The sequence below is a fragment of the Biomphalaria glabrata genome, chromosome 9 (genome assembly GCF_947242115.1).
Source record: "Biomphalaria glabrata chromosome 9, xgBioGlab47.1, whole genome shotgun sequence".
In the NCBI taxonomy this organism is placed as follows: Eukaryota; Metazoa; Mollusca; class Gastropoda; family Planorbidae; genus Biomphalaria; species Biomphalaria glabrata.
The window spans coordinates 14,847,578-15,123,541 of NC_074719.1; the positions used below are offsets into that span (position 1 = coordinate 14,847,578).

At 36.7% G+C, this 275,964-nt stretch overlaps 4 protein-coding genes and 1 long non-coding RNA gene across 15 annotated transcripts; 3 read left to right on the forward strand and 2 right to left on the reverse strand.

Annotated features, from left to right (window-relative positions):
• The first annotated feature begins 8,782 nt into the window (after window positions 1-8,782).
• LOC106071804 (CD209 antigen-like protein E) lies at window positions 8,783-44,422 on the forward strand. 7 transcript variants are annotated; one of them, XM_056041792.1, is made up of 7 exons: window positions 8,816-9,001; window positions 9,707-9,770; window positions 12,072-12,096; window positions 12,226-12,279; window positions 22,093-22,257; window positions 24,822-24,992; window positions 44,163-44,422. In XM_056041792.1, the coding sequence occupies exons 2-7, from the start codon at window positions 9,723-9,725 to the stop codon at window positions 44,369-44,371; spliced, it is 672 nt and encodes a 223-aa protein (XP_055897767.1). In that variant the 5' UTR covers window positions 8,816-9,001; window positions 9,707-9,722; the 3' UTR covers window positions 44,372-44,422. The 7 variants fall into 7 exon arrangements, with proteins under 7 accessions (XP_055897770.1, XP_055897766.1, XP_055897767.1 ...); XM_056041793.1 differs by lacking the exon at window positions 9,707-9,770 and adding an exon at window positions 32,860-33,001 and having other exon boundaries at window positions 8,838-9,001; XM_056041791.1 differs by lacking the exon at window positions 9,707-9,770 and having other exon boundaries at window positions 8,805-9,001.
• Window positions 44,423-51,067: 6,645 nt separating this feature from the next.
• Window positions 51,068-52,395, reverse strand: LOC129928436 (uncharacterized). Its single transcript, XR_008779982.1, has 2 exons — window positions 52,229-52,395; window positions 51,068-51,621 (listed from the first exon to the last, which is right to left on the reverse strand). It is a non-coding gene; the product is annotated as an uncharacterized LOC129928436 (long non-coding RNA).
• Window positions 52,396-65,942: 13,547 nt separating this feature from the next.
• LOC129928237 (fibrinolytic enzyme, isozyme C-like) lies at window positions 65,943-208,715 on the reverse strand. Of its 4 annotated transcripts, XM_056041620.1 has the most exons (10): window positions 208,560-208,715; window positions 202,844-202,992; window positions 195,073-195,297; window positions 192,605-192,818; window positions 175,410-175,529; window positions 94,731-94,879; window positions 86,609-86,833; window positions 77,730-77,943; window positions 72,497-72,607; window positions 65,943-66,041 (listed from the first exon to the last, which is right to left on the reverse strand). In XM_056041620.1, exons 1-10 carry the CDS (start codon window positions 208,624-208,626, stop codon window positions 65,977-65,979), a joined length of 1,539 nt encoding a protein of 512 aa, XP_055897595.1. In that variant the 5' UTR covers window positions 208,627-208,715; the 3' UTR covers window positions 65,943-65,976. The 4 variants fall into 4 exon arrangements, with proteins under 4 accessions (XP_055897595.1, XP_055897597.1, XP_055897596.1 ...); XM_056041622.1 differs by lacking the exon at window positions 175,410-175,529; XM_056041621.1 differs by lacking the exon at window positions 72,497-72,607 and having other exon boundaries at window positions 208,560-208,714.
• Window positions 143,235-166,038, forward strand: LOC129928238 (CD209 antigen-like protein E). Of its 2 annotated transcripts, XM_056041625.1 has the most exons (5): window positions 143,235-143,395; window positions 145,022-145,186; window positions 152,285-152,455; window positions 158,503-158,644; window positions 165,807-166,038. In XM_056041625.1, exons 1-5 carry the CDS (start codon window positions 143,350-143,352, stop codon window positions 165,811-165,813), a joined length of 531 nt encoding a protein of 176 aa, XP_055897600.1. In that variant the 5' UTR covers window positions 143,235-143,349; the 3' UTR covers window positions 165,814-166,038. The 2 variants fall into 2 exon arrangements, with proteins under 2 accessions (XP_055897600.1, XP_055897599.1); XM_056041624.1 differs by lacking the exon at window positions 158,503-158,644.
• A 26,154-nt stretch (window positions 208,716-234,869) lies between the features above and the next one.
• Window positions 234,870-267,726, forward strand: LOC129928187 (uncharacterized). The gene is made up of 2 exons (XM_056041254.1): window positions 234,870-235,146; window positions 265,607-267,726. The coding sequence occupies exons 1-2, from the start codon at window positions 234,870-234,872 to the stop codon at window positions 267,724-267,726; spliced, it is 2,397 nt and encodes a 798-aa protein (XP_055897229.1).
• The last annotated feature ends 8,238 nt before the right edge of the window (window positions 267,727-275,964 follow it).

A 275,964-nucleotide genomic window follows, 5' to 3' on the forward strand; every position in this document is an offset into this window, starting at 1 on the left:
CACCAATGATTTTCAATCCGATAGTCCTTTTTGCTTTTTCATAAAATTCGCTGATGATGCGACTCTTCTTGTCCTGCTCTCAGAGAGCTCAGACGTAAATGAGTATTTCAAAGAAATAGAAAACATTGAAAAATACTGTAAAGATAATTTTTTATTATTAAATGTAAAAAAACCAAAGAAATGATAATCGATTTTCGTAGGGAAAAGAAGGAAAATGATATTGTTTCAGAAAGCTGGATAGCTTATTGAAATAGTGCAATCTTTTAAATACCTTGGTACTATCCTAGACAATAAACTAAATTTTACTACAAATACTGATTATATCAGCAAAAAGGGGCAGCAAAGATTACGGTTACTGAGAAAACTGTCCTCGTTTAATGTTAGCTATGTTTTATCACGCTCACATCTGCAATATTTTAAGTTTTAGTATCACTGCCTGGTATCTGAGCATTACAAATAAAAATAAACTTCACAAAATCCTAAATGCTGCTGGTAAAATCATTGGCAAAAAAACAAATCCCATTTGGGCAGCTGTTTGAGACAAACATCCATAAAAAAGCTAGAAAGATTCTAGAAAATAAAAAATCATCCTTTGGGTCAGGATTTTGTGATTTTACCATCACAAAAGAGATACAAGACACCGATAGCAAAGACAATCAGACACAAACACTCTTTTGTTCCCCTGGTAATTAAATAGAAGCAATAAACTTTTCATATGTAAATTATGAATTAATCTGGGGTGAATGTACATTTTGTTTTTTTTTATAGTTATAATGTTTTGTTTGGTGTAAGGCACAAATTGTAAGGCACATTTCCTTACAGACAATAAAGATTATTATTATTATGTTAGAAAAGAACGAGTATTCATTCAGCCAGAGTCGAGTTTCGTTAAAGGGAAACAAAATTCATCGTAGTCCCTTTATCAGTTTCCACCGATATTATTATTATTATTATGTGCAATATTGGTTTAAGAAAATGCAAAAGACTTGTTTTAAAATGAAGGCTATCTTCTAAATTGGTGGAAGACCACCTTGAAACTCTGAAACCCAGCGGCTATTTTTCCTATACAAACCTTATAGCGTTAAACTAAATAAGAAGATACTAGATAAATTTACATAGCGCGACTATGCAAAATCTGATAATATATGGAATAACTTGTTGACATTACACAGTTCCCTCTAAACTGTTGCGCCGCTTAGACATTATTAAAAAAGCATCTAAAATCACACGCACAAAACTACCATATTTAAATGAACTTTTTGAACATAAATGTCTAAGAAAAATTTTGGAAGACAACAGCCACCTGCTCCATCATAACTACGTCAAGTCGTTGCGAAGTGGCTGACTTCTGTCAATCAAGACTAGAACCGAGCGGTTCAAAAACTCGTTCGTTCCTTACTCGTCCAGACTCTATCACCGCCACTCGTTGATCAGGAAACAAGATGCCTGTGTGTAGTCGCTGAATGAACTCTTTATGTTGTGTCTGTTCTATTTATGTGAATGTTCTGTTGTGTTATCTTTATATGAGGAAAGAGTCCTTGTAATCACAACAAATTTCCATAAGGATCAATAAAGCAGTCTTAGTCTATATAATGGTCTAAAAATACAAAATAATCTCATGACATAATTACAAGTTTATTCTATTTTTAACTCTTACCTTCGACCCACACATAAGTCAGCTCTGCAAGGGTCTTTATCTGCAGCTGTGTAGATTAGGCCAGATCCGACCATATTTAACAATGGAGTCAATAAAAAAGCTAGCTGTGGCATCCATACTCTCCCGCCTTGACTACTGCAACGCCGTACCTAATGAGAACATCGCCAAGCTGCAACGAATACAGAACAACGCCGCACGAATAGTTCTCAGAAAAACAAGACGAGATTCTGCTACTATTCTCTTGCGCACACTCCAGTGGCTTCCTGTGAAAGCGAGAATCGACTACAAGGTAGCCACACTTTGTCATCAGTGTATCTATAATAAAGAAATACCCTTATACCATAGTGAACGGATCACTCCATATGTCCCTCAGAGAGCCCTGCGCTCAAAGGACTCAACGCTTCTAGTGGTGTCACGTTTCTCCCTGAAAAGCTATTATTACTAAAATCACTTAGAAGACATTTCTTGAAAATGCAATAGGCCTAAACATAGGCAAACATATGGGAAACTCTGCAGCAGTAAATCTTTGCATTTTTTCATATTTCTAATTTGGATTTCCGGCACAATCTAAATTTAAAAAAAAAATACTTAAATAGTTTCTTATCACATGTAACCCAACTACATAGATTTAGAGAGGCAAAAAGTAACTTTGTGTTTTTTAGAAAAAAATTATATTTATCTTAAAAGTGCACAGGAAGCTTCAGAAAATCGTATGATTTAAAAAGGAGAAAATAAAAGGATCAAATAGTGATCTCTGTTGGGACATAGTGATTATTATTTTTTTAAACTTTTCCTCTATTCTTGCAAAAGTCTTCTGGGTTCAGAATATAAATCTTTTTTTTTCCCAATACAAGCCACATAGATAGGCCTCGTTAGATGTAGAGGTCTACAAATAAAACAAACATTAGTTGAATGTTAAGGAGATCACGAAGAAAGGTTTTGCCCACATCTCAACTTGACTGGGAGAGAGATACAAGCGTTCTCGGCCAGTGTGATGATGTTGAAAAGACTGCATTTAAAACAATTATAAGTTGGACATTTTGTGTTTTCTTATCTGAAAATTGAATGGATTCTTCACATTCACAATCGATTCTTCATTTCCCCCTCCAAAATGCTTAAAGTTTCTTTAGTGTTGGTATACTGCTCTATATTTGCCATAGAATACTCATAGATAGGAGTATAGTACATGTTATATCGAATAGTATTAAAACATTCACTAACATATATCTGTTATAAATATAAAATTGTTTCTAATCGAAGCGATTAAGACTTATAATGTTGCTCTGTTATATGTAAATAAATTATAAGGCATCATTATAAATGAGAAGGTGTTATGTATATTAATATTAAAATATATTAACATATTTGCGATTTTATAAATTTGTTTTTGAAATTAAAGCAAATTATAATCTCATATCTAAAGAAATACAAATTAATGTTTTATTTTATTCGTAATTAAGTAGACACAAAAAGCAAATAATGCTAATGATTTAATTTACCAAAGATTTGAAAACAATAATCTACACCATAATTAATGGTAAGGACTAAGTCTACATAACAAATGCCATTAGGCAAATATAGGGAGATAAAAACACGCAAAAGTAAGTAAAATATCCCTTTCAGGCAGTGCTATCTCTAGGGCAGATGATGTATAGGTCATCTGCTTCTATGACCGAGGTTGACGAGGGTGTCATGTAGCCAACACAGCGACCAGCCATCTTTACTTTCCCTAACCCATTAGAGTTGGGTGAACTCAAGGTCATCCCGAAAGTCTTCACCTAGAATCAAACCTGAGACCCCTTTGGTTCGGAAGCCAATCACTTGGCCACTATAGCCTCCACGCTTACGATTCTAACAATGTAGGTAACAATTAAACCCACGCAACGTACGGTGTAAGCGCTGGCAATATAATCGGCAAAAAAAAGCTTGAATCATTTAAGTAGGCTTGGGGCGGACTGGTCTGTACATGATCTGCCTCTCCGAAGAGGCAGATCATGTACAGAGCAGATTTTTCGTTTTACGAAATATCATAGAACAAAGTCTTGAGTACCAACAACGGCTAACGATCAGTTTTGTGGACTTCAAAAAAGCGTTTGATAGTGTCCACCGAGAATCACTATGGAAAATAGTTAGAGAATACGGTATCCCAGAAAAATTCGTCCAGATCCTACGACACCTTTACAGTCAGTCTAGTTGCTGCATTAAAACAGAAGAGGGAACAACAGAGTTTTTTACAATCGAGACAGGTGTGAGACAGGGGTGCATCTTATCTCCCTTCCTTTTCCTCCTAGCCATCGACTACATAATGAGGAGAGCAATGAACCAGACTGCCTTTGGTATTCCATGGCATGAACAACTCCGATTGACGGACTTGGACTTTGCTGATGATGTTGCACTACTCGGGGCTACAAATAAATGCATTCAAGAAATGACGGAGAGCCTAGACAGAGAGGCACCCAAAATTGGCCTCCGCATAAACTTGGATAAGACTAAAATTATGCGAGTGGGATATAAGGCAAAGGGTGTCCCCATCAGACTTGGCGAGTCAAAGCTTGAAGAGCTGGACAAGTTCACGTACCTTGGCAGCATCATAACAAATGATGGAGATGCTTACCATGATGTAGCATGTCGAATAGGAAAGGCAGGGAGCATTTTCCAAAGGCTGCAGCCTATTTGGACTAGCCAAGCCATTGGACTCGAGACAAAAATACACCTTCTCAACACAATCGTCATTCCAACTGCTACATATGCATGTGAGACGTGGAAGTCATCTGTCAAAATTGAGAAAAGACTAAATGTGGCTCAACAGAGATGGCTGAGACGGATTTTGGGAGTCAGTTACACAGACCGGATCTCAAACAAGGAAATCCTATGCCGAACTGGGAGTCGAACACTTAGTGAGGTTGTGACTGAGCGTCGCATGAGGTTTGCGGGACATGTTCTACGTCAAAATGAATTACGCACACCAAGAGTTGCGATAACATGGAAGCCAAAACGAGGAAAGCGCAAACAGGGACGTCCTCGTATTACCTGGCGACACACCTTCATGGAGGACCTCAGAACAGTGGACACCAGATGGGAGGAGGCTTCAGACATTGCCAGTGACAGATCATTATGGAGACAGCTTGCCGCCCAATGCGCCGAACGGCGCGGGAGGACCTAAGTCAAAGTCTAAGGGGCGGACTGGCTAAATGGGCATTCGAGCAAATGCCTGGTGGGCTGATACCTAAATGGGCGTTGTCCCGCCGAATGTGCCATTTTTAATTAAATTAGTTTTTAATTGCATTAAATTTTCTACCTGAAAATTGGGGGTTACATTTAAACGCTTAACAGTGTAACATTATTTTCATAATTCTTGAGGTAGCCAAGTGGGCCGCAAACCATGACAGCAATTGTACAGTACTAGAAATTATAAACCTTTTCAAACTTTACTGAGTAATACTAGCCACATACTCTCGTAATAATGGTTTCACCTATATGCATGTACCATCCGATCCTCTATATACACTAAGCGATTTTAACGTAAAATCCACAAAGAACCCTTAAATTCCTGCTGTATCTAGATTTACCGTGTTAAGGTAGATCGTTAAAAAAAAGGATGAGATGTTTCGGTCAAAATAAACAATATAAAGCCTAGGAACAAATCAACGGGCGTAGCCGGTGTGAAATGTTAGTACCTTTTAACTTCCGAAGCTTTTGAACAAGTGACTTGAATCCACATTCGATGACGAAACTGTAGTGTCTTGAGATGATAATGTAATTTGACTTTAATTTACTCTAGTCCGTGTTAACAATTTACGTAATGAAATAGTGAATAGAACAAGCACTTTATGAATATACGTGTGTGTATCAAAGAATATGAACAGGCAGGGGCGTAGCTAGGAATTTTCCATCGTTTGGGGACCTGGGGGGGGGGGCTTGACCTCTCTGGGGGCCCCTGCATTTTGCGTAAAATTTAATTTGTAATGTAAAAAACACTCATTTGGGGGGGGGGGGTCCCCTCAAATGGGAGCCCGAGGGATTTTCAAATTCTTCCCCTCTCCTCCCCCACCCCAGCTACGCTACTGGGAACAGAACGATGACTGGAGAATTGAGGAAGTAGCAAAGAAAGCTGTCTTATAATGACTGTCCAAATGGTTGTAACGGGAGTGTAAAGTCGAAGGCTACAATTTATTGACATGGGCGTGTTTTGTAATCAGTAGCTTGGCTTTTGAGTTAGTGCTTACTATGTAATGTACGCAAGTAACATGTGAATGAAGTTTCGGCACGCTGAAATGGTGAAAGAATTGGCCGGAAATTAGGATGGCACAAAAACACTTGGAAGGTTTCACGTTGTAGACTTTCGATGAATTCTGTTGACGAGGGACCTTCTTATCCCTTGAATATGGATTAATTATTGTATTGCAAGAACTTTTCAAGTTGTATATTTTTTTTTCAAATTTAACTCTTTTAAGTATAGGCCAATCGCATCATTTCAAATTCATGTATTATTGTATTCAAACTAATTAAGGTCGCAATATTTTAATGGTTTGTACACATTGAGATCTCCTATGACCTTATAAATGTAGAAATACAATACGTTAATTTGGCCCACATAAACCCACGTTTGATGCTTGCTTTCAGTTTTAGATTCATTCATTATTACGAAGGTACGTAATCAATGATCTAAATCAGTGATGCCCAACCTTATTCGGTCTGCGGGCCATTTTAATTTTCGGCATTCGTGTCGCGGGCCATAACACCAAAAAGAAAAAAAAATATACAATAAGCTATTTTTAATAGTTTTATTTGTGGACCTACTTACATAAATTAATGTGATGCATGAAGTTTATCCAAAACCATCTTCTGAATATCTGGCTGCATAGATGAAACACCAAGTCGGAGCACTGAATCTAGATGTTCATCCGTGAGGCGATTACGTAACATGGTTTTCGCCCGTTTCATCATTGAAAAAGTTTGTTCACACAAATAAGTGCTTGAAAACATTGTGATCATCCTTAGTGCTTGTTTTCGAAGATTTGGAAACACTTCAGCAGGTAACATGGAGTAGAAGTCAATGGTCTGCATCACTTGAAATTTGTCTAGCTTTGTAAATCAATCAGCTCCAATTGCAGATCTGTCGGGCACTTGACACATCGGCAGCGAATGGATTTTCAAAAAGACGGATTTTATTTTTTTAATTCTGAAAATCCACAAATTTTTCACTGAAATTATCCATCAAGAGCCTCAGAAGTAGGATTATTCTTTCTTTAGGGAAAGACATATTTAGCTGCTTATCATTTTGTAGAGTGGTACAGGTTGGAAAGTGGACAAGATTCATCTTTTCTGCCTGTTGAATGAAGAGTTGCAATTTTGTTTGGAAAGCACATATGTGTGCGAAATCAATTTGTCTTTCCCTTGTAGTTTGGTGTTGAGTTCATTTAGATGTGATGTGATATCGCATAAAATAGCCAAATCCCACAACCATGAGGGGTCGTTCAGTTGTGGCACTTGTTTTGATTTATGGGTCATAAATATTTCAATTTCGTGTCTCAAATTAAAAAAAAAACGTTTTAACACCTTTCCTCGGCTTAACCAGCGCACTTCACTGTGAAATAGAACATCTTCATATTCGGACTCTATTTCTGTCAGAAAATCTTTGAAAGTTCTGTGATTCAAAGCCTGTGATTTGATGAAATTTACAGTGTTGAGCACAATCATCATCACATGGTCCAGATTCAAAACCTTTCCACGGAGATTTTGTTGGTGAATGATGCAGTGAAGCCGCAGGGGTTCAGTTCCATTTGACTCAACAACTTTTTAAATAACTCTTGCTGCCATTCCACTGTGACATCCAACCATATTTCTAGCGCCATCAGTAGTCACTCCAACTAATTGATTCCAAGGAAGAGCAAGGTCCTCTATGATGGTTGACACTTCTTTGAACAGGTCTTCTCCAGTTGTTGTCCCATGCATGCTCCTCATAGCTGCTAACTCCTCTGTTATATCAAAGTTGCTGTTTGTACCGCGAATAAATACCAAGAGTTGCGCAGTATCAGTTATGTCAGTGGACTCGTCAGCAGCAATAGAAAACCTTTCGAATTCTGCTGCTCTGTCTTTTAACTGTGTATGAAGATTTACCCCCATATCTTCCACTCGCCTTGTAATTGTCATGCGAGAAATGCCGACAGCTTCTACTGCATTCTTCTTTTCAGGACACATTTCTTCCATCACTGCTTGCAAGCACTTTTTTACACATTAGCCATCGGAAAAGGGCTTCATTGCTCTACTTAAGATGTGAGCAACTCTATAGCTTGCCCTTATCGCCGACTCATTTTCTTGTCTCTATTTATGAAATATTCTTGTCAATCCCCCAATCTCTAGTCGTAACTTGACAATCTTGTCTTTGCGGCTCAAACCAAGAATGCCACCACATGTGTTTATGTGTTTGGCTTCATAATGCCTTTTAATGTTATGTTCTTTAAAAATAGCCACACTTTCTTTACAAATCAAACATGTTGGCTTACTATCATATTCCACAAAAAAGTAAAGATCTGTCCACTTTTCTTGAAAGTTTCTACATTCAGTCTACTTTTCGTTTCTTAGGCTCTCCCACTTTATTAAATCACAAACGTTAAACACTACGATACCAATCGCTATGACATCAAAAGAACACCACCCAAAACGATGCATCAATGATGCTCTGTGTTGCACACACAAGGTGTCAAGGACACGGCTAGTTCAAGACAGTAGCAGAATTTTCCAAGAATTAAAAATAGCTATCTAGTTTTATCGCCATTGAAACAAACAACACTTGTGTTCTTACAATACTAAAAATATTTACTATGAAACCAAACCTAAAGATGAAATTCATCACAGAATGAGTGAGAATCCTAACTGAAAGGGAATAATTTTTCGACATTCTAATTTTTTAATTTAAAAAAAAAAAAGTTTTAAAATTTTTTTGTTAACATTTATTTTTTATTTTTTTTTTACATTTTGTTCCAATGCGTTGGCGGGCCGGATAGAAGCACGTCGCGGGCCGGATCTGGCCCGCGGGCCGTAGTTTGGGCATCGCTGATCTAAATTATATGGCAATCAGCATTTGGGCCGGATCTAATGGTACTGCCAGGGCGGCCGATCTCGACACCAAGTCCACTCCTGAAATGAGACATCAAATGTTTGGTTACATAAAGATCCGGGACACGTCATATCTCTGTGTACGTCACAGGAATGTTTATGGTTGGGCCTACATCCGGGATAGCCATCCCATCTGTACATTTATCGTAAGCAATGATAGCGACATTTGAACACTTGTGTCTTCGGTCTAGGCTATTTGGTTTTCAATATGAAGTAAATCAACAGGTAAATTATGTACACATCTATAGGTGTGTTTTTATCACATTTAATTCATAGAGATTACATTTCTACATAGGCACTATAATAGTCTTTAAAATTATTATGTTAGAAACGAACGAGTATTCATTCTCTGGCGCTGCCAGGGTCGAGTTTCGTTAAAGAGAAACAAAATTCATTGTAGTTATTATTATTATTTTATTATTATTATTATTATAAAACAACGAGCTAAAATCCTTGTCTGGCACTTCCAGACCTAATTGATGAATGAGTTTACAATTTACTAAGATCTAATTATTTAGTTAAAAAAATAGTTATTAAGCATTTTCAAAAACCTATATAATCAGTTACTCAACATTAAGTTCCAAATATTACTTGTACATTTGGTCTGTGACACTCTTGACACTCTGTTACCCTGTGACAGCCCTGAGAGTATTTGAGACTACGAATATATTTAGTCTTATACTCTTTAGCCTATGGCTGCCCTATGGCAAACTTAAAACCATGAAATCCTTCTATCTGTGCTATTCTGTGTCAACTTTCGCCAACGACACTATAATAACATGTCGTCCACTAGTCCACTATATGTGTACACACATTTCATGTTCAAGATACTATTTTATGTGGGTAATTGAGGAGATGAAAATATACAATTATTTTTTTTGCTCTTGAATATATTATTGTAATTGTAAGTATACCTTTTGCAAATGCCAGGTTACCGGTGTATGTAATGGGTTTACGACTATCTAAAAACAGATTTAAGAAATCGCAAAATAAGGTGGGTACATTTTATATAATAATTAGTTATACATACCAAAGACAATTACATCCGTATGTAGCGTTTGACTAATTAGCTCCCATTTCAATCTCATAAGTTTTTTCTCTTTGTTATTTCAGCATTTATTTTATGGCTTCTTAGATTAAAACGGATACAAACTTCCACATACATGGAAGATAAAAGTAGTATTCATGTGTTTGAGTTTTAGTTGTATTTATTGGATAAAAGTAGTGTTCATGTGTTTGAGTTTTAGTTGTATTTATTGGACAAAAGTAGTGTTCATGTGTTTGAGTTTTAGTTGTATTTATTGGACAAAAGTAGTGTTCATGTGTTTGAGTTTTAGTTGTATTTATTGGACAAAAGTACTGCTCATGTGTTTGAGTTTTAGTTGTATTCATTGGATAAAAGTAGTGTTCATGTGTTTGAGTTGTATTTATTGGATAAAAGTAGTGTTCATGTGTTTGAGTTGTATTTATTGGATAAAAGTAGTGTTCATGTGTTTGAGTTTTAGTTGTATTTATTGGATAAAAGTAGTGTTTATGTGTTTGAGTTTTAGTTGTATTCATTGGATAAAAGTAGTGTTCATGTGTATGAGTTTTAGTTCCAACTGTGCCATTCTGTGTCATCAATTGTAGTCAAACTGAATTTCCATTTGATTGAATCAATAAAAGTTATCTTATCTTATTTTATTTATTGGATAAAAGTAGTGTTCATGTGTTTGAGTTTTAGTTGTATTTATTGGATAAAAGTAGTGTTCATGTGTTTGAGTTTAAGTTGTATTCATTGGATGACTGACTTATTCTGTGAACCCACATAGAGCAGCCCCAACTCTCCACCAGCTTTCTTCATCTGCTCCCATGTCATTCCAGTATCCTTAGTTTCGCTAATGACCGATCCCTTCGACTTCGGCCTGTCCACTCTGGCCTGTCCACTTTGACCTGTCCACTTTGGCCTTTCCACTTTGGCCTGTCCAAATTTGTTCTTTCAATGCAGTTTCCAATCAAGTTCCTGTCTTGGTTTTCATTGTATTCATTTGTATAAAGCTTATAAGGATTTTTTTTTTAATACAGCATACTTACTAGGCCTAACACAACCAACCCTTATAGGCCCGACTTTCATTTAGTGTTTTGAAGTAAAAAAAAAAGGCTCACACCTACACACACAGTATTATCTTTATTATGAATTTATATATTCATATTTTACAAAGCTTATACTAACTCACTGTGTCTGGTAGAAAGTTAGTACACGTTATTTCTGCCACACCCAAAGTACACGTTATTTCTGCCACACCCAAAGTACACGTTATTTCTGCCACACCCAAAGTACACGTTATTTCTGCCACACCCAAAGTACACGTTATTTCTGCCACACCCAAAGTACACGTTATTTCTGTCACACCCAAAGTACACGTTATTTCTGCCACACCCAAAGTACACGTTATTTCTGCCACACCCAAAGTACACGTTATTTCTGCCACACCCAAAGTACACGTTATTTCTGCCACACCCAAAGTACACGTTATTTCTGCCACACCCAAAGTACACGTTATTTCTGCCACACCCAATCACCGATCAAGCTGAAATTTTTCACAATTATTTCTTTCACGTGACAAAAGAAGAATCATTTAAAAAATTAACCAATCAGTTTATTAACTATTGGTAATTTTTTGTTTTGTTTGGTATCGAACAAGGGAAGTTGTACTTTACTGATGTGTTGATATAATTTAATTAGTTGTCCCTTAATACTTTGTTGAGAGAAATAGGTCACCGATTTAAAGTTTGAAAATTACAATAGATAACTATAAAACCTTTCATTCTCATAAGTACTTGGATAGCTGCCTGGTCGTGCGGTTTGCGCGCTGGACTGTCGTTCGGACTTATCGATGATCCCGGGTTCAAACCCTGCCCGATCCCTTTCCATATCGATCCCTGAAGAAACATCCGAAACATGTAAAACATTTTACAAACAAACATTTCCCTGGCACAGTGTTTAGTGTGTTGGCTTGAGGAGTCTTAAGCTTTCGAGTTCGAACTCAGGTAGTTTAACTTTTATATTTCAATGCATTTGAAAAGCGATCCCAATAAAAATTCCCCCAGATACTTCTTTCCCTCCTCCCAACCCCTACCCCAACTGGCCAAGACAAGTTATAGTGTCATAGCGTAGTGAGAAAACTAAAAGCATGAAATTGCTTTAAACAAAAACAATTGGTAAAAATATGACTACAAATTTAATTATATCGAAACTTGTTATAAAAATTACACTTAATTCTAAAAGTATTTTTTTTTATATCTTTCTTTCCAGGCTTTTGAAAACACGTCTATAGCAGGTAACAATTTATGCACGATATAAAAAAGCTAATTTTGGAAATACTTTGAAAATGTAACATTTTTTATAATCTTTCCTATTCTATTTTCAATAAAACATATGTGATTTTCAAACGTTTTAATCTGGACAGAAACAAATGCCAGACATGCAAGCAGTCAAACTGTAGACTTGAGCCATACCTATGGTAAGTTGTTCATTGCTTATTCAACCATAGCTTTTTAATCAGTAAATTAGCCGACTATCGTGCTTCGCTATTTCATAATTATAACATTCCCACAAACATAGTTATGACCATCAATTCTAGTAATCTCAACATTCCCACAAACATAGTTATGACCATAAATTCTAGTAATCTCAACATTCCCACAAACATAGTTATGACCATCAATTCTAGTAATCTCAACATTCCCACAAACATAGTTATGACCATCAATTCTAGTAATCTCAACATTCCCACAAACATAGTTATGACCATCAATTCTAGTAATCTCAACATTCCCACAAACATAGTTATGACCATCAATTCTATAGTAATCTCAACATTCCCACAAACATAGTTATGACCTTCAATTCTAGAGTAATCTCCCCCAACCCCAGGAAAAAAAAGAGTCTAATATACACCCTCTGACAATTCGTCGGCTTCGCAAATGGTAGATGTATATATTAAAATAAAGACGTGACTTCAACGCGTGTGCCTAGGTCAAACTAGTCATGACTTCAACTCTGCCAAAATCATATCATTGGTTTTCCTGTTTGACTCAGGCAACCCATCTTGTTTTACATGTTTCGGATGTTCCTTCAGAGTTTACTTACTATATAAACCTCCCGCAGGACGAGCGGGCAGGGTTTGAACCCGAACCATCGATAAAGCCAAACGACAGTCCAGCGCACAAACCGCACGACCAGGCAAACATCCTGCCATCTAACACTCATAACACTTAAATAAATGCGTGCAAACAAACTCACTACCCATTTCATATTGGAAAACAAAGAAACTATCAAATTTCACTATTCACGCTACTAAGATCAGTGTTTATTAAAACAAATCTAATAAACTTTTATATCTGACCTTTTTCGAAACTTACTGGGGAAACTTAAAAATGGACCATTCATAACCTAGTGTTATTACATTAAATTGTCACATTTGCATTGTAAGTAATTTGTGATTCAAATTTCGAATGTTGTTTTTTTTTGTCTTTCCAAGTGGAAATCACAAATATTGTAAATTTACATGAGATGAATATTTTTTATCTCAGTTTTTCATCATTAGCGTAGAAAAAAAATTAATTTGGTTCCTTAAAACATATATCGTTTTTGCTTGTTTTAAAATAATACATTTAACACAGAACATTAGTCTTGGTTTAACTATATCTCTTGTATATGTAGAAATTTATTTTTATTACAGGTCATCACGAATGTCAAATGTCACAGGTTGCTGAAGTTGACTTGCATACACATCTAAATGAATGCCGAAAAAATCCAGGTCATGTCAATTTTATTCCTATCGGAAAATTCGCCATGGAACATCTACCGGAAGGTCATCATGACATAGATTTGTATGAACTCATTAAGGCAACAGCTGACCTGACAGTTAGGGTAGGGGTCAATATGGTTAGCTATCGCCGACCTCAGTTTTTCCCCAACACCAGTGTCCGATATCCGTTTAACGACATGGGAGGCAATAAGCTCACGAGGTCAGGCACTGGTCAGATCAGTGTGTACAGATATGTAGAAGGATGCGGATATAATGCCAGTGGTAGCAAGTACAATGGATTAGGAAAGCAGTTTGATTCCGCGCACAAAGTGTGCACCTGCTCAAAATGCCGGCAGTCGGATACACCCAGCAAGGAATGGTGGGAGATTATTGTCTACACGGCGGCGCACGTGGTGTTCGATGCTACTGAGGGCGACCACACGTCATGCAGGCTGTTTTACGATGACGCGTCGAGCCCAAAAGTGATTCTCGATCAACTCCACGTCATCAACGTGAATGTCGAGAGAGACAGTTGCCACATGAAGCACGTGACCTGTGACGTAACGCTCGGCGGCAAGCTGTACGCCATGGATAAAATCTGCTCCGATCTGTGGAACAAAGTGAGAGACAAGTACGTCATCAGATATGGTGAGAGGTTGACCTTTATAGTGTCTCACCCCCATGGCTGTCATAAACAGGTCAGTGTCGGCCAGTGGATGGACAACGCCATAGTCGGTGAGCTCAATGAGAGTATGTATTTATCGAAGCTGACCTACACTACGAGTACTTGCCCAGGGAGTAGTGGGGCCAGAGTCTACTGCTTGGGGTTTAGAGGCTATAGTCATGTGCACAATGGAGCATTAGACACTGGACTGAATTACAGTAGTGTTGATTATTGTACAAAGTCAACTATGTTACTGATGTAAACATTGACATTATTTATGTACTTCTATTATGCAAATGTATGCAAACACGACATGAAGCTCTTCAAAATCGACACTAGCAGCTGGGAAAAAGTGGCACTGGATAGATCCACATGGAGAGAGAGCATAAAGGAAGGCTCTCGGATTGCAGATCACATACACAACAGAAAGAAGGGTGAAAATGCAACGGCGCCTGGTGATTATATATGCCCAACCTGCGATCGCAGCTGTGTATCAAGCATTGGCCTCTTTAGTCACACAAGAAGTTGCAAAGGAAATAATCGTCTCTCGAGACCTAAAATGTCACAGAGTCTTAAGTCACCTAATTTCAATGTCGGCACGATTCGAGGCCATTGCGGAGTTTTATTTTAATGAACAAAATAAAAATAAAATATTTTTAGCGTCACTCGATGGGGAAAAGTCTCTTTACTTTTGAATGATCTGTCTGCCCGTCTGTTCAATGTAAAAAACAACTAAAAAACAAAATCATATTTTGCAGGTTGCAAAGTTCTGGTACATTGGATCCTTTTTAATCTTAGGAAATTGAACAGTTTTTTTTTTCATTAAGAAATACAATAATAGAACCTTTAAACTCATTTTGTAATCATCTAGCTTGTTAATTATCACTATCAGTAATGAAACGAACAAATGCTCAGCCACTAGAAAAACTATGTTGTATTCTTTACTTTTTAAAAATCACTTATTTACATTTTAAATTCACATAATTTTAATAAAGAAAAAAATGTTGAACTGTTATTTACTTTGTTTATCGGCATAATTATTTAATGTTTTTTTTATATAGCGCATCATTCATGCTGATGTATTGTTACGATCAGGCTCTCTGCAAACATAGCTTAATACGAAACAACCAACTCAAGAACTTTGATAACTTATCCTAACAGTTCTGCATAATTGGCTACAGGCTAGACTAATTAGAAACGTTGTACTCAACTTATTAGTCTCTCTGTTTCTTATCGTATCTTATACAATACAGACGTTACTTCAAAAGAGATGATGATTACGTGATACATAATCTAGAAAGATCTAGGTAATCAATCTATTTAAACGTACATAAGATGATTATAATCAAATTGAATTATTTCCATCTAGGATTTTTGAAACATTATCTCAATGGAAACTAACAGGAAATGGCTTTGTTTCATTATTTGCGTGAATATATAGTTCGGTGATTAATAGCCCATTCTAAAGAAAATTGGAGAATGATTTTGCATTATTTCTAAACTTTGAAAACTCATTGCTTTTCTAAGACATGTAAGATTGCTGTTGGTGTTACCCCTTACAGCTCGAAAAAGAGTTACGTCCATAGATATTTATATATATATATATATATATATATATATATATATATATATATATATATATATATATATATATATATATATATATATATATATATATACCGGTATATAGGTCTGTGAATTGATCAATCAGGGATAAGAATTTGTTTCCGATTTCCAGTCTAGATATAATATATTTAAGTCTATGGCCCTACGCGTCATGCATGTTAACCAATAACTTAAATTCTGTCAAGTCATTGGTTTTCCATGCTGGCTCAGGCAATCCATTCCATGCTCTAATAGCATTAGGGAAGAAGGGGCATTTGTACAAATTTGTCCTAGCATATGGAACGAGTAATGTGCCTTTATCTTTGTCTTTCTGTATATTTTATTAGATTTTGTTTTTGATTTGAAGATTATGGTTCGGTGTTTTATGTATCTTATCTTATATAATACAGACGTTACTTCAAAAAAGAAGATGATTACGCCCTACGCGTCATGCATTTAGTCATGCATATTAACCAATGACTTAAACTCTGCCAAGTCACTGGTTTTCCTGGCTAGCTCAGGCAACCCATTCCATGCTCTAATAGCACTAGGGAAGAAGGAGTATTGGTACACATTTGTACTAGCGTATGGGACGAGGAATGTTCCTCTATCTTTGTGTCTTTCAGAGTATTTTATTAAATTTTGTTTTTGTATTTGAAGATTATGGTTCAGTGTTTTATGTATAATTGCTACTTTACTTTTGAGTCTTCTGTCCTGAAGGCTTTCTAAATTTAGTGATTTTACTAAAGGTGTTACTCTAGTCAAATGTGAATATTCGTTTATGAATCTCACTGCTCTATTTTGTGTCTGTTCCAGTTTCTTAATGTTTTCTTGAGTTGAGGGGTCCCAAACGTAGGATGCATATTCTATTATTGGCCTAACCAAGGTTAAATAACATTTTAGTTTTATGTTCTTATTTGATTTATAGAAATTTCTTTTAATAAATCCTAATGCTTTGTTTGATTTTTTTATAGTTTCATCAATATGTGGATTCCATGACAGTTTTTCATTTATTATAACACCTAGGTATTTTGCGTTTTTAGTCAGTGTTACTGGTTGGCCATGAATAAGATAAGTGGAATTAATTTGTTTTAGTTTTTTTTGTTACTCTTAACAACTGACATTTTTCTGGGTGGAAAGACATGCTCCAATTGGATTCCCATTTCTGTAATTCATTTAATTCTCTTTGTAAAATATCTGTGTCTTGTGTTGTTTTTATTATTCTATATATTATGCAATCGTCTGCAAATAATCTGACTTTTGTTCCTGAAGTAATGCGATTTGGTAAATCATTTATGTAAATTAAAAATAGTAGTGGACCCAAGACTGTTCCTTGGGGTACACATGAGTTTACTCTTATCGGTGTTGTTTTAGAGCCATTTATTATTACTGTTTGTTCTCTCCCTATCAGAAAATCTTTAATCCACTGATGCAGTGGACCATTAATGCCGAAATATTTTAATTTTTTAAGCAAACTATGGTGGTGAACTTTGTCAAAAGCCTTAGAAAAATCTAGTAAGATAGCATCTATTTGTTCACTATTATCTAAACCTTTTGAAAAATCATCAATTAGTCCTATTAGTTGTGTTTCACATGATCTATATTTCCTAAAGCCATGTTGGTATGGTGTGAGGACATTATGTTTGTCTAAGTGGTTTATGATGTTGCTACATATTATGTGTTCTAGGATTTTACATGTGATGCTGGTAAGTGATACTGGTCTGTAGTTTCCTGGGTCAGATTTTTCTCCTTTTTTAAATAGGGGCTGACATTAGCTTCTTTCCAGTTCTTTGGTACTTTGCCCTGGTTAAGCGAAGCCTGAAAGAGTATTTTGAACACTGGGGCTAGCTCATTGCTTAGTTCTTTGAGTAATCTAGCTGGAATACCATCAGGTCCAGACGCTTTATTTGGTTTGGTGTTGGCTAATAGTTTTTGAATTTCATTTTCTTGTACTACTATATCTTCTATGTTGTCTACTTATGTATGTCACAGCTTTCCTATTATACTTATAATAATAACTCGATAGAATCTGCCTTAGGTCTCGATACGTCTAGGTGTCCCTGGTTCAGTTCTAGTTAACGAAATAAAACAATGAAACCACTAGATCAAACACATAAACTTTAATCAGCTTTACTGCATATCGCACACAAGCTGACAAGCTGGTCTCTGTCTAGCAACCAACACACTTCCGGTGATTCGCGCAGATTGTAAAAATAGATTATACATACATACACACATTCATCCGTGACAATAGCTGAACAGTGAATAGCTGTGCTCAACTGAATGGGCTGCATTCTCTGACTCTCAAGGTTTTTCTCTTTCTATTGGGTCCCTGAAGGCTTTCTAGAAAGCGATAGAAACAATCACCAGTCTGTTTCACAAGTGATATTGACGTGCGATGTTCGTACCAGTACTGTCCTTTGTTCTTGTCCACAGTTGACACGCTGACCTGTGTTACATGTGTCATCTGATCGCACACACGGTTACTTCTATTGTTATTACAGTTATAAAAGTATGCTCAGTACGCTAGATCATGGTCCTTTAGTGGACTAATGGGGAATGGGGTTTCTGGGAAAGAGTTTTCATGCTGCCTTTAGGCGCTCAGCAAACACAATTCAGCTTGAGTTCAAGCTCCCTTGAAAGATAACTAAGAGGGTTTTTTTTTTGCCACAAATCCCACATACTATCATCAGTGTACTATCATCAGCATAATATCATCTGCACACTATCATATTTGGTCTTAAGTCTTGTCTTACCCACCCACCACCTCTCAGAAGATGTTGTGTAGGTCTTACAATATTATCCCCTCCCCCTCCCCCTAAAAAAAGGAACACTACACCTTTTGATGGAATCTCTCCAGTTCTAAATACCTTCAGGTCATAGTTCTTAAAGTTGGTGAGAACTTTTTTTTTGGTTTACAGATATGGATTTTCCTGTGCAGACGATGAAATTATTAATCAATGACTTAAACTCTGCTAAGTCGTTGGTTTTTTTGGCTGATTCAGGAAACCCATTCCATTCTCTAATGGAACTAGGGAGAAGGAGCACTTGTACGAATTTGTTCTATCGTATGGAATAAGAAGTGTGCCTCAATCTTTGTGTCTTTCTGAGTATTTCAGTAGGTATTTTTTGTGTAAGTTATGGTTTAGTGTTTTATGTATTACAGCTACTTTATATTTGAGTCTTTTTGTTTTCAATTATCTTCTTTTTGTTTTCTAATGTAAATCTTAGAAATAAAACTGATCAGATATGTTCACTGGTAAACTAAACAAAAACCTTTGAAAATCCTTTATTTTTTTGGTTAAAACTATATAATGCTAAATGCAGCTAATACCTACGGAGGCAATCTGTGCGACATGGCTAAAATCTACTTAAAATTGCGTATGTGAGTGTTTTGCTACATATGAGAGTAAAGGAATGTTACGTAAATGCTCATTATATATGACGATTCTTTGGATACATCAGCTGCGTGGAGAGGGGGAAACTGATGTGTGGGCGACATCGTTCCGACCACAGCTAATGCCCAGGCATTCATCTCACTTCCATGAGATGATCCATAGTCGCTTTGCGATTGAAGGAGGCCATAGAAATATATATATATATATATATATATATATATTGGGTGGGGGAAGACTAAGTGCTTGCGCTGAAAATTATGATTAAAGTGAGGAGGATTCGCGCAACACGTCGACCTGATTCTCTCGCCCTAAAGCCCATCATTTTCCGGAAGCAAAATTTGGTCAAGACGTCCGGGGATAAGTTTGGGTGTAGTGGATGTCCAGAAACTTTCTGTGTGTTTTGTCCTGCTCTCACCTTTGCTCCAAGTAACTGTAGCATGCGCAGCGGCCACACCCCGGAAACGGATTTGACTGGCTGGCTAAACTAGGTAGAAGGTATATGTCCGTGTGAAGTCTGGACTTGACGTCCTGTGCGAAGTGTCACAAAACTAGACACATATCGGGAAAATTAATAGTGGCATGACCAAATACAATAAAAACATTAATAATACTTATATACAGCTTATAAAGGCGATTGTTTTTCTCTAAATAATAAATGAATGTTGGATTTAAAAAAACAATAAAACTTTTTTTTATCCCGCCCTCCCCCTTTTTTTCATTCCACTCGAGAAAGAATTCTGGTTAAGCGAATGTATTGATTTACCAATATTTACCATACTTTATAATACTATTCCAATGAAAAAAACTTTAAATCTACACTTAAAAGAGATGCGTACAATTTTCCTGAACATTCATTTAATGAACTCTTCAAGAAATGCGGAAATACCCGAAGACATCTAGTCCGTTTAAGATACAGATGTTCTTGTCCTCTTTAGCCAAATGTTTTTTTTTTTTTTTTACTTTGAAAAAGTATAAGTTGAAACTAGAGTTTTCCCAGTGTGGTCAAAGAGCTTTTATTTTTTCCAAATGATATACAACTTAAATTTCTAGGAAAATCGTTAGAGCCGTGTACATCCAGGTTTCAGGTTCCACGAAGATACGAGTTGAATAGAGGTAATGTAAAAATGTGTGGCATCAAAAAACACAAGTTTTGAACACGCCTGTTTCTTGTCAATAGATCAGTATTGGCTTTACCATAGACTATATATATATAGTCTATGACTTTACTAACAGCTTTAGCAATATACAAACATCATGTTTCTAGCCAAATTCAATTTCGTGTTTTGTTTTACAGTATTATGTAAGTTATTATTGATATATATATATGTACATTAAATCTGGCTTCTGAATTTAAAAAAAAAACTAATTCGAAAGGTATCGAGCAGATACTGTAATACTTAGACCTAGACTCTAGATTATCGTGCTATTTCAATTATTTCAATAATCATGTTAAAATCTAATAATAATAATAATAATAATAAAATAATAATTAAAATTATAATAATCTTTATTATCACGAGGATAATACAAAATATAATAGAAAATATTCGTGTAAGTCTCCGATATTACAAATAGACCTTTGTCCACTTTATGACAATGTCTCCAATCTTATCTTATCTTATCCTTTAAAATACAGACTTTACTACAAAAAAAAACATGATTACTTCCTAAGTTTCATGCATTTAGTCATGCATATTAACCAATGACCTAAATTCTGCTAAATCTGCTTGTAAACTCTTCATGAGTGAGGGTGCGGTCGTATAGTGTTAAAGATGGCTTCCAAATCAAGGTGTCTCGGGTTCGAATCTCGGTGATGTCTGGAAATTAGAATTTTGAGGACACCCATTGAGTCCACCCAACTTTAATGAGTACCTGACGTTAGTTAAATAAATTTAAGGCTGCTGATCGTTGTGCTGGCCACATGACATCGTCGTCAACCGTTGGACATAGAAACAGATGATCCTTTTATCAGCTGCTCTATAGGTTGCAAGGTATGAAGGGGCTACTTGATCTTATCTAATCTCTTCATGGGTAGAACCTGGACGTTGAAAGGCTATTTCATAAAAGTCAATTATGAATTTTCTAGAGATTTTAAAGTTTATGTATATCTTTGAAAAAAAAAAAACAACAGCAAACAATTGGTCAAATAGTGAAAACTCTGGTTTGGCTCTTATAACTTTAGACAATTTTATCATATTACAATTAAATTTGGCTTTTACCTTCTCATTTTGAGCCCGGTTTCGGCGTTAATTACAGTAAGCACCTCAAATATTTCTTAGTATTCTTTAAAAAGTTGAATATATAAATAGAGGTACATTATCATTATGTCCAACATCATCTGCTAGACTTAATAGAAGAATTTAATTGCGCCAAAGCTCACAGTAAAGAATATTTTCAATAGTGAAGCATTACAAGAAATAACTTGGATAAAAGAGAAACCGGTATGTATATATATGCTACAGAAGGATCCTAGGCATCACATTCAAAGACCGCATCACAAACCAAGAAATCAGAGACATTGTTACTGCAGCGATAGGAGCCCATGACGACCTGCTAACTATTGTAAAAAGACGGAAGCTTAAAACCTATGGCAGACAGAAAAAGCGATGGGAGGACAACATTAAAGAATGGACGGGCCTGCCATTGAGAGAGGTTCTAAACAAGGCAAAAAAAAGGGAGGAATGGAGAAAGACGGTCGTCAAGTCTTGCCTGGTGCCCCAACGGTCCAACAGACTAAGGGATATGTAAAAAAAAAAGGTAAAAAAAAATTGTTTAGTATAACAAAAGTGTTACACTATGCACAAAATACACTCGATTTAATCATTATTTATCTATAAACATGTTGTTGTTTTTTAGTCTGGGCAGCTCGGTCAGTTCAGATGAAGACAACTCTCGCTCGCCTGACAGCCATGTGTAGACTAAAGTCTAACTTTACCTTGTACACGTTTGAAAATAAGACCAAGTGTTTGTGGTTTAACGATTTTAGAGACACATTTCAACAAGCTAAATCAAGATGTGAAGGTCTGTAGAAAGTTTGATACAAGCATTCGATTTTTATAACTACACTAGCAGTGCACACCGGCTACAGCCGTTGATTTGTTCTCAGGCTTTTTATGGTCGGAACTCTCCCTTCCTTTCGTTTTGAATTGTAATAAACGGGCAACCTAACAGACCTTTTTTTTTAATTACTGTATTTTTTTACAATGTAATTTTACTCCCGCTCTCTCTCTCTCTCTCTCTCCTCTCTCTCTCTCTCTCTAACCCCAATCTGTTTATTTTGACCTGCACATTTTAATTTCTCCGACATAGACTTTTGACTTGACTTGATTTGGGTTGACCCGCTTCATAATGCGGCCCTGACACACTCGCGCATTCATATTTTGGGCCCGTTAATTCTAGTAGCACTTTCACTTATCCGCTCCCTACCCCTCCCCTCGTCCATTAAACAAAAAGTTAGTCCTTCGTACACTCTATAACCTTTCTTCAGCTTCTCAATTCAACCTATATTATATTTCGACCGTGACCCCCCCCCCTTACTTTTTTTGTTAAATGCTAATGCAAGCCAAGTACGGTAAAGGACACCGCATACATTTCTTCATACCATCAATTTCAGGCCAAGTGAATATTACATGTACATCCCTAAGGCCCCAACCAAATGCAAACATTATTGTTTCCATTTCTACATTATTTTAGCTTTTTGTTCTCTAAATAAAAAGGAATATCAATTCGTTTTTTTTTAATTGTAATCGTTTATCTCAACCTTGTGAATGTAGTGAAATGACAATAGATCTAGATTTATCTTTTCAAGGCTGTTAAGATTTACTTTTTTTTTTTTTTTTGACAAGTTTACAAATTACCATTCCTGCTCTCTCTCTCTCTCTCTCTCGCTCATGAGGAAAAAAAAAAGAAGAAGAAAAGACTATAGAGTTATCTTATTAATGCTATTAGGAGTGGTTTAGTTTTTTATTGAGACCGCGTCTCTATAATAAGGACGTGAAAATAACAGAAGGTAGAGGCCTACAAAAAAAAGTAGACTTAGAGGCCTACAAAAAAAAGTAGACTTAGAGGCCTACAAAAAATAAGTAGACTTAAAGGCCTACAAAAAATAGTTTTAGGGAAAAAGAAAAAAAAAATTGCTTTGAAGATACGAAATGTATGCTATCCTTTTTAAGTACTTTTTAAGTGGATTGCGGCCTTTTGGGGAAATACCGAAAAGAAAATATACAGGTTTAATAGAAGGCTTCCGTTTTTTTTTCGCAAAACTGCTCAGAAAGACAAATATAAAAGGCCCATTTTTGTTCCGTTTGTTGGTAAAATGTGTACAAATACTCCATCTTCTCTAGTGTTAAAAGAGTATGGCCTGAATCAGCCAGGAAAACCAGCGACTCGACAGAGTTTGTCATTGATTACAATTCATGACTAGATTGACCTAGGGCACGTCAATTATCTTCTTTTTTTAAAGCAACCTCTATAGTTTACAAGATAAGAGATCCAAAAAACGTGACAGACAAACAGCAGCACCCAAAAAAAAAAGGTAATTTTCTAAAGGAGCTGATAAAAATAGAAATATGCTTTTTTGGAGAATATTTATATTGAAAACCTATATATATATTTTCAAGTTGACTAGTCAAACAAAATTTGTAATTGACGAAGAAATAACATAAGAGAGGCAACTCAACGATATACAGCTGTTTATTTACATGGGGACATCACAAATACATAGAACAACATCTGTCCTGAGCACAGTTCTTCATCAGCTCTAGACGGAGCTTCTGTCTCTTTTTTTCTAATGTCCACATCCTCCTATATTTAGTCTCTAATAGTGCGCACCTTCTGCACTATCTTGAATGGCGGTGTGCACTGAAAGGTTATAACAATGTCTAATAGTTTGATGTTTCCAATAGTCCTCTGCCATAGACTTATATATATATTACTCTAGACTGGACATGGAGATTTTTTAGCACTACAAAAAATGTCGTGAAAATGTTTTAGAAAGTTGGATCAAGGTGTTGTTTTGTAAAGTAGTTAAAAGAAGTAAAGTTGTTTATTTTTTCAACCCTAACCTATGTAACATATAATTTAATTTTTAGATCTAGATCTAGTAATTGAACCAGATTGAACATCAAAAATAAGAGTACTCTCGTCTCATAATTATTATTTTGCAATTTTTAGATACATAATCTAGAAAGATCTAGGTAATCAATTTATTTAAATGTACATAAGATGATTTTAATCAACATGAATTATTTCGATCTAGGATTTTTGAAACATTATCTCAATGGAAAGAAACAGGAAATGGCTTTGTCTCATATATTTGCGTGAATATCCGAGAAATGATTTTGCATTATTTTTAAAATTTGAAAACTAAAGATCATTACTTTTCTAAGAGAGAAAAGATTGTTTGGGGCGACTCCCCTTAGGGCCTGAAAAAAGATTTACGTACATAAAAATCTATATATGTATAGGTCTGTGAATCGATCAGTCGCGGATAAGAATTTATTTCCGGTTTCCAGCCTAGATATAATATATAAGTCTATGGTCTCTGCTTTGTCAATGTACTTTGCATTGTTTGTTTTTGTTTTCAGATGTAGGAGCCTATTTGGCAGTAATAAAAAGCTACAAGGAGTATGTCATTTTTTCTACGAATAAACGCAACGAATGGACATGGATAGGATTGGACGATATCCAAAAGGAAGGCGTCTACATGTGGCAAGATGGAAGTCGTGCAAGACAATTTCCTTACGTTCATTTCTCAAGTATACAAATCTTAACTATACCTAGGTTTTGTAGCTAATAGAAAAAAGGGACTTAATTCACAAATCCCACTATTAACTCATTTAGTCTAGGTTTTGTAGCTAATAGAAACAAGGGACTTAATTCACGAATCCCACTATTAACTCATTTAGTCTAGGTTTTGTAGCTAATAGAAACAAGGGACTTAATTCACGAATCCCACTATTAACTCATTTAGTCTAGGTTTTGTAGCTAATAGAAACAAGGGACTTAATTCACGAATCCCACTATTAACTCATTTAGTCTAGGTTTTGTAGCTAATAGAAACAAGGGACTTAATTCACGAATCCCACTATTAACTCATTTAGTCTAAGATCTTAAAATGTAAATGTTTGGCACTAAAAGTTGTCACCTCCATTCACATTTTCGAAAGGGCAAAACCTAAGACCTGGCTGGACACGGATCTCGAAAAAGGGCTATAACGATTTTTCTATAAATTTCACTGTTGATGTCCTGTGTCATTTTACGTCTCGGGAGACGATCTTTTCCCTTTGCAACTTCTTGTGTGGCTAAAGAGGCCAATCCTTGATACTGTTGATGTATAAAAGTAACAAAAAAAAATTTAAAGTTCCCCTTTCAGACCTTAAGATCTATGGCGGATAATGTAGAGGTCATCTGTCCATATCAACCACGGTTCACGAGGATGTTATGTGGCCGTCACAACGACCAGCCGCATTTACTTTTCCCCTAACTAATTGAGCTGAAAACGAGGCTCATTGGTCACACTGGAAACATTGTAGTTTGACCGTGATAAGTTGTCAAAGTATACAAAGAAATTACTTTAAATTTGGCTAGACAACGATAACATATTTATCATGAACAAACTATTCGTTTTGGATTCTATTCATTAAAGAGTTGAATAATTTAATAAAATAAATAATACAATGATCACATATATTTTGCGGATCGTCTTCTAAGACTATATAATACTTCTATGTTGTAATATTATAAAGTCTAGTAGATTTGTGCATTCACTTTGGCCTAAGTGAAGTTAACCAGGTTTTTTTTTTCTAAGGGCGGGTGTAATAATGTTTCATTTTTTTAAAATCCTTAGTTATTAATAGCAAAATAATTGCTCTATAAGTTGCATATAGGAGGTATTGTCTTTAAAAAAATATGTGTTTCTCATTTTTTTAAAAATTAAGTAATGATTACCACACAAAAAGTAAATCACAGTAATAGTAACCTGCTCTTTGATTGATTGATTGCTCTTGATTTTATAATTCTACTTGGGGTATACTAGATTCTAACTGGGGAATCTAGATCCAGAGTGCGAAATATTCAATGAAAGTAGTCTAGACTAGAATACTGGATCTAGATAAAGATATATCTCTGATATTGTGTATTGAAAATTTGTGAAAGTATTTTCTATGTTTATTGCCACAAATAAATTCTTGAAGTCCAGCTTATGTTTTCTACTTAAGACGGTGCATAAAGTGTTCCTGGACCCCTATTTATTTATTGAACTCTTTACTGGAGGCATGCGGAAATTCCCACTGACATGTTTTATAAAAAGCAATTTAAAGATGATGATTGTTGAAAAATTTAACTGGTCAAACCAAAGTTTTTTGTGTAGTCAATTTGCTAGTTATTCTTTTTTCAAAGATAAATATGAACAGTCAATTTTATAGGACAATTGTTACAGTCATTTTCGAAATCCGTGTCCAGGTTCCTTAACCCATGAAGAGTTTGCAAGCGAATAAGAGGAATTGTAAAAAAGGTTTTAAGTAGTTATAAAAAAAAACAGTCGCTTATCTTAATAAAAACACTTCGCTTATCTTATAAACACTTCACCTATGTTATTTAAAAAAAACAACAGTTTGCTTATAACAAACTAGTCGACCGGCGGCGTAGCATACGCCGCTATTTTGCATGGCTTGCCTTAGGTCACTGAAACCTATGCGTCTGCAATGTGCCCCGCACTTTCATAGGACCCGCGCCAGTTCTAGGTGTATAAAATATTAAATTAAACCATTTTATAACTTATAACAGATTTCCTGCAGACTCCTGTAGATTTACCAGGAGCTCCTGGAAATCTGAAATAGCAAAATATACGTAAAAGTTCTGGAAATATCCGGAAATTATTAAAATCTTTTGAAAACTCATACAAATCTCCTGAAATCAGTGGCGTACCGAGGGGGTGGGTGGGGGGCATCCGCCCCGAGCGCCGGAGAGTAGGGGGCGCCAAAATGGGTATTACCAGTGGCGTCACTAGGCAGGTGCGGGGTGTGTGGTCCGCACCGGGTGACACCCATAAGGGGGTGACACCCAAGTGAAAAAAAACAACTTTTCAAAAGCAGACAACAACTTTAAATCTGGCACATATTGCGAACTTATTTACGTAAGTAGAATCTCCTCTCTCTTTTTTCTGTTCTCTGATTCTCTCTCTCAATATGTTTCTATAAATAATTTTGGTTCCATCAAATTAACCAAAACGTTACACCATACTAATTTTACTAGCAAAACATTACACCATACTTTCAGCGGCATGGATCGGAAAACTTCTTTGATGTATGGAACTGTGTCATCGAGGCTATTGTGATTGTTGCAAGCTCTTGTCGCATTGTGCGATGGTGTAGAAGTTTGCTGTCATTTTTTTTATTCCCCCTGTATTAAAAAAAAAATCCGCCTATCGTGTTAACGAGAAAGAGAGACAAGTGCGGTAGGTTAATAAAACATTGATGTGTTGGAGAGTAAAATAAGGGGTGACAATTGGATACTCTTGAAATAATATATAAAAATGAACTCACATGGCACAGTTGCCAATAACAAATTATTTACAGATAAATCCGGGTAAATTTTTGTATTAATTAAAGGAAAAGTACGTTTTTTTTGTTGTTTATTTTGGATAATGTAGAACTATAAATACTAAGTTTTAAGCATGCAGATAAAATTAATTATCAATTAGAATGTATTTAACGTTTGCAACTTCAATCATTGTAATGTAGAATATTTGTAAATATGTATTGAGCAGCTAATGAAAGAAAGTATATTTGAGGATTATGATAACAAATATCAAATAAGAGTTATCACATTACAATGTACATTGAAATTGTCATTTTAAAACACTTTAAATTAACTAGTAAATACAGATTTAGATCTGGGTATTACACGCTCTATATAGGGGAGAGCACCCATGAATAGGCTATCTGTCTCGTAAATGTTTTGCTAGATTTGTACGGTAAAATATGTCAAATTCCCAATGCATTTTAAAGTAAGCGATAATAGGCAGCGATTACGCTGCAGATTAAAGCAGACGCGTTTTTGGAAGTGTAACTAATTGGAAAATTTCACATTTATTTAATTTAATATTGTTTAAAGGTGAACTCTTAATGACAATGATTTGTTTATATTATTCAGGCCATTATTCATAAATATTTCACAAACTTAACCATGTCAAGCAAGAAATTAAGCGGAGCTCAACAACGCAAAAGAAAACGAGAACAAGAAGCGGATGCTAAAATATCTGGCTTATTCATGCAGCGTTTTTTGAAACTGGGACAAACAGAAGTTGACGACAAAGAAGAATCTGATATTGATAATGTTGGACAAGAGGCAGTAAATGATCCACCAAGTTGCTATCAACTGGATGACTCTCTGATGACCTCTGCGATACAATTGCAGCCGTCAAATTCATCTACTCAAACTGCTGAAGCCACTAGTGATAGTAAACAGCGTATGCTCCTTGATTCACATGATTTTGGTTACATTGATTTTGATTCCATTACGGGCTTATCAAACGTAGCAGACAATCTTCGTATGGAGTTGATTTCTCGTGGGCCAGAAGTATTTCAGAACAAGGATGCTAATTCTGCAGTAAGTGGAGGCCGTTCAATGACTTTAACATGGTTTAAAAGTAGAAACGTAGAAAACCTGTATGAAGATGGTACTCAAACTAGTGAGACTTAGAATGATGCATACAGTTTGCTTCAAAATGTGATGAATTTCAATTTCATTACTCTACTTGATTTCTGGCATGCAGTTTTGTCAAAAATTGACCGGATTCAAAAACGACTGCAAGATCCATCAATGAATTTCCATGACGCAGCACTGGATTTAGAAGGACTGCAGCAACGGCTAAGTAGCATTCGAGAAGATGTTTGCATCACTGCAGTCAATGCAGCTAAAGTTCTGTGTGAAAAATTGGGAATAAGGATAGAAGGAAGAATTAAACGTCGAAAACAGATGCCTGGTGAAAATGCTGGTGATGCAGGACTAGCTGCGGTTGAAGAAATAACTCGCATTATGAAATCAGTTATTGATAGACTAATCCAGGAGATGACAACACGATTTGGTCGTCTGAAGACGTTAGACGAAAAGTTTGGATTTCTATTCAACATCAGCAAATTGTTTGCTAATGATACCTCTAATGATTTTCAACAGCACTGTGCTACGCTGGCTGACTTTTATAAAACGGATATCGATGGAACTGAACTGTTCGTAGAAATCAGTGACTGCAGTATGTTGCTGAAAACCCGGCCAGATGCTACCCCAAGCAGCCCATTAGAATTACTTTCATTTATTATTTCATATGGCAATGACATATTTCCAAACTTGCGAATTGCTTTGCAAATTATGCTGACAGTCTCTGTGTCAGTTGCTAGCTGTGAGCGTTCTTTTAGTAAACTAAAAATCATTTTAACTTATTTGAGAGCTTCAATGGGTCAGGAGCGTCTGTCAGACTTGGCATTGCTAAGCATAGAAAAGGAGCTGGTCGAAACAATTAATTTTGATGATGTCGTTGACAACTTTGCTAGTGCAAGATCACGAAAAGTAGTTCTATAAGAAATGGCTAATGTTGCTTCAGATTGTTCATTAACTTTGTTTACAATAAAAAAAATTAATTTATTGATTGGTGATTGTTTTAATGCAAATATAGATTACGCATACTAATAGGGCGGGGGCGCCAACAGACTATGCCGCCCCGGGCGCCTGGCACCCTCGGTACGCCACTGCCTGAAATATATAGACAAAAATTGTCATTTTGGGGTGTCATTCAGTATGGAAAACGCCAATCATACGTGCGATTAAAAAAACACGGCATTATAAATTACCCGTAATTGTGTAATCTGGTGAAAGAAGCTTCTCGCGCCTCAAACTAATGAAGAATTTCTTGAGGTCAACAAATCTCGTAGATAGATTGAAACATTGGTAATTCTTACTCTTAAGCTTGATCTATGTCGGAAACAGAATTTTTATGGTATACTGTATGACTAATTATTATATACAAACTCTTACATTTCAATTATTATCCAAAAACCGTCTCAAAAGGACCAATTTCATACAGGAATCTCTAAACCTAAAAAAGAAACACCAACTTGAAAAAATTACTCTGGAATCCTCGATACACTATAATGAATCTCCACCCTGGGACGAAAGCCCTCTTCCTACTATAAGGGACCATATTGAAAACATAAAAAGAAAATCTGATTACAGACCAACAGAGCTCAAGGAAATAGTGAACTGTTTTCTACATACCAATTACCCTAGCAATCAGTGGATCAGAGTTTACACGGATGGCTCATCCCATAAAGCCACCACAAATGGAGGAGCTGGAATACTTATCGAATGGCCAGATGGAGGAAAACTAGAAAAATCCTTTGCAACTGGAGAGCTCTCTGACAGTCACAGAGCAGAAAGGGAAGCACTAGCACTAGCTGCTACCATGCTAGCAAATCATCCAAGTTCCCCTCACAGTCAGATTGTCTTTCTAACAGACGCAAAAACAACCCTCCAAAGCCTGCAAAACTCTGATTCCCCTTATATTAAAAACCTCAGAACAGCACTCACAAAGCTCAACCACAACAGCAAAAAAACTGTCATTCAATGGATACCAGCTCACATACAACTAGCAGGAAATGAGAAGGCTGACACACTCGCCAAGAGTGGGAGAACAAACTCACCAGTAAACTCTGCTCTCTATCCAGAAGAAATGAAGAAATTAATTGTAGATAAAATAAATGAGAAATGGACGAGCTCCCATCCAAATCATAAGAAAGATGATGCTTACTATAAGCTATCCCGACAAGACCAACGTCTAATCTTTCGACTCAGGACCGGACACAACAGAATGCGACAACACATGTTCCGGAAGCTCAAAATTGGAACCAGTGAAATCTGCCCATGTGGAGTATCACCAGAAAATGCCGACCACGTCCTCCAAAACTGCTCTCTCTACCAAGAGGCCCGTATAAGACATTGGCCCCAAATCACCCCAATAGAAAGAAAACTATATGGAGAGCTCCCTGATTTGGAAACCACTGCGCAGTTCATCTCATGTATTGGTCTAGTCATATGAACACTCCAACATAACAATGAGAACGATGAAGAAGAAGAAGAAGAAATTATTATCCGTATCCCTACCCAAACTTGGCCCGCGAAATCCGTTTACTAGGGTTGTGGCACCTGCTTACGAAAACAAAAGTGCCGCTCATGATGTTTGTTTCTAGAAAGGAAAGAGTATATAATATTTCGGGGGCTTCTGACTATGGCCTTATAGATTCTGTATTTAACAGTGCCTGGGTGAAAACAGAATGGAGCAAAGGCACCTTTGATGGAAGTGTTCGAGGCACCTTAGATGCCTCATTTGAAGGCTACCAATAGCTTTAGCTGGCTTTAGGCAGATTCTTTGTGATATCATTGCCAGATAACCAACTGCCCTAATTCCACTGTAAGCGATGTGCTCTCTGAAAGACAAATCTGGCATTATTTTCCTTCATTATAAAGCTGGAAATCAAACATGTTTCCTTTTTCTTATCCTAGACTTCTAGATGCTTTCCATCGTGTAAATTCTGTATCGGTGTCTGCTAGATCCATCGTGTAAATTCTGTATCGGTGCCTGCTAGATCCATTGTGTACATTCTGTATCGGTGTCTGCTAGATCCATCGTGTCCATTCTGTATCGGTGTCTGCTAGATCCATCGTGTACATTCTGTATCGGTGTCTGCTAGATCCATCGTGTCCATTCTGTATCGGTGTCTGCTAGATCCATCGTGTACATTCTGTATCGGTGTCTGCTAGATCCATCGTGTACATTCTGTATCGGTGTCTGCTAGATCCATCGTGCCCATTCTGTATCGGTGTCTGCTAGATTCATCGTGTCCATTCTGTATCGGTGTCTGCTAGATCCATCGTGTAAATTCTGTATCGGTGTCTGCTAGATCCATCGTGTCCATTCTGTATCGGTGTCTGCTAGATCCATCGTGTCCATTCTGTATCGGTGTCTGCTAGATCCATCGTGTACATTCTGTATCGGTGTCTGCTAGATTCATCGTGTCCATTCTGTATCGGTGTCTGCTAGATCCATCGTGTCCATTCTGTATCGGTGTCTGCTAGATCCATCGTGTCCATTCTGTATCGGTGTCTGCTAGATCCATCGTGTCCATTCTGTATCGGTGTCTGCTAGATCCATCGTGTCCATTCTGTATCGGTGTCTGCTAGATGTGCTCGCTCGCTTGCTACCATGATTATATTCATGTTAAAATGGTTTTAGGTTTATTAAATAATTTAAATCTTTTACATTGCTGATAAGGAAAATCTTGCAGAAAAGATTTACTGATCATTCTGATTCGATGTAATGTATATGTCTATTAACAGAATAGTCTAAAGTCAAATTCTTTAGTTTATTATCGAGACCATTCGCCATAGTTATTTATTTTTATATAACTCAATTTAAAAAAGAAAAAAGGAAATCTTTGAATAACATTATGGTCGTCCTAAAGGTTTGTCCGCCTGCTTGCAATGCAGACATTGCACAATAGTTAGTGGCGGCCCTGGAGATGGTATCACCTTTTTTCTAAAAAAGTACTTTTGTTTGCACTTTTTTTTTAGGAACAGGAATCCCACCAGTTCCAGGAGCAACACCAGACGTTTGCGACTGCGGTCAATTCATTTATTGTTACGACCTGTGCATTGGGCGAGGAATATATATGCAAAACTGTTCTGTGTTTGCCTACTCTGTCTGCGAGATTCCGTAATGATAATTAACAAAGCTTATTTAACTCACTCTATTGTCTGTCTGTCTGTCTGGTAAAAGGTTTGAACATGTTATTTCTCCCACACTCATTCTTAGATCAAGTTGAAACTTGGCACAATTATTCATTGGCGTAGGCAATACATGAATCAATGTAAAAAAAAGGTACCAATTAGTCAATTTTGGTTATTAATTATTTTGTTTGATAATAAAAGGAAAATTAATCCTTCAGTATTCACAGATATTGCTAAATATGTAGGGAAGTTGTCCCGTTAGATCCAATCAAGTGTAGACGTTATTTCTACCACACCCATTCTCGGATCAAGTTGAAACTTTCAACAATTATTTATTGTACCTAAGAAATCTTGAATCAATTAAACAAATCAACATAGTATATTAATTATTGGTAATTAATTATTTTGTTTGATATGGAATAAGGTAAATTACTGCCACATTATTGAGAATTTAAGTATATATAGTTATTTAAAAAAAAAAACAGTATTTTTGTATTTTGCTTATTTCTTTCTTTTTATCTGAATGTGATTATCTTATCTGAAGCAGGACTAAAAAGTCGTTTTTGCGCGCTTCTCTTTGTCCTGACGTTTTGGTACTTTCCTCGTTTTGGGGCCGCCGTTTCGACTCCGAAATTTTTGCTGCAAAACATTTTGCACATACCTATATGATCAGTTAATAGCACAACTCAAAAGATGACCGCACGTTATCGTTTATATTGTATCTCTGTGTCACAGTACTCTCGTTGTTGGAAGTGCTAGAATATGTTACAGGTGCTCTTGTTGAATATTCTTGAAATGTCAGATGTTACAAGAATCACTGCGACGTGCCGGGATATTAGTAAATGTATATCTCTAGATCTAAATGCTATCGAGATTCAATAAACGAAGATCCAATTCAAATACAGAACTTTAATTCAACAACTGTATATACAGAATATACAAAATAAACTGCATTAAATAAATACCTTCTTTCAAAGCTCAATAATAAAACATATTTAGAATAATACTAGATCCAATAAAATACAAGACTTGTCACTGCAAGTTATAACTCAAAACTAAAATGCGTTTTATCTCTATGAAAATTTCTCTACGACTGAACATTCTAGATCGCGCGTTTTCCTTAGCCTCTTCTTAGACGCTTGCCTTTAACCAATCAAATTATTTCCTGTAAGATGTAACGCTATTGATAGACTCATGTCAGATTACGTCATGGGGAATTTTAAACTACACTTTGGTTTATTTAAATTGATACGTGACACTCTGTTTATATTATGTGTAGCTCTGTTTACTTTATGTGTAGCTCTGTTCACATAATGTGTAGCTATATTATCATAATGTGTAGCTCTGTTCCCTATTTGCCAATGGGAAGTAACAAAAAATCGACAAACCACAGAAAAATATCCTACATTATTTCATGTTGACAAGGTCGACAATGTTTCATCCTTAACACAAGTAAATTATAGACGACAATACCAGGAAACAAAGGAGCTTTGGTCTTATGATGCGTTGCCGAGTTATCAGGACAAATGATGAAAAGCATGTCTTGAAGATCAATACATTAGCCAGTTATCAGAAAGAAAGAAGGAAAAGCACGTCTAGGAGATCAATACATTAGCCAGATATCAGAAAGAAATAGGAAAAGCACGTCTAGGAGATCAATACATTAGCCAGATATCAGAAAGAAATAGGAAAAGCACGTCTAGGAGATCAATACATTAGCCAGATATCAGAAAGAAATAGGAAAAGCACGTCTAGGAGATCAATTCATTAGCCAGATATCAGAAAGAAATAGGAAAAGCACGTCTAAGATATCAATACATTAGCCAGATATCAGAAAGAAATAGGAAAAGCATGTCTTGAAGATCAATACATTAGCCAGATATCAGAAAGAAATAGGAAAAGCACGTCTAGGAGATCAATACATTAGCCAGATATCAGAAAGAAATAGGAAAAGCATGTCTTGAAGATCAATACATTAGCCAGATATCAGAAAGAAATAGGAAAAGCACGTCTAGGAGATCAATACATTAGCCAGATATCAGAAAGAAATAGGAAAAGCACGTCTAGGAGATCAATACATTAGCCAGATATCAGAAAGAAATAGGAAAAGCATATCTTGAAGATCAATACATTAGCCAGATATCAGAAAGAAATAGGAAAAGCACGTCTAGGAGATCAATACATTAGCCAGATATCAGAAAGAAATAGGAAAAGCACGTCTAAGATATCAATACATTAGCCAGTTATCAGAAAGAAATAGAAAAAGCACGTCTAAGATATCAATACATTAGCCAGTTATCAGAAAGAAATAGGAAAAGCACGTCTAAGATATCAATACATTAGCCAATTATCAGAAAGAAAAAAGGAAATGCGTGTCTTGAAGATCCATACATTAGCCAATTATCAGAAAAAATTTGGAAAATTAGATCAATGTACCAGACAAATTTCGAAAGTACGGAAAATAGAGGCTAGTGGGGTTGGCACGGACTCCTCGATGTGTTGACTTTTCTATTCGATTCCTATTGACGTATCTCTCCTGTATGGTATTGACATCAGCTCCACTATCCATTTGAAACCTTATTTGGTGATTATTAGCTGTCATAACTGCTGTCAGCCTTTTAATTTTGGGGTCCTCTAAGGACATCAACCATTTGTTTGCGATCATCGTGACCTCATCTATTGTGCAGTGTTTCTCAAACTGTGTTCCGCAGAGCTCAAGGGTTCCGCAAGTTCTAAATATGTGTTCTAATAGCTATTGGAGTAATTTGACAAGAACAAAAATAATTGTATTGCCTCGTCTCAGTAACGGAAACAAAAGTATAACAACGTAACTTTTAACTTTGGACTGATCTATCTTTGTGACTCTATTTGAAACCAAGATCAACCATTCAGTTATATCTGGTCTAGTTTGTCTGAAGAGTACTAAAGTACTTCAAACCAAGCTATCATTATTTAACTCGTATGGGCAGGGACTAATTCACGGAAGGGTAAACAGGCTGGGGACTTTTTGTGTTACCACCAGTTTAGAGTCTGTAGTTTTTAAAAGGCTTGAGCCTTCATTAATCTCGAGGGCGGCGGCTAAACAGTTTCAACATTAGCTCTAGGCCCTGACAGACGCAATCTCTACAGACGAGAGTATTAACATTGTCAACAATAGTTAATGGCTTCCCCAAATCCACACCAGCAGAGCTCTGCACCAGGCGAGAGTGAGAGTCAGCCAGGAAGAGTCGAAGATTTCCGAAACGTTAACCTTTTTCGGAACACACCAAGACCAAGAGGGTGAACTTACTCTAGTTAGCAGAGGACACCAGGAAGATCGAAGATAATGGTTCATCATCCATCGACCTGTATTTTGACCTATATGCACCACCATACTTTGCCACTCTGATTCCTACCCAATTTTGTAGATAGCTCATAGCTAGGCCAGTTCTGGACTTTGCTGAATCGCAGTTATGTTGCCTAAATCATGAGCAGCTCTGGAACAGGTAGGACAATTCTAACAGGCATAGTAACGTATGAATATTACTGATAGCTAAATATAAAAAATCGATCCTTATCTTTCCGCGGTGGCCGAATGATAAAGCGCTTGGCTTCCGAGCCGTAGGGTCCCAGGTTCGAATCCTTGTGAAGACTGTGATTTTTTAATTTCGGAATCTCTAGAGCGCCTCTGATTCCACCCAGCTCTAACGGGTGCCTGACATAAGTTGGAGAAAAATAAAAGGCAGTTAGTCGTTGTCCTGGCCACACGACACCCTCGTTAACCGTGGGCTACAGATACATACATCATCTGCCCCTTAGACTGCTAGGTCTGAAAAGGGAAACTTTTATATTACGCGTTACCTCTGCGTTTTCTAAACGCACTGTTGCCACTATTCTGAATATGAACCAATGTGATCCAGAGTAAAACAATAAATGAAGAACTCACCAAGATCAACAAGCTGGAAGCCACTAGTTTATTATATTGAACGACCACACTATACACACGGTATGAACAATATGTATGTGTATACCACTAGGCTATCCAGAGCTTTTGAGTGGTTATGCATAAATGCACACACACTCATGTATCATTTCTCTAAAGACTGCAAGGTGTGAAAAGGGAATGAATACATATATATATATATAGAGAGAGAAAAGAAAATCTTAATCGACCAGCGGCGGACAATGGCTATGCTTGCCCTGGGTGTGCCAAAATATGTAGGTCATAGCTGGGGCTGCGTAGCCACGGGAAAGGTCATCTGTTTCTGTGGCCCTTAGTTAAAGTGGGTGTCATGTGGATAGCACAACGACCGACCGCCTTTACTTACAAAAACTTGACAAAAAGGCATGTCAAATTAATAAATTAAAGTGGAGTCACGGGCCAAAACAGAAGTGTGAGTGACAACCAAGCACATCTAGCATAAGTATGTCTTTATCAGATTATCTACTTAATAAGCGAAACTTCTTGCAGTCGAACTGTTTTGATCAACAGAAGACGTCATCGTGGCTATAGTTAAACGCTCTTCGAATTTTCGACCTTTTTAACGATCACAAAACGGGTCGAATTCTTGGTTTGGCGGATACATATTAAATGTTCGATTCTTTTTTTTAAATAATGTGTCGATGTTTTTAGTTAATACATATTCTGATATGAAATGCAAATACAATCGTAGAAAAAATGATTCTTCAAGCATCTCTCCACGACCCGTCAGCATTACATGCTGAGGAAATCTCAATTCTAACGGAATCTAAATTTTCCACAAGATAAAAATGAATAACTGTTCTATTTCAGAAGTCAGTTTTTCGTCGGAAAGAAGGAGGGCACTGTATAGTCAAAATGATTAAATCATGTACGGGTCCTCTCAACCTTCCATATTTATTGCTAATGGTTGTAGTTAATATTGAAGAAGGTAGGAGGTGACAGTATAAGAATTTTATATAATTTATATAATTAAACACTTAACCCAAAAAGTAAGCAGACAGCTGCAGAGTGAATACATAAACAATGTAATATCTAAAGATAACAACAAAAACCTATGGTCATACATTAAGTCTAAGAAAATGGAAACAACAGGCGTAGCGCCATTAAAAGATGAACATAACATAATACATAATGATAATGAAACTAAAGCAAACATTCTAAACAAATACTTTGCATCAGCATTCTCAGCCCCATAAGACAAAGACATATTACTGAATTTGAACCAAGTAGACAACATAGAAGATATAGTAGTACAAGAAAATGGAATTCAAAAACTATTAGCCAACACCAAACCAAATAAAGCTTCTGGACCTGATGGTATTCCAGCTAGATTACTCAAGGAACTAAGTAATGAGCTAGCCCCAGTGTTCAAAATACTCTTTCAGGCTTCACTTAACCAGGGCAGAGTACCAAAGGACTGGAAAGAAGCTAATGTCACCCCCCTATTTAAAAAAGGAGAAAAATCTGACCCAGGGAACTACAGACCAGTATCACTTACCAGCATCACATGTAAAATCCTAGAACACATAATATGTAGCAACATCATAAACCACTTAGACAAACATAATGTCCTCACACCATACCAACATGGCTTTAGGAAATATAGATCATGTGAAACACAACTAATAGGACTAATTGATGATTTTTCAAAAGGTTTAGATAATAGTGAACAAATAGATGCTATCTTACTAGATTTTTCTAAGGCTTTTGACAAAGTTCACCACCATAGTTTGCTTAAAAAATTAAAATATTTCGGCATTAATGGTCCACTGCATCAGTGGATTAAAGACTTTCTGATAGGGAGAGAACAAACTGTAATAATAAATGGCTCTAAATCAACACCGATAACAGTAAACTCAGGTGTACCTCAAGGTACAGTCTTGGGCCCACTACTATTTTTAATTTACATAAATGATTTACCAAATTGCATTAGTTCAGGAACAAAAGTCAGATTATTTGCAGACGATTGCATAATATATAGAACAATAAAAACATCACAAGACACAGATATTTTACAAAGAGAATTAGATGAATTACAGAAATGGGAATCAAATTGGAGCATGTCTTTCCACCCAGAAAAATGTCAGTTGTTAAGAGTAACAAAAAAACTAAAACAAATTAATTCCACTTATCTTATTCATGGCAAACCAGTATCACAGACTAAAAACGCAAAATACCTAGGTGTTATAATAAATGAAAAACTATCATGGAATCCACATATTGATGAAACTACAAAAAAATCAAACAAAGCATTAGGATTTATTAAAAGAAATTTCTATAAATCAAATAAGAACATAAAACTAAAATGTTACTTAACCTTGGTTAGGCCAATAATAGAATATGCATCCTCCGTTTGGGACCCCTCAACTCAAGAAAACATTAAGAAACTGGAACAGACACAAAATAGAGCAGTGAGATTCATAACAAACGAATATTCACATTTGACTAGAGTAACACCTTTAGTAAAATCACTAAATTTAGAAAGCCTTCAGGACAGAAGGCTCAAAAGTAAAGTAGCAATCATACATAAAACACTGAACCATAATCTTCAAATACAAAAACAAAATTTAACAAGATTACAAAGAGAGTTTGTGTTACACAAACTCAGAGGCGGCCCCCGTCGAAGTCGGATCCCTGTCGGATCTGCATATTCGCAAATAATATTCAAGAGGTGATTTAATTTTGATGTAAAATGTTTTACACGTTTCGGATGTTCCTTCAGAGTTGAAGATAATTACTTCCTAGTCCAAACCTCCCGCAGGACGACGGGGGATGGGAGCGGGCAGGGTTAGAACCCTGGGCCATCCATAAATCTGAACGACAGTCCAGCGCGCAAACCGCACGACCAGGCAGCCATCCGATGGTCAAAAGTAATAATGTTTCAAAGATTCATTTGCCGTAAATTTAAATTTAATAAAAAAATAGTAGATTAGTTTTAGTATATTAAAACATTACAATATTGATCAAAACGTTTGGAAATGAAAATCTACACTTTTTTTTTACACTTTAAGTTTAGAAATTGAAATTCTACATCTTAATCTAGTCTATATTAGTCTAAACTAGATCTAGAAATTCTAGATCTAGACTCTAAAATAATTTTAATTAGAATATAAATCCAGATCTAGATATACTGTAATAAAAATCTAGATCTAGTTTAAAAAATCTAGATTAGATCTAAATCAAGATATCATTCCTTTTTAAACGCGAGTCACATAACGAGGCTTAATAAACATTACTATACCGAGTTCTTTTTTCATTTCATTTAAAGAATTAATTCCATATAACGTCAGAGGGAAAAAAAAACACTACGTCACACGGCCTAGCTAGACTAAAAATCGCCTTCATCTATAAGAGCCATTTATCGAGTGTTCATAGACTTTGGTGCACCGAGTGCGTTCTTTAAGCATTTCATTTAAAGAATTCATTCCATATGACGTCAAAGGAAAAAAAAACACTACGTCACACGGCCTAGCTAGAATAAAAATCGCCTTCATCATTACGAGCCTTTTATCGAGTGTTCATAGACATTGGTGCACCGAGTGCGTTCTTTTAGCATTTCATTTAAAGAATTCATTCCATGTGACGTCAAAGGAAAAAAAAAATTACGTCACACGGCTTAGTTAGACTAAAATATGTTTTCATTAATACAAGCAATTTTTTCGAGGGTTAATAGACATTGGTGCACCGAGTGCGTTCTTTTAACATAACATTTAAAGAGTCCATTCATATGACGTCAAAGAAAAAAAATTCCATTACCTCACAATAGGCTAGTACCGGTACCGTAAAAAAAAATGTCTTTATTTACACGAGATATTTAACGAGAGTTCATAGACATTGGTGCACTGAGTTCTAATAGATATTATTTAAAAAGGATCAAAGCCACATTGTTTTTGCGTTTTGTCTGTCAGTCGGTCTGTCCGTTATCTTGATATAAAAAAAAAACAACTAAAAGTTATTAAAAATTGATTAACCTTTATTTTACGTTTCAAAACATCGCAATAATTTTTAGGTATGAACACAATTGAAAAGTTTATATAATAGATTGTTCCGGATGTTTGTATAAATAGTAAAAGAAAAAGAGAATTTCAGATAAATGTAATACCGTTAATTAAATTTTTTGGATGGTCTCGTATAAAAATTAGATGTACTACAGCCACGTGGAGAGATTTTCATACCTTACTTTGGTGTTTGGATTCTGTTTTCCTTAAAAATCGGAACATAATATTAACGATAATTAGATTTTTTAATGTTTTAGGTACAAAGTTAAATGTACTGTAAGAGAGTAGTGAGTTAAAATATTTTTCATAAAAATCCGTAAAAACATTATTTCGTAAATGAGAAGATTATTTGTTTATTAATTAGAAGAGGGAGTTCAAACAATTATTTGGCGTTAGTAGATTTTTAAATAAATTCGGAAATTTCTGGCGACGATTTGTAAGAAACAAAATCCGGAACTTTCTTTATCGATTACAAAACTTCTATGTTATGTTTTACAAGAAAATTAAATGTCTAAAAAGTAATTTTCAGTAATCAATTCTAGTAAATTACTTTTTTTAAAAGCCTTATGCGATTTCAAACAATCATTAGGCATAATTCATGTTTTATAAAACAATATCCGGAACATTTTTACACTTAATGAAATATAAGTCAGTATGGAGATTATGATTTAGCATTAATATGCTATTTACATAAAAAACGGAACAACATATTATTGATATTGTGTTTTTGCAACGTTTAAGCATGGAAATTGAATGTAATATAAGTTAGAAGAGCAAACAAACATTTGTTGGCGTTGATTAGTTTTGCACAAAAAAATCCGGAACAATCAATTTTAGATACTTAAAACTATTGAGATGTTATGGGAGGAACATTAAAGGGTAAATCAGATTTTCAATAGCTTTTAGAGTTCTAGTTTTTTAAATCTAATCGTGACGGACAGACCGACCAACAGACAAAACGCACAAAAATAAGCTTCTTTTATTCGGATGGGGGCACTAAACAAAAAATAAATAAAATCTGATTTTTAAAAAAAGTTTAAGGAATTGGTTTAGCACCTGATCATGTTGCGACGTTACGCTACTGCACGAAAATCGCTGCATAAAAAGTCCATTAAAAAAAATGTGCGTGATATTTACATACAAAGTGCATTATTAGCCTTTATAAACAAACAGAAATGTTTTCTTTTAATTTTAGCAGCTAGTTGACCAGAAAAAACGTCTTTAACTATTATTTGTATTTGTTGTAAACATTTCCTGTACATTTAAAAAATATATTTGACTTAGTGATACTGAAAATACACGAAAATTGTCCATCTTTGTTAGCATATTGTAACATTGCCTCCCTTACATTTACGTAATTGTTTTAGAATTGGTGTATTTTTATGAAAAAATCGCTTGCATAATTAATTTTATAAATTAAACGGTTTGCTTTTAGAAAACCAAAAGTAGCCGTTGCACCTAAACTTTTCAAGCCGGATTTAATGATGAAATAATATTTTTCATATCTCTTCTAGTTTTCGAGATCTGAGTGTGACAGACGGACAGACGGACAGACGGACAGACGGACATTTTGCACAAACCTAATAGCGGCTTTTTCCCCTTACGGGGGCCGCTAATAAAATACTCTGAAAGACACAAAGATAAAGGCACATTCCTCGTCCCATATGCTAGGACAAATTTGTACAAATACTCCTTCTTCCCTAGTGCTATTAGAGCATGGAATGGGTTGCCTGAGCTAGCCAGGAAAACCAGTGACTTGGCAGAATTTAAGTCATTGGTTAATATGCATGACTAAATGCATGACGCGTAGGACGTAATCATCTTCTTTTTTGAAGTAACGTCTGTATTATATAAGATAAGATAAGATATATAAAGAATACTAGCTTATATTTGGCGTTTATATGTAAATTGCATCTGTGCTGCTTTAATAAATAGTAAAATATTTATAAAATACTTTATATTCAAATAAAAGCCACATTTTTTCTCACATGTATGAGTAAGTAGATTAATTAGCTTGTCATAACAATAAGGACCTAGGTACTTACGTCAGGGCTAATTGAGCGTTAACAAAATCCCGCCCCTCTTCCCCCACCCCCCCCCCCCTAAAAAATTAAATTATTTATTCAAAGCGAACACGCTGCTCTAAACTGTTCGGAAAAAAAACAAAATATTTGAAGGTAAATTTTGTTCCATGAGTTAATTAATAAATGACATGTTGAGTTATTGGCCTTCATTTGTTTTTTGCTTATGACCTTGTATGATAATTTGAATTGCACTACTGCTTTAAGATGCCTTTTTTACTTTCATCTGGTCGTGTCTCTCGCTTCCATAGAGTTAGGCCATTTTTATTATATGTTTAGGGTCCTTCGGTTAAGTAGGGCTACTTTGCATATCTTAAGTGCGTTCATGTCAAGTTTCATCAAGATTTGTTGAATGGTCTTGATTTCCATGCAAAACATGTATACATAAATACACTCATACACTCATACATACATACATACGTAATAGGGCTCCATAGCCACATGAACAAGTGTGCGAGATGAACCATAGTCGTTCTGCGACTGAAGGAGGCCAACCAAAATACATACATACATACATACTCATTACAATTAATATATTTTAGATGGGGTCCGGAAATTTAAGCACCGGATATTAAGGCACCGGATATTTAAGCACCCGGATATTTAGGCACCCGGAAATTTAGGCACCCGGAAATGTTAGCACCCGGAAATGTTGGCACCCGGATAATTAGGCACCAGGAAATTTAAGCACCGGATAATTAGACACTTTTTGACTAGGCGGAAACTTAGGCACAGAAAAATTAGGCACTCTTTAATAGCGACCTTAATTTTGAACATAATTAAAAAGTTTTAAAGTATGTTTTATCCTTAGGCTGTGGGCTATCGGTGACGTTATCAAAAATAGCAACTATAACGATTTCTAACTGCATTTTTATGATACAAAAGTAAAGCTATCTAAACGGGGAAAAAAATAATCATGAGAATGTGTGGGGAAAATGACTCCGAGCTAACTGTCATTATATAATATAGACATCACAGGATACAGGGGAGGGAAGGTAGAGATAATTCTCCTCTCATTGCTTAAATTATGACCTATATAAGACCTATATAATTATTTTTCTGTTTTCATGTCAATTTTTATTCAGTATTTTTGTATTACATTTGCAGACCCTAACGATGGGGGAAGGGACTACGTACTGCTTCAAGAAAGAATCTCAGAACAAAAACTTTGGATGATTCAGGAATGCTATGACATTGCCAAATATTTTAGCAGCATAACAAGACTGGCATTACTCACAGCCTTCGCCTCGTTTGTTTGTTCCAAGGCTATATATTGTTGTATTTTTTTTATATTTAGGACCTTGTCAAATATTTAAAAAATAAAACAAACTTTAAGAGTATATGTTTTTAGAGGTTTGCTATTCTGACCTGACGTATTTGTATTGTTCCAGCTTTCTTCTTATAATAAACTAGTGACACAATATCAAAATAAAGTTAATTCATGTTAATCGTTTTAAAAAATCAATATATGCCTATATATATATATATACACGCACACTCACACACAAATGAATATAAATCCAACAATGAAAATAATCACGATGATAAAGTCACTGATATAAACTGTATAAATATTAATATAAGGCATGAGTTCGAGTCTAAAGGTTAAAGAGGTGTGCAGTATGTCACGTTGTCAAAACATTTCCTCCACCCTGCGCTCAGTATTTTTAAAGTGATGATTGACTTGCGCAGGCCCAGACCGCCCTTTAAACTGAATGTTATTCACAGTGGCACTGAAGTCTGAGACAGCTGTGAACCACTGATAGTGGTTATTTCGGAGTTTCCATCTTCTAGACTGGCTGCCGAGTACCCAACAAGGCAATAGAGCCCAGTATGCCCCCCCCCCTCCAAAACAAAGACATTCCTATATATTACCAGAATCCTTCCTCTTCTTTGCAATTAACTCTTCAATATTGGCCCTTCCCATCTGCGTATAAAATAGTCAGGGGGAGTTTAAAGCCACTTGGTCCAAAACCCTCCATCGTCCCATTCTTTCTTTCTTCTTCTTTGTAATTGTCATAAGAGTTGAGTCTAAGTAGACTCTGGGAACTCTAGGCCAATATTAACTCTTTCTCTCTTGATTGACGATGCCAAAGTTGTTGTTACCCCCTTAAAGCTAAATTGATTTTGGATTTATAAACTTTAATTTGAGTTGTGTAAAAAGAGCATGCATAATACTATCTAAACGAGGAAACTAATGACGGAGAGAAAGAGTTAAGCTGATGAAAAGGTAGATTGACTGCCAGTAGGAACTGATCACAACGATGAATTATAACCAAGGATGAACAGTTAGCGGTCCTCAAAAACACTTAGTAGACATCTTTAGTCTTTCATTGGCTGCTAAAAAGTGAAAAAAAAATTATTAAATTTATTAACGCCCCTGTTTGGAGAGCTTTTTAAAGTTGTATTCTGCCATTATGTAATGTAAGTATGCAATACAACAGAGGCAAGTGTTTCTAGGGGACAACATATTTAGAGCATTAATTTATTATATAAAACATACGATAGCGCACTATCGCACTAGTGTGCAAATGTACACAACTATTTCTGTTACAGAACGTGTTATTAGAATACCCCTATTCAATGGCTGCCTGGCCGTGCGGTTTGAGCGCTGGACTGTCGTTCGGACATATCGATGGTGCCCGGTTCAAACCCGTCGTCCATCGGGGGGCTTGGACTAGGAAGTAAATTTTCTTGTACTTTGAAGGAACATCCAAAACATTTTTTTTACAATTCAGAACTTCATGGATGGAGGGTGGAACCTGGACGTTGATCTCAAAAACGGCTCTAACAATTTTTCTAGAAATTTAACAGTTGATGTATATCGCTAAGAAAAAAATTACTAGCTCGTTGGCCACACGGAGAAAACTCTAGTTTGGCCGCTACAATTTTTCAATTAAAAATGAAATAAATTAAAATTTGGCTAGAGAACTACATTTAGGTCCAGATTAAACATCGTTTTGAAAGGACTATCGCGTTATTCAAAGGAATATCGCGATCGGGAATTTCCGAATGTAAGGCTTTATTGGTTTAAGAGTTGAATGCTCAACTAAATTTTGCGCATTGACTTCTAAGTCTACATCTAAAGGCGTGTCAATGGAATATTATAAAGTGTAGTTTCTATATATATTCGCCAGGAATCCTTCTCTTGTAGTGGGGATAAAATATATTCCATTTGTTTTCTTTTTAATCTAACAATCATTAGTTATTGAGAGAAAAACAATCGCTCTATACGTTGCATAAAGAAGGTAGTGTTGTTTTTTTTTAGAAATGTTTTTTTTTTTTGACGTTTGTCTTGTTATAAAATGTGTATGTTCCATTTCTTCTCCCAAGTAAGCTGAGCAAATGGGACTTGAAACTCCAGACCAAACAGAATGATTTCTTCTAGACGCCAGGAAAAGAGGGAGATCCTCCTTATTAACATCTCTGCCCGATGGTCACCCATTAACTAGGTACTAGTTCAAGCCAAGGGTAAGACTTGACTCACTGTCAAAGGGCATCTTTAATGTACAGTGGAGGGAGCACGAAGAAAGGATGGTCCGAAAAAATAAATCTGGCTGCAGGCCGGGAAATGGGAAAGGATTTTGAAACGTGAACTGTTACAGTACCTCTGCGACAAAAGTCAAGGGTCAGATGGGATGAGAGTTTAATTAAATCCGTTTACAGGACCACGGCCCTTTGAACCTTTGTCAGGCTAGTAGAGTATAAAAATTTAGTTGAAAAATTTTGTTTATCCTAACCCTAACCGAAACTGCCGATTTGATGGTCTCCTGTTTAAACCCTGCTTAGTTCCAACCGTCCTTCCTCTGGAGATTGCTGCTATGACGTATTTTTACCACTTAATTATGTTTATGTCTACATCCAAAGACCTGCTACTGTTGAAGACTTGACACAACGTATTGCTGCCTGGTCGTTAAGTGTGAACTTTGGACAGTGGTCATCACTCTGCTCACATCTATACCCTGTCGACCTATAGGTGGTTTGTGCTAAGATATAATAATAATACTAACAATCTTCATTTCCTAAATAACACCCAAGTCTTATACATCAATCATTTAAAACAATATTGTTATTCGTATTGTGTCCATGACATCCTATTCTAAAAAGAGTGAAACCGTCTTTGATAACAATGTTTGACAAGCCCAACCCATTTCTCAGAGCCTTAAAGAAGTTTGGAGAACCAATGCTTGATAGACAAATATAATTTTGATAAAAGATGGAGATATTTAGTCAGCCACACCTACGTTTGGAGGCGACTTATATATATATATATATATATATATTGTTATGACTTTGCCATGCGCACCGCCATCCAAGATAGTGCAGAAAGAAGGTGCGCACTATCAGTGACCAGACAAGTCGGATGTTGACATAGGAGACTAACGATTTCCGCCCAAGGAGAGAGCCAATATGGAGATGCTGTGCTCAAGGCAGATGCCCTTTGTGTTTGTCATGTCTCAGTGTAAATAAAAGTCAATGTCCTCGTTGAGTTGCCTCACTTAAGTTATTACAATTGGTGTCAGAAGTGGGATTATAGGCAACTCAACGAGATGAGGTAGGATTTACAATGGCAGCTTTGAAACGATTAGACCAACTCTCAGTTTGAGAGCTTAGGAAGGAACTTCGTAACCGATATGAGATAATTGGTGGTACCAAGGAGGTGCTTACAGCTCGTTTCCTGCAAGCCTTGATAGATGAAGACGAAGATCCAGATACCTACTTATTTGAAATTGAACCGGAGATTTATGAGCTTATTGGCAAGATAAATGAAGCAATGTGTGAACAAATTAACAGTATGGGGAACAAGGTAGATAAAATGGTGTCTCGAATGAAAGAAGGGGTAGACTCGTTGGTAAAGGAGCAGTTGCCTGTAGACTCGTTGGTAAAGAAGTTGCGTGGTCAAGACTGTGGCTGCACAAGCAGTGGTGACGGATACGCTGGGGATTTGAGCGCCGTCTGTGTCTGTGTTGTGGGCAAGTCTTGTGGTTGTGACTTTCAAGACGAGAAACGTGACAACGATTGCTGTGATGATCTCAACGGAATGTACGGAGTCGAACGGAAGGAGACAAATGAAGAAACTGGGGACTGTTACGTGCCTGAGGCGTTTGATCCTGTTGTACCTGTTACCAGTACCTTAACTGAAGTCTGTTATGTGCCTGAAGCGTTTGTTCCTGTTGTACCTGTTACCAGTACCTTAACTGAAGTCTGTTATGTGCCTGAAGCGTTTGTTCCTGTTGTACCTGTTACCAGTACCTTAACTGAAGTCTGTTATGTGCCTGAAGCGTTTGTTCCTGTTGTACCTGTTACCAGTACCTCAATGAGCCGGACAGATCAAGACAATGTTGGGTCTGCGTTCAAGCCTGTTGCTGTGGACTTTAAAGACCTCAACCTATCTTCCGGTGCCTACGAAGGAAATTCGAAGCTTGACAACTGCATCCAGAAGTTTAGCATGAACTGTACGTGCGGCGCTTCACACATAGAATTTAGATGCCAAGAAAACCACCAACAGGGCATATGTACATCTACCATCATCATCGACATTGGCATAGATGAATGTCAGTCAAACCACTCTAAATCTGAGCTGTCAAAAGGAAGACATTTTCCACTTGAACCTGAAGAGACCTATCTTCTGGACGTAAGACTGTTGTCTGAGGATGACTTCGGTGCATTGGACTTTGCTTGCAACGTAGCTGCAAGCGAACCTGCAGCTCCCTTGAGAGGCGTCTGTCGGGAAGGTCTGCTGAGACAGCGTGTCCGATCAACGGCTGTGCTGAAGAAAACAGTGCTCGACCCTATCTCTTTGTGTGGCAAACGGCCACGTCATTATCGCAACAACAGCCTGGTCAACTGGAGAAAGAGAAAGCGGCACTGGAAGAAAACAATGCGGATGGCCTCGTGGGGAACACGTTCCCTGCCGCCTGTGGCTCCCACTGATCGACCTCCACCTAAACTGTCAAACCTCAGCTGCAGTGTTTCTTTTCGGGACGAAAAGTGCTAAGACGGGGCAATGTTATGACTTTGCCATGCGCACCGCCATCCAAGATAGTGTAGAAAGAAGGTGCGCACTATCAGTGACCAGACAAGTCGGATGTTGACATAGGAGACTAACGATTTCCGCCCAAGGAGAGAGCCAATATGGAGATGCTGTGCTCAAGGCAGATGCCCTTTGTGTTTGTCATGTCTCAGTGTAAATAAACGTCAATGTCCTCGTTGAGTTGCCTCACTTAAGTTATTACAATATATATATATATATATATATATATATATATATATATATATATATATATATATATATATATATATAGGCCTATATATATATGGCTTATAAACCGTAACTTTTGTCTCCCGTTTTAGCCTCTTGGCAACAGCACCAGAGTTTCCTCTCCGGGTGCATTCCTGGGCCTTGGATAAATTGGTTGTTACGTCTTTATATTGGATGAGACTCTTTAGACATGTAAACGACAAATCACAGTTTATAAATACTTTAATCTTTATTAACACTGAAAACACTTTCTTGTTCATATGCCTCCATTTGGTTCTTCCTCTTACTTTCAACACGCATTCGCACCATTTCACATTCACACTAAGATGCGCACGTAACACCCCCCCCCCCCTGTTTAACAAGTTCGATGCACATCGAACGTCCAAAATACAAATCACTGAATATATTATTAGACTATTCCAAGTTAAAAAAAAATCGGTAACATATAAAACCATAATGTAATAACTAAACGAACTCAAACACAATATCATGTTAATACCAATACAATTCCAACATGGAATAACAATTATATTCATCACAATAAGAACTGTTATTATGAGCAATTGAAACCACTTCTGTTAACATATATCTATAAGTAATCATATTTCTATTAATACAACTCCCCACTCATAATTTTATGCCTGTACAAAACACCATCATCCCAGTCGCAATCAAATAGTTAACAAACAAAGTCTATCTTGCTCCGTGCATATTGTAACAACAATATTCAATTCATTGCACATATATTTATTCATTGTAGAATAGAACAATAATTAGTGTCCATCATTCCTACCTTTTCTAATCATATCTATATAATTCTAACATTATTGACATGCCATCCTTTCGGCTTCCCTCCTTTGCAATGATGTCCCATTGTGATCCTACTACCGAATGATCTAGCTGTACTGTTTTCTAGGCTGCTAATATCCCTCTCTTTTCTCGTATACGCCTCTTCATTATTGTACCTTGAATCCTTAATTCTAATTAACTGTTGACACTGTCTTCTAGTATGCCCCCTTCTCCCACAATTAAAGCATAAGATGTATGGACTTGTATGTCTATATGTGGGTTTAAATCGCTTTCCCTGTACCACTGATTGCCTTACTTTACTTTGATTTGGACCCATTCCTATTGCATTGCTTTCTACCTTATCTGTTAATTCTTTCTTCTCGTGCTCTCTGCTACCCATGTCATCTGATGTATGAGATCTTATGTCTTCTTCCACATCCCCATTTCTACCTCGCGTAGACTTTATCCCATTATATTTCTTCCAATTCTCAATCTCCCTTACTGAACATATTTTCACCCCATGAATATTCCCAATAATTAAATCTATCTCACTCTGATCTACAACACAAGCTTTCACTGTCCCCTTAAAATACGGTGTGTCTATACTAACTTTAGCAATCGGTAATTGTACAATATTCCCATTAAACATAACACACTTCCTAGATTCGCCTGTATATTCATGGTCTTTCACTAAATTCTTATTCACTCCAATAATAGTGCTTCCTGTATCCCTGATGGTCTTGGCTGCCTTGTTCCCTACGAATGTCTGAAAAATCTCCAATGTTCCAGTATCAGATGACAATGATAAGCCTTGCTCTATTCTACCTTTCTCCCAGTCCTTTCTTTCTTGTCTGTTTCCTTGATATCTTCCGTTGCGGTTATCATTTTGTCTTTCATATGTACCACTTCTATACTGTCTATCCTGTGTCTCCCTTGTTCTGTGTGTGACAAGTCGGATTAAGATATTGGCCGTTTTGGGTGTCTAGGGGATTTTATAGTTTGAGAATCCTTACTTGCACATATAAACTACAAGCACAGCGTTATAATGCAGGCAACAAATACTATATTTAGATGTAAACTTATGTACAGTTTATTATACAACATAAGATAATGAAAGGTGAAATGCTGTACAGTTGCTAGTATGGAATCTAGCGTATTTACATATATAGGACTATCATCGTCAGATATTAGAACCAAGTGGTCTGAGTGTCATTAGGCTGGTTGCTTAGCTTTTGGTCCTGTGCTGCACTGGTGAGACTGGTGTGGCTGGTACTGATGCTGTCTGCTGGTGGGCTGGCGTAGTGGATCCAGGCTCCGTGTGCAGTCCAACTTGTATGGTTGCAGAGCTAAGCTGCGTCTACCAATCAGTTAAGCCAGTGACGGGTCTGTGGCTAGCGTTGTTACTTGGACTCTTGAAGGATGAGTAGGTCTGATGTCTACAGATCTGGTGCCAGCAAATCTGCTATCAGCTTTAGGTTGCTAAGATTTCAGGCGGATGTAGCCTATGGATAAAAGCTGCAACGATATGATGTATGCGTCGGTTTAGCCATAATGATAACACTGGGAGGTAGATGCCTTTCCGTGAAGGACATCTTCAGACTGATGTATAGAAACTATAAGCTAGTTTCATAATTGTTAAAGGGGCATAACAAATGAATATAGTGTCCCATCAAGGGAGATAACAATAATAATGGGACTCCCATAAAGGGAAATAACAAACAGTAGTAAGTGATATATGATAAGTAATATAAATGACGCTCACCAATCACGGTGAATAGCAAGTACATACATCACTAAGATAAATGAGATGAAAGGGGAAGGGGAGATCAACGTCTGATACTCGCCCGTGCTCTCACATAAGTAAACATAGAGCATAAGTAAATACATACTAAGTAATAAGACATGTTTACATAAATGTTTGGATAATTCCCTGCCAAGGAATTAATCAATGATAATATATTGAAAGCTCGTGCCGAGCGCTAATATATCAGAGTTAAATTAATGATAGTTAAAGAGCTAAATACCTCTGGTAAGAATTGGTAATAAATTCTAGTCCAAATGGCTTGAACATTTAGCCATAAAGGTCATGATATACAATATAAGTATACAGTAATCTACTTACATCATCCATGATAGGAATGCACAAATATATACACAAATAATGTAGTAATAAATGCACAAATATATATATACATTACTAAGTAAAATGGTTCTCAAGCACTTTACTAAGTTACATACCACCAATCCAAGTGAGATAAGGGAATGAAAATAGTCTAGAGCTCAAGCAAGAGATAGATGTGCTCCCAGTGGGCTCTCCAGCGTGAATGAGATCGGACGATGAAGTTTGTCCATATACACGTAAATAGAAAGGGGGGGGGGTGAGTGGCGGGAGATAAGTGCAAAGGTGGTCTAGACTATCTGGCGTCTTTGACAAAGAGATCCTCGCTTGACCGTGACGGCGTTTCCGGGAGATAGACATTGCGCGAAGGCGCGAGTTGAAAGTCCAGGAAATCAGCCCAGGTGGCCAGGTGGATTATGAAGGGGAGATTATCGGAGCTCGGCCAAAATCAAGGGAGATTATACCTTGATAATGGCTAGTGCTAGACGAACAGCGTTGCCCGAGGCGTTGAGTTGAATGGGCACTTTGAAGTGACCAGCCGCTCCCAACAAGGGGGGGGGGCAACGGATGTTTGCCAAGATAGGAAAAGGGGAGCGTACTCTTGTCAAGAGTCTAGTGTGGCACGTGTCAAGGTGGGGATAGTGAAATGTGACATCGCTGCCAAAGGGGGTGGGGTTGGATTGGAGGGGTGTTGGCTGTGTTTTTAGCGCTTGATTGGCTAAATTAATAAAATTGATGATTAATAGCGAGTAAATAAATTAATTAAATGCTTAGACCTGAGTGATATCTTGAGTGAGCTAAAACGGTTCGTCACAACCCTCCCTGCGTAAGATAGGTCTTTGTTAAAAGATCTATAAAGTGCTGACGTTGATATCACTCAAGTTTCGTCTACTGTTGGTCGTAGCATTTAAGAAAATTTTCCCAGTAGTTAAGAGGTTGCCAAGGTCCAGAGGGGTGTCCGTCCTAAGGGTCCGCTGTCGCCTATGTTCTGTCCGCAGGCGGATTGCCACGTGGAAGGGGCAATTCTGGAAACCTGGGGAAATAGGCCGGGTGAATAGGACTGGGTACATCTCCTTCTTGGGGCAGACCAGTAAGTGGGATGGGTGTTATGGCGGAGTGCCCAATGCGCGTATGTTGGACGGGGCTTATCTCTGAAGCCATAGTAAGGCGTTTCTTCGTGAGTGCGATTAATCGGCTTACCTCTAGTTTTCCAGACACGGTCAATGTCAGGGAAGAGTGGCCTTAAAGTGTGGGTGGAGCCGTGATGAGGCCCACTTTCATGAGAGTGAAAGTTCACTTTCCTCTGTGACTTCCTGGCAGGATCAGTGCCAGGGATGAGTGGTTTGATAGCTGAAGAGCGGGAGTTACAAGGACTCTCACGAGTGTAGGTATTTCGCTTACCTCGTGACTTCCTAGCAGTGCCAGTGCCAGGGTGGAACGGCTTGAGCTTGGCTGAAGAGCCAGTAAAGGGTTTGTTAGAGTGGCGACCAGGGCTTCCAACCGGCTGGTTGCTGCCACGTTTCTGCTTTGTCATTCTACCGACAGGCAGAGAGAAGTATGGTTTATTGACAACGCCTAGAGGTATGTACCTGGAGCCTAGAACAAAGTCGTATACTGGCGAGTCCATGACTACTGCATCAATGGTGCCATGTACATACTTGCATTCTACGTGGACCCGAACGATAGGATACACCTTCGGAGGAATGCCACGGTCTAGAGATTGAACCGTCACTGATCCACCAGTGAGATCCGATGGGTCGACCAGTGCTTTGCTGATGACAGAGCTCACCTCACATCCGGAATCGAATAGTGCCTGGACAGGAGATCCGTTAATCAGAATAATCTCTACCCCAGGAGGTGATACGATGGGGTGAGGCGGTATCGGTTGGGTAAGGCCACAAGCAGTGGGTTCAGGGGCCACGGTCAGCGCTGATATGACGTAATAGTCCTCCTCTTCCTCATCAAGAGGCGATGGCTGATTATGCAAAGAGGGTTCAGGGAGCTCAGTCATGGCTGACACAGTACGTGGGGCCTGATGCTGTCGATTGGGCCTGTGATCACTCGTGCTGTTCCGGTCACGGTGATGGTTATTGGTCTGGCCATGTCGAGGCGGGTGGCTTCGTCTGTCGTAGCTAGTAGGCGTGGCTGGTCGTTGGATTGGTGCTTTTTGGTGATGAGGTTTAGTAAAAGGAGAGGGTTGGCCAGAAGGAGCGTGTTTGTTGGAAGAAGTGGGCTGGTCCTCTGGTTTGTCCGAGGCTGAGGTCTTGCTTTTGATGTCCTTAACGTCTTTGCGGGCAGTCGCGTACCGGTCTGCAGCTGAAGCTATGTCGGCTGGTGTAGCGGCTTGTTGCTCCCTTACAAAGATTTTGACATCGTTAGGCATGCACTCTAGCAACTGCTCCGCGAGTATGAGGCTCACTAGGCCGTCCAAAGTCTCTGGCAGTTCGCTAAGAGTGTGCCATCTTCTCAGGTATCTGTCCAACCTGCCGCAGAGATTGTTATAAGTCTCTCTGCGCTCTAGGCGGGATGTCCTGAATTTCTTTTGGTAAGCCTCGGCAGTCAGCTCGAATTGGACGAGTAGCGCCTGTTTGAGGGCTGCGTAGTCTTCTCGCTGGCCGGAGGGGAGTTTAGAGTATACTTCATAGGCTTTGCCTCGGAGGCATTGGGATAGCCGGAAGCACCATTTCTCCTCTGGCAGACCGTAGTAGCTCGCAACTTCTTCGAAACGGACAAGATAAACTTCGATGTTCTCTGTCTTGTCGTCGAAGTGCTCCATTGGCATGTGGGGTAGGCCGTTTGAGGAACTTTGCTGGGAGGCAGGGCTAGCCGGGCGAGATCCGGAGGAAACTTGACTGGCGGTTCCGTTCTCTTTCTCCGCGGCTATCCTTTCTCTCTCAGTTATTTGTTTTTCTTTTTCCCTTTCTCGCTCCGTGATTTCCTTTTCTTTAGCTATAGCTATAGCTATAGCTACTTCAGCTTCCTTTTTTTCCTTCTCTTTGGCTATGGCTACTTCAGCTTCCCTTTTCTCTCTCTCCATAGCTATTTCATGTTCCCTTTCCTTCTCCTTTCTTCTTTCTTCCATCTCCTTATCAATTTCTGCCCTCACAAATTCTTTCTGCTTTGCCTCATCGTCATACATGACGGCCGCGAGTTCTCTGAGTTCAGCTATTTTTTGTTTCATGTCAGAGTCCGCTTTGGAGCGTGTGCCACTGGCCATGGTGGTGAGGGGTGCTAGGATGGTGAGGGGTGGGTGATGAAGGGGAAAGGCGGAAGGTAGAGTAAGAGGTGGAGACGATGATGGAGCTGCTGAAAGCAATTACCTAAGAGTTATAGGAAAGGTGGTATTAACCTTTGTTTGGTGCTTAAGAACCTGTAAATGAAGTACAATCACAGCAATACAAAATTAGAAAATAAAATAGCTCTGAATGACACTCTGTAGTCTTGTGCTCTAACAATGATGATAGTTAAAATACTGGGGAGTTGCCTGCTGTGCTTGCAGTATTAGTTGGGTAAATCCCGGACGAGGCTCGCCATTGTGACAAGTCGGATTAAGATATTGGCCGTTTTGGGTGTCTAGGGGATTTTATAGTTTGAGAATCCTTACTTGCACATATAAACTACAAGCACAGCGTTATAATGCAAGCAACAAATACTATATTTAGATGTAAACTTATGTACAGTTTATTATACAACATAAGATAATGAAAGGTGAAATGCTGTACAGTTGCTAGTATGGAATCTAGCGTATTTACATATATAGGACTATCATCGTCAGATATTAGAACCAAGTGGTCTGAGTGTCATTAGGCTGGTTGCTTAGCTTTTGGTCCTGTGCTGCACTGGTGAGACTGGTGTGGCTGGTACTGATGCTGTCTGCTGGTGGGCTGGCGTAGTGGATCCAGGCTCCGTGTGCAGTCCAACTTGTATGGTTGCAGAGCTAAGCTGCGTCTACCAATCAGTTAAGCCAGTGACGGGTCTGTGGCTAGCGTTGTTACTTGGACTCTTGAAGGATGAGTAGGTCTGATGTCTACAGATCTGGTGCCAGCAAATCTGCTATCAGCTTTAGGTTGCTAAGATTTCAGGCGGATGTAGCCTATGGATAAAAGCTGCAACGATATGATGTATGCGTCGGTTTAGCCATAATGATAACACTGGGAGGTAGATGCCTTTCCGTGAAGGACATCTTCAGACTGATGTATAGAAACTATAAGCTAGTTTCATAATTGTTAAAGGGGCATAACAAATGAATATAGTGTCCCATCAAGGGAGATAACAATAATAATGGGACTCCCATAAAGGGAAATAACAAACAGTAGTAAGTGATATATGATAAGTAATATAAATGACGCTCACCAATCACGGTGAATAGCAAGTACATACATCACTAAGATAAATGAGATGAAAGGGGAAGGGGAGATCAACGTCTGATACTCGCCCGTGCTCTCACATAAGTAAACATAGAGCATAAGTAAATACATACTAAGTAATAAGACATGTTTACATAAATGTTTGGATAATTCCCTGCCAAGGAATTAATCAATGATAATATATTGAAAGCTCGTGCCGAGCGCTAATATATCAGAGTTAAATTAATGATAGTTAAAGAGCTAAATACCTCTGGTAAGAATTGGTAATAAATTCTAGTCCAAATGGCTTGAACATTTAGCCATAAAGGTCATGATATACAATATAAGTATACAGTAATCTACTTACATCATCCATGATAGGAATGCACAAATATATACACAAATAATGTAGTAATAAATGCACAAATATATATATACATTACTAAGTAAAATGGTTCTCAAGCACTTTACTAAGTTACATACCACCAATCCAAGTGAGATAAGGGAATGAAAATAGTCTAGAGCTCAAGCAAGAGATAGATGTGCTCCCAGTGGGCTCTCCAGCGTGAATGAGATCGGACGATGAAGTTTGTCCATATACACGTAAATAGAAAGGGGGGGGGGGGGTGAGTGGCGGGAGATAAGTGCAAAGGTGGTCTAGACTATCTGGCGTCTTTGACAAAGAGATCCTCGCTTGACCGTGACGGCGTTTCCGGGAGATAGACATTGCGCGAAGGCGCGAGTTGAAAGTCCAGGAAATCAGCCCAGGTGGCCAGGTGGATTATGAAGGGGAGATTATCGGAGCTCGGCCAAAATCAAGGGAGATTATACCTTGATAATGGCTAGTGCTAGACGAACAGCGTTGCCCGAGGCGTTGAGTTGAATGGGCACTTTGAAGTGACCAGCCGCTCCCAACAAGGGGGGGGGGGGTGAACGGATGTTTGCCAAGATAGGAAAAAGGGAGCGTACTCTTGTCAAGAGTCTAGTGTGGCACGTGTCAAGGTGGGGATAGTGAAATGTGACATCGCTGCCAAAGGGGGTGGGGTTGGATTGGAGGGGTGTTGGCTGTGTTTTTAGCGCTTGATTGGCTAAATTAATAAAATTGATGATTAATAGCGAGTAAATAAATTAATTAAATGCTTAGACCTGAGTGATATCTTGAGTGAGCTAAAACGGTTCGTCACACTGTGAGAGTTATTCTGTGTCTCACATGTTCTGTTAAAGGCAACTATTTCTTCTATATCACTGCCTCTAGATAATTTCTTCTCGGGATGTGCCACTTTATAAGCCCTTATCAGTCTTACTATGTCTTCTATGGATTTCGGTTTCCTCTCCAACAGAAATATTTTTAATTCCTCCTGACACTCGTACATCACTTTGTCCAGCATGAGAAATGTCTTAAGACTGTCAAAGGTTTTTCTACATCAGCGGTTTCTATCCAGTTATCGAAATGGCTGCTCATTTTGTCCAAGAAGGTCTGCGGGTCATCCTCTGGTTCTATCTCACAATTAACAAACTGTTGGCGATAGAAAGCTTCTGTTTTCCCGAAAGTTTGATTGATTGATTGATTGTTTGATTTGAGGCACATCGGCACAATTTAGGCCATGTCGTGCCTGCAGTCCCTTAAGGACTACTCTCTCTCTCTAAACAACAGGGCCAGATTCTATACAGTCATATCATTAAAATCAAGGTCTATTCACAGTTAAAATAGTCAAGGTAGTAAAAATTTAAATATTTGGTAAAAATCTAGTGTAAATAGTGCATGTTCACTAATTCATAAATCAGATCTTCGTAGATAGCCCCACTTCCCGGATAAAGCCCAGTACCTTCCCAGGGTCGACATTATCAAATAGTGTATTTAAATTAGTGACTCTAAAATATTTCGCTTTGACATCCTGGTATCTGGGGCAATCAACGAGGATATGTTCCACGGTACTCACAAAGTGGGGGCTCCTCTTTCTTCAGTACAAAAGAGTGCGTGATGTAGGTGTGGCCAATCCTAAGTCTGGACATGGTCGTGCTACCACGCCTTGTCAGACCCTTAGCTGTGGGCCGCCACCTGACATCCGCCACAATCTGCCTGAGTTTACTGTGAGTCTCAGCCTCCCATCGGTTCTGCCACTCTCGATAGGTGGCAGAGGCAATACTTTGTCTCAGGTCCGAGTAGGGAATTTGGGTTCCTGACACCCCATGATTTAGGGCTCTCTTTGCTTCTCTGTCTGCGGCTTCGTTTCCCTCAATGCCAACATGGGAGGGGACCCAGATGAAGGTGACATCCCTACGGTCGGCTGTTATTTAGTCCAACAGCTTCAGGCTCTTATGTACCAATGGGATGTCAGTCTTCATCCGCCCCAAAGCTTGCAATGCAGATTTGGAGTCGGAGCAGATTATAAATTTCCTCCTTTCTGATGCTTTTACGGCCATAAGTGCAAGCAATATTGCGTGCAATTCGGCCGTAAAGATGGAGCAGCCATCGGGGAGTCTACGGGAGATTGTTTTGTTCCGGAAGGAGCAGGCACACGCGACCTTTCCCTCCATTTTGGATCCGTCTGTGTAGATGGTGCCACAATCTCTGTAGCTCTCCTGCAGTTCCCTAAAGTGGACTTGTAGTATGCTTGGGTCTGTATTTTCTTTTTTGAAATTGAGTAGGGATAAATTTAATTTGGGTTTATTCATTAGCCAAGAAGGGTTCTGAGGGGTTTCTATTTTAGAGATTTGGTCAATGGGTGGGGTTAAATTTTGGATGGTTCTCTCATTCGAAGGCCCAACGGCTGTATGACGTTAGGCCTTCGATTGTATAATTCTACCTCTTTGGGGTTAAATATGGAGTCAAAAGCAGGTTCGTGGGGTTGGATTTTAGCTTGACTATATACTGCATTACAAGCTTTTTCATTCTTATATCCATGGGGAGTTCTCCAGCCTCCACATGGAGACTTGGGATAGGCGATGTACGAAACGCGCCGAGACAGAGACGCAGGGCAGCATTTTGTATTGGTTCCAGTATTTTTAGGTACGACTTCCTTGCTGCTCCATATATTATGGATCCATAGTCTAGCTTGGATCGAATTAGACTCCGATAGAGCAGCAGCAAGGTATCTCTGTCAGCTCCCCAGTCCGTATGGCTGAGTACTCTTAGTATGTTTAATGACTTTTGGCATTTCTTCTTAAGTTCCTTAATGTGGGGGAGAAAATTAAATTTGGAATCTAAGGTGAGGCCTTAAAATTTTGTAGTTTTCACGACAGGGATCTTCTTTTTGTGTATAAATAGTTCAGGGCCTGGGTGAAGTCCCCTTAGATTACAAAAATGCATACTAACTGTTTTGGAGACTGAGAATTTGAAACCATTATAGTTTGCCCAACCCTGAATTTTGTTTAAACATAACTGTAATTTTCTTTCTAAGGTGTTCATGTTTTTCCCATAAGTGAGAATGACAAAGTCATCAACATACAAAGAGCACTCTATGCCAGGGGACAGCGCATTTATGATGCTATTTATTTTAATGTTGAACAGGGTGACTGACAGAATGCTGCCCTGGGGTACACTCATTTCCTGGTCATGAGTGTCAGAAGCGGAGTTGCCCACTCGAACCTGAAATTTTCGATCTTTCAGGAATTCCTCCACAAAACGGGGGAGGTGTCCCTTAAGCCCCATAAGCGCCAGGTCACGTAGAATGCCATGTTTCCAGGTTGTGTCATAGGCCTTTTCTATATCGAAGAATACAGCTACTAGATGTTCTCTTCTGAGTAATGTATTTCTAATATAAGCTTCCAGCCTTACCAGGTGGTCAGTTGTTGTCCGCCCCTGCCGGAATCCGCACTGGTAGTTTGAGATCACTTTATTCCTTTCCAGGTACCAGACCAGCCTACTGTTAATCATTCTTTCCATGGTTTTGCAGATGCAGCTTGTTAGTGCTATTGGTCGATAGTTAGCTGGGTCAGAGCCGTCTCTTCCCGGTTTAGGTATCGGTATAACTGTGGCTTTCCTCCAGCTGTTTGGGAAAGCGCCTGTTTGCCACACACAGTTATAGACCCCTAGCAGGACTGCCAATGAGGGTTCGGGAAGGTGCTTGAGGAACTGGTAATGGATTTCGTCTTCTCCAGGCGCTGTGTCATGTGACTTGTCCAGCGATTCCCTCAGTTCCTCAAGCGAGAACGGTTTGTTGTAGTCTTCATTGTTCTCTGACCTGAAATCAATGGGGTGTCTTTCCTCCCTGGTTTTGACTTTTTGGAACTCTGGCGTGTAGTGTGCAGTGGATGATTTTTCTGCTATTGAGGATGCAAGGCAGTCAGCTATTTCTCTGGGGGACGTGACAGTTCGTCCTTGGTTTTTCAAATGCCCTATTGCATTTGATTCTTTCCCTTTGATTCGCCTTACTGCCTTCCAAACCGCTCTAGCAGAAGTTTTGGCATCCAGACTGCCGACAAAACTTCTCCAGGAATTCCTTTTGGCTGACCGTATGGTTTGTTTAGCCTTTGCTCTAGCTATCCTGAATAGCTTTAGGTTTTCCTGGGAAGGATTCCTTATAAATGCAGCCAGTCGTTTTTTCCTATCGCCAATAGCACTTTTGCAAGCTGTATCAAACCATGGTTTGCTAAGCCTTTTTGGATTTGCACAGGTTAGGGGTATAACTTTCCTGGCTATACTTAGTAGCTTGCTAGCAAAGGTATCGGCTGGGTTCTGTTCATCGAGGATATTTTCTGTGATATCTTTTTTGGAATTGTTCCCAATAGGCCTTATTCAGTTTCCACCGCTGAGGTCGTCCTAATGAAGGGAGATTGTTAGTAATGATGATTGGGAAGTGATCACTTCCCCGTAGATCATTGCTAACTGACCATTTAAAGTCGTCCAGAAGTCCGGGGACGCATACGGTGAGGTCAATGCATGTGAGTGATCCAGTTCCTGGGTGCAAGTAGGTCGGTGATGCATCATTAAGTATGCATAAATCATGTTGGAGGAAGATATCCTCCAGCATACGACCTCTTGTGTCGGTATTGTTGGATCCCCACATGGTGTTATGGGCATTGAAATCCCCAAGGATTAAATAAGGCCGGGGGAGTTGTTTCAATAGGTCCTCCATGTCTGTTCGGTTTAATGGAGCGCCTGGTGGTAGATACAGGCTGCAGCAAGTGATAACCTTGTGAAGGGTTATCCTAGCTGCTACGGCCTGTAGTGTGGTCTGTAGTTCTACCCTCTCATGGGGGATGCTATCCTTCACAAGGATACAGACTCCACCTGATGCTCTCTCTGCATCCTCAACATTCTTGCTGTAAGCACGGTAGCTTCGGAAGATGATGCAATCTTTCAGAAATGTCCATCAGTAGCTGCATTTCCTCGTAATTGGCCTTGAGGCCTCTACAATTCCACTGTACAATTCTGGAATCCATGGCTTATTCTAGAAGACCTACTTGGAGCTATTTGGCCTTGGGAGGCCCCCGGAGGGGTTTCCCTTTATTCCAGTGACCTTGGTATTTTTGTTCTTGGGTTTGGATGGAGAGGAGGACAACCCCCTTTTGGGGGAAGTCTTTCTCTCTGGAGAGGGGAGATCCCTCTGGTTAGAGCGGAGGTTATTTCCTCCTCTCTCACCTCGGGCATCCTCTCCGCTTTGATTTCTCCCCTTAGGAGTTGGTCAACCTCTAACTTGGTAGAGGTTGGGGTGTCTGGCTGGGTTCTCTGAGGAGAACCTGTGTCAGACATGATGTCTCCGGGTTCTCCCGGAGTATTGGTTTTGACATGCTGCTCAGTCTCCATGCTCTCATCAGCGAGCACAGAGAACCTGTTCTTTAGCATGACAACAGGGCTTTCTTGTTTCTTCAGAGGTGTGTTCTTTGGCGGTGTTTTCTTCTGAGTTGGAGGAGGAGGAAGGGGTGGTGGGGTCAATGTGTCCGTCTGTGTGGCTATGGATCTTCCTATCTTAGCAACAGCCTGGGCGTAGGTCTTTGTCAAGCCGAATTGGCCCTTGGGTAGGGCCAGTACAGCCGATTTCGCCTGGCTAAAGGTACATCCGTTTCTTGCCTTGTACTCCTGCACGGCAACCTCCTGTTTCCACACAGGGCAGTCCTTGGAGTAGGCTGAGTGGCCAGCTTGACAGTTTGGGCATTTGAACTGGGCTGTGCAGCCCTTGTCCTCATGACCCTCTCCAGCACATCTGGCACACACAGTGTTCCTCTTGCCGCGCCGTGTCCATAACCCTGGCACTTGAAGCACCTCATGGGGTTAGGTATGTAGGGCCTCACTGGAACTCGTAGGTATCCTGCCTTCACATACTCTGGCGGTGTCCTAGTTCCGAATGTGAGGATAATAGTGGCGGTTTTGACCTCCTCACCCTCCCTGCGCCTGGTAATGCGCCGGGCATGGGTGACTCCTTCAATGCCCTCCACTATTTCCTTCTCGGAACATTCCAGTAGGTCCCTAGAGCTGATTACACCTCTGCTGGTGTTCAGACTCTTGTGTGGCATGACTTCCACTTGGAGATCACAGAGTCTTCTGCATCTTAAAAGCCCATCAGAGTGCGTCTTGCTGTCTACTTCTACAAGGAGTTCCATTGATTTGTGTAGCTTAGACACACTCTTGGGCTCTCCCACTACTGACTTGAGTCCCTTATAGATAATAAAAGGGCTCAACTTTGTCAGGTTTTTTCCCTCCTCTGTGCACCTAACCACCAGAAATGATGGCCAGGTGGCACAGCTTTTTGGGACCTCCTCTTTTTTATCATCAATTCGACGTTTCTTGCCCAGACATAGGTCTGGGGCAAGTAGTTTTGTGTGTGTTTTTTGTCCATATATATTTTGGTTAATTCGGCACATGTGCTCCCCACCCGCCATCGAGTCCAACAAGGGGACGGGCCATTCGGATGTCCAGAATGAGCCCGCCAGGGCTACACAGGTGCTATACTCAGTCAGCTGCTACATCGGACATGTGTCCGATACAGCAGCTCCCTGATTGACCCTCCAGCCACCGCCCTCCAGCATAGGTCGACGACCTATGCTGGTAGCTCGGCATGACCAGCCGGTTGACCCAGAGCGGGCCATCTGGGTCTCAGGTCTTGGGGAACTTGGAGCCAAAGTATTGTGTTGTTGTGGTTTATCCTCAGATAGCCACCACTCAAACACCAGGATCTCTTTATCCCCCCTTACCCGTCGCAGTCCACGGCAAACGGACTGGTCTAGGACGTAGTGAGAATTTAAAGTTAAGGAGACAGTGTGATGATCAATGAAGGCAGACTTAGGAAAAGAGGAGGCAGACACAATGATAGAAAAGAAGTAGGGCACTTTTGAGCTCCAAAAGTGCTAAGGAAAGAGGAGCGCAGTTTAACGTCATGTCTCGGGACGATTTCCCGAAAGTTCGAAGTAGTTGTTCTTTCACAATGCTGTAGTTACCCTGGTTCATACATATTTTTGAAGGCACCTCCGCTTTAAATGATCTCGACTATAAGAATGTCCATTTGTCTTCAGGGTACTCCAGTTCTCTCATTTCTATTTCGAACTTCTTCAAAAAAAATGCCTATGTCCATTTTGTCTTCGTTGAATATCAAACCTATATATTTTGCCAGTTTATTACCTGTAGAGTCACTCTTTCTTTTATCATTCTCTTTTCCTTGGTCTGTTTTTAACTTTTTCTCTGCTGTCTCTTTTTCAAACGCTAATCTTTCTCTTTCAATGGCGACTAATTCATTTTTCTTTTCCCTTTCAATTGCTACTATCTCCTTATCCTTTTCTCTTTCTCGTTCGTCCTCCTTATCTAATCTCTCCTTTTCTTTTTCTCTTTCTCTTTTGTCCTCCTTATCTAATCTCTCCTTTTCTTTGTCTCTTTCCATCGCTAATCTCTCCTTTTCTTTTTCCCTTTCTCTTTTGTCCTCCTTATCTAATCTCTCCTTTTCTTTGTCTCTTTCCATCGCTAATCTCTCCTTTTCTTTTTCTTTTTCCATCGCTAATCTCTCCTTTTCTTTTTCTCTTTCCATCACTAATCTCTCCTTTTCTATGGCTAATCTCTCCCTCTCCATTAACCTTTCTTGTACGTATTTTCTTAGTTCTGCCCCTTCAAGCTCCAACAACCTTCCCTCTTCCTTCAACGCTGCTACCTCAGCCTTGTCCGCCATAGTTGATTACTAATAATATCGAATCGAATGTTGTCCTGTCTCTAGATCTAGACTATACTATCTCTACTGTCTGCTGACAGGAGATCCACTGTGTATAGAGGGATACGTGGGTTTTACCTTTGCGTTGGGCGCCACTTGTTACGTCTTTATATTGGATGAGACTCTTTAGACATGTAAACGACAAATCACAGTTTATAAATACTTTAATCTTTATTAACACTGAAAACACTTTCTTGTTCATAGTCCTCCATTTCGGTTCTTCCTCTTACTTTCATCACGCATTCGCACCATTTCACATTCACACTAAGATGCGCACGTAACATTGGTCATGGGTGGCCCATGCGTCATGATCCCTCTCTCCACCTTGTTGATGAGATCCAAAGGAACGCATCACATTACATTTGGCACCAACTCAGTTGCAGAAGCTGCGGGAGGGAATTTCATAGCTGATAGTCCCAACGCCTAATGGGCTTCACTCCTGATTTCTCCTCGAGGTTGTCTCCTGAAGCCTCAGTACAGCAAGGCAGCGGGGTTTTGAAGTCAGAGTACCCCTCTCCTAGATAAACTGCCTTAATAGGCTGACGAGCTCAATCTGCCCGAAGCTCCCGGTTTTATGGCGCCATGTATCCAGGCAACTTATAGTGCTACTATTATGTTGTATTTCATATTTATTCATGATTTGTTTCAGTACTAAAGATTCAAAATTAATAAACCTTTAATTAAAAGTATGTGAATCTAAAAAACTGTTAATCAGCGAGCACCTAAGAGTGTACAAAAAATGTACAAACTTTTATGCAAATCCATTTGGCGGTTCTAGAGTTCTCTTGATAGATGAATAAATCGTTGGAATTTGGAAAATTTACTCACAATCAAAAATATCCCGTAGATATTGTCTTTAATTTATCAGTCAGTCTATATAGCAAAGTTTTATTAATACTGCCTGTTTATAGAACTATACTCGCCAATCGCCAACTAACATAAACATGAATCTGTCAGTATGAAACATTAAATTTAAAACATACTCTGTTATTGTTCATAGTCTTAACTATCACAATCAAAGTTCATAGGGCTTTTTACAACAGGCACCTGAAGCATCAACTGCTTAACTTAGTCAAAATATTCTCTAGCAAGTTAGAAGTCTGAGCCGCCGTTTACTAAGTAAAAAAAACACAAAAAAACTTTGACTAGCCATATGACAAGCCTTTTGATTATTCCCTTCAAAGCTGGGACAATCTAAAATAAGAAGTAACCAATGAACTAAACAACAAGAACATGTGTTGAGGACCACAAAAGTTTATTCAATTGACCCTTACAGTTTGTCTGACAACCAGTCGTGGTGTACAGATAGATTTACATACATAGCAGGTCTTTGATCTGAAACATAAACATATTTTTAAATTTCTTATTTAATATTTAAAAGAACATTTCTTTTTCAAGTTTAGTCTGCTATCCTTAAAAAATAAATAGCACTGGTGTTTAGACGTTTAATCAACGTCACCCTTGATCCCGGTCAAATAATCTTCGTCTTTTTAATACTTAATCATTTAATTTACTGGTCACTTAATTCTGACATTTCAATTATAATTATCATTTCTTCAATTATTGACTATTGTACACTAGCGGATCCAGGAATTTTGAGAGAATGGGCGATTTTTTTGTCATGCGTCTTCTTACATTCTTCACTGCCAGAAACGCCTTCTCCTGACATCCACAGCTTATCTTATATAATACAGACGTTACTTCAACAAAAAAGATGATTACATCCTACGCAAAATGCATTCAGTCATGCATATTAACCAATGACTTAAATTTTACCAAGTCACTGGTTTTCCTGGCTAGCTCAGGCAACCCATTCCATGTTCTAATGGCACTAGGGAAGAAGGAGCATTTGTACAAATTTGTCCTAGCATATTGGAAGAGGAATGTGCCTTTAGCTTTGAGTCTTTCTGAGTATTTTATTTTATTATCCTGTTTCTTAATGTTTTCTTGAGTTGAGGGGTCCCAAACAGAGTATGCATATTCTATTATTGGCCTAACCAAGGTTAAATAACAATTTTAGTTTTATGTTCTTGTTTGATTTATAGAAATTTCCTTTAATTTGCAATTAAAGTATTTTATTAAATTTTTTGTTTTTGTATTTGAAGATTATGGTTCAGTTTTATGTCAAATAGCTACTTTACTTTTTGAGTCTTCTGTCCTGAAGGCTTTCTAAATTTAGTGATTTTACTAAAAGGTGTTACTCTAGTCAAATGTGAATATTCGTTTGTTATGAATCTCACTGCTCTATTTTGTGTCTGTTCCAGCTTCTTAATGTTTTCTTGAGTTGAGGGGTCCCAAACAAAGGATTCATATTCTATTATTGGCCTACTCAAAGTTAAATTACATTTTAGTTTTATGTTTTTATTTGATTTATAGAAATTTCTTTTAATAAACCCTAATGCTTTGTTTGATTTTTTGATAGTTTCATCAATATGAGGATTCCATGACAATTTTTTATTTATTATAACACCTAGGTATTTTGCGTTTTTAGTCTATGTTACTGGTTTACCGTGAATACGATAAGTGGAATTAATTTGTTTTAGTTTTTTTGTTACTCTTAATTAATAACTGACATTTTTCTGGGTGGAAAGACATGCTCCAATTTGGTTCCCATTTCAATTCCCTCATTATTCGTCCTATTAAAAAATGAAGATCAAATTGAGTCACATAAAGTAACGTGGGGGCCGATACTGAAGTGTGAGTGACAATCGAGATACAAGTAGTGTAAGTATAATATCTTTATTCCGCGTTTTTATCTTAATATTATCTTCATGTCAAGCGAGTCCTCTTGTAGTAGGCTTTTTTTTGGTCAGAATAAGACGCCAAGAGAACGATGGTGAAATGCTCTTTAGATAATCGACTGTTTGGACGCGCTAAATGTCTGATATTAAAGAACCTTTTGAATATTTATTTTTTTTAAATATTAAATGTAAATTTATAGGCCGTTAGCAAATTTCAAATACAACAGATGTGTTCCGTGAAAAGAAAAGATAATCCACAGCTTTATAGAGTGTCGACGTCGAAAAAAAAATGTCTTGGAAAAATAATCTTAAAAAAAAATCATATATTAATTATTAATTCTGTTTGTAACTTCGTGTTGTTACAGAACTATAATACAAAGCTCTGAACAGAAACAAAAAATCAGAAGAAGGAGAAAAAAATCAAGTAGACCTATTAGATTCTTTTTTAGTTATTTATTTTTGTATTTTTAGGATTTAATTATAAAATCATGAGCTATAGTTCCTAAGCTATTATACAATAGAAAAATCTCAATTGAGTAAAGTTTGGGAAAAGGCGACTAGAAACAAATATTTGGTCTCAAAACTTATCTCAATTCATTTCATCTCAATGGTTACTCTTTTACTTAAAAATTTCTTATGAATTCTAAATTTACCAAAACATATTCTTTAAATAATGATCTTGAATTCATGCCCAATTAAATAGACTCTGTCGCCATATTTAACTATTCTGTTTTAAATTTCATGTTTTCGTCGGGGGCCGGTAGAGTGGAAACGAATCTCATGTAAGAGTCCTCTCTCCTTGTTATTATTATTGCTTAATGATTGCATTTTGGCATTAAAGAATAAGGCTTGGGCGACTCGATATAAAAATGTAATTTAAAGCATATATTAATTATATTTGTGACAGATTTTCTTGTAAAAAGTTTTGTAATTTCTTAACTATAATACAAAAGCAAAAGTATTGGTCTGCCATGTGGGGAGAATGTGATTACATCTATCGCCCCTACCACCTGGTACAACCTTCTTTCATTTTATATTTAGTAATGAATTATTTTTATTTTATTTTGAGATTAGAGTGTTGTGTGACATAATATACAAATGGGTATAAATATCAATAATTAGCTTATACTATAAAGATACTCAACTAATTTTGTTCACACACTAAGATTCAGGTCAAAAATTGGATCCCCCCCCCCCGTCACTAAAAAATCTAGAGTGGGAAGGGTAGTTAATACAATCACCTTCCATTTTCATTTATTACTTAAGGGTAAGTCTATTAAATTTATTTCGTTTAATCTGAATATTCAAAATTTTAAGCTGACATTTAAATGTCCAAATTATGAACATGAACTCCTACCAGATCTAGATCTAGATGATTGTCAGTATAAATGTGAGGGTCTATCCTTATAACAGTGTCACTATTAGATGTATGTTTACAAAGACTGCGAAACATCTGTATGAAAGAGTGTGTGTTTAGAGAAAATTACTGCAATATGAAATGTACAGACTGTAGCTAATGATAATGTGTAGAACCATTTTAAAACGATTAGATTCAGATCTACATGAGAAGCCTCTATTCTAAATAAAAAATCATAAATCCAAAAATTGTCACATTGACTATAAAGTCCTATTAAATGATTGAACGTGTATGATTTGTATGTTGTTTTTTTTTTGCGGTTGGGGGGGGGGTGGGGATAATTTACAATACAACATGTTGAGATGGGTTATTCTAAATAAGGTTCTTTTCTAGATCTAGATCTATGGCTGACAAAATTAAAAAAAAAATGTAAAGAGTGGACCGAATTGCAAATAGTTATGTTTTTGCTGTCGCAGGAAGATCAAAGCTTCTATCATTCATGTATCAGTACTTGTATCATTTACTGGTACGGCATTATTGTATGCTAGGATGTCACGGATGATTCAAAGTATTAAATGTGTTTTGTTTTAAACTGTACTTTATTGACCTTTCAAGGCAAAGGGGGTGGGGTGGCCTAAAAGTTCAAGGTTGGGAATAACAACTTTGTATTGAAGAAAGCTAACAATAAAAAAAAGAACCAAAAAGTGTTTTGTTAGGAGAGAGGCTTTTCATTTCCAAGTAGTGTGTCTATTGTTATTAGCGTAGCTTGGGATTTGGGGGCCCGGGGATATCATTTGGAGCTCTTGCATTTTGACATTCGACATCATGACAAGAGATAATGTACTTAATAAATATAAGTCTAAATTCAAATTGGTACAGTATATAACATGGGCGTAGCCAGGGGGAACCCCCCCCCCCGAAATGAAATCCCCCTGAGGGGGGAGACGGACTTTAGTTACTGATTTTTTGCTTTGATTTTGTTTATTTTAGGTGAGATTTTAATACTAAACCATCACTTGTCCCACCGCAGCCAAGGGGGTTTCGAGTTTAAAACCCCCTACCAGGGGATTTTGAGTCTAAAACCCCCTACCAGGAGTTTGAGTATAAAACCCCTAACAGGGGGTTTTGAGTTTAAAACCCCCTACCAGGGGGGTTTGAGTTTAAAACCCCCTACCAGATGTTTTGGCAGCTAAATCCCTCTATTCGAAAAACAAAACAAAAAACAAAAAAAGCAAACGACAATCCCCAAATTCCAACATCACAGTTAAGGAAGATTTTGATTTTATAAACCCCTATTCAATATAAAAAAAGCAAATTACACCCTCAAAATTCTATGAGCGTAGCCAAAAGGTTTTGAGTTTACCCCTCCCCCCTCTTCATTAGGGTTTGAAGCTAAAAAAATACCTCTTCAATATAAAAAAAAGCAATTTACGCACTCAAAATGTAGGTAAATGGGTTTTAAAACTCCAGAGATTGTTTAGTTTAAAATCCACAACAGAATATTTTAACGATAAAACTTCCCTTTTCGATATAAAATCTAAAGCAAACTACAGTCACCTAATTCCAAGAGCGTATTCAAGAGAGATTACACATTTTTACCAGTGGCGGGGCTCCATTAATAAACTGCATTGAATAGTCATCTGCCGACATTGAAAAAGACTAAATGTGGCTCAACAAAGATTGCTAAGACAGATTTTAGGAGTCAGTTATAGAGATTGGGTCTAAATCAAGAAAAAACCTATGCCGAATTGGGAGTCGACACCTTAGTAAGGTTGTGACAGAGCGTCGCATGAGGTTTGCGGAACATGTTTTTCGACAAAATGAATTACGCATACTAATGGTTGCGATGACATCCTAGTACAACTTGGCGCCAGTAAGGCAGTAAAAATGGATTTTAGGTTTTTGAAATAAAACATTTTAATAGCAGAAAAATTTACTGTAGATACCTCAGAAGATTCATTTTGTTGGCTTTCAATACCAGAAATAGAGCTTGGCGGCGGGGCTTCGCTCCGCGCTGGGGGATCTCCAAGCGCTCCCTAAAACCCTTGTTGGCAATGGCGGGATGTCTAAAATTTTTCCATTAACTCCAGGAAGAAACATTCTAGGGCACAATAAACGTCTCCCAAAAGAATGAAGTGTCAGTAAGTAATAAAGATCATGTACACACACACACATACATACTATTAATTTTTTTTTCGCCCATGGTATATAAGTAAAATTAACAAAAGATAATCATTAAGACTTGTTTAATGATTAATACCAATAATGCTGTCACAGTCGAGTCTGTGACCTATTTCGACCAGTTTCTAGAAGCGAGGTCAAACCAGTGCAAGTGTCCAGCGTAAACAAGTTAATTTTAGGTATCCAATCAAAGAAAGAGATTAAGGGAAAAATAGCACACGTCAGCTTCTAGAAGGTTAAAGTTACTAAAATAATTAGGGGAGAAGTTTCCATGATTCTGGAATGTACGATTAAGAAAGGTATAAATTAAGGGAAAGTCAGTTAGACGGGTCCTCACTTAGTCCTCGCTTAGTTATTGCTTAAGTCCTCTCTTAGTAAAGGATTAGTTAAGTTTTGTGATACTAGCGGGTCCATTTAATTAAAGTTTTATTAGTTGAAGTAATATTATCTGAAGTTATATTACTTAAAGTTGAAGTTGAAGTTATACTAAGTGAAGGTTCATGTATCTTTAAGTTTTATTTATGAAGTATCAAGTCAAGTTGTTATTGAATTAAGAAAGTGAAAGATGTGAAAGTTGAAGAAGTTATTAAAGAAGTTTGAAGAAAATACAGAGAGATGTTTCTTTCGTCACTTCATTGAGTTATCAAGTTTGATAATATAATCCCCGGCAAGTATGTTCGTCACAAATGCACAAGTGACAAATTTCAATTGATATCACCTTATGACATGCTTTCTGTGCAGCAAATCATCTGTAACATAATCTAGATCCGTGTATCCCAAACTGTGTTCCGCGAGGCCTGGGTATTCCACTAACTAGTGGAATAATTAACTAGTAGACCTACACACACATTAATCTCTAAGACTAAGTAAATGCAGAAAAGAAGATATAGATATGTATATACGCAGAGAAAAGAGAGAGAAAAGGATCGATGAATGGATTAAATAGATAATTAGATAGATAGATAGATAGATAGATAGATAGATAGATAGATAGATAGATTAGATAGATAGATAGATAGATAGATAGATAGATAGATAGATTAGATAGATAGATAGATAGATAGATAGATAGATAGATAGATAGATAGATAGATAGATAGATAGATAGATAGATAGATAGATAGATAGATAGATTAGAATAGATAGATAGATAGATAGATAGATAGATAGATAGATTAGATAGATAGATAGATAGATAGATATAATAGATAGATAGATAGATAGATAGATAGATAGATAGATAGATAGATAGATAGAGAGATAGATTAGATTAGATATATAGATAGATAGATAGATAGATAGATAGATAGATAGATAGATATAGATATAGATAGATAGATAGAGATATAGATAGATATAGATAGATATAGATAGATAGATAGATAGATAGATAGATAGATAGATAGATTGATAGATAAAAGAAAAAGTGATTTGAGATCATATTTGTAAAAAATATATAGAATTACGACAAAAGGTTCTATCATAAGTGCATTGTGAATATATAATCTTACATGTACAATTGACTACTCCAAGGCTTAATATTCCAACCAGTTGGTCGAAATTTGGTCCACACATTAATGGGCTGCCACTATCTCCGTTACAAGGTCCAGCGAATTTAGATACTACCATAACAGTTAAAACATATGCAGGTTTATAGACAATGGTTTATTATATTATAAAATATATGTTTACACAAAAATATATTAATAATGCAAATTAGTCTAAACACAAGACATACAATCACGCACTCGAGTTATGTCAGCACAATATCATTTCTATTTCATAAATAACTAAATTTACTCACAGGCTTCGCATGTTGATTTTATCTCAGGCTATATATTATTTTGCCATAGATCACTACCATTTTCAAACATTATCAAACAAGATTGCAAAGATTATGTTATCACACAAACTCAGAGGCGGCCCCCCATAGTATCCGCCTATTGGCAAGGAATATTCAAGCCATGATTTTTTAAAATTATCTGAACAAATAAAATCTCCAAGAATCATTTGCTGCTACTTTTAACTGGAAAATCAGGCTAGTAACTCTAAACTTCAAACTAGAGTAGATTTCGAATTCTAGATCTAAAACTTCTAAACCTACGACTAGATCTAGATTATATTTACTTAAAATGATCTATCAATAAAATTTATAGATTTAGAATCTAGACTATATTCAGAAGTAGAATTCTAGATCATATCTTATAGATATATTATAGACAGGGCCGCCGCGAGGGTTGTGGCCGCCTGTGTGCGAAATTTAAAATGCCACCCCCTTAACTTTTTTTCTGTGTTTAGAATCGAAATTAACATAATGAAATTTCAAGAAAAACTGTCCGTTTTTTTTTTACGGAAATAGTGTTGCCTATATAATCTTTAAGCGTTGTAAAATGTTCTTCCTGGAGATGTAATTGAAGATGCGGCAGGTTTCAGATCAAGTCGCCAGGGGGTATGATTCCGGGGCGCGCCCTGGCGCTATGCTTATTCTGACGTTTTCAGCTTCAGAAATTCTTTCTCCTGGCGCCTACAACGCCATTTTTTCTCGTAATAAAAAAAGAGAATAATTTAAAAAGCACAATATTAATGTGTTTACTTTTAAAGCGGACTTTTCATCCTAGTAAAAATATGCGAGGACGTTCTAGGTACATATAACACACGGAAGTCTGTAATGATCGTGATCTTTTTTATGATCATCTTCGTGCTACGTAAGACTTCTCTATCGCGGACCTTTATTTCATACAAAAATCGTCATTATAATGAAGTATAATAGACTTCTCTATCGCGGACCTTTATTTCATACAAAAATCGTCATTATAATGAAGTATAATAGTCTTCTCTGTCGCGGACCTTTATTTCATACAAAAATCGTCATTATAATGAAGTATAATAGTCTTCTCTGTCGCGGACCTTTATTTCATACAAAAATCGTCATTATAATGAAGTATAATAGTCTTCTCTGTCGCGGACCTTTATTTCATACAAAAATCGTCATTATAATAAAGTATAATAGTCTTCTCTGTCGCGGACCTTTATTTCATACAAAAATCGTCATTATAATAAAGTATAATAGTCTTCTCTGTCGCGGACCTTTATTTCATACAAAAATCGTCATTATAATAAAGTACAATAGTCGGAAGAAATTCGACCATTCTGAGATAAGAAAAGCCAGAAGAATCAGGTTAGCGGAGACGTTTAGACGTTGTTTTTTTTTTACGTTTTGACCCATAGTGTTGCATACGCCTCTCGCGTATATGTAGTAAGTAAATACTAAGAAGAAAAAAAAAATTGTGTTGACTGATCTGTTTCTGTAAGCGTCATTAAAAACAAATATTACAAACAATCAGCGAAAATTCAAGGTCAGAAAAGAGTAGGCGCTTATAGAAAAATCCTTTGGAATCTTTGGCACGCCGCTCTGTTTTTTTTTCCATAAAGTTTCCAATATAACTTCCATGTACGAATATCTATTTTTTTTTTTTTTTTTTAGTTTTTTTTTTAGGATAATGGAATGATTAGAATTTGTATACAATATTGAAATATTTAAGTAATTTTTTTTAATTAAACAAAAAAAAAATAAAAGCAACATTGCAATAATGATTTTGACCGCCTCCTAAATTCGGCCGCCTGCGTGCAATGCACACATTGCACACATTGCACAATAGGCAGCGGAGGCCCTGATTATAGACGTTACCCCGGTACATAAAAAAAGAACGTTATTACGTCCTACACATTTCATGTGACGATATAGTCATATTGTTGTCACGTTCCTAGTGACACCTCATTGTTCACAAAATGAGGACATTGTACCTATCTCAAATCAGGTCAACGCACCCACGCTTAAATGCCAGAAAGACGCCGATTAAAGCTTAGTTCAAGGCTACAGCAGGGAAACATAATTAACGTAGGTTAAATTACAAAAACAATTAAAAGGAAAATTAAATGTAAACGGGTCAAGGAGTCAAGGAGAGGCAGAGAGCTAGAAAGTTAGACTTAGAAGTCGCTAGTTTTTAAAGTAAATAGTTACTCAGTTTATTGATCATTTTTACTGAATCCTGTATCTGTTTTATATATTTTTGTACATACATTTGTTGTTTCAAGTTCAAGTTTATATTAATTAAAACTCAAGAAAACATATCAGCAGTTTGTTAATTCAATGATTATTAAAATGTTTGAACTATAATCAAGGCACCTCCGGACCCGCGTATGTCACAAGTTAATAATCATCAAGATTATCAAATCAAACAAACATAATAAACACGTGACAATTATTATATCTTATTTTACATAATACAGACGTTACTTCATAAAAGAAGATGATTTCGTCCTACGCGTAATGCATGGATGCATGTAAATCAAATATCTAGATCTAAATCTAGATGATATACTCCTAAAAGATCTAGAACCTAGATCTATCAGCAGAAGATGGATAGAGGAATACAGATTATTAATAAGTTAAAAAAAAAACTATCGTCACTATTGTATCTCTTTTAATCTTAAACTTATAAGACTAATATATGATCAGGGTTATTAATGGTAATTGTGTATATTATGCTGTTCACGTCTGATCTGCAAAAAATGTGATACTACCGTAGATAAATAAATCTGCAGACAGGGCCGTTACTTGAAAAAAGAAAATAATTAATTCCTACGCATTTCCTACGGATTTAAGTAAGTAGAGCTTCCTGGCCAAGATTTTGTGGAAGCCCCATACACTCTTTCGTAAGCTTTAATTAAAATCAACGACAAAATAAAAATACTTATATCTAAAAACATGCTATATTTTACAAGGAAGAAATAAAGTGGGCCTACTCAAGTTAAAAAAAACAAATTAAATATGTATATTTTAGCTTTCAAAAGTGTATATGTTTGAGTTTGTGGAGGTTTAAGCACTTGGTAGACACAATAACCGTAAATCCGGAGCTGTATTAATATCTATATATTCTGAGCAAGCTAAAACTACAAGCGGACATTTGTTAATCAGGACATTGTTACCACCTGACGTGGAATTTAAAGTGTTAGCGTTAAAAATGAGAAAAGAATACTTATGACAAACACACAGCACATATATATCAGAGAAAAACAAAGAATGGTCTATATTACAATTAGATTACACACGACAGCCAGGGGGTCTGGGGGAGCGTTACAAGCTTTCCCAGCGGAGTTTAGGACAGAGCCCCGACGCCAAGCGTTTTCTTGCATTTTTAACTGCAGAAACACATTCCCTGACATCAAAGACTCAATATTCATTCTATTAAAAAAGGCAGGACAAATCAAGTAACGTGCAGGCACTGGCAGATTCAGGGGAGGGGGCGGTAGGGGCGATATATTTTCAACCTATTTTTAGATTATTTCACCTCTCTCTTGTATGTTGACCGATTTGGTGGGGTGGGGAGGTGGCGATGGCATAAATCCCGCCCCCCACCATAAACATATGCAACATATGCATGTGAGACATGGAAGTCATCTGCCGAAATTGAAAAAAAGACTAAATGTGACTCAACAAAAATGGCTGAAAAGGATTTTGGAAGCCAGTTATATAGATTGGGTCTCAAACAAATTAGCCGAACTGGGAGTCGAATACTTAGTGAGGTTGTGACGGAGCGTAGCCTAAGGTATGCGGGATAGGTTCTTTGACAAAATAAACTACGCATACCAAGAGTTGCGATGACATGGAGGACAATACGAGGAAAGCGCAAACAGGGACGCCACAATTTCATAGAGGACATCAAAGCAGTGGACACCAGATGGGAGGAGGCTTCAGATATTGCCAGCGACATATCTTTGTGGAGACAGCTTGCAGCCCAATATCAATAAGTAACTTTTAAAATTTAAATATATAACTATGTTAACAAATTGTTTTTACTGCTAAAAAAAAATGGACCGCCCCCCCCACTCGAAAGAGGTTCGACAGGAGGAGCAGGATTGATGCAACTGCTCCCCCCCCCAACCCACCAAATCCGCCAACATACCAGAAGGGGAACGACATAACATAAATAAAATATCAATAAGTAGCTTTTTTTTCATATAGATGTGTAACTATTTTGGTTAACAAACTCTGATTTCTAGAAGCAAAATTGACTGCTCTCACTCCCACCCAAAAGTTAAGGGACCAGGGGCAGGTTTGATCCACCACCACACCAAGTCGGCTATCATACTAGAGATGGGGAAGGCGACATTATTCAAAAATAGATTGAAATATAATAACTAGTATATATTGTTAACATAAGTATACAAATTGTGTGATTTCTCTACTAAAATTCATCGTCCGAGTGGGGATGATCGCCCCAAACGTGCCTTCCCACTTGGATCTGCCAGTGCTGTATCGGGAGATCACGTGACTGCATCGGAATATCGACAAAATAACGATGGAATCCCTATTTTGATGCAAGTAATGATGCTAGACATATTATTGAAAATTTGAGACGATGAAGACTGTTTCATGTATTCGTTAGATATTTTGTTGATTTGTTCCAACTTAATCCGTCAAGAGAAAGCGTGTAATCAATTGGTATAAGCTCTTTAATTACTAAATGCAATATAGTAAAATATGTTGTTTTTTTTATATCAATCTTGCTTGCTCGCTGATGGCATATACTGCGTTTGAGATCATTTCAAAAAATAGTTTGTAAACTTTTAAATCCACACAATTTGTAAGCATTTATAGTTCCTCCTTGTACATCTCATAAAGGTTGCACACAAAAAATGTAATAATCATTGAATATGAAACAAAATCGATCTTCTACTTACAAATCCAGTCATAAACACAGATGTACATTCCATCATTGAAAACTGTTTTTATCTCTGGCAATTCATTGGCGCAAGCATAGTTAGGCACCATTGTTGTTTGTGCTTTCTGTAGTGTGTTTGGTCTTGTTCCTGTATCACTGTTGGTTAGACCCCAGCCACTCATCATGCAGCGCGTGTTATAATATTGCTCAACATTCTCTGCGAATCTGGCAGGCTAATATTTAAAAAGAAATATTTGTAGTACAACCAGATACACCTATATATAAATGCAGAGCTTTGTCAAGTTCAAAATTAGTCATGCTGCTAAGTATTTGTCTACACTTTTTGATGATGACAATACTAAGGCCATATTAATTGTCCACCCTCATGGTTTATAGAATGTTATTAGCTTGATACCCATACGAATATTATTTGATATATTTAAAATATTTTGGATAGGAATGGTTTGGGCTTTGGATTTGCAGTGTTACCTGAACGCACTGATAACTCAAACCCACTAAAGCCTCTGCTTCCACCCCTATTCCTAATACAGCACTGTGATGTCATAACCTGTATGGTCAAATCTCATTCAGTGACTTGACCTACGCCCACTCAGTTTTCTTAAGAGAATTTAAATATTTATAAATAAAGATAGTGTGTGTACAAGTTAATCAGGCGAAACTAAAGGAATAGAAAACAAGATTACAAAGAGAGTTTGTGCTGCCACACAAACTCAGAGGCGGCCCCCGTGGGAGACGTATCCCTGTCGGATCCGCATATTCGCTGGTCGACTGAGGATGGCATCGAGCAGGGTATGAAACCGAGACCGTAGAGATAATCAGTCCTGCGCGCTAACCGCACGATCAGGCATTGCTATATCTACTAGATCTAGATCTAAAATATATATTTGGGATAATGTAGATGTAATTTAGATAAGATTTATATAAAAAAAAACACTACATAATTAATAGACTAATTGCAATATAAAATATTAAAATAGTAGATTAGTTTGAGTATTTTATAACATTGCAATATTGACAATCTAGACGTTAGAAATAAAAATCTACACTGTAAGCCTAGAAATTAAAATTATAGATCTTGATCTAGTCTAAATCATGGTTGTCTGTTAGTGCGGTTTGCGCGCTGGACTGTCGTTTTGATTCATCAATGGTCCCAGGTTCAAACCCTGCCCGCTCCCATCCCCCGTCGTCCTATAGGAGGTTTGGACTACAACTCTGAAGGAACATCCGAAACATGTAAAACAACAAACATTCTAAACTAGACCAAGAAATTCTAGATCTAGATTCTATAATGATTTTAATTAGAACTTAAATCTAAATCTAGTTTTAAAAATCTAGCTCTAATGTAAGAAAAAAAATCTAGTTCTAGTGTAAAAAATCTAGCTCTAGTGTAAAAAAAAATATAGATCTAGTGTAAAAAATCTAGATTAGATCTAAATCTAACTATTATGTCTTTTTAAAATGCGAGTCACATTACGAGGTTTAATAAACATTACTATACCGACAGGGGCGGACTGGGTGTCAAAATCGGCTAGGGCATTTCTTAAAAATCCGGCCCACAAATTGTCTGCCACATGATGGGCGTTTAATCATACCTATCCTCATAAGTATTTGTAAAGTTTAATAATGTATCGAAAATAGTTAGTAAATGAATACTTTATTGATGATGTTGAAACTATCTGATAAGCGCTATTTCTAAAGGAATAAAGTATAACACTTGGAATGGGGAATCTGTAATTGTGAAAAATTCTCATTTACATTCAAGACATCTGACATCAAAGAACACATTGTTTATGAGTCACTTTCACTCCTTGACATTTTCTCAGGCATATAGACAATTTACAAATATAAAAATTAATCCTCCATTATTTAACAGCCCATCTCATACGGCCATGGGGGCGCGGTGGCTGAGAGGTTATGCGCTTCCAAACCTGGGGTCCTGGGTCCGAATCTCGGTGAAGACTATGATTTTGAATTACGGGATTTTTAGGACTCCCCTGAGTCCACCTAACTCTAACGGGTGCTGACTTTAGTTGATGAAAGTAAAGGTGGTTGCTCGTCGTACTGGCCACATGATTCCCTGTTCGTAAACAATTGGCTAAGAAAGGTCGCACTGTCTGAAAGAGAACTTTACTTGACTCACATATAATGCTTTCTCAATAACTTGTAAACCTAGTTTGACTGCAACTTAGAGCTGGCTATACACAAACATACACACACAACAGATCATATTCGCTTGTTTGTAATATCCTTACGTTCAGTAAAACAAATGCTGTCAAGATTATCTCATATTTTAGCAAAGCCTTTTATATTTCCACTTAATAACTTTCTTGTCTTTAGTGTTTCTTATGGCGTTGAGCCTCTTCGTTTCGTAAATACTGTCACGATAACGTTGGCTAATCTCTAGTACTTACGAGAAAACATAATAATTTTACTTTTTTTTTAGCGCAGGATTCCAGCAATGTTGCTTTATATTTTATATCTTACTATTTTCTGTTCCTTCTTTTCGATTCTTTTGCAATTTGATTCCAATCAGCACATCTCTACACTGTTCAAGATAATAATTGTGATTTGTGAAGGACTTCATAGCGGGGCCAACTCGAGATCATGCGACAACTCTACCAAACCAATAGGATTTGGACCGTTGTTGTTGGTCCCTTTATAGATTCATCCGAATATAATCACACTATCGATCTCTATAAGAAATAAAGGCCTTATAATTTTCTCTTTTTTATCGTTTAGTGAGGTCTACTAGAAGCACTATATAAGATGAAAGATATTTAGGACAATGCTTTAGATTAGTATTAGACTTAAAAAATGTAAAATGTATTGTTCTATCTTTATGACACTCAGAGTGTTGCTTTTAAAGAGAATAATATAAATCTTGAAACAACTTACTGGTATTCATGCAGCCCTTTCGGTGGCCCTACCGGCCCAATGGATTACCGGCCCACCGGGCATTTGCCCGAATGCCCATATAGCCAGTCCGCCCCTGTATACCGAGTTGTTTTAGCATTTAAAGAATTTATTCCATATGACGTCAAAGGAAAAAAATCCACTACGTCACACGGCCTAGTTAGACTAAAAAATATCATCTATACGAGCAGCATGTTGAGGGTTCATAGACATTGGTGCACCGAGTGAGATCTTTTAGCATTTCATTTATAGAATTAACTCCATATGACGTCAAAGGAAAAAAAATTCCATTACGTCACACGTCCTAGTTAGACTAAAAAATGTCATCTATACGAGCAGCTTGTCGAGTGTTCAAAGACATTGGTGCACCGAGTGGTTTCATTTAGCATTTCATTTAAAGAATTGACTCCTTATGACGTCAAAGGAAAAAAATTCCATTACGTCTCACGTCCTAGTTAGACTAAAAAATGTCATCTTTACGAGCAGCTTCTTGAGGGATCATAGACATTGGTGCACCGAGTTTGTTCTTTTAGCATTTCATTTGATGGGCTAGTTAGACTTTATATATATATATATATATATATATATATATATATATATATATATATATATATATATATATATATATAAGGATTAAAGACGCTTTTTTTTTGTTTTGTCTGTCAGTCTGTCTGTCCATCATGTTAATAGCGAGAAGAAAAAAAGCCTAAAAGCTATTGAAAATCTGATTAAAATGTAATTTCCCTTCCGAAACATCGCACTAAGTTTCTATAATAGATTGTTCCGGATGTTTATATATTTATAGTGAGAGAAAATAAGAATTCCAGATTAATCAAATGCCGTTAATTAAATTTGTGGCATGGTCTGTTATGAAAATTAGTTGTATAATAGCCTAATGGAGATTTTTTCAAACCATACTTTGGTGTTAGGAAGTTGTTTTCCTTAAAAATCGGAGCATACTATTAACGATAATTAGATTTTCTAACGTTTGATCTAGAAAGTTAAATGTAGTGTAAGAGAGAAGTGCGATTTTACATAAATAGAGTTAAATATATTTTCATAAAAAATCCGGAACAACCAATTTTCGTAAATGAGAAAATTATGTGTTTTATTTATTAGAAGAGGGATTTCAAACATTTATTAGCGTTATTAGATTTTTCATATAAACTTCGGATCATTTTTTTCGACGATTTGTAAGAAAATTAAGGTAATGTAGGTCGATTTCTTTTTCGAAACAAAATCCGGAACATTCTTTACCGATTAAACAACTTTTATTATGTTTCGGCAAGAAAATTAACTGTAAAATAAGTCTAAAAAGTGATTTTCAATAATCGTTTCTAGTAAATTACTTTCTTATTTTAAAATTGATTTGATTTGATTTGATTTTGATTTTAGGCACATCGGCACAATTTAGGCCATGTCGTGCCTGCAGTCTCTTAAGGACTACGCTCTCTCTAAACAACAAGGGCCATATTCTATACAGTCATATCATTAAAATCAAGGTCTATTCACAGTTACAATAGTAAAGGTAGTAAAAATTTAATTATTTGGTAAAAATCTAATGTAAATAGTATTTTAAAATCTTGAATAACCAATTGTCGATATTTTTGAAAAAAATAAAATTATTTGACATAAATTTGTTTTAAGTTAAAAATTCGGAAAAATTTATATTTATAAATAAACTATAGGGACGTAGTGTCAAAGAATATAAGTGTAATATTAGTCAATTATGCGATTTCAAACAATATTTGTTAATCTAATCGTGACGGACAAACCGACCAACAGACAAAACGCACAAAAATAATCTTTTTTTATTCGGATGGGGGCACTAAACAAAAAATAAATAAAATCTGATTTTTTAAAAAGTTTAAGGAATCGGATTAGCACTTGGTCGTGTTGCGACGTTACGCTACTGCACGAAAGTCGCTGCATAAAAAGACCATTCTAAAAAAAATGTGCGTGATATTTACATACAAAGTGCATTATTAGCCTTTATAAACAAACAGAAATGTTTTCTTTTTACTTTAGCAGCTAGTTGACTAGAAATAACATCTTTAACTATTATTTATATTTGTTGTAAACATTTCCTGTACATTTTATAAATATATTTGACTTTGTGATATTGAAAATACACAAGCATGGTTAATCTTTGTTAGCATATTGTAACATTGCCTCCCTTACATTTACGTAATTGTTTTAGAATTGGTGTATTTTTATGAAAAAATCGCTTGCATAATTAATTTTATAAATTAAACGGTTTGCTTTTAGAAAACCAAAAGTAGCCGTTGCACCTAAACTTTTCAAGCCGCATTTAATGATGAAATAATATTTTTCATAACTCTTCTAGTTTTCGAGATCTGAGTGTGACAGACGGACAGACGGACAGACAGACAGACGGACAGATGGACAGACGGACATTTTGCACAAACCTAATAGCGGCTTTTTCCCCTTACTGGGGACGCTAAAAATGAGACAAAGGATAACGATCGACCAAATGACTTCTAAGAGGATTACTTTTTAGCAAAAAAATATTAAAATAATTATTTTTGTTGAAAATCTAAATGAACATTCATGTACAAGCAAAATTTTGTGTCCAATTAGAGAAAATTGAAACAATTCACAAATAAAGTTTCGTAAAGAAATGATGCCACATGAGTTAATGAACAATTATAGAACACATACAATAAAATGATGCTTTAGGACTTAATCTTAATAACTTAATAACAGAAGTACCTTCAAGGCAAAATCGAATGGACAAACACAAATTAACAAAACACTAATTCAAGAAATAACATATTTATAATTCTTTTAGAAGGAAATATATACCAACCCCCCCCCCCCCACTCCCCCCCACCGAAATGAATTCGGAATGGAATTTAGTCACTGATTTTTGGCTTTGATTTTGTTTATTTTAGGTGAGATTTTAATAAACTATCACTTGCCCCAGCACAACCAAGGGGATTTTGAGTTTAAAACCCCCTACCAGGGATTTTTGCAGTTAAATCCCCGTTCTATAAAACAAAACAAACAAAAAATGCAAACGACAATCCCCAAATTCCAAGAGCACAGTTAAGGAAAATTTTGATCTTAAAACCCCTACAAAATTTACGATAAAACCTCTCTTCAATATAAAAAAAGTAAATTACACACTCAAAATTCTATGAGCGTAGCCAAAGGGATTTTGAGTTTACCCTCCCCCCCCCTTTCTTCAGTAGGGTTTGAAGCTAAAAAATACCTCTTCAATATAAAAAAAAGCTAATTATGCACTCAAAATGTTATGAGCGTAGCTAAATGGGTTTTGACTCAGTTTTGAGTTTAACCCCCCCCCCTTTTCAGCGGGGGTTTAAAGGTAAAAAATACCTCTTTAATAATAAAAACAAAGCAAATTATACACTCAAAATGTTATGAGTGAAGTCAAAAGAATTTTGAGTTTAAACTCCCCTCCAGTGGAGTTTGGAGCTAAAGAATACCTCTTTATTATATATAAAAAAAAAAGCAAATTACTCACTCTAAAATCTATTTGGCGTAGCCAAATGGGTTTTGAGTTTAAACCCCCCGCCAGCGGGGTTTCAAGCTAACAAATACATCTTCAGTGTAAGAAAAAAAAACAAAATTACGCACTCAAAATGCTATGAGCGTTGCCAAAACGGGTTTTGAGTTTAAACCCCCCTTCAGAGGGGTTTAATGCTAAAAAAATATCTCTTCAATATAAAAAAAGCAAATTACACACTAAAATTATTTGAGCGTAGCAAATCCTATTGGAGTTTTTAGGTTTAAACCCCTCTCCTACAGATGGCTTTTTTTTTAAAGTTTAAAACCCTTCCAGATGGTTTTGAGTTTAAAATTCCCATACAGAGTCTTTTGAGGTGGAAAGCCTCTATCTTCAATATTATTCTAAACCAAACTTCGGTTACACATTTCTACCAGTGGCGGGGCTCCATTAAAAAAGTGCAGTGAATCTGCCGAAATTGAAAAACACTAAATGTGGCTCAACAAAGATGGCTAAGACAGATTTTAGGAGTCGTAGTTATAGAGATCGGGTCTAAATCCTAAAGGAAATCCTATGCCAAAGTGGGAGTTGGCTTTCAATACCAGAAATAGTACTTGGCGGCGGAGCTCCGCCCCGCGATTGGGGAGCTCCTAGCGCTCCCCCAGACCCCTTTGCTGACAAAGGCGGGGAATCTACAATTTTTCCACTAACTCCAGGAAGAGCCTATTCTAGGGCACAATAAACGTCTTCCGAAAGAATGAGGAATCAGAATGTAATAAAGATGATGTACACACACACAAATAAATAAATAATTTTTTTTTCGCTGGGGGGGGGGGGCTCGGGGGGAGGAGGAGAAAAAAATACCCCCCCCCCCCACAAAAAAAAAATCCTGGCTTCGCCCATGTATATACTAGCCAGGTATTACCAGCTGCCCGCGGGACTTAACTTGCATATTGCTGATATAGTGCATTAGAAACAAGTAAAGAAAGAAAATAATAATGTAAGTAAAGTGAATGCATGAATTCGTGACTACAAAGATTTTATGAGTGGAGTTAAAAATAGCTGTGAGTCTCGGAGTCTCAAGATTTGAAGCAAGAAGAGTGGCCAGGGCGATAGAGCGTCGAACCAACAGAAAACTGAGAGAAGAAGCAGGCCTATCTACAACTGACCTAACCCACCCATGCCACATATGCGGTGGCTTTTTAATGCGAGGATTGGACTTTACAGTCATCTTCAAGTCCATAGGAAATTAGAAATGTGCTCATTTTCGACCACGAAGGAGGAGCTATATGTACATATTTAGACGCGCGCGATAACAAGAATAACATTTTTTACCTTTTACCTATCCCTTATTCTGTTGGACCGTTGGGGCACCAAGCAAGACATGTCGACCGTCTTTCTCCATTCCTCCAGGTCTTTTGCCTTGTTTAAAGCCTCTTTTAATTCTTTTTTGTTGTCCTCCCATCGCTTTCTCTGTCTGGCTCTTCTTCTATATATATTTAGAAGTGCGCGATATCAAGAATACCCTTTTTTAGATGTTGGTTTCGATAGATGAAGAAGAAGAAGAGATATTGAGAATAGAGTAGCACTAATGGCGAACGAATGTATGTAAAAATGCTTTAGAAACACATATTTGAAGAGTAATTTGATTTTATGATGAAATGAATGGACTATATTTTGTATGCTCATGTATTAAAGTATAAAGTAAATCTGTCATCTTAGAATTAGATCAAGAGTAAGGGTTAGCGTTAGGCCTAGGCATCGGATGTTTGTGTGCAAGCGTGGGGCCTTCGCTCTGCGCATGCATGGCCATTCCCGCTTGTCTCCTGTAAACATGTCTATTTGGATTAAAAATAAGTAAGGGCGACAACATTTGCAGATATAAGGAACACATTTATGTAAAAATAATTTTGAAAGACAAATTTGAAGCTTAATTTTATTAAATAATGAAATCAGTAGACAATATTTTGTAATTTTCAAGTGTCAAAGTAAACAATTATATGTGCAAAGTGTAGTTCTTAAAATTAGATCTAGATCTATATCCTTTGGATCTTTTCTCACGTAGACATGGCCTAGATCCATAAAATAGCAATACTTTTATAGAGTTGGGTAATTTTTTTTTTGAGGGTTTGTTTTAGGGCTACTATACATACGTCGAGGTTCAAATTAGTACCCAAGGAACATTTATTAAGATTGGTCAAACGGTTTTGATTTCTATTCGTAACATACATACATACGCCTTACTTTCTACTTTATAGAAGTATATATATATATATATATTGTATCTAAAGCAATACGCGACAAAAACATCCACGACGCAAAAACTTCATGCTTCGGTGTGTCTATTAACACTAGTTTTCCCTTGAATACATACACAAATGTTTTACACACATATGGTGGTTTATGTAAAATACTGTTATGAAATTATCTAATTGGATTGAACTATTAAAAAAAAAATCAGGATCAAAACTCACCTGCACATTCTTATTAAGTCTAGCTGGTGTTGCCAGTGTTAATACAGCAAGATCATAGGGGTTATATCTTATCAGCCTATTTTCATAATTTTCGTGAATGTAGATTTTAGAGACAGAGAGAGTTTGTTCATACTCGTTGGGTGGACCATATATATTTAACATTCCGACAGATACACGAGCGTTTTCAGCCGTCTTTTCTACCACGCAATGTGCAGCAGTAAGAACCTAGAAGCCAAATAAGGCAGATATAAATTAATTAAATGAATAATAATAATAAAAGATCTTCCGTTTGTTTCAGCAAGATTAGAAATTTAATTATTTCTTTCGGAAATAGCGGAAGTTTTGACTTAGTCACAATGACGTGAATATTAACACAAGGATATGGTTTTAGAGTCACAATGACGTGAATAGTAACACAAGGATATGGTTTTAGACTCACAATGACGTGAATAGTAACACAAGGATATTGTGTTAATATTAGAAGATATTACGTCATTGTTTGTTGTTTATGTTTTATGCGAAAGCAAAGAATCGGACGGAAATAAAAGTTAGTTATGTAAGTCTACCTTGATAAAGACAGTCTTGTTATTATCATTATTAATTAGTAACGTCTACAGTAATTTATTATTAATCTGTGACAACAGAACATGGTGTCAGATTTGGTTTCAGATCTTGTGTCAGATCTGGTGTTAGATTAGGTGTCAAATCTAGTGTCACATTGCATTAAAGTGCTGGTAACAGGTAGATTTAGATCTAGTGGTTTCTTAATTGCTAAAAGTACATTTTATTTGTGGTGTCGTTAGTTCATGTTGTTAGATCTAGATCTAGACATAGAATCTAGAATCTGTACGAATAATGGAATTATTCGATCCTCCTAAACCGTTGTCACTAGACGGTAATCTATCTGAAAGATGGAAAAAATGGAGACAAAGTTTTGAACTGTTTATGGTCGCCACTGAAAAAAATACGAAGCCCGAGCCAGTGAAGAAAGCTTAATTGTTACACCTGATCGGTGAACCTGCTCGAAAGATCTACAATACTTTTCAAGTATGTGAAGATGAGACTGTAGACAAAGTAATTGAAAGGTTTCAGAATCATTTTTTGCATGTCCAACACTGTGTATGACAGATTTAAATTCTTTTCAAGAAAGCAGAAAGACGGAGAAACATTTGAACAGTATTATACTGAGTTAAAGAATTTGGCAAAAAATGCAAGTTTGACAACCTTCGAGATGAACTTATCAGAGATCGATTGGCATGTGGCATACAGTCGGATCGAGTGAGAGAGAGACTTCTGAGAGATGTAGACTTAACTTTAGAGAAAGCAGCAAGCATAATTCGTGCTGACGAGCATACCCAGAACCAAATGATAGATATGAAAGGACTACATGTGGATGCTGCTAATAAATTTAAAAAGACAGAAGATAGAAAGCCAGTCAAAACCTCACAGGAAAATATGGCAAAGAATCATGTAACAAGTTTCATTAGAGATTGCAGATTTTGTGGTGGATCTCATGGAAAATACAATTGCCCAGCATTCGGACAGACATGCCGAAAATGTAAAAAGAGAAATCTTTTCGCTGTAAAATGTCGTTCGAAACACTTCAAGGCTATTGATTTACTGGAAGATGAAAGTCAGTCAAGCCAAGTAAATGAGTTGTGGTTTGAGGCAATTGTTACTGATCAGAAGATTATTGAAATTAGAAGGAAAACTGAATCTGATGCTAAATTAAAACTTGTAATGAATTATGTTTTACATTGTTTCGGATGTTCCTTCAGAGTTGAAGATAGTTTACTTCCTAGTCCAAACCTCCCGCAGGACGACGGGGGATGGGAGCGGGCAGGGTTTGAACCCTCGACCGTCGATAAATCCGAACGACAGTCCAGCGCGCAAACCGCACGACCAGGCAGCCATTATGTCAGAGAAGGTTGGCCAAAGATAAAAATTAAAGTTCATGAAACAGTGAAAGTGTATTTGTCATTTAAAGACAGTATTCATGAAGAGAATGGAATATTGTTTTATGAGAACAGAATTATAATTCCTTCAAGTATGAGAAATGAAATTCTCGACAAGTTGCACATAGGTCATTTTGGTCTTGAGAAAACCAGATCGAAGGCAAAACAGAGTGTGTTTTGGCCAGGATTGTCTAAAGATATTTTTTCGACAATAATGAAATGCGTAACATGTGCAACGTTCAAAAGAAATAATGTGAAGGAAAAATTGCTACCTCATGCTAAACCAGACAGATAATGGAAAAAGGTTGCGACAGATTTGTTTGAATGGCGAAACAATGACTATTTGCTTGTTGTGGACTATTTCTCCAAATACCCTGAAATAAAACGACTAGAGAACAAAACAGCAGAATGTGTTATCAGGGCAATGAAAGGTATTTTTGCTAGACATGGCATACCAGAAGAAATAGTGAGCGACAATATGCCATTCAATAGCTATCAATATAGAGAGTTTGCTTCTGAATGGGATTCAAGATAACAACATCAAGTCCCAGGTACCCTCAATCAAATGGACAAAGTGAGGTGTATGTTGGTATCGTTGGTATCGTAAAGCAGATATTTAACAAAGCATACAAAAGTGGGAAAGATCCATATCTCGCTATGCTCGAGTATAGAAATACTCCGATCAGCGGACTGCTTTATTCGCCATCACAACTGCTGATGAGTAGAAGACTCAGGGAATCATTCCAACTGATCCAAACTATTGAAACCATCGGTAGCTGAAAATGCAGAGACATTACTCAACGAACGACAAAGTGAAATACGATTCAAAAGCAAGGTTACCTAAAGACTACTCTGTCGGGGAGAAGGTGAGAGTTCGTCTAGGACAAACATGGCAGAAAGCAGTCGTTATTAAAAACATTCATCACCCAGATCTTACATCATAAAGACAAATGATGGGAAAACATACAGACGAAATCAACGGTTTTTAAACAAGATCTACGAAGAAGACATCTCTGGGTACTATGACACCGACGAAGACAATGAACAGCAAACTGTTAGAACAAAAGAAACAAAAAATTATAACCCAACATCTAGAGAACTTGCTGTGCCGGTCAAGATAACCAGAAGTGGTCGAGTTGTAAAAATTCCTAGTAAATATAAGTATTAAGAACGTTAAAAGGAAGGATGTGATGATAGCTTCAAAAGGAAGGATGTGTTAATATTAGAAGATATTACGTCATTGTTTGTTGTTTATGTTTTATGCGAAAGCAAAGAATCGGACGGAAATAAAAGTTAGTTATATATGTCTACCTTGATCAAGACAGTCTCGTTATTATCATTATTAATTAGTAACGTCTACAGTAATTTATTATTAATCTGTGACAACAGAACAACATATGTGTTTTATATAGGTTGCACCACTCTGTGTTTGGGAGTAACATCCTTTGTAACTGTTGTTGTCAACCAAGTTGGCGTAAGATTAAACAGCTGATTTGGTGTCTTATTGTTTATACATAGAGTTTTGTTATTATTTATTCACTTTAATCAACATGGTGGCAGCGGTAACAAGAGTTATAGTTAGATTTATCTCAGTGACATAACTCTTTCTCACCGTAGTTATTTACCACATTCTGGTATAATCAACGTTGGTATCGTCAGTTAGGAGAGAAAGGGTTAAATCTAGACTAGTTTTAAAAATATATAAATCTGAAGTGTAGATCTAAAGCTTAGAGAGACTCGGGGTTATTCAGTTATACGTTACGGTATTCTAGATCTAGTTAATTCTAGTCTAGATATTAGATATTGTTAGTAAAGTTTACATTGAAGATGGCAGAAGGTCAACTTAAAACACCAACAGAATTAAACGTGGTAGATGGCAATGTAAGTGGACATTTTCGTCAATGGAAAAGACAAGTTGAACTGTTACTATTGGCAATAGGAGCAGAAGAGAAACCTAAAAGTAGACAAAATCAATAATACTTCATTGTGCTGGACCTCAGGCCCGAGAGAATTATGAGCAATGACAATATGGAGAAAATGAGGATGTGCATGACCCACAAATATTACTAAAGAAATTACATGAATATTGCAACCCTAGAAAAAATGAAAATCTTGAAACTTTTAGATTTCGGAGCATAGAAAAGGTGTCGACATGTGATATGTTCATTATGGAAGCAGAAATAGAGACATTAGTAAAAAGAAAAATATTAGTTCCTGTAAATGAACCAACAGATTGGGTCAGCCAGATGGCCGTGGTTCAAAAGCCAAATGGGGATTTAAGGATCTGCATTGACCCACGACTTCTAAACACTGCTTTAAAAAGAGAACATTTTAAGTTACCAACTTTGGAAGCTGTAATGCGTAAAGGAGGCTTACTGGCATGTACGTCTAGATGAAAAGTCTAGTCTCCTAAAAACTATGATCACACCATATGGGCGCTACAGATGGTCAAGACTCCCTTTTGGACTAAGTGTAAAGTGGAGAAATATTCCAGAAGAAGTTAACAGAAGCCTAGTTAGGACTAGAAGGATGCATTAACGTGGCTGATGATATCATGATTTTTTGGGATGTGTTCAGTCCAAAGAAGAAGCAGAAAAGATCTCTCTGACAACCTGAAGAGACTAAGAAAGAGATGCAAAGAGAAATGCATTAAATTAAATGAAACAAAAAAAAAGTAGAGAAACAAGACCAGAAAAGTTTCATGGGACACTGCATTAGTGCGCAAGTCATAAAGCCTGACCTAAAGAAGATCAAAGCTATTCTGGAAATGAAAAAAAAACAGAAAAAAACAGGAACCAAGAAAATTATTTGGAATGGTGCAGTATTTGTCAAAATTTTTGAACAATGTAGCCGAAGTGTCTCAACCATTGAGAGAACTAACAAAGAAAGATTGCAATTTTAGATGGACTGAAAAAAAGTGAATGGGCATTCAACAAGATAAAGACAATGATTACCAATGCTCCAGTCCTTATATTCTACAACTCTGACAAGAAACTTGAAATACAAGTGGACAGTAGTCAACATGGACTTGAAGCTGTACTAATTCAAGAAGGACAATCAATAGAATTTGCATCTAGAGCATTAACACTAACTGAAAAACGATGGTCTAAGATTGAAAAGGAACTACTTGCAGTAGTTTTTTGGGCTAGAAAGATTTAATCAATATACATTTGGAAGACATGTCATAATCATAAATGATCATAAGCCACTTGAAAACATCTTAAGGAAGCCTCTAAACCAGGCTCCAAGAAGATTACAAAACTTGATGTTAAGGAGCAATTGTTATGATTTCTGATTTCAGTGGGTAAAAGGAAACAGTTTACACATTGCTGACACATTATCACGACTGTGCAATCAAGAGGAGAAGCAAGATGAAGTTTTTAACATATGCCAGACACATGTTGTGGACATTCCGGATCCGTTATTAGAAAGAATAAAACAAGAAACAGACTTAGATGATACATTAAGTAAATTATCAAAGCAAATCATGAATGGATGGCCTCAAAGAAAACAAGATTTAGACAACACGATAAAACCATATTTTGATTTTGCTGATACTTTAGGACTTAGTAATGGAGTAATTTTAAAAGGAGAAAGGGTAGTCATACCTTTCAGTATGCCTCAAGAAAAAAAGAAAAACCTACACACAGCACACATTGCATATGATGGAATGATGAGGAGGGCCCGACAATAAATGTTTAAAAACAGATGGCAGAGACATGCACTGCTTGTCAAGAAAGAAAATCTTTGAACCAGAGAGAAACACTTATACAACATTATGAAGGAAATGTTCCATTGGAAAAAGTTGGAGCTGACCTGATGGAAGTGGATGGAAGACAGTACCTAATAACTGTAGATTAATACTCTAATTTTATTGAGAATGATTATCTGTCAACAACAACATCACAAGATGTAATTAGAAAATTGAAAGGACTATTTGCTCGTTTTGGTGTGCCAAAAATGTTAGTAACAGATGACGGTCCGTAATTTACTTCAAATGAGTTTTTGAGATTCACAAGGCGATGGAGGAGGCGCGGTGGCTGAGCGGTAAAGCGCTTGGCTACCGAACCGGGTTCGGGGTTCGAATCCTGGTGAAGACTGGGATTTTTAACTTAAGGATCTTCGGACGCCTCTGAGTCCACCCAGCTGTAATGGGTACCTAACGTTAGCTGGGGAAAAGTAAAGGCGGTTGGTTGTTGTGCTGGCCACATGACACCCTCGTAAACCGTAGGCCACAGAAACACATGACCTTTACATCATCTGCCTTATAGACCACAAGATCTGAAAGGGGAACTTTGCTTTACTACAAGGCGATGGGACATCACTCACATCAGATCAGATCCTTGTTATCCGAGAGCAAATCGGAAGGCTAAAGCTGCTGTAAAGATAATGAAGAACTTAATATTGAAAACTAAAAGTAATGGTGATGATCCATATGAAGCTTTACTAGAACTCAGAAACACAGCTCGGCAATGTACTGGATTTAGCCCAGTTGAAATGTGCCTTAAAAGAAGTCCTCGGACATTGATTCCCAGCACTTCAAAGTGTTTAAATGAACATGTTGTAGCTGAAAAGAAGGAGAATTACAAACGACAAGTAAAAAGACAATATGATAAGCAAGCTCGGGATTTACCAAAACTCCATCTAGGGCAAACTATTTATTACCAAAACCCAGGTCAAACAGGATGGTATCCTGGAATAATCACGGAACAACTATCTCCAAGATCTTATAATATCAAGGGAGATAATGGAGGATTCTACATACGCAGCAGATTTCATATTAGGCCAAGAAAAACTATTTTGAAAGACACTGATGTCTATGATGGGAATGTCTTGGATGATGATTCAGATGATAATGAAAGGCTAGATTTGTCTGATCACTGTTCTCAACATGCAGCACAGTCTGGAATAGTTTCTTATGTACCAGACAATAATTGTGATAGTAATAGCCAAGCAACAACTGGCACTCGAAAAACAAAAAGACCTTTGTGGAACATGGATTATGATATGTACTATGAACTTATATGACAATAGGAATATGCATATTGATATATTTATTCTGTATGTGTCACACTCTCAATTGAAATTTATTTTTATTTTTTTTAGTTGTTACAATATTTATCAAATATGATGTGTTATTAATTTTGTTATTTTAATTGCAAATATTTCTGATATATGTTTTGTTGGCTATATAAAAGGAAGGATGTTGATGTGTGTTTTATATAGGTTGCATCACTCGGTGTTTGGGAGTAACATCCCTTGTAACTGTTGTTGACAACCAAGATGGCGTAAGATTAAACAGCTTATTGGTGTGTTATATTTTTTATACCTAGAGTTTTATTATTATTGGTTCACGTTAATCAACATACTTACTAACCATTCTGCTAGCCTAGTGACTATGAAAATAGAAGAACGTAGAGTTATGTATTGCTTATTTTAAAAATAATTTAAAGGAGAATAATTCAGCCTTTACCACCACTTCTTTCTATTGTACCAGATTCAAAACAAAATACTTAATTATCTATAGATAATTAGCTAATTATTATTTTTTTATGATTCTTGTGTTGTCAGGTAAAAAAAAAATCCAAAATTTTAGCATAGTCCTAGCTTGGGTGTCAGAGAAATAACGTGTACACACTTTTGACCGGACAAACAGACAGTGTGAGTTGGTATAAGCTTTGTGACATCTTTTTAAATACCCATATTCGTTTCTTAGCTCCGTGGAGACTTCAAAAACCTATAACCTGGGTTGGTGGTCAAGGATCACAACTGTTCAAACAATTTTCCAAGAAATTAATCAATTATGTTAAACGCTGAGAAAAAATCAGTAGCTCGTTGGCCACACGGGGAAAACACTGGTTTGACCGTTATTTTTTCAAAGGAAAAAAAGAAACAAATTTTAATTTGGCTAGACAACGAGAAAATATCTTTTAAACAGACAATACTGGCAGGCCAGATCGCAAAAAAAGCCGATTTCTGGATATGGCCGCAGCATACGGTATAAAAGTAAATACTAATAAATTTTAGAACATATAAGATTTTTAAAAACACATTTTATTAGAAAATTTCGAATATTCATTTGTTCATTAATAAGAAACGACGTATTAACTTAAAAATGTTGGTGACGTGTTTTTAAATGTGTAAAATGTATAAAAGAAAAGAATTACTTTATTTGGTGTGACCAAAACTCCTCCACACACATTGCCCCAGAAGCCATAATTTCTTATTTGCAGCTCTGTTTGAAATGGGAATTCAAACAATTGAGCATTTTCTCCGCGGACAATGCGTTTTCTAAACTTACCAATAGAATTAATGTCTGAAAAATAAAATTATAGCTCATTTTTAATGATTGCTCACATAAAATTGAAAAAAAAAAAAAGAAATCTACAGCAAATTTCATAAACTTCAACTTTCATAAAGAGAAGAACAAGGACATATTTTAAAAAAAATACTTTTAAATAAAAAGCTTACATTTTAGCGTACTATTATCAATTAGTTTGAATCGGTCATGTAATTAAATTTGTTATAGATCTACACTAACAATACAAAGCATTTATAAAAATAAAAAAGGGGAACGACCTTATTTCGAACTCATGACTCAAGCCTTTTCAGACTTTTAAACCAACACGGTAACCACTCAACTAGTGGAGAGTTAATGAACGTGGAAGATTACATAGTTATCTATTGTTTCTATAGTCTCGTTCTATTTTCAGGTTTGTGCTTATACGATGATCTTTAAAGGGGACTTGTTTAGTTTATACCACCACCTCAGTCAAGTGCAGTTTTTTTCGCATGTTTAAGATACTAAACAAAATAATTTATTAAAAACAGTTAATTAGTTAATTGGTTATTTTTTATTAATTCATGTGTTGTCAGGTGCAAAAATAAGTATCTAAATTACAGCTTGATCCGAGGTATCGTGCTGATAACGCGAATGTCGTGGGTTCGTCCCCCATACTGGTCACCAAAATGTAAAAGGTTGAATGCATGTCTACGTGGTATTATAATATTACACATAAGACTGGTCACTATGAGTGTGTCGCGAATGTCGTAGAATGCTGGGTCCGTGCTTCCTTGAGTCACACTTGACACGTGACAAACATAGTTATTACTGATTGACTTAACGCCACTTTAGCAGACAAAATATAAAGTTTATTTAATGACAATAATAATACCGCACTTCTTGGCAGTGACATGATCCAATAAGAAACAAAGTCACATCCACATAACAGCGGTATCAAATATATCCAACATGTTAAGTTCTCCAAAATAGACTTCAAGTAACGTCCACATCACAGCGGGTAACAAATACTTCAATAATAATAGTACAGAATAATAACTACTAGAAAACATATCTCAAGTGATTACTGGCTTCGACTGCCCAAAAGATACTTCTTGACTCAAAATTACTACTTTACTGTCTAAGTCATCACTAAACGTACCGGACCAAAAGATACTACTTACTGCTTAAACTAATAGTCAATTTAGTCATCCTTACTTCCTGTTTCTATATCAGAAGTTTCACGTGTCTTTTCATCCTCTTAACCCGAGGTGAACATTTAACAAGCTATGTCAACCGAGACTGTGACATAATCATCTTCACTTTTACCTATCCTTAGTATGTTGAAACGTCGGGATATCGCACAAGATCTGTTGACAGTATTTCTGCAGTCCCCTTTTTCTTTTGACTTGAATAGAATTTAATTCAATGTCAGGCTTGTCCTTTCTTCCCATCGCTTTATCTGTCTACCTCTTCTTCTTTTTCCTGCTACGGTACCCTGAAGAAAGATCTTTGCAAGCCCTGATGACCTTGTGATGTGGCATTTGCGTTTTGTTTTTTACATTGGTTAGCAGGTCATCATTGGGGTCCATTGCTGTATTAATCCTGCTTCTAATATCAATCTAACTTTCGTTTTGCCGAGGGGGGAGGATTTTCCTATTTTTTAAAAATCTAGCACTCATTATTTTTTTCAAATTAGAGAGAGAGAGAGAGCATCGAAAAATATCATGGTTAATGTATAAATCTAATACACTTAATAATATTCTTATGAAAGGCCTTTCGATCTTCTTATCTTGTCTTATAAAATCTAGACAACGAAGACGGTGCGGAAAATATTCCTGAACATTAATTAATTTAACTGTTGAATAATATAATACCAACATTCGGAAATACCCGAAGACGTTTAATTCCTTCAAGAGAAATATTTTCTCGTCCTCTAGACAAATTGAAAATTTCCAACCATCTAGTAATTCTTTTCCCAGTGATATACAGCAATGTAATATTTTCAGGAACATCGTTAGAGCTATTTTCGAGAATCACGTCCACCCACCAAGGTTTTTGAAGTTTCCACGAAGTTACTATTGGAATAGAGGTTTTAGAAAAATATCCCCCCCCCAAAACAAAATATTCTAACATCATTATTATTACCATTATTATTATTATTATTGTTTAAAAAGGTTGCTTTAAAAGCAGAGTGGTTAGAAACTTTGCTGGGGTTATCATTCTTGGAAAGGATCAAAATTTAGAATGTAAAGGTTATCGTAAAAGATTAATCCAATTGTCTATATATATATATATATCATGGGCATAGCCGGGGGGGGGGAGGGAGTTTGGGGTTCAACCCCCGCCCCACCCAAAATGGAATCGCCCCCCAGCAGGAGGGAGGAAGAACGGAATTTAGTGAATGATTTTTAGCGTCCCCCGTAAGGGGAAAAAGCCGCTATTAGGTTTGTGCAAAATGTCCGTCTGTCCGTCTGTCACACTCAGATCTCGAAAACTAGAAGAGATATGAAAAATATTATTTCATTATTAAATGCGGCTTGAAAAGTTTAGGTGTAACGGCTACTTTTGGTTTTCTAAAAGCAAACCGTTTAATTTATAAAATTAATTATGCAAGCGATTTTTTTCTAAAAATACAGCAATTCTAAAACAATTACGTAAATGTAAGGGAGTCAATGTTACAATATGCCAACAAAGATGGACAATTTTTGTGTATTTTCAGTATCACTAAGTCAAATATATTTTTAAAATGTACAGGAAATGTTTACAACAAATATAAATAATAGTTAAAGATGTTTTTTCTGGTTAACTAGCTGCTAAAATTAAAAGAAAAAATTTATGTTTGTTTATAAAGGCTAATAATGCACTTTGTATGTAAATATCACGCACATTTTTTTAAATGGACTTTTTATGCAGCGATTTTCATGCAGTAGCGTAACGTCGCAACATGATCAGGTGCTAAACCAATTCCTTAAACTTTTTTAAAAAATCAGATTTTATTTATTTTTTGTTTAGTACCCCCATCCGAATAAAAGAAGATTATTTTTGTGCGTTTTGTCTGTTGGTCGGTCTGTCCGTCACGATTAGATTAAAAAAACTAGAACTCTAAAAGCTATTGAAAATCTGATTTACACTTTAATGTTCCTCCCGTAACATCTCAATAGTTTTAAGTATCTAAAATTTAAATGTTCCTGATTTTTTTGTGCAAAACTAATCAACGCCAACAAATGTTTGTTTGCTCTTCTAACTTATATTACATTCAATTCCCATGCTTAAACGTAGCAAAAACACTTTAGTAATAATATGTGGTTCCGTTTTTTATGTAAATAGCATATTAATGCTAAATCAAAATCTCTATACTGACTTATATTTCATTAAGTGTAAAAATGTTCCGGATATTGTTTTATAAAACATGAATTATGCCTAATGATTGTTTGAAATCGCATAATTTACTAATATTACACTTATATTATTTGACAATGCGTCACTATAATTTGGTTATCAATATCAAATTGTTCCGTATTTTCATCTTTAAACAAATTTTAAAAATATCGACAATAGGTTGTTCAGGGCTTTAAAAAAAAGAATTTACTAGAATTGATTACTGAAAATTACTTTTTAGACATTTAATTTTCTTGCTGAAACATAACATAGAAGTTTTGTAATCGAAAAAGAATGTTCCTTATTTTGTTTCTTACAAATCGTCACCAGAAATTTCCGATTTTATTTAAAAATCTACTAACGCCAAATAATTGTTTGAACTCCCTCTTCTAATTAATAAACAAATAATCTTCTCATTTACGAAATAATGTTTTTACGGATTTTCATGAAAAATATTTTAACTCACTTCTCTCATACAGAACATTTAACTTTCTACCTAAAACATTAAAAAATCTAATTATCGTTAATATTATGTTCCGATTTTTAAGGAAAACAGAATCCAAACACCAAAGTAAGGTATGAAAATCTCTCCCCATGGCTGTAGTACATCTAATTTTTATACGAGACCATCCAAAAAATTTAATTAACGGTATTACATTTATCTCTAATTCTCTTTTTCTTTAACTATTTATACAAACATCCGGAACAATCTATTATATAAACTTTTCAATTGTGTTCATACCTAAAAATTATTGCGATGTTTCGAAACGTAAAATAAAGGTTAATCAATTTTTAATAACTTTTAGTTGTTGTTTTTTTTATATCAAGATGACGGACAGACCGACTGACAGACAAAACGCAAAAAACAATTCGGCTTTGATCCTCTTTAAATAAATTCTATTAGAACTCAGTGCACCAATGTCTATGAACCCTCGTTAAATATCTCGTGTAAATAAAGACATTTTTTTTATGGTACCGGTACTAGCCTATTGTGAGGTAATGGAATTTTTTTTCTTTGACGTCATATAAATGGACTCTTGAAATGTAATGCTAAAAGAACGCACTCTGTGCACCAATGTCTATTAACCCTCGAAAAATTGCTCGTATTGATGAAAACATATTTAGTCTAACTAAGCCGTGTGACGTAGTGTTTTTTTTTTCCTTTGACATCATATGGAATGAATTCTTTAAATGAAATGCTAAAAAAAACGCACTCGGTGCACCAATGTCTATGAACACTCGATAAATTGCTCGTATTGATGAAGGCGATTTTTAGTCTAGCTAGGCCGTATGACGTAGTGTTTTTTTTTCTTTGACGTCATATGGAATGAATTCTTTAAATGAAATGCTTAAAGAAAGCACTCGGTGCACCAATGTCTATGAACACTCGATAAATGGCTCGTATTGATGAAGGTGATTTTTAGTCTAGCTAGGCCGTGTGACGTAGTGTTTTTTTTTTATTCCTTTGACGTCATATGGAATGAATTCTTTAAAAGAAATGCTTAAAGAACGCACTCGGTGCACCAAAGTCTATGAACACTCGATAAATGGCTCGTATTGATGAAGTCGATTTTTAATCTAGCTAGGCCGTGTGACGTATTGTTTTTTTTTTCCTCTGACGTTATATGGAATTAATTCTTCAAATGAAATGCTAAAAGAACTCGGTATAGTAATGTTTATTAAGCCTCGTTATGTGACTTTCGTTTAAAAAAGGAATGATATCTTGATTTAGATCTAATCTAGATTTTTTAAACTAGATCTAGATTTTATTACAGTGTATCTAGATCTGGATTTATATTCTAATTAAAATTATTTTAAAGTCTAGATCTAGAATTTCTAGATCTAGTTTAGACTAAAATAGACTAGATTAAGATGTAGAATTTCAATTTCTAAACTTAAAATGTAAAAAAATTGTAGATTTTCATTTCCAAACGTTTTGATCAATATTGCAATGTTATAATATAATAAAACTAATCTACTATTTTTTATTTAATTAAATTTAAATTTACGGCAAATGAATCTTTGAAACATTATTATATATTTTGTCCATCAAAATTAAATCACGTCTTGAATATTATTTTCGAAAATGCAGATGCGACAGGGATCCGACTTCGACGGGGGCCGCCTCTGAGTTTGTGTAACACAAACTCTCTTTGTAATCTTGTTTGCTTTGATTTTGTTTATTTTAGGTGAGATTTTAACACTAAACCATCACTTGCCCCAGCGCAGTTTAAAACCCCCTACCAGGATTTTGCAGTTAAACCTCCTTCTTCTAAAAAAAAAAATGCAAACGACAATACCAACATTTCAAAAGCAAAGTCACAGAAGATTTTAAATTTTAAACCCCCCTCCGAAATTTACGATAAAACCTCCTCTTCAATATAAGACATCAGTCACCAGATTCTATGAGTGTAGCCAAGGGGGTTTTTGTCTTTAAAACCCCCTGCAGCGGGGATTGCAGCTAAAAACCACCTCTTCAATATATAAAAAAAGTGAATTACACATTCAAAATTCTATGATCGTAGTCAAAGGGGGGTTTAGAATTTAAGCCCCCTTCAGTGGGGTTTGAAGATAAAAATACCTCTTGGATATAAAAAAAAATCAAATAATGCACTCAAAATGCTATGAGAGTAGCCAAAAGGGGGTTTTGAGTTAAAAAAAACCCTTCAGCGAGGTTTGAAGCTAAAAATACCTCTCCAATATAAAAAAAAGCAGATTGCACACTAAAAATTATATAAGCGTAGCCAAGCCAAGGGGTTTTTGAATTTGTTTAAAAAAACTCCAGAGATTTTTTAGTTTAACCCCCCCAACAGATAAATTTGACGATAAAACTTTTAGATATAAAATCTAAAGCAAACTACAGTCACCTAATTTCTACCAGCGGCTGGGCTCCATTAATAAAGTGCAGTGAATAGTCATTTGCCATTATTGAAAAAGACTAAATGTGGCTCAACAAAGATGGCTATGAAGGATTTAAGGAGTCAGTTATCGAGATCGGGTCTCAATCAAGGAAATGCTATGCCGAACTGGGAGTCGACATCTTAGTAAGGTTGTGACAGAGCGTCGCATGAGGTTTGCGGGACATGAATTACGCATATTAAGAGTTGTGACAACACAGAGGCCATTACAAGATAAGCGCAAACAGGGACATCCTAGTTCAACTTGGCGTCACACTTTCATGGAGGTTCTTAGAGCAGGTAGGAAGAAGCTTAAGACATTGCCAATGACTGGTTTTTGTGGAAGCAGCTTGCCGCCCAATGCGCCGATTGACGCGGGAGGATCTAAGTCAGTAAGAATAGCACATAAGGTTTTTTAAATAAAACTTTTTAAAAGCAGGATAATGCAGAGTAGATACCTCAGAATATTGGCTTTCAATACCGGAAATAGTGCTTGGCGTGTAGGGTACAATAAACGTCTTCCGAAAAAATACAGACACATGCATACACACACATATATATTTTAACCAAGGGGGGGGGGGAAATTTCCCCCCATTCCCCCCCCCCCGAAAAAAATCCTGGCTACGCATATGATATATATATGCACTGTGGCGACATGCAATTTGTGCTTTCATTATTCATTATTATTTCTTTGCTGGATGTATACTGAATGTTCTTTTGTAATAGGGTTTGTTGGACTAGTCCGTTTCATTTCTTTGATTAAAAAGTATTGGGCCGAAAGTCGATTTTTTCCCTATATATCTTCGTATGATTACTTTTCTTTTAATTCAATGTTAATTGTTAATTTATTATTAGTTATGCAGATGAAGACTTCTGTTTTCAAGGTGGGCTCCACGTGAGTATTTACATTACACGTTTTACTAGATCTAGATTTGTTCAACTTTGGTTATTTGGTTAGAAATAAAAGAAGAAAAATGGCGACCCAAGATGGCAGCCGATCTAGTACTAGATCTATTCATTATAGTAAAGATCAACTCCTCGGACATCGTTCAAAGAGGATGCCTCTCCCACCAGGTTATGTACATTTAAATTGTCTCTACCCTTCCTCTGTTAGTACAAGGAAAAGAGGAAAAAAAGGAGGACTACAGCAAAGGCTGAGAAGAAGAGGTTTTCGCCCATCACTTCCTACGATTATTCTAGCTAACGTACGCTCAATTAGAAAGAAAGTGGATGAGATATGTGCCCATGTACGCTACGACCACGTTTTTAGGGAAAGTTGTCTATTGGCTTTTACTGAGACATGGTTAGAGGAGGATGACAACGACAACTTGATTGCTATTGATGGTTTCTCTTGCGTGAGATCTGACAGAACGGCTGAGTCTAAGAAGAAGAAAGGTGGGGGGCTGTGTGTGTACATCAACCTCAAATACTGTACCAACTACACGGTTAAAAAGAGAATGTGCTGTCCGGATCTAGAACTACTGGCGCTCTCATTGAGACCTTTTTATTTGCCACGAGACTTTGGTGTTATTTACATAGTCCTGGTTTATGTTCCGCCTACAGCCAAGACGGAAGTTGCAGCTGCAATCATCGCTGACGTAGTGCATGAGTTTCAGACAAGGTCACCGGACGCACCAGTAGTTATACTGGGTGATTTTAATAAATGCACTTTGAAGGTTGACCTACCCACCTTCAACACATCTTATGTCCGACTAGAGAGAACAGAACTCTGGACTTATGTTACTGTAACATCAAAGAAGCATTCACATCTCGTGGAAAGCCACCACTAGGATCATCGGACCACAAAACAATACAACTGCTGCCTACTTACCGCACGAAACTTAAAGAAGGAAAAATCATTCAAAAAAACGTACAAGAATGGACTCAAGACAATATTCTCAAACTACAAAGATGTCTAGACTGCACTGACTGGAATTTGTTTAAAGTGACTACTTCAAATCTGGAAGAATGGGTCGACGCAGTGACAAATTACATCAAATTCTGTGAAAACATGTGTGTCAGTACTAAGAGCATCAAGATTTACCCCAACAATAAACCATGGGTCACTGCAAAAATAAAACGGGAAATAATCAAAAAGAAAAGAGCATATATGAGTAGCGATGGACAGACAAGGAAAAGAGCTCAATGAAATCTCAACGTCGCTCTTGAGGAAGGGAGGAGAAACTACCGCACCAAGCTGGAAGACTCGATTAAGACAAGTGACATGAGACAGGCGTGGTGCATCATAAACAAAATGGCAGGAGCACAAGTCAAAAGTTAAAATAATCTTGCTACAAGAGACGAAAAAACATTAGCCAACGAGTTAAATGATTTCTATTGTCGCTTCGACACGAAAGATTTTAATTATCTAAGACTCAAAGCCCCTGAGGATGTCAATGTTAACAACTGTTTAGAATTAGCGATTACTAAAGAGCAAGTTTATAACATTTTCAAAAACGTCAACCCAATGAAAGCTGGTGGGCATGATGGACTAAAAGGGCGAATCTTAAAAAAATGTGCTGAACAACTAGCTGAACCTTTCCAAGATATTTTTTCTACTTCATTACTAAACCATGAGATACCACCTGTGTGGAAGTCATCTATAATTGTACCTGTGCCAAAGGTTTCCAAACCGAAAGAAAATGAATGACTATAGACCTGTTTCACTTACTTCCATTGTGTCTAAATGTTTAGAAAAATTGGTTAAAATGTTTCTTCTGAATGATCTTTGTAATAAGTTAGACCCTTTACAATTTGCTTACCAAAAGGGTAAAGGTGTAGACGATGCCATCCTAACTATTTTAAATTGTGTCTACAAACATCTGGACTTACCGAACACTTAGGTAAGATTGTTCTTTATTGATTTCTCATCAGCTTTTAACACTATACAACTTCATTTACTCTTTGAAAAGATGAAAGCGTTGAAGATTAGTCCATACATAATACTATGGGCTAATGAATTTTTCGACCCAGAGATCTCAGAGGTTATGGTAAACAATGTTATATCAAATGAACGCATTGTTAATACAAGGGCGCCCCAGGGGGTTGTGACATCGCCATTGTGGTTCATTTTGTACACCAATGATTTTCAATCCGATAGTCCTTTTTGCTCCTTCAAAAAATTCGCTGCCCTTTTTTACAGTATTTCCCATATATATATATATATATAAAGGGAGAGAGAGAGAGAAAGATAGAGAGAGAAGAATATATACTTACTTAGTTTGTTACCCAGATTTGTGACAGTAAACACTATTACAAAAATGGTCCCAATCAGCCGAAACATCACAAATTGTATTGTACCTTCTTAACTCACAGTATTTAATACTTTTGTGAATGCTCTGACTTTCAAAGAATAAAGATCGCGATCTTTTATGCAATTTTCTTTGACTGTTTATTAGCTACGAAAAAGCCATGTAATTAGATATCAATGTAATCTGACAGTAATTCTTCAGTAAACATTGGCTGAGATCCTTCATTCTGAGTGAAATCAAAATATTTAATTTAGTTGATCCGCAAAGATCTAATAACAATTTGCGATAGAGCTTTGATAATAAGTGGACAAATTAGTCTAGTGTTTTAAACTAGTAAATCTAAATGGAATTTTAACATTTCGTTAAAGCAAAAAACATATCAGAGACATGTTTTAGGGATAAGTTTAAGTAGAGTTGCTAGAATAAAGTGTTTAGGAGTTTAAACAAAAAAAAAACATCAAAGAAAAGCAAATTGTATGTAGAAAAATATGTATCTATTTTATATTTGTAAAATACTACTGACACACTCATTGATCAAGAAATCGCTTAAACTGCCATACGAATTCGCATGAAATTTCGTACACAAATTTCTTTTACCTCTTATAGCCTTGCTAAGAAAGGTTTTTGACTGCTACCGCAACCTTTGGACCGCTATTCGCGAAAACCCGCAAGCTTTCTCTCAAACCTTTACATATATTTTCGGTATTTTCCCAAAAGGCCGCAGACTACATATAAAGCAGGCCTGTCAAATTATATTATAGATTTAATTGAGAAGCCGAATGAAAGTCATACGAAAGACTAAGGATAAGTGAACGTGCTACTACATTAACGGGCATCAGCGTGTATGTCTTGTTGGTGCGTTATGAGGCGGGTCTTTCCAAATCAATTCAAAAATCTATGTTAGAGATATTATTACGATGCGCAGGTTTAATAAACAAAATAGGGTTCCAGAGAGCAATAGAGAGAGAGAAAGAGAGAGAAATAGAGATATACAGAGAAAAAAATACAGCGAGCCGTAAAAGTTCATTGTAATAGATCTTATCTTATCTTATATATAATACAGACGTTACTTCAAAAAAGAATATGATTACGTCCTACGCGTCATGCATTTAGTCATGCATATTAACCAATGACTTAAGATCTGCCAAGTCACTGGTTTTCCTGGCTAGCTCAGGCAACCCATTCCATGCTCTAATAGCACTAGGGAAGAAATAGTATTTGTACAAATCAGTCCTAGCATATGGGACGAGGAATGTGCCTTTATCTTTGTGTCTTTCAGAGTATTTTATTAAATTTTGATTTTGTATTTGAAGATTATGGTAACACAGACTAAAAACGCAAACTACCTAGGTGTTATAAAAAATGAAAAACTGTCATGGAATCCCAATATTGATGTAACTACAAAAAAAAATCAAACAAAGCATTAGGATTTATTGAAAGAAATTTCTATAAATCAAATAAGAATATAAAACTAAAATTTTGTTTAACCTTGGTTAGGCCAATAATAGAATATGCATCCTCTGTTTGGGACCCCTCAACTCAAGAAAACATTAAGAAACTGAATCAGACACAAAATAGAGCAGTGAGATTCATAACAAACGAATATTCACATTTGACTAAAGTAATAACTTTAGTAAAATCACTAAATTTAGAAAGTCTTCAGGATAGAAGACTTAAAAGTAAAGTATCAATTATACATAAAACACTGAACCATAATCTTCAAATAAAAAGAAAAAAAAACACAGAAGGACACAAAGATAAAGACACATTCCTAGTTTCATATTCTATGACATATTTGTGCAAATGCTCTTTCTTCCCTAGCGCTATTAGAGCATGGAATGGGTTGCCTGAGCTAGCCAGGAAAACCAGAGACTTTGCAGAATTTAGGACTTTAGGTCTGGAACGGAAATAAAAAGATAGTTATATATGTCTACCTTGATAAAGACAGTCTCGTTATTATCATTATTAATTAGTAACGTCTACAATAATTTATTATTAATCTGTGACAACAGAACATGGTGTCAGATTTGGTTTCAGATCTTGTGTAAGATCTGGTGTTAGATTAGGTGTCAGATCTAGTGTCACATTGCTTTAAAGTGCTGGTAACGGGTAGATTTAGATCTAGTGGTTTCTAAATTGCTAAAAGTACATTTTATTTGTGATGTCGTTAGTTCATTTTGTTTAGATCTAGATCTAGACATAGAATCTAGAATCTGTACGAATAATGGGATTATATGATCCTCCTAAACCGTTGTCACTAGACGGTAATTTATCTGAAAGATGGAAAAATGGAGACAAAGTTTTGAACTGTTTATGGTCGCCACTGAAAAGAATACTAAGCCCGAGCCAGTGAAGAAAGCTTTATTGTTACACTTGATCGGTGAACTCGCTCGATACATATCATACTTTTCAAGTATGTGAAGATGAGACTGTAGACAAAGTAATTGAAAGGTTCGAGAATCATTTTTTGCCTATGTCCAACACTGTGAATGACAGATTTAAATTCTTCTCAAGAAAGCAGAAAGACGGAGAAACGTTTGAACAGTATTATACTGAGTTAAAGAATTTGGCAAAAGAATGCAAGTTTGACAACCTTCGAGATGAACTCATCAGAGATCGATTGGTATGTGGAATACAGTCGGATCGAGTGAGAGAGAGACTTCTGAGAGATGTAAACTTAACTTTAGCGAAAGCAGCAAGCATAATATGTGCTGACGAGCATACCTAGAACCAAATGATAGATATGAAAGGACTACATGTAGATGCTGCTAATAAATTAAAGAAGACAGAAGATAGAAAGCCAGTCAAAACCTCACAGGGCAAATGGCAAAGAATCATGTAACAAGTATCATTAGAGATTGCAGATCTTGTGGTGGATCTCATGGAAAATACTATTGCCCAGCATTTGAACAGACATGCCAAAATTATAAAAAGAGAAATCATTTTGCTGTAAAATGTCGTTCGAAACACTTCAAGGCTATTGATTCACTGGAAGATGTAAGTCAGGCAAGCCAGGTAAATGAGTTGTGGTTTGAGGCAATTGGTACTGACAACAATGTCAAAGTTTGGATGGTTGATGTCAATATTATGGAAAAAAATAGTCAAAATGAAGATTGGCATAGGAGCACAAGCTAATGTGATATCAGAGTTAACGTGGAACACTTTAGAAACTGATACTCAGTTAAAGAATTCAAATACTACCCTACAAGCATTGGGGGAAGAAGCATTAGAACTGAAGGAAGTTTGCATCGGTCACATTTAAAGTCGGCGATGGAGAAGTTAAAGATGATCTGTACGTGATCAAGAAAAGTATAAATCCTATACTAGGTCTGAAGACATCTATTTCTTTAAAACTAATTGAGGCATAGAGAAATGTCGAAGTACACGATGTCAAGCAACAAATGAAGTTCCACGAGTGTTGATTAAAAAATTTAAGCAAGTATTCGAAGGACTCGGTACATACAAAATGAAGTATCACATAAAACTGACGTCAGATGCAAAACCAGTTATTCAATGTGCGCGCAGAGTTGCACCATCACTCTATGATGAATTGAAAAGAAAACTCTCACAAATGCAACAAGATGGAGTGATCACAGAAATTGATGAACCAACAGAATGGGTTCATAACTTGGTTTTAGCAAAGAAGAAAGATAATTCTTTGAAGTTGTGTTTAGATCCCCTAGAACTGAACAAATATATAATGAGAGAACATTTCACTATACCAACATTTGATCAAATCAATAGCTCACTGGGAGCAGCAAAAGTGTTAAGTATACTTGATCAAAAGGATGCATATTGGCAAGTGGAGTTGGATGAACCAAGCTCTTATTTATATACATTCAATACTCCGTTTGGAAGATACAGATTCTTAAGAATGCCTTTTGGTATATCCTCAGCTAGTTAAGTATTACAGAAACGTGCTTATCAAGTATTCGGAGACATCCCAGGTGTACATACCATGTCAGATGACATGCTGATTGCAGCAAAAGATGAAAAAGAACATGATCAAATTTTTGAAAAGGTTCTGGAGAGAGCTAGAAAGAACAATGTAAAGTTCAACAAGAACAATTTACAATATAAACTTTCTGGTGTTAATTATCTCGGAAGACAAATTGGAGCAGATGGTATTCGTCCAGATCCAGCTAAAATCAAAGCAATAATAGAGATGCCAGCACCAACTGATCGAACAGGAATTCAAAGACTGCTAGGGATGTTGAACTTTCTGTCAAGTTTCATTCCAAACATGTCAACAATTACCAGTCCACTGCGTGAATTGCTAAAGAAAGATGTATTGTGGCAGTGGAATGCAGAGCAAGAAAATGCTTTCCAACTAATAAATAAAACACTTAGTGAAGCTCCAGTTCTGCAATTGTTTAACCCTGAAAAACCAGTTACTATTTAGTGTGACGCTTCTTCTAAAGGGTTGGGAGCATGTTTAATGCAAGAAGACAAACCAGTTGCGTATACGTCAAAAACATTGACAGAAACAGAGTGCAGATATGCACAAATAGAAAAGGAAATGCTAGCCATAGTGTTTGCAGCTGATCATTTTCACCATTATATTTTTGGAAGAACTGTGACTGTACAATCAGATCACAAACCTTTGCAAACTATTGTGACGAAGCTTTTACACAAGATTTCACCAAGACTTCAGTTGATGATGTTAAGACTGTTGAGATATCAATTAACAGTAACTTACACTCCAGGTTCAAAAATGCAAATAGCTGATACGTTATCGCGTGCGTACATAAATGGTCAAGAACAATAAAATTCAAATGATGACATGGTTATGAGAATTCATAGCGCAACAGCACAGTTTCCGGAAAGTGATCAGAAGATTATGAAATTAGAAGGAAAACTGAATCTGATGCTAAATTGAAACTTGTAATGAATTATGTCAGAGAAGGTTGGCCAAAGATAAAATTTCAAGTTCATGAAACAGTGAAAGTGTCTTGGTCATTTAAAGACAGTATTCATGAAGAGAATGGAATATTGTTTTATGTGAACAGAATTATAATTCCTTCAAGTATGAGAAATGAAATTCTCGACAAGTTGCACATAGGTCATTTTGGTCTTGAGAAAACCAGATCCAAGGCAAAACAGAGTGTGTTTTGGCCAGGATTGTCCAAAGATATTTTTTCGACAATAATAAAATGCGCAACATGTGCAACGTTCAAAAGAAATAATGTGAAGGAAAAATTGTTACCTCATGCTGTACCAGACAGACCATGGAAAAAGGTTGCGACAGATTTGTTTGAATGGCGAAACAATGACTATTTGCTAGTTGTGTACTATTTCTCTAATACCCTGAAATAACTAATGGAGAACAAAACAGCAGAATGTGTTATCAGGGCAATGAAAGGTATTTTTGCTAGACATGGCATACCAGAAGAAATAGTGAGCGACAATGTGCCAATTAATAGCTATCAATATAGAGAGTTTGCTTCTGAATGGGGTTTCAAGAAAACAACATCAAGCCCCAGGTACCCTCAATCAAATGGACAAAGTGAGGTGTATGTTGATATCGTAAAGCAGATATTCAACAAAGCATACAAAAGTGGGAAAGATCCATATCTCGCTATGCTCGAGTATAGAAATACTCCGATAAGCGGACTGCTTTATATACATACATACAAGAATAGCTCGCTTAAGAGTATAGGATTAGTAACGTCTACAGTAATTTATTATTAATATGTGACAACAGAACAAGGTCATTGGGTAATATGCATGATTAAATGCATAACGCGTAGGACGTAATCATTTTCTTTTTTTTTGAAGTGACGTCTGTATCATATAAGATAAATAGAATCCACATCTAGACTAAAATGCGTATGTCTTTACATGTTCAATCTTAAAATTACTGATCTAGAACTAGACCAAATGTTATGATCAGGGTATGCAATTAGTGGGTTCTAGTGCATTATGTTGAATGCATCAGATTCACTTCTTAATATGTTACAACTGTTTAGGCCCTACTTCTTCCTCTTGTAACCAGCTTTTTGCTGCTGAGCTGTGGGCTTTATTGCAGACACCCAGCCTACCCAGCCAAACTACTGTTTACATAATAAATTTATCTGCATCTGTAAGAGGATAAGGTATAGATAATAGAAAAGATAATAGATTACAGGTGTACATTTTTTGTTCAACTGTTTAATACCTTTAAATCTAAATCTAGATCTAGATCTGGCCTCTATTTAGTCTAATTTAGATTGGTGTCAAGTGTATAATGAAGATGTCAAAACTGCGCGCAATCGAAGTAGTTTTTTTTTATCTTTAAAACTAAAATTCGTATTAAAATTATTTTTAACAAGGTTACAAAGACAGTTTGTGTGGAAACACAAACTCAGAATCGACCCCCGAAGCTGTCCACCCAGGCTGGTAAAAAGCCAGGTTTCAATATTTTCGAAAAGGACATCAGAATGAAATTCAATCAAAAACAAATGACAGAGAAAAATGAAGAAAAAGGGTTGACAGATCTTGTGTGGTGTCCCAGCAGACCAAAGGATAGGTGAAAGTGATTGTGAAGTTAGATGTGAACCTGGCCTAACTGATGTCTTATAATGAATATCTAATTGATCTAATTGTTTTGTAAAGGGCCAATCTGTTAATCAAATCCTCAAGAAAAAAACATTTCCGTAAAAAATATGTTCCCAACTTTGGCTGAGTGTTCTATAGCTACTGTACAGCTCTGTAGTTCACGCGATAATATGAAAAACTACTTATTAATTGTTGTTTTAAATTCTGTCAAACTTATATGCATACTAAATAGATTTTTCCTCTTTTAAAAAAAGTAAATATTTTAGCGGCCCCCGAAAGAGGGAAAGACGCTATTAGTTTTGCAGGGAATGTCTGTCCGTCCGTCCGTCCCATTTAGATCTCGTAAACTAGAAAAGATAGTGAAAATCCGACATCATAATATTTTAGTCCATTCAAAGTTCTGATGCGACGGCTACTTTTTTCTTTTCTAAAAGCGAAAAATCTAATTTTTTAAACCACATATGCAAGCAGTTTTTTTTATAAAAATACACCACTTTTACAACTATTCACTATTAATAGCAACAAAACGTGAGGCTCTTTAGTAGGGGAGATGACCATTAACCTAATTTTTAACGCATTTATGCAAATGGTTTTCGCCTTTTTTTATTATTTTTTTTTTTATTTTGTATTGCTACGTTATGTAAGTTCTGTCATATTAAGTACTTCATACACCAAAAATAATGTTTAATGTTTTTAAAGAGAAAGACATCTATTTAGTATGCATATATTTGGACATAATTTAAAACAACAATTTATAAGTAGGTTTTCATATTATAACGCGAACTGCAGTGCTACAGTACAGACATAGAACATTTTATTTTACTGAATTTTTTTTCTTTTTTTGAGGATTTGAATAAGAGATTGACTTTTTACAAAACAATTAGATTATTAGATATTTATTATAAGAAATCAGTTAGGCCAGGTTCGGATATAACTTCACATTCATTTTCACCTATCCTTTGGTCTGCTGTACCGCTGGGGCACCACACAAGATCTGTCAACCTTTTTTCTCCATTCTTTTCAGTCATTTGTCTTTAATAGAATTTAATTCTGATGTTCTTTCTGAAAATATTGATACCTGCCTTTTTACCTGCCTGGGTGAACCACTTCGGGGGCCGATCATGATGTCCAATTTTCATTTTCTCTTCTAATTTCTGAGATCTAAACGGGACGGACGGACGGATGGACGGACAAACGGACGGACAGACAGGCCACACAAAACTAATAGCGTCTTTTCCCCTTTTGGGGGCTGCTAAAAACAAAATTTAAATCAATATTCCATTCAATGAGTCAGTTAATAAATGGGAAACCTATTTTATAATGATTCATTGATATTTTTTCCATTGTGACCTTAGATGCAATTTTTTTTGTCCAATCTATGAATGAAGCTTGAATTATTAATTAAAAAAATATGTGACCTTTTAATTAAATAACACTTACCTCCACTGAAGTTTTTCATTGAAAAGTGGGGTAATTTTTTTAAAATCTGCTTGCATAGATAATTTTACAAATTAGATGGTTCACTTTCGGAAAAGAAAAAGTAGCCGTTGCGTCAGAACTTTGAATGATCTAAAATATCAGGGATGTCCGATTTTCATTAACTCTTCTAGTTTCTGAGATCTAAACGTGACGGACGGACGGACAGACAGACAAACCACACAAACCTAAGAGCGTCTTTTACCCTTTCGGGGCCCGCTAAAAAAAAGTAGCAAATTAGCTAATTAACTATTGCTAATTAATTATTTTGTTTAGTATCTCGAACAAGGTAAAGAAATTTTACTTGACTGAAGTGGTATACAAGCTGAACTAGTCACCTTTATAGGTCGCCGCTATAAATTGTAATAAACAACATTGGCGTATCTAGGTATTTGGTGACCCGGTGGGCTTGACCTCTTTAAGGCTCCTGCATTTTGACATTCGACATCATGACATGAGATAATGGCGTAATATTTAATATTTAATGTAAGACAAATTTAAGACACTTATTTGGCCCTCCCTCAAGTGGAAACCTGGGGGGATTTACAAATTTCCCCTCCCCCACCCTATCTACGCCACGGATAAACAATATATATTTACACAATCTTCTCAAGTCATAAGCACTTCATTAATAGCGTGGTTAGCATGTCAGCTTGAACAGGAGGCGTAGGACACGAGGTCGTATTCAGGTCGTTCCTTTAGTGTTTTTTTTTTATGCTTTTAAAAACCAATTACTGTAAAAATCCAGCCAGTTATCTTTTTCTTTCTTCCCCTCAACCCCTTTTTCCCAACTGGACCAGACAAATGATAGGATCATAGTGTAGTGAGAAAGCTAAAAGTATGAAATTGCGCTAAACAAATACAATTGGTAAAAATGGTATTAATCGCACACAGTTTTGTTGTTGGTCTAGATTTATTACAAATTGAATTTCATGACTGATCCAAACTAATCGATTCAACTACACTTAATATAAGCTTTGTTGTTTTTTTTTTTTTAGTATTTGCTAGTTAAGATTTAAACATGATCCGATTATCAGGTTTGTTTATGGATAGTTAACAACGAATAAACATTGATGTTGTTTTAGGCTCGGGTACTGATATGACAAGCAAGTAAACGTAAATAAATGTACTTTGTGTGACTGAGAGGTAAAGCGATTGGATTTCGAACCTGATGGTCCCGGGTTTGAATCCTTGTGATGACTGGGATTTTTAATTTGGTGATCTTAAGTGTACTGACTTTAGTTAGGTAAATATAAAGGCGCTTGGTCATTGTGCTGCCCACATGACACCCGCGTTAACCACGGTCCACAGAAACAGATGACCTTTAAATCATCTAGACACATGATAGATTGCAAGGTCTGAAAGGGAACATTACTTGTTTTTCTTGTACTTTTATTTATATCCAACAAATGTATAATAAAATTATATGACTTAATGAAGTCATCTAAATTCATTAGGTGAACTGGTTTAACCACATATCAGATTAAAAACTTATAGTTGTCCCCTATAAATCAAGTATTGTTATCGAATTTCATCAAAATGTTTATATGTCTGTGGTAACCGCATTCTTCAAATCAAGAAAATGTAAAATAAAATGATATACAAAACAAACTCAATGTCAAAGTCAATGACAAAATATTTTCCATTGAGTCTCTGTGACGACCAAAGAAGTGAAGCCTAGAATTCTTTTTGAGCCCTTCCTATTACCAAGCCTTTCATTTTCTTCCTTTTTCTTTCTCACTTTGTTCTTTTCCCAGGCTAGTCTATCTCCCTTTAGTGTTAACCCTATTTACCCAACGCATTTTCTAGAATAAAGTCCATGTAAATTACGGGTCTCTTACAAAAGGTTGACGTTTAATCAAAGAAGAAAAACAATAAAATTCAAATTTAGAATCAAGCGAGCACATTTATAGGATAAATTATGGGTGTCTGTTCAAGATACAAAAGACCTTAGCCCTCTCCCCTTCCTAAATGATAGCCCTACTGAGAAGCACTGGCGGATCCAGAACTTTTGAATGGGGGGGGGCGATTTTTTTAAAAAACCCTAACCCTAATGCCCAGTAAACCCTAACCCTATGCATAAACGTGCGTATATATATATATTTAATTTTTAAAAAGCAGCATTTATCAACCTTTGGTGAAAAACAAAACAACTTGGGCATCGCTATAAGGTTTTTAAGTGGGGTTAGGGGCCAAGTTCCGACGACAAAAGCGTTTTCTTGCTTTTTTCACTGCAGAAAAGTATTCTCCTGACATTTACAGCTCATTATTTATCAATGGAGTTCGGGGCGAAGCCCCGACACCAAAAGTGTTTTCTTGCATTATTCATTGCAGTAACGCATTCTCCTGACATCTATAACTCATTATTCATCAATGGAGTTCGGGGCGAAGCCCCACCGTCAAAAGAGTTTTCTTGCATACTTCACAGAAGAAACGTATTCTCCTGACCTAAAACTCATTATTCATACTATTAAAAAGGACCTTTTGAATAATGTTGTACTTGAAAAATATTCTAATATGAATTTATAGGCCCTTAATACATTGCAAAAATCCAATTTGTTCCTTGAAAAGATAAGATACACCAAATATTTAGATTTTGGCTTTGCGGATCTCCGCCGAAAAAAAATTATTCGATAAATAATATTCAATAAAATCAAAGTATAAATTGTGAGTTATAGTCCCAAATTTATTTAACTAGAAAAATATCAGATTGAGTAAAGGTTAGAAAAAGGCGACTATGAAAAAATGATTTGGGTTTAGAACTCATCTCATTCATTTGAGTTTAGAACTCATCTCAATCGTGACTCTTATACTGAAAAATTTCGTTTGAATTCTAATTTTTTGAATGCAAAGTCTTTCTTAAAATAGTTATGATAAATTCATGTAAAATTACACAAACTCTGTCTGGAAATGGGAGGAGCGGTAGAGTGAAAATGATTAATCCTCGCTCCTTTAATAGTTTCTGCTAACGATTGCATTTGGCATTAAATAATAGGGGTGGGGCGACTCGATATAAGAATTTAATTTATAGTATATATAAATTATATTAGTGACAGATGTTTTTGTTTTGTAATTTCATAACTGTAATACAAAAAGAAAAATTATTGGTTTGTCCGATGGGGGAAAGGCGATTGCATGAATCGCCCCTCCCACCTGGTACAACCCTTTTTCATTTCAATTTTACTAATGATAAAATTTGAGATTAGAGCAGTGGTTCCCAAACTTTTTTGTCTCGAAGACCCCTTGCCATGGTTTCTGATTTTTCGTAGACCCCCTACTTAACTTGTATTGCATTATTGCAAATCAATCAACATTTTTTAAAACTAATTTCAAAATGTAGTGAGTCTAAGAGAGAAAAGGAATTTAAAGCTACATTTGAAGTCATACAGATGTCATTTTTATTCATAACATTTAAATTTAAACCGATTAAAATAAGAAAATATATATTTCTTGAATCATTAAACACTCTGGAAATGTTGGGGGGGGGGGTAGGCTCATCATCCGTTGCTACGGATATTATGTTTCATATAGGAATTTGTTGTTCTATGAAACATTAAATATCAATTAAGTAATTTGCTTTAGGGATTCTTGTAAACATTTTCACAAAGAGCAGTTTCTCTTGTATTTCTTGATCTTTTATGTGTGGCTCAAATATTGGGTCCGCAGAACTGTTTTCACTAACAGGAGACGGGGCGAAGATGAGTAACTGGCGCCAAAACCAGTAAGCTCTGGAAAGACGGGCGCTTTCTACCCACCTAGCAGAAGGAGAACTGAATTCAAACCTCTGCTGCCTTTGCAGCTATACCCAAACATGGGAAAGGTTTTGTGAGTCAACTCTGAGGAAAAATAAGGAGCCAGCTACCCTTAGGCAGTTTGCAGCAAATAGCTCTACATCCTGCCAGAGCCTGCTAGACCGTTGATCCCAAACTGTATATATGTCGTTTGCAAAGAATTACATAAGAAGCTTTTAATGTTATTATATATACCACCGATATGCCATTGAACTGTAAAATTGCTTTAAAAAATTCATAAGTTTGTGTAATACAAGTTTTTAAAACTACTCCAAGGGCAGGTAAAATCAATGTTTTGCCTATAGTGTTTTCCGAGATATTGTAAGACGCTCACAAACCATCATCTTCTCAATATGATGTCGAAGAGAGATTTTGTGGGTGTATTCTGAACTTTATCTTTTTCAAACTTTTATCTTTTTATCAGGGTGGCATCGTCTCAAATTATCCTCCAGCGTAATTAGTTTCATATCGTCATAAAAAGGCACTTAGGCAACCGCTTGTTTGACAAGGAAGGAATGAATCCCAATTTTAAATAATCAACGCTGTACAATCTACATTTCTTTTTGTTAAACATAACTTACATGTAGACAAAAGTAAGATATTGAAATAAGTATTGAAATTAAATGCAAAAAATTTTCATTTGAATAGCAGTATAAATATATAAAGGATTAAATGTACATTTACATATTAGTGTAGGACAGAATTACATTAATGGGAGTGAAAATTAAAGTCACAAATGAAACGAAATGAAATTCATTATCGTAGACCCCCACGGACATCTCATAGACCCCCAATATATTTGTTCACTTTCGTAGACCCCCTGGAAGTCTTCGTAGACCCACAGGGGTCTATATAGACCACTTTGGGAATCACTGGATTAGAGTATGGTACGACATAATATACAATGAGTTCACATATCAATATATAGTTTATATTATATAGATATTCAACTAATTTTGTTCACAAACTATGATTCTCCATAAAAATAGGACCGCCCCCCCACTCAAAGGGCTAGAGTGGGAAGGGCAGTACATGCAATTTTCCCCTCCCCCAACCTCACCGAAACGGCCAAGATACAAAAAGCCGAGCGACATAATATAAATCTATATATTAATTCAATTAATTTTGTTCACAAACTATGATTTCTCCATTAAAGTAGGACCGCCCCCCCTCAAAAGGTTTAGGTGGGAAGGGCAGTAGAGATAAATTGGCAAACAGGGAACGACATAATACAAAGATCGGTTAAAATATCAATAACAAGTTTTAATCACATAGATATTTAATTGATTCTGTTAGCAAGCTGTGATTTCTACAAAGAAATTGGACCGCCCCCCCCCACTCAAAAGTTTATGGGGGGGGGCGGGATTGATACCATCGCCCCCTCCCGACCCCACCAAATCGGCCAACATACTAGAGGGGGGGGGCGAAATAGTCTAAAAATAGGTTGAAATATAAATAATTAGTATATATTATTAACATAAGTAATGAATTCGTATACAAATTGTGTGAATTCTATACTAAAATTCGTCCGCCCCCCCTTAGGGGGGGATCGGCCGAGTGGTGGGGGGCGATAGCCCCTACCGCTCCCCCCCCCCTGGATCCGCCAGTGCTGAGAAGCCATTCCATTGTTAAAGTGCACAGGTAAACAATGGGCTAAACTGGCACCTTTAGACTTGCGAAACAATGAGTGTTAGGATCTCCTCAATCCCTCTGCTTTACAAACACTGAATTGAACTGCGAATATTTTCTTATAATTTTATTAAGAGCTAATTTTCTTTACCTTAAGTTTCTAAACCTATGATCTAAACAAAAGAGCAAAGAATATCAATGCAAATTGCTTCAACTTGCTAAGGAATTCAAATTACAGAATAGATAACAACTAATTTCTCTACTACCAACTCCACAGAGGCACACGCACACATTGAACAAGGGGACCCAGAAGATAGGAGTAGCACACATTGAACAAGGTACTCAGAACATAGAGTAGCACACATTAAACAAGGGACACAGAACATATGAGTAGCACACATTGAACAAGGGACCCAGAAGATAGGAGTAGCACACATTGAACAAGGGGACCCAGAACATATGAGTAGCACACATTGAACAAGTGGACCCAGAACATATGAGTAGCACACATTGAACAAGGGACACAGAACATATGAGTAGCACACATTGAACAAGGGACACAGAACATATGAGTAGCACACATTGAACAAGGGACCCAGAACATATGAGTAGCACACATTGAACAAGGGACCCAGAATATATGAGTAGCACACATTGAACAAGGGACCCAAAACATATGAGTAGCACACATTGAACAAGGGACCCAAAACATATGAGTAGCACACATTGAACAAGTGGACCCAGAACATAGGAGTAGCACACATTGAACAAGTGGACAAAGAAGCGTATGCAATAGTAGAATCTTTGAGGAAGTGGAAACACTTTCTTATTGGAAGACCCTTTACCCTTGTCATGTCCTGAACTTAAACCTCGATTCTTCAGTCCGCCAATAGGTTAATTAATCAAAGCCACTCAGCCATTCGAAAGAATAAGCATGGACTTTAAGGGACCTCTCCCTTCCAACTCACGCAATAAATATCTGCTTACCATGATCGACGAATTCTCTAGGTTTCCTTTTGCCTTTGCATGACCAGATATGTCATCTGCTACTGTTGTTAAATGCCTAAATGAGTTGTTCGCCTTATTCGGGCTAACTTCCTATGTCCATACCGACAGAGGTACTTCCTTAGTGTCTGCTGAAGTACAGAAGTACCTTAACGAAAGAGGAGTTGCTACGAGCAGGACCACGGCTTACAATCCTAGAGGAAATGGTCAAATAGAGAAACTGAACAGTACCCTTTGGAAAGCTATAACCTTAGCTTTACACTCCCAGGACTTGAGTACGTCTCAGTGGGAACTAGTATTGCAAGACGCGTTGCACTCAATTCGGTCACTTCTGTGTACGGCGACGAATAAAACTCCACATGAGAGACTCTTTGGATACTATCGCAGAAGTACTTCTGGAACATCCCTACCAACGTGGTTAACATCTCCTGGCCCCGTGTTGTTAAAAAGAAATAATTGATCTTCTAAGTATGACCCTTTAACAGAGGAGGTAGAGCTGGTGAACAGCAACCCTCAATACGCTCTTATCAAAACATCTACGGGCCGAGAAGAAACAGTTTCTCTAAGATTGTTGGCGCCCAAAGAAAAAGACTGTTTCACAGAGAATGAGAGACCCCCTGTGCTGAGAGACGGTTCGTTCAGGAATGCGACACCCTCTCTTCAAAGCGAAACAGAAAGCAACACAGAGAACTATTCTCTGAACCCTCTTGTTAACCGAACAACCAAACCACCCCTATCGGGGGAAGTGGACTCGGTTGAAGCCCCGACCATCGAGTCACCAAGTAATGTTGTTAGTACTGATACTGATTGTACTAATACTGCCGATCCAAACTGCCGATAATACCTAAGAGAACGAAAATCAAGACCCAACTACCGGGTTTAACAGACTGATGTGTTCGATAAACAGTTGCTGTATAATAGACTAATGTGTTTGATAAACAGTTTGCTATTAAGGGGAGGATTACCTTTGGAAATCTAAATTTTGGACCCAAAAATCGATTTTTAGATTTAAACATATTTAGATAGCTTATCCATTTATTTACTTGATAAGTACTTTAATTTTTTTAAAATAATGCTTTAAAACATATTTTTTTACATTTTTCGGGTGTATATTAATGACGATTTTATAAGAAAATGCAAAAATTCTCCATAGTTACAGGTTTAATAATTTTTGTGCATTGAAAATAAAATAGTCATATTTGGTATCAATTTGTTCAGCGTCCAAAGGTCTTTTAAGATTTGGCATCACTTCCTAATCTTTTATTAGCACATTTTCGCTATATTTAGAAACTTACGTACTCTTTTTGATTAGTTTTGGTGTAAATATAGACCCGCTTATAAATGCTGCGTTCTGATTGGTCTATCCCAGGAAAGCCCTAGCGACCTTGTGTACGTCAGGTTATCGAGAATAAATGGCTGAACTGCCTACATACAGAGTGTTGAAATTATCGTATGTGAAAAACTAACATTTACTTTCTAAACAGTTTTAGTATCTTAAAATAAACGTTTTATATGTTCTGTGCTTGCTTTTCTTACATCTTGTAAGTAGAATTATCAACATTTTACAGTTGACTGAGTTGTAGATCTAATACTATAACTAGTCAGACTAGTCTCTCTGGCGACTCTGCTGGATTGCCTGGATATATCATATTATTCTTGTCTAGATTTATCTAGATTCTATATATATATATAAAATATATAGTCTAGATCTAGATCTATATTGATCATATTCTAGAGCTTAGACTTCTACGATTGTGACTTATTCAGTGATTGTTTTCAAGTTCATTCTTATTTGAGCTTGACTAGATCTAATCTAAGTCTTATCCATAATTATCATCACATCTACTATCATCTAGCTTTACTGCTCTAGACATTCTAGATTCTAGCTCTAGTGCTAGCCATGGGAAGATTAAAAAAAAGAAGTAAACAACTTCTAGAGGCTCGCAAGATTGCCAAGATGAAGAACACTGTTCGAAAAGATCATGAACTAGATCTAGCAAAGTAACACCAGCTCCTTCAACTCCAACTAACTCGTCAGTGTTGTTGTCTATGCAAACAAGTTCCAAAAAAAAAACTGTTGATATTCCTGCTATGGACATTGGAAGCTCTAGCTCTCTATTTAATGATCAGTCAGCTAAACAAGCATATAGAACAATCATTGACATTAGTCAAATTGAAAAATTGCTTTCACCTCTTCTGTGTCCTTATTGTAATGCTGATGGTCTAACTTTGCATTCAGATGACAACAGTCGTTTCGGACTTGTATTAAAACTGAAACTTTACTGCGATAATTGTGGCACTGTGGTGAATGATGTTTTTACATCTGAACGCTCATTCAATGATAAAAATTTTTCCATCAACACATCTGCCGTTGTTGCCTCCTCATTGTGTGGACTAGGACCATTAACGTTCAACAATTTTTGTGAACATTTAGACCTACCGGGTCTATCAGCCAAAAATTTCTACAACAGGACAAAGTCTATTTATAAGGATGCTGAAGATGTTCGTCAGGCTTTGCGTAGTAAAACTATTCGACTTGTAAGAAAGGAACATGCAAAAAATAGCAATTCAGCTCTAAGTGATGATGACATTTTGGACATTGCCGTTTCATTTGATGGTACTTGGATGACCAGAGGACACAAATCAATGATAGGTGTTAGCTGTGTCATAGATGTATTGACAGGCTATGTCATTGATTTTGAAGTACTATCTAGCTTTTGCCAAACTTGTAGCACAACTGGTACTAGACTAAAAGCACAATCTCCTGCACTCTACAAAGAATGGTTTGAATCTCACAAACCTGATTGTGATATCAACTATACAGGTGAGATATTTTTCTATTGTTTTAAAACCTTTTACAGTAATTAAAATCTAGATTCCAGTATTGCAGATGTGTTTAGATGTTTATGTTTTATTAATCGTTGTATTTGCTTTAACTACTTGATGTTGTGTTATATGTATAAAATTTAAACGTGGGGTGAATGTCGTGAATTTGCTTATTTGGATTGTCACCCCTTAGTGTTTGTTACACTTGTTAACATGTGAACTGACCGTATTTCGTAGTCCGTGTTGTGAACTCTACTATGTGTGTAGTTGTTTGTCATTCAGTGAAATAAAGCTTTGAATGTAACATGGTATTGTTATTAAGTACAACAGGAGGTTTAAAACTCAAAACCCCTGGTAGGGGTTTTTAAACTCAAAACCCCTGGTAGGGTTGTTTTAAACTCGAACCCCCCTGGTAGGGGTTTTTAAACTCGAACCCCCTGGTAGGGGGTTTCAAACTCAAAACCCCCTGGTAGGGGGTTTTAAACTCAAAACCCCTTTGGTTGTGCTGGGGCAAGTGATGGTTTAGTATTAAAATCTCACCGAAAATAAACAAAATCAAAGCAAAAAATCAGTCACTAAATTCCGATTTTCCCCTTTCGGGGGGGGGGGGGGGATTTCAATTCGGGGAGGGTTTGAACCCCAACCCCCCCCTGGCTACGCCCATGGTTAGCAGGATGTCATGGGGTGTAATTGCTGTATTAATCTTGTTTCTAATCTCCTCATTAGTAATGCGATTTTTTACACGGATCTCAAAAACGGCGATTTGTCTAGAAAGTTTCTGTATATCTTTGAGAAACAAAATGCAAGCTAATGTACCACCGGTACGTGACGTTTTGGCGCCGCCGTTTTGGCGACGCCGTTTTGGCGACGGGACGTTTTGGCGCGAGCCGTTTTGGCGACGGGACGTTTTGGCGCGAGATATCATTTGACGATAATTTAATAAGCACGTAGCTTTTTTTTAATGAACCCTTGAATTCCAGCGACTTAGGCAAATAACCATGGTGTCTATGTATACTTAACTTGTAGTATTTTGAGAAACATGGTACATGTATTATATTTTTACTTATATTAGCAAGTGTTTGGTATGTATAGTTGGAGATACCATAAAGTTATTAAATAAACCAATGCTAATATAAACAAATAATTGCATCAATTTTAGTCTATCATCGTTTCATTTTGTTTTTAATTTTAAAGTAATATCTTAAAAAACTTTTTTGAAAATAAAAGTGTGCGTCTTAATAAACACACATACACAAGCCAAAATGTTTATTATAGAAAATGATGTGAAAAACAAACACACATTTACATTTAATACGTGAAAAATATGTCTTTACACAAACACTCAAGCAAAACATAGATATGAATAATTCTTTAAAAAAAAATAATACAATAAACGTACATAATGTATTTCGCGCCAAAACGTCCCGTCGCCAAAACGGCTCGCGCCAAAACGGCGGGGCCAAAACGGCGTCGCCAAAACGGCGTCGCCAAAACGGCGGCGCCAAAACGTCCTGCTTCGATGTACCACATAGGAAAACCTCTAGTTTGACCATTATAATTTTCTAAATCGACTCTTCTTCAAATTAAATTTGGTATAGAGTCTAGGCAATCTATATATTGAGCACATATACGTATACAAATACGTGGGTATTTCTCGTGCATGTATTCATTATAAATAAATAGACAACGCTTCTGTACTTATGAACAAAAGCCTTTCTATCCTTTAACAACTTACCTTGACCTATCCCTTAGTCCGTTGGACCGTTTGGGCACCATGCAAGATTCGTCTACAACGTTTGTTTACGACTATTATTTGTTAAATGAAGGCGTGGTAGCTGAGCGGTAAAGCGTTTGACTTCCGAACCGAAGTCCCGGGTTCGAATCCTGGTGAACACTGGGATTTTTTATTTTTTAGTGCCTCTGAGTCCATCCAATTCCAATAGGTATCTGAAGTTAGTTGGGGAAAGTAAAGGCGGTTGGTCTTTGTGTTGTCCACATGACACCCTCGTTTTCTGCCTCCGTCTTCAATAATGGCTTTTCAAATATTTGTCCAGTAGCCTTTGTGAGAGCTCCCCAACTCTCTCTCTCTCATCTGCCATCTGCTGCCAGCTACTTTCCTCTATGCCAGTGAGGGCGAAATGGCGCCTGAGTTGGTTGGAGGCTGGTGTGAACAGTATAGATTCAGTATAGAAGCACTGATCACCTTTCAACAGTTGCGCTGGGTCGGACACTTATCTCACAAGGGAGACGACCGCATTGCAAAGTTTAAATGGCGATGTCGAAACAGAGGTGCCCCCCCGTAAGCGCTATAAAGATAATGATAATACACCATTTGAAGTATACACATTTAATGTTAATACTCTTTGTTAACCGACCACCCCTTCTAATTTATTAAATATTAAATCATTCATGAGTATCTTACAAAATGTTGATTTGTTCTTATTGTTAGCTCGCTGTGTGCCTGTTTAACAAATGTCATGTCATCAGGAAACATAGAATTAACTCCTAGAGTTAACGAAACTAACATTAAAACTAACATTAAAACCTCGCCACAAAGACAACCCTTTTGTCGCTAAAAAGGAGGCTGTCCACCGGTTTATTTTAACAGCTTTTTAGATTAAGGAGACAAGGCCGTTTGCAGTCCTTAGAGGCGCCACTATCTCGTAAGTTGAGTCTTTAATCGCCGTCTGCTTCAAAGATCACAGCCTTGTTCGGGCAAATCTCTACATCACGAACACGGTTCCAAGTAAAAAGAAAAACCTCAATGTAGAAAAGTTGATACATGTACAGGATCGACTGGGGCTATTCTTTATTCTTAAGGGCTGATATCAGAATGCCCCAGGATACCGATAAAGCGGCAAACTGAAATCAGTTGAAAAAGATTCTAAGAAAGTGTGCTAATGCGGTAACCCAGTTGAAAGTAGTACGACATCATCGTGACAAGACATTTTTGCAGAGCCTCGCGCAACAATATACAGGCAAAGGTCCGTGAATTAAAAAAACAAACAAATGATAGCTGAAGTAGCCAGTGGTGTAGATAGGGATTTGGGGGCCCCGGGGGGTTGACTTCTTTAGGGGCCCTTGTGTTTTAACATTCGAAATCATGGCATGAGATAATGGCGTAATATTTAATGCAAAATCACATTTTGGACACTCATTTTGGGGCCCCCTCAAGTGGACTAAGCCGAGAGGAATGGTCCAGAACAGAGTCCGAAAGGCGTTAAGCTCCACTGGCAGTCAAAAGTACCAAGTCATGTAAGCCAAAATATTATTTGGTGATATTTATTGTGTTAATAATGTGTTAATAAGTTAATGTGATAAGCTTTTCTTAGGTCAAAGTTTCCTATATGTGTTTACTATAACATACTGTCCATATCCCATGAGAACCTTTTTGTCAAGGACAATGGGTAAACATAACATAATCTCTACCCCTTTAACTTCTAGTTTTTTATTCCACGCTGTCACTGTTACGTAAAGAAAGAATTACGAAGTCTAGAGGAAAATGAAAAAGGGAGATAACTGATAATTAAAAGTAAATTACATGCAAAACAAAGTAAGTGGCCCTGCTATATTAAAATCGAGATTTATCAGCAAGTTTTATGACTCTAAAAAGAAGAATGATAATACATGTAAGGTTGTTATTTTCTTAGATATAAGGTGACTTGTTTTAAAGTGTCTTAGATCACAAACAGATGGAAGGAAAAGTTTGACTGAACAGCAACAAAAATAAACACAGCTGCCTGACCAGTCACTTCATCTCCTTGTCATTTAATTTCCAGTCCATCTCCTGGTCAATCAATCCCCATTCACTTAATCTCCTGGTCATTCAATCCCTAGTCACTTAATCTCCTGGGCATTCAATCCCCATTCAGTTAATCTTCTGGTCATTCAATCCCTAGTCTCTTAATCTCCTGTTCATTTAATACCGAGTCATTTGATCCTTTGATGTTTTAATCAAAAAATTTGAAATATTAAAAAAATGCAATATAAAAATATACACAGATACCACTAAAATGTCTCATTTCCTTAAAGAGTAGGTAGTTAAATAACTACATATTGAAATAAATAGCTAGTTATCTCAAGGTAAACAAAGGATGTGCCCGTATTAAAAGTGAAAAAATCATGACTGAAAGAGTGATTGTCAAATGACTAAAGAGAAAAAAAATGTACATGGTTTATGGATCAGCGAAATGATTAAAACATTCAAGATTGTTTAATTGGTTCTAATCTGATCTCTTATAAGATTGTTACTCTCTCCATCACACGTTGGCCTATGGTGATGAGGTACTCCAAAGAATATATCCTGACCTACTCCCCTCTCCTTATCCACCCCACAACGGGGAGAAGATGAATGAGCTTTGCTGAGGTGTGAACAGGGAACTGCTGACATTCACTACATTCAGTTGAACATAACGATAACACATCCAGCTTGATAATAAATTACCCGGAATATTATTTTTTGTATTTATAAATATTGTACAAGAAAAAAAAGTTCCCCTTTCAGACCTTGCGATCCAAAGTGCAGATGATTTCTGAGGCCAACGGTTAACGAGGGTGTCACGTGGCCAGCACAACGACCAACCACCTTTACTTTTCCTAACTATTGTCAGGTACCCGTTAGAGCTGGGCGGACTTAAATGTACCCAAGATCCCGAAATAAAAAAAAATCCCAGTCTTCACCAGGATTCGAACCTGGATCCAACGCTTTACTGCTCAGCCACAGCGTCTACTACATATATTGTACAACCATACAATGCATCAGCAAAAGTGCAGTCGCTAGCATCATGCTAGGACATTTCAAAACCCGTAACCCTTCGAGTTGATATTGTCTAGGCCTATAGTTTCATATTTCTCGTTCTTCTAGCTCTTCTCTAGGCACTAAATTTTTTATTGGTATGAGGAAAGGGGGGGGGGGCATTCTGTATAAAAATATGGTCAAAAATCTCAAATAAAAGCATATCTTTATACTATAAAGTAGAAAGGTAAGACGTATGCATGTATGTATGTATGTATGTATGTATGTATGTATGTATGTATGTATGTATGTATGTATGTATGCATGTATGTATGTATGTATGTATGTATTTATTTATTTATGTCCCGCATAGAACTCAAAACCGTTTGACCAATCTTAATAAAACTTGGCTGAAATGTTCCTTGGGTACTAACTTGGACGGTAGTGCATGTATAGTAGCCCTAAAACAAACTTAAGACCCTCAAAACAAAAGTTGATCAAATCTATAAAAGTAGTATATCTTATAAATCTAGGCTATGTTTACCACGATGATAGGACAAAAGATTGAAACGATTTAGATCTAGATCAAATTTTAAGAACTACACTTTGCCAATATAGTTTTTTACTTTGACACATGAAAATACGACATATAGTCTATTGATTTCTTTATTAAATAAAATTAAGCTTCAAATTTGTGTTTCAAAAGCATTTTTACATAAATTTGTTCTTTATATTTAGAATTCCTGACGTATATTTTTTCATTAAACATTACCCGAAAGGTTACACATCTCTCTATTCGTAGGTCTAAAACTCTAATTCAACTCTAAGATGATAGGACTTCTCTTCGCAAAGATAGTTTTATACTTTAACACATGAACATACTAATTATAGTCCATTCATTTCATATTTTAATCAAATTAACATTCAAATTTGTTTTTCTAAAACATTTTTAATACATTCGTTCGCTAAAGCTGCGAAGCCGTGTTGAGATATATTCTAATAGTTTCATTCATTCGCGTACATATAATTAAAAAGGTCACGCATGCGCACGAGCAAAATGAACTCTATCCAAGTCAATATTTAACTCTAGATTACTCTAGATCAGGGGTGGGCAACCTTTTCGTGTCGAGGGCCGCATTAAGAAAAGTTTGGGAATGGCGGGCCGCATTTATATATATATATTTATATGTCTTAGAAAGATACGCTAGCTAACTGTGTAGAATGTCTTTTAATTCATATTTACACAGTATTATATTCGCAATCCACATTGAAAAATTTCAACAAGAGTTAGCAATTTTTGAAACCAATTTTACGAATTTTTTAATCACTGTTGTCTTTTTATATCACAATATACCCACAAATATACAGTTGTACTTAATGTCCAGTATTATACTTTTTACACTCGTGCATAATGTTTCGGAACTCTGAAACTATCTTACTAGTTGTTACCCCTGTGACTGCTGTCAAATTACAGTCAGTCAACATTGACCAGTGATAATATTTGTTTAGTTTCCACCCAAAAGTTCTTGCTCACTGAATGAGACAATATATGTTCCGGAAGTTAAATGTCGGGACGAGCGAAACCTGCCCTTGTGGAGCATCACCAGAGAATGCTGACCATGTCTTTCAATGGCGCATACTAAATCAATAGACAGGGCTCTCCAAAGACTATTCAGAGAACGGCCTGATCTGGAAGCCACTGCGCGGTTCATCTCAGATATAGGATTACTGATCTGAAACCTGCAACATGTAAAATGAGAACGAAGAAGAAGAACAGATGTATGTGTACCCAAATAGTATGAACAGCAGCAAGGTTTCTTTAAGTGTGGAAATGCAGATTCTGGCACCCATGAGACTCCCGTGGATGTAGGCCTACTGACTAGAACTTCTCTTTTGTTTGGAGTTATGTCTTCTGGAGCTGAATCAGCTTTTGCGATTAAGGGTGAGCTGATGGTATTGAAAACTGGCTCTTGACGTCTTAAAATTTGCTTTTATAAATTGCACAATTAAGGAATTGTAATAAGTGTTGTACTTTAAACATTTCACTAAAAATGGTTTCACCTTTCAGCAAAGGAAAATGACAAAAACTATTTTCTTTTGCTTCCCTGTAGAAAAGGGAAATCTTTGTTTGAAAAGATTTAACATGCATTTACATTTCATGTGTAAACAACCAATTGCAATAGCAATTATAAAAATTACGAAATATGTCTTCCACTTTCCATTAGAAATATTGCTGACAAGGTCACAGTCAATGTCGACACTTAAAGTAACATAACAATATCTTCATTGAGATATTATATTCTTCTCATCTGCCTTGCTCATGCTAAGCTAGCTAATACATTGGATCACTTTCTTCATAAATTGTGGTTGACACATCTAGCTCTATTGAACTTTATTGTTGTCAAATGTACCATAACAATGTCGATTTTTTGCAGCTTTGTAAAAACTTTCCTGTTTAGAGCTCATGGTTGGGATATTTTTTACATTAAAAAAAAACAAACAAAAAAACTATTTTTCTCAGTCAAAGATCGAGCTCGATCAGTTGTTACACTTGCCATTTTGTTCCAATCATACTCAACACACAGAGATCGTGTCTTGAATTGAGTGTATTGATGTATAGGCAATAAGCATAATCTTCGTTTACTTAAAACTTTTTATAATGAGACAGTTTCAATAATTTATATAGATAATATTTTTAATATTTGCATTTTTATATACTGTGAGCACACCTGATTTCTGTAGGTGTCGGCGGGCCGAATAAAACACTTCGGCGGGCCGCATGTGGCCCGCGGCCCGTAATTTGCCCACCCCTGCACTAGATCTAGATCTATGTCTAACTCAAGATCATAGACTGACATAGACTATATATAAATGGACTGCCAACACTAAGGTAACTAAGCATAAGTCCCGTTCACAGAGGCGTCCTTGGTAGCATGACAAATTGACTTCCGGTAGATTTTTTTACTATATAAAGAAACCATTCCCGAAGATTTTTACCGCCACTTTTACAGCAAATCATGAATGGAAACTTAATTGTCATAGAAGATGTTACAGATGTAAGTGTGCACAAACCAATTTGTGACTTAGATCTATAAATGTAAAGCTTTATAACTGATTTTCTTAGCCAATATAGACTAATTACCCAAGCCTCTATTTCGTGTATTTTCTTGTTTACGACATTGGTTGAATCATTGATGCCAGTTGGGATTATTTTTTTTTTACACCACATTTGACAATTGACACATATCTCGTATGGTGAATGAACATGCCAAAATGTCTTTTTTTGTGAGCTAAAAGGTGGTCGACGTAACAAAGATGACCCATGGAGATTCTTTCAAGACCATGCTTAGTCACCAACTTGCCTTAGCTGACATAGAAGACAGCACCTACTTCAATAGAAAGTGATTTTTTTTCATCACATTAGACAATTAATGTTTTTACAATGTATATTCTAAATGTGAGTTAAATAAGAGATTTACTGAAAGAGTCAATACATTTTTTGAGAGTGTCATTTATTATCTTTGTTTTTCATGGGGGATATAAGTTAAGTCTGAGAGTGAGTCGGTCTAAATAAAATAACAATAGTGAGTCAATAAGCCTACACTCTTTACCAACTTTTGTTTAGATCTATAGTATTGGAATCAACCATACAAAATAAAATCAATGATGTATTTATGATTAATTTGAAAATCTGAATAACAATTTCGGCCTTCAAGTTATTAGTGGTTTTTTTTTAACTAACTAGAATCCCAAATAACATCCAATTCTTCTAAAAGCTATAAATAGATCTGATACTGTTCCAAATATTTCTTCGCCTAATAACATTCTAGAATCAATAGAAAGTGATCGTAGGCCTACACGTAAACATGTAGTAACCTATGGCTAAAAACGTTATCGTCAAGTACGACAGCACACATTACTATATAGTTTCTTTATTTTATTAATAAACTAGTTAAAACACTATTTATGTAAATCCTCCGGTTGGGGTTGGTAAATCAGAATGTTTTTATAAAAATCTGGCTATCCCTATAGTGCTGTTAACAAAATTACCACTAATAATATTTTGAACGTCAAAACGCCTAGTCAAGTTCCTAGATTCATCAGCTGTGTGTGTCTAATAAACCCAGAGAATCAAGATCTAGTCTAGATCTGTATTTTATGTAGATTCTAGCTCTGGACTAGATATAGGATAAATCTCAAGTCTGAATAATAATAGACCTAGATGATTAGTTAGCTTCATCTTACTACTTAGACTTAGTTTGTTCATGGTCATGGCTAATCGAAATCTTTTTAACTTCGTCCTGTCTTAGCCCTTAGGCTTAGCTTCTTCTTTTGTGCATCATGAATGGAAGTGCTAGGCTCACAGATCATTCTTTTAAGATCTACTTTATCTTTACTAACGACTCTAATCTATATCTAGGTTTATATCTATATTTTATATAATAATAATATTAATAATAATAGACCTTGACTCTTAGATTATAAAGATTTAATGTTTCTGATTAGCAATACTACTGTTGACAGCCATTGCCAATTATCCTACTCATGTACTAGATCTGCCATCTGGCTCTATTGATCACTACTCATATCTTGCCTAGATATAAACAACTGTACTAGTTTGGACTAGACATTCTAATTGGTTCTATTTTCTTTTTTTGATTATTCTCACAATTCCAGTAGGCTAAGTAGTACCAAATTGTGCTATTATTCACTGTAGATCTAAATCTTAACTTTTGAGTACCAAAGAAGTACACAAAGGATGTTGAATGGTACTAAAAGTGCTCTAATTGCTACCATTCAATGTATGGATTCAAGTATTTACTCAGATACTGCCACAATATGTTCATTGTTTTCAAAAGAGTTTGCACCCAGTGCCAGAAGCTGTATAAATACATTTAACAGTAAGTTTTTAATTAATTCATAATTTATTTTTAAACGGTATGTAAGTCTATTTTAATTGTAAGAATTCATGTGCTATTTTGTTTAAAGCTAATTTTCTATGTGAATATTTACACAATATTGTTATGTTTTAAATAAAACATATTCCCTTCAGCCTGTGCAGGGTATTTTTAAAGTGATAATTGGTTCATGCAGACCAATACCACTCTTTTGTTATCTGTGTTTTCCTTCAAATTATACTTTCTTGCATAAGAATTAAGTATATAGTGCAACAATTGTCAATTAGAAGTACAGATTAATCAGTTATATCTTGGTGGAAAAGGATGTCAGATGAGTTGAGAAAATGCTTAAAGAAATTCTTTACATAATTCTTTGAACTAAAACACTATAAATTTTTAGAGATTTTTAAAATCTAATAAGAATTGTATTATTGCTCACATTAAAAGCAATTGATCTTTTCTTTTCCGCAGATGTATATTTCAAGAAGAAATTATTGTTTCTTATCCCTAGGAGTTTATTAATAAGATGGATGCCACAAAACTCACTTGCTATGTCAGAAACTCTTCCTATGAAACTTCCAGTAAGTAAAAAAAAAAGTCAAGTATCCCTTCCAGACCTTGTGGTCTTTAGGGCAGATGATGTAAAGATAATCTGTTTCTGTGGCCTACGCTTAACCAGGGTGTCATGTGGCCTGCACATCGATCAACCACCTTTACTTTCCCCTTCTAATGTCAGGTACCCATTAGAGCTGGGTGGACTCAGACTCAAATTAAAAATCCCAGTCTTCACCGGGATTCAAACCCCGGTCCCCAGTTCTGAAGCCAAGTGCTTTACCGTTAAGCCACTGCACCTCCTTCCAGTAAGTAGGGCAGCTTAAAATCTAATACTTTAATCTTAGTGCAAAAAGAATAAAAGCAGTCTTCAATTCTCCCTTTAAATTTGCAAAGATATGTTCATATTTTTATGTATGCAGTAAAAAAATTGTTTCAAATGCTCAGTACAATATTCAATGAGTCTTTTTATTTGGGTTACCTCAGCATGCTTGTGCAGAAAATTTCCTGAAGTTATTGTTTTTCAAGTGCATTTAATGATTCATTAAATTTTCATAATATTACTGAATAAAATGTCAAAGATTAAATATTGTTATTATTATACTACCGGTATTACTTTTTTTTTTATAATACATTTGCATCTATTTTTGTTTCATATGTTCCCATACCATTTTTTATGTAAAATTTCTAATATATTTTACTATACTCCTAATATACTTTTTAAAGAACTGTTTTGTTAGATGTTTTCAGATTTGATTTTACCTGTAAAGGACTTGAACATATGGAAGTTTGGTACTTTATGAAACTAAGATTGAATTGGTGACTTGTTATGAATTTAATGTATGTTGTTTCTATTCCATCAACAGTCCTAGAATTTGTCCAATGCCTGTGATCCTCTCAGTTGAATGAGAATGTGCTCCATAATATCTACCAGTACCTTGCTGATAGCTGGAAGTTCATGAATATTATGTTGTCCTTGATTTGATGATTTTGAAAACTACCATTTTTGAAGAATTGAGCATTATTTCTATAATTTAAAAAAATATCTTCAGGAAATATTGTGTTTATAATATTAAGAAATTTGAAGATATTATTGTTCTTACTAATACCAGTATTAATATTTTGGCAGAGTTATTTGAAATAATCTTAAACATATTTTGTTCATTGTATGATATACATTTAATAAATAGTTGTCCAACTTTGAATAATTGTATACTCAATTATTAAACATTTTGTTGTTGTTTTTTTTAACTGTAAATGTAATCTGAATCAAGTTAACTAGCACACTAAAAAGATTTAAAAAACAATACTTTATGCTTTAACTAACATGAGACTTAAAGCACATTATTACTTTAATATTCACTTGTCAATAAATGATAGCATAATTCAATTTTTAGTTACATATTCAGACTATTAAATGTTATTATTTAAATTATAGCAACTTTCTCTTTCAGTCAAGCTTAAGATACATATCTGTATAAAGTCTATAATAAGTGAATGTCAATGTAGTATTGTTCAGACACTTACAAGTTTAATAATCTATACTTCTAAAAAAAAAATGTTTGTATGGTTTTCATTGCAAATATGTATTACTATAATTATCATTTTGAAATGAAACATTAAATACTGAAGATGACCATTTCTGATGTATTTCTCATTTCACAAAATGAACAGAATATTATCCGAGATTTCATTCCTTCATTGTAACAGGTTTTTGGAAGTAGTATGCTCCTTTAGGAAAAAAAGAAGAAACATGCATTATAAAAATTTATTTTTTTTAAATAAAATTTCTCTTGGGTGACTTGAGTAGAAAGTAATAGAATATGACTGCATTTAGCAATATGCTCACACTAGTCAGAAGTGGTTTTTACTAGTGAAAATTGTCTGTCCAAATAAGCTATTGAAACTACAGTCAGTTTCACATGAAAAGTTTTACAGTTCTTCCTCTTAGACGTTTAGGTATTATCTATCAAGAGCAGGGTAAAGCAAGGTTGAGTTTTGGCCATCAACACTATTCGGAATTGTTTCGTCTGTACTCTCATAGTGCCTTTAAAAAGATGGGAGTATTTATCCACAGTAGATTGGATGGAAGGCTTCTTAAACTGGCTTGACCAAAAGGAGAAGACGACATATCCTGATTAGGGAAAGATGTTTGACGACGATGCGGCTCTCACTACCGTTCGCAGTAATAATTACAAAGGCTAGTCAATACTTCGACAGCTGCGGATCAATAATTCATTCTTACAATGAATATCACCAAGACATAAAAAAATGGCATAAAAGTAAACATCATCAAACTCCATTTGAGTGAGGGCTTGAGAGGCTCAAATCCTCCTTTGCAAAAGCCCTGGACAGAAACCCTGCTGTATTGCGTAGTACATACATGTCACCATACAGGTCGAGAATTTTTGGTTTCTCTGACCTGTTGAGACGGAGATCAGCCAGTCTGGGCAGTCAAACAGAATATTGGGGCACCGTGAATCGAAATTTGACCATAGCCGTGAGAAATATGAGCCAACAGGACAGTGGCTTGGCCTGCACTGTGTTATAATAGGTTGCCATAAGACGTCACAGAATATACTGAAATGTGTGATTCATCCTATTTCTATTATATCATTCAAAAGCCGCATGTAATCAAGATGCTGTCTTCTATGTCAGCTAAGGCAAGTTGGCGCATAAGCTGGTCTTGAAAGAATCTCCATGGGTCATCTTTGTTACGTCGACCATCTTTTACCTCACAAAAAAAACTTATTTTGGCATACGTTCATTCACCATACGATATTTGTGTCGATTGTCAATGTGATTTACAAAGAAAATAATCCCAACTGGCATCACAAATCATCCAATGTCGTAAACAAGAAAATACACGAAATACAGGCTTGGCTAATTAGTCTATATTGGCTAAGAAAATCAGTTATAAAGCTTTACATTTATAGATCTAAGTCACAAATTGGTTTGTGCACACTTACATCTGTAACATCTTCTATGACAATTAAGTTTCCATTCATGATTTGCTGTAAAAGTGGTGGTAAAAATCTTCGGGAATGGTTTCTTTATATAGTAAAAAAAAATCTTCCGGAAGTCAATTTGTCATGCTACCAAGGACGCCTCGGTGAACGGGACTTATTTATTGAAATATATAGGCTTAGTGAGCAGAGATGGCAGTCCATGTAATATATAGTCTATGCTCAAGATCTACTTTATTCTTTAACACTTGAACATATAAAATTAAGTCTATTCATTTAAAATTTTAATCAAATATATGTAGGCCTTCAAGCAAATGTTTTATTTGAAACAATGGATTTAAGTCGATTAGCTAGATCAGTGTTTCACAAACTTTTTTGTCTGCCGGCACAGTAAAAAAAACTACAAAAATTTCGCGGCACACCACGAAGAGCAACAGTTGTTTTATAATAAAATGATAAATTATTTGACTTGTTTTTCAGTATTACATTCAATGTGAAAGGTGTGCCTGCTTTTGAGAGCAAATTCGATCTAATCGAGGCTCCAAACTCGATAGACAAACTCGCATTTCATCGTCTATTGTAAGAAGTCTCTCTCTTTTCTTAGACTTGATTTTAGTCAGTACTGAAAATCCAAATTCACAAAACCAAGAAGATATAAAGTGATTGCAGGATATAACTTGTTAATTGAAATCCAAAACATTCATGACCCATTGTCCACAAAATTTGACTTCAGAACTGCATCGTTTTTTAAATCAATGAGCTGCTCTTCTTCTTCAGTTGCAAGATTTGTAGCTTCATTGTTTCCAAATGGATAGCTAACCCATCCATATTCAAGACTTCCAACTGTTGGGAAGTAATGCTGCAATGCTGACTGCAGGTGTGTCAAAGAGTACAGAATTTCGGGGGTGATTTCTTTAGTTGAAGCACATTCATTGTTAGTAGGAAAGCAGTCGAAGACTCTTTCGAGATCTTACTTTGCCACAAAGACAATTTTTCACCTAATGACTTCAGTTTTGAGGATGCAGCGATGGTCCTTGAAGACTTAAATTCAATGAATTTAATTTGTCAAATAAATCAGAGAGAAATGTCACCTTAACCCACCAGATCTTGTCATGAATAGAAAATTCAAAGTCGTTTTATTTCAGCCTCCGATAATGAAATCAGCTCAGCCTTGTTGGACGACTTGCTTTAACACTTTTCCACCTGGAGAGCCAACAAATGTTGTTGTGATACAGGAGACATTTGTAGTCTGAATCCATTGCTTCACAAAGCTCTGAGAAAAGTCGGGATGCAAGCGGTCGAGATTTGATGAAGTTTACAGCTTCAAACACTTGATCCAGAACATACATCAAATCTTTCGGCAAAGACTTGAAGGCAAGAGCTTCTCTGTGGATCGTGCACTGAACAACTAATACATTTGGATTTTCTTGATGCACAAGAGTGACGAATCCCTTTTTATTTCCCTGCATGGTGCAAACGCTGACACAGTTTTTCCACTGTAGTTTGAAGAGCAAAATGTTTTCGTTCCCCACATTGAAAATATCCTTGTCTTTGGTCGTAGTTGGTATTTCTTTGCAAAATAAGAATTCGTTGACATATTTTTCATCCTTTAGGAACCGAATAAAAGCTAGCAACTGGGCTTTGCCGCTAACGTCAGTGGATTCCTCAACTTGAAGAGACCACAGCAGAAACACTTCATCGTTAGTCACGTCGAAGTATTTGCAGATTTGATCTAGTAAATCTGATGATACGTTTTCAATTCTGCTCGAGATAGTATCATTTGACAAAGGAACTTTCTTAACTTTTTCGGCGTCATCGGGTCCTAGAGTAGTTTCAACAACTATTGCTAAAGCTGGTGCAATGACTGATTCAGTGTCTGTGATAAAAACCTTAGAACTTGCAATCAATCCCTTTTCTGGCAGCTTTAGGTAGTTCGTAAGTTTCTTAGCTTGTTTATTTTGTTGAGCCCTGATGTTTTCAAAGTATTCTTTCGGTTGCGCTTTTACAGCTGGAAGTTTTGACTCTTTCAGCCTGTTGCTAAAATAGCAATGGATGCGGGCAAAAATGGCTACCAGTTTTTGTTTACAATAGGGTGATGAAAATATTTTTATCTCATAAACGGTAAATCACAGATAAAAAAAGTTATATATCAAATTAAAGAAAAGATCGTCAACAACACAACTATTTTAATCTTTTTGTAGTTTATTTAATTTGTATAGATGATTTTACAGGTTGAATAGGAAAGAAAAAAATAAAAGAGTAAAAAAAAAATTTTTGTCTAGGTTTGTTATACATAATATATGTATAATATTGCTTGAAAAGAGTATATTTTGTACTCATTTTAAAGTAAATTCATTTTGATAAACATAAGTCAAGTTTTTTTTCCTAATTTCTTGCTTATTTATTTTAATTTTTTTTTTTCTAAATCGCATTAATTTTAATTAAACTACTTTTTTTTCCATATCTATTATAAAATAATTTTTTAAAATTTTTTTATTATTACAGTCAACATAAATTATATATTAAACTACATAGATATGCATAAGAATTCCTTTTTACCCTTTCTTTATTCTCTTACATGTAAATAATTTGTAATTTCATGTCTTAGATCATAGTCATTTTTTTTTCGCAGATTTTTTTTCTTTGCAATAACATCAATATATACTCTCTATTTTGTTTGTATTGACCATTTTGACTAAATACTTTTTATTAATTAGAAAGAAGATTCATTTCTGAATAATTTGATATACAACACTTAAACATGCAGTGAAGATTATAAAACAGATATTACCTTAGACGCGTAGAGTTGTAAATCCAATTGGAAATCATTTTTGGCAAAAAACAATATCCAGTGAAATAGGAATAATATTTACATTTTACACACACACACACATATATATACATTTATTTACATTACATTGATGCTACTGCCACTACTTGAAAGCTATTGTTTTGCCAGATCCTCATGGTATAGACGAAAACAATGTTTCACACAGAGCCGAGGTTGCGACGGGCAACCCGAGCAAAAGAATCTAGTTCGCTTCCGTTGTGATTGACTCTTGCAATAGACACAAGGGCGATCATTCTCTTCATAATGAACAAGATGAGGCCCAGGTGCTATTTTGCTGTCAGCTTTAACAGTCTTCACTTTCACCTGTCTGGGAACATCACCCAGTGCAGTGGCAGCATCAACTAAACCATCAATTAAAGTTTCTTTAAATTTTTTTAAAGAAAGCTTTTTTGAAGGCTGGTCACATGTAACCTGTGTGGCATTATAAATGATGAGGGCATTAATCTGTGCAATTTCTAATATCCAGAAGAAGACTTTCTTCCACCATTTCATGCTTTTTCTAGAATGCACAGAATAATAAGAGAGCATTTGGTCTGCCCTGTCGCAACCATTCATCATCATATTGTAGTCTTGAACCATTTCTGGCTTCTCGACAACACTGCGCTTCTGTTGCACATTAATGATGCGATTGGTTGATTTTGTGGACACCATAATGCAAGGCTTCTTAGCTTTCTTATCCTGCCATGCCACACAAAGAGCATCTATACTGCCCACAGACATGTAAAATTGAGTTTCTCTGTGACGCAGCTTTTGCTTCTTGAGCTCGGCAGGGAAATTTTTCTTAGCCAAGTTGACTGTCCCAGTATAATAAAATCTTTTCTGAGTTAGATATTCTAAGAGATCTGTTGATGTATAATATCTATCAGCAAAAATATGATGCCCACTTTGAAGTGGTTGTTGAAGGGTATCAAATATTTTGACTGCATGGCTGGTAATACTGTTGGATGAGTCTGAGTAAGAAGTGTCACTTCCATAATAAGTAATAAGATTTATCACATAACCTGTACTGCTATCACACAGGCCATAATTTTTTATGTGGTGCTTTTCAGGCTTACTAGGGTTGTACTGTAATGGTCCAAACCTGCCTTTAAATCCTATCACCATCTCATCAATAGCAACCTCCTCAAAAGGATAAAATGCCTTTTGAAAATTTGAACACATCATCTTTACGAAGGGTTCAACTTTATCCTTACCGACCGAGACCGCTTCACCTACATGCATCATGCTAAAGAACAAGAGCTCAAATCTAGTTCTTGTAAACATGGTATTAAACCATGGCTGATAATATATGTCTTTATTAGACCAAAAGTCCCTGACAGACTTTTTGTTTTGTAGACCTATCGAAATAAAAACTGCGAGAAACTTGTACATTTCTGCAACATTTGTGCCTGTCCAATTATTAAAAGTGGACCTGACAGTAGGAGGATTGTGTTTTTGAATCACAATTTTAGCATAATCATTTATGCTATCAACTAAAAAGGTCATGATACAACCATCTACTAGTCAATATGGTTAGCTATCGCCGACCTCAGTTTTTCCCCAACACCAGTGTCCGATATCCGTTCCACGACATGGGAGGCAATAATCTCACGAGGTCAGGCACTGGTCAGATCAGTGTGTACAGATATGTAGAAGGATGCGGATATAATGCCAGTGGTAGCAAGTACAATGGATTAGGAAAGCAGTTTGATTCCGCGCACAAAGTGTGCACCTGCTTAAAATGCCGGCAGTCGGATACACCCAGCAAGGAATGGTGAGAGATTATTGTCTACACGGCGGCGCACGTGGTGTTCGATGCTACTGAGGGCGACCACACGTCATGCAGGCTGTTTTACGATGACGCGTCGAGCCCAAAAGTGATTCTCGATCAACTCCACGTCATCAACGTGAATGTCGAGAGAGACAGTTGCCACATGAAGCACGTGACCTGTGACGTAACGCTCGGCGGCAAGCTGTACGCCATGGATAAAATCTGCTCCGATCTGTGGAACAAAGTGAGAGACAAGTACGTCATCAGATATGGTGAGAGGTTGACCTTTATAGTGTCTCACCCCCATGGCTGTCATAAACAGGTCAGTGTCGGCCAGTGGATGGACAACGCCATAGTCGGTGAGCTCAATGAGAGTATGTATTTATCGAAGCTGACCTACACTACGAGTACTTGCCCAGGGAGTAGTGGGGCCAGAGTCTACTGCTTGGGGTTTAGAGGTTATAGCCATGTGCATAATGGAGCATTAGACACTGGACTGAATTACAGTAGTGTTGATTATTGTACAAAGTCAACTATGTTACTGATGTAAAGACTTGACATTATTTATGCACTTCTATTATGCAAATGTATGCAAACGCGACATGAAGCTCTTCAAAATCGACACTAGCAGCTGGGAAAAAGTGGCACTGGATAGATCCACATGGAGAGAGAGTATAAAAGAAGGATCTCGGATTGCAGATCACATACACAACAGAAAGAAGGGTGAAAATGCAAGTACGCCTGGTGATTATATATGCCCAACCTGTGACCGCAGCTGTGTATTAAGGATTGGCCTCTTTAGTCACACAAGAAGTTGCAAAGGATAAATCGTCTCTCGAGACCTAAAATGTCACAGAGTCTTAAGTCACCTAATTTCAATGTCGGCACGATTCAGGCCATTGCGGAGTTTTATTTTAATGAACGAAATAAAAATAAAATATTTTTAGCGTCACTCGATGGGGAAAATTCTTTTTACTTTTGAATGATCTGTCTGCCCGTCTGTTCAATGTAAAAAAAAAAAAAAATCCGACTTCATATTTTGCAGGTTGCAAAGTTCTGGTACATTGGATCCTTTTTAATCTTATGAAATTGAACAGTTTTTTTTTTCGTTAAGAAATACAATAATAGAACCTTTAGACTTATTTTGTAATTATCTAACTTGTTCATTATCACTATCAGTAATGAAACGAATAAATGCTCAGCCACTAGAAAAACTATGTTGTATTCTTTACTTTTAAAAAATGTCGTCGTCACTGTTGAATAGCACCGCAGTGAATAGCTGTGCTCAACTGAATTGGGCTGCATTCTCTGACTCTCAAAGTTTGTCTCTTTCTATTGGGTCCCCGAAGGCTTTCTAGAAAGCGATAGAAACAATCACCTGTCTGTTTCACGGGTGATATTGACGTGCGATGTTCGTACTAGTACTGTCCTTTGTTCTTGTCCACAGTTGACACGCTGACCTGTGTAACACGTGTCGATATTGACGTGCGATGTTCGTACCAGTACTGTCCTTTGTTCTTGTCCACAGTTGACACGCTGACCTGTGTTACACGTGTCGATATTGACGTGCGATGTTCGTACCAGTACTGTCCTTTGTTTTTGTCCACAGCTGACACGCTGACCTGTGTTACACGTGTTATCTGATCGCACACACGGTAACTTCTATTGCTATAACAGTTATAAAAGTATGCTCAGTACGCTAGATCATGGTCCTTTAGTGGACTAATGGGGAATGGGATTTCTGGGAAAGGGTTTTCATGCTGCCTTTAGGCACTCAGCAAAAACAATACAGCTTAAGTTTGTGCATGGAACTCGAGCTCCCTTGAAAGGTAAATAAGAGGGGGGGGGTTTGCCACAAATCCCACATATTATCTTATCTTATCTTATATAATACAGAAGTTACTTCAAAAAAGAAGATGATTACGTCCTACGCGTCATGCATTTAGTCATGCATATTAACCAATGACTTAAATTCTGCCAAGTCACTGGTTTTCCTGGCTATCATCAGTGTACTATCAACTGCATACTATCATATGTGGTCTTAAGTCTTGTCTTACCCACCCACCACCTCTAAGAAGATGTTGTGTTGTTCTTACAATGTTATTCCCCCCCCCCCCCTCTAAAAATAGGAACACTACACTTTTGATGGAATCTCTCCAGTTCTAAAAACCTTCAGGTCATAGAGCCATTCTTAAAATTGGTGAGAACTTTTTCTTTTGGTTGACAGATATGGATTTTCTTGTGCAGAGGATGAAATAATTAATCAATGACTTAAACTCTGCTAAGTCGTTGGTTTTTCTGGCTGATTCAGGCAACCCATTCCATTCTCTAATGGCACTAGGGAGAAGAAGCAATTGTACGAATTTGTTCTATCGTATGGAATAAGAAATGTGCCTCAATCTTTGCGTCTTTCTGAGTATTTCATTAGGTTTTGTTTTTCTATTTGTAAGTTATAGTTTAGTGTTTTATGTATTACAGCTACTTTAGATTTGAGCCTTTTTGTTTTCAATTATCTTCTTTTTGTTTTCTAATGTCAAATCTTAGAAATAAAACTAATCAGATATGTTCACTAGTAAACTAAATAAAAACCTTTGAAAATCCTTTTTTTTTTTTTGTTAAAACTACGGTATATAATGCTAAATGCAGCTACGTAGGCAATCTGTACGACATGGCTAAAATCTACTTAAAATTGCTATGTGTGTGTTTTGCTACATATTAGTGTAACGGGTTGTTACGTAAATGCTCATTATATATGCCGCTCCTTTGGATACATCAGCTGCGTGGAGAGGGGGGAACAGATGTGTGGGCGACATCGTTCCAACCACAGCTAATGCCCAGGCATTCATCTCACTTCCATGAGATGATCCATAGTCCCTTTGCGATTGAAGGAGGCCATAGAAATATATATATATATTTATTTATTTATTGGGTGGGGGATGACTAAGTGCTTGCGCTGAAAAATTATGATTAAAGTGAGGAGGATTCGCGCAACACGTCGACCTGACTCTCTCGCCCTAAAGCCCATCATTTTACGGTAGCAAGATTTGGTCAAGACGTCCGGGTATAAGTTTGGGTGGAGTGGATGACCAGAGACTTTCTGTGTGTCATGTCCTGCTCTCACCTTTGCTCCAAGTAACTGTAGCATGAGCAGCGGCCACACCCCGGAAACGGATTTGACTGGCTGGCTAAACTAGGTAGAAGGTATATGTCCGTGTGAAGTCTGGACTTGGCGTCCTGTGCGAAGTGTCACAAAACTAGACACATATCGGGAAAATTAATAGTGGCATGACCAAATACAATAAAAACAATTATAATACTTATATACAGCTTATAAAGGCGATTGTTTTTCTCTAAATAATAAATGAATGTTGGATTTTAAAAAACAATAAAACTTTTTTTTATCTCCCCCCCCCCTCCTTTTTCATTCCACTCGAGAAAGAATCCTGGTTAAGCGAATGTATTGATTTACCATACTTTATAATAGTATTCCAATGAAAAAAACTTTAAATCTAGACTTAGAAGACGATGCGTACAAATTTTCCTGAACATTCATTTATTGAACTCTTCAAGAAATGCGGAAATTCCCGAAGACATCTAATCCGTTTAAGCTAAAGATGTTCTTGTCCTCTTTAGACAAATTTTAATTATTTTTTTTTTTTACTTTGAAAAATTATAAGTTAAAACTAGAGTTTTCCTGTGTGGCCAACGAGCTAATAATACTTTTTTCCAAATGATATACAACAACTTAAATTTCTAGGAAAATCGTTAGAGCCGTGTACAAGCAGGTTTCAGGTTCCACGAAGATACGAGTTGAATAGAGGTAATGTAAAAATGTGTGGCATCAAAAAACACAAGTTTTGAACACGCCTGTTTCTTGTCAATAGATCAGTATTGGCTTTACCATAGACTATATATATATAGTCTATGACTTTACTAACAGCTTTAGCAATATACAAACACCATGTTTCTAGCCAAATTCAATTTAGTGTTTTGTTTTACAGTATTATGTAAGTTATTATTGATATATATATATGTACATTAAATCTGGCTTCTGAATTTAAAAAAAAAAACTAATTCGAAAGGTATGGAGCAGATACTGTAATACTTAGACCTAGACTCTAGATTATCGTGCTATTTCAATTATTTCAATAATCATGTTAAAATCTAATAATAATAATAATAATAATAATAATAATAAAATAATAATTAAAATTATAATAATCTTTATTATCATGAGGATAATACAAAATATAATAGAAAATATTCGTGTAAGTCTCCGATATTACAAATAGACCTTTGTCCACTTTATGACAATGTCTCCAATCTGATCTTATCTTATCCTTTAAAATACAGACTTTGCTACAAAAAAAGAAGATGATTACGTCCTAAGGGTCATGCATTTAGTCATGCATATGAACCAATGACCTAAATTCTGCTAAATCTGCTTTTTAACTCTTCATGAGTGAAGGTGCGGTCGTATAGTGTTAAAGATGGCTTCAAAATCAAGGTGTCTCGGGTTCGAATCTCGGTGAAGTCTGGAAATTTGAATTTTTAGGACACCCATTGAGTCCACCCAACTTTAATGAGTACCTGACGTTAGTTAAATAAATTAAAGGCTGCTGATCGTTGTGCTGGCCACATGACATCCTCGTCAACCGTTGGACATATAAACAGATGATCCTTTTATCAGCTGCCCTATAGGTTGCAAGGTATGAAGGGTGTACTTTATCTTATCTAATCTCTTCACGGGTAGAACATGGACGTTGAAAGGCTATTTCATAAAAGTCTCTTATGAATTTTCTAGACATTTTAAAGTTTATGTATATCTTTGAAAAAAAACAACAACAAACAACAAACAACAGCAAACAATTGGTCAGATAGTGAAAACTCTGGTTTGGCTCTTATAACTTTAGACAATTTTATCATATTACAATTAAATTTGGCTTTTATCTTCTCATTACAGTAAGCACCTAAAATATTTTTTAGTATTCTTTAAAAAGTTGAATATATAAATAGAGGTACATTATCATTATGTCCAACATCATCTGCTAGACTTAATAGAAGAATTTAATTGCGCCAAAGCTCACAGTAAAGAATATTTTGAACAGTGAAGCATAACAAGAAATAACTTGGATAAAAGAGAAACCGGTATGTATATATATGCTACAGAAGGATCCTAGGCATCACATTTAAAGACCGCATCACAAACCAAGAAATCAGAGACAGTGTTACTGCAGCGATAGGAGCCCATGACGACCTGCTAACTATTGTAAAAAGACGGAAGCTTAAAACCTATGGCCACATTACAAGAACTACGGGGCTCGCAAAGACCTTCCTTTAGGGAACAGTACCAGTCAAAAGAAGAAGAGGCAGACAGAAAAAGCGATGGGAGGACAACATTAAAGAATGGACGGGCCTGCCATTGAGAGAGGTTCTAAACAAGGCAAAAAAAGGGAGGAATGGAGAAAGACGGTCGACAAGTCTTGCCTGGTGCCCCAACGGTCCAACAGACTAAGGGATATGTAAAAAAAAAAGGTTAAAAAAATTGTTTAGCATAACAAAAGTGTTACACTATACACAAAATACACTCGATTTAATCATTATTTATCTATAAACATGTTGTTGTGTTTTAGTCTGGGCAGCTCGGTCAGTTCAGATGAAGACAACTCTCGCTCGCCTGACAGCCATGTGTAGACTAAAGTCTAACTTTACCTTGTACACGTTTGAAAATAAGACCAAGTGTTTGTGGTTCAACAATTTTAGAGACACATTTCAACAAGCTAAATCAAGATGTGAAGGTCTGTAGAAAGTTTGATACAAGCATTCGATTTTTATAACTACACTAGCAGTGCACACCGGCTACAGCCGTTGATTTGTTCTCAGGCTTCTTATGGTCGGAACTCTCCCTTCCTTTCGTTTTGAATTGTAATAAACGGGTGTTATGAACATAAAGATAAGAGAGTCAATAACCATGTCTGTATAGTATGGTTTAATACACTAAATGACTACACAACACACATTTCGTGAACACATTCTCACGGACGAGTTACAAGCACATGTAAACACAAGAACGATAGCCGATACAGAATATAATTTCATAACATTCACCCCCGGTTCAAATAAAGCTAACTAGTATTATAAACAATGAAAGAATTAAGTAAGCGTAGAATAATAATAGAGATCAAGTAAACAAACAATGTAGCATGACATAATGTAACATGTTTATATCACATGGTAAATCAAATAGCTTATTAAAATATATCATGATAGATCAAATATCACATTAAAGTCAAGTCAACAAAACCAAATGAAAGTAGTAAAATAAACAAATGTCATTTTGGAGACAAAACTGAATGTCAAAGTAAGAGCACTAGTAAGCTGATGAGCTTTTACACTTTGTAGTTGGGCCTAGTTCTCCTTACTCTAAGATTGTAGGTATGTGTAGTTTCATCTGCTTGAGTTTCGGACGGTCTGGCTATGTCTTCGGTGGTGCTGGTGGTTTCTTCCGGCATGATAGAATCAGTAGGTTGATTCCTGGGAGGTGAGCTTTGGATGGGGCAGCCAATAACAAGCTCTGTTGTACTCTGATTCTCATTTTCTATAACTTTTTGTTCCTCCCTAGGGGCTAACATTCGTAATGAGACAGTTTCCTCTCGGCCGTTTGGTGTTCGGATAACAGCGTACTGAGGGTTGCATGTTACCAAATCAACTTCCTCTGTTATGGGATCATATTTAGATGATCTAACGTTCTTCTTCAGCAGGACAGGACCTGGACTGGTCAACCATGTTGGCAAAGATGTCCCGGAACCACTTCTTTGGTTGAACCCAAGAAGTCGTTCATGTGGTGTCCTTTTAGTTGCAGTGCATAGTAATGACCGGATGGACTGCAGAGCATCATTTAGTACTAGTTCCCATTTAGCTATGTCCAATTCCTTAGAATGTAGAGCCAAGGTGATGGCTTTCCATAAAGTCCCGTTAAGTTTCTCTATTTGTCCGTTTCCTCTTGGGCTACAAGGGGTCGTTCTACTGGTTGCAATTCCTCTCTCGTGGAGGAAATGCTGCACCTCTGTAGACATAAACGAAGTTCCCCTGTCAGTGTGGACGTACGCTGGAAATCCAAATAGGGCGAATAGTTCATTGAGACATTTAACAACCGTAGAGGAAGACATATCAGGACATGCAAATGCAAATGGGAATCTAGAGAATTCATCTATAACGGTAAGTAGATATCTATTTCTTGAAACAGTAGGGAGAGGTCCCTTGAAATCCATACTAATTCTCTCAAAAGTGTGAGTTGCTTTAATCAGTTCTCCGGTCGGCTGTCGAAAAAAACTAGTTCTGCACAAGCTTGACATTGTTCTATTACAGTTCTGACGTCATCACAGGAAAATGGAAGATTTTTAGTCCTTACGTAGTGCAATAGTCGAGTAACGCCCGGGTGGCAAAGACTAGTGTGCATCAATTTAAGGTCATTGCGAGTGATGGCAGATAGATAGTTTCTGGTAAATGTATCAGCTACAGTGTTCTGCTTGCCAGGGCGATAGATGACGTCATAGTGGAAACACGAGAGTTCAAGCTTCCACCTTTGGATTTTTTTCATTTTTAATTTTTCCTTTGTTTGACCTGTCATACATGAAAGAGACAGATCGCTGATCCGTAACAAGTGTGAACACTTTACCAACTAAGAAATGTTTCCATTTCCTCAGCGACTCAACAATGGCATATGCTTCTTTCTCAACTGAAGAATGTTTTCTTTCACTTTTTGTTAATGAGCGAGAGAAGAAAGCAACGGGCCGGCCATCTTGGTTGAGGGTAGCTGCAATGGCTACATCAGAAGCATCCGTCTCAACGGTTAAAGGGCGATTCGGATCAATAGTATACACGGCGGCTTTTTCAAGCTCATTTTTCAAACTTTCAAATGTTCTTTTGACTTCTTCGGAGACAGGAAATTGTTGATTTCTTGTTAACAGGCTAATTTTTGTTGAAAAGTTAGGTATCCACTGTGAGTAGTAAGCCAGAAGACCCATTACTCGTTTCTGTTCACGCATGTTCACTGGTACGGGTAATTCCCTTAGAGCGCGAAATCTCTCAGGATCCGGCTTAAGTTGTTCTTTGGAAATCTCGTATCCTAACAGTCTCACTTTAGCAGTGCTAATTTCACTTTTTGTTTCATTAAGAGTGATTCCGTACTTTTGAGCACTATCAAGAAATCGCTGTAAGTTTTGGTCGTGTGATTCAGAGTCCATACCGCAGATGGTCACATTGTCCACATAAGCAAAAGTGTCAGTGAGTCGTTCGTCTTCGATGATTTTGTCAATCGTACGCTGAAAACAGGCGACTCCATTCGTAACGCTAAACGGAATCCGACGGAATTGATACAGTTTCCCACATGCTTCGAAGGCTGTGAACGGCCTTTCCTCTTCTTTTATAGGAATCTGATGGTATGCACTTTTCAGGTCTAAAGTGCTATATACAGAAAATTGCGAAATCTTTTCCGCCAGTTCGTCAATTCTGGGCATAGGGTAGGCGTCTAGTAGAGTGAACTGGTTTATGGTTTGGCTGTAGTCCACAACCATTCTTTTCTTATGTCTGTCATTTGTTGTGACTAGGACTTGTGCACGCCAGGGAGATTTAGATGGTTCAATAATTTCATCCTTTATTAGTTGTTGAATTTCCTTCTCTATAAACTTTCTATCTGGAAATGAGTATCTGCGAGACCTTGTAGCCACTGGGGTACAGTTTGGTGACAGATTACTAAATAGGCTAGGAGCCTCTACCTTCGCTGGCTGGAGAGTACTCAGGCACAACGATGGTTTCTGACCATCGAAAGGAATAAACAAGTTTTGGTGCAAACTTATAAAGTCAAGTCCAAGAATTACGTCAGAGCATAAATTTTCTAGTAGGGAAAGTCTAACTCCCTCGTATCGTTCATTTTTGAGACGTATGTTTGCGTAGTTATGTCCTTGAGTGATTCGAGATAGATGGGTGGAAGCCATAAAGATTCTGTTGCCTGAGGAACATGTCTGCCATTTGTGCTTCTTAGCGATGTGCGTCGAAATATAACTTTCACAGCTCCCAGTGTCTACTAGGGCTTTTAATGGCACGTTGTTGATGCAAATAGGTATTGTAGATTTGTTTAAATTCAAAGGCTGCACAGTAGCGATAGCCGAAACTGTTGAAGATCTAGATTTGCAAACTCTTTGAAAGTGACCCTTTTTGAAGCACTGATTGCATGTCACTTCCTTTGCAGGGCATTGAGAGCGGGGATGCTTAGCCCTGCCGCAAAAGTAACACTTGCACTTATTTCATGTGTGTGTGAATTGCTTGCACTTTGAGGAATCATTACATTTGGCAAGGGTGAGGCCGAAGAATTGGTGAGAGTAGTTGCCGCGCAATTAGTTTCCGGCTGTGATGATTCATACTGTAGTGAGTGCTGATAAGCATGTTCTAGTAAGCGAGCCTCCTCGAAGGCGTCCTTTAAACTCAAAACAGTCTTTTCAAGTAGACGTTTTCGAATGCTGTTGGACACTAGTCCATTGATAAACGAATCTCTAATAGCCTCTTCTCGGTGTTGTTCAGCAGTCACCGCTTTAAAGTTGCAATCTTTGGATAAAATTCTTAATATCTGCATGTAGGCGTCTATCGTTTGACCTTGCTCTTGTTTGCAAGTAGCTAACCTGTGCCTAGCAAACACCTCATTCTTTGGTTGAATGTAGATGCCTTCATAGCTTCATCAAATGTCTCTTTATCAAGTATCATTTGATGTACAGCAGGAGAGATATAGTTTATTAGTAGTTTCTTAGTATCAAGATTGTCTACTGATACTACTGATATACAATTTTCAAACGTTTCATACCAGTGCTGCCAATGCTCTGCTGCTTGAGGTGCTGTGGGCTCGATGTCAAACTTCTCTGGCCGAAATATCCTATCCATTTCGAAATTCTTACAACTTCACAGTTTTGCATTCAGTGTATTAAATTGTTATGAACATAAAGATAAGAGAGTCAATAACCATGTCTGTATAGTATGGCTTTAATACACTGAATGACTACACAACACAAATTTCGTGAACACATTCTCACGGACGAGTTACAAGCACATGTAAACACAAGAACGATAACCGATACAGAATATAATTTCATAACAACGGGCAACCTAACAGACCTTTTTTTTTTAATTATGGTATTTTTTTACAATGTAATTTTACGCCCGCTCTCTTTCTCTCTCTATCTCTCTCTCTCTCTCTCTCTCTCTCTCTAACCTCAATCTGTTTATTTTGACCTGCACATTTTAATTTCTCCGACATAGACTTTTGACTTGACTTGATTTGGGTTGACCCGCTTCATAATGTGGCCCTGACCGTGACCTCCGTGACCCCGCTGCCCTGACACACTCGCGCATTCATACTTTGGGCCCGTTAATTCTAGTAGCACTTTCACTTATCCGCTCCCTACCCCCTTCGTCCATTAAACAAAAAGTTAGTTCTTCGTACACTCTATAATCTTTCTTCAGCTTCTCAATTCAACCTATATTATATTTCGACCGTGACCCCCCCCCCCTTTTTTTTTTGGTTAGTTTTACTTTTTTTCTTAAATGCTAATGCAAGCCAAGTACGGTAAACAACACCGCATACATTTCTTCATACCATCAATTTCAGGTCAAGTGGATACCTAGTGTACATCCCGAAGGCTCCAACCAAATGCAAACATTATTGTTTCCATTTCTACATTATTTTAGCTTTTTGTTCTCAAAATAAAAAGGAATATCAATTCGGTTTTATTTATTGTAATCGTTTATCTCAACCCTGTGAATGTAGCGAAATGACAATAGATCTAGATTTATCTTTTCAAGGCTATTAAGATTTACTTTTTTTTTTTGTTTTTGTTTTTGTTTTTTGACAAATTTACAAATTACCATTCCTGCTCTCTCTCTTTCGCTCATGAGAAAAGAAAAAGAAAAAGACTGAGTTATTTTATTACTGCTATTAGGAGTGGTTTAGTTTTTTTTATATAGACCGCGTCTCTAAGGAAGTGAAAATAACATTAGGTATAGGCCTTCAAAAAATAAGTAGACTTAGAGGCCTACAAAAATAAGTAGACTTAGAGGCCTACAAAAAAAAGTAGACTTAGAGGCCTACAAAAAATAAGTAGACTTAGAGGCCTACAAAAAATAAGTAGACTTAGAGGTCTACAAAAAAATAAGAAGACTTAGAGGCCTACAAAAAATAAGTAGACTTAGAGGCCTACAAAAAAATAAGTAGACTTAGAGGCTTACAAAAAATAAATAGACTTTGGGAAAAACAAAAAAAAATTGCTTTGAAGAAACGAAATGTATGCTATCCTTTTTAAGTGCTTTTTAAGTGGATTGCGGCCTTTTTGGGGAAATACCGAAAAGAAAATATACAGTTTTAATACAAGGCTTCCGTTTTTTTTCGCAAAACTGCTCAGAAAGACAAATACAAAAGGTCCATTTTTGTTCCATTTGTTGCTAAAATTTGTACAAATACTCCATCTTCTCTAGTGTTAAAAGAGTATGGCCTGAATCAGCCAGGAAAACCAGCGACTCGACAGAGTTTGTCATTTATTACCATTCATGACTAGATTGACCTAGGGCACGTCAATTATCTTCTTTTTTTAAGCAACCTCTATAGTTTACAAGATAAGAGATTCAAAAAACGTGACAGACAAACAGCAGCACCAAAAAAAAAAAAGGTAATTTTCTAAAGGAGCTGATAAAAATAGGAATATACTTTTTGGAAAATATTTGAAAACCTATATATATATATTTTCAAGTTGACTAGTCAAACAAAATTTGTAATTGACGAAGAAATAACATAAGAGAGGCAACTCAACAATATACAGCTGTTTATTTACATGGGGACATCACAAATACATAGAGCAACATCTGTCCTGAGCACAGTTCTTCATCAGCTCTAGACGGAGCTTCTGTCTTTTTTTTTCTTATGTCCACATCCTCCTATATTTAGTCTCTAATAGTGCGCACCTTCTGCACTATCTTGAATGGCGGTGTGCATTGAAAGGTTATAACAATGTCTAATAGTTTGATGTTTCCAATAGTCCTCTGCCATAGACTTATATATATTACTCTAGACTGAACATGGAGATTTTTTAGCACTACAAAAAATGTCGTGAAAATGTTTTAGAAAGTTGGATCAAGGTGTTGTTTTGTAAAGTAGTTAAAAGAAGTAAAGTTGTTTTTTTTTCAACCCTAACCTATGTAACATATAATTTAATTTTTAGATCTAGATCTAGTAATTGAACATCAAAAATAAGAGTACTCTCGTCTCATAATTGGCCCCAAATCACCCCAATAGAAAGAAAACTATATGGAGAGCTCCCTGATTTGGAAACCACTGCGCAATTCATCTCATGTATTGGTCTAGTCATATGAACACTCCAACATAACAATGAGAACGATGAAGAAGAAGAAGTCTCATAATTATTATTTTGCAATTTTTAGATACACAATCTAGAAAGATCTAGGTAATCAATCTATTTAAATGTACGTAAGATGATTTAAATCAACATAAATTATTTCGATCTAGGATTTTTGAAACTTTATCTCAATGGAAACCAACAGGAAATGGCTTTGTCTCATATATTTGCGTGAATATCCGAGAAATGATTTTGCATTATTTCTAAACTTTGAAAACTAAAGATCATTACTTTTCTAAGAGAGAAAAGATTGGTTGGGTCGACTCCCCTTAGAGCCTGAAAAAAGATTTACGTACATAAAAATCTATATATGTATAGGTCTGTGAATCGATCAGTCGATCAGGATAAGAATTTATTTCCGGTTTCGAGTCTAGATATAATGTAGAAATCTATGGTCTCTGCTTTGTCAATGTACTTTGCATTGTTTGTTTTTGTTTTCAGATTTAGGAGCCTATTTGGCAGTAATAAAAAGCTACAAGGAGTATGTCATTTTTTCTACGAATAAACGCAGCGAATGGACATGGATAGGATTGGACGATATCCAAAAGGAAGGCGTCTACATGTGGCAAGATGGAAGTCGTGCAAGACAATTTCCTTACGTTCATTTCTCAAGTATACAAATCTTAACTATACCTAGGTTTTGTAGCTAATAGAAACAAGGGATTTAATTCACGAATCCCACTGTTAACTCATTTAGTCTAAGATATGAAAATGTAAATGTTTGGCACTAAAAGTTGTCACCTCCATTCACATTTTCGAAAGGGCAAAACCTAAGACCTGGCTGGACACGGATCTCGAAAACGGCTATAACGATTTTTCTATAAATTTCACTGTTGATGTCCTGTGTCATTTTACGTCTCGAGAGACGATCTTTTCCCTTTGCAACTTCTTGTGTGACTAAAGAGGCCAATCCTTGATACTGTTGATGTATAAAAGTAACAAAAAAAAATTAAGGTTCCCCTGTCAGACCTTAAGATCTATGGCGTATAATGTAGAGGTCATCTGTCCATATCAACCACGGTTCACGAGGATGTTATGTGGCCGTCACAACGACCAGCCGCATTGAGCTGAAAACGAGGCTTGACTGTGGATGTACATCGTTGGGAAAACTAATGATTAGCTCATTGGTCACACTGGAAACGTTTGACCGTGATAATTTTTCAAAGTATAAAAAGAAATTACATTAAATTTGGCTAGACAACGATAACATATTTATCATGAACAAACTATTCATTTTGGATTCTATTCATTAAAGAGTTTAATAATTTAATAAAATAAATAATACAATGATCACATATATTTTGCGGATCGTCTTCTAAGACTATATATAATACTTCTATGTTGTAATATTATAAAGTCTAGTAGATTTTTGCATTCACTTTGGCCTAAGTGAAGTTAACCAGTTTTTTTTTTCTAAGGGCGGGTGTAATAATGTTTAATTTTTTTTAAATCATTAGTTATTAATAGCAAAATAATTGCTCTATAAGTTGCATATAGGAGGTATTGTCTTTAAAAAAATATGTGTTTCTCATATTTTTTTAAATTAAGTAATGATTACCACACAAAAAGTAAATCACAGTAAAAGTAACCTGCTCTTTGTTAGCACCTTGATTTTATAATTCTACTTGGGGTATACTAGATTCTAGCTGGGGAATCTAGATCCAGAGTGCGGTTCGTCTTCTAAGACTATATAATACTTCTATGTTGTAATATTATAAAGTCTAGTAGATTTGTGCATTCACTTTGGCCTAAGTGAAGTTAACCAGTTTTTTTTTTTCTAAGGGCGGGTGTAATAATGTTTCATTTTTTTTTTAAATCCTTAGTTATTAATAGCAAAATAATTGCTCTATAAGTTGCATATAGGAGGTATTGTCTTTAAAAAAATATGTGTTTCTCATTTTTTTTAAAATTAAGTAATGATTTCCAAATGAGGCAAAATGTAGACGAGATCAGATAAATGAAACACAGGATCGCAGCCTAGCGGAAGAAGCCTATAGGGAAGCAGATCTGAAAGTAAAGAGAAGCTGTCAGCAAAATAAACGGGACTGGATTGAACAGAAGGGACAAGAGGCACAAGCAGCTGCAAGCAGAAATGACACAAAAACCCTCCATCGTATTGTCCGAGATCTCACTGGAGCAAAGAGTGGACATGGGGCACCAATAAAAGACAAGCAAGGCAAAACTTTGTTAACGAAAGAAGAACAGGATGCAAGATGGGTAGAGCACTTTAAAGAGACCCTTAACCAACTGTCGCCAGACCTAACTTACATATTCAGGACCCCTCTCCAGACAATGATCTCAAGGTCAAGACAGACCCAATAACTGCTGAGGAGGTTACCATGGCCATAGCAGTGCTAAAGAATAACAAAGCACCAGGACTAGACATGATATCAGCAGAAATGCTAAAATATGGGGGACAGTGCATTGTTAACAGAATGACTGATCTCTTAAATCTCTGTAGGCGAACTTCAAAAGTCCCAGAGGACTGGCAAAAGGGAATGATTGTAAAGCTTCCAAAAAAGGGCAACTTGGCAGACTGCAACAACTGGAGGGGCATTACTCTCCTCTCTGTCCCGGGCAAAGTTTTCAGCAGTGTTTTGTTGAGACGGCTTCAACAGTCTGTAGATGAAAGGCTCAGAGAAGAACAAGCAGGTTTCCGAAGAGGCAGATCATGTACAGAGCAGATTTTCGTTTTACGAAATATCATAGAACAAAGTCTTGAGTACCAACAACGGCTAACGATCAGTTTTGTGGACTTCAAAAAAGCGTTTGATAGTGTCCACCGAGAATCACTATGGAAAATAGTTAGAGAATACGGTATCCCAGAAAAATTCGTCCAGATCTTACAACACCTTTACAGTCCGTCTAGTTGCTGCATTAAAACAGAAGAGGGAACATCAGAGTTTTTTACAATTGAGACAGGTGTGAGACAGGGGTGCATCTTATCTCCCTTCCTTTTCCTCCTAGCCATCGACTACATAATGAGGAGAGCAATGAACCAGACTGCCTTTGGTATGCCATGGCATGAACAACTCCGATTGACGGACTTGGACTTCGCTGATGATGTTGCACTACTCGGGGCTACAAATAAATGCATTCAAGAAATGACGGAGAGCCTAGACAGAGAGGCTACCAAAATTGGCCTCCGCATAAACTTGGATAAGACTAAAATTATGCGAGTTGGATATAAGGCAAAGGGTGTCCCCGTCAGACTTGGCGAATCAAAGCTTGAAGAGCTGGACAAGTTCACGTACCTTGGCAGCATCATAAAAAATGATGGAGATGCTTACCATGATGTAGCATGTCGAATGGGAAAGGCAGGGAGCATTTTCCAAAGGCTGCAGCCTATTTGGACTATCCAAGCCATTGGACTCGAGACAAAAATACACCTTCTCAACACAATCGTCATTCCAACTGCTACATATGCATGTGAGACGTGGAAGTCATCTGTCAAAATTGAGAAAAGACTAAATGTGGCTCAACAGAGATGGCTGAGACGGATTTTGGGAGTCAGTTACACAGACCGGATCTCAAACAAGGAAATCCTATGCCGAACTGGGAGTCGAACACTTAGTGAGGTTGTGACTGAGCGTCGCATGAGGTTTGCGGGACATGTTCTACGTCAAAATGAATTACGCACACCAAGAGTTGCGATAACACGGAAGCCAAAACGAGGAAAGCGCAAACAGGGACGTCCTCGTATTACCTGGCGACACACCTTATGGAGGACCTCAGAACAGTGGACACCAGGTGGGAGGAGGCTTCAGACATTGCCAGTGACAGATCATTATGGAGACAGCTTGCCGCCCAATGCGCCGAACGGCGCGGGAGGACCTAAGTCTAAGTCTAATGATTTCCACACAAAAAGTAAATCACAGTAAAAGTAACCTGCTCTTTGTTAGCACCTTGATTTTATAATTCTACTTGGGGTATACTAGATTCTAGCTGGGGAATCTAGATCCAGTGCAAAATATTCAATGAAAGTAGTCAAGACTAGAATACTGGATCTAGATAAAGATATATCTCTGATATTGTGTATTGAAAATTTGTGAAAGTATTTTCTATGTTTATTGCCATAAATAAATTCTTGAAGTCCAGCTAATGTTTTCTACTTAAGACGGTGCATAAAGTGTTCCTGGACGCCTATTTATTTATTTAACTCTTTACTGAAGGCATGCGGAAATTCCCACTGACATGTTTTATAAAAAAGAAATTTAAAGATGATCATTGTTGAAAAATTTAACTGGTCAAACCAAAGTTTTTTGTGTAGTCAATTTGCTAGTTATTCTTTTTTCAAAGTTAAACATGAACAATCAATTTTATAGGACAATTGTTACAGTCATTTTCGAAATCCGTGTCCAGGTTCCTTAACCCATGAAGAGTTTGCAATCGAATAAGAGGAATTGTAAAAAAGGTTTTAAGTAGTTATAAAAAAAACAGTCGCTTATCTTAATAAAAACACTTCGCTTATCTTATAAAAAAACACTTCACCTATGTTATTTAAAAAAAAAAAAAGTTTGCTTATAACAAACTAGTCGACCGGCGGCGTAGCATACGCCGCTATTTTGCATGGCTTGCCTTAGGTCACTGCAACCTATGCGTCTGCAATGTGCCCCGCACTTTCATAGGACCCGCGCCAGTTCTAGGTGTATAAAATATTAAATTAAACCATTTTATAACTTATAACAGATTTCCTGCAGACTCCTGTAGATTTACCAGGAGCTCCTGGAAATCCCCTGAAATAGCAAAATATACGTAAAAGTTCTGGAAATATCTAGAAATTATTAAAATCTTTTGAAAACTTATACAAATCTCCTGAAATATATAGACAAAAATTGTCATTTTGGGGTGTCATTCAGTATGGAAAACGCCCATCATATGCGCCGCGATTTAAAAAAAGCGGCATTATAAATTACCCGTAATTGTGTAATCTGGTGAAAGAAGCTTCTCACGCCTCAAACTAATGAAGAATTTCTTGAGGTCAACAATTCTCGTAGATAGATTGAAACATTTGGTAATTCTTACTCTTAAGCGTGATCTATGTCGGAAACAGAATTTTTATGATATACTGTATGACTAATTATTATATACAAACTCTTACATTTCAATTATTATCCGTATCCCTACCCAAACTTGGCCCCGCGAAATCCGTTTACTAGGGTTGTGGTACCTGCTTACGAAAACAAAAGTGCCGCTCATGATGTTTGTTTCTAGAAAGGAAAGAGTATATAATATTTCGGGGGCTTCTGACAGGCTTCCATATAGATGCTGTATTTAACAGTGCCTGGGTAAAAACAGAATGGAGCAAAGGCACCTTTGATGGAAGTGTTCGAGGCGCCTTAGAAGCCTCATTTGAAGGCTACCAATAGCGCTTTTGGCTTTAGCCAGATTCTTTGTGATATCATTGCCAGATAACCAACTGCCCTAATTCAACTGTAAGCGATGTTCTCTCTGAAAGTCAATCTGGCATTATTTTCCTTCATTATAAAGCTGGAAATCAAACATGTTTCCTTTTTCTTATCCTAGATGCTTTCCATCGTGTAAATTCTGTATCGGTGTCTGCTAGATCCATCGTGTACATTCTGTATCGGTGTCTGCTAGATCCATCGTGTACATTCTGTATCGGTGTCTGCTAGATCCATCGTGTACATTCTGTATCGGTGTCTGCTAGATCCATCGTGTCCATTCTGTATCGGTGTCTGCTAGATCCATCGTGTCCATTCTGTATCCGTGTCTGCTAGATCCATCGTGTCCATTCTGTATCGGTGTCTGCTAGATCCATCGTGTCCATTCTGTATCGGTGTCTGCTAGATCCATCGTGTCTATTCTGTATCGGTGTCTGCTAGATCCATCGTGTCCATTCTGTATCGGTGTCTGCTAGATCCATCGTGTCTATTCTGTATCGGTGTCTGCTAGATCCATCGTGTCCATTCTGTATCGGTGTCTGCTAGATCCATCGTGTCCATTCTGTATCGGTGTCTGCTAGATCCATCGTGTCCATTCTGTATCGGTGTCTGCTAGATCCATCGTGTCCATTCTGTATCGGTGTCTGCTAGATCCATCGTGTCCATTCTGTATCGGTGTCTGCTAGATCCATCGTGTCCATTCTGTATCGGTGTCTGCTAGATTCATCGTGTACATTCTGTATCGGTGTCTGCTAGATCCATCGTGTCCATTCTGTATCGGTGTCTGCTAGATCCATCGTGTCCATTCTGTATCGGTGTCTGCTAGATCCATCGTGTCCATTCTGTATCGGTGTCTGCTAGATGTGCTCGCTTGCTGCCATGATTATATTCATGTTCAAATGATTTTAGCTTTATTAAATAATTTTAATCTTTTACATTGCTGATAAGGAAAATCTTGCAGAAAAGATTTACTGATCATGTTGATTCGATTTAATGTATATGTCTATTAATTAACAATAGAATAGTCTAAAGTCAAATTCTTTAGTTTATTATCGAGACCATTCGCCATAGTTATTTATTTTTATATAACTCAATTTAAAAAAAAAAAAAGGAAATCTTTGAATAACATTATGGTCGTCCTAAAGGTTTGTCCGCCTGCTTGCAATGCAGACATTGCACAATAGGTAGTGGCGGCCCTGGAGATGATATCACCTTTTTTTTAAAAAAAATACTTTTGTTTGCACTTTTTTTTAGGAACAGGAATCCCACCAGTTCCAGGAGCAACACCAGACGTTTGCGACTGCGGTCAATTCATTTATTGTTACGACCTGTGCATTGGGCGAGGAATATATATGCAAAACTGTTCTGTGTTTGCCTACTCTGTCTGCGAGATTCAGTAATGATAATTAACAAAGCTTATTCAACTCACTCTATTGTCTGTCTGTCTGTCTGGTAAAAGGTTTGAACATGTTATTTCTCCCACACTCATTCTTAGATCAAGTTGAAACTTGGCACAATTATTCATTGGCGTAGGCAATACATGAATCAATGTAAAAAAAAAGGTACCAATTAGTCAATTAATTTTTTGGTTATTAATTATTTTGTTTGATAATAAAAGAAAAATTAATCCTCCAGTATTCACAGATATTGCTAAATATGTAGGGATGTTGTCCCGTTAGACAAGTGTAGACGTTATTTCTACCACACCTATTCTCGGATCAAGTTGAAACTTTCAACAATTATTTATTGTACCTAAGAAATCTTGAATCAATTAAACAAATCAACATAGTATATTAATTATTGGTAATTAATTATTTTGTTTGATATTGAATAAGGGAAATTACTGCCACATTATTGAGATATAAAGTATATATAGTTATTTAAAGAAAAACAGTATTTTTGTATTTTGCTTATTTTTTTCTTTTCATCTGAATGTGATTATCTTATCTGAAGCAGGACTAAAAAGTCGTTTTTGCGCGCTTCTCTTTGTCCTGACGTTTTGGTACTTTCCTCGTTTTAGGGCCGCCGTTTCGACTGCGAAATTTTTGCTGCAAAACATTTTGCACATACCTATATGATCAGTTAATAGCACAACTCAAAAGATGACCGCAAGTTATGCGTTTATATTGTATCTCTGTGTCACAGTACTCTCGTTGTTGGAAGTGCTAGAATATGTTACAGGTGCTCTTGTTGAATATTCTTGAAATGTCAGATGTTACAAGAATCACTGCGACGTGCCGGAATATTAGTAAATGTATATCTCTAGATCTAAATGCTATCGAGATTCAATAAACGAAGATCCAATTCAAATACAGAACTTTAATTCAACAAGTGTATATACAGAATATACAAAATAAACTGCATCAAATAAATACCTTCTTTCAAAGCTCAATCATAAAACATATTTAGAATAATACTAGATCCAATAAAATACAAGACTTGTCACTGCAAGTTATAACTCAAAACTAAAATGCGTCTTATCTCTATGGAAATTTCTCTACGACTGAACATTCTAGATCGCGCGTTTTCCTTAGCCTCTTCTTAGACGCTTGCCTTTAACCAATCAAATTATTTCCTGTAAGATGTAACGCTATTGATAGACTCCTGTCAGATTACGTCATGGGGAATTTTAAACTACACTTTGGTTTATTTAAATTGATACGTGACACTGTTTATATTATGTGTAGCTCTGTTTACTTTATGTGTAGCTCTGTTCACATAATGTGTAGCTATATTATCATAATGTGTAGCTCTGTTTACTTTATGTGTAGCTCTGTTCACATAATGTGTAGCTATATTATCATAATGTGTAGCTCTGTTCCCTATTTGCCAATGGGAAGTAACAAAAAATCCACAAACCACATAAAAATATCCTACATTATTTCATGTTGACAAGGAAATTATAGACGGCAATACCAGGAAACAAAGGAGCTTTGGTCTTATGATGCATTGCAGAGTTATCAGGACAAATGATGAAAAGCACGTCTAGGAAAACAATACATTAGCCAGTTATCAGAAAGAAAGAAGGAAAAGCACGTCTAGGAGAACAATACATTAGCCAGTTATCAGAAAGAAAGAAGGAAAAGCACGTCTAGGAGAACAATACATTAGCCAGTTATCAGAAAGAAACAAGGAAAAGCACGTCTAGGAGAACAATACATTAGCCAGTTATCAGAAAGAAAGAAGGAAAAGCACGTTATAGGAGAACAATACATTAGCCAGATATCAGAAAGAAAGAAGGAAAAGCACGTCTAGGAGAACAATACATTAGCCAGTTATCAGAAAGAAAGAAGGAAAAGCACGTCTAGGAGAACAATACATTAGCCAGTTATCAGAAAGAAAGAAGGAAAAGCACGTCTAGGAGAACAATACATTAACCAGATATCAGAAAGAAAAAAGGAAATGCGTGTCTTGAAGATCCATACATTAGCCAGTTATCAGAAAAAAATAGGAAAATTAGATCAATGTACCAGACAAATTTCGAAAGTACGGAAAATAGAGGCTGGTGGGGTTGGCACGGACTCCTCGATGTGTTGACTTTTCTATTCAATTCCTATTGACGTATCTCTCCTGTATGGTATTGACATCAGCTCCATTATCCATTTGAAACCTTATTTGGTGACTATTAGCTGTCATAACTGCTGTCAGCCTTTTAATTTTGGCGTCCTCACATCAACCATTTGTTTGCGATCATCGTGACCTCATCTATTGTGCAATGTTTCTCAAACTGTGTTCCGCAGAGCTCAAGGGTTCCGCAAGTTCTAAATAGGTGTTCTAAGAGCTATTGGAGTAATTTGACAAGAACAAAAATAATTGTATTGCCTCGTCTCAGTAACGGAAACAAAAGTATAACAACGTAACTTTTAACTTTGGACTGATCTATATTGCGACTCTATTTGAAACCAAGATCAACCATTCAGTTATATCTGGTCTAGTTGGTCTGAAGAGTACTAGAGTACTTCAAACCAAGCTATCATTATTTATCTCGTATGGGCAGGGACTAATTCACGGAAGGGGAAACAGGCTGGAGACTTTTTGTGTTACCACCTGTAGTTTTTAAAAGGCTTGACCCTTCATTAGTCTCGAGGGCGGCGGCTAAACAGTTTCAACATTCGCTCTAGGCCCTGACAGACGCAATCTCTACAGATGAGAGTGCAACAACCTTGTCAACAAGAGTTCAGCACTTCCCATAAATCCACACCAGCAGAGCTCTGCACCAGGCGAGAGTGAGAGTCAGCCAGGAAGAGTCGGAGATTTCCGAAACGTTAACCCTTTTCGGAACACACCGAGATCAAGAGGGTGAACTTACTCTAGTTAGCAGAGGACACCAGAGATGTCGAAGATAATGGTCCACCATCCATCGACCTATATTTTGACCTCTATGCACCACCATTCTTTGCCATTCTGATTCCTACCCAATTTTGTAGATAGCTCATAGCTAGGCCAGTTCTGGACTTTGCTGAATCGCATCTATGTTGCCTTAATCATAAGCAGCTCTGGGACAGGTAGGACATTTCTAACAGGCATAGTAACGTATGAATATTACTGATAGATAAATATAAAAAATCGATCCTTATCTTTCCGCGGTGGCCGAGTGATAAAGAACTTGGCTTCCGAGTCGTAGGGTCCCTGGTCGAATCCTTGTGAAGACTGATTTTTTTTTAATTTTCGGGATCTCTAGGGCGCCTCTGAGTCCACCCAGCTCTAATGGGTGCCTGACATAAGTTGGAGAAAAATTACGGGGTTACTGGATCCGATTTTGGGTAAAAAAATCGATTTTTCAATTTTGGTGTAATTAAATAGGTGGACATGTATTTTATAAACTGGCACCAAAAATTTTCTAAAAAATAGCATTTTTTATTGAAAAAAAGCATTTTAATGATGCGTGGTGAACACTATTTTCCATATTTTTCTTAATACAAATTCACTGTTTTTGAGTGAATGCATTTTTTGTGACCCCCCTGTAACATATTTCTAAAATCTCTAGAACTAATATAGATAAATGTGTCAAATTTGGTACACATATTCAGAGATAAATAATACAGAGAATCAGCTAGTTTTAATGACTTTAGCTGAAGAAGTTTTTAATATATGATCTTTTGGGAAAAAAAATGTGGATGCATTTTACAGGAAAAAAAATCCTTTTTTAAAAAATCATAAAATGCACAATACTAAGGGAAAATGTATAAAATTTAGCTAGCTCCTTCCAGCCACCTTTATACTTTAAGGTGTAAGTATTTTTAGCTTTGAAATTTATCTATTTTTAAAAATTTTAGAATTTTCCTATATGAACTAATTTTTGTTTATTTTCAAGATGGCTGCCGTTACCATGGCAACCCGGAAACATTAGACAACATTCAATATATATTTTTTATTATTGAGTTGTCATATGATATAATATAACAATAGTTATTAAGTTAAAGCAAAAATAAAAAAAATAAATTTCGCTATCCAGACTGCAGGCACGACATGGCCTAAATTGTGCCGATGTGCCTAAAATCAAAATCAAATCAAATAGACCTTTACTTACAAAAACATGACAAAAAAAAAGGCATGTCAAATTACTAAAATAAAGTGGAGTCACGGGCCACTACAGACGTGTGTGAGCGACAACCAAGCACATCTAGCATAAGTATGTCTTTATTAGATCTACTTAATGAGCGAAACTTCTTGCAGTCGAACTGTTTTGATCAACAGAAGACGTCATCGTAGCTATAGTTAAACGCTCTTCGAATTTTCGACCTTTTTAACGAGCGCAAAACGGGTCGAATTCTTGGTTTGGCGGATACATATTAAATGTTCGATTCATTTTTTTAAAATAATGTGTCGATGTTTTTAGTTAATACATATTCTGATATGAAATGCAAATACAATCGTAGAAAAAATGACTCTTCAAGCATCTCTCCACGACCCGTCAGCATTACATGCTGAGAAAATCTCAATTCTAATGGAATCTCAATTTTCCACAAGAAGTCTCTTTAAATAATCCATGCAATAAAATAAATAACTTTTCTATTTTAAAAGTCAGTTATTCGTCGGAAAGAAGGAGGGCACTGTAAAGTCAAAACGATTAAATCATGTACGGGTCCTCTCAACCTTCCATATTTATTGCTAATGGTTGTAGTTGATATTGAAGAAGGTAAGACGCGACAGTGTAAGAATGTTATATAAAGAATACTAGCTTATATTTGGCGGTTTATATGTAAATTGCATCTGTGCTGCTTTAATAAATAGTAAAATATCTATAAAATATTTTATATTCAAATAAAGCCACATTTTTTCTCACATGTATGAGTAATTAGATTAATTGGCTTCTCATAACTATGAAGGGCCTAGATACTGGCGTCAGGGCTAATTTAGCGTTAACAAAATCCCGCCCTTCTCCCCCCCCCCCCCATTAAAAAATTAAATTATTTTTTCAAAACGAACACGCTGTTCTAAACTGTTTGGAAAAAAAACAAAAACATTTGAAGGTGAAATTTTGTTCCATGAGTTAATAAATAAATAGTATGTTGAGTTATTGGCCTTCATTTGTTTTTTGCTTATGACCTTGTATGATAATTTGAATTGCATTACTGCTTTAAGATGCCTTTTTTTACTTTCATCTGGTTGTGTCTCTCGCTTCCATAGAGTTAGGCCATTTTTATTATATGTTTAGGGTCCTTCGGTTAAGTAGGGCTACTTTGCATATTTTAAGTGCGTTCATGCCAAGTTTCATCAAGATTTGTTGAATGGTCTTGATTTCCATGCAAAACATATATACATAAATACACTCATACACTCATACATACATACATATATGCATACATACATACATACATACATACATACATACATACATGTATGCATGCATACATACATACATACATACATACATACATACATACATACATACATACATACATACATACATACAATACATACATACATACATACATACAATACATACATACATACATACAATACATACATACATACATACATACATACATACATACATACATACAATACATACATACATACATACATACAATACATACATACATACATACAATACATACATACATACATACAATACATACATACATACATACATACATACAATACATACATACATACATACATACAATACATACATACATACATACATACATACATACAATACATACATACATACATACATACAATACATACATACATACATACAATACATACATACATACATACAATACATACATACATACATACATACATACAATACATACATACATACATACATACATACATACATACATACATACAAACATACATACATACATACAATACATACATACATACATACAATACATACATACATACATACATACATACATACATACATACAATACATACATACATACAATACATACATACATACATACAATACATACATACATACATACAATACATACATACATACATACAATACATACATACATACATACATACAATACATACATACATACATACATACATACATACATACATACATACATACATACATACATACATACATACATACATACATACATACATACAATACATACATACATACATACATACAATACATACATACATACATACATACATACAATACATACATACATACATACATACATACATACATACATACATACATACAATACATACATACATACATACATACATACATACAATACATACATACATACATACATACATACATACATACATACATACATACATACAATACATACATACATACATACATACATACATACAATACATACATACATACATACATACATACAATACATACATACAATACATACATACAATACATACATACATACAATACATACATACATACATACATACATACAATACATACATACATACATACATACGTAACAGTGCTCCACAGCCACATGAACAAGTGTGCGAGATGAACCATAGTCGTTCTGCGACTGAAGGAGGCCAACCAAAATACATACATACTCATTACAATTAATATTATATTTTAGATGGGGGTCTGGAAATTTAAGCACCGGATATTTAGGCACCGATATTTAAGCACCCGGATATTTAGGCACCCGGAAATTTAGGCACCCGGAAATTTAAGCACCGGATAATTAAGGACTTTTTGACTAGGTGGAAACTTAGGCACCGAAAATTAGGCACTCTTTAATAACGACCTTAATTTTGAACATAATTAAAAAGTTTTAACGTATATTTTATCCTTAGGCTTTGGGCTATTGGTTACGTTATAAAAAATAGCAACTATAACGATTTCTAACTGCATTTTTATGATACTAAAGTAAAGCTCTCAAAACGGGGAAAAAAATAATCATGAGAATGTGTGGGGAAAATGACTCCGAGTTAACTGTCATTATATAATATAGACATCACAGGATACAGGGGAGGGGAGGTAGAGATAATTCTCCTCTCATTGCTTAAATTATGACCTATATAAGACCTATATAATTATTTTTCTGTTTTCATGTCAATTTTTATTCAGTATTTTTGTATTACATTTGCAGACCCTAACGATGGGGGAAGGGACTACGTACTGCTTCAAGAAAGAATCTCAGAACAAAAACTTTGGATCATTCAGGAATGCTATGACATTGCCAAATATTTTAGCAGCATAACAAGACTGGCATTACTCACAGTCTGCGCCTCGTTTGTTTGTTCCAAGGCTATATATTGTTGTATTTTTTTATATTTAGGACCTTGTCAAATATTTAAAAAATAAAACAAACTTTAAGAGTATATTTTTTTAGAGGTTTGCTATTCTGACCTGACGTATTTGTATTGTTCCAGCTTTCTTCTTATAATAAACTAGTGACACAATATCAAAATAAAGTTAATTCATGTAAATCGTTTTAAAAAATCAATATATGCCTATATATATATATATATATATATATATATATATATATATATATATATATATATATATATATATATATATATATATATATATATATATATATATATAGATATACACGCACACTTACACACAAATGAATATAAATCCATCCAACAATGAAAATAATCACAATGATAAAGTCACTGATATAAACAGTATAAATATTAATATAAGGCATGGATTCGAGTTTGAAGGTTAAAGAGAAGTGCAATATGTCACTTTGTCAAAACATTTCCTCCACCCTGCGCTCAGTATTTTTAAAGTGATGATTGACTTGCGCAGGCCCAGACCGCCCTTTAAGCTGAATGTTATTCACAGTGGCACTGAAGTCTGAGACAGCTGTGAACCACTGATAGTCGTAGCTTTTATTTCGGAGTTTCCATCTTCTAGACTGGCTGCCCGAGTACCCAATAGAGCCCAGTATGCCCCCCCCTCCAAAACAAAGACATTCCTATATATTACCAGAATCCTTCCTCTTCTTTGCAATTAACTCTTCAATATTGGCCCTTCCCATCTGCGTATAAAATAGTCAGGCGGAGTTTAAAACCAATTGGTCCAAAACCCTCCATCGTCCCATCAGGCAGAGTTTAAAACCACTTGGTCCAAAACCCCCCCATCGTCCCATCAGGCGGAGGTTAAAACCACTTGGTTCAAAACCCGCCATCGTCCCATCAGGCGGAGGTTAAAACCACTTGGTCCAAAACCCGCCATCGCCCCCCCCCCATTCTTTCTTTCTTCTTCTTCTAAGAGTTGAGTCTAAGTAGACTCTGGGAACTCCAGGCCTATGCAATATTAACTCTTTCTCTCTTGATTGACGATGCCAAAGTTGTTGTTACCCCCTTTAAGCTAAATTGATTTTGGATTTATAAACTTTAATTTGAGTTGTGTAAAAAAAAGCATGCATAATACTATCGAAACGAGGAAACTAATGACGGAGAGAAAGAGTTAAGCTGATAATAAAGGTAGATTGACTGCCAGTAGGAACTGATCACGACGATGAATTATAACCAAGGATGAACAGTTAGTGGTCCTCAAAAACACTTAGTAGACATCTTTAGTCTTTCATTGGCTGCTAAAAAGTGAAAAAAAAATATTATTAAATTTATTAACGCCCCTGTTTGGAGAGCTTTATAAAGTTGTATTCTGCCATTATGTAATGTAAGTATGCAATACAACAGAGGCAAGTGTTTGTAGGGGACAACATATTTAGAGCATTAATTTATTATATAAAACATACGATAGCGCACTATCGCACTAGTGTGCAAATGTACACAACTATTTCTGTTACAGAACTTGTTATTACAATTCAATGGCTGCCTGGCCGTGCGGTTTGAGCGCTGGACTGTCGTTCGGACATTTCGATGGTGCCCGGTTCAAACCCGTCGTCCATCGGGGGGCTTGGACTAGGAAGTAAATTATCTTCTACTCTGAAGGAACATCCCAAACATTTTTTTTTACAATTCAGAACTTCATGGATGGAGGGTGGAACCTGGACGTTGATCTCAAAAACGGCTCTAACAATTTTTCTAGAAATTTAACAGTTGATGTATATCGCTAAGAAAAAAATTACTAGCTCGTTGGTCACACGGAGAAAACTCTAGTTTGGCCGCTACAATTTTTCAATTAAAAATGAAATAAATTAAAATTTGGCTAGAGAACTATATTTAGGTCCAGATTCAACATCGTTTTGAAAGGACTATCGCGTTATTCAAAGGAATATCGCGATCGGGAATTTCCGAATGTAAGGCTTTATTAATTTAAAAGTTGAATGCTCAACTAAATTTTGCGCATTGACTTCTACGTCTACATCTAAAGGCCTGTTTCTGTATACATTCGCCAGGAATCCTTCTCTTGTAATGGGGGTAAAATATATTCCATTTGTTTTTTTTTTTGTAATCTAACAATCATTAGTTATTGAGAGAAAAACAATCGCTCTATACGTTGCATAAAGAAGGTAGTGTTTTTTTTTTTTTTAGAAATGTATTTTTTTTTTGACGTTTTTCTTGTTATTAAATATATATGTTCCATTTCTTCTCCCAAATAACCTGAGCAAATGGGATTTGAAACTCTTCTAGACGCCAGGAAAAGAGGGAGATCCTCCTTATTAACATCTCTGCCCGAAGGTCACCCATTAACTAGGTACTAGTTCAAGCCAAGGGTAAGACTTGACTCACTGTCAAAGGGCATCTTTAATGTACAGTGGAGGGAGCACGAAGAAAGGATGGTCCGAAAAAATAAATCTGGCTGGACAATGAATGGCCTCTCTCTTGATATCCTACTAAGAACAGCTGCAGGCCGGGAAATGGGAAAGGATTTTTGAAACTGTTACAGAACCTCTGCGACAAAAGTCAAGGGTCAGATGGGATGAGAGTTTAATTAGATCGGTTTACAGGACCTTTGAACCTTTGTCAGGCTAGTAGAGTATATACATTTAGTTGAAAAAGTTTGTTTATCTTATTAAATCCTAACCCTAACCGAAACTGCCGATTTGATGGTCTCCTGTTTAAACCCTGCTTAGTTCCAACCGGCCTTCCTCTGGAGATTGCTGCTATGACGTATTATTACCACTTAATTATGTTTATGTCTACATCCAAAGACCTGCTACTGTTGAAGACTTGACACAACGTATTGCTGCCTGGTCGTTAAGTGTGAACTTTGGACAGTGGTCATCATTCTGCCCACATCTATACCCTGTCGACCTATAGATGGTTTGTGCTAAGACATAATAATAATACTAACAATCTTCATTTCCTAAATAACACCCAAGTCTTATACATCAATCATTTACCACAATATTGTTATTCGTATTGTGTCCATGACATCCTATTCTAAAAAGAGTGAAACCGTCTTTGCTAACAACGTTTGAGAAGCCCTGGATGTTTATGTATCTAACCCATTTCTCAGAGCCTTAAAGAAGTTTGGAGAACCACTGCTTGATAGACAAATATAATTTTGATAAAAGATGGAGATATTTAGTCAGCCACACCTACGTTTGGAGGCGACTTATATATATATATATATATATATATATATATATATATATATATATATATATATATATATATATATATATATATATATATATATATAGGCCTATATATATATGGCTTATAAACCGTAACTTTTGTCTCCCGTTTTAGCCTCTTGGCAACAGCACCATAACGCATCGCATTACATTTGGCACCAACTCAGTTGCAGAAGCTGCGGGAGGGAATTTCATAGCTGATAGTCCCAACGCGTAAGGGGCTTCACTCCTGATTTCTCCTCGAGGTTGTCTCCTGAAGCCTCAGTACCGCAAGGCAGCGGGTTTTGAAGTCAGAGTACCCCTCTCCTAGATGAACTGCCTTACTAGGCTGACGAGCTCCATCTGCCAGAAGCTCCCGGTTTTATGGCGCCATGTATCCAGGCAACTTATAGTGCTACTATTATGTTGTATTTCATATTCATTCATGATTTGTTTCAGTACTAAAGATTCAAAATTAATTAACGTTTAATTAAAAATATGTGAATCTAAAAAAAACTGTTAATCAGCGAGCACCTAAGAGTGTAAAAAAAAATGTACAAACTTTTATGCAAATCCATTTGGCGGTTCATGAGTTCTCTTGATAGATGAATAAATCGTTGGAATTTGGAAAATTGACTCACAATCAAAAATATCCCGTAGATATTGTCTTTAATTTATCAGTCAGTCCATATAGCAAAGTTTATTAATGTGGCTGTTTATAGAACTATACTCGCCAATCGCCAACTAACATAAACATGAATCTGTCAGTATAAAACATTAAATTTAAAACATACTCTGTTATTGTTCATAGTCTTAACTATCACAATCAAAGTTCATAGGGCTTTTTACAACAGGGACCTGAAGCATCAACTGCTTAACTTAGTCAAAACATTCTCTAGCAAGTTAGAAGTCTGAGCCGCCGTTTACTAAGTAAAAAAAACACAAAAAAACTTTGACTAGCCATATGACAAGCCTTTTGATTATTCCCTTCACAGCTGGGACAATCTAAAATAAGAAGCAACCAATGAACTAAACAACAAGAACGTGTGTTGAGGACCACACAAGTTTATTCAATTGACCCTTACAGTTTGTCTGACAACCAGTCGTGGTGTGCAGATAGATTTACATACATAGCAGGTCTTTGATCTGAAACGTAAACATATTTTTAAATTTCTTATTTAATATTTAAAAGAACATTTCTTTTTCAAGTTTAGTCTGCTATCCTTAAAAAATAAATAACACTGGTGTTTAGACGTTTAATCTACGTCACCCTTGGTCCTGGTCATATAATCTTCGTCTTTTTAATACTTAATCATTTAATTTACTGGTCACTTTAATTCTGACATTTCAATTATAATTATCATTTCTTCAATTATTAACTATTGTACACTAGCGGATCCAGGAATTTTTAGAGAATGGGCGATTTTTTTGTCATGCGTCTTCTTACATTCTTCACTGCCAGAAACGCCTTCTCCTGACATCCACAGCTTATCTTATATAATACAGACGTTACTTCAACAAAAAAGATGATTACATCTTACGCAAAATGCATTCAGTCATGCATATTAACCAATGACTTAAATTTTGCCAAGTCACTGGTTTTCCTGGCTAGCTCAGGCAACCCATTCCATGCTCTAATGGCACTAGGGAAGAAGGAGCATTTGTACAAATTTGTCCTAACATATTGGAAGAGGAATGTGCCTTTAGCTTTGAGTCTTTCTGAGTATTTTATTTTATTATCCTGTTTCTTAATGTTTTCTTGAGTTGAGGGGTCCCAAACACAGAATGCATATTCTATTATTGGCCTAACCAAGGTTAAATAACATTTTAGTTTTATGTTCTTATTTGATTTATAGAAATTTCCTTTAATTTTCAATTAAAGTATTTTATTAAATTTTGTTTTTGTATTTGAAGATTATGGTTCAGTTTTATGTCAAATAGCTACTTTACTTTTTGAGTCTTCTGTCCTGAAGGCTTTCTAAATTTAGTGATTTTACTAAAAGGTGTTACTCTAGTCAAATGTGAATATTCGTTTGTTATGAATCTCACTGCTCTATTTTGTGTCTGTTCCAGCTTCTTAATGTTTTCTTGAGTTGAGGGGTCCAAACAGAGGATGCATATTCTATTATTGGCCTACCCAAAGTTAAATTACATTTTAGTTTTATGTTTTTTTTTATTTATAGAAATTTCTTTTAATAAACCCTAATGCTTTGTTTGATTTTTTGATAGTTTCATCAATATGTGGATTCCATGACAATTTTTCATTTATTATAACACCTAGGTATTTTGCGTTTTTAGTCTGTGTTACTGGTTTACCATGAATAAAATAAGTGGAATTAATTTGTTTTAGTTTTTTTTTGTTACTCTTAATTAATAACTGACATTTTTCTGGGTGGAAAGACAAGCTCCAATTTGGTTCCCATTTCAATTCCCTCATTATTCGTTCTATTAAAAAATGAAGGTCAAATTGAGTCACATAAAGTAACGTGGGGGCCGATACTGAAGTGTGTGTGACAATCGAGATACAAGTAGTGTAAGTATAATATCTTTATTCCGCGTATTTATCGTAATGGTATCTTCATGTCAAGCGAGTCCTCTTGTAGTAGGCTTTTTTTTTTGGTCAGAATAAGACGCCAAGAGAACGATGGTGAAATGCTCTTTAGATAATCGACTGTTTGGACGCGCTAAATGTCTGATTTTAAAGAACCTTTTGAATATTTATTTTTTTAAAATATTAAATGTAAATTTATAGGCCCTTAGCAAATTTCAAATACAATAGATGAACAGAAAAGATAATCCACAGCTTTATAGAGTGTCGCCGTCGAAAAAAAAAAGTCTTTTTTAGTTATTTATTTTTGTATTTTTAGGATTTAATTATAAAATCATGAGCTATAGTACCTAAGCTATTTATACAATAGAAAAATCTCAATTGAGTAAAGTTTGGGAAAAGGCTACTAGAAACAAATATTTGGTCTCAAAACTTATCTCTATTCATTTCATCTCAATTGTTACTCTTTTACTTAAAAATTTCTTATGAATTCTAAATTTACCAAAACATATTCTTTAAATAATGATTTTTAATTCATGCCCAATGACATAGACTCTGTCGCTATATTAGATTATTCTGTTTTAAAACGTCATGTTTTCGTCAGGGGCCGGTAGAGTGGAAACAATTATCATGTAAGAGTCCTCTCTCCTTTTTATTATTATTGCTTAACCCTTAAACTGCTGAGCTGTTTTAAAATGAGTGCGTACAAAATGGAATTTCAATTAAAAAAAAACGATCACACGCGTTTTAAGGGTTAATGATTGCATTTTGGCATTAAAGAATATGACTTGGGCGACTCGATATAAAAATGTAATTTAAAGCATATATTAATTATATTTGTGACAGATTTTCTTGTAAAAAGTTTTGTAATTTCTTAACTATAATACAAAAGCAAAAGTATTGGTCTGCCATGTGGGGAGAATGTGATTACATCTGTCGCCCCTACCATCTGGTACAACCTTTTCATTTTATATTTAGTAATAAATTATTTTTTTTTGAGATTAGAGTGTTGTATGACATAATATACAAATGGGTATAAATATCAATAATTAGCTTATACTATAAAAGATACTCAACTAATTTTGTTCACACACTAAGATTCAGGTCAAAAATTGGATCTCCCCCACCCCGTCACTTAAAACTCTAGAGTGGGAAGGGTAGTTAATACAATCACCTTCCATTTTCATTTATTACTTAAGGGTAGGTCTATTAAATTTATTTCTTTTAATCTGAATATTCAAAATTTTAAGCTGAAATTTAAATGTCCAAATTATGAACATGAACTCCTACCAGATCTAGATCTAGATGATTGTCAATATAAATGTGAGGGTTTATCCTTATAACAGTGTCACTGTTAGATGTACGTTTACAAAGACTACGAAACATCTGTATGAAAGAGTGTGTGTTTAGAGAAAATTACTGCAATATGAAATGTATAGACTGTAGCTAATGATAATGTGTAGAACCATTTTAAAACGATAAGATTCAGATCTACATGAGAAGCCTCTATTCTAAATCAAAAATCATAGATCCAAAAATTGTCACATTGACTATTAATTCCTATTAAATGATTGAACGTGTATGATTTGTATGGTTTTTTGTTGTTGTTTTTTTTGCGGGGGGGGGGGGTAATTTACAATAAAACATGTTGAGATGGGTTATTCTAAATAAGGCTCTTTTCTAGATCTAGATCTATGGCTGACAAAATTTTTAAAAAATGTATAGAGTGGACCGAATTGCAAATAGTTATGTGTCTGCTGTCGCAGGAAGAGCAAAGCTTCTATCATTCATGTATCAGTACTTGTATCATTTACTGGTACGGCATTATTGTATGCTAGAATGTAACGGGTGATTCAAAGTATTAAATGTGTTTTGTTTTAAACTGTACTTTATTGACCTTTCAATTGAGCGATGCAAAAACAAAGGGGGTGGGGTGGCCTAAAAGTTCAAGGTTGGGAATAACAACTTTGTATTGAAGAAAGCTAACAATAAAATTATGCAGAAAAAAAAGAGCCAAAAAGTGTTTTGTTAGGAGAGAGGTTTTTCATTTCCAAGTAGTGTGTCTATTATTAGGAGAGAGGTTTTTCATTTCCAAGTAGTGTGTCTATTTTTAGGAGAGAGGTTTTTCATTTCCAAGTAGTGTGTCTATTGTTAGGAGAGAGGTTTTTCATTTCCAAGTAGTGTGTCTATTATTAGGAGAGAGGTTTTTCATTTCCAAGTAGTGTGTCTATTGTTAGGAGAGAGGTTTTTCATTTCCAAGTAGTGTGTCTATTTTTAGGAGAGAGGCTTTTCATTTCCAAGTAGTGTGTCTATTGTTATTAGCGTAGCTTGGGATTTGGGGGCCCGGGGGTATTGATATCTTTAGGGGCTCTTGCATTTTGACATTCGACATCATGACAAGAGATAATGTACTTAATAAATATAAGTCTAAATTCAAATTGGTACAGTATATACGTAAAATTAACAAAAGATAATCATTAAGACTTGTTTAATGATAAATACCAATAATGCTGTCATGAGTCGAGTCTGTGACCTATTTCGACCAGTTTCTAGAAGCGAGGTCAAATCAGTGCAAGTGTCCAGAGTAAACAAGTTAATTTTAGGTATCCAATCAAAGAAAGAGGTTAAGGGAAAAATAGCACACGTCAGCTTCTAGAAGGTTAAAGTTACTAAAATAATTAGGGGAGAAGTTTCCATGATTCTGTAATGTACGATTAAGAAAGGTATAAATTAAGGGAAAGTCAGATAGACGGGTCCTCACTTAGTCCTCGCTTAGTTATTGCTTAAGTCCTCTCTTAGTAAAGGTTTAGTTAAGTTTTGTGATACTAGCGGGTCCATGTAATTAAAGTTTTATTAGTTGAAGTAATATTATCTGAAGTTATATTACTTAAAGTTGAAGTTATACTAAGTGAAGTTTCATGTATCTTTAAGTTTTATTTATGAAGTATCAAGTCAAGTTGTTATTGAATTGAGAAGTTAATTTTATGTGAAAGTTGAAGAAGTATTATTAAAGAAGTTTTAAGAAAATACAGAGAGATATTTCTTTCGTCACTTCATTGAGTTATTAAGTTTGATAATATAATCCCCGGCAAGTGTGTTCATCACAAATGCACAAGTGACAAATTTCAATTGATATTACCTCATGACATGCTTTCTGTGCAGCAAATCATCTGTAACATAATCTAGATCAGTGTATCCCAAACTGTGTTCCGCGAGGCCTAACTGGGTATTCCACTAACTAGTGGAATAATTAACTAGTAGACCTACACACACATTAATCTCTAAGACTAAGTAAATGCAGAAAAGAAGATATAGATATGTATATTTACAGAGAGAAGAGAGAGAAAAGGATCGATGAATCGATTAAATAGATAATTAGATAGATAGATAGATAGATAGATAGATAGATAGATAGATAGATAGATAGATAGATAGATAGATAGATAGATATAGATATAGATAGATAGATAGAGATATAGATAGATATAGATAGATATAGATAGATAGATAGATAGATAGATAGATAGATAGATAGATAGATAGATAGATAGATAGATAGATAGATGATAGAAAAAGTGATTTGAGATCATATTTGTAAAAATATATAGAATTACGACAAAAGGTTCTGTCATAAGTGCATTGTGAATACTGAATCTTACATGTACAATTGACTACTCCAAGGCTTAATATTCCAACCAGTTGGTCGAAATTTGGTCCACACATTAATGGGCCGCCACTATCTCCGCCACAAGGTCCAGCGTGTTTAGATACTACCATAACTGTTAAAACATATGCAGGTTTATAGACAATGGTTTATTATATTATAAAATATATGTTTACACTAAAATATATTAATAATGCAAATTAGACTAAACACAAGACATACAATCACGCGCTTGAGTTGTGTCAGCACAATATCATTTCTATTTCATAAAAAAACTAAATTTACTCACAGGCTTCGCATGTTGATTTTATCACAGGCTATATATTATTTTGCCATATATCACCTACATTTTCAAACATTATCAAACAAGATTGCAAAGATTATGTTATCACACAAACTCAGAGGCTGCCCCCATAGTATCCGCCTATTTGCAAGAAATATTCAAGCCATGATTTTTTAAAATTATCTGAACAAATAAAATCTCCAAGAATCATTTGCTGCTACTTTTAACTGGAAAACAAAGTGAATAACATTTAAACCTATTGGTATGAAAATTAATTGTAATACATCAGAAAATCTATTTTAGATTCTTCATAGCTCGTTGTGTACTCTGCAGGCTTGACATTGCACAAATACATTAGATTTAAATTTTGGAAACATTTTTTTCCGTGCTGCTTTACAATAACAACAACAACAAAAATATTAATTAATTTAAAAAATCCAAAGCCCTACTTGTGTTTTAAACCCTTTCACCACATGACTACGTTTGTTCGGTGTACTAGTGTAGTTGAGAACAGACTTAGAATTCCTAAATTGTAGACTTTTAATCATTTATAGGGACTTTTATTGTTTGCAACTAAATCTACTTTTACTAAATCAGGCTAATAACTCTAAACTTCAAACTACAGTAGATTTCGAATTCTAGATCTAAAACTTCTAAATCTACGACTAGATCTAGATTATATTTACTTAAAATGATCTATCAATAAAATGTATCGATTTAGAATCTAGACTATATTCAGAAGTAGAATTCTAGATCTTATCTTATAGATATATTATAGACAGGGCCGCCGCGAGGGTTGTGGCTGCCTGTGAGCGAAACTTAAAATGCCACCTCCCTTAACTTTTTTTCTGTGTTTAGAATCGAAATTAACATAATGAAATTTCAATAAAAACTATCCGTTTTTTTTACGGAAACAGTGTTGCATACATAATCTTTAAGCGTTGTAAAATGTTCTTCCTGGAGATAGAATTGAAGATGCGGCAGGTTTCAGCTCAAGTCGCCAAGGGGTATGATTCTGACGTTTTCAGCTTCAGAAATTCTTTCTCCTGGCGCCTACAACGCCATTTTTTTCTCGTAATAAGAAAAGAGAATAATTTAAAAAGCACAATATTAATGTGTTTACTTTTAAAGCGGACTTTTCATCCTAGTAAAAATATGCGAGGACATTCTAGGTACATATAACACTCGGAAGTCTGTAATGATCGTGATCTTTTTTATGATCATCTTCGTGCTACGTAAGACTTCTCTGTCGCGGACCTTTATTTCATACAAAAATCGTCATTATAATGAAGTATAATAGTCTTCTCTGTCGCGGACCTTTATTTCATACAAAAATCGTCATTATAATGAAGTATAATAGTCTTCTCTGTCGCGGACCTTTATTTCATACAAAAAATCGTCATTATAATGAAGTATAATAGTCTTCTCTGTCGCGGACCTTTATTTCACACAAAAATCGTCATTATAATGAAGTATAATAGTCTTCTCTGTCGCGGACCTTTATTTCATACAAAAATCGTCATTATAATGAAGTATAATAGTCTTCTCTGTCGCGGACCTTTATTTCATACAAAAAATCGTCATTATAATGAAGTATAATAGTCTTCTCTGTCGCGGACCTTTATTTCATACAAAAATCGTCATTATAATGAAGTATAATAGTCTTCTCTGTCGAGGATCTTTATTTCACACAAAAATCGTCATTATAATGAAGTGTAATAGTCTTCTCTGTCGCGGACCTTTATTTCATACAAAAATCGTCATTATAATGAAGTGTAATAGTCTTCTCTGTTGCGGACATTTTTTTCATTCAAAAATCGTCATTATAATGAATTTTAATAGTCTTATCTGTCGCGGATCTTTATTTCACTCAAAAAGCGTCATTATAATGAAGTATAATAGTCTTCTCTGTCGCGGACCTTTATTTCACACAAAAATCGTCATTATAATGAAGTATAATAGTCTTATCTGTCGCGGACCTTTATTTCACTCAAAAATCGTCATTATAATGAAGTATAATAGTCTTCTCTGTCGAGGATCTTTATTTCACACAAAAATCGTCATTATAATGAAGTATAATAGTCTTCTCTGTCGCGGACCTTTATTTCACACAAAAATCGTCATTATAATGAAGTGTAATAGTCTTCTCTGCCGCGGACCTTTATTTCATTAAAAAATCGTCATTATAATGAAGTATAATAGTCGGAAGAAATTCGACCATTCTGAGATAAGAAAAGCCAGAAGAATCAGGTTAGCGGAGACGTTTAGACGTTGTTTTTTTTTAAGTTTTGACCCATAGTGTTGCATACGCCTCTCGCAAAAAATGGTCTACATGAAGGTCTTATTAGAAGATGAAACGACGTCTGCTACTTAAGATATTTTAATTTTTAAATATCGGTAATAATGTAAGTTTACTAATATTACTAATATACTTATAACTACAATGAAAATAAAACATTTTTTTTCGACGCCCCCCCCCCTCCTTGTTGTTGGCTTGGAGCTTACAACTTAATGTAGATCTACCTCCATAATCACCCAAAACGTTTATACACTTAACTATCGGCCATTTTTAAACATAAAATTGAAATGATTTTAAAATTCACTTTTGAATGACTCTATCTGCTTACAAGAAGGGGAAGTCAACTAAACAACAATATTTATATGTAGTAAGTAGATACTAAGAAGACAAAAAGAAACAATTGTGTTGACTGCTTCTGTAAGCGTCATTAAAAACAAATATTAAAAACAATCAGCGAAAATTCAAGGTCAGAAAGGAGTAGGCGCTTATAGAAAAATCCTTTGGAATCTTTGGCACGCCGCTCTGTTTTTTTTTCCATAAAGTTTCCAAAATAACTTCCATGTAAGAATATCTATTTTTTTTTTTAGTTGTTTTTTTTAAGGATAATGGAATGATTAGAATTTGTATACAATATTGAAATATTTAAGTAATTTTTTTTATTAAACAAAAAAATAAAAAAATAAAGCCAACATTGCAATAATGATTTTGACCGCCTCCTAAATTCGGCCGCCTGCGTGCAGTGCACACATTGCACAATAGGCAGCGGAGGCCCTGATTATAGACGTTACCCCGGTACATAAAAAAAGAACGTTATTACGTCCTACACATTTCATGTGACAATATAGTCATATTATTGTCACGTTCCTAGTGACACCTCATTGTTCACAAAATGAGGACTTAGTACCTATTTCAAATCAGGTCAACGCACCCACGCTTAAATGCCAGAAAGACGCCGAATAAAACTTAGTTCAAGGCTACAGCAGGGAAACATAATTAACGTAGGTTAAATTACAAAAACAATTAAAAGGAAAATTAAATGTAAACGGGTCAAGGAGTCAAGGATGGGTATTGAGATGTCATGGTTCTTTATTCTAAACAAAGATATAAAAGGCGGAGTGTTAGCTTGAGAGAGGGAGAGAGTTAGAAAGTTATACTTAGAGAAGTCGCTAGTTTTTAAAGTAAATAGTTACTCAGTTTATTGATCATTTTTACTGAATCCTGTATCTGTTTTATATATTTTTGTACATACATTTGTTGTTTCAAGTTCAAGTTTACATTAATTAAAACTCAAGGAAATATATCAGCACTTTGTTACTTCATTGATTATTAAAATGTTTGAACTATAATCGAGGCACCTCCGGACCCGCGTATGTCACAAGTTAATAATCATCAAGATCATCAAATCAAACAAACATAATAAACACGTGACAATTATTATATCCTATCTTACATAATACAGACGTTACTTCATAAAAGAAGATGATTTCGTCCTACGCGTAATGCATGGATGCATGTAAATTAAATATTTAGATCTAAATCTAGATGATATACTCCTAAAAGATCTAGAACCTAGATCTATCAGTAGAAGATGGATAGAGGAATACAGATTATTAATAAGTTAAAAAAAAACTATCGTCACTATTGTATCTCTTTTAATCTTAAACTTATAAGACTAATATATGATCAGGGTTATTAATGGTAATTGTGTATATTATTCTGTTCACGTCTGATCTGCTAAAAATGTGATACTACCGTAGATAAATAAATCTGCAGACAGGGCCGTTACTTGAAAAAAGAAAATAATTAATTCCTACGCATTTCCTACGGATTTAAGTAAGTAGAGCTCCCTGGCCAAGATTTTGTGGAAGACCCATACACTCTTTCGTAAGCTTTAATTAAAATCTACAACAAAATGAAAATACTTATATCTAAAAACATGCTATATTTTACAAGGAAGAAATAAAGTGGGCCTACTCAAGTTAAAAAAAACAAATTAAATATGTATATTTTAGCTTTCAAAAGTGTATATGTTTGAGTTTGTGGAGGTTATAGCACTTGGTAGACACAATGGCCGTAAATCCGGAGCTGTATTAATATTTATATATTCTGAGCAAGCTAAAACTACAAGCGGACACTTGTTAATCATGACATTGTTGCCACCTGACGTGGAATTTAAAGTTTTAGCGTTACAAATGAGAAAAAAATACTTATAACAAACACACAGCACATATATATCAGAGAAAAACAAAGAATGGTCTATATTACAATTAGATTACACACGACAGCCAGGGGGTCTGGGGGAGCGTAGCAAGCTTTCCCGGCGGAGTTTAGGACAGAGCCCCGACGCCAGGCGTTTATTGCATTCTTAACTGCAGAAACACATTCTCCTGACATCAAAGACTCATTATTCATTCTATTAAAAAAGGCAGGGCAAATCAAGTAACGTGCAGGCACTGGCGGAGACAGGGGAGGGGGCAGTAGGGCGATATATTTTCAATTTATTTTTAGATTATTTTGCCCCCTCTAGTATGTTGACCGATTTGGTGGGGTGGGGAGGTGGCGATGGCATAAATCCCGCTCCCACCATAAACATTCTAGTGGGGGGGGGGCGTCCTCTATTTGTAGAAATCACAGCTTGTTAATGGAATCGATTAAATATCTATGTAATTAAAACTTGTTATTGATATTTTTACGGATTTTTATATTATGTCGTTCCCCTGTTAGCCGAATGGGTGGGAGGGGGGGGGTGAATACATCTACTGCCCTTCCAACCTAAATCCTTTGAGTGTGGGGGGGTACTACTTTTATTTAGAAACCATAGTTTGTGAACAAAACTAGTTGAATTACTATATAATTTTTATATTATGTTGCTACACTCCTGGTACCTTAGCCGATTCGGTGTGGTTGGGGGGGGGGGGGGAGATTGCTTCTAATGCCCTCCCCACTCTAGCCCAGTGAATGCGGGGGGGGGGGCGTCCTATTTTTATGGACAAATCATAATTTGTGAACTAAATTAGTTTAATATCTATATAATATAAGCTTCATATTGATATTTTAACCCATTTGTATATTATGTCGCAGGCACACTCTGATCTCAAATTTAATCATTAGTAAACATAAAATGAAAAAACATGCAATCGCCTTCCGCCAATCGGACAAACCAATACTTTTTTTTCTTTTTGTATTTTAATTAAGAAATTTATAAAAAAAATGTCACTAATATAATTTATAAAGGCTATAAATTAAATTCTTTTATTGAGTCGCCCAATCCCCTATTCTTTAATGCGAAATAAAAAAATTTTCATTTACAGAAATAAAAAAGAAGCGAGGATTAACGTTGTCACTCTACCGCCCTCTCCCCTTTCCAGACGAAAACAGAATAGTCAAATATGGCGACAGAGTTTATGTAATGCACACGAATGTATCTTAGTTATTTTTAGTAAGACTTTGTTTTGGAAAATTTAGAATTCATACGACATTTGTCACAATTGAGATGAGTTATGAACACAAAATATTATTTTCCTAGTCATCTTTTTCCAATCTTTACTCATACGGATATTTTTCTAGAGTAAAATCTAATTGGTTCACTTATTTTCTCCTCCCAATTCCGAGATTTTTGTTTAGAGCTTTGAATTATAGTTCTGTAATAAAACAAAGTTACAAACATACCTATTGGACAAAATGTATCACTTATAAATGAGCTTTTTTTTTCGAATTAATTTTTTTCGGCGGCGATCTCCAAAGTCTTAATCTAAATATGTTGGGTATCTTTTCAAGGGACAAATGGGTTGTATTTGCAATGTAGTAAAGGGCTTGTAAATTCATCTTAGAATATTTTCCAAGTAAAAATTTATTCAAAAGCTCCTTTTTTTAATAGGATGAGTAATGAGCTGTAGATGCCAGGAGAATGCGTTTCTGCAGTAAAGAATGCAAGAAAACGCTTTTGGCGTCGAGGCTTCGCCACGATCCCCAGACCCCTAGTTATCAAGAGAAAGGCCTCAACATGGCTTTTTTGTTTGTTATTTTTTTTTGTTTTTTTTTTTTTGGCGGCAATCCTCAAAGCCTTAATCTAAATATGTGGGGTATCTTATCTTTTCAAGGAACAGATCGACTCTATTTGCAATGTAGTAAAGGCTTGTAAATTTATATTAGAATATTTTTCCAGTAAAACATTATTCCAAAGGTCCTTTTTAATAGGATGAATAATGAGCTGTAGATGTCCGTAAAAGGCGTTTCTGCAGTGAAGAATGCAATAAAACGCTTTTGGCGTCGGGGCGAAACCGGACTCATTAGGAGAGCTTGCTTCCCCCAGACTCCTAGCTGTCAAGACAAAGGCCTCAGCATGACTGTTTTTTTTTTTTTTGCCGAAGGTTGAGAAACACTGCTTTTTTAAAAAAAAATAGGGCCTATACTTAAATGTGACTTTTGAGGCATAAATAGCATAAGTATTTATCGTAATATTATCTACATGTTAAGCGAGACATCTTGTAGTCGGCTTGTTTTGGTCAGAATAAGACAAGAACATAATAGTGGATGAACACTCTTTGGATTTTTTACCTTTTTCAAGCGCTCAAAATGTCAAATTTTTAAGAACCTTTTGAATAATGTTTTTATTTTTAAAAGTTATAATATGAATTTATAAGCCCTAACTACATTTCAAATACAATTAATTTGTTCCTTAGGCTCTTTTTGAGGAATAATCTCAATGGTTTCTTTTAGGTCTTTGTAGAACTTATCTTTGTCCTCCTGAAGTGAACATAGTGTAGGGGTATAGGCACTAATTAGAATGACTTTTCCAGATGTAGTCATCATACTTATGCCTAGTACCCTTTCCGAGCCACCAACTGGAGGGACTATCGTAGAAAGTAGACTGTTCTTGACAGCAAAACCCACAACATGCATTGATCGCGTCTCATTCTGTGCTTTTTCTTTCCAAAAGTGTAGTCAGTCTCGCGGAGCATGCCGTCTTCGGATAGTCTGGTTTCTTGGAGAGCTGCAATGTCAATGCGTAGTCTTTTCAGCTCGTTATTTATGACTGCCGTCTTCCTTGCATCGTCAACCTGCCGTATGTCATGTGTGAGACCAGGACACATTCTCCTGACGTTCCATTTGGCCAGTCGCATGATAGGAATTTTCTTTTTCATTTTTCTTCTTTTGTTGATTGGTGCAAGTTTTCAGCCTACTTGTCGTTTTAAACTAAGCTCTAAGCACCCACTAGAGCAGAGAGGCTGTGGCGGATCAGCACCTGTCTTGGGGCTGTGCAGGTTGAGACGGGCGGTAGCTGATCATTGAGGCGCGAAGAATTCTCCCACCGTCAGAGACAACTCGTGGCGTTCATACATTACACCAATCAAGTTGGACTTTTAACCCTTAACTGTTGTCTCCCGTGTTGTTTTAGCCACTTTGCAGCAGCACCAGAGTTTCTTCTCCGGGGCGCATTCCTGGGCCTTAGATAAAGGGGTCATTGGGGGCCCATGCGTCATGATTCCTCTCTCGACCTTGCTGATGTGATACAAAGGAACGCATTGTGTTACATTTGACACCAACTCAGATGTCACTCGCATGCCAGATGGAATAACCCTTACAATACGCTGAACTTGCAGAGGGAGTCAGACCCAGGGGCTGCCCAAGACTAACCTACATGAGAGCCACGGGCATCGACTAATATATGTGGGAGGAGATAAACCAAGAACGGACAGCATAAAGATAGAATGTACGTGCTGGTATGAACTTCGCCGAATGCAAAAGAAACGAAGCTGCCTCAGTCAAGAGAAAGAAAAAGAAAGCTGCCCTGTCAGCTAGTCCTAAGACAGATGCATATACATGTACGAACTGTGGCAAACTCTGCCACTTCAGAATTCGATTGATCAGTCACACCAAATTCTGCTCCATCTCCAGACGTAGCCAAATCCAGTGACTCATCTGGGAGCATCCATAAAAATATAAAGATTGGTTAAGATATATAGATAAAAGGGACAACTTGGAAGACTGCAACAACTGGAGGGGCATTACGCTCCTCTCTGTCCCAGTCAAAGTTTTCAGCTCTGTTTTGTTGAGATGGCATCATCAGTCTGTAGATTAGAGGCTTTGAGAAGAGTAGAGTTTCGAAGAGGCAGATCATATGCAGAGCAGATCTTCGTTCTTAGAAATATCATAAAACAAAGTCTTGAGTACCAACAACGGCTAACGATCAGATTCATAGACTTTAAGAAAGCGTTTGATAGTGTCCGCCAAGAAACACTATGGAAAATCATTAGAGAATACGGCATCCCAGAAAAATTCGTTCAGACTCTACTGTCAGGGAGAGCTATGGCGAAAATGTTACTTTAATATTTTGGTATGATTGTTATATCCCCTTGTTGTGAATGCGAAGTGTTGCACGTGTTATGGACTTAATGATTTAGTCTTCGTTGAATGTGATTGATTTGATTTTTGATTTGAGGCACATCGGCACAATTTAGGCCATGTCGTGCCTGCAGTCCCTTAAGGACCACTCTCTCTCTAAACAACAAGGGCCAGATTCTATACAGTCATATCATTAAAATCAAGGTCTATTCACAGTTAAAATAGTAAAGGTAGTAAGAATTTAATTATTTGGTAAAAATCTAATGTAAATAGTACATGTCCACAAACTCATAAATCAGATCTTCGTAGATAGCCCCACTTCCCGAATAAAGCCCAGTACCTTCCCAGGGTCGGCATTATCAAATAGTGCTTTTAAATTAGTGGCTCTAAAAAATTTCTCCCTGACATCCTGGTATCTGGGGCAATCAACGAGGATATGTTCCACGGTGAGGCGAGAGTCACAGTACTCACAAAGTGGGGGCTCCTCTCTCTTCAGCACAAAAGAGTGCGTGATGTAGGTGTGGCCAATCCTAAGTCTGGACATGGTCGTGCTACCACGCCTTGTCAGACCCTTAGATGTGGGCCGCCACCTGACATCCGCCACAATCTGCCTGAGTTTACTGTGAGTCTCAGCCTCCCATCGGTTCTGCCACTCTCGATAGGTGGCAGAGGCAATACTTTGTCTCAGGTCCGAGCAGGGAACCTGGGTTCCTGACACAGCATGATTTAGGGCTTTCTTTGCTTCTCTGTCTGCGGCTTCGTTTCCCTCAATGCCAACATGGGAGGGGACCCAGATGAAGGTGACATCTCTACGGTCGGCTGTTATTTGGTCCAACAGCTTCAGGCTCTTATGTACCAATGGGATGTCAGTCTTCATCCGCCCCAAAGCTTGCAATGCAGATTTGGAGTCGGAGCAGATTATAAATTGCCTCCTTTCTGATGCTTTAACGGCCATAAATGCAAGCGATATTGCATGCAATTCGGCCGTAAAGATGGAGCAGCCATCGGGGAGTCTACGGGAGATTGTTTTGTTCCGAAAGGAGCACATGTGAGAGAGAGTGTGTTAGTCAGTAAGGTCTTTCTTTCGGTCCAGGAAGGTTGGATAGTCGCTTCCTGGACTGGTGTTTGTTTAGTAATATTTATTGTGCATTATTTGAGCTATATTGGATATTAAAATATCATTGTTATATTCTTGGAGATCTAGAGTTGATGTGTAACTAAGCAAGTATTAAGTAATTGTAATTGAGTATTAAAGAATTTAAGAATCAATTAATATTCGTTCGTATAAGTGAAACCCATAGAGAGCCAAGTTAAGAAACACAAGACAAGAGACAAGCAGCAGCATAGCAATATATATATAATTCAAACCCTGACACCTATAAAGTTAATCGAGTTGTTGCATTAAAGCAGAAGAAGGAACAACCGAGTGTTTTTGCATCGAGACAGGTGTGAGACAGGGGTGCATTTTATCTCCCTTCCTCTTCCTCCTAGCCATCGTCTAGCGACTACATCATGAGGAGAGCAATGAACCAGACTGCCTTTGGTATTCCATGGTATGAAAAAAAACGAATAACGGACTGGCACTACTCGGGGCTACAAATAAATGCATGCAAGAAATGATGGAAAGCCTAGATAGAGAAGCACCAAAAATTGGCCTCCGCATAAACTTAGATAAGACTAAAATTTAGGGAGTGGGATATAAGACAAAGGGTACCCAGTCAGACCTGGTGAGTCAAAGCTTGAAGAGCTGGACAAGTTCACATTCATTGACAGCATCATCACAATTGGAATGCCTACCATGATGTAGCGTGCCATGTAGGACATGCAGGGAGCATTTCCAAAGGCTGCAGCCTATCTAGATAAGCCCAGTCATTGGACTTCAGATAAAAATGCACCTTCTTAACACAATCGTCATCCCAACAGCAACATATGCATGTGAGACGTGGAAGTCATCTGCCAAAATTGAAAAAAAGACTAAATGTGGCTCAACAAAAATGGCTGAGAAGGATTTTGGAAGCCAGTTATATAGATTTGGTCTCAAACAAGGAAATCATTTGCCGAACTGGGAGTCGAATACTTCGTGAGGTTGTGACGGAGCGTAGCCTAAGGTATGCGGGGCATGTTCTCTAACAAAATAAACTACGCATACCAAGAGTTGCGATGACATGGAGGACAATACGAGGAAAGCGCAAACATGACGTCCTCGTATAACTTGGCGCCACAATTTCATAGAGGACCTCAAAGCAGTGAACACCAGATGGGAGGAGGCTTCAGACATTGCCAGCGACAAATCTTTGTGGAGACAGCTTGCAGCCCAATATCAATAAGTAACTTTTAAAATATAAATATGTAACTATGTTAACAAATTGTTTTTACTGCAAAAAAAAAAAAAAAATTGGCCGCCCCCCCCCCCCACTCGAAAGAGGTTCGACAGGAGGAACAGGATTGATGCAATTACCCCCCCACACACACACACACACACATCACCACCAAATCCGCCAACATACCAGAAGTGGAACGACATAAGATAAATAAAATATCAATAAGCAGGGCTGCCGCTACCTATTGTGCAATGTGGGCATCGCACGCAGGCGGCCGAATGTAAGGGGCGCACAATCATTACAGCAAGATTCCTTTTTTTTTTTATTTTTGGTTTAATAATTTAAAAATACTTAAATATTTTATTTAAATTAAATATTTTATTTAAATTCTAATGATTCTATTATTCTTTGAATATTGGAGAGGGAGGGGGGGGGGAAGACGATATTCGTACAATAAGAAGTTATTTTGGAAATTGGCGCACGAGTGATTCCCATGGTTTTTCTATAAGCGCCGACCCCCCATGGCCTTGAATTTTCATGGGTTGTTTGTAATATTTGTTTCAAGTCGAATAGCCCCCCCTGTAAGTAGCTCTAGCAATTAGAAAGTCAATTTTAAAACATTGTCCATTTTATTTGAAATGGCTGTTAGTTGAGAGTAGAATATTTTTGACCGATTATAGATTGCAGATATAAATCTACAATAAGTTCATTTGTGTTCTAGTTATAAATTATAATTATCTTCTTTTCGTAGTAAAAACGGATTTTTTGTGTGTAAATATTTAATATTAGAACTACTTAATATTTAATTATATATAACGGTAGTTAGGCCTATATTTCTTTTTAGTGTTTTATTTTTGAAATATTGAAAATATTGCAAGTATTCCGTATTGGATTATTATTACCAGGGGCGGACTGGGTATCAAAATCGGCCCGGGCATTACCATATAAACCGGCCCACAAATGGCATGTCATATATTTTCGGTGTGTGTGTGTGGGGGGATTTTTACCCTACTCCGCAATTTATATATATATATATATGTATATTAGTATGTGTGTGTATGTAATTAATCTTCATTACATTCTGATCTTTCATTCTTTCAAACGTTTTTTCTACCCTATAATACTTTCTTCCTATAATTAGTGGAAAGACAGTACACACCACCAAAGGGAAGTTAAAGAGTCCGAGGAACCAAGCATTATTTCCGTTATTTTAAGCTTTAAAAATGCATATTCTGAGGTATCTACAGAGCAATTAGCCTGCTACTCTTCAGCTAAAAAAATTCAAAAACCAAATCTGCTACTCACTGGAGTCTAGGGGCTGGTAGAAAATGGTAAAATGCTTTAGTTTTTGTATTGGAGGGGGAAACTCATTTGGCTTCTATTGTATTGTTTATAGTTTTTAGACTACATATATGTATAAAAAGAATGAATTGTGTAATCCTACGAAGGGAAACCACAAAACCCCCTTTGGCTACGCTCATGAAATTTGGAAACTGTAGTTTGCTTAAGTTGGATGCACTGGGGTAGTAACTAAAGTTTCCCTTTCAGACAATGTGGTCTGAGGCAAGTGATGGTTTGAAGACCCTCCCCTCAAAAAACGCGATTTGTATATGAATATACCATGACTAATTATTTAAAATATAAATCTTCTTTCATTAATTATCGAATGTGACAGCGCTATATAAATTATTGTAATAGTTTTCATCATTAATGACTTCATACTAAACATAAGTTTGCCATTAATTATAATAGTATAAAAATTAATTTAGATCTAGATTTATTTTTTAATAAAATATTTTTTTTGTAAGCCTTAAGTGTAGTATTTTTAGATCCATGTTATTAAAAAAAAAAAAGAAAACTTATTTTTTATTTTCCAATCGCAGAAAGTAGAGCTTTATACCCATATTGAGCTGTGAATAAGTTGGGTGGTTTGCAATTTCGCGGCTGTGTGTATGTGTTAAAGTTAATTTCTATTAAGTATTGTTAAAGAGCTGATTGTCGCGCCTATCTTTTTTTAGCGGCCCCCAAAAAATGGAAAGAGGCGCTATAAGTTTTGTGTGAAATGTCTGTCCGTCCGTCCCGTTTAGATCTCGTAAACTAGAAACGATATTGAAAATCCGGCATCACAATATTTTAGATCATTCAAAGTTCTGATGCAAAGCTACTTTTTTTCTGAAAGCGAAAAATTTAATTTTTAAAATCAGTTATGCAAGCAGTTTTTTAAAGAGAAAAAGCTAATTAGTATGCATTATAATTTAAACCTAATTTAAAACGAATAGTAATCTTGCAAACTTCATTTTCCTAATTTTTTATATGGCGTGACGAATTTCAATTTTTTTTTTTAAATATTTTTGTTTAATGATTCGAATAAGAGATTGAGCCTTTTCAAAAAAATTACATCAATGATAAGACTTCAGTGCCCATGAGAGGCGCGGTAGCTCAGCGGTAAAGCGCTTGGCTTCCGAACCGGAGGTCCCGGGTTCGAATCCTGGTGAAGACTGGGATTTTCAACTTCGGAATCCTTGGGCGCCTCTGAGTCCACCCAGCTCTAATGGGTACCTGACATTAGTTAGGGAAAAGTAAAGGCGGTTGGTCGTTGTGCTGGCTACATGACACCCTCGTTAACCGTAGGCCACAAAAACAGATGAACTTTACATCATCTGCCCTATATACCACAAGGTCTGAAAGGGGAACTAGTTAGGCCAGGTTCACATCTAAAGTTGCATTCACTTGCACCTATCCTTTGATCTGCTGGACCGTTGGGGCACTACACAAGATCTGTCAACCTTCTTTCTCCATTCTTATTTTTCATTTGTCTTCGATATAATTTCATTCGGATGTTCTTTCTGAAAATATTGAAGCCTGCCTGGGTGGACCACTTCGGGGGCCTATTTTGAGTTGGTGTTTCCACACAAACTGTTTTTGTAACCTTTTTTTTTATTTTTTTTTTGTTGCGTTATATCAATGTTTTCTATCTTAACTTCTCTCATCCCTCTTTTTGGTTGAATTTCATTGGAACCATTAAAAGACGGGGGAGGGAAGAAGCAAAAAAATGGGAGTGCCATCAAAGGCCTATGCCGACCAGCAAAATGATTAGGCCAAACACAACCTCGAAGACAATCAAAACAGTCCATGCCGCTCGTGCATAACAGAAAGTACGGTCTAACGTTTTGCAAATGATAATAGGTACAGTGTATAGTGTATTTTTTGTGTGGATACTCTTGTTGAATTTCAAACAAAATTAATTTTACTAAGAATAAAAAAAAAAAAAAAAAACATGAAAACGTGTTCTGGTCTTTGTGTCTTGCTGCTGTCACTTTTTTTTAAGTTGTCTGCATTGAATTTTTTTTTTCTTTGGTCGCTACCAGACCGGCCCATTTGGTACCGGCCCACCGGGCATTTGCTCGTTTGCCCATATAGCCAGTCCGCCCCTGATTATTACTATTATTCTTTTTTGCATTATTGATCATCAGTATTTTTAATGCAGCGTTTCTCAAACTTTGCCCCCCCCCCAAACTTTCTGACAAAAAGGGGTGTTATACAGTGTGTGTGTGTTGCCTAGGCGGTGGTATGAAGAGGTTAATCGATTGATTGGTGTTTATGCATTGAGGATGATGAAATTAGCGTAATGCAAATGTGAAACGGCAGACAATCTTGAGACATGAAAGAGTAAAGACGTTGTTTTGTGGTGAGCTAGATTTCGTTTAAATATCAGTATATTTCATTAATATTAGATAATATGTTCACAAAAAAAGTTTGTTCAAGTTATTTAAAGTTTATTTAGTAAAAATATGAAACGCCTTATCATTGGTTCAGTTCTTCTAGCTGTTTGTAACGATAAGCCAACAAACAACAAGGAGAGGGGGCGTCGAAAAAAAAATATTTCAGTGGTGGATGTTTAAAAATTAAAATTAAAAAAAGTAAAGTTCCCCTTCCAGACCTTGTGGACTATAGGGCAGATGATTAAAGGTCATCTCTTTCTTTGGCATACGGTTAACGAGGGTGTCGTGGCCAGCACAACGACCAACCTCCTTTACTTTCCGCAACTAATGTCAGGTACCCTTTAGAGCTGGGTGAACTCAAAGGCACCAAAAGATCCCGAAATAAAAAATCTCAGTCTTCACCAGGATTCAAATCCGGGACCTCCGGTTCAGAAGCCAAGCGCTTTATCGCTCAGCTGCCAAGCCTCATATATTCTAATAATACCTTGTTAAATGTAGACTGCTTTTTGCAACACTATGGGTCAAAACGTTTGAAGAAAACATTTTAAAACGTCTCCGCTGGTGGGATTTCTCTAGATTTTTTTTTGTCTCAGAATAGTCAAATTTATTCTGTTTATTGCACTTTATTATAGTGACGACTTTTATGTGAAAAAAAACGTCCGCGACAGAGACGTCTTACTAAACACGAAGAATATTTTTAAAAAAGATCACGCCCATTACAGACGTATGTGCGCAATATGTAGGCCTACCTAGAATCTCCCTTGCATATTACTACTGGCCAGGGATGCCTCTTTATTATTAGGTTTAAAATGGTAATTGAGTTTTTCTTTTTTATTATAATGAATAGTGCGTTCTAAAAGAAAAAACATAAATATTAGCCTTTTTTTTTTAAATTATCTCTTCTTACTAAGAGAAAAAAGGCCAGAACATGCATAGCGCCGAGTCCCGGTTCGGAATCAAACCCCTTGCCAACTTTAGCGAAAACCTGCCGCATCTTCAATTCTGTCTCCATGAAGAAATTTTTACAACGCTTAAAATTAATGTAGGCAACACTATTTCGGACAAAAAAACTGACTATGAATCAATTATTTATATCCCTGTGAAACTGACTCCTTTTAGTAAAATTTTATTACCTAAATTTGGATTCTATACTTAGTGTTAAAAAATATAAATTAAAAAAATAAAACCTAAATATTGTGTTTTAGTTAACACTAAGTTTCTTTTCTTTTTCATTCTTTAAAAAAATTAAAAAAATAAAATTGAAAACAAAACAACTTAGCATGGGGATACGACAATGATATTATATATGAAAGAAAAAGTAATCGTCTACAAAAATAGATTTAAATTAAATTAAAGAGCGCTTTAGGTATAGTGTCCAGCTCAGTCTTAATGAATTTTTTTTCTATATAAAAGGAAGGGGGCGGCATATTTTTATTTCGCACGCAGGTGGCCACAACCCTTTCGGCGGCCCTGTCAATAAGTAGCTTTTTTTCATATAGATGTGTAACTATTTTGGTTAACAGACTCTGATTTCTAGAAGCAAAATTGACTGCTCTCACTCCCACCCAAAAGTTAAGGGACCAGGGGCAGGTTTGATCCACCACCACACCAAGTCGGTTATCATACTAGAGATGGGGAAGGCGACATTATTCAAAAATAGATTGAAATATAATAACTTGTATATATTGTTAACATAAGTATACAAATTGTGTGATTTCTCTACTAAAATTCGTCGTCCGAGTGGGGATGATCGCCCCAAACGTGCCTTCCCACTTGGATCTGCCAGTGCTGTATCGGGAGATCACGTGACTGCATCGGAATATCGACAAAATAACGATGGAATCCCTATTTTGATGCAAGTAATGATGCTAGACATATTATTGAAAATGTGAGACGATGAAGACTGTTTCATGTATTCGTTAGATATTTTGTTGATTTGTTCCAACTTAATCCGTCAAGAGAAAGCGTGTAATCAATTGGTATAAGCTCTTTAATTACTAAATGCAATATAGTAAAATATGTTGTTGTTTTTTTATATCAATCTTGCTTGCTCGCTGATGGCATATACTGCGTTTGTGATCATTTCAAAAAATAGTTTGTAAACTTTTAAATCCACACAATTTGTAAGCATTTATAGTTCCTCCTTGTACATCTCATAAAGGTTGCACACAAAAAATGTAATAATCATTGAATATGAAACAAAATCGATATTCTACTTACAAATCCAGTCATAAACACAGATGTACATTCCATCATTTAAAGCTGTTTTGATCTCTGGCAATTCATCGGCGCAAGCATAGTTAGGCACCATTGTTGTTTGTGCTTTCTGAAGTGTGTTTGGTCTTGTTCCTGTATCACGGTTGGTTAGACCCCAGCCACTCATCATGCAGCGCTTGCCATAATATTGCTCAACATTCTCTGCGAATCTGGCAGGCTAATATTTAAAAAGAAATATTTGTAGTACAACCAGATACAACTGTATATAAATGCAGGGCTTTGTCAAGTTCAAAATTAGTAATGCTGATAAGTATTTGTCTACACTTTTTGATGATGACAATACTAAGGCCATATTGAGATGATTGTCCACCCTCATGGTTTATAGAATGTTATTAGCTTGATACCCATACGAATATTATTTGATATATTTAAAATATTTTGGATAGGAATGGTTTGGGCTTTGGAGTTGCAGTGTTACCTGAACGCACTGATAACTCAAACCCACTAAAGCCTCTGCTTCCACCCCTATTCCTAATACAGCACTGTGATGTCATAACCTGTATGGTCAAATCTCATTCAGTGACTTGACCTACGCCCACTCAGTTTTCTTAAGAGAATTCAAATATTTATAAATAAAGACAGTGTGTGTACAAGTTGTACAAGTTAATCAGGCGAAACTAAAGGTATAGAAAAAAAAATGAGACAAAGGATAACTCTCGACCAAATGACTTCTAAGAGGATTACTTTTTAGCAAAAAATATTAAAATAATTATTTTTGTTTAAAATCTAAATGAGCAAAATTTTGTGTCCAATTAGAGAAAATTGAAACAATTCATAAATAAATTTACGTAAAGAAATGATAAGTCACATGAGTTAATGAACATTAATAGAACACATACAATAAAATGATGCTATAGGACTTAATCTTAATAACAGAAGTACCTTGTAGGCAAAATAGAATGGACAAACACAAATTAACAAAACACTCATCCAAAAAATAACATATTTATCATTCTTTTAGAAGGAAATATATAAATATATTGTAATAACTTAAGTGAGGCAACCAACGAGGACATAGACGTTTATTTACATAGAGACATGACAAACACAAAGGGCATCTGCCTTGAGCACAGCATCTCCATATTGGCCCTCTACTTGGGCGGAAATCGTTAGTCTCTTCATGTCAACATCCTGTTCTAGTCTGGTTACTAGAAGTGCGCATCTCTGCACTAGCCTGGACGGTGGTGCGCATGGCAAAGTCATAACAATATATATATATATATATATATATATATATATATATATATATATATATATATATATATATGTATATATATATATATATATATATTTATACTCATGGGCGTAGCCAGGGAGGGGGGGTTGGGGGTCCAAGGCGGGAATCTACAATTTTTACACTAACTCTAGGAAGAGCCTATTCTAGGGCACAATAAACGTCTTCCGAAAGAATGAAGGGTCAGAATGGAATAAAGATGATGTACACACACACAAATAAATAAAAAAAAATTTTCGCTGGGGGGGGGGGCCTCGGGGGGCTCGGAGGAGAAAAAAATACCCCCACCCCCAAAAAAAAAAAAAAATCCTGGCTTCGCCCATGTATATACTAGCCAGATATTACCAGCTGCCCGCGGGTCTTAACTTGCGTATTGCTGCTAGAGTGCATTAGAAACAAGTAAAGAAAGACAAGAATAATGTTGTAAGTAAAGGGAATGCATGAATTCGTGACTACAAAGATTTTATGAGTGGAGTTAAAAATAGCTGTGAGTCTCGGAGTCTCAAGATTTGTAGCAAGAAGAGTGGCCAGGGCGATCGAACCAACAAAAAACTGAGAGAAGAAGCAGGCCTATCTACAACTGACCTAACCCACCCATGCCACATATGCGGTGGCTTTTTAATGCGAGGATTGGACTTTACAGTCATCTTCAAGTCCATTGGAAATTAGAAATGTGCTCATTTTCGACCACGAAGGAGGAGCTATATGTACATATTTAGACGACTGCGATAACAAGAATAACATTTTTTACCTTTTACCTATCCCTTATTCTGTTGGACCGTTGGGGCACCAAGCAAGACATGTCGACCGTCTTTCTCCATTCCTCCCTGTCTTTTGCCTTGTTTAAAGCCTCTTTCAATTCTTTTTTGTTGTCCTCCCATCGCTTTCTCTGTCTGCCTCTTCTTATATATATATATATATATATATATATATATATATATATATATATATATATATATATATATATATATATATATATATATTGTATCTAAAGCAATACGCGACAAAAACATCCACGACGCAAAAACTTCATGCTTCGGTGTGTCTATTAACACTAGTTTTCCCTTGAATACATACACAAATGTTTTACACACATATGGTGGTTTAGGTAAAATACTGTTATGAAATTATCTAATTGGATTGAAAAATTAACAAAAAAATCAGGATCAAAACTCACCTGCACATTCTTATTAAGTCTAGCTGGTGTTGCCAGTGTTAATACAGCAAGATCATATGGGTTATATCTTATCAGCCTATTTTCATAATTTTCGTGAATGTTGATTTTAGAGACAGAGAGAGTTTGTTCATACTCGTTGGGTGGACCATATATATTTAACATTCCGACAGATACGCGAGCGTTTTCAGCCATCTTTTCTACCACGCAATGTGCAGCAGTAAGAACCTAGAAGCCAAATAAGGCAGATATAAATTAGTTAAATGAATAATAATAATAAAAGATCTTCCGTTTGTTTCAACAAGATTAGAAATTTAATTATTTCTTTCGGAAATAGCGGAAGTTTTCAAAATTATCTGTTGAGGGGTTTTATCTTCTTATCTTATATAATACAGACGTTACTTCAAAAAAGAAGATGATTACGTCCTACGCGTCATGCATTTAGTCATGCATATTAACCAATGACTTAAATTCTGCCAAGTCATTGGTTTTCTGGCTAGCTCAGGCAACCCATTCCATGCTCTAATAGCACTAGGGAAGAAAGAGTATTTGTACAAATTTTTCCTAGCATATGGGACGAGGAATGTGCCTTTATCTTTGTGTCTTTCAGAGTATTTTATTAAATTTTGTTTTTGTATTTGAAGAATATGGTTCAGTGTTTTATGTATAATTGCTACTTTACTTTTGAGTCTTCTGTCCTGAAGGCTTTCTAAATTTAGTGATTTTACTAAAGGTGTTACTCTAGTCAAATGTGAATATTCGTTTGTTATGAATCTCACTGCTCTATTTTGTGTCTGTTCTAGTTTTTTAATGTTTTCTTGAATTGAGGGGTCCCAAACAGAGGATGCATATTCTATTATTGGCCTAACCAAGGTTAAATAACATTTTAGTTTTATGTTGATTTATAGAAATTTCTTTTAATAAACCTTAATGCTTTGTTTGATTTTTTGATAGTTTCATCAATATGGGGATTCCATGACAGTTTTTCATTTATTATAACACCTTGGTATTTTGCATTTTTAGTCTGTTACTGGTTTACCATGAATAAGATAAGTGGAATTAATTTGTTTTAGTTTTTTTTTGTTACTCTTAACAACTGACATTTTTCTGGGTGGAAAGACATGCTCCAATTGGATTCCCATTTGTAATTCATCTAATTCTCTTTGTAAAACTTCTGTATCTTGTGTTGTTTTTATTGTTCTATATATTATGCAATAGTCTGCAAATAATCTGACTTTTGTTCCTGAAGTAATGCAGTTTGGTAAATCATTTATGTAAATTAAAAATAGTAGTGGACCCAAGACTGTTCCTTGAGGTACACCTGAGTCTACTGTTACTTTTTAAAATTTAAACCCCCATTTAGTTACTGTCATAGAATTTGGTGACTGTAGTTTGCTTTAAAATAATATTGAAGAGAGAGATTTTCAACTCAAAACGCTCTGTGGGGGAATTTTAAACTCAAAACTATCTGAAGATTTTAAATTTTAAAAAAAGGCATCTGGAGGAGGGGGATTTAAGCTCAAAACCCCTCATTAGCTTAGCTACGCTCAAAGAATTTTAGTGTGTAATTTGCTTTTTTTATATTGAAGAGGTATTTTTTAGCATCAAAACCCTCTGAAGGGGGATTTTAACTCAAACCCCCTTTGGCTACGCTCATAGCATTTTGAGTGCGTAATTTGCTTTTTTTTTTAATATTGAAGAGGTATTTTTTAGCTTCAAACCCCGCTGGCAAGGGGTTTTAAACTCAAAACCCCTTTGGCCACGCTCATATATTTTTTATTGTGTGTAATTTGCTTTTTTTATATTGAAGAGGTACTTTTTAGCTTCGAACCCCAACTGGAGAGGGTGGGGGTTAAACTCAAAACCCTTTTGTCTACGCTCATAGAATTTTCAGTGTGTAATTTGCTTTTTTTATATTGAGAGGGGGTTTATCGTAATTTTTGGTGGCGGTTTTAAAGTCAAAATCTTCCTTAGCTTTTTTCTTGGAATTTGGGGATTGTCGTTTGCATTTTTTTTTAGTTTTGTTTATAGAAAAGGGGGATTTAACTGCAAAACCCCTGGTAGGGGGTTTTAAACTCAAAACCTATGTAGGGGGTTTTAAACTCAAAACCCCAGTAGGGGGTTTTAAACTCAAAACCCCTGGTAAGGGGTTTTAAACTCAAAACCCCTGGTAAGGGGTTTTAAACTCAAAACCCCCTGGTAGAGGGATTTTTATCTCAAAACCTCCTCGGCTGTGCTGTGGTAAGTGATGATTTAGTATTAAAATCTCACCGAAATAAACAAAATGAAAGCAAAAAATCAGTCACTGAATTTTGTTCCCCCCCCCCTGCGGGGGGCGGATTTCATTTTGGGGGGGGGGGTTGAACCCCAAACCCCCCCCCCCCCGGCTACGTCCATGGTATATATATATATACAAATATATATATGTGTGTGTGTGTGTGTCTATGATCTAAACCAACAACAATAAGTTTGTGCGATTAGAAATATTTTAAATGTTTACCAATTGTTTTTGTTTAGCGCTATTTCATGCTTTTAGCTTTCTCAATACGATATGATCTTATCACCTAAATGGAGTAGTTGGGAAAATGGGATGGGGGAGAAAGAAATGGAGATCTAAGTGAAGGTTACCGTAATCGCTTTTTTTTGAAAGCATTAATAAAAAAGAGGACCGACCTTAATTCAAACTCATGGCTCAAGCCTCGCGAATTGTAGATATGTGTTTTATATAGGTTACACCACTCGGTTTTTGGGAGTAACATCCATTGTAACTGTTGTTGTCAACCAAGATGGCGTAAGATTAAACAGCTGATTTGGTGTCTTATTGTTTATACATAGAGTTTTGTTATTATTTGTTCACGTTAATCAACATGGTGGTAGCGGTAACAAGAGTTATAGTTAGTATATCTCAGTGATATAAATCTTGACTAGTTTAAAAAAATATATAGATCTAAAGTGTAGATATAAAGTCTAGAGAGACTCGTGGTTATTCTGTTATAATTACGGTATTCTAGATCTAGTTAATTGTAGTCTAGATATTAGATATTGTTAGTAAAGTTTACATTGAAGATGTCAGAAGGTCAACTTAAATCACCAACAGAATTAAACGTGGTAGATGGCAATGTAAGTGGACATTTTCGTCAATGGAAAAGACAAGTTGAACTGTTACTATTGGCAATAGGAGCAGAAGAGAAACCTAAAAGTAGACAAAAATCAATAATACTACATTGTGCTGGACCTCAGGCCCGAGAGAATTATGAGCAATGACAATATGATGAAAATGAAGATGTGAATGACCCACAAATATTACTAGAGAAATTACATGAATATTGCAACCCTAGAAAAAATGAAAAACTTGAAACTTTTAGATTTCGGAGCATAGAAAAGGTGTCGTCATGTGATTTGTTCATTATGAAAGCAGAAATAGAGACATTAGTAAAAAGAAAAATATTAATTCCTGTAAATGAACCAACAGATTGGGTCAGCCAGATGGCCGTGGTTCAAAAGCTAAATGGGGATTTCAGGATCTGCATTGACCCAAGACATCTAAACACTGCTTTAAAAAGAGAACATTTTAAGTTACCAACTTTGGAAGCTGTAATGCCACAGTTCCTAAATGCTAAAACATTTTTTAAATTAGACGTAAAGGAGGCTTACTGTCATGTACTTCTTGATGAAAAGTCTAGTCTCCTAACAACCATGATCACACCATATGGGCGCTACAGATGGTCAAGACTCCCTTTTGGACTAAGTGTAAAGTGGAGAAATATTCCAGAAGAAGTTAACAGAAGCCTAGTTAGGACTAGAAGGATGCATTAATGTGGCTGATGAAATCGTGATTGTGGGATGTGTTCAGTCCAAAGAAGAAGCAGAAAACTCAAGAGACTAAGAAAGAGATGCAAAGAGAAATGCATTAAATTCAATGAAACAAAAAAAAGTAGAGAAACAAGACCAGAAAAGTTTCATGGGACACTGCATTAGTGCGCAAGGCATAAAGCCTGACATAAAAAAGATCAAAACTATTCTGGAAATGAAGAAACCAGAAAAAAACAGGAACCAAGAAAATTATGTGGAATGGTGCAGTATTTGTCAAAATTTTTGAACAATGTAGCCGAAGTGTCTCAACCATTGAGAGAACAAGCAAAGAAAGATTGCAATTTTAGATGAAAAAAGTGAATGAGCATTCAACAAGATAAAGACAATGATTACCAATGCTCCAGTCCTTATATTCTACAATCCCGACAAGAAACTTGAAATACAAGTAGACAGTAGTCAACATGGAATTGGAGCTGTACTAATGCAAGAAGGATAATCAATAGAATTTGCATCTAGAGCAATAACACTAACTGAAAAACGGTGGGCTCAGATTGAAAAGGAACTACTTGCAGTACTTTTTGGGCTAAAAAGATTTAATTAATATACATTTGGAAGACATGGCATAATCATAAATGATCATAAGCCACTTGCAAACATCTTAAGGAAGCCTCTAAACCAGGCTCCAAGAAGATTACAAAACTTGAAGTTAAGGAGCAATCGTTATGATTTCTCATTTCAGTGGGTAAAAGGAAACAGTTTACACATTGCTGACACATTATTACGACTGTGCAATCAAGAGGAGAAGCAAGATGAAGTTTTTAACATATGCCAGACACATGTTGTGGACATTCCGGATCCGTTATTAGAAAGAATGATACAAGAAACAGACTTAGATAATAATAATAATAATAATAATAATAATAATAATTATTGCTCATAACTGTGGCTGCAGACCTGCCACATCACCAGAAAATTCCTCAGTGGAAACTGTTAAAGGGACTACGATGAATTTTGTTTCTCTTTAGCGAAACTCGACCCTGGCAGCGAAAGAGAATGACTACTCGTTCATTTCTAACATAATAATAATAATCTTTATTGTCCGTATGGAAATTTGTCTTACAATTTGTGCATTACACCAAACAAAAAACATTATAACTATAAGAAACCAAAGTGTACATTCACACCAGACTCACTCATAATTTACATGTGACAAAGTTTATACCAGATTTTTCTTATTTAATGATTTGATTGCCAGGGCAACAAAAGAGTGTTTGTGTCTGTTTGTCTTTGCTATCGGTGTCGTGTATCTCTTTTGTGATGGTAAAATCACAAAATCCTTACATCAAGGGTGATTCTTTATTTCGAGGATCTTGTTAGCAAATTTAGACAACACGATAAAACCTTTCAGTATGCGTCAAGAAATGAAGAAAAACCTACACATAGCACACATTGCATATGATGGAATGATGAGGAGGGCCCGACAGACAATGTTTAAAAACAGATGGCAGAGACATGCACTGCTTGTCAAGAAAGAAAACCTTTGAACCAGAGAGAAACACTTATACAATATGATGAAGGAAATGTTCCAAGGGAAAAAGTTAGAGCTGACCTGATGGGAGTGGATGGAAGACAGTACCTAATAACTGTTGATTATTACTCTAATTTTATTGAGTATGATTATCTGTCAACAACAACATCAAAAGATGTGATTAGAAAATTGAAAGGACCATTTGCTCGTTTTGGTGTGCCAAAAATGTTAGTAACAGATGACGGTCCGTAATTTACTTCAAATGAGTTTTTGAGATTCACAAGGCGATGGAGGAGGCACGGTGGCTGAATGGTAAAGCGCTTGGCTACCGAACCGGGTTCCGGAGTTCGAATCCTGATGAAGACTGGGATTTTTAACTTAAGGATCTTCGGGCGCCTCTGAGTCCACCCAGCTCTAATGGGTATCTAACGTTAGTTGGGGAAAAGTAAAGGCGGTTGGTCATTGTGCTGGCCACATGACACCCTCGTAAACCGTAGGCCACAGAAACAGATGACCATTACATCATCTGCCCTATAGACCACAAGGTCTGAAAGGGGAACTTTGCTTTACTTTACTACAAGCCGATGGAACATCACTCACATCAGATCAGATCCTGGTTATCCGAGAACAAATGGGAAGGCTGAAGCTGCCGTAATGATAATGAAGAACTTAATATTGAAAACTAAAAGTAATGGTGATGATCCATTTGAAGCTTTACTAGAACTCAGAAACAAACCTCGGCAATGTACTGGATTTAGCCCAGTTGAAATGTGCCTCAAAAGAAGTCCTCGGACATTGATTCCCAGCACTTCAAAGTGTTTAAGTGAACATGTTGTAGCTGAGAAGAAAGAGAATTACAAACGACAAGTAAAAAGACAATATGATAAGCAAGCTCGGGATTTACCAAAACTCCATCTAGGGCAAACTATTTATTACCAAAACCCAGGTCAAACAGGATGGTATCCTGGAATAATCACGGAAAAACTATCTCGAAGATCTTACAAGATCAAGGGAGATAATGGAGGATACTACATACGCAGCATATTTCATATTAGGCCAAGGAAAACTATTTTGAAAGACACTGATGTATATGATGGGAATGTCTTGGATGATGATTCAGATGATAATGAAAGGCCAGATTTTTCTGATAACTGTTCTCAACATGCAGCAGTCTGAAGTAGTTTCTCATGTACCAGACAATAATTGTAATAGTAATAGCCAAGCAAGAACTAGCACTCGAGAAACAAAAAGACCTTTGTGGCACAGGGATTATGATATGTACAAAGAATTTGTATGACAATAGTAATATGCATATTGATATATTTATTCTGTATGTGTCACACTCTCAATTGAAATTTATTTTTATTTTTTTAGTTGTTACAATATTTATCAAATAAGATGTGCAATTAATTTTGTTATTTTAATTGCAAATATTTCTTATATATGTTTTGTTGGCTATATAAAAGGAAGGATGTTGATGTGTGTTTTATATAGGTTGCATCACTCGGTGTTTGGGAGTAACATCCCTTGTAACTGTTGTTGTCAACCAAGATGGCGTAAGTTTAAACAGCTTATTGGTGTGTTATATTTTTTATGCCTAGAGTTTTGTTATTATTGGTTCACGTTAATCAACATACTTACTAAACATTCTGCTAGCCTAGTGACTATGAAAATAGAAGAACGTAGAGTTATGTATTGCTTATTTTAAAAAGAATTTAAAGGAGAATAATTCAGCTTTTACTACCACTTCTTTCTATTGTACCAGATTCAAAACAAAATACTTAATTATCTATAGATAATTAGCTAATTATTATTTTTTTTATGATTCTTGTGTTGTCAGGTAAAAAAAAAATCCAAAATTTTAACATAGTCCGAGATGGGTGTCAGAGAAAGAACGTGTACAAACTTTTGACCGGACAAACAGACAGTGTGAGTTGGTATAAGCTTTGTGACATCTTTTTAAATACCCATATTCGTTTCTTAGCTCCGTGGAGACTTCAAAAACCTAAAACCTGGGTGGGTGGTCAAGGTTCACAACTGTTCAAACAATTTTCCAAGAAATTAATCAATCATGTTAAACGCTGAGAAAAAATCAGTAGCTCGTTGGCCACAGGGGGAAAACACTAGTTTTACCGTTATTTTTTCAAAGTAAAAAGAGAAACAAATTTTAATTTGGCTAGAAAACTAGAAAATATCTTTTAAACAGACAATACTAGCAGGCCAGATCGCAAAAAGCCGATTTTTGGATATGGCCGCAGCATACGGTATAAAAGTAAATAATAATACATTTTAGAACATATAAGATTTTTAAAAACACATTTTATTTGAAAATTTTGAATATTCAATTGTTCATTAATAAGAAACGACGTATTAACTTATCAATGTTGGTAATATGTTTTTAAATGTGTAAAATGTATAAAAGAAAAGAATTACTTTAATTGGTGTGACCAAAACTCCTCCACACACATTGCCCCAGAAGCCATTCTTTCTTATTTGCAGCTCTGTTTGAAATGGGAATTCAAACAATTGGGCATTTTCTCCGCGGACAATGCGTTTTCTAAACTTACCAATAGAATTAAAGTCTGAAAAATAAAATTATAGCTCATTTTGAATGATTGCTCAAAAAAAATTGAAAAAAAAAGAAATCTACAGCAAATATTAAACTTTCATAAAGAGAAGAACAAGAAAATATTTTTTTTTAAATACTTTTGAAAATAAAGCTTACATTTTAGCGTACTATTATCAATTAGTTTGAATCGGTCATGTAATTAAATTTGTTATAGATCTACACTAACAATACAAAGCATTTATAAAAATAAAAAAGGGGAACGACCTTATTTCGAACTCATGACTCAAGCCTTTTCAGACTTTTAAACCAACACGGTAACCACTCAACTAGTGGAGAGTTTATGAACGTGGAAGATTACATAGTTATCTATTGTTTCTATAGTCTCGTTCTATTTTCAGGTTTGTGCTTATACGATAATCTTTAAAGGGGACTTGTTTAGTTTATACCACCACCTCAGTCAAGTGCAGTTTTTTTCGCATGTTCAAGATACTAAACAAAATAATTTATTAAAAACAGTTAATTAGTTAATTGGTTATTTTTTATTGATTCATGTGTTGTCAGGTGAAAAAATAAGTATCTAAATAACAGCTTGATCCGAGATATCGTGCTGATAACGCGAATGTCTTGGGTTCGTCCCCCATACTGGTCACCAAAATGTAAAAGGTTGAATGCGTGTCCACGTGGTATTATAATATTACACATAAGACTGGTCACTATGAGTGTGTCGCGAATGTAGAATGCTGGGTCCGTGCTTCCTTGAGTCACACTTGACACGTGACAAACATAGATATTACTGATTGACTTAACGCCACTTTAGCAGACAAAATATAAAATTTATTTAATGACAATAATAATACCGCACTTCTTGGCAGTGACATGATCCAATAAGAAACAAAGTCACATCCACATAACAGCGGTATCAAATATATCCAACATGTTAAGTTCTCCAAAATAGACTTCAAGTAACGTCCGCATCAAAGTGGGTAACAAATACATCAATAATAATAGTACAGAATGATAACTCAAGTGACCACTGGCTTCGACTGCCCAAAAGATACTTCTTGACTCAAAATTACTACTTGATTCTCTAAGTCATCACTGTCCGTACCGGACCAAAGGATACTACTTACTGCCCTCGACCAAAAGATACTACTTACTGCCCTCGACCAAAAGATACTACTGACTGCCATCGACCAAAAGATACTACTTACTGCCCTCGACCAAAAGATACTACTTACTGCCCTCGACCAAAAGATACTACTGACTGCCCTCGACCAAAAGATACTACTTACTGCCCTCGACCTAAAGATACTACTGACTGCCCTCGACCAAAAGATACTACTTACTGCCCTCGACCAAAGGATACTACTCACTGCCCTCGACCAAAAGATACTACTTACTGCCCTCGACCAAAAGATACTACTTACTGCTTAAACTAATAGTCAATTTAGTCATCCTTACTTCCTGTTTCTATATCAGGAGTTTCACGTGTCTTTTCACCCTCTTAACCCGAGGTGAACATTTAACAGGCAATGTCAACCGAGACTGACATAATCACCTTCACTTTTACCTATCCTTAGTATGTTGAAACGTCGGGATATCGCACAAGATCTGTTGACAGTCTTTCTGCATTCCCCTTTGTCTTTTGCCTTGAATAGAATTTCATTCAATGTCAGGCTTGTCCTTTCTTCCCATCGCTTTATCTGTCTACCTCTTCTTCTTTTTCTTGCTACGGTACCCTGAAGAAAGGTCTTTGCAAGCCCTGATGACCTTGTGATGTGGCATTTGCGTTTTGTTTTTTATATTGGTTAGCAGGTCATCATGGGGGTCCATTGCTGTATTAATCCTGCTTCTAATATCAATCTAACTTTCGTTTTGCCGGGGGGGATGTTCCTATTTTTTAAAAATCTAGCACTCATTATTTTTTTCAAATTAGAGAGAGAGACAGAGAGCATCGAAAAATATCATGGTTAATGTATAAATCTAATACACTTTATAATATTCTTATGATAGGTCACGGTTGATCAGTGCAGGTGGAGGTCGGTCAGTGGGAGTCACAGATTGCATGGAGCGTGCTTCCCACAAAGCCATCCACACTGTTCTCTGCAGATGCGCTTTCTCCTTCTCCATTTGACCAAGTTTCTCTCGACACGATGTGGCAAACGTGGCCTCTCCATCTTGACGGTCGTCGCTGGCGTAGGCCACCTGACACATAGAGTGGAATAGACAGCTCTTGTTGTTGTTAATGCAGTTGATTCAGAACTGCGCTTCATCATGCCCTTTCTAAGGATGACTCGTGAAAGAGCTGTAGACCCACATGAAGCCACGCTGTTTAACAAACTGTCAGCCTCAGCCGTCTCCGGGAGAATTGTCTGTAAGACACGCCTACAGCGTTTAAGGTGCAAAAGTTCATCAGCTGCAGGGTTCTTCTGACCACCTTCAGGGCCTCTCTCGCTGGTGAAAACAGAAGTATTGAAGTCCACTGGTTTCAGACCCTGTTGATGAGTTTCTTGACAGTTGCATTCCCCTCGTGAAGCACCGCATGTACAGTTATTGCTTACCGCCTGAATGCAACAATCAAAATTCAGGTTCCCCATGTAGGCACTGGCAGATCGACAGGGGTCCTTAAGGTCTAAAGTGACAGGCTCTAATGCAGGCCAAAAGTTGTCTCTACCCTTCCTCTGTTAGTACAAGGAAAAGAGGGAAAAAAGGAGGACTCCGGCAAAGGCTGAGAAGATGAGGTTTTCGTCCACCACTTCCTACGATTATTCTAGCTAACGTTTCGCTCAATCAGAAACAAAGTGGATGAGATATGTACCCATGTAAGCTACGACCACGTTTTTAGGGAAAGTTGTCTATTGGCTTTTACTGAGACATGGTTAGAGGAGGATGACAACGACAACCTGATTGCTATTGATGGTTTCTCTTGCGTGAGATCTGACAGAACGGCTGAGTCTAAGAAGAAGAAAGGTTGTGTGTGTACATCAACCTCAAATACTGTACCAACTAAACGGTTAAAAAGAGAATGTGCTGTCCAGATCTAGAACTACTGGCGCTCTCATTGAGACCTTTTTATTTGCCACGAGACTTTGGTGGTATTTACATAGTCCTGGTTTATGTTCCGCCTACAGCCAAGACGGAAGTTGCAGCTGCAATCATCGCTGACGTAGTGCATGAGTTTTAGACAAGGTCACCGGACGCACCAGTAGTTATACTGGGTGATTTTAATAAATGCACTTTGAAGGTTGACCTAACCACCTTCAACACATCTTATGTCCGACAAGAGAGAACAGGACTTATGTTACTGTAACATCAAAAGGAGCATTCACATCTCGTGGAAAGCCACCACTAGGATCATCGGACCACAAAATAATACAACTGCTGCCTACTTACCGCACGAAACTTAAAGAAGGAAAAATCATTCAAAAACAAACGTACAAGAATGGACTCAAGACAATATTCTCAAACTACAGGGATGTCTAGACTGCACTGACTGGAATTTGTTTAAAGTGACCACTTCAAATAAGGAAGAATGGGTCGACGCAATGACAAATTACATCAAATTCTGTGAAAACATGTGTGTCAGTACTAAGAACATCAAGATTTACCCCAAAAATAAACCATGGGTCACTGCAAAAATAAAACGGGAAATAATCAAAAAGAAAAGAGCATATATGAGTAGCGATGGACAGACAAGGAAAATTGCTCAACGAAATCTCAACGTCGTTCTTGAGGAAAGGAGGAGAAACTACCGCACCAAGCTGGAAGACACGATTAAGACAAGTGACATGAGACAGGCGTGGCGCATCATGAACAAAATGGCAGGAGCACAAGTCAAAATTAAAAATAATCTTGCTACAAGAGACGAAAAAACATTAGCCAACGAGTTAAATGATTTCTATTGTCGCTTCGACACGAAAGATTTTAATTATCTAAGACTCAAAGCCCCTGAGGATGTCAATGTTAACAACTGTTTAGAATAAGCGATACTAAAGAGCAAGTTTGTAACATTTTCAAAAACGTCAACCCAATAAAAGCTGGTGGGCATGATGGAATAAAAGGGCAAATCTTAAAAGAATGTGGTGAACAACTAGATGAACCTTTCCAAGATATTTTTTCTACTTCATTACTAAACCATGAGATACCACCTGTGTGGAAGTCATCTATAATTGTACCTGTGCCAAAGGTTTCCAAACCGAAGGAAATAAATGACTATAGAGCTGTTTCACTTACTTCCATTGTGTCTAAATGTTTAGTAAAATGTTTCTTCTGAATGATCTTTGTAATAAGTTAGACCCTTTACAATTTGCTTACCAAAAGGATAAAGGTGTAGACGATGCCATCCTAACTATTTTAAATTGTGTCTACAAACATCTGAACTTACCGAACACTTATGTAAGATTGTTCTTTATTGATCTCTCATCAGCTTTTAACACTATACAACTTCATTTACTCATTGAAAAGATGAAAGCGTTGAAGATTATTCCATACAGAGGTTTAGGGTAAACAATGTTATATCTAATGAACGCATAGTTAACACAGGGGCGCCCTAAGCGGCTGTGATATCGCCATTGTGGTTCATTTTGTACACCAATGATTTTCAATCCGATAGTCTTTTTGCTCCTTCAAAAAATTCGCTGATGATGCGGCTCTTCTAGCCCTACTCTCAGAGAGCTTAGACGTAAATGAGTATTTCAAAGAAATAGAAAACATTGAAAAAAACTGTAAAGATAATTTTTTATTATTAAGTGTAAAAAAACAAAAGAAATGATATTCGATTTTCGTAGGGAAAAGAAGGAAAATGATATTGTTTCTGTAGCTGGAGAGACTATTGAAATTGTGCAAACCTTTAAATACCTTGGTACTATCCTAGACAATAAACTAAATTTTACTGCAAATACTGATTATATCAGCAAAAAAGGGCAGCAAAGATTACGATTACTAAAAAAACTGTCCTCGTTTAATGTTAGCGAAAAGGCCTTTGCTATGTTTTATCACGCTCATATCTGCACTATTTTAAGTTTCAATATCACTGCATTTGAGCATTAAAAATAACAATAAACTTTATAGAATCCTAAATGCTGCTGTTAAAATCATTGGCAAAAACCAAACCCCATTTGGGCAGTTTTTCGAGACAAACATCTATAAAAAATCTAACAAGATCCTTGAAATAAAGAGTCATCTTTTGTGTCAGGAATTAGTGATTTTACCATCACAAAAGAGATACACCCAAAGCAAAGACAAACAGACACAAACACTCTTTTGTTCCCCTGGCAATCAAATCATTAAACAAGAACAATCTAGTATAAACTTTGTCACATGTAAATTATGAGTGAGTCGGGTGTGAATGTACACTTTGGTTTCTTATAGTTATAATGTTTTTTGTTTGGTGTAATGTACAAATTGTAAGACAAATTTCCATATGGACAATAAAGATTATTACTATTATAATTTATATATATATATATATATATATATATATATATATATATATATATATATATATATATATATATATATATATATATATATATATATAAAGGGAGAGAGAGAGAAAAAGAGAGAAGAATATATACTTACTTAGTTTGTTACCCAGATTTGTGACAGTAAACACTATTAAAAAAATGGTCCAAATCAGCCGGAACATCACAAATTGTATTGTAACTTCTTACCTCACAGTATTTAATACTTTTGTGAATGCTCTGACTTTCAAAGAATAAAGATCGCGATCGTTTATGCAATTTTCTTTGACTATTTATTAGCTACGAAAAAGCCATGTAATTAGATATCAATGTAATCTGACAGTAATTCTGCAATACACACTCGCTGAGATCCTTCATTCTGAGTGAAATCAAAAAATTTAATTTAGTTGATCCGCAAAGATCTAATAACAATTTGCGATAGAGCTTTGATAATAAGTGGACATACTAGTCTAGTGTTTTAAACTAGTAAATCTAAATGGAATTTTAACATTTCATTAAAGCAAAAAACATATCAGAGACATGTTTTAGGGATAAGTTTAAGTAGAGTTGCTAGAGTAAAGTGTTTAGGAGTTTAAAAAAAACACACATCAAAGAAAAGCAAAGTGTATGTAGAAAAATATGTATCTATTTTATATTTGTAAAATACTACTGACACACTCATTGATCAAGAAATCGCTTAAACTGCCATACGAATTCGCATGAAATTTCGTACACAAATTTCTTTTACCTCTTATAGCCTTGCTAAGAAAGGTTTTTGACTGCTATCGCAACCTTTGGACCGCTATTCGCGAAAACCCGCAAGCTTTCTCTCAAACCTTTACATATATTTTCGGTATTTTCCCAAAAGGGCGCAGACTACATATAAAGCAGGCCGGTCGAATTATATTATAGATTTAATTGAGAAGCCGAATGGAAGTCATACGAAAGACTAAGGATAAGTGAAAGTGCTACTACATTAACGGGCCTCAGCGTGTGTGTCTTGTTGGTGCGTTATGAGGCGGGTCTTTCCAAATCAATTCAAAAGTATATGTTAGAGATATTATTACGATGCGCAGGTTTAAATAAACAAAATTGGGTTCCAGAGAGCAAGAGAGAGAGAGAGAGAGAGAAATAGAGATATACAGAGAAAAAATACAGCGAGCCGTAAAAGTTCATTGTAATAGATCTTATCTTATCTTATATAATACAGACGTTACTTCAAAAAAGAAGATGATTACGTCCTACGCGTCATGCATTTAGTCATGCATATTAACCAATGACTTAAGATCTGCCAAGTCAATGGTTTTCCTGGCTAGCTCAGGCAACCCATTCCATGCTCTAAAAGCACTAGGGAAGAAAGAGTATTTGTACAAATGTGTCCTAGCATATGGGACGAGGAATGTGCCTTTATCTTTGTGTCTTTCAGAGTATTTTATTAAATTTTGATTTTGTATTTGAAGATTATGGTAACACAGACTAAAAACGCAAAATACCTAGGTGTTATAAAAAATGAAAAACTGTCATGGAATCCCAATATTTATGAAACTATCAAAAAATCAAACAAAGCATTAGGGTTTATTAAAAGAAATTTCTATAAATCAAATAAGAATATAAAACTAAAATGTTATTTAACCTTGGTTAGGCCAATAATAGAATATGTATCCTCTGTTTGGGACCCCTTAACTCAAGAAAACATTAAGAAACTGGATCAGACACAAAATAGAGCAGTGAGATTCATAACAAACGAATATTCACATTTGACTAAAGTAACAACTTTAGTAAAATCACTAAATTCAAATGAAGACATGGTTATGAGAATTCATAGCGCAACAGCAAAGTTTCCGGGAAGTGATCAGAAGATTATGAAATTAGAAGGAAAACTGAATCTGATGCTAAATTGAAACTTGTAATTAATTATGTCAGAGAATTTTGGCCAAAGATAAAATTTAAAGTTCATGAAACAGTGAAAGTGTCTTGGTCATTTAAAGACAGTATTCATGAAGAGAATGGAATATCGTTTTATGAGAGCAGAATTATAATTCCTTCAAGTATGAGAAATGAAATTCTCGACAAGTTGCACATAGGTCATTTTGGTCTTGAGAAAACCAGATCGAAGGCAAAACAGAGTGTGTTTTGGCCAGGATTGTCCAAAGATATTTTTTGACAATAATAAAATGCGCAACATGTGCAACGTTCAAAAGAAATAATATGAAGAAAAAACTGTTACCTCATGCTGTACCAGACAGACCATGGAAAAAGGTTGCGACAGATTTGTTTGAATGGCGAAACAATGACTATTTGCTAGTTGTGTACTATTTCTCTAATACCCTGAAATAACTACTGGAGAACAAAACAGCAGAATGTGTTATCAGGGCAATGAAAGGTATTTTTGCTAGATATGGCATACCAGAAGAAATAGTGAGCGACAATATGCCAATTAATAGCTATCAATATAGAGAGTTTGCTTCTGAATGGGGTTTCAAGAAAACAACATCAAGCCCCAGGTACCCTCAATCAAATGGACAAAGTGAGGTGTATGTTGGTATCGTAAAGCAGATATTCAACAAAGCATACAAAAGTGGGAAAGATCCATAACTCGCTATGCTCGAGTATAGAAATACTCCGATAAGCGGACTGCTTTATATACATACAAACAAGAATAGCTCGCTTAAGAGTATAGGATTAGTAACGTCTACAGTAATTTATTATTAATATGTGACAACAGAACAAGGTCATTTGGGTAATATGCATGATTAAATGCATGACGCGTAGGACGTAATCATCTTCTATTTTTTTGAAGTAACATTTGTATCATATAAGATAAATAGAATCCACATCTAGACTAAAATGCCGTATGTCTTTACACGTTTAATCTTAAAATTACTGATCTAGAACTAGACCAAATGTTATGATCAGGGTATGCAATTAGTGGGTTCTAGTGCACTATGTTGATTGCATCAGATTCACTTCTTAATATGTTACAACTGTTTAGGCCCTACGTCTTCCTCTTGTAACCAGCTTTTTGCTGCTGAGCTGTGGGCTTTATTGCAGACACCCAGCCTACCCAGCCAAACTACTGTTTACATAATAAATTTATCTGCATCTGTAAGAGGATAAGCTATAGATAATAGAAAAGATAATAGATTACAGGTATACATTTTTTGTTCAACTGTTTAATACCTTTAAATCTAAATCTAGATCTAGATCTGGCCTCTATTTAGTCTAATTTAGATTGGTGTCAAGTGTATAATGAAGATGTGTTAAAACTGCGCGCTATCGAAGTAGTTTTTTTTTTAACTTTAAAACCAAAATTCGTATTTAAATTATTTTTAACAAGGTTACAAAGACAGTTTGTGTGGAAACACAAACTCAGAATCGACCCCCGAAGCTGTCCACCCAGGCTGGTAAAAAGCCAGGTTTCAATATTTTCAAAAAGGACATCAGAATGAAATTCAATCAAAGACAAATGACAGAGAAAAATGAAGAAAAGTGTTAACAGATCTTGTGTGGTGCATCAGCAGACCAAAGGATAGGTGAAAGTGAATGTGAAGTTAGATGTGAGCCTGGCCTAACTGATGTCTTATAATGAATATCTAATTGATCTAATTGTTTTGTAAAGGGTCAATCTGTTATTCGAATCCTCAAGAAAAAAACATTTCCGTAAAAAATATGTTCCCAACTTTGGCTGAGTGTTCTATAGCTACTGTGCAGCTTTGTAGTTCACGCGATAATATGAAAAACTACTTATTAATTGTTGTTTTAAATTCTGTCCAACTTATATGCATACTAAATAGATTTTTCCTCTTTTAAAAAAAGTAAATATTTTAGCGGCCTCCGAAAGGGGAAAAGACGCTATTAGTTTTGCGTGGAATGTCTGTCCGTCAGTCCGTCCAGTTTAGATCTCGTAAACTAGAAAAGATAGTGAAAATCCGACATCATAATATTTTAGTCCATTCAAAGTTCTGATGCAACGGCTACTTATTTCATTTCTAAAAGCGAAAAATCTAATTTTTTAAACCACATATGCAAGCAGTTTTTTTATAAAAATACACCACTTTTACAACTATTCACTATTAATAGCAACAAAACGGGAGGCTCTCTAGTAGGGGAGATAACCATCATCCTCATTTTTAACGCATTTATGCAAATGGTTTTCGCCTATTTTTATTTTTATTTTTTTTTTTATTTTGTATTGCTACGTTATGTAAGTTCTGTCATATTAAGTACTTCATACACCCAAAAATAATGTTTAATGTTTTTAAAGAGAAAGACATCTATTTAGTATGCATATATTTGGACATAATTTAAAACAACAATTTATAAGTAGGTTTTCATATTATAACGCGAACTGCAGTGCTACGGTACAGACATAGAACATTTTTTTTTACTGAATTTTTTTTCTTTTTTTGAGGATTTGAATAAGAGATTGACTTTTTACAAAACAATTAGATTATTAGATATTTATTATAAGAAATCAGTTAGGCCAATTTCGGATATAACTTCACATTCATTTTCACCTATGCTTTGGTCTGCTGTACCGCTGGATCTGTCACAAGATCTGTCAACCTTTTTTCTCCATTCTTTTCTGTCATTTGTCTTTAATAGAATTTAATTCTGATGTTCTTTCTGAAAATATTGATACCCGCCTTTTTACCTGCCTGGGTGAACCACTTCGGGGGCCGATCATGATGTCCGATTTTCATTTTCTCTTCTAATTTCTGAGATCTAAACGGGACTGACGGACGGATGAACGGACAAACGGACGGACAGACAGGCCACACAAAACTAATAGCGTCTTTTCCCCTTTGGAGGGGCCGCTAAAGACAAAATTTAAATCAGTATTCCATTTAATGAGTCAGTTAATAAATGGGAAACCTATTTTATAATGATTCATTGATATTTTTTTCCATTGTGATCTTAGATGCAATTTTTTTTGTCCAATGCGCGAATCTATGAATGAAGCTTGATTTATTAATAAAAAAATATGTGACCTTTTAATTAAATAACACTTACCTCCCCTGAAGTTTTTCATTGAAAAGTGGGGTAATTTTTTTTAAATCTGCTTGCATAGATTGATATTTTTTTTCCATTGTGACCTTAGATGCAATTTTTTTTGTCCAACGCGCGAATCTATGAATGAAGCTTGATTTATTAATAAAAAATATGTGACCTTTTAATTAAATAACACTTACCTCCCCTGAAGTTTTTCATTGAAAAGTGGGGTAATTTTTTTTAAATCTGCTTGCATAGATAATTTTACAAATTAGATTGTTCACTTTCGGAAAAGAAAAATTTAGCCGTTGCGTCAGAACTTTGAATGATCTAAAATATCATGATGTCCGATTTTCATTAACTCTTCTAGTTTCTGAGATCTAAACGGGACGGACGGACAGACAGACAAACCACACAAACCTAATAACGTCTTTTGCCCTTTCGGGGCCCGCTAAAAAAAAGTAGCAAATTAGCTTATTAACTATTGCTAATTAATTATTTTGTTTAGTATCTCGAACAAGGGAAAGAAATTTTACTTGACTGAAGTGGTGGTACAAGCTGAACTAGTCACCTTTATAGGTCGCCGCTATAAATTGTAATAAACAACATTGGCGTATCTAGGTATTTGGTGACCCGGTGGGCTTGACCTTTTTAAGGCCCCTGCATTTTGACATTCGACATCATGACATGAGATAATGGCGTAATATTTAATATTTAATGTAATACAAATTTAAGACACTTATTTGGCCCTCCCTCAAGTGGAAACCCGGGGGGGATTTACAAATTTCCCCTCCCCCACCCTATCTACGCCACGGATAAACAATATATATTTATACAATCTTCTCAAGTCATAAGCACTTCATTAATTGCGTGGTGAGCATGTCAGCTTGAACAGGAGGCGTAGGACACGAGGTCTTATTCAGGTCGTTCCTTTAGGTTTTTTTAACGCTTTTAAAAACCAATTACTGTAAAAATCCAGCCAGTTATCTTTTTCTTTCTTCCCCTCACCCCCTTTTTCCCAACTAGCCCAGACAAATGATAGGATCATAGTGTAGTGAGAAAGCTAAAAGCATGAAATTACTCTAAACAAATACAATTGGTAAAAATGGTATTAATCGCACACAGTTTTGTTGTTGGTCTAGATTTATTACAAATTGAATTACATGACTGATCCAAACTAATCGATTCAACTACACTTAATATAAGCTTTGTTGTTGGTGTTTTTTAGTATTTGCTAGTTAAGATTTAACATGATCCGATTATCAGGTTTGTTTATGGATAGTTAACAACGAATAAACATTGATGTTGTTTTAGGCTCGGGTACTGATATGACAAGCAAGTAAACGTAAATAAATGTACTTTGCGTTACATTAAAGGAGGCGGTGTGACTGAGAGGTAAAGTGATTGGATTTCGAACCGGATGGTCCCGGGTTTGAATCCTTGTGATGACTGGGACTTTTAATTTCGTGATCTGAAGTGTACTGACTTTAGTTAGGTAAATATAAAGGCGTTTGGTCATTGTGCTGCCCACATGACACCCGCGTTAACCACGGTCCACAGAAACAGATGACCTTTAAATCATCTAGACACATGATAGATTGCAAGGTCTGAAAGGGAACATTACTTGTTTTTCTTGTACTTTTATTTATATACTTGTTAATGAAGTCATCTAAATTCATTAGGTGAACTGGTTTGACCACATATCAGATTGAAAACTTATAGTTGTCCCCTATAAATCAAGCATTGTTATCGAATTTCATCAAAATGTTTATATGTCTGTGGTAACTGCATTCTTCAAATCAAGAAAGTGTAAAATAAAATGATATACAAAACAAACTCAATGTTAAAGTGAATGACAAAATATTTTCCATTGAGTCTCTGTGACGGCCAAAGAAGTGAAGCCTAGAATTCTTTTTGAGCCCTTCCTATTACCAAGCCTTTCATTTTCTTCCTTTTTCTTTCTCACTTTGTTCTTTTCCCAGGTTATTCTATCTCCCTTTAGTGTTAACCCTATTTACCCAACGCATTTTCTAGAATAAAGTCCATGTGAATTACGGGTCTCTTACAAAAGGTTGACGTTTAATCAAAGAAGAAAAACAATAAAATTCAAATTTAGAATTAAGCGAGCACATTTATAGGATAAATTATGTGTGTTTGTTCAAGATACAAAAGACCTTTGCCCTCTCCCCTTCCTAAATGATAGCCCTACTGAGAAGCCATTCCATTGTTAAAGTGCACAGGTAAACAATGGGCTAAACTGGCACCTTTAGACTTGCGAAACAATGAGTGCTAGGATCTCCTCAATCCCTCTGCTTTACAAGCACTGAATTGAACTGCGAATATTTTCTTTTAATTTTATTAAGAGCTGATTTTCTTTACATTAAGTTTCTAAACCTATGATCTAAACAAAAGAGCAAAGAATATCAATGCAAATTGCTTCAACTTGCTGGGGAATTGTGACAGGTGGGGAAATGTGACGTGTGTTTGGCGCGTTTAATGTCTAGGGGATGATTATTTTTAAAGCTATCACACACCAACCTATCAGCATATGAATCGGGAGCAGACACGCAACGAGACAAGCAATGAAAGATAGATACAAAAGTTAAAAATGAAGAATATTTATTTACATAAATATACATATAAGAATAAAAAGGGGGAGGGTTTGCATCTATCTCTAAGTAATACTAGATTTAATCATCACTCTTGCACTTAAAAAGAGAGTATGTCACTTTGTCCTCTGACTTAGCTGGTTGTCCTGTTGATGTCGCAGCTGGCTGTGTCCTGGCTTGAGGTTCTGCAGCTGGAGGTGGCGCTCTAGCGGATAGAGGGACGCCGGTGATATAGTTCTTGTGGAGTCTCAATCCCAAGTTCTAATATCTGTAGTGGGCACAGTAGGGCGGTTGGCCGGCTACCATGGGCACAAGGTTACTGCGGGCAGAGCTGATCTGCCGTGGGCAGCGTAGTTGACAGGATATGTCCAGTGAGTTGCAGAGGGTTGGCGTAGCTATGACGTCTCACACAGATCTGGGTCTATAGGGACGTCGCACCTAACAAGTTGACAGGTGGGCTGTCGGATAGGCGGGCAAGGCCGATAGCGCCAAGTAGTATAGTTGAGTAGTGTCGAGTAGACACTGAACATCAAATAGCAAATAGGCAGATCTCAGTAGGAAAGTGCAGTGCTGAATAGCACTTAGCACATAAATAGGCAGACACCTAAGGGAGGCTGCGGATAAATAAAGACAAGTTAGGACATGTCTCTCATGCATCTTATCGATGCCCTCGACTGAGGTGCATTCGTCAGATTGGTAGAATTGCTTTAGAGCACAATGGGGAGATGATGACAAATGGGATTTGGAAAATAGATGGCAGATAGTAGCAATATGAAATGTACATAAAAGGGGAAATAATAATATAAGAATGTACATAGAAGGGGAAATAATAATCTCAAATAAACAACACAGGTGGATAGAGAAAGAAGGGGGGAGGGAATGAAATGTTCGGTGGTCAGCGACCAAGACGGTTTGTTTACATACGACCGTCGGTCGAGAAAAATGGAGCGCGCTTGAATGGAGAGGGTGTCCGTTCAAGCGGCGCAACTCTCGTTAGAGTAAAATGACTACAGGGGAGATAATTTAATACAGGGTAGATAACCCATAACTCTTTTCTAGACGCAGTGTTAGTGCGCTAGTAAAATTATCATGGCGGTTAACCGAGATAAAGGAAATAAAATAAGATGTACAAATATATACATGGTTGCATCAACGATCAATTGAGCAACGTTGCATTAATAGAGTGATGCAATACATAAAATATACATTAGCCATGTTTATGTTTTCTACTTACGACAGTTAGAAATACACAATGCACTAATTAAATATAAATGAAATAATAAACTACACATGATAATATCCAGTGGAAATAGCACAAAAGTAATTAAGATGGAACTTGTGATTAAGTTCGGCTTACCACCATGTATTCCTCTAGGAGGGAGAATAAATGATATAGTCCAGACTCGATTGCTCAAATAGAATGAGAAATAAGAGGGTCTGATTTGATTTGGATCTACTTTATATAGGCCTGGAGGATGTAGGCGGAAACAGGAAATGTCCTAGGCTCAGCATTATCTTACCCGTGGGTGAATTTGACTCGAGGTGGGATTCGCACATTGGGACGTCAATGGGTGTGTTGGTCCTCGCGATCTCCTAGATCAAAGAGAGTCGTGGGAGATGGGGGGGGGGGAAGAGAAAGATTGGTTTGCATTCCAACCAAGGTGGTGTCAACCGCGACGTACTTCAGACATCCGGCGGGTAAGACAAAAGAGATTGTGTGTTTACCTTTCCCCGATCAAGGGCAGATAAATGAAAGGACGCGCCTTAGCTATCTCCAATGTGGTCAACTAAGTCTAGCCTGGAGGAGAAAAGGTAGTGCGGGTGGAGAATTTAGGGGTAGGATGGGGAAATAATTAAAATAAAATAAATAAATAAAGATAAATAATAATTAATGCTGTGATACATTTGAGTGACTCTGACAGCGAGTTTTTGACTTGTCACAGGAATTCAAATTACAGAATAGATAACAACTAATTTCTCTACTACCAACTCCACAGAGGTACACGCACACATTGAACAAGGGGACCCAGAAGATAGGAGTAGCACACATTGAACAAGGGACCCAGAACATAGGAGTAGCACACATTGAACAAGAGACACAGAACATATGAGTAGCACACATTGAACAAGGGACCCAGAACATATGAGTAGCACACATTGAACAAGGGACCCAGAACATATGAGTATCACACATTGAACAAGAGACACAGAACATATGAGTAGCACACATTGAACAAGTGGACCCAGAACATATGAGTAGCACACATTGAACAAAGGACCCAGAACATATGAGTATCACACATTGAACAAGAGACACAGAACATATGAGTAGCACACATTGAACAAGTGGACCCAGAACATATGAGTAGCACACATTGAACAAAGGACCCAGAACATATGAGTATCACACATTGAACAAGAGACACAGAACATATGAGTAGCACACATTGAACCATTGACCCAGAACATATGAGTAGCACACATTGAACAAAGGACCCAGAATATAGGAGTATCACACATTGAACAAGGGACCCAGAACATATGAGTAGCACACATTGAACAAGGGACCCAGAACATATGAGTAGCACACATTGAACAAAGGACCCAGAACATATGAGTAGCACACATTGAACAAGTGGACCCAGAAGATAGGAGTAGCACACATTGAACAAGGGACCCAGAACATATTGTAATAACTGAAGTGAGGCAACTCAACGAGGACATAGACGTTTATTTACATAGAGACATGACAAACACAAAGGGCATCTGCCTTGAGTACAGCATCTCCATATTGGGTCTCTACTTGGGCGGAAATCGTTAGTCTCCTAATGACAACATCCGACTTGCTTAGTCACAGATAGTGCGCACCTTCTTTCTGCACTATCTTGGATGGCGGTGCGTGTGGCAAAGTCATAACATTGCCCCCGTCTTAGCACTTTTCGTCCTGAAAAGAAACACTGCAGCTGAGGTTTGACAGTTCAGGTGGAGGTCGATCCGTGGAGGCCACAGGCGGCAGGGAGCCTGTTGTCCACGAAGCCATCTGCACAGTTTTCCGAGGCCGTCGCTTCCTCTTCTTCCAGTTGGCATGTCTACGCTTTGACCTCATGACGATAGTCTCTGATGCCAGCCACTTAACACAAATGGAGGTTGTGGCGATCACTGTAGTTTCCAGGGCCGTTGTTTTAAGACGCAAAGTCAACGGACCTTTTCCATGGACGTCTCGTGACACAGTTGTATGCCCACAGGTAGCCATGTTTTCAAACACATAGTCTTTCTCAGCTTCATCTGTAATGTATGTCCATGGAGCACTCTTGTAATGTTCGATAAGCGAATGTTCATCCACCACTGCATCAGGTTCTGCTGGAATTGATTCACCATCATTTAAGTCACTCTCACTGATGTAGGCAGAAGTACAAATGTCTGTTAAGTTCAGATCTTGTTGCTGGGTTTCTTGGCATGGGCACTGTCCCCGCAGGACGCCGCATACACAGTTCATGTCAATCGCCTGGATGCAGTTGCCAAGCATCGAGTTCTCTCTTATGCCGCTGCCAAAGTCAAATTCGTTGTTTCTGTCTCGGCCATGGTTGGGGCCCGTATTCGCAATTTCCCTCGACGACATCAAAGGCAAGGAATCAGAAACGGTCTTGAGGCTTTCATGGCTTGAGTTCTTATCAAAGGTACTGACAGATAAACAGAGGTCTTTAAGGTCCACAGCAGCCAGCTTGGACGCAGACCCAACGTTGTCTTGATCTGTCGGCTCGATGCAGGTATACCAGGAACAACAGTTTCAGGCACATAACAGACTTCTCTAGTTTCTTCATTTGTTTCTTTTCTTTCAATTCTGTATATCCCATTGCTATCGCCGCAGCAATCGTTGTCACGTTTCTCGCCATGAAAATCATCCCCGCCAGACTTGCCCACAACACAGTCACAGACAGCGCTCCAATCCCCAGCGCCTCCATCACCACTGTTTGTGCAGCCACAGTCCTGACCAGGCAACTGCTCCTTCCCTAACGAGTTTGTTCCTCCTTTTGCTAGCGACACAATTTTATCACTTTGGTCTATTTGGCCTTCTACTTGCAATACACTTTCATCTACTTTACTCCCCATCCTATTAATTTGTGCACGCATTGCATCCATTTCTTCCTGTACCCTGCCAAAGAACTCAACAATCCCAAGTTCAATTTCAAATGTGTAGGTCTCCGGATCTTCTTCTTCATCGACCAAGGCTTGCCGCAGAACGATCCGTGAGCGTTTCCCTGCTACCGACGGGTTTTAAACCTCGGTCCCGAAGCTCTTGTCGTAGCTCTTTAATTGAGAAATGATGTAATAGTTTCAAATATGTCATTGTAATCAAAGCCTACCTCCTCTCGTTGAGTTGCCTATAATCCCACTTCTGACACCAATTGTAATAACTGAAGTGAGGCAACTCAACGAGGACATAGACGTTTATTAACATAGAGACATGACAAACACAAAGAGCATCTGCCTTGAGTACAGCATCTCCATATTGGCTCTCTACTTGGGCGGAAATCGTTAGTCTCCTAATGTCAACATCCGACTTGCTTAGTCACAGATAGTGCGCACCTTCTTTCTGCACTATCTTGGATGGCGGAGCGCATGGCAAAGTCATAACAATATGAGTAGCACACATTGAACAAGGGACTCAGAACATATGAGTAGCACACATTGAACAAGTGGACCCAGAAGATAGAAGTAGCACACATTGAACAAGGGACCCAGAACATATGAGAAGCACACATTGAACAAGGGACTCAGAAGATAGGAGTAGCACACATTGAACAAGGGACTCAGAAGATAGGAGTAGCACACATTGAACAAGTGGACCCAGAAGATAGGAGTAGCACACATTGAACAAGGGACCCAGAAGATATGAGAAGCACACATTGAACAAGGGAACCCAGAAGATAGGAGTAGCACACATTGAACAAGGGGACCCAGAACATATGAGTAGCACACATTGAACAAGTGGACCCAGAACATATGAATAGCACACATTGAACAAGGGACACAGAACATATGAGTAGCACACATTGAACAAGGGACACAGAACATATGAGTAGCACACATTTAACAAGGGACACAGAACATATGAGTAGAACACATTGAACAAGGGACCCAGAACATATGAGTAGCACACATTGAACAAGGGACCCAGAATATAGGAGTAGCACACATTGAACAAGTGGACCCAGAACATATGAGAAGAAGACATTGAACAAGGGACACAGAACATATGAGTAGCAGACATTGAACAAGGGGACACAGAACATATGAGTAGCACACATTGAACAAGGGACCCAGAACATATGAGTAGCACACATTGAACAAGGGACACAGAACATATGAGTAGCACACATTGAACAAGTGGACCCAGAACATAGGAGTAGCACACATTGAACAAGTGGACCCAGAACATAGGAGTAGCACACATTGAACAAGAGACACAGAACATATGAGTAGCACACATTGAACAAGGGACCCAGAACATATGAGTAGCACACATTGAACAAGGGACCCAGAACATATGAGTAGCAGACATTGAATAAGTGCACCCAGAATATAGGAGTAGCACACATTGAACAAGTGCACCCAGAATATAGGAGTAGCACGCATTGAACAAGTGGACCCAGAACATATGAGTAGCAGACATTGAACAAGGGACCCAGAACATAGGAGTAGCACACATTGAACAAGGGACCCAGAACATATGAGTAGCAGACATTGAACAAGGGACCCAAACATAGGAGTAGCCATAGAATGGCCAGAAAAATTGTCTGCCTAACACTGAAAAGTTAGGGGGGGTTTTTTGTCACCAAATTGATTATTAAGTCACTACATAATCTCCTTTTAGATGTATACATTTTTCGGGCGTAAATTGGGGTATTTCTCGTCTTTCCGTAGCTAAACGTTGAACAGAAAGGAAAAGGTTTTACATTTAATCGTAATGCCATCCTCTTTGTAAACAAGTCTTTTATAAAAAAAAAAAAAAAAAAAAAGGCACTGTTAGTGTTAAAGCTTTTGCCTAAGTTTTCCCATATTGAGTAACTGACAACAACAACAACAAAAAAAACACAAAACATTTGGCCAGAATTCAAGACAGAACTGGTAGATTAGGACCAATAGCCAACAGGCCTTTAAAATGGGCATCAATATTAGAGGCGACAAACTGGCAAGTGTCAGAAGTTTTACATACCTCGGAGCTATCGTGTCAGACGATGGAACCAAACCGGAACTACTAGCTTACATTTGCAAAATTCATATCAAATCTGAAAAGACAAAGGCAAAGCCTTCGACAAAAAAAATCATACTGATGCGCTCCCTGCTCACAGCCACATTTTTATATGCTTGCAAGTCTAGGACGCTGACTGCAGGATCCTAGCGGATCCTAGCAAAGGGATTAAGATGTTACAGAAAGATCCTGGTATCACTACTAATCCTTCACATGAAGGAAGGTCTTAACAAGCCCTGAGGACCTTATGATATGGCCATAGAGTTTAAGTTTGCGTTTTTGACAATTGTTAGCAGCATGGGCGTAGCCAGGATTTTTTTTCGGGGTGGGGGTTTTGGGGGGGGGGGAATTTTTTCTCCCCCCTCCGACCTCCCCCCAGGGCGCAATTTTTTTATATGTATCTATGTGTGTGTGTGTGTACATAATCTTTATTATATTCTGACCCTTCATTCTTTCGGAAGACGTTTATTGTGCCCTAGAATAGGTTCTTCCATGAGTTAGTGGAAACATTGTAGATTCCCCGTCATTATTAGCAATGGGGACTGGGGGAGTGCTAGGACCTCCCCCAGCGTGGGGCGAAGCCCCGCCGCCAAGCACTTTTTCTGATATTGAAAACCAACAAAATGCATATTCTGTGGTATCTACAGTGCATATTTCCTGCTATTAAAAAGTTCTATTTCAAAAACCTAATGTGCTATTCTTACTGACTTAGATCCTTCCGCGCCGTTCGGCGCATTAGCCGTCAAGCTGTTTCCATAAAAATCTGTCACTGGTAATGTCTAAAGCCTCTTCCCACCTGCCATGAGGACCTCCATGAATGAGTTGCTTCAAGTTGTACTAGGATATCATTGCAACTCTTCTTATGCGTAATACATTTTGTCGGAGAACATGTCCCGCAAACCTCATGCGTCGCTCTCTCACAATCTTACTAAGGGGACGTCTCCCAGTTAGGCATAGGATTTCCTTGATTTAGACAAGATCTCTATAACTGACTCCTAAAATCTGTCTTAGCCATCTTTTTTTGAGCCACATTTAGTGTTTTTCAATTTCGGCAGATGACTATTCACTGCACTTTATTAATGGAGCCACTGGTAAAAATGTGTAACCTCTCTTGAATACGCTCTCGAAATTAAGTGACTAGTTTGTTTTAGATTTTATATCGAAAAGAGAAGTTTTATCATCAAAATCATCTGTTGGGGGTTTTCCACCTCAAAATGCTCTGTAGGGGGATATTAAACTCAAAACCATCTGGAGGGGTTTTAAACTTTAAAAAAAAACATCTGTAGAAGAGGGGTTTAAACTCAAAACCCCCTATTGGATTGGTTGCGCTCAAATAATTTTAGTGTGTAATTTGCTTTTTTTTATATTGAAGAGGTATTTTTAGCATTAAACCCCTCTGAATGGTGGTTTAAACTCAAAACCCCTTTTGGCAACGCTCATAGCATTTTGAGTGCGTAATTTGCTTTTTTTCTTACACTGAAGATGTATTTTTTAGCCTCAAACCCCCCTGGCGGGGGGGTTAAACTCAAAACCCCTTTGGCTACGCTCATAACATTTTGAGTGCGTAATTAGCTTTTTTTATACTGAAGATGGGGTTTATCGTAAATTTTAGAGAGGGTTTTAAAATCAAAATCTTCCTTAACTGTGCTCTTAGAATTAGGGGATTGTCGTTTGCATTTTTTTGTTTGTTTTATAGAAGAGGATGAGTTAACTGCAAAAACCCCAGGTAGGAGGTTTAAAACTCAAAACCTCTGGTAGGGGTTTTTAAACTCAAAACCCCTGGTAGGGTTTTTTTAAACTCGAACCCCTCTGGTAGGTGTTTTAAACTCGAACCCCCCTGGTAGTTGTTTTTAAACTCGAACCCCCTGGTAGGGGGTTTCAAACTCAAAACCCCCTGGTAGGGGGTTTTAAACTCAAAACCCCTTTGGTTGTGCTGGGGCAAGTGATGGTTTAGTATTAAAATCTCACCGAAAATAAACAAAATCAAAGCAAAAAATCTGTCACTAAATTCCGATTCCCCCCTTTCGGGGGGGGGGATTTCATTTCGGGGAGGGTTTAAACCCCAACCCCCCCCCCTGGCTACGCCCATGGTTAGCATTATGTCATGGGGTGTAATTGCTGTATTAATCTTGTTTCTAATCTCCTCATTAGTAATGCGATTTTTTACACGTATCTCAAAAACGGCGATTTGTCTAGAAAGTTTATGTATATCTTTGAGAAACAAAATGCAAGCTAATATACCACATAGGAAAACCTCTAGTTTGACCATTATAAAACCTCTAGTTTGACCATTATAATACCACTAGTTTGACCATTATAATACCTCTAGTTTGACCATTATAATACCTCTAGTTTGACCATTATAATTTTCTAAATCGACTCTTCTTCAAATTAAATTTGGTCTAGAGGTCTAGGCAATCTAGATATTGATCACATATACGTATACAAATACGTGGGTATTTCTCGTGCATGTATTCATTATAAATAAATAGACAATGCTTCTGTACTTAGGAACAAAAGCCTTTCTATCCTTTAACAACTTACCTTGACCTATCCCTTAGTCTGTTGGACCGTTTGGCCCCATGCAAGATTCGTCTACAACGTTTGTTTACGACTATTATTTGTTAAATGAAGGCATGGTGGCTGAGCGAACCGACGTCCCGGGTTCGAATTCTGGTGAAGACTGGGCTTTTTTATTTTTGAGTGCCTCTGAGTCCATCCAGTTCCAATAGGTATGAAGTTAGTTGGGTAAAGTAAAGGCGGTTGGTCTTTGTGTTGGCCACATGACACCCTCGTTTTCTGCCTCCGTCTTCAATAATGGCTTTTCAAATATTTGTCCAGCAGCCTTTGTGAGAGCTCCCCAACTCTCTCTCATCTGCCATCTGCTGCCAGCTACTTTACTCTATGCCAGTGAGGGCGAAATGGCGCCTGAGTTGGTTGGAGGCTGGTGTGAACAGTATAGATTCAGTATAGAAGCACTTATCACCTTTCAACAGTTGCGCTGGGTCGGACACTTATCCCACTTATCCCATAAGGGAGACGACCGCATTGCAAACTTTAAATGGCGATGGCGAAACAGAGGTGCCCCCCGTAAGCGCTATAAAGATAATGATAATACACCATTTGAAGTATACACATTTAATGTTAATACTCTTTGTTAACCAACCACCCCTTCTAATTTTTTAAATATTAAATCATTCATGAGTATCTTACAAAATGTTGATTTGTTCTTATTGTTAGCTCGCTGTGTGCCTGTTTAACAAATGTCATGTAATCAGGAAACATAGAATTAACTTCTAGAGTTAACGAAACTAACATTAAAATTAACATTAAAACCTCGCCACAAAGACAAGACTTTTGTCGCTAAAAAAGAGGCTGTCCACCGGTTTATTTTAACAGCTTTTTAGATTAAGGAGACGAGGCGCCACTATCTCATAAGTTGTGTCGTTTAAACGCCGTCTGCTTCAAAGATCACAGCCTTGTTCGGGCAAATCTCTACATCAAGATCACGGTTCCAAGTAAAAAGAAAAACCTCAATGTAGAAAAGTTGATACATGTACAGGATCGACTGGGGCTATTCTTTATTCTTTAGGGCTGATATCAGAATGCCCCAGGATACCGATAAAGCGGCAAACTGAAATCAGTTGAAAAAGATTCTAAGAAAGTGTGCTGATGCGGTAACCCAGTTGAAAGTAGTACGACATCATCGTGACAAGACATTTTTGCAGAGCCTCGCGCAACAATATACAGGCAAAGGTCCGTGAATTAAAAAAAACAAACAAATGATAGCTGAAGCCAGTGGTGTAGCTAGGGATTTGGGGGCCCCGGGGGGTTGACTTCTTTAGGGGGCCTTGTGTTTTAACATTCGAAATCATGACATGAGATAATGGCGTAATATTTAATGCAAAATCACATTTTGGACAATGATTTTGGGGCCCCCTCAAGTGGACCAAGCCGAGAGGAATGGTCCAGAACAGAGTCCGAAAGGCGTTAAGCTCCACTGGCAGTCAAAAGTACCAAGTCATGTAAGCCAAAATATTATTTGGTGATATTTATTGTGTTAATAATGTGTTAATAAGTTAATGTGATAAGCTTTTCTTAGGTCCAAATTTCCTATATGTGTTTACTATAACATACTGTCCATATCCCATGAGAACCTTTTTGTCAAGGACAATGGGTAAACATAACATAATCTCTACCCCTTTAACTTCTAGTTCTCTATTTTTTTTTATTCCACGCTGTCACTGTTACGTAAAGAAAGAATTACGAAGTCTAGAGCCGGGGTCGGCAACCTGCGGCTCGCGAGCCACATGCGGCTCTTTGGTCGTGAAGCTGCGGCTCTTTAGTTCCATACGCAAATATTATTTATTTTATCGAAACATTTTTCAGAATAGTTTAACGAAGAATAGGCACCGATTCTATATCTCAGCCACTCCCAATTACATGAGTCGTAAGTGTCGTCAGTCGTCGGAAGCTCTCAAATGACGCCGTCGTGGGGTGTTTCTATGTAGGTTTTAATTAGCTTTCGACGCAAGACGAAACGGCATCTTCACTACGTGCTTTGGCTGTGACGTTTAGTTTGTTGTTTCAAGTAAATGAGTTAGAAGCCAATGATTTTCTCAAAGTTAGAAGCAATCTACAAGTAATGCTAATCTGGCAAGCTTTGCGGTACCAATAGAAATTGAACAGAAAGGCAAACCATTTTCAGATGGTGAGTATGTCAAAGACTGCTTCCTACGTGCGTCTGAAGAACTGTTTCGTGATTTAAAAAAACAACAAGAAAAACAACAGAAACCTTGAAAAAAAAGTCAAAGATATGCCACTATCTGCTAAAACAGTACAAGATGGAATAGCTAAAATATCTTCAAATATAACATATTTGCAGGTGTAAGATATTCAACTTTCTTCTGCCTTATCACTTGCTAGTCTTGCGACATAAATTGCCCATTTTGTCGGGTATATGTCTTCCCAAGGTCCAAAAGAAGATCTTCCAGGATTGCTACTCTCAAGACAAACTAGAGGGGAAGATAGAGCGAATGCGGTGCAAAAATGCCTTGAAGACAATAAGATCGAGTTAAATAAAATCGTTTAAACAGCAACTGATGGAGCCAGAAGTATGACAGGAAAAAAAAAAGGAGCAACAACGATTCTTTGGAGCCAAATAAACCACCAAATTCTTACATTTCACATACACCAAGAAGCGCTTTGTGTCCAAACATTTATGGCCGAAATAGTTGAGGTAATACATTTGATAATCAAGATTGTAAACATCATCTTATCAAAAGCACTCTACCATCTTCAGTTTAAAGAACTCTTTAACGAGATGGAGACAGTATTCCAACATCCGATGGCTCGAAACGTGTTGCTTTGTGCTTGAATGAAATAAATACATTCCTAAATGAAAAAAAGCATTAATCACCCTGAATAAGAGAACGACAAATGGTCGCAAAAATTGTACTTTATGGTGGATATAACAGCGATAGGAAATGAGCTGCAAGGAAAGTAAAACCCAGCCTATGTTTTGGTAGAAGAATTAGTTTATTTTGAAGAAAAATTAATTCTTTTGGCAGAAGATATGCACTTACTTCATTTTAAATGTCTCAAGCAGTATCGCTATAAAATCAGTGCAACTGTTGACACAAATTACTTCAGCGCAGTTATAAAACAAAATCAAAGATGAATTTCTTGACAGATTTGAGCAGTTCAACAAAACTATTCTAGCATTCCTGGTACACCAGTTCAACACAAATAGTAACGAAATTCACATTGAGCCATTTGAAATTGGTACAGGATCTCTAGAAATTCAATGGATCGATTTAAAAAGTAAAGCTTTGTTTAGTGGAAAAATTACAGAGTCAAAAAGCAAGTTGAAAAGGTTGGAGAAATGTATGTACGTCACGCAACAAATGTGATAACTTTAAAAGAAATGTCTCGAGTTGAGACACTTAGCCTATATTGGGCGCATGGAATAGTCTTCAGAATGCTACAGTGAGGTGAAGTTGGTATTTGAAATACTGACTATCTTCGGATCGACATATTCGTGCGAGCAACAGTTATACTCATATATAAATAAAAGTACAGTAAGAAGTCAACTAACAAATGAAAATGTAGAGTCGTGTTTGAAACTACAAACAAGTGATGAGCCAAATGTATCCAAACGTTCTAAAACCACGCAAAGCCAACTCTCCCATTGAATTTTCTCAATTATTTCTTATTGAAGTACAAGTTAGTGTAAGTAATTGTTTAACTGCTTTTGTTGTTACCGAAAGAAAAAATAATTATCTAATAAAACCATACATATTTTATCTAATTTGGTGTGAAAAACACGTATATGTGAATGAATATATTCGTTTTTTTAAATGAAAAATTAATTGTGTGAGTAGGGCCTACTATTTATGTTGGCAAGAAAAAAATCTTGTGGCTCTTTAAAATTTGGTAAATTGTAATTTTTGGCTCTTTCGACTCAAAAGGTTGCCGACCCCTGGTCTAGAGGAAAATGAGAAAGGGAGATAACTGATAATTAAAAGTAAATTACATGCGAAACAAAGTAAGTGGCCCTGCTATATTAAAATCGAGATTTATCAGCAAGTTTTATGACTCTAAAAAGAAGAATGATAATACATGTAAATTTTTTTTTCTTAGATATAAGGTGACTTGTTTTAAAGTGTCTTAGATCACAAACAGATGGAAGGAAAAGTTTTACTGAACAGCAACAAAAATAAACACAGCTGCCTGACCAGTCACTTCATCTCCTTGTCATTTAATTTCCAGTCCATCTCCTGGTCAATCAATCCCCATTCACTTAATCTCCTGGTCATTCAATCCCTAGTCACTTAATCTCCTGGGCATTCAATCCCCATTCAGTTAATCTTCTGGTCATTCAATCCCTAGTCTCTTAATCTCCTGGTCATTTAATACCGAGTCATTTGATCCTTTGATGTTTTAATCCAAAAATTTGAAATATTAAAAAAATGCAAAATAAAAATATACACAGATACCACTAAAATGTCTCATTTCCTTAAAGAGTAGGTAGTTAAATCACTACATATTGAAATAAATAGCTAGTTATCTCAAGGTAAACAAAGGATGTGCCCGTATTAAAAGTGAAAAAATCATGACTGAAAGAGTGTTTGTCAAATGACTAAAAAGAAAAAAAATGTACATGGTTTATGGATCAGCGAAATGATTAAAACATTAAAGATTGTTTAATTGGTTCTAATCTGATCTCTTATAAGATTGTTAATCTCTCCATCACACGTTGGTCTATGCTGATGAGGTACTCCAAAGAATATATCCTGACCTACTCCCCTCTCCTTATCCACCCCACAACGGGGAGAAGATGAATGAGCTTTGCTGAGGAGTGAACAGGCTACTTTTAACATTCACTACATTCAGTTGAACATAACGATAACACATCCAACTTGATAATACAGTATCTGGAATATTATTTTTTTTATTTATAAATATTGTACAAGAAAAAAAAGTTCCCCTTTCAGACCTTGCGATCCATAGTGCAGATGATTTCTGAGGTTAACGAGGGTGTCACGTGGCCAGCACAACGACCAACCACCTTTACTTTTACTCAACTATTGTCAGGTACCCGTTAGAGCTGGTCCGACTTAGAGGCACCCAAGATCCCGAAATAAAAAAAAATCCCAGTCTTTACCAGGATTCGAACCCGGATCCAACGCTTTACTGCTCAGCCACAGCGTCTACTACATATATTGTACAACCATACAATGCATCAGCAAAAGTGCAGTCGCCATCATCATGCTAGGACATTTCAAAACCCGTAACCATTCGAGTTGATATTGTCTAGGCCTATGGCTTCATATTTATCGTTCTTCTAGCTCTTCTCTAGGCACTACATTTTTTATTGGTATGAGGAAAGGGGGGGGGGCATTCTGTATAAAAATATGGTCAAAAATCTCAAATAAAAGCATATCTTTATACTATAAAGTAGAAAGGTAAGACGTATGTATGTATGTATGTATGTATGTATGTATGTATGTATGTATGTATGTATGTATGTATGTATGTATGTATGTATGTATGTATGTATGTAGCCTATGTCCCGCATAGAACTCAAAACCGTTTGACCCATCTTAATAAAACTTGGCTGAAATGTTCCTTGGGTACTAACTTGGACCGTACTGTATGTATAGTAGCCCTAAAACAAACTTAAGACCCTCAAAAAAAAAGTTGACCAAATCTATAAAAGTAGTATATCTTATAAATCTAGGCTATGTTTACCACGTTGACATGACAAAAGATTGAAAGAATTTAGATCTAGATCAAATTTTAAGAACTAAAATGCCCCATATAGTTTTTACTTTGACACTGAAAATATAAAATATTGTCTATTGATTTCTTTATTAAATAAAATTAAGCTTCAAATTTGTGTTTCAAAAGCATTTTTACATAAATTTGTTCTTTATATTTAGGATTCCTGACGTACATTTTTTCATTAAACATTACCCGAAAGGTTACACATCTCTCTATTCCTAGGTCTAAAACTCTAATTCAACTCTAAGATGATAGGACTTCTCTTCGCAAAGATAGTTTTATACTTTAACACATGAACATACTAATTATAGTCCATTCATTTCATATTTTAATCAAATTAACATTCAAATTTGTTTTTCTAAAACATTTTTTAATACATTCGTTCGCTAAAGCTGCGAAGCCGTGTTGAGATATATTCTAATAGTTTCATTCATTCGCGTACATCTAATTAAAAAGGTCACGCATGCGCACGAGCAAAATGAACTCAATCCAAGTCAATATTTAACTCTAGATTACTCTAGAGTCTAGACCAGTGGTCTTCAACGGGGGCGATATCGCCCCCTAGGGGGCGTTTTCGAGATTTTGGGGGGCGCTGAGAGCCTAAGGGGCGGTAAGGGGCGCTGGGCACACAATGGGGCGGTAAGGGGGCGCTGGGCATAATGGCGGAAAGAAGAATCTAAAGGTGCTCTGAAACAAAACAAATTTAAAAATTCTTGAACATTATAGCTGGGAAACTATATATAGACAAATTATAGTTAACTTGCTTTTAATTTAAGAACAGAAACAGTGTTAGAAATTGAGTTCGGGAGACGCTATTAGTTTTGTGCGAAATGTCTGTCCGTCTGTCCGTCCGTCCCGTTTAGATCTCGTAAACTAGAAAAGATATTGAAAATCCGACATCACAATATTTGAGACCATTCAAAGTTCTGATGCAACGGCTACTTTTTTTTTCTGAAAGCGAAAAATCTCATTTTTAAAATCAGTTATGCAAGCAGTTTTTTTAAAGAGAAAAAGCGAATTAGTATGCATGATAAGTTAGACCTAAATTAAAACGAATAGTAATCTTGTAAATTTCATTTTCGTGAACTTTTTTCTTTATTGGTGTTTTTTTTTTTTTTTTTTTTTGAGCATTCGAATAAGAGATTCGGCCTTTTCAAAACAATTACATCAATTTTAAGACTTCAGTTAGGCCAGGAGAGGCGCGTTAGCTGAGCGGTAAAGCGCTTGGCTTCTGAACCGGGGGCCCTGGGTTCGAATCCTGGTGAAGACTGGAATTTTCAACTTCGGAATCCTTAGGCGCCTCTGAGTCCACCCAGCTCCAATGGGTACCTGATATTAGTATGGGAAAAGTAAAGGCGGTTGGTCGTTGTGCTGGCTACATGACACCCTCGTTAACCGTGGGCCACAAAAACAGATGACCTTTATATCATCTGCCCTATAGACCACAAGGTCTGAAAGGGGAACTAGTTAGGCCAGGTTCACATCTAACTTTGCATTCACTTGTACCTATCCTTTTATCTGCTGTACCGTTGGGGCACTACACAAGATCTGTCAACCTTCTTTCTCCATTCTTATCTCTCATTTGTCTTTGATATAATTTCATTTGGATGTTCTTTCTGAAAATATTGAAGCCTGCCTGGGTAGACCACTTCGGCGGCCGATTTTGAGTTTGTGTTTCCACACAAACTGTCTTTGTAACCTTGTTAAATTCTTACTCTTTTGCTGTGATTAGTGAGTATTTATTGTCCTTGGATTTCGCGCGTATAAACTTTTAAGATTTGAGAAACAAAGTAGGTAATACGCCTTTTAGATTATAGTTTATTTTATCTACATATGTTAATATATTGATATGTAAATGTTATTTGCAAAAAAAAACATTAAAGGTAACATTTAACATAATACCTTAACTTTTTAAAAACAAAAAACATTGATAAAATGTTGTTACGAAAACTCACTGGTATGTCATATAATATTTCCTTGAGATTTAGTGAATTGCCACTAGAAAAAAAGCAAGTTCTACTTTGATGGCATTTTCAGACGAGGTTATGAAACCAAGTCGGCTTCACGAACTTATAGCGATATCCAAAAATAATTTAAGAATATTCGTGAACAATTATAAAAATCTACAATTAAAACAATATTAAAAACAAAAAAAAACCGGTAAAGCAGGATATGTTTTAATGGCTTCTTATAGCTTTTTAATTTTTTTTTATGATATTGTTGAAAAATTGATTAAAACTAAATTTATTTTAAAACATATGTAACACAAATAGACTTTTTTTTCTGTTAGTGATGAAATATTATTTCAAAATTGTCTTGTTATGTAGCTTATGAGGACATATAGAAAACCATCAGTGGTTGGACGCTACAATGACTTCATAGGTAATATAGAATAAAGAACAAATCTATTCACTATTCACATTGTGAGTTATGATACACAAGAAAAGTTTAGCCCGCAATTTCATTTCTATTTGAATCTAATTATACAACTGTAAATAAAATACAAACCCATGCCGAAAATAAGCGCATCTTTCAACAGTTTTGTGAAAGAAATGATGAAAAAGATGTTAGACTCTTGTTGTAAACTGAAGTTCGCTGGATTTTGAAAGGGGGTTGTTAATTGTTATGGCTCGTTTTTTTAAGCTCTTAAATAATTATTTTGTTTTTGAGAAACGGGAAGATTCAATGGATGGCGATGACTTAAAGCAGGCTAAAAAAAATTGTTTTACATGGTAGGCATCTAACACAAATGAATGAAACGAACCTCCGACTGCTAGGAAAGAGATTGACTTTTATTGATAATATCATTTTCTCTTTTATCAAGATATTAAATTATTTTAAAGAGTTTTACAATCTCACATAATTTGTTTGTTGACAAATGAATTACTGCCCATTGACACCGATATCTATGCAATTCACATAGCAATTCTCTATGAAGAAATTAAGATTCACTTCTAAAAATTAAACATATTGTTATAAACTTGGTGGTGGCACAGAGAGGAGTAGTGGTGTGTGTGTAGTCAGCCGACGCAAATCGCCCCAGGCCAGCGCTAGACGAGCGGTCAACCGTGACGAGTTACGCCTGTCAGCCGGGTCGAGTGTAAACAGGACGGTTCGGGAAGGATCGCCATCGTGAACAAAGCTCAGGAGCGTCACGAGAGTTATAGTCATCTGACCACCTAGAAACGTCGAGCGGCGTTCTGTCCGGTTCGAGAAGGCCAGTAGGGACCCTATATAAGAGCGGAGGTGTCGCAGTCAAGACGGTTCACGGCAGGGGTTCAGAGCCCGGTTCACTACAGTCCGGTCGGCTACAGCACAGTTCAGCGGTGTCGTTCTGTACGGAGCATTACGACGGTTCAGTGCGGAGTACTATCAAGTACAGTTGAGACGAACGGCGTCTTGATCTTGGTCTGCGATCGAGTCCGACACAACGAGCCTAGTGTGTGAAGTCAGTCCTGAACTGTTGAACCCAGTGCAAGCCCGGAACGAGACGAAGAGGCCAGTGCAAGAGTCGATACGGCGGAACGGCTATTAACAAGAGAGACATTTGTACAGTGTACGTGTTGCCAATTGTACAGTATTGGCTGTTACTTATTCAACTATTAAAGTGTTACGTTACTTTGGAGCCCTGAGTTGTCAAGTTCTTTAAGTTGGTGGTGTATGGTGCAGTTTGCAGAGAACCTGGATAGTGAGATTCGTAACAACTGGTGTCAGAAGTGGGATCGGATCGGAATCGGATTGGATCGGATCTACTATGGCTCGTCTGAAACTGCTGTACGAACTTGAATTTAGAGAACTGAAGGAAGAACTCCGTGATCGAGATCTGAAAACGAGCGGAAATAAAGAAACCTTACAAGCACGCCTCCGAGAATGTATAGTTGAAGAAAAGGAAGATCCAGACACGTATCTGTTTAAAGTCGCACCAACTTTAAGAGAGTTCTTGCACCAACAGCTAGATGACTGGAAGGAAGAGTTGCGGGCTATGAATACGACATGGAAGAAGTCCAACGAAGAGACCTGTACCAAGCTTGAAAAAATGTATACCTCAGTGAAGGAAGTGACGAGCCCCGTGGTGAAAACGATGGACGTGGTGGAAGAAACCCTGTACGACCAAAGAGACTTGAAAGATAAAAGAGCTGCGCCATCGTTAAACAATGAACTACTAGCCACCCAAAGCTTTGAAGAAATATGCAGTGACAACGGCAATGCTGATGAATGTGGTGCTGCCTGTCAATCTGAAAACAGGGAGTACAGACCTGTGGAGCCGAAAGAGACAGATGAAGAGACAATGGAAGCTGCCCATAGTTCGAACGAAGCTTGTGATGCAGCTGTACCTGATATGAGCACCTCAAACAGCAAGACATATCAAGTGAATGTTAGCTCCGCGTCCAAGCATTTTGCTGAGGAACGTTTGCAAGTTGCAAGTGGCGTACAAAGGTGGGGCCCTACTGACGCTTGCCCAGATTCTAAGACCAGCGAGAGAAGCCCTGATGGTGACCATAAGAACCCAATGAAATCTGACGAAGCTGTTGAGGGACATTTGCAAGCTAAGAGATACCAGCCAGGTCCGTACCCAACAGCCGTTGGTCCAGCTGCCAAGACTGGAGAGGAAAGTCCTGATGGTGGTAAAGAGAATCCAAGGCAGTCTGACGTTGACATTGATGGACATTTGAAAGACGAAAGTAATCGACAAGGTCTGAAACCAACAAGTGATTGGCCCGATACTGAGACGAGAGAGAGAGGTCCTGATGGTGGTGAAGAAAGCCGAATGGAGCCTGAAGCCGAAGACGAGGGACCTTTGCACGAGGAGTGTTACCAACCTGCCCCACGAGCATGCCCTCCAGACAAGGCTGAAGATGATGACATATCCCACAATTCCCTGTCCTGTGGATTTGAAGCCCATCCCAGTCCTTCTTCGCAAAGCCCTATGAAGTCATCTCTTTGGCCAACGATCTTGGTATCCCCAGCCCTTACATCCTATACCTTTCCATGTGCCAAACGGCTGCCCTCAATACCGAACGACAAGAGAGCGACGCGACCACGACATCACTGCAGTCACATGAAGACCAACTGGCGAGAAGAAGAAGGCTACTTTTGTTGAATGCAAGATGGATGACGATGGAACCTCGATATCACTGCAGCCACATGAAGACCAACTGGCGAGAAGAAGAAGAAGGCGACTTTTGCTGAGTGCAATATGGATGACCATGCGATCACGAGGTCGATACAACCAGATGAAGGCTAACTGGAGGAAAAGAAGAAAACGTTTTCTGAACTCAACGTGGATGGCGATGAAAGCACGACGGCGAAGCAACCAGGTTAAGGCCAACTGGAGGAAGAGAAGGAAGCGACCATTGCTGACTGCAACATGGATGGCTCCATCAAGCTCAAGAGGCAAGCCAACTGCCACTGATCGACCCCCGCCTGCAGCGATGAAACTTTACAGCCAATGTCATGATGTTGATTCTGTCCGGGACGGACAGATCTAAGGAGGGGGCAGTGTTATAAACTTGGTGGTGGCACAGAGAGGGGTAGTGGTGTGTGTGTAGTCAGCCGACGCAAATCGCCCCAGGCCAGCGCTAGACGAGCGGTCAACTGTGACGAGTTACGCCTGTCAGCCGGGTCGAGTGTCAACAGGACGGTTCGGGAAGGATCGCCATCGTGAACAAAGCTCAGGAGCGTCACGAGAGTTGTAGTCATCTGACCACCTAGAAACGTCGAGCGGCGTTCTGTCCGGTTCGAGAAGGCCAGTAGGGATCCTACATAAGAGCGGAGGTGTCGCAGTCAAGACGGTTCACGGCAGGGGTTCAGAGCCCGGTTCACTACAGTCCGGTCGGCTACAGCACAGTTCAGCGGTGTGGTTCTGTACGGAGCATTACGACGGTTCAGTGCGGAGTACTATCAAGTACAGTTGAGACGAACGGCGTCTTGATCTTGGTCTGCGATCGAGTCCGACACAACGAGCCTAGTGTGTGAAGTCAGTCCTGAACTGTTGAACCCAGTGCAAGCCCGGAACGAGACGGAGAGGCCAGTGGAAGAGTCGATACGGCGGAACGGCTATTAACAAGAGAGATATTTGTACAGTGTACGTGTTGCCAATTGTACAGTATTGGCTGTTACTTATTCAACTATTAAAGTGTTACGTTACTTTGGAGCCCTGAGTTGTCAAGTTCTTTAAGTTGGTGGTATATGGTGCAGTTTGCAGAGAGCCTGGATAGTGAGATTCGTAACAATATATATATATAAATGACAATTATTAAACATCTGTTACTGATGTTCAAATTGAGTTGCATGAAAAAATAGATTTACAAAACTATGTCTTCAGTAAAAAGAATGTAAACATAGGAGGCACACTGTGGCGTAGCTAGGGTGGGGGAAATTTAAAAATCCCCCGGGCCCCCATTTAAGGAAGGGGGCCAAATATTAAGCAAAATGCAGCGGCCCCCAAAGATGTCAAGCCCCCTAGCCCCAAACGATGAAAATTCTTTGTTACGCCCCTGGAGGCACAACAGAGATGTGGCTGCATTTAAATGTTTCAGTAAAATTCCAAAACTGTGGTCGAAATTGGAATGATGTTTTAACTTTTCAGTAAACATACATGGTAAACCTAGATTTAGTGCCTAACAAAGTTAATGAATAAGCAAAGAAATAGACTGGATGTAGCCACTAGAAGAGACCTTCGCCTTACTTTGGCAAATTTAAAGCTTAAAATTTCTAATATTGTCAGATTGCATGCAACACAAGGTATCCATTAGCTTGATTTCTGTTTGTAGTGAATTCAGCAATAATAATATTTATATTAAAAAATAAAACTAAATTTACTATTGAACCTAAAAACAGTAGGCCCTAATATTCAAAAAATTAAACGGAGACTATTCTTAGGATTTGAAAGAAAGTCTTTACAATTTTTGTGTGTAATCACTGCAAATTATTTGATATAATTTTTGTATAATGATAATATTGGCTGTTTTTGCCTTTAATTCCAAAGATTACGGCTGAGTCCAGTGTTTTACATAACTACGCAAACCCAACTGCGACCTACATATTTTCCCGAATTTTATGCAGACAAAGCCGTTGTATGCTGGTGTTCTATTTAAGTTTTCTTTCCGTCTTTTGCGCCTGTCTTCAAAAATGGCTTTTCTTTGAGTTTCAAATGTTTGTAAGAGCTCTCCAACTGTTTCTCTCAGAGGCTTTCTGCTATCTGCTGCCAGAGAATGCTGCCAGGTACTTTCCTCTATGCCAGTGAGAGCGAAATGGCGCCTGAATAAATCTTTATGGCGCTCACGGGTGTGACGAACCGTTTTAGCTCACTCGAGGTATCACTCAGGTCTAAGCATTTAATTAATTTATTTACTCGCTATTAATCATCAATTTTATTAATTTAGCCAATCAAGCGCTAAAAACACAGCCACCACCGCTCCAATCCAACCCCACCCCTTTGGCATCGATGTCACATTTTACTATCCCCACTTTGACACGTGTCACACTAGACTCTTGACTAGATTACACTCCCTCCATCTATCGTGGCAACCATCCGTTGACCCCCCCCCTTTTCCGGGAGCGGCTGGTCACTACAAAGTACCCTTTCAACTTAACGCCTCGGGCAACGCTGTTCGTCTAGCACTAGCCATTATCAAGGTATAATCTCCCTTGATTTTGGCCGAGCTCCGATAATCTCCCCTTCATAATTCACCTGACCACCTGGGCTGATTTCCTGGACTTTCAACTCGCGCCTTCGCGCAATGTCTATCTCCCGGAAACTCTCGTCACGGTCAAGCGTGGACCCCCTTTGTCAAAGACGTCAAATAGTCTAGACCACCTTTGCACCTATCTCCCGCCACTCACCCCCCCCCTTCTATCCACGTGTATATGGACAGACTTCATCGTCCGATCTCATTCACGCTGGAGAGCCCACAGGGAGCACATCTAACTCTTGCTTGAGCTCTAGACTATTTTCATTCCCTTATTTCACTTTGGATTGGTGGTATGTAACTTTGTAAAGTGCTTGAGAACCATTTTACTTAGTAATGTATATATATATTTGTGCATTTATTACTACATTATTTGTGTACATATTTGTGCATTCTTATCATGGATAATGTAAGTAGATTACTGTATACTTATATTTTATATCATGACTTTGTGGCTAAATGTTCAAGCCATCTGGACTAGATTCTATTAACAATTCTTACCAGATGTATTTAGCTCTTTAACTATTATTAATTTAACTCGGATATATTAGCGCTCGGCACGAGCCCTCAATGTATTATCATTGATTAATTCCTTGGCAGGGAATTATCAAGACACTTATGTAAACATGTCTTATTACTGAGTATGTATTTACTTATGCTCTGTTTACTTATGTGAGAGCATGGGCGAGTATCAGACGTTGATCTCCCCTTCCCCTTTCATCTCATTTATCTTAGTAATGCATGTACTTGCTATTCACCGTGATTGGTGAGCGTCACTTATATAACTTATCATATATCACTTGTTACTGTTTGTTATTTCCCTTTATTGGAGTCCCCATTATTATTGTTATCTCCCTTGATGGGACACTATATTCATTTGTTAGGTCCCTTTGATAATTATGAAACTAGCTTATAGTTTCTATACATCAGTCTGAAGATGTCCTTCACGGAAAGGCATCTACCTCCCAGTGTTATCATTATGGCTAAACCAACGCATACATCATATCGTTGCAGCTTTTATCTATAGGCTAAATCCGCCTGAAATCTTAGCAACCTAAAGCTGATAGCAGATTTTCTGGCACCAGATCTGTAGACATCAGACCTACTCATCCTTCAAGAGTCCAAGTAACAACGCTAGCCACAGACTCGTCACTGGCTTAACTGATTGGTAGACGCAGCTTAGCTCTGCAACCATACAAGTTGGACTGCACACGGAGCCTGGATCCACTACGCCAGCCCACCAGCAGACAGCATCAGTATCAGCCACACCAGTCTCACCAGTGCAGCACCGGACCAAAAGCTAAGCAACCAGCCTAATGACACTCAGGCCACTTGGTTCTAATATCTGATGATGATAGTCCTATATATGTAAATAAGCTAGATCCCATACTAGCAACTGTACAGCATTTCACCTTTCATTATCTTATTTTGTATAATAAACTGTACATAAGTTTACATCTAAATATAGTATTTGTTGCCTGCATTATAACGCTGTGCTTGTAGTTTATATGTGCAAGTAAGGATTCTCAAACCATAAAAATCCCCTAGACACCCAAAACGGCCAAATCTTAATCCGACTTGTCACAACGGAGGAGGGGGCACCTCTGTAACTCAGTCCTCCTCAAAGCTCGTCAGTCATAGGCCAAGGAGTTCACAACAATCGCCTTTGGCATGCTGTCGTCTTTCAAGCGGGATAAGTGACAGCATAAAAATTAATAAATAGATGATATTTTGTTCAAATTTGCCTTCTCACGCTTCTTTATAAGTGTTTTTCTTAGAGAGGGGGCGCTTGCGGATTTTTTTAAAGAAATAATTCGAAAAAGGGGGCGGTAGGCCAAAAAAGGTTGAAGACCACTGGTCTAGACTCTAGATCTAGATCTAGATCCCTATGTCTAACTCAAGATCTACTTTATTCTTTAACATTTGAACATACAAAATTAAGTCTATTCATTTAAAATTTTAATCAAATATATATAGGCCTACAAGCAAATGTTTTATTTGAAACAATGGATTTAAGTCGATTAGGTAGATCTATTTTGACAGCACAATTCATACTATTTTTACATTTACGCATTCGCTTTACTTATAACATTATTATTTCGTTTAATTGTTTACAAACCACTCTCAGTGACTCATAGACAGTTATACGCAAACAAAATTTTTTTTTTAATATTTTTTTTTGTTCTAATTATTTATTTAAAAAATTATAAAATTGTCAATTTCCTTCTTACCCTTAAAAGTTTTTTCAGAAAATAAAGTTTCTTGTAATATATGTCTAATATATATATATAGGCCCTATTAGTGTTTTTCTTAGAGAGGGGGCGCTTGCGGATTTTTTTAAAGAAATAATTCGAAAAAGGGGGCGGTAGGCCGAAAAAGGTTGAAGACCACTGGTCTAGACTCTAGATCTAGATCTAGATCTATGTCTAACTCAAGATCTACTTTATTCTTTAACACTTGAACATACAAAATTAAGTCTATTCATTTAAAATTTTAATCAAATATATATAGGCCTACAAGCAAATGTTTTATTTGAAACAATGGATTTAAGTCGATTAGGTAGATCTATTTTGACAGCACAATTCACACTATTTTTACATTTACGCATTCGCTTTACTTATAACATTATTATTTCGTTTAATTGTTTACAAACCACTCTCAGTGACTCATAGACAGTTATACGCAAACAAAATACACGCGTGCCGCGGGTAAAATATGTCTAGTATATATATTTATTTATTTATTTTTGGCCCCACCCCCCAAAAAAAAAATCCTGGCTACGCCCATGATATATATATATTTATTTTTTTTTTGGATAGTGATGAAACATTATTTCAAAACAATGATAAAATGTAGGTCCAGAATCTTTATTTGGTTTAATGTGCGCTAATAGTTTCTGGATCCCCTTGTTGTGTACTTCTCCTATGTTGTCTACTTGGTTCAAATTAAGTCATTTGTTTTTGTCTCCAGGGGCTGATAATGCTGATGCAAATTATTTATTTATGAAATTAGCTATAGTTTAAAAATATTGAAATGCAAACAAAGAGATTTAAAACTTAACAAGGTTACAAAAGACAGTTTGTGTGGAAACACAAACTCAAAATCGGCCCCCGAAGTAAAATGTTTTACATAATTCGGATAATCCTTCAGAGTTGAAGATAGTTTACTTCCTAGTCCAAACCTCCCGCAGGACGACGGGGGATGGGAGCAGGCAGGGTTTGAACCTTTGATCGTCGATAAATCCAAACGACAGTCCAGCGCGCAAACCGCACAACCAGTGGTCCACCCAGGTAGGCTTCAATATTTTCAGAAAGAACATCCGAATGAAATTATATCAAAGACAAATGAGAGATAAGAATGGAGAAAGAAGGTTAACAGATCTTGTGTAGTGCCCCAACCGTCCCGCAGATCATGGGATACGTGAAAGTGAATGTAAAGTTAGATGTGAACCTGGCCTAACTAGTTTGTGGTCTATAGGGCAGATGATGTAAAGTTCATCTGTCGTTGTGGCCTACGGTTAACGAGGGTGTCATGTAGCCAGCACAACGACCAACCGCCTTTGCTTTTCCCCAACTAATGTCAGGTACCCATTAGAGCTGGGTAGACTCAGAAGTTGAAAATCCCAGTCTTCAACAGGATTCGAACCCGGGACCCTCGGTTCGAACTAAATAAGTTAATTTCTTTGAAAAGGGTCAATCTCATTTTCGAATTCTCAAAAAAAAAAAAAATTTCCGCTATATACAAAAATGTTCACGGAAACGATGTTTATAAGATTACTATTCGTCTTAAATTAGGTGTAACATATAATGCATACTAATTAGCTTTTTCTTATAAAAAACTGCTTGCATAATTGATTTTTAAAAATTAGAATTTTCGCTTTCAGGAAAAAAAAAAAGTAGCCGTTGCATCAGAACTTTGAATGGTCTAAAATATTGTGAAGTCGGATTTTCAATATCTCTTCTAGTTTACGAGATCTAAACGGGACGGACGGACAGACGGACAGACATTTCGCACAAAACTAATAGCGTCTTTTCCCCTTTCGGGGGCCGCTAAAAATGTATCTTTAAAAACCCTATATTAGTTAAATGTGCAAACTAAAAATATATTTCCCATTGGCGTAGCCGGGGGAGGTTGGGGTTCAACCCCCCCCCCCCGAAATGAAATCCCCCCGGGGGGGGGAGACGGACTTTAGTGACTGATTTTTTGCTTTAATTTTGTTTATTTTAGGTGAGATTTTAATGCTAAACCATCACTTGCCCCAGCGCAGCCAAAGTGGTTTTAATTTTAAAACCCCTACCAGGGGGTTTTGAGTTTAAAACCCCCTTCCAAGGGATTTTGCAGTTAAATCCCCCTCTTCGATAAAACAAAACAAAAAAATGCAAACGACTATTCCCCGAATTCCAAGAATACAGTTAAGGAAGATTTTGATTTTAAAGATTTTAAAACCCCTCCAAAATTTACGATAACCCCCTCTTCAATATGAAAAAAAAAAGCAAATTATGCACTCAAAATGTTATGAGCATAGCCATAGGGGTTTTAAGTTTAAAACCCCTTTACAGGGGGTTTTTGAGTTTAAAACCCCTCCCGGGGGTTTTGAATTTAAAACCCCCTACCAGGGTGTTTTGAGTTTAAAACCCCCTACCAGGGGTTTTGGCAGTTAAATCCCGCTCTTCTATAAAACAAAACCAAAAAAAAAAATGCAAACGACAATCTCCAAACACCAAGATCACAGTTAAGGAAGATTTTGATTTTAAAACCCCTCCAAAATTTACGATAAACCCCTCTTCAATATGAAAAAAAAAGCAAATTATGCACTCAAAATGTTATAAGCGTAGCTAAATGGGTTTTGACTCAGTTATAAGTTTGAACTCCCCTCCAGTGGAGTTTGAAGCTAAAAAATACATCTTCAATTTAAAAAAAAAGCAAATTACACACTCTAAAATCTATGAGCGTAGCCAAAGGGGTTTTGAGTTTAAACCCCCCGCCACCGGGATTTGAAGCTAAAATATACATCTTCAATGTAAAAAAAAAAAAAAGCACTCAAAATGCTATGAGCGTTGCCAAAAGAGTTTAAGAGTTTTTGAGTTTAAATCCCTCTTCAAAAGGGTTTGATGCTAAAAAAATACCTCTTCAATATAAAAAAAGCAAATTAAACACTAAAATTATTTGAGCGTAGCCAAGCCAATGGGGGGGGGGGTGAGTTAAAACTCCTATCCTCCAGATGGTTTTGAGTTTAAAATCCCCCTACAGAGCATTTTGAGGGGGAAAACCTCTATCTTCAATATTATTCTAAAACTACAGTTACCAAATTCTATGATCGTAGCTAAATATGGGTTTTGAATTTAAAAAAAAACAACAAAGTAAGTCCTGAGATGTTTTAGTTTAAAACCCCAACAGATGATTTTGACGATAAACATTCCCTTTTCGAAAAAAAAACTAAAGCAAACTACAGTCACTTAATTCCACGAGCGTTTTTAAGAGAGGTTACACATTTCTACCAGTGGCGGGGCTCCATTAATCAGTGAATAGTCATCTGCCGAAATTGAAAAACACTAAATGTGGCTCAACAAAGATGGCTAAGACAGATATTAGAAGTCAGTTATAGAGATCGGGTCTAAATCAAGGAAAACCTATGCCGAACTGGAAGTTGACCCCTTAGTAAGATTGTGACAGAGCGTCACATGAGGTTTGCGGGACATGTTCTCCGACAAAATAAATTCCGCATAATAAGAAATGGGATGACATCCTAGTACAACTTGACGCCACACATTCATGGAGGTCCTCAGAACAGGTGGGAAGAGGCTTCAGACATTACCAGAGACAGATTTTTATGGAAACAGCTTGACGGCAAATGCGCCGAACGGCGCGGGAGGGTCTAAGTCAGTAAGAATAGCACATTAGGTTTTTGAAATAAAACTTTTTAATAGCATTAAAATGCACTGTATATACCTCATAATATGCATTTTGTTGCCATTCAATACCAGAAATAGCGCTCTTGGCGGCGGGGCTTTGCCCCGCGCTGGGGGGGGGGGGGGGAGCTCCTTGCGCTACCCCAGACCCCTTGCTGGGGGTCAACAATTTTTCCACTAACTACAGGAAGAACCTATTCTAGGGCACAATAAACGTGTTCTGAAAGAATGAAGGGTCAGAATGTAATAAAGATTATGTACACACACACACATACATACGTACAAATATTTTGTTATCGCGGGGGGCGGGGGGGGGGGGGGCTGGTGAGGAGATAAAATCCTCCCTTAACCCCCCCCCCCCCCCCGAAAAAAATCCTGGCTACACCCATGATATTTCCACATTTCAAAATCTTTGTAAAGCAGTTTAGTTTATTTCACCACGGACTTTACAGTAAGTTTGTATTTATTTATATATCATCTAATTATAATTTAGCGTCCAAAGATTAACGTAATTGCTATATCAATTATGAAATGAGAAAATTGTCTTGACCACGTATATACGTATAACTCCCGTTCTGATGCTGAATTGAAGCAAGAGTTCATTAATAAACTTCGATTCTAATACCTTCTAATAACCATTCCAGATAGGAGCTTCCATTCTTAGGTCAAAAGAAGACGGTTGAACTTCTGACCCCTTACGTATTAGTCCTAAGCTCTTCCATTAAAGATATGCCTTCATCCTAAAGGGGAAGCGTGGTAAGTGCGCTTGAGCTTGTCTTGGCTACCTAAGAAGAGGGCTCGAGGTTCGACACCCGACTCGAGCACAGTTGTGTTTACTGAGCGCCAAAAGGCTCCAAGATACTTCCCCCCCCCCCCATCTGGTCCATGCTATATGAAAGTAGCGCTGTGTAAAAGCTATAAAAATAGTTTTGTCGAGACTTGAACAAAACTTCTACGTCTAGTGTTTTTGACTTGTACCCCAGATTTTTCATCTTTCTCCTGCTCTTTTTCTTCTCATCTATTACTCCTCCATTTCTATTCTCATTCTTCTCTCTCATCCACTTTCTTCTCTCATTCTCCTTTGTTCTCATTCCCTCTCTTCTCTCTTTCAAATTTCTCATCTCTCTCTCTCTCTCTCTCTATCTCTCTCTCCACAGTAATTTTGTTCCTTCCTTTTCCTTCGCTCTCTTTCCTTTTTCTCTCTCTACAATCTCTCTCTCCCCACTTCCCATTCTTCTATCTCTTTTCTGCTCTTCTCTCTCTCTCTCTCTTTCTCTGCACTCTCTCCTTCCCCGACAGTTTTCTAATCGTCTCTGTCTTTACGACGATCCACTTGAGTTTTGTTCAAAAGCGTACCTAAAATGGACTGTTAAAACATTTCCCTAGCGTCTATTGAATTGAGACTTGCGGCCCGAATGAAAAGTTGTCCACCTAATACCTGATCAACGGAACACGATCTAAGCCCACCCGCTGATGAAGCTCCTCCTCCTTATGAAATATTAATACTGGCGTCCTTTTTATAATTGAGCAGTCTAGCGCATGCTAGTTTTTTTTTGTTTTTTTTTCAAAACGATCGTCTTCTACGGATGATTAGTGAAGCGTAGAGTGTCTGCATTTGTCAAAAGTAACGCAGTTTGTCCTGACGTTTTCATCAGTAACACATTCCCGCCTTTTTTGTTTTCGTGTTGAAATCTAAAACATTTTTAAACATATATCTAGACTTAAATCGTAGTTAATACAGTTTTGGGCTTAGTCTCACTTGGTTCAGATCAATATTCGATAGAAATCGATTTGTTGTTTGGATTATACGTTATTTCATAGATCATCTTTAATTAGCATTTAATCAAGGTAAGAGTATATTTGTTGTTTCTAGGCGTCGTAATGAATTAGGGGACAAGCTACTCTTTAGAAAGTGTTTTAGTGATAGATTGATTATAACAAACAAACAAAAGTTACAAAATCTATGAAGGTCACATCTGGAGATGGAGTTTTTCAATGGCGGTGGTCTGTCAATGGTTGTAGCTCCTACCTGCTCGACCGGTATTGTATCCAGCCAATAGAATGTTCAAAGAACATGTAAAGAGACACAGATCTACGTGCCTTCCTCGCTATGGTTTGTGTGTCGGTCTTTTTGGAACACAATTGTATGACCAGCAATACTTAAATACAGACGAGACTCTTTTTAAGTGAAAAATTACAGGATTTTGTCTATATTCATGGACGTTTGATCCTTTAGTTTTATTTTGAGTCAACACATGTTTGATTAAGTAAAAATACGAAATTAGATGTGCGAAAATACACATGAAAGCTTCAGTTTGTGTAAGTATATCATGATATTAATTGAAAGGTAACAACTGCAGTGACATTAGTCACAAGTCTCTATACCAATCTACTCCTTGTGTATTGTGTATTACCTTCTCAAATAAAACTGCTATATATAAAGATATAACAATTACTTTCTCAAATAAAACTGTTATATGTTCACCTAGTCATAAGGAGTACCTTCTCAAATAAGACTGCTAAATATTAACAAACCTATTAACTTTTTCTATGACTATATTTTTAAACAATTTCATTTATTTTTTGCCCATATGCATTACATGCATCAGTCTGGTTCAAATGTTTTTGACAATAAGTTGAATGGTTGCCTTGTCGTATGGTACGCCTTCTCGGCTGTCGGCTCGATGGTGCGAAACCGGCTGACCTTACTCCCTGCTGACCTGTTTGAGGTTTGGGCTAGGATGTAATCATCTACAATCCCGAAAGTACATCGCAAATATGCAAACAAATCACAAGCACACACCTAATTCTGTTATTGTAGTATACATGAAATATAGGCCTATGTAGCTAAATAATATATTGAATTGTTTCAAAACTAGACATTTTACAATTTCACATAAAACGAACTTCAGTCGAGTCTATTTATCAAGTCAACTTCTAAACAGTTCACTCTTGATAATCCGATGGTTACGGGCTATAGGAATGTTGGACCACGAACAGGTCGGAATACCAAAGGTTAGCTGCACCTCAAAGAATTAAAATGCCTGTGTCAAGAACATTAAGATTTCTCGTTGACTTTCGTGGGTGTAAAATAAACAATAGACCAGCGGTTCTCAACCTTTTTAGTTCCGCGACCCCTTTTTACAATTGTCCACTAAGCGGTGACCTCCAGCCGTAAAATCATGTTTTTTGCTAATGTTATAAAATCATACCTATAATATAAAATATCTGATAGAATTTCTAAAAGCTGTATGTTTAATTACCAGACTATAAATATTCCTGTTTAGAACTAATTACAAACAACTGAGATTGTAAGTTTATGACTTGAATTTGTTTACTTTTATATCGTGACCAACCTATTCATGTTTTTGTTATACTTATGTGATACTTTGAAACGGAGCCTTTCGTCACACCGTTTGATGGATCGTAATTTAAACTGTTACTAATAAATACTTATGATGCGAGAATCACAAAGTTTGTAATGATTTTGATTCATCAGTTGTTCGCATCATCTATTCTCGAATGACAATTTTATATATATATATATTAGTAGTAGCTACCCAAGAAAAATGTACGATGTCGAGTTGTTTTTTTAGACAAAAATCTACGCTTCCGATGGTCGACCCCTGGAATATTGTGATTCGACCCCCAAAGGTGTCGCGACACACAGGTTGATAACCCCAGCAATAGACGAATCTGAAAAGTTTATTGAAGAAATAAAAAAACATGATTTCAGCATAATTTTCTCAATTATAATGTCTATAGTCTAAAAACACATAAATACTACAGTATATATTCATTACAAGAATTTCTGTAGATGTACTTTTAATACTTAACTTAGACTAATGTTTCAATATGTGAAAACTTTTTCTTGAATGACATTCTTTCTTCCTCTGCTGTTCTACTCTTGAGATTAGATCAGAATGGACTTGACACGCTTTCAAGACAATAATAATAAATAATTTTTAAAAAGACTAAGTTTAATTTGACATGCTTCATTTATTTCATTAACGGGAAGAAGGCTGGCATGTTGACCATCTAGACAATCAGTAGCACTTCATCTCTACTGCCTTGGTTTGTAACCACAGCTAGTTTAGTCCTTAGTGTGGTGTTTATAGGTCATACTTCTCCCCCTCCCTTTTAATGTAAAGCTGTATGTATTTAGTTGTTTTTTTTGTCAGAAGGTCTCATACTCTAGTGACAACATACAATTGTATGTAGTCTTCTTTAGTGAAATGTACTAACTTGAACTTTATCTTGTAAGTGTTAGTAGGCTGACTGCTCCACTGATCACAGATATCAGTATATCAGTGTAGTCTGTAGTCAGTTGTAGAGTCACGTGAACAAACCGACCCAGTCATACACACCCATACCTACAGGTTTTAGTTTTGAAATATTTTCCAAAGCATTTTATACTTCTGAATTATAATTCTATCCCAACGCGAACTAGGACCTAAAAGAATGATCAATGAAAACATCCCAAAGTTCAATAGAAGAACTATTAGTGAAAACATTCCAAAGTTCTATAGAAGAACTATAAAAGAAAAAATTCCAAAGTTCTATAGAAGAACTATTAGTGAAAACATCACTAATTTCTTAGTCTTATTGCAAATCAACTCACTCTGTCTTTCCGGTAAACATTTTTAACACGTTATTTCTCCCACACTCATTCCTCGGATGGAGCTGAAATTTTGCACAATTTTTTCTTGTACCTGTCAAAATAAGAAACATTTTTAAAAATTAACCGATTAGCTAGTTAACTATTGGAAATTAATAATTTAGTTTGGTATGAAACAATGAAAAGAAATTATACTTAACTGATGTGGTGGTATAAGTTGAATTAGCCCCCTTTAAACTGTGTTGCTCTCCGCTTTAAAGTTTGAAGCTAACAAAAGGTAACTTAAAATCTTATACTTTCAAAAAAAGCGATACGCTAGCACAGTGGCTAGTGTGTTGGGCTGAGGAAGCTTGAAACCTCGAGTTCGAATTCAGGTTGTTGTTTTTGCAAGTATTTTTAAAAAATATTTTTCTTGTTAATACTTGTGTTTTCTTGTTACTAAAAAAAACTTCGAAGTCTCTCAAAAGGATCAAGTGTAGCCTACCTTTTGTCTCTTCTACTTAGTGATAGATTATAAGATGACCCTAACTTCAACAAGATGTATTCAATCTATTCTCCCTAGGATTTAGTTAGTTTGCTTCCTTTCCTCCATGGCTCTTTCCTTGTTTGAACATAACTTTACTACATCAAGTTTCAAAAACTCTTTTACTTTTGTCAAATGATGGTTCAATCTAGTGGGGTTCTATGACAGTTGTAATATTGGACATTTTAATTAATTTCTTTCTACATCTGATTGTTCAATTTACTTACATTTTCTGTTATTTTAATATTCTTTTTTCTGTGTTAGTTTATGCCGGATTACAATTGGACAGTATTGGGGGCTATTGATAAGAAACTTATCTGAAGTCTCACAGCTAGTATATATGACTTTCACTCATACCAGTAGTAACTGCATTAGATGTTCAGTATATTTTGAGCTAAGTAATACAGTTACATCTAATATATTTTGTTTCTCTCATTAATGTTGCGGAAGGAAAGCTTACTGAGAAAAAAAATGGCTTTAACCCCCCTTTAATGAATTAGAGTTTAGGCATTTGAAAAAAGTTCATTGAAGTTCCCATCTACAATATGATTTAGAGAAGAGGCATGGGAACTAACCGCCATGATATTTCAAAAATAGGGAAATGTAACTCTGTTTCCGTAAAATTAAATGATGCTAATTTGTTTCGTAATGTTACGTGAGTTTCGAAGACTTCACTCTTTCTAAATTGGATCTGTTCATCAACGTAATAATAGGCTATATTGAGTATATATTAATGACTCATTTTAATCATTTAAAATTAGATATCTAGATAAATATTCACTGCCTGGACCAAAACTTCTTAAAATTATTTTTGTGATCAGAATCATTATCTTTATTACGTATTGCCATTATCTAGAGATTACTTTAAACTTATGAAAGCATATAACACAATAATAAGAATGTAAAGCTATCAGCAACAAATCAAACATTGTTTGGGGTGGGTTTTTTTTCTACCTTTTCATCTTTAAATTATAGGCTACATATAATTTTCATTCAAAATATTACTCAACACTAGTACTGAAACTAAAAGTTTGATATTACACACCTTGTGTTTTTTTTTTTTTTTTTCGAATACATTATAACTTTTTAAAAATTGTTTTAAACCGTGCGTAAGTTTCTTTTTTTTTTCTTTTTGCCTATATGCTTCACCCACTACCACCCCTCCCCTCCCACTCCAGTCTCACAGCGTTTATCTCCATGACAGACTTTTGTCTGAGTTTTGTATTTCAAGGGAAAGAAAATACTGCACAGAGTGATAGCAAGGACTCAATTCTACACTGACTTCTTCGGTTATCTCAAGTAGGATAAGAGGCGATTAGCGCAGGCGTGCATGGCGTGAGGGAGGAAACTCTTGAGGCTCGAAAAGTTTGTTATGCAGGCTCAGGGGGCGGGAGAGAGGGGGTATATCCTAGAAAAAACGTTTTAAATAGATGGCTTATAAACGTAATGAAAAAAAAAAGGGGGGGGGGGTCTCACGGCCAGGAAAAAAGAAAAACTGGACACTTAATTTGTATTTGTCAAAGTGAAGTGCTCACTGGTCAAAAGACCTGATCTGACGACAGTATACCACATCAATGAAAAACAATGCTTTATTTAGAAACTTGTTTGTTTCACTTTCTGTACAGTTCTGTGCTGGTGAATCTAGATCTAGACCACAGACCTAGATATATTCTATACCTTATATATAGGTCTGTGATCTAGACCTAGTGTTGACATGAAACCAGCCTCCTAGCGCTAGAGATCTACCAGTTGGAAGCAGTCACTTGCAAAAAATTATCTAGAAATACAAGTCTAAATGGAAGTTATTTTTAAATTTACAATTTTAAACTTGGCCAGAAAAAAAAAAGGCGAGTATTCTTTTAATTTAGAGAGAGATAAAATCAAAGACTAAATAATGATAACAAATGACGACATTTCAATGTGGATAAACTTCATTTAGATCAGAGGTTCTCAACCTTTTAAGCTCGGCGACTCCTTTTTACAATCCCTCACTATGCCTCGACCCCACCCTCACACACAGTAATAGAAGAATAGACAAAAACAATCTATATTTTCGATGGTCATAGGCGACCCCTGGCAAATCGTCAATCGACCCCCAAAGGGGTCGCGACCCACAGGCTGAGAACCCCTGATTTAGATACTCGTTGTACACTGACCTATACAAACATGACGGTACAATTAATAATGGATATCATCTAGTTACATTTTTTTGTATCTTTCCTCTGGTTATATGTGTGTGTGTGCTTGTGTGTGTGTGATGTGTGTAAAACTGTGTTAGAACGTATCATCGTCGACAGTCAGGATTGGTTTCAACTATTTGTTCCATTAAGTTCATCTTCTTCTTCTCTTTCTTTTGCTCGACCTGTACTTTAGTGACACAATTATTTACAAACTATTTCGTCTGCTAACTCTCACGAGGTACAAAGGCAAGTCCATCTGGCCCTAAACGGGATCTGGATACCCACAGCAAGTGACCTTGGCGCGTCTTCATGGCAACGGTCACGGATTGCCACCATCCCCCCCCCCCCCACATATAACAAGCCTTAATGACAACGAATGCCTAATGGCAGTTGTCGTGGGGAAATCGGTTCCACGACAATTCGTTCACTGACATTTCGTTCACCGACAAATCGTTCACGACTTTTCGTTCACGCGACTATTCGTTCACCAGACATTTCGTTCACCCGACAATTCGTTCACGCGACATATCGCTCACGGACTATTCGTTCACAGACAACTTGTTCACCGACAACTTGTTCACCGACAGTTGGTTCACGACAAATCGTTCACGCGACAAATCGTTCACGCGACTATTCGTTCACGGCACGGTCAAATTGTTCACAGACAAATCGTTCACTGGATAGTAACATATTGTTAATATTATATATTCTCGTCGCGTGTTAAATTTATTTATATTAAAACTATTATTTCCAAAAACAAAAAATTTCTAGAGATCAGGTTTAATCCGAGTTTATTTAATTTCGTTGTTGTTGTTAATATTTTGTTAATGAGGACAGTATGTGATAAAAATAATACTTAAAAGAATAAAAGATCTTACAAGCTAGCTGAAAAATGTAAACGGGTCCTCACTTTACAATAGGTAACATTTTTACTTTCACCTTTAATATACCTTTACACCCCCCCCCCCATCTTTTTTTTTCATCTACCTGGAATCTACCCATTCATCTGGATACTCTAGTTAACACCTAGTGGAGTGCTAGACAGACTGGCTCCTCTGGAAGTAATAAAACTTTATTGGACATTGCCTATACACATGTTCAATCTGTTAACATTGAAAATATCTACTAGACACTAGTATAGTACTTTCCATCAAGTTTAAAAGGAGTTCTATTTTATTTTTATTTTAGTTAACTTGTTTCTATATGTGACCACCCATTGGTAGACTAATTTTATTGCTTGGACTTCAATATCAAATTTATGGAAACAATTTTGCTTTGTTGTATTGCGATAAATTTATAATTTTTTTGATAGGGAACCGAAATATTTCCTAGTGCTGTATATGTAATTAGTTTTTTTTTTTCTTAGATGTCTTAATTGATAAGTATTAACCTTAGATATGTATCTAGTATGTGACGTTCAGAGTTGAACAGTGAAACCACACATATTGTAACAAATCTAGTAGGTTACCATTGTTAAAAATCTAAATTAACTCTCGTAAGAACACTGACAGGATTGTGGAAAAAAATACTAGTGTGTATGTGCGTATATTTGTTTTTGTTAATAAGATATCAATAAAATGGGTATGTTAATTAAACATCTGGACCGCAATTAAGAAGATAAGTAAATATGGGTAGGGCGAACAAGACTACATGACGGACATGAGTGTAAAAGAAGGTCTACATGTTGAAAGTAAAAATGTTACCTATAGTAAAGTGAGGGCCCATTTAAATGTTTCAGCTTGCTTGTAAGATCTCTTTTTTCTTTTAAGTATATATTTTATCACATACTGTCCTCATTAACAAAATATTAACAACAAACAAAAAAAAAATTAACAAAGAATTTCGGATTAGGCCCGATCTCTAGCAATTTTTTGTTTTTGGAAATATCCAGTGAACGATTTGTCTGTGAACAATTTGTCTGTGAACGAATTGTTAGTGAACGATTTGTCGCGTGAACGATTTGCCGTGAACCAACTGTCGGTGAACAAGTTGTCGGTGAACAAGTTGTCTGTGAGCGAATAGTCCGTGAGCGATATGTCGCGTGAACGAATTGTCGGATGAACGAAATGTCTGGTGCACGAATAGTCGCGTGAACGAAAAGTCGTGAACGATTTGTCGGTGAACGAAATGTCAGTGAACGAATTGTCGTGTCCCCGGGGAAATCTTAGTTCAATCAGGGTAATGACACAGGCAAAACATGACCCATAGACTCAGTATATTTGAACATCCCACTTCTAATGGAGAAAAACTATACATAGACCTTGCGATCTATAGGGTAGATGGTGTAAAGGTCATCTGTTTCTTTGGCCAACTGTTAACCAGGGTGATGTGTGGCCAGCACAACGACCAACCGCCTTTACTTTTTCCCCAACTAATGTCAGGTACCCAATAGAGCTAAGTGGACTCAGAGGCGCCCGAAAGATCTCAAAATTAAAAATCCCAGTCTTTACCAGGATTTGAACCCCCGATTCGGAAGCAACGCGCTTTACAGCTCAACCACCACTTTTTTTATAATTATAACACAACACAATTTTTTTCGTGAAAATTTCATTCCAACAAATAATCTAAAACAGAACTCTCCACACTAAAAGAACTTTTGTTATACATTGGTCAAATACTCAGAGAAAATGTGGACATCTGGGTATAAAGTAACTAGAATTTGGGAACTTTACAATAAGGGCCGTAACAAGATTTTTCATATGTGTGCTTGTATTCCATTCTGTACTATCGTCTGTTACGTCTCAGTTTTTCAGGAGTGCGCTCTATCATAGTGTACTACATAGACATTCCTAATCCATTTTTCTTTCCAGGTCGTCTCTGTTTCAAATGATAGAAACTGTATTCAGTCGAATATTTAACAAAATCTCAAGTCTTAGATACAGTGCAGACTCTTAATACAATAACCGAGTCGCTTCAATGAATTGTCTTTGATGTAGTGTTAATGCATTTTCTATAGATATAATTCATACTTTGGCCAAACTATTTCATTGAATAAAGTCATTCAAGCATACGACTGAACCAGTTAGAACATTGCTGGTTTCTTTTTTCCCCCCTAAGGATTAACTCGATCATTCGGATTGAGTTGGGCAACCTTCATGTTTTCGCAGACTTCCTAAGTTTTGTTCTGAGTTCCTTGACGACTTCAAAATTGTAACAAAAAATAGCATCGAAAATCTAGAACATTCAATCATATCTAGAACATTCAATCAGATCTAGAACATTCAATCAGATCTAGAACATTCAATCAGATCTAGAACATTCAATCAGATCTAGAACATTCAATCAGATCTAGAACATTCAATCATATCTAGAACATTCAATCAGATCTAGAACATTCAATCAGATCTAGAACATTCAATCAGATCTAGAACATTCAATCAGATCTAGAACATTCAATCAGATCTAGAACATTCAATCAGATCTAGAACATTCAATCAGATCTAGAACATTCAATCAGATCACAAAATTGTAACAAAATAGCAACGTTAATCTAGAAAACAATTTCTCAAACTTTTTCATTAACGCAACACGTCGCAAATTCTGAGTATTTAGCGGAACACTTTGCTTATTTTTTTAGAGAGATGAATTCCCGTGGTGGCCTACTAGTTCATTATTCCAGTAGTTCGTGGAACACCTAGTCAGGCCTCGCGGAACACTAGGGTTCCGTGGAACACAGTTTGGGAAACACTGAACATTCAATTAGATAAATTAATGCACTGTAAGTTGTAAACTGTTTCAAATGTTACATCAGTACAAAGTAGTCGATCGATACGTTGACTAATCACACTTTTTACTTTATTAACAGTAATGATGGTTCTGCCCTTTTATAGTCACTAGCCGGATATGACCCGCGGCCTGCGGGCCTTGGATTGGGTATTACTGATTTAGTGGATTGGATTCAGATCTATGTCCAACATGGCAAATGTTCCCTTATATATATATATATTGTGTCACGAAAATGAAAGTAAAGTGTGATAATGGGTTTACTCGTTTAGCCGACATATAAATATCAAATATAAATTACAGTGAAAACGGGTAAAAACGGTAAAAAAATTCATTCTTTATTAGAGATAAATTAAGGTATTTTTTATTATTATTTTTAGGGCCTCTGGGTTGTTGGCGGGACATTAAAGCTTATACTACGGTCTCCGACATGATCTAAGGAAAATGTATGCCAAGTTTTATCAAGATTGGTCAAACGGTTTTGATTTCTCTACATACTTGACTAGATTGACAGGAACACGCGTAGGACGTAATTGTCTTCTTTTTTGAACTATCGTCTTTATTTTATAAGATAAGATAACAATAAGAACAAATGACGGTAAATACTAAGCAGTGTTAAAAACATTTAGACAGAAATTGTTTCCTGAAGCTTGAATAACATTTACAGAGAACTTCTTCGTAGATGTTTATTAATTCATATGAAATTGTTTCTTCAATTTCCTTGAGCGTTGTATAATTGATATGGATTACATTAACTCAACTTTTGATGTAGCTCTAGAGATGTGATCATTCCCTTAGACCCCTACGACCAACCCACCGCCGTAGAAAATGTTGATCAAGCCATTGTTGTGCTCGAATGTTCAGATGAGGTGGGGCGTGTTGAAAAAAAAAAAAGAAGTACATTAAAGAACATTAATATTAAATAAGATATAAAGTATAATCATCCATGAATTATTCTTAATATCAAGGTGTATAAATATGTGGGTATAAATGATAGATTGCTTTGCTGTCTTATTTTATTTTTAGAGCCGGATATATATATATATATATATATATATATATATATAATTCCTGTGACTTAATTGAGACTTAGCACTCAATACAGTAAAAGAACAGGTTCGCGTCGTCCTAGTGACCTTCGCCTCTTTTCAGTGCCTTTGTTGCTGTGTTCAGAGAGTTAATTACTTGACTGGATTCATTACATAGTGAGAGACAAGTTTTGGTGGGAAACCTGAAAGACGAGATGGGCAATTGTAACGTTTTTATCTCCGTAGTTTGGAGATCACCATCTCTTGACATAGTGGCCAGATTTAGCGTACACAGCTAGAACGTGTGAGCTAATGGCGGAGTGAGTTACCAGTTAGCAAGTGTGGATCAGTCCTAGGGGTAAGTATTGGTGAATATTTGTCACACGTGGAAGTGGTGTATGTGACGCTTAGAAAGTTTCTTAGAAATTTAATGATTTATTTCTGTGACTATAAATGTGATCTGAGCATGCAAGCCATTTTTTTTTTGTAACTTTGTCAATCAAGCAATTGATGAGAGGATATTCAAGGACGCGAAACTTAACTCTTTTTCTCCCAATTAACGATACTGTCGTTGATCTTACCCCATTAGATTTAGTTAATTTTCGGTTTTATACACTCTAATTTTTGTTATGTAAAAAAATGTTTTTGCCGATCCAGAAGAACGTATAGCCTGCGCCAACTTCTAACTGTCCTTCTTCTGCAAGTCGCGTTTCACTTCGGGCAGCAACATCTACATTGTATCTGGCTAGTTCTCTTGCAATATCTACATTGTATCTGGCTAGTTCTCTTGCAATATCTACATTGTATCTGGCTAGTTCTCTTGCAATATCTACATTGTATCTGGCTAGTTCTCTTGCAATATCTACATTGTATCTGGATAGTTCTCTTGCAATATCTACATTGTATCTGGCTAGTTCTCTTGCAATATCTACATTGTATCTGGATAGTTCTCTTGCAATATCTACATTGTATCTGGCTAGTTCTCTTGCAATATCTACATTGTATCTGGCTAGTTCTCTTGCAATATCTACATTGTATCTGGCTAGTTCTCTTGCAATATCTACATTGTATCTGGCTAGTTCTCTTGCAATATCTACATTGTATCTGGATAGTTCTCTTGCAATATCTACATTGTATCTGGCTAGTTCTCTTGCAATATCTACATTGTATCTGGCTAGTTCTCTTGCCACGAGGGCAGTAAGACGTTCAGGATGGTTTGGTTCAGCAAGGTCAAAGAGAGTGCGGACATTCCAGGCGCCGAGTTCATGTTTTTGATTTGTTTGAGGTTTGTGTTTGATTTGTTTCTCCCGCATCAGTGGGATCCCCGCCAGTCGCGGGAGACTGGTCAGGGTCATGGGGGACAGGCAATGTTTAGAGCACCTTTTCTAGCCCCTTCCTCATGCTTAGGAGGTAAGCAGTGCATTCCTAAAAAGGGCTGCTTAGACGCTCAGACGGCTGCCGAGTTCCAGTGCTGTCCCAGTCACTGGCAAGTGACCACGTGGTCTGGGTCGCCTACGTGTAGGTTTGTAGCTATGGCTTCCAGTGTATCCACACCTGCCACTTCGCCACTTGCCTATCGCCGCAGGGCTTTTTGATTGATGAACATGGGAGATGAGAATGTGGCTTACGCGATGAAAATTTATTAAAGTGAGGGAGATTTGCGCTGCATCAGCCTCACTCTCTCGCCCCTTGACAGCTAAATCCAGTGGCAGAACAGAGTCCAGACAACTGGAGCTGGTTTGGGGGTGCAGTGGATGACCAGTGTGCTCTACATGTCCCACAGTGCTCCAAAACGTTCCACAGTGTTTGCTAGATGACGCCTGATGGCCCTGGTAGTCCAATTCGACTTGAGCGCCATGCAGCCGCAGCTAGACTTCACATGCTGGTGGTGGACAGAGACCATAGTTTCACCAGATACTAGCTCTGGCTAACCCTCACCTGGTTTGGCCCGTCAGTCAAGACGGTTTGCCGGGGTGTGGCCGTTGCCGCATGCAGACAACTGCCTGGAACCACAGGTGAGAGTTGGGTTCTGCGTGGAGACCAAGGTGAATGAGCTGCTTAGAAAGCCCGACTGCCCAGTTGACAGAGGTACTCCTCCTCCTACAGAACCCCATACACCCCAAGAGATATCTCGTCTTCTTCTACAGTAAATAAATTCCATGACTAGAATCCCAATCTAATGCTGCATTTAGCGTCCAAGATTCGCAAGCGTACAAGCATGTGACCATGTGACCATGACCAAGGAGCGCAATCAGTATGATTGGATTAGATATGAAATAAACATTTATATCTCATAGAAGATAAAATACTTTATTTCGCAATTTGCTTGATTAGGCATAATCAAAAGTTCAATGTCAAAGTAATTAAACATTTATCTACCACGTTGTGTGAATTAAATTCATATAGGCTACACGTATGTTGAGTTGGTAAGTAATGTGTTTACCTGTGTATCCACCTGTGGATCTACGAGTGTATCCACCTGTGTATCCACTTCCTGATCTCCCAATAACAATATGCATGAACAGCAATCGTCGCCTAGGGCTATGGATTACTCCCCTTTGTCTCAGGCCATTAAAAATTGATTTGCTAAACTTGGACGGAGTTCATTTTGAATTCATTAAGCTCCCACAAACACACACACACTCCCACGATGGTTTGGTTGTTACAAGAGGAGAACATTGGGAATGTCGAGCAAATTTGTTTCTGTCTTACCTGGTGTGACGTCAGCTTAGACAAAAGATAGGGGAAATAAAATAATTACTTAGTTTGATATGCAGTAAGTATTAAAGAAATAATTCATTTGGAATCATTTCATTCACTTCAATACCACTTCAAGAGGCGTAGCTAGGGTGATCCAGGGAGGGAGAATTTGAACATTCCTCCGGGCCGCCACTGGAGGGGGCCCCCGAATGAGTGTTTTTTTACATTAAATATTACGCAGAATTCAGGGTCCCCCAAAGAGGTCAAGCCCCCCGGGACCACAGATGATGGCACTGGAAGCATTAGTGGAGACGAGAAGACATTCATCATTCCAACAAATCTTCAGTTGGGGTGAATAAGGCTCAGAATAAATCTAGGAAACTAAAATTTAGTACAACATTTTTTAGGCCAACAAACTTTGACTCAAGTCAAATGACTATATAACTATATAATGACTATACAATGACTATATAATCATTCTGGTCATGTCAAAAGTAATAATTTGTCAATAAGATGTCCATTCAGCCAAAAAAGTTTCAATTCGGTCAACAAAATTGTAATCAGTAAAACGAAATTTCTATTAGATCAACTGAAATTTAATTATGTCAGCAAACATTTAAATAGGCCAACACAATTTCAACTGCCTAACTAAATGTCTAATTGAGCAGCATAAATTTAGGTCAACTTACATTGTAACAACACTTCAAACTATTCCTCATTTTCTTCAAATTGTTTCTGTCTGTCGTAAATCTTCCTTCAGATTTCGTGGTTTGTGTCTACTGAAAACACTCTCCATTAGGCCAATGGAAATGAAGCAGTAGGCCCTAAATGTTTATAGATTATTTCTAACACATGAGCGGAGAACATGACAGAACATAGGCTATGAAGTCAAAATTACGGGAACAATTGGCCATTTGAATTCCTTTAGTGTGTTCGTAAGCGAAGTACAGTCAGTGTCAACGGGATGCAAAGGGTCGTCGTGGCTACAAATCACCATAGTCAACTGTTAAACAACACCTCAAGTGCTTTTTTTAAGCGGTCCTCGAAAGGGGGAAAAGACGCTATTAGTGTGGTCTGTCTGTCCGTCCGTCCCGTTTAGATCTCGTAAACTAGAAAAGATAGTAAAAATCCGACATCATAATATTTTAGACCAATCAATGTTCTGATACAACTGCTACTTTTTTTTCTGAAAGCGAAAAATCTAATTTTTAAAATCAAGTATGCAAGCAGTTTTTTCATAATAATATACCATTTTTACACTAGTAATAGTAACAAACACGGGAGGCTATATAGTATGAACTATACTGCCCTGTAATATGTTAAACGCATTTATGCAAAAGGTTTTAGATTTTGTAAAAAACAAAATGCATTTGTATTGCTAAGTTAAGTAAGTTATGTCGTATTAAGTAGACATTTACACACAAAAAAAATATTTACTTTAAAAAAAAAATCTATTATAATGCATATAAGTGGAACATAATTTAAAACAACAGATAATAAGTCGTTTTTCATATTATCGCGTGAACTACAGAGCTGCACTATAGCCATGGAACACTTAACTTAAGGATTTTTTTTTATTTTGATTTTTTTACAGAAATTTTTTGACGCTTTGATAAACGGATTGACCCTTTACAAAACAATTACATCAATTAGATAATCATTATAACACATCAGTTAGACCAGGTTCACATCTAACTTCACATTCACTTTCACCTATCCCTTTGTGTGCTGGACCGTTAGGGCACCACACATGATCTGTCAACATTCTTTCTCCATTCTTTTCTGTCATTTGTCTTTGATAGAATTTCATTCTGATATTCTTTCTGAAAATATTGAAATCTGCCTTTTTACCTTCCTGGGTGGACCACGGGGGCCAATTTTGAGTTTGTGTTTCTACACAAACTGTCTTTGTAACCTTGTTTCATTATGATAATATATGAGCTTACGATTTCTAGATAGCATTTACGCTCACACTTATGTTGGGATACATCAGACGTGAACGAATTGCTCTTTTGTTAGTCGTCTGCTACCAACTGTCGTTACGGTCATGCTGTGCTCTGAAGCTTGACGTCCCAGCAGGTCGCGTGTAAAGCTGGTCCAGTGTTAAGTTGATTGTTGCCAACTTAACTCACTGTTAACTTATGTACATACAGTTGTTTTTCCTTAAACTATTGAAACATGTGTAAGTAAACACATTCTTGAATTCAAAACGTGTGTTGGCTTTCTAAGCAGGTTTGGTTAAACGGATATATTTCAAGATCATCATAACTTCTGTCATATCTAGTTCTAGTTCTAGTTACAATAAAACTACATATCTATTTATATCTATTTTATGTCATTTATTGTACATTCAAAGGATACTCAGCCTACGGTAAGCGGGCTTTTTTCGGCCTGTAACCATCCGGCTCTGTGTAACTTCTGCACATAATGAAACCGTTTCATATATAATATAATGTCGATGTCTTGAGCTGTCTTTTATAATGCTTCTGTACTAATGCCCATGATAGCAACTCTGTGTTATAATGTTTACTAGTTATTATTATTATTGTTATTGCTGCTTTAGTACAGTTCCATGCTCCCATAGTGCCCAGTGCGTCGTGGCCCCATCTCTTGTGTGTGCACATTTGGGTTAACGGATTATCTGGGGGATAGCTTGATTGGGATTCCAACTCGAAGTCCCCCCCCCCTCCACATTTAGATGGCCAGCTGTTTATTCCATTTGTCACATCCCAGTTGTTGGAACACGGTTAAAGCCTGACAGAGAATGACAATGACAGTGTCACAGACTAACATTAACGCAGGCACACAAACTAACATTAACACAGGCACACAAACAAAGTCATAGGCGGAAATTGGACACACCTGTTCAAATGTATATGCGTAGAGACAAAGTAAGACAGAGTTACACACAAGCAAACAGACAGACAGATGATGCGATTGAAGGCTTAACATACTGATCCCCCAATTTTATGAAGAAACAATAACTTCTGGAGGCAGACATAAATAGTATTCCCTGCGCTTAATGACAAAGATCTCGCGATAACAGCGCGTGACCTGACTAACTTTATTTGATTGGTTGTTTCTTAGACAGGTTTAAGATGGGAGCAGAGATTGAATTAATTTCGATACGACAAAGTCAACTGGTTTTTCCACCTATTAATTCCTATAGTTAAGTCCAATGGCTTTATAAGGCATAGGTCTACCTGCTTCACCAAGATTGTCCAATTACAGAGTCTGTGTACAGGTTAGAACATATCTATCAATAAATCTAAGAAGAATTGAGTTCCATTTAGATCACTACTTGAATACTTTTAAATTGAATAAGATAGAGTTTCAAGCATTAATCCTTTCAATAATTATAATCACACAGCCAAACTTACATTATTCGTTAAAACATCTGGACGATGTTGATTTGTTTTAAATATAAATTCTACATGCTAAATCTGGGCAACCAAAAACAAGTTCAAGCCTCTAGGCAGTGACGTTGCAGAGAACCCGAGGGCACAGATTCATGAATATGATCGTGCCCCTCCCAAAGAAATTCAAAAACTGGATTTAACGAAACAAAAACATGTATTTACATGATTGCATAGAGAGTTGGTGTTATTACAAAAGGAGAAATCAACCCATCAAAAGCTTTTCTATTTTTCGGTGGGGTTTTTTTTTCGTTCTAAACGTGATTAAACGACAGACACACGATATAAAGGTAATAGAACTTTTCATCTGACGGGTATCCTAAAAGAAAAAAAAACTTATTTTTCTTTACACTTCTCAGGGATTACCATAGACCCCCGGCCCCTGTGTACACGGATGGAACGCAACTGCACGAACCACTTTGTAATAGATGTTTGGACCTTCAAAATTCCTTGCCTCTGCTATTACTAGATCTGATACGTTTGAAACTTCTTTTTTTTTCACTTGCTTGTGTATAGCACAACTTTTTGGCTTATAGCATTCTCAGTGCACTATGGTCCAATCTCTCTCTCTCTCTCTCTCTCTCTCTCTGTGTGTGTGGACCAGTTGGTAGGGGTTATCTGGGAGAAAGTTTCCGTGTTGCCTTTACAAAAGCAATTTGAAGGAAAAAAAAGTCTGGATTCGAACTCGAGCCTTTATACTAGGTGGCCTATTATAAATACTTAGGAAAAAAAATATTTAGAAAGTGGTGTATTTTATGAAAAAAAAAATTACATATTTAATTTGAAAAAAAAAAAGAAACGGTTCGCTTTCAGAAAAATAATTCGTTGCATTAGAACTTTGCAAGATCTAAAATATCATGATATCGTATTTTTCAATATTTGTTCTAGTTTTTTTTATCTAAACGTGACAGACGGACGTACAGACAGACCGCATAAAACTATTAGCGGATTTTTCCTTTTCGTTGGCCGCTTTAAAAAAAAGTCACTATAATTGTATGTACCGCCTATTAAAGTAAAAGTACTAGCGTCATTAGAATCAATTTAGCAAGGACTGAAGTAAATGTCATAATGACATTTTTTAAAAATAATAAACCATATTAATGGCCCATACGGGTGCAGTGAACGCCTTTTCACCATGGTTGCTACGCCACTGAGTCTAAATCACACGTTTAGCATAGTAGTACTGCATAGGTGTACACCAGAGAAGAGATTCCTTTTAAACTCTTCAGACGGCACAACTCAGAGCTAGAGATGTTGGAAAATGACCGCTGTGACCACTTGAATGTATGGATGTCCGCTCCAAAGATTTGAACGATCAAAGTTACCACAAGGTCCGGCAGTCCAAGTAATCTGGCTATGATTGTCCAAACGCAATTCTTGTTCCTGATCACACCAAGAACTGTGTGTGGACATCAGTGCTTGACACTTGACCTTCAATCCAGTTTGACGAAATGTTCCACCTTCAATGCAGAGCATTGGATCCTCAATATTTTCCCTGTCGCTGCGTGACATGTGTTTGTGTCATTTGTCTGTTACATGTGTTGGTGACATGGATTTAACATGTTTTTGTGATATGCGTTTATGGCATGTGTTTATGAAATGTGTTTATGGCATGTGTTTATGACAAATGTTTTTTAGTTCGTTAGTAAACAGAAGAGACTCTTACCACTGCCGATGATAATAAATGTAAACTTCTTACCGCCCTTTTTGAAGACCTCATCGAAATAAAGACCAATACAGGATATTATAATTGGTTTTTAGCACATTCTCCAAAATATCGGTACATTTAAGTTAAGTATTCATGGCATCATCTAATAGAGATACTAGTGAATACTTCTAATTAAATAGTTATTCTCATTGGTAAAAAACAACATGTTAACAGCACAGGCTTTATGGAGAAAAGCAGACAGGGGAGAGGCTTCCAAGGTATGTGCGTAAGTTTTGTACGTAATTACTTGAATGAGTACTGTTTTTTTTTTTTAGAGCTAAACAATAGCATCAATGAGATTCGTCTCAATAAATCTAAAAACTTGCTTGGTCTTCGATTTTAGTTTTGAAATTTCTTCTTTTATTGGGATTTTCGTTTATATATTTATCAAATTAAATTGGCCTCTACATTTTAGTTATGACTTAAATTGTTTGTTTCAATTCTGTAGACATGTCATTTCGTATTGTCATCTCATATACATCTCAGATTACGATTTAACACACACACACACAGACGCCTTACATAATAATCTCACGCACAGATTAAATTGCAATTACACTCACACACACCTCACATGCCAATCTCACATCTCCGATTACAATTTTACACACGCACACAGCCTCACATTACATATAAATCTCACATTTTAATCTCAGAAAAAAATTTCGTTACAATCTCTCACACACTTCACATGAAACTCTTACGTACACCTCACATTGCAATCTCACACACACCTCACATTGTAATCTCACACACACCTCACATTGTAATCTCACACACACCTCACATTGTAATCTCACACACACCTCACATTGTAATCTCACACACACCTCACATTGTAATCTCACACACACACCTCACATTGTAATCTCACACACACCTCACATTGTAATATCACACACACCTCACATTGTAATCTCACACACACCTCACATTGTAATCTCACACACACCTCACATTGTAATCTCACACACACCTCACATTGTAATCTCACACACACCTCACATTTTAATATCACACACACCTCACATTGTAATCTCACACACACTCACATTGTAATCTCACACACACTTCAAATTACAATTTCTCACACAAACATTGAAAGACAAAGTGCTCTCATTACACTATCACAAACTCTCACACAACTCACATAATTATCTCACACATTTAACATTTACTATAGCACATACACACATACATAACAGTAAAATCACACACACACACACACTTTACGTTACAATCTCACATAAACTTTATACTATAATATCACATACACACTTCACATTACAATCTTAAACGCAAATCCTATCTAACATCTCACACACTTCTCTTATTACAATCACACATACCTCACATTACTATCGCTCACCACATCATAAGCTGACACACACCTCACATTACAATCTCAAACACACCTCATTACAATCTCAAACAAACCTCACATTACAAACTCAAACACACCTCACATTACAAACTCAAACACACCTCACATTACAACATAACACACACCTCACATTACAACATCACAGACACCTCACATTACAACATCACACACACCTCACATTACAACATCACAGACACCTCACATTACAACATCACAGACACCTCACATTACAAACTCAAACACACCTCACATTACAACATCACACACCACTCACATTACAACATCACAGACACCTCACATTACAACATCACAGACACCTCACATTACAAACTCAAACACACCTCACATTACAAACTCAAACACACCTCACATTACAACATCACACACACCTCACATTACAACATCACAGACACCTCACATTACAACATCACACACACCTCACATTACAACATCACAGACACCTCACATTACAACATCACAGACACCTCACATTACAAACTCAAACACACCTCACATTACAACATCACAGACACCTCACATTACAACATCACAGACACCTCACATTACAAACTCAAACACACCTCACATTACAACATCACACACCACTCACATTACAACATCACAGACACCTCACATTACAACATCACAGACACCTCACATTACAAACTCAAACACACCTCACATTACAAACTCAAACACACCTCACATTACAACATCACACACACCTCACATTACAACATCACAGACACCTCACATTACAACATCACACACACCTCACATTACAACATCACAGACACCTCACATTACAACATCTTAGACACCTCACATTACAAACTCAAACACACCTCACATTACAACATCACAGACACCTCACATTACAAACTCAAACACACCTCACATTACAACATCACACACCCCTCACATTACAACATCACAGACACCTCACATTACAACATCACAGACACCTCACATTACAAACTCAAACACACCTCACATTACAACATCACAGACACCTCACATTACAAACTCAAACACACCTCACATTACAAACTCAAACACACCTCACATTACAACATCACACACACCTCACATTACAACATCACAGACACCTCACATTACAACATCACACACACCTCACATTACAACATCACAGACACCTCACATTACAACATCACAGACACCTCACATTACAAACTCAAACACACCTCACATTACAACATCACAGACACCTCACATTACAAACTCAAACACACCTCACATTACAACATCACAGACACCTCACATTACAAACTCAAACACACCTCACATTACAAACTCAAACACACCTCACATTACAACATCACAGACACCTCACATTACAAACTCAAACACACCTCACATTACAACATCACAGACACCTCACATTACAACATCACAGACACCTCACATTACAAACTCAAACACACCTCACATTACAACATCACACACACCTCACATTACAACATCACAGACACCTCACATTACAACATCACACACACCTCACATTACAACATCACAGACACCTCACATTACAACATCTTAGACACCTCACATTACAAACTCAAACACACCTCACATTACAACATCACAGACACCTCACATTACAAACTCAAACACACCTCACATTACAACATCACACACCCCTCACATTACAACATCACAGACACCTCACATTACAACATCACAGACACCTCACATTACAAACTCAAACACACCTCACATTACAACATCACAGACACCTCACATTACAAACTCAAACACACCTCACATTACAATATCACAGACACCTCATATTACAACATCACACACACCTCACATTACAACATCACAGACACCTCACATTACAACATCACAGACACCTCACATTACAAACTCAAACACACCTCACATTACAACATCACAGACACCTCACATTACAACATCACAGACACCTCACATTACAACATCACAGACACCTCACATTACAACATCACACACACCTCACATTACAAACTCAAACACACCTCACATTACAACATCACAGACACCTCACATTACAAACTTAAACACACCTCACATTACAAACTCAAACACACCTCACATTACAAACTCAAACACACCTCACATTACAACATCACAGACACCTCACATTACAAACTCAAACACACCTCACATTACAACATCACAGACACCTCACATTACAACATCACAGACACCTCACATTACAAACTCAAACACACCTCACATTACAACATCACAGACACCTGACATTACAACATCACAGACACCTCACATTACAAACTCAAACACACCTCACATTACAACATCACAGACACCTGACATTACAACATCACAGACACCTCACATTACAAACTCAAACACACCTCACATTACAACATCACAGACACCTCACATTACAACATCACAGACACCTCACATTACAAACTCAAACACACCTCACATTACAACATCACAGACACCTCACATTACAAACTCAAACACACCTCACATTACAAACTCAAACACACCTCACATTACAACATCACAGACACCTCACATTACAAACTCAAACACACCTCACATTACAACATCACACACCCCTCACATTACAACATCACAGACACCTCACATTACAACATCACAGACACCTCACATTACAACATCACACACACCTCATATTACAAACTCAAACACACCTTTTATTACAAACTCAAACACACCTCACATTACAACATCACAGACACCTCATATTACAAACTCAAACACACCTCACATTACAAACTCAAACACACCTCACATTACAATCTCGCACACTCCTATTATTACAATCTTTCACACACTTCTCACATTACCATCTCACAGTTCTGAGCCTTGCATTGAATCGATCTAGTTGCCCCACCAGGTGGTCGGGTGGAACACGTCTGCGACACACTGAATAATAACTTCGCAAATGTGCCCATGTTAGCGTTTTTTTTTTTTTTGGTTAGCAACTATTGTCAAAAGCCTACAACAGAAAAAAACTTGATCTATGTATACAATCTATATATCTTATTGGAGATTTTGCAAACAAAATTATTAAATGTTTTTAAAATTTAAAGTTTATCAATATTTCTGTATTGTCTACTGCGGATGCACAAAAGAGCTTAATATTTACTAAAAAGCTTTAATGGATAATGTAGATCTAGATGTAGATCTGTTGGTAGCTTCTAGTTCATAGCATCTGATAATCGTGCTTATAAAGTTGAACCCTGTCTACCGGCATTATGGACCCATGCGTCAGTCGGTTCGCCACTGAGTTTGTTTAACAACACAAAACTCTCTGATTTACAAACTCTTTTTTTATTTATCTTATTTTTTAATTAGTTGCCTTTTCTTTGTCAGACATTTTATCGGCTTATCCTTATGGATGTCACCTTGAGCGGTCATCACACTTCCACCCACAGCACCGCCACTGCTTCTAGTGCGTGAATCACAATTGAGCCTATCACATCTGCGCCTTAAACCTTACTTAAAGTCTGTTTGGAACCAGGACTGAACCGAATGGAATACTTCAAAGAACCGCCCATGACACGCTCTGGAGAACCAAAATAGATTCGCAGACTTTTTCTAAACTGAAGAACTCCTTTCAAGATTTCGAACAAGAATCTTTATTAAAGTAGGAATTTATGAGCACAGTAATTGACGCTTGCGGTAATACAACTTGACGCTAAGTCTACGCAGTCAAGTGTATACTAAACACTTTCATAATGCTGTTACAGATATTCATAGCGCCGTAAAATGTTATCGCCTTACACTACAGATAAGCATATATGTGATACTTTAACTAACTTATGGGGAGGCGACAGTGATAGTCTGATTATCTCATGGCACGGGTAACCCTATAGCACTGTGCAATTGGTAGGCCTATTTGTTATAACACTCTATTAAAATAAATTGGGGTGCTGAGTTGTGTAGGCCTACTAGGATGTGGGAGACCTCAGCTTTAGACAGTTGATTTTATTTTAATAATTGAAGATTTACTGCTGCAGGGGTGATCGACTGTATAGACAATACAATAAACATGCCTCGATAGAGAACAACGTCGGACTGATTAGTTAACTAAGGCCTATGATGTGTTCATTGTTCATTTGTTGTTGTTGTTGTTGTTGTTTTGTAGCTGATGAAGACCACGTGACCCAAACGTCCTTTGGTTTACTTGGTCCGGCAGGGTTACATATATGCATGTTTATTTTAATTAATAAACAAAACATATGAATATATTTTTAAGTAATAACAGCGATGACTATGAAATGGGTTGCCTGAAAACCAAATACTTAGCAGAGAGTAAGTAAAGTCCCCCTTTAAGACATTGTGGTCCATAGGGCAGATGATGTAAAATTCATCTGTTTCTGTGGCCTACAGTTTTCGAGGGTGTCATGTGACCAGCACAACCCCCAACCGCCTTTACTTTTCCCTATAAACTAATTTCAGAGACCCATTAGAGCTGGGTGGACTCAGAGGCGCCCAAAACTCCCAGTCTTCACCAGTATTTGAACCCGAGAAGCCAAGCGCTTTACCGCTCAGCCACCGCGCCTCCAGAGAGTAAGTAGGCATGTCTAATTATCATGCTTAACTAGTAAACATTTTGTTAATGGAAATGTCTTCGATTCCGAAGATTAAGGATGAGTGCAGTGTTTTATATGATCACGCAAACCCAGTGGCGACCTGCATATTTTTCACACACCTGATGCGGACAAAGCTGTTGTCCGGCAGGGGGTCTATTTAAGTTAACACATTGATAGGCTAAGTAAATAATTATCTTCTTTTTTTTTTTTTTGAAGAACGTCATTAATTTATAAGATAGATAAAATGTTCTTTTGTCTCTAGAGATAATGAATGTCGGGCCCTATAACAGCGTATTTATTTCTAGAGACAATATAAATATTTCCGGACAAATATTTTATGTTAGCGTCTGCAAAAGTGGCGGCAGAATATGTTGTAACAAATCAGGCTAGTTCTGAAGTGGCAGACTTTCACAATGGTATTGCACTATGTGTAGGGTTACCAGACGTCCGACAAAAGGAGGCTATGTCCTCATTTTTTGGGGGGTCCTGTCCTCCGTCCGGTAGGCATTGGCCTAAAGTATAAAAAATGTCCGGCTTTTTCACAACGAATGGATATTATCCATGAATTGGTTTTATTCCTTCCTATCTTCTGGATTCATTGCACAAACTTTCCAATAGACAGCACTGTCACAGCAAGTAGGGTGACAATTATTTTGGATAACCTTCTTCTTAATCAGGTGTTCGTTTGTTCAAGTATGTTTACAAGAAATCAGTTCATCAAAATACACCAAGATCTACTGGGGTTTATTTTATTTTCCAAGGCCTAATAATAAAGCTGAACAGGCGTGTTTGCTAATCAACATGCAGTGGGCTCAATTGGGAAATACATCCTTCAGTCAGAGACACTTTCTCGCAATGCACAAATATGAAAAAAAAGGCATGCATGTAGTTCCACAAGTACGTTTGTGATAATGACGTAGGCCTACAACTGACTAACAATAATACATCTGTGCGATTACAAAATTTTTACCAATTGTTTTTGTTTAACGCAATTTCATGTTTTTAACTTAAATACGCTATGATTCATCACTTGTCTGGACCAGTTGGTGGTGGTATCTGTGTAAATGTTACCGTGGTCGCTTTTTAAATGCATTTATATATTTAAAAAAACAACACTAACCACTGTGCCAGGGTAGTGCTTATGAAAATTGAAGGTTTTATAGTTATCTATTGTTAGTTTCAAACTTTTCTCTCTGCAAATTATAAAGGGGACTAATTTGTTTCCCTTGTCAGAGATACCAAACAAATAATTAATTGCCAATAGTTAATTAACTAATTGGTTAATATTTTATTGATTCTTGTTCTCTCGGCTAAAACAAACAATTGTGCAAAATTTCAGCTTGATCCGAGATTGGATGTGGGAGAAATAACGTGTACATACTTTTTTACATGACAGATAGGCAGAATCATTTGATATAAGCTTTGTAAAGATACTTACCAATGAGATGTCATTAATTCAGCTATATATGTTTTCTTTATTCTATAGAGTATAGACAATCAATGGTGGTAGTTTTTTGTTTGTTTTGGGGGGGGGGGGGGGAGGATATAAGCGATATATTGGAACCTAAAGAGAAATATAAGGGGGGGGGGGGTAAGATAGGGAGAGAGCATAGAAATGTGATTCTACACTGCTGAAAGTGTACACACAAAGTATTAAATGGTTTATTAACTCTTTCTCTCCTAACCGACGATACAAACGTTGATTTCATCAGAATGTGGTAGATAATTACGGAGAGAAAGAGTCAAAATACTTATCAATATTTCCGTATTTCCTACATTGAATACACCAAAAAGCTTGATTTTTTATAGATTAGCCTCAAGGTATGAAAATCTTTATTAAACCTATTTAATATTGTGCAATTTATTTATTTTTAATTACAGTGATAGTAAAATTTTAAGCAGGTGAAGGTAGGATTATTTTTTTTTTATCTGACGAGCATTATGGGTAATTGTAACATTGGAATTGGATTGTTTGTTCCATTGACATGTTTCCAATTTTCTTTCAGTTGGAAGAGTTACATCCTGATCCAAAATTTTTTCCCCACTGTATTCGGAACGTCAAAGAAATTTCTATATGTGTCTACAGTAAATATACACCTACTCTACTGATAAATAAAGCACAGGACAAAGATTAAATGTGTTATTAACTGTACTTTATTAATTGGGGAGGGGGGTGACCCTCAACACCTCCGCTCCCACGCTACGCTTATGAGATTTGGTAACTGTAGTTTCGCTTTTTTTTTAAATAATGGATGGTTAGGTTCATAAAACTTGTGACTAGTTTTTATTGAGTTTTTAGAGGGGGGAGGGGCTGTAAGTTTCGTATCTCTAGCTTACTTAATAAATGGGACCAAGCGACTTATAGGAAAACAGATCAATATGTGAAGCTTTTTTTTTTTATTTTCGTGGTCTGTGTTAAACCTCTCTACCCCTTCCCGACTCCGCCCATGGGCATGAGTTTACACTATCCTCTCAATATCAACTGGTTCTAAATATGAATAGGAGAGTTAAATCTTTAAGCTTATATTGCAAATCATTGTTGGAGTTGAATACGAACCCTCTTGGACAGGTCTGGACATTTATTGAATTTCTTTTTGCTATTTTCTTCTTTTAAAAAAGCAACAACATGTTCTAACATCCCATGCCCAAACCTAAACCAACAAATGTTGAAACATGTCTCAATTCTATTTGTATCTCTTTACAAGAACATTTCCAACGGAACAATAACTTGGTGAAAGAGCTAGACACATCCTGGGCACACAACTGTAAAGCAACAAATCCACTGGGGCAGAAACAGATCGGCCAAGCGAAACGGAGACTGCTGCGCTTTTTTTTTTATTTCTGCCCTCCGAAGTTGTTTTTTTTTTTCTTTTTTTGTTTCTTGCTCTTGGATTTAGTTAGTTGCTAAGGTCTAACGCTAGTGAGTTTCGGTCTTTAGATATAGTTCTCAAGTCTATAATTGACTATAATAGCATGTGTTACAGTTTTATTTCTCTGATGCTTCAGCTCCTTGCATTTACATTCTGTAGTCCAGTTTCTATTAGTTTCTAGCTATCTATTCTAACTTTTTAACTTCCCAGCTGGTTTGTCCAGTAGGCCTATCCTTTAAATTTATAGTCACTGCTCTAGCAATGATTTAGGTTTTCTTGGGTTATTTATAGACTTAGTATAGGTTTTTTCTAATTCCAGTTACATATTTAGCAACCTACAACGTCTGTTATTTTAATCTCATTTCATTCACGACTTTTCCCTCTCTATGAGTAGAGATATGCTGCAGTGTTGACAAGGACTTGACTTATAATAAATTAGCTTTAAATACATCAACTGAAAGTCTATGGCGTAATATTTCTTCTTTTACTTTTAAAAGTCTCACAGCCTTAAGTCTTGAATCCTTTCAATCTGAAAAAAAAAAGCTTTCATCTAGGTCAATCTTGATATATCAAAATAAACACCTGGTGAAAGTGAACAGACAAGATCACATTTTTATGAGACTGCAGATGGAGCAGGTTGGATATTTGTATTCTTAGATAAAGCGGAGTAAAGGTCCTTACTCAAATGGGTTGTACATGTAGTAACAATTAGCTCGACTTCCAAAAAAACTAGATCTGCTCTACACGGACATTTGCTGTAAAACATCCCATCAAAAGGAATTAAAATAATTTAGTTTTACGATCAAGGAATAAGTTATAAATAGGTTACTACAACTAATAAAACTTGTCTGAGTACGAAGGTTAAGGAGGAAGGAGCACAGTATTTCACGTGGCTAAGCAGTCCCAGCCAGTGGCGTCACTAGGGTAGGTGTCACCGGTGCGGTTAGCTCAGTGTCTCACCCCCCCCCCCCCGTATCAACTTTTTTCACTTTTCCCAATAGAAATTCATTTCTTTAACTAATACAGTAAGCTGATTACCTATTTTATCCATTTTTGTACAAATGTAAAATTAGTCAATTATTTTTGAAAATCCAATTGTTGAAGACATTTTTTTTCTATAGTTTTGCCTATTTTACAATGTCTATTTATTACAATCAACTGAACTTGTTTCCTTTGTTAGACTTTTAGACGGAAACGGTATAACATTAGGCCTACGCTGTTATTAAAACTTTTACTACCATCTAAAGGGGAAAATGTAAGTTTGCCCCTACCTTAGTCATCTTGTCTCGTGGAGCGCTTAAAGATCATCTATCGAAGTCCGGGGCGAAGAAGAGGTGGGCCGTATCTGAAGTGTGTTGGCGCATCCGCCCGCTAAATGTTGTTGTTTTTTTTTTAGATGAAGTGTTATGCACATAATTTTAAACTGTTTTGTGTAACCGAAAAAGTTCTTTAAGGATAAAGTATAACAGATGCATCAGGTTCCCTGTCCATCGAGCAAGGTGGTCTATTGAAGCGCCATTAGCTTCTCCAGGCGTTTTCCTTCTTTCTCAGCTTGTGTCGTCTTCAACATTTTTTTCTTTCCGTAGTAAGAGCCCATGACAATGTTCAATTATAACTGAGTAGGACGTTCCGATAAAGAAATATTTTCTTGGAATCTGAGCACATTTATACTAGTTAAAAAAAAAGTTGCTCCAACTAAATCTATTAAAGAAGGAAGCAGCACTGGCCAATACTATTAGTATTATACGTGGGATGTTCGAGGTTCATATAGCGCACGTATGTCTTAGAGATCATCTTCATGTTCAGAAAGAAGCCTTGCCGCCAACGTTTTAGTTTTTGTCACAAAAAAGGCGTCTACATAACGATGTTAAACACTTGAGAGAATTTTGACCATTCTGACCATTCAAAAAGAGTCACGTCAGTAGAGACGTTTTGAAATGTCTTCTTCAAAAATCTTTTTATCGATATTGTTTGCAGACGCCTCACACAAAAAAACGGTATACATTTTAAAAGATCCTTATTAGTAGAAGATACGAAGTCTTTATCTTACACTACTTTGACTTTTTAAACATTGATAATGTCATTTCACTGGGTTAATATTGAAAATTTGATTGATAACTACAATTGATCAGGACGTCGCGGCCTCATGAGAGAACGTCGACCCTCATCCCACGGGGTACACCCCCCCCAAACAGCTAGAGGAAAACTACAGTAGTTCACGCGAGTGTGTAATGGGCTTGTTGTTCTAAGATCATCCGTACTGTCGTAAAAACTGGGTAGACTCTAGAATCATGAAGAACCTTTTGAATCGATTTTTCTGCTAACGTAGAAAAGTTATACTTAGACGATAAAACGACGTCACATAATTAATAATTTAATTTGTCTTAAAATATAGTAATAAAGTCTCTTTCACCTAGTTAATACTAAAATATAAAGTAACTACAATGCAAATACAAAAAATTTTTGTTCGTAAAAAAAACCTGCCTTTGCGTCACCATTGTTATCACGTAACCTTTTCGGACATTTTTACCGAAGAAAATAAAATATATACAATAAGGCCTAAAATAAATTATATAGATCTAGATTAGTACAGTAGATATGCATAGGCACATTTGGGTATATCTTGAGATTTATTATTTTTTAATCTGCTCGTTTTTGCTGATATTCTTTTTTTTTCTAGTTTTGCCAATAATCTTTCTTTTTTTCCATTCGGGTGTGACCCCCCTGATGGGTGTCACCCGGTGCGGACCCGGGCGTTTCCGAGGGGCACCTCTGTTACGCCGTTATGATCTGCTTAGGCCTACATGTCGAAGAAAAGAGGAACGCGTTAGAGCTGTAGACTGTGTAGGCTTACTCTGTTTCATCATTGAAATCAACCTGCCGCAGTTTGGGAATCTCACTGATCTAATGGAAAAGCTAGTGTGGTTAGACATTAACAAATGCACACAGGCATTGATTTCTACTGCCACTCCCCTTTTGGTCTAGCTTGACATAGTGTATAAGTTCAAGACTATTGAGCTACAATGTCTTTC

Excerpts from the sequence above, each read along its gene's own strand:
- LOC106071804 (XM_056041790.1), top strand. The coding sequence starts at position 8,930 with ATGATAGCGACATTTGAACACTTGTGTCTTCGGTCTAGGCTATTTGGT. Across the intron at positions 9,002-12,071 it reads AATATGAAGTAAATCAACAG|GCTTTTGAAAACACGTCTAT; the intron begins GTAAATTATGTA and ends CTTTCTTTCCAG. Across the intron at positions 12,280-13,500 it reads AGACTTGAGCCATACCTATG|GTCATCACGAATGTCAAATG; the intron begins GTAAGTTGTTCA and ends TTTTTATTACAG.
- LOC129928238 (XM_056041624.1), top strand. The coding sequence starts at position 143,350 with ATGTTTCTAGCCAAATTCAATTTAGTGTTTTGTTTTACAGTATTAT. Across the intron at positions 143,396-145,021 it reads GTTTTGTTTTACAGTATTAT|TCTGGGCAGCTCGGTCAGTT; the intron begins GTAAGTTATTAT and ends GTTGTGTTTTAG. Across the intron at positions 152,456-165,806 it reads TCCTTACGTTCATTTCTCAA|ACCCTAACGATGGGGGAAGG; the intron begins GTATACAAATCT and ends TTACATTTGCAG.
- LOC129928237 (XM_056041620.1), bottom strand. The coding sequence starts at position 208,626 with ATGTTCCGGCTGATTTGGACCATTTTTTTAATAGTGTTTACTGTCACA. Across the intron at positions 192,819-195,072 it reads GACTTAATAAGAATGTGCAG|CCTGCCAGATTCGCAGAGAA; the intron begins GTGAGTTTTGAT and ends TTTAAATATTAG. Across the intron at positions 86,834-94,730 it reads TTTTGGTCACACCAAATAAA|GTTCTTACTGCTGCACATTG; the intron begins GTAATTCTTTTC and ends TTTGGCTTCTAG.
- LOC129928187 (XM_056041254.1), top strand. The coding sequence starts at position 234,870 with ATGGAAGCTGCCCATAGTTCGAACGAAGCTTGTGATGCAGCTGTACCT. Across the intron at positions 235,147-265,606 it reads AGCTAAGAGATACCAGCCAG|ACACCTCACATTACAACATC; the intron begins GTCCGTACCCAA and ends ACAACATCACAG.